General features: G+C 49.5%; 2 protein-coding genes across 7 annotated transcripts; both read right to left on the bottom strand.

The window, feature by feature from the left end:
* Window positions 1-52,063: 52,063 nt before the first annotated feature.
* On the bottom strand, window positions 52,064-94,292 carry C22H4orf50 (chromosome 22 C4orf50 homolog). Its single transcript, XM_051164993.1, has 12 exons — window positions 93,234-94,292; window positions 87,746-87,884; window positions 84,235-84,789; window positions 75,303-75,417; window positions 74,244-74,362; window positions 69,513-71,951; window positions 63,284-63,457; window positions 60,083-60,139; window positions 58,597-58,779; window positions 53,824-53,875; window positions 52,475-52,596; window positions 52,064-52,099 (listed from the first exon to the last, which is right to left on the bottom strand). The coding sequence occupies exons 1-12, from the start codon at window positions 93,521-93,523 to the stop codon at window positions 52,064-52,066; spliced, it is 4,281 nt and encodes a 1,426-aa protein (XP_051020950.1). The 5' UTR covers window positions 93,524-94,292.
* A 4,378-nt stretch (window positions 94,293-98,670) lies between these two features.
* On the bottom strand, window positions 98,671-221,204 carry Jakmip1 (janus kinase and microtubule interacting protein 1). Of its 6 annotated transcripts, none has more exons than XM_051164725.1 (22): window positions 220,984-221,204; window positions 161,788-162,050; window positions 154,251-154,745; window positions 143,817-144,026; window positions 142,821-142,940; window positions 139,777-139,923; window positions 138,923-139,063; window positions 137,385-137,444; window positions 129,513-129,641; window positions 128,207-128,335; window positions 125,908-125,991; window positions 123,063-123,125; window positions 121,422-121,520; window positions 118,896-118,997; window positions 118,137-118,190; window positions 117,536-117,601; window positions 111,922-111,990; window positions 110,627-110,716; window positions 106,488-106,691; window positions 105,437-105,502; window positions 100,081-100,125; window positions 98,671-99,101 (listed from the first exon to the last, which is right to left on the bottom strand). In XM_051164725.1, the coding sequence occupies exons 2-22, from the start codon at window positions 161,914-161,916 to the stop codon at window positions 99,072-99,074; spliced, it is 2,532 nt and encodes an 843-aa protein (XP_051020682.1). In that variant the 5' UTR covers window positions 161,917-162,050; window positions 220,984-221,204; the 3' UTR covers window positions 98,671-99,071. The 6 variants fall into 6 exon arrangements, with proteins under 6 accessions (XP_051020682.1, XP_051020684.1, XP_051020685.1 ...); XM_051164727.1 differs by having other exon boundaries at window positions 100,081-100,156; window positions 220,984-221,203; XM_051164728.1 differs by having other exon boundaries at window positions 100,081-100,156; window positions 110,639-110,716; window positions 220,984-221,203.
* Between the last annotated feature and the right edge of the window lie 45,143 nt (window positions 221,205-266,347).

Raw genomic sequence — 266,347 nt, 5'->3', positions numbered from 1 at the left:
CACACGCACTCACACACACACTCGCGCGCGCCACATATTCTCACTGTCAGGCAAACCCACACATCACCAAAATCATACAAAAATTAAAAGAACTTAGATGCACAGTCAAAGGCATACACATCCAACTCCCCATTGGCTCACTCAAGCTACTTCACTGATTGCCTAATAGAGGCTGGCACTAGGGTAGGTCCTGGGGACTAGGCTTAGAGTAGAATGAAATCCCTGCTCTCAATGGTCAGCTTTCTAAGGAGAACTGATAAAAAAAAATGTAGCCTGCAGAACTCCGAGTCTGGAATAGAGGTTCCTATCCCATAACAGGGGGGTCATGTTAGTATTACACTCCCAGATGATTGTAGCTGGACCAGAGACCCACACTCTTGCTGCATACACATCCCCAACAGCATCTTGGGATGGAGGATTTCCACACCACTACCAAAGGCAAACTCACACGTTTCCTCCACACACAGCCCTGTAGATTGCTAACAGGGAGCCCACACACATTCCCCACCAGACACAGGGGAAGCAGAACTCAAACAGAAATGCTTTGGAGACAGACATTCAGCACTCACACAGACACACAATGCTTCCGTCTATGGGCACCTCCCACATCCCTGAGTACAGCCCAGGAGATTTGAGGGCTCCTCTAAGCAGGAAGATGTGTGGAAACTTGGGGTCTCCTCTGAGGCCAGGCAACAGTCACAGTCCCCTCTTTTATTCATGACTCTCTAGCCGAGTGTCATGAGGTTCCTTGGGGACCCGGGAATCTCAGCTGTGCTTTCTGGATGGAAAGCTCACAAGCTGACAGCCCCCTCGGCAGACAAGTCCAAACTGGCCATCAGGATTGGTGGGCAACAGTAGGAAGCGTGATTAAGCATCTGTCCCTTAGTTGGCTTCACCGGGCTAGGAGCTGTCCCTTCAGCACCTCCACAAGGTCCGAGAGCTCAGTAACCAACTTTGGAGAACCCCCAAACATGAGCGGACACCTCGTGTTTCCTTCGAAACCAGAAAAAGCCAATCCACATTGCAAGTAGGACACCCTCCCGGCTGTGGGGTTGAGGAAATAGGAGAAGCAAACAGCTGCCTGTCCGTTCCATTTCATGTGCTGCCTCTGTCTGCCTGTGACCTTATGATCATCTGAGGTCAGTGAGCAGCTGGCAAGCTCCTCCCTTCCTCCCTTCACTTGACAGGAACTAATGCTGGGGACACAGGAAAGCATAAAGTCCTCAGTAAGTGGCTATTCTAGTAGGTCCACTGTCTTCCATCCACCTCACCCATACCCTGGCTCTTATGTACCCTTTCCCCTGCGTCCCACACAGACTTGGTTCACCCAGGTACTCCTCTTGAAGTCAGACAAGCCCCAGGTTGCATTACACTGCAAGTATCCTCAATCTTTCATTAAAAAGTCTGAAATATAATCTCCAACATGTCCTATTCTAGAAAGGCTGATGCTGAATTCCACAGTGAACCTACTCCAGAGCCTCAAGGTGTTGATGATGATCAAATCCATCTAGCATAAATAGCTGGGCATAGTGATGCACGCCTGTAACCGCAGCACTCAGGAGGCAAGCAGATCTCTGTGAGTTTGAAGCCATCCTGGCCAGCCAGGGTTGCAGAGTGAGATCTTGTCTCAACAACAACAAAAATAATGGAGACTCCAAGCATCTGAGTTAGACAGGACAGTCTCTCTAGCTTTGCCAATGGTGATGGAAATCTTTTTTTTTTAAGAAAAATCCCAGGCCTAGAGAGATGGCTTAGCTATTAAAAGCACCTGCTGCCTTGCAGAGGACTTGAGTTCAACTGTCAGCACCCTTGTAAAATGGCTTACAACGAGAGAGAGAGAGAGAGAGGAGAGAGGAGTGGCGAGAGAGGGGGAGATGAGAGAGGGAGAGGGGAGGAGAGAGAGGAGGCGGAGAGAGAGAGAGAGAGAGAGAGAGAGAGAGAGAGAGAGGGCAATCACACATAAATATGCAGAGGACTTGAGTTCAACTGTCAGCACCCTTGTAAAATGGCTTACAACGAGACAGAGAGAGAGAGAGAGAGAGAGAGAGAGAGAGAGAGAGAGAGAGAGAGAGAGAGAGAGAGCGCAATCACACATAAATAAAAATGAAATAAATCTTGAGGAAGGAAGAAAGGAAGGAAGGGGATGGAGGGAAGACTCGGCAGTTAAGAACTCTTAACTGCTCTTGCAGAGGACCAGGCTTGGTTCCTAACACCAACATGGAAGCTTACAAAGTATCTCCAATTCCAGGGGACATGGTACCTTCTTTGGTCTCCGAAGCACATATGGTGCACATAAACTCACAAAGATTTACACACATACAGAGGCGGGGGTGGGGGGGAGAGAATTTAAGAAAGAAAACCTATTCCTTTACGAGAAAGAGCCAGCCAGTTTGTGAAACTAGAGGGTGCAATGTGAGGAAATGCTATGTTTAGGCACAAACAAGGAAAATCAGTTCCCACTTCCTAAGTGTTTCCCACCTGCCTGGAGCACCCTACCAAGAGGCTTTGTGGCTCACCCTGCCCCCCAACAAGATTGAAGGTACTATTTTAGCCTCATTTTCCAGATCAGGAATATGCAGCTGAGATAGATTAAATCCTTTGCCTAGAGGCACAGATGGCAAAGAGACTGTTGGGATGTTAAGCAGTCTCCCACTGAGGCTGCATTCTAACCAGTGGCCCTTGCTCTCCCTGAAATGTCTGGCTGAGTTAGTTGGTCCTCTTGGGAGAGGAGAGAGAAAAGAATGAAGGAGCTACTGTTGGATGCGGGATTAGACTTTTGTCCTTAGTGTAACCTAGGGCAGTGGTCACCAAACACAGGTTTGGGGCACCACTGTGTGGTCACTGTGTGGCCGGTCATCTCATTTCCTCCCTTGCAGAGGGGAACATCCAATACTTACATTGTTCATTCTTTGAGTAATGGCCAATGCTCTACCTTACATGCCGTTGGCTCCTTCAGCCATGCCACATGGCACCCTTGCCACTTCCATCTTCAGGCTGTTATGCTGAGAAGACCACACTGCCAACCCATCACGCATGTTGTCCATGGGGGAACTAGGCTGAGATACCCAGTCAAGCCTCTTAGCCTTCTCATAACATCTCTTCACCTCAAAAGCCGGGAAAACAAGTGGAGCAGAGAATCAGAGGCAGAAAACAGAGGTGGGAACTGAGCTTAAAATGTAGCCACTGGCAGAGATCCAGGAACAGTGGCTGGCAGACATTTACAGATGACACTCAGGGTACTAAATCAAGTCCATCCTGTGGTGGACAGCTATGACTTTCAGTCCTCCAAGGAAAAAGTTATCCTACACTACATCATAAATGTGAAAAGACCCAACCTTGAGCTTCCCCTGGAGACTGAAGTCTTCCAGGGCACTGGCTGAGAAGGACATGTCAGAGTGTAGCAGAGCTCAACTCCAAGAAGTATTTTGTTTAGACAAATGAAACAAATACAAAAGTTCAACTTATCTAAAGAATATTTTACTGGACATGATAACATATAATGCAAGGGCAAAATTAATGCCATATTCTATATGCAATGTATGCTCTGCAACTAATGCTGTGGTCTGTGAGTGTTCTGTGAGAACTTGTACTCTAGGTGGCCCTTCTCCCTGCGTTCTGGGAATGACACCTGACAGCAGTCTCCAGAAACTCCAACGGAGCAATTACATACAATTAGCTCCCACTGTTCCTCTGAGATTTAAAAAAAAAAAGTCCTCTCCAGACTCAGTCTCCACCCACCCAACCTGCCAAAAGGTCAACATTCCTGTGACCTACAACCCCCCACTTCCCTTTATAAACCCATTGTCCTTGAATCCAGGATCACTCTCCTACCTTGCTAGGTTAGGAAGGATTATGATTGAGGCTTGAGCCTGCAATACGCAACCCTGTGTATGTTGTGTAAGTATCAAGTCCTGGTGCTCATTTTGGGGGGTCTCAAGATCTGGGTGATCTTGGTATTACAATATCCTTAGTCCTAGCACTCAGGAGCCAGAGGCAGGTGGGTCTTTGTCAGTTTAAGGCTAGCCGGTCTACATAATGAGTTCCAGTCCAGCCAGAACTACACAGTGAGAACCTCTCTTGAAAAAAAAAATTTTTTTTAGAAAATGGAGTTGCAATTGTTGTCAGATATATATTGCTCTTTGTAAGCCTTCTAGCCAAAGTCATGTGCTCATCTGAGGTGTGAGAAGTTCAGAGAGGCCAAAGGAGCTTGCTGCAGTGTGCCAGAGACACAGAGCCAGGCCAGCCTGAGGCACAGATCCCGAGCATGAAATGCCTGCTCTTTCTGCTGCTCCCAGCCGGAATACAGGGGATAGAAGAAAGTTGGTCAGTGGTGCTCATTCAATCTTTGGGATCTATGTATTAGCCCACATGCCAAATGGGGACTTGGGGATGTACTTAACTGAAAGATCTGGAGGTGGGGAGAGCATGCTAGAATATCTGGGTAGCACCGAAACATAAGCACGAGAGACAGAATAAGATTGGTGTGAGAACTGAAGCAGGGAGAGTGCATGCCATCGTCCTACCCTTGACTATGCAGGAGGGACCACAAGCCAAAGAGACGGGAGGTCTCTAGATGCAGGAAAAGGCAGGATGATGTATTCTTCTCTGGATTTAGAAAGGTATGCATTCTGCCAACACTTTGATATTGAGATCCACTTGACTCTGGCTTTCAGAACTAGGAAATATGTGAGTGCTGGGGGGCAGGGGTCTCGCACCTGTAAGCTCAGCACTCAGGAAGCAGATGCAGGAGGACCCTGATTCTACATGTAGAGGTGTTGGCTTTTGCACATAGTCTCCTGGCAACAAGAAATTAACGTAGAAATAAAGGATATTACCCATTATTTGTACTGAGTAGGTTTGATTCAAAAGAAAATAGTTTATTCTCCACCAGAAAAGGAGAGCCCTAAAGTCATTGCCTTTTTTACATTAAGCCAGACATTACAAAACCTAGTAACAAACCCTTCACCAAATACTAAAAGGAAAAATAAAAACTCTAATTATGATAAAAGCATATGTTTAATGTACAAAATTACACAAAGTATACATTTCACTAACATAGAAAAATACTTCTGGGTAACAAGAAAACATCCTAATTTACACAAGACACAACTCAATGGGGTATTGAGGTTGAGTCACACTGGTCTGAGTGGTGGTGGGAGGGGCTGACAAACACCATCACTCTGTTCACTGAACTGCAGGCAGGGGCTGCCAATCACTCAGTGAGGGTGCTGCTGTAGAGCACCCAACAGAAAAGGGGTCTCCGTGTCACTGGACCATGTCCCTGTGGAGTAAAGCAGCTCGCTAGAAGGAGGACAGGATGGATGTGGCAACGTATTGACCTTGGGTTTGGTTTGGTGACATGGCTGGCTGTAGGTTGGTTGTAAGGTCACTGTGCACCTAGGGCCTGCTTGGAAAGTAGTACACAGTTTCCCAAATCCTATTGTGCTTTACAGCTGTCCTGTGATTTCTCCTCCCCATTCTAGCCCCAAAGGACTGAGAAGGTCAGGGCCTCTCTGCGGCAGCCCAACCAGTGATTCCTACACCCTTCCCTCCCAGGCCATAAAAAAAACTGGTTGGGAAAAGCCTGATCTTCAGTCTCCACTCAAGGAGGTAGCCTGTGCTCTGACTCCCTCTGAGGTGTCTGCATACAGCTTGCTTTTAGAACAGTGACAGAAGTCCCTGGTAACTGTTAACATTCTTTGGGTGTTTTCAGAAACACTTCTAACTCTCCCTCTCCCACTGTTGCCCTGGAAGGGCAGAGAGAGTCAGTCTGGGCTTGTATAGCTGGTTGGTGGCCCAGGGTGTGCATCTGGCTCCCTCACTTACCCTCCCACCTCTGTTGACCCTGTACTTGCTTCAGTGAAGAGATTGAGTGAGAGTTACATTTCACCTAGCTTCCACTCCCCCATCAAGTCCAAGGTCACATTTACAAACACTGTATCGCATCACTCCAGTTAGAAATGAAAATGATACAGATTGAAATCAAGTTTTCAGCCATGTTTGACAATCTCATTCATTTTTCTCTTCCTCTTTGCTCATCATATAAAGACACCAGCAGGCCACCTTTTTTTTCATAGACACAACCACCAGAAACCACGCTTTTGAAGAAAGCCTTATCCTTGCAGACTTGGTTCAGTCTTCCCAGGATGCAGAAGTCAGACTGAGGGGCAGCGAAAATCAGAGCCTGAGAAAAGGTCAGATGAAACAATGAAAACGCTGCCGTTCAACCCCATGGTGCACTGACTTACTCCAAATGGTTTTAGGTCCAAGATATGAATCAGCTTTTTCTAGAACTTTATGTTACATGAAGAAGGAAGCTAAATATGTTATCAGACCTCTGGGGCTTTCTCTTCTCTGCTTCTGTAAGGCACCAGAGAACCTCAGAGTACATATGTCAAAGCCAAACAGGCACACACTGGGCCAGTGGCACCAATGCAGGAGAGAAAGCTGCTGCTGTTCATTGAACAATTGGTAGATTTGCCTCTCATGGTGGGTGCTTCTAGCCCAGAATTGTTCAGGATGCAAGGAAGTTGCCAGAGGCACATTTCATCCCCTGGAATCTCAGATAGTTCTGCAGGGGTAGGCCACCAACGTCCCAGCATCAGGACTTGTCACAGGAACTGAAGGCCATCTCTCACCTGTGCTCTGGCTCCACAAGGCTCACCGAGGCTTAAAAGGGTCTTAGTGGTCATGTTACCAAACTGCCTTGTGGCCAGAAATACTCCAAAGATGGGAACCTCCTACCTGGCCAGTTCTTTCCTGGGGAAGAGTAAAAATAAATACAATAGAGCACAGGAGAAGCTCACAGTGGCATCTGGAAACTTAATTAGTTTGGGGAAGGACAGGGCTGGAAGGGACTTTGGGTCCTCTGTCTGAAAGTGGATAGCTATCTCCATAGCTGCCTCACTCAGCTTCTCCAAATCATCCCTGGCCAGGCCCCACCCAGGACACCCTCTGCAGGTGAACCCAGCACTCGTGGTCTCAGCAAGGAGATCATGTAGACTGTCTGAAAGTTAGCACAACTGTCTAGTGCCTCATTCTCACAAGTTGAGGCCTCCACGAAAAGTCTCACTTTCCAAGCCAAGGGTGGCATGTAGTGGCAATCCCAGTACTTGGGAGGCAGAAGCAGGGGAATCTGGGGTTCAAACCCAGCCTGGGCTACATAAGGCCATGAGACAGTCTCAAACACAACCTCCCCCAAAAAAGACAGAAAGGTGAAAGGGAAGGAAAGAGAGGAGGAAGGAAGGACAGAACGACAGAAGGGATGGAGAGAGTAAAGTTTCACCTTCAAGACCTCAGCTTGGAGATGAACAGGAGTCATGAGTCTCTTTCAAGCAGCTCAGATCTTAGAAGAAAAGCCTAACATTATAAGCCTCACTCAGGTACCTGCTGAGCAAAGGGCACACAGGGCACTTTTGCCTGGACCTGAGTCCGCATCCTCTGCAGTGATGATGAACCAGACTCACAGATGACTCTCATCACAAAATGGCCTATGAATATTTTGATAAGATAGTGTCACATAGCCCAGGCTAGCCCTGAACTCTAGATCCTCTTGCTTCTTCCTCCCAGGTGCTGGTGCGAGGGTTATAAGTCTATATCAACATGCTTTGCTCAATTCATGGTTTGGTTTGGTTTGTTTTTTAGACAAGATCTGACTGTCCCAGGCTGAATGTAAGTTGGACTTCTGATTCTCCTGCCTCCACCCCCTCCCAATCCAGAGTGCTGGGATACGCTGCTGGGACCACCACATGCAGTGTATATGGCCCAGGGTTTCACACATACAAGCACTCCGCCAGCTAATCTTCAACTCTATGATGCATGAGCTTTTGACCAGTTCTGCTGGCCTGAGCATTGCAGAAGTAGGGAGAGGAAGATTTGAACCTCAGCCCTGTAAATCCGGCCACAAAAAAGAGTTCCAAGCTACATTAGGACCCAGGACTTGCCAAGGAGGAGCCCACACATACATTCCACAGGAGAGGAGGGCTCGAACTCAGACTCCAGGGGATGCCATGCACATTGGAACCCACTAGAAAGTGAACTGCATGCTAAATAAGAGGAGGCTATACCACGGTACTGCTACACAGTAGCTCACAAGTGACATCAGAGCCAGGGTTGGCCCCATCTGGGGTCCCTTGGTCAGGGATGTCCCACTTAAGTTCTCTTGGCTTTAGGTCTTTCCTGACTTCCTAGGAAATGTCTTGGATTTTAAATGATGCTAATTTCAATGTTTTCTATAGTGAGCCCTAGTCTCTCTCCAGCTCCCACAGGGGATGCTTCTGGGTCTACCATGTCAGTCCTTGCACTGCTGACCTGCTGGGGAAAGACAAGGGCATACGCACCCTGAGACTACAACCCATTTCAGGCTGCAGAGCTATCCGGCTCGGTTGCTGCCACACCTCCAGCGTACCTATTTTAAGCATACTGCCTGGCAGTTCAGGGGGAGACGTTGCCATGCCAACTCTCTGGCTGTTGTTAGTCATAATCTACAAATGTGTAGTACAGCCATCTGACAGGCAATCCTTCTCAGTCCAGGGACTTTTCCCAAATCATCTCGAGGCAGACAGATCACATTGTTCACAATGCACACAGTAGGCGCACCATAAACGCACACCGAAATGACGACCTGAATAATGTGGCTGCACTGTGATCAAGTCTGCAGAGTGCTTCCCCTCACAGCTTGCTCATCGGCACCTGCAGCAGATGCTGGTGCAGGTGTGTTAGGAGCCAGGTACTGCCAGGTGAGGAAATGGCATAAGGAGTGTCTTCAGTGGCAGAGCATCAGATAACTCACTGCTCTGTTGCTCTGGCTTCAAATCCTTTTTGTCCCTCCTATGCCAGGTGGTCTCTGTCTTCTATCTAGCACATGAAAGTCAAGTAGCACCAAACTGGTCTATTTCCACAGAATATGAGTTGACAAGAGGCTTTTCCATCTGTGTCCCATCTCATCCAAAGCCCAAAGTGGAAGAGGCCTGGCTCTGCGGCATCCACATCTGACCTCAAAGGATTCCTGCCTGTGTGGTCTGGGATGGGGGAGGGGCTCCAGTTGGCACACAGGGTGTGGGGGGGGGGCTTCGCAAGTCTCCATCCAGGCTTGGGAAAGGGGACGTAACAGCAGCAGTGTTGAGTGAGAAGAGCGACCTGTGGAACTCAGGACAAGCAGACCACCTGGAACTGGGCACAGGAAGATGAGGAAACCCCGATCCAGCCATGGGTAGCCTTGAAGGCAAGGTCGAGGAGAAAGGCTTTTCAGAAGAGATGTGCAGCAGAGCCACTGGTAGGCTGACCACAGTGTCTAAACTCCTGCTGCAGGAACCCAGAGATTGGCCTGGCTCTTAGTCAACGCTATTGGTTGAACAAATAAACAACCCAGAAAGCATTAAACCATGGCATCAAGTGCCTGTGGGTCCTGGAGTGAGCCAACTGGAGGCCACCTGTGCCCTGCTCCTTGTGGGAGAAATATTTGCATTGCTCTTTCTTTCTCTTTCTTTCTTTCTTTCTTTCTTTCTTTCTTTCTTTCTTTCTTTCTTTCTTTCTTTTTAGACAGGACCTCACTGTGTAGCCCTGGCTGGCCTGGAACTCACCTCAAACTCCTAGAACAAGCCCCCTGCCCCCACCTCAGCTCCCCAATGCTGTGATAAAGGTTTGTGCCTTTGATGATCTTGCACTAAGCACCAAGTACCTTCCAACTTTCTCCTCCTTGTACGGGAAAGACTTTGCAGGTCGCCAGGAAGTTGTCCACTACAGACTGGTTGAAAACCAGGCAAAGGAGGAGTGCTTTGCTAGACTTCATGGCTCTTGCTGGGGAAATGACCAGGAGACTTCAGGTGTGGCCCCACTGGATGGAAAGCAAGATTTACAGTGTGCTGGCATATGCCAAGTTCATTTCCCACAGGCCTCAAGGGTCCTAGAAATAACTCTGGGGTGTGCAAAGTTCCTTCCCCACTTTACAGCACAAGAAAGGAGTCCCCCAGCCAAGTACGTGCAACCACTTAGCTTGGCAGGATCCTATTAGCACTTTCCAAGTGCACTTCAGTCCCTGCACACATCCTCCTCTGCCCTCACTCCTCCAGGCTGGCAGAAAAGGGACTCTTGCCAATGCTCCTCCACGAGACAAAACTGAGATTTGGATTGTTCAGATCTTTGCCCCGTGGGACAGGTAGCATGGGATCATGGGATCTAGTCTGTCCCAGAGCTCATGCTGACATCACTCCCTGCCTGGGTCCCAGGCTGAGTGAGGCTCTGACCTTTTCTGATATCTGCACTGCCACTACCATGCGGTGCTGAAAGACCGTCACTGAACCACAGCAAGGCGGCAGCCATCTGGCTTTTGAAGTGAGTTGAGGAGACTGGTCTGTCCACAAGGCCCACCAGGACAGGTGCCTGCCACTGGAAAACAGCAGAAAAACCTCACACAGCTCCTGTGGCGGCCAAGAAGACAAAGGGAGGGAGCAAAGTGGCCAGATTGCAGTTTCCAGGAGAATCAAAACAACTTGACTTCCTAGGAAATGTCTTAGGTTTTAAATGTTACTAATTTCAACATTTAAAAAAAATATCTGTGTGGTCATCTCCATAGCAGCATCGCTCATCATATTCAAAAGGTGGGAGAGACCCAAGTGTCACTGCTAGGTGAGAGGACAAACAATGGGACCAATACTTACAGTACTGGCTGTATTAAAGGGTGTTCTGACGTACAACTCAGTATGGACAGACTCGAGAGATGTCATTTGGACCCCAAGAAGCCAGTCATGGGACACATGTTATGTGAGATTCCCTAGGGAAATTAGACAAAAGAGACATGGAGTGGAGGGCAGGAGAAATGGGGTTGTCAGAGTCTGGACAAAGACAAAGAGGAGCCAGTGTATAACAGACACAGCATTTCAGTTACAAAACCAGAAGAGCTCTGGAGATGGTGGAGGCGATGGCTGTGCAGAGTGTGTGGCTGTGCTCATGCACTGAGCTGAATGGCTGGGATGGTTGAGACACACTCTGTACCTTCTGCCTACTAAGAACACAAGTCACAAAGGCGTGGTTTTGGCCAGATCCTGTGTGTCTGCTATGAGCTAGATTACGCTTGAACACATAGGTTACAGCACCTGTCGGTCACTTGTCCCTCACTGACAAATGCCCCAGGTTCTTCACGAGCCTGAGATATCCCTCCTGAATCCATCCATCTCCCATCATCCATTTGGACATGCGGCAACAAGGTTAAGATGGGTTCTGGAGGACTATGCAAGCAGAGTCTTGGTTTTCCTAAATCTTCTGGGGGGGGTGCTTAAATCTCAAACGAGTCCTGCTGGATGCCCACCTGCTACATCCAGCCAGCCCCATCACCCTTCAGCTTAAAATGTCGCACACCCTCACAGAAGCTAAGCCCCTGGATAAGAACAAAGAAATGGAACAAGGTGTTGGTATGGGCTGTTTGCATGGGAATGCTAGGACTCCCTAGGGGAAAGTGGAGCATACGATTGCTGGAAGTGGTCTGCCTTTGAACAAAGAAGCTCTCTTCCCTCCTCCTGGAAGCCTTCCCATGAGCCAGAGCCTGCTCCTCAGCAGAAACCAGCAATAGGAGCTCATAACCAGAAAGGACTGAGCCATGGCATCAGGAGGGACTGCAGCCCGGGAGGTGTCACAGTTGCCAGTGATCTGGAAGACATGGGAGTGCATCCACAATACAAGTGAGAACATGAGGCCCTTAGAGGCCAAGGACTAGCACAAGGGTCACCAGCAAGTCAGGAGCAGAGTCAGGTGTCCGGGTCCCGTGTAGGAGTCCTCTCCCTACTACACTAAGGTGCTTGGCATTAAGTTCATTCCCTTTGAGACTCTGATAACAGCTGGAGGGGTTCTCCCTAGACAATTTTCAGCACAGGTGAGGCCCCCCCATTCAGTCTTGGCCTCTGTAGAACCTCCATGATGTTCAGATCACCACTCAGGCCACTTTAAAATGTTCCCTGCAGGCTTGTCACCCGCTGCAGGTAGAAGAGACAGTATCAGTGATACTGTGTGTGCTTAAAGGCAGCAAGTCCTGAATGACATCAGGGAGGTGAGAGGAGGATAGCTCACAAACACCAAATGCTCCCAAAATATGGGCCACCATCCTGAAGTGTCAGGATGACTTGCCAGCTATGGCACCACCATGCATGACTGTCAGCTAGGCAGAAAGGCTCCCAAACAGACTAAGGAGATGTTCAAATAGATAAGTCATTTGTGTAAGTGACACAGCCAACCTGGGAACTCCAGATCCCAGGGTCCTGCCATTGCTCCCTGCCAGTGCTGTGGGTTTCTGAGGCTCTCATTGGTCTTGTGCAGAGAGAAACATTCCCTTGTGATGCCCTGGGGAAGGGGTGATGATACGGCTTTTAACTCAGCTCTTGAAAGGACCAGACATCACAGGGTCACTTCTGCTCCATTGGTCATCTGGGACAGACATGCATCTTTGCCAGCATGATGTGTCTGATGGTGCTGTCTTCTTTCCTGCAACAGAGAAAGCAGAGAGTAAGTCTCAGAAGGAAGCAGGCCACCCATGTGGTTACCACAGTGAGCTGTCCAGATGGGCCAGCCTTCATGTTGCTGGGGGCTCACCCTGTACCTCCATATGCCTGCAGGACAACTCCCCAGCTGCTCCCACTAGGGAAAAAAGCTGCGTGGCCTTCCGAGAGAGTGGCCCCTTTATTGGGGGTATCTGTGAGCCATGGGTACACTGTGGAAGTGTCATGTGATCAATCTGGTACACACAGGCTTTCTAGTGTTTTTGAGACCTTCACGGAGGCCAATGGCCCAAAGAAGGCTTGAGAACTGACCAAAGAAAGGGAGAAACAGAGGTCTCAGCACCGTGTTCACTGCTCTATTGGCAGAGTAACCAGGTCCTGGCTCCTGCCAAGCCTAGTGTCAGGCTCCGGGGTTACAGACTGGCCAGTGGCAGTTCCAGTGAGCTGGAGGAGACAGAGAGAGGTGTGTCCATCTCAGCTATGACTGTGAAGCAGGATGGTTAGTGTTGGTGCCAGGAAGGAAGCGTGGAGGTGGCACAGCAGGAACGCGAATGAGAGGAGACTGCCAGGTAGCCCATGCAAGGGCCCTGCGGAGAGAAGGTGGGTGTAGTGAGAACAGAGAATAGAGGAGCTGAGTGGCAGGAGGAGGGAAGGGTGTTAGGGGAGCTCCGGCACAGGCCTGGACATGATGAGGATTGAGAGAGGGAAGGAGAAATAAGAAAGAAATCCATGGGGCTGGAAAACATCTGAAGATGGTGATCTGCAGGATACTGGAGACCCATGGGAGTTTTCTAGGCAGAGAGAGTGCACAGGAGGCTAGGGAACGTTCAGAGTAGGAGGGGCTTGGGAAATGCTGGCCAGAGGGCTCAGCTTGCCAAGAGGAGCCCAAAGGGAAGCCGCCAGACTCACTCAAATATCTGCACAGTGTGACAGTCCACGGGGAGACCCCTGAAAAGCGATACCCTACCAGAGCAGAGCATCCATGTGTAGTTTTATGGCCAGTCCCACAGCTGCTGTCACCAAGGGCATCTTTACAGTGATGCTGAGGGTCTGTGGAGCTGTGCAGCAGCTGTACACAATCCCTCATGAGACTGTCAACCCCAGCACCATCCTTAGTGGCCCAGTCCTGCAGTGAAGATCTCATTGTTCAGTGTGTGTGTGTGTGTGTGTGTGTGTGTGTGTGTGTGTGTGTGTAGGTGGTTTTAGACTGCTTTGCTTTTCAAAATGTATTTATAGCTTTCTTTCTGTGCGCTGTATCACATGTTGGGGAGAAGCAAGTGAGGCAAAAATAAACTCAGTGCAAATCCTTGACCTTGTAAGATCTCTGAAGTCAGACTTCCCTTCCCATCACAGCTCTGTGAGCTCTGTCCATAGGGTGAATCCTAGAAGTTCAGAGGTTCCCAGAATGCTTCATGCCCCATGCATTCTGTGCCTCATATCCTTAGCACCCGGCACCTGAGTATCACTGCACTGAGATGGCTTCCAGTCTGAGCACAAAGCACTGTCCTTAGAAGGAGCCGAGTGACACCAAGCCCAAGAGAGCATTGCCTCTAGCTTGCATTACACACAGGGTTAAAGCTTACACTCTCCTGTTGATTTTTCTATTTATTAAGAAACACACTCAACTGTCCCAGGATTAATAAAGACCATAGGATCGCCTCCAGCATCCACATGGGATGTTCACAGGTTCTCTTTCAGGGGAAAATTACAGAAAGGATGTTAAAATGAGAATGTTCACAACTGGTGTGTGTGTGTGTGTGTGTGTGTGTGTGTGTGTGTGCATGTGTGTGCATGTGTGTGAGAGAGAGACAGAGACACACAGAGAGAGATAGAGACAGAGACAGAAAGAGTGTGTATGGGGGCACACATGCATGCACACACCCCTGTAAAGGAAACAAGTGGAATATAACTTAGATGAGACCCCCTCTCAGCAGGTTAAACAGTAGATAAGCAATGATAGAGAGTGATGGAGTGAACTGAATGACAGATGGGAGGAAATCACCTAAAATTAGCAGAGACGCAAACAACTGTGGGGAAAGGAGTTCCTTAGACAACATGGTCAGGAGAGATCTGAGGCAAAGGCATTTGAGTTGAGATCCTAATGACAAGAGAGACTCGGCTGGCCATGGGGAGAAACAAGGCAAAGGGTCCCAGGCATCGGAGCGAAAAGGCCCTCAGGTGAAGTAGGTCCCTGGAGGACAGAAAGCAGGATCTGGAGCCCTGTCGTATGACAAAGAGCTGTGGGAAGAGGTGTCAACAAGGGAGCAAGCTCAGACGTGGACAACAGGATTCACTCTTTTCTGGAAGCCCAGAAGGACTTTAGAACAGCACGAGCTGCCCACCTGCGCACCTGCTAACCTGCCCCTCACTATCTTTTCCACTCACCCACCCACTCACTCTCTTCCCTAGTCACGCATTCATTCATTCATTTCTTCACTCATTCCCTCACTCACTAACTCATTTCTCATTCACTTGCCTGACAGTGTGCTCTAAGCCATGGGCAATGCTGAGATAAAGGAAACCCAGATGCTTGTGTGCTTGATGGCCACTGGCTGAGTAAACTGCAAGGACAGAAGAATGAAGCCTTGGGAAAGATAAAATGGGGTAGTAGCCCAGCACTCGGGAGGCAGAGGCAGGTAGATTACTAAGAGTTCAAGGCCAGCCTGATCTACAAAGTGAGTACAGGACAGCCAAGGCTACACAGAGAAACCCTGTCTCAAAAAAAAAAAAAAAAAAAAAAAAAAGAGGTAGTAGGGAGTGGAGAAAGGGGGACCCAGAAGAGCCGCCTGAGATGGCAGGTGGAAGTCTGTAAGGAGAGAGCTTCCTATACAGTGCCTGTATATAGGCACTGACTCCTGCTTTGTTGGGGACATTGGTCCAGGGACCTCTGACCTTTGATGTGTGATGATTCTGTACAACAAGGCAGCACCCCATGCTTGAACTTGAGACCAGGCTCATGGCATAGTCAAAAGAAGAAGCAGCTGTGTGAGCAGATCATGGTAGAGGCTCAGGCAGGAAGGCAAACACATGATGGGGAGAAAGAAGCCCTGGGGTACCAGGAAATGAGGCCAAAAATGGGGACAGTAATCTATGCCCTACTTAGTGACAGACCCTTGTGAAGACAGCTCCTCCGCGAGAGAATGCAGCCTGACAAGAGACTGGCATAGATGTGTCTGCCCTTGACATCATTTGCTCTCCCGGACCACAAGGTCGTGAGTTTCAGTGGGGACACATAAGAAGGCTGTATATGGGGATGGCTTTGTCACCCACCCAGCCTCTCTCACATCACAATTTTCAAATCAAAAGCATAGAAGACATGAGCTGCTAGTGGGTGGAAAACATCCAGGGGATTTTTTGGAGAGATAGCTCAGTGGTTAAGAGCACTGCTGTTCCAGAGGGCCTGGGTTCAGTTCCCAGTGCCCAGTGCTCATTCTGTAACTTCAGATCCAGGGGCATCTGACACCCTCACATAGACATACAAGCAAGCAAAACCACTAATGTACATAAAATAAAAATAAACAAATTATTTTTTAAAATCCAGGAGCTCACATCTGGAATCCCAGCACTTTCGAGGGTGAAGCAGGAGGAATACCATGAGTTCCAGGCCTTTCTGAGCTACATTTGGAGAGCTTGTCTCAAAAACAATGAAAGGATAAGAAAAAAAAAAAAAGAAGGAAGAAAGAGAGGAAGAGGGGGTGAAGAAAAAAAGGAAAAGGAAGGAAGGAGGGAGGAAGGTAAAAGGAAGGAAGGAGAGAAATAAAAAATAAAGGAAGACAGGCACCCAAAAATACAGATTCAAGGACTTGGTCCAGCCTTTTTCTTCCACATTGTCGTCTCCAGCCCAGCTATCATCACTTCCTGCCTGGAGACAGCTTCCTGGCAGGCTCTTGCTCCAAGGCTGGTCCCTCCCTATTCCTAACAGCAGCCAGAATTCCTAGAAAGAGGATGACGTCATTTCCTTGCCTCAAACCACCTTATCACTCACTGCTCTGAGAGGCAGCCAAGCTCCTCACAAAGCATACAGTGTATTCTATGATGTCTAGCCTTGCCTGCCCTTCCAAACTGTCCCTTAAAACTTGAGCCCTTCCATGCCATGCCTGAACTCCTTGCTGACCTCAGGTGCATGAGGCCACCCCAGTGTCCAGAGCGTAGGAATGAACAAGCTGCGTGGACTGGGGTTTTGGCTGCATTCTCTTCTGTGTTTGCTTAGACTATTCATTTCTACCAGTCCTTCCAGTGTTCTGAATGCCAGCTCTAGCTCGGTCACTGATTCCTTGGCTCGGCTTGGGTTGTGGACACTGCAGGGTGTTAGGGGTTGGTTCTTGTAGCACCTAGGACAGAGGAGCACCAACCTCCATAGTAACAGTGATGGGGACATGGAAGTGGGGAGTGTGGAGGTCAAGGAAGATCATGGAGGAGCACTGAAGAGACTCCTGACCTAGGAACTTATCATGTAGGCGTCAGCCCAGTGTCCCTGGATGGAGGATTTGCAGGCCAAAGCATGCTGTCCCAGAAGCTTGAGCTGCAGGTGCCTGCCTGGACTGGTCTCACTTTGGACAGCTGCCACACTCAGAACCTTACTGGTCCCTGGGATGCACACGTATCTTTAGCTCTACTTCTGTCCATACAACCAGGTCCTACATCCAGGAAGTGGTCACACCAGGAGCATGAAGGGGCCTGGAAGGCCTCAGGACTGGTGTCCTTAGGCAACACACCACCTACACACACACACACACACACACACACACACACACACACACCACTACTGAAGCCCTAGAGAAACCACTCGTAGGTAAGTGTGAACTTAGTGGGTCTTAAATGAGGTCAAGTTAAACCCAGGTCAACTTAATGAGATTCCCCTCTGAGGCAGCAGGTTTCAAGATATTTCCTTGGGCAACAGTCAGCATTTTTATGCCAAATAATACAAATACGAGGCCTCAAAATGTAAGTCTCTACCTAGCCTACTCCATCTGGTCACTACTTCCTCTATTCAAATATCCGTGTGTTACTGATATGCACTAAGCCTGCAAACAGGGCAGGTGTGAATCTCGGTGTTTGAGTAAACAGAAGTAGATCTTGCTATGGGACCATGCAGAACTGTCTGTGCATGGATAGCTGAGGAAACAAATCCCCCAGAATCAAGAGGCACCAGAGTGGTAGCCAAACTCAAAATCACATTCTGATTCTCCAGCCAACACTCTTTCCTCCTTACCTCTGACCCACACCCACCCAGAACTCCTATGACCTGTAAGGCCCCCGGCCAAAAGTCATGCCGTTCTTTGTCCACCTCTGTATCTGATCTAACATGCATGACTGGCAGGGAAAACCCTTTGGGATACCTTTACCTACTGGACTGCTAATCGTTACCAACTCAGAAGCTAAGAGTGTCATCAGATAGCATCTGAGACCTAAAACAGAGACTGCCTTGCCTGGCTTTACCCATTGTTCCCACCAATGTATTAGATGCTCTGGTTTCTGGATTTCTTTTATTCTGTCACTCCAAAAGCTCACAGCATTGCTTCCATGGAATAATGTGTTATCTGGGGCAACCTGAATCTGGCTCAGAATAAATGACCTATTATTTCCCCTTTAGAGTAAGAGCTGGGCTGCATCCACACTTCCATATACCCAATCATGAGCAAGAAGCTCTTTTAGGGTTCAAGAGGAAACAAAATGAGGTCCATCCCTGCAAGCTGCTTTGACTGGTCGGTTGATGTCTGGCCCTGCCCACCACATGGGAAAGAAGCAGCCCCACCCCCACCCCCCTTCTCCAGCAAGCAGCCCTTCGGAGCCACAGGCCCCTTCTCCTTCTATCTGCTGAACTTGGGAGGTTTGCTGGCCTCTCTCAAAGCCTCTCTCAAACACTAGAAACTAATGAAAACCAAATTGTTTTCAATATTCAGTTCTTGTTAAAAAAAAAAAAAAAGGGACACCAGAATAGGAAAAAAAAAAAAAAGGCAAAAATTACCTGCATGGTGATTTGGCACAAGACAATGTTTGTTTGTTTTTAAGTCCCCACCTCAAGAAATTCCTGTTCTCTTCTACCATAGGCTTGATTCCCAGAATCTCCATCTTATTGGCTTAGCACATAGCTCTGATCCTGGGCTCAGTCAGTTGGCAGACCTGTAAATTTCCAGCCTGAGATAAGCAGCTGCCAGTCGGGGGAGGGAGCGTGCTGAACACACGCATCTAACCATCTATTTCTCACTGGCTGGAACATCTGTGAGGCATGGTTGCTCAAGCTCTCCTTGGGTCTATCTTTAGATGGGCAGCTTATCACCTACATCAAGGAAGCTGCCCCACTGACCACCTCTTACTTTTGGGAGATCAGTCCATGAGGAAAATTTAAATGAGGTGTATGAAGTTGGGTATGAAGGCATGGAATGACTGTTCCACACGCCATTTGGTTGTGGGGAACTGTAGGCCATATGGCCAATGTTCAGCCATCTTGTCAGAGCCTACACCTTTAGGCTCCTATTTCTCCAGCAGTCTGTCATTTACCAGAAACCAGCTAACCCTGTCGTGGTTCGGCAGTTAGAAACCTGTTTGTGGTTTATTGTTGGGGACAGTCATTTTAAGATCCCCGAGCTCATAGTAAGAGCTCTTCTTTTCTGGCTATAAAACAGCTTTTCCAGTAAGACTACTGGTAAAATCAGGTTAAAGGCCAGCTGCCTGCGAGCAGCATTTCCGGGAACTTTTTCCTGACTAACCAGATCTTTTACAACTTTCCTTTCTCTCTGGAATTTCTCCCTCTTCTGTGATTATAGCAGCTGTAAAGGTAGACTCCTGTTTGAGCATTCCAGAGTTAGGTATCCATAGCAACCCTTGCTTATGCAAATACCCATGCCCCCCCCCACCGCCGCCTATAAAAACTCTGTGAAATTGTTCAATAAACGGGGCTTGATCAGAATCCAGACTTGCCCTCATCTCTTTGTGTCTCCTGTCCCCCCACTTGTCTGCCCCCTCCACAGCTACCCATTGAAAACCCCGCAGGCCGAGTCACTTGGGGACCATTTACAGAGAAAAACCCCTCTATAGACACCATGATGAGCCCAGCTAATGATGCTCTGGCTGCCTGCCCTGTGCTTCTTCCAAATAAGGACAGAGCATCAGAAAGGCTGCCTTTGCCTGCTCCCCCACCAAGGTGATCTGTTTCACCTGCTACAGGGTCAGCAGATCATGAGCTACTTGCTGCTCTTAGACCCTGGCAGGGCACAGAAGAGAACCACAGTAGGAGCTGGCACAGGACTAGTGACCGACTCTCAGGTGAAGATTGACCTAAAACTGCAAACTGCAATCACTCTGATGTTGAGGCATCCATGTGACTGGAGGCTTGGTAAGACATCTCACACACACACACACACACACACACACACACACACACACACACACACACACACACGAGAGGCCAGCTGAACACCCTTGTATATGTGCGTGCACACACCACACGCACACAAGAGCCTGCATTTTGGGAGACTATATGTTTAAGAAACGAATGAGTGAGTACATGAATGAACAAAAGACAGATACCAATTTTTCCAACGTTGGGAGGGAAAAACTGTCTTGAGGAAAATATTTTCATAACCACATCAGATATAACTCTATGAAGAACAATGCAAAAGGTATTTTATTACAACTTTTCCAAGTTTCCAAGAAAATACACGTGCTCTTATATCAGAGACATGACGGTAAAGTGCCCAGGAGTTTTAATCAGCTAAGGGAAACAGCACACACGGAGGCAGCAGGCTGAGGAGGCAAGATATTACCCATGGCTCCCCAGAGGAGGAGGAGAGGTACATGGGAAGCCACCGGGGTCAGGAAGGAGGCAGGAGCAGTAGAAAGCCTTTATTAAGATTTCTAACCCTCAAATTTAGAAGAATGGGGAGTGCAGGGTAAGCAGCTTGAGAGAGCCTAGGGCTGGACAGCCTGAAGGATGCAGGCCTCCAGGCTACAGGGGTGTGGGTTCTTTAGAGAGGAGGGTAGGGATTAAGTTTCGCTCAAATATGAAAGGTTTACTCGCAGGGAAACTTCTGCCATCCCCACAAGGCCACCTTTTACCCAAGGCCCTGACATTCTAAAGTACTGAAGATAAAAGAACGGCTTTCAAGTTTTAGGGCCTTGGGTGGACTCCAGAAGCATGCTCTTCCTCAGTTTCCTCATCTGCGAATTAAAGGTGACAATCTTCACCCCACAGTCTGTTGAAAGAAGCTGACTCTCAGAGGCCTCCTTGAGTGGCTGAGCTGAGATCGGATCCCCTTGGTACAGGGACAGAAGCTCAGTTCTGTGAGCAGTGCAAACCTGCAGTCACTAGTCTCGGGCCATGGGGTCGACACACTGGTGTGACACACTAGTCTACAGTGGGAAAGAACCTATGCTACAGACCAGGTAAACTACTCTTGAGCTTCTGGGAGCCTTTTGAAGTGTGAGGTTCTGTGTATCAATAGGAAGATTCATGGGGCTGTTTCCACTCTTCTGTGCTCTGAGCTCTGCTTTAATGGATGGGTCTGTCCTGGAGGCGGGGCTCTGAATCTCATTACATTACACTGGGGCTGGGGCAGATCGATCCCCCTCTAGAAACGAGGCGGCGAGGCGATAAATCGTCCACAGACATTATGAGCAAACCTGCAGCCACCAAGAGGAAACACACAAAGCAGGCGTTCTCGAGCCCTAAGTGTGTAAGTTCATTCCTATGCCAGGCTGACATTTTTTTGAACCAGCTATAGGCATGAGCCATGGGTGTCTGTTGGGACAACCTGCACAGATAGGCTTCTTTCTAAAAAGGCAGATTCATCCGTAACAACACTCAACATGGCATTATTATAGAATGAATGGCCCAATGCTAGGTCGCCGGGGCCAAGAAAGCTTTCTGCTGTGAAACTATGGGAGGTGAAGTTTATGAAGACTACACTGACCACAGGGGAGAACAAATGCAGCTCATAAAACTGGATATTGATTGTGGCTATAAATATTAAAAGGAAACGTACACACAGTGGTAAAAATGACACAAGCCAGAAAGCTAATGGTGGTTTTGCTTTTATGAATTTCAGTTTTTTGGTTTTTGGGTTTTGTTTTTTGTTTGGTTGGGGTTTTTTGTTTGTTTGTTTGGTTGGTTGGTTTGTTTGGTTGGTTGGTTGGTTTTTTTTTGGGGGGGACAGGGTTTCTCTGTGTAGCCCTAGATGTCCTAGAAGTTACTCTGTAGACCAGGCTGGCCTCGAACTAAGAAATCTGCCTGCCTCTGCCTTTGAGTGCTGGAATTAAAGATGTGCACCATGACTGGGCTTCAGTTTTCTTCTCACCCTCTTTTCTCTAATTTTTTAAATAGTAAACACACATCATTTATATTTGATTTTTCTTTTCTTCTTCTTCTTTTTCTTTTCTTTCTTTCTTTCTTTGTGTGTGTGTGTGTGTGTGTGTGTGTGTGTGTGTGTGTGTGTGTGTAACTGGAAGCTTTTAAGAGTTGCAAACAATAACCACACCTTCTGTTCCAATGCCAACAGACCTACTTAAAGGACTATGAGCAATAACACACCTTTCACTCGTTCTCACATCCTATTCTACAGCACTGAAAGAGCCCATTCTTGATCTGCTTTCAGTGCAGGAACCCGGAGCTGAGTGACACAGCCTGAATCTGCCTGTTTATGGAATAAAAGCCACACCCAGAATCTTGAAAGTCAGAACCTGGTGCCACTTCACCATTCCCAGGCCCACGAGGACACATTCCGGAGTCCTGAGGCTGCCCATAGCCCATCCCATCACTTTATGTTCTATACTTGGCAGCAGCATCAACAAGCCTGGGCATGTGAGCGTCTCTCACCTGCTTCCAGTCTCGCTACCCCAACCCGCTCCGGGCAATTGTCAGTTTAGTGGTTCCAGAAGGTGCAGTCAGAGGTAGTCCCTCCCACCACTAGGCTGGGGCTGTCACTACATCAAGTTCTTGTCCCCACCTGCCCCAGCCCCAGATCCTGAGGTCTAGTCCTATCCAATTTCTGTCCTTGCTCTTTACAGTGCTGAGTGTTGTCACACTCCCAGAAAAAAGACATAGTCTGTGTGCCAGACTCTTTTCCTAGTTGCCTCCTTTCTGAGATGTTGAAAAGGAAAATACTCCTGCCAGGAAGGAATGGCCACAGACGAGAAGCCTGAAGCTGCAGAGGCCACTTTGTTACCATTGGACAGTACCCCAGAAAGAAGTATGAACATGCTGGAGACAGTGAGCCTACAAAATAGAAGGGCAGCTAAGTGGTGGACAGCATCAGAGAGGTACCAGATGTCTTAATCCTCATTCATCCTCTCTCCTCTTCTTCCAAGTGCCCCTCCTGGACCACACTAACTCATCCTGTGGGAACACTCTTACCCTGGAACCGCACCAGACAATCTTCCATCTATTAACTGGAAAAGTCTAACTAAACACAACAGAGCAAAACAAAAAGAAAGAAAGAAAAAGAAAGCCAACAACAACAACAAAAATCCACAAAGAAGGACAACCTCAAGCTCCTGAAGCCAGAGTGTTTAATGGCCTCAGCTGGGGCTCCCACCCCCCACCCCCACTCCCCCATCCCCAACCCCTCACTCCCCCACCCCCAACCCCTCAGTCCCCTACCCCCGAGAGCTACAGCATTTCATTCTCCAAGCTGGAACGCAGACACCCAGCCCCAGCGAGGCATTTAATTATCGAGCATCCCAGTGTTTCAGCTGCTCTCGCCACAAGTCCTGCTTTGCACAGGTCACTAGAAGTCACTGGGCCTCCACCAACTCCCATAAATCATCACGGCCTGGCAGAAGCCCAGGCACAGGGCGGCAGCGGCAAAATCATACAGAGTGCAAAGAGAGGCCGCTGGCCATTCGTCGGTGAGCCGGGGCTAGAGGGACACAAATGATGACTAAGAAAAAGCGATTTGTGGCCCCGAGGGAGAAGCTTGGAAGGGCAGCATTTGAGGAAGGAACTGCATGGTTAGATGTGTTGTCAGGGGTGGGGGGAGGGGTGGCAAAGGGGGGGTAAGTCTCCCCCCCACAGGTGGCCCCAGAGTTCAACCACAAATGAAAGAGGAGATCCCCTCCCATAGGTCACCACAACACCCGATCATTATACTGTCCAGGAAGGCATGGGCTCATTAAGGGACCTTCTGACTTTAGGAAGGTTGGGTGGCGTCCTGGGACACTGAGCAGCTGGTTCAATGTCACACAAGGAAAGAATCAGGCTGCTGGAATATAGATGGGGTAATTCTGCTCCTGAGCCACATTCCTGACCAAGTCACATGACCCAGTACCATACTCTGTGTCGGGGCCAAGGAGGCATAGAGCTCAGGCTGTGTTAGATTCAGGGTTGACCTGGGATGTTTAACTTGGGGTGTTTGCCCGGGTGGGGGGCGGGGAGCAAGAAGGAAAAAAGAGAGCAGAGCACACCCCAGCTGGCTCATGGAAATGGACACTTAACTGCCTGCATGTCCCAAGGGTACCCTAAAGCACCTGCTAGGCAGCCTCTGTGGCTTCAATTTAATTTATCCTCTTTTTTATAGCACTCCTCTGCGGTTACATTGTTGGGGCCCCTATGCCCGACAGCATGCTAACGCCTCCTGCTTGGGGGTTTTCTAAAAGTGTCAACCATGTCTTTGCAGGAGGCCAGATGGGGGGAAGGTCCAGAAAGATTCAGACATTCCATCTGGTGACCCTCCCCTCTTCCTCCAGTGCAAGGCTGATTAAGGATCACTGGACCAGACCACATTCCCTGCCTGGGTAGGTAAACAGACCCCTCAGGTGCCACAGGCTTCCTCAAGGCTGGGGGCTTCTCAGACAGCACTTGCCACTGTTCCTCACTGGGACAAGGATGTCCTCCACATCCCAGGAAAAGCCATCACTGACATGGCTACAGGATCTGGAAGGGAAGAAGGGACAGCAACGCTGAGGGACATGGGGGAGGGGCGGATCGGCTTCCCATCTGATCAGAAAAGACAGTATCACTCTTGGCCCCACTCAGAAAGTCTCCCTATAGGAACCAAGCATCCAGAAGTGGTGGCAACTGAGACTCCTCCCCAGCTGGCTGGCTTGTGGCCATAGGGAGGGATGGGAGCCTGGAAGAAATGCAAACATGACAGGGCAGCTAGCCCACCTGAGATCCCAGGGTGGCTTCAAGAGAGACAGCCCAGTGGGGACAAGCCTCTTAGAGCCCAGAATGTTAGCAGGAAGGAGCCACAGAGGATGACCAGACTGTTAGGGACCAACATCAATATGGGCAACGAGGACCCCCTCATCATCTCTGTTCCAAGAGTTAATGCTCAGAAAAACTTCCTGGGAAGAATTGGCTCTCCCAGTTGGTGTGTGCTGATGTTGAGGGTAAGCAGGGAAATAAGAATGTCCTGTGACCACTCATCACACATCCCAAAGCTGGCTGAGGATTCAGGACAAGGATGCTGAAATCACTCACAGGCTCTCTTCACACATGCAGCTTTCTCATGCAGGACTCTAAAATACCCTCCAAAGGAGGCATACAGACTTGCAGCTTTCTTCTGCCTCTCTCCAGGCTGTCCTAAATTTTAATTAGCAATAATCATCATAAACCCTTCAGAGTACTTGAGCATTTACAAACCATTTTGCAGGCATTATCTCCCTGGGAACCCATGGAGCTCTGTACGTGGGGATCTGTGAATGTACTATTTGCTGGAAGGTAGCCAGGGCGCTGCCTGTTGCAGTAGGGACTAGGCCTGGCATTCTCTGTGGCCTCTAAATACTGGAACCCTTACACAGGCTGCTATTTCTGATTTTGCACAGCCGAGCAGCAATACTAGGAAATTCGCTAATTCCTGGCTCTGGATGAGAATCTGCCGATCACGAAAGGTGTGCAACTCACTTGAGGGTCACAGGAAAGGAGGATGAAAGTGGGACTCAAACATAGGTCTGTCTGACTCCAAGACAGTGACAGAGATGGTGGTACAGGACATCAACTGATGCCACCTGAGCCAAGCACAGAGCTTGGCCCTTGGCATGCTGTGTTCATTCTCTTCAAGGCTAACAAAGAAATAAGGGCACGGAGCCTGCAGAAGTGGATGGAGAGATTTGTGAAGCCGCCCTGGAGCAGAAGGCTGGAGGAAGGAGAAGTGTACCTGGGTCAGGTCTAACCTGGAGATGGGGACACAGTCTGAGCAGGAATGTGATGAAACACACAGTGTGATCCTGAGCTGGGGGCCTTGGAGGCTGGGGTAGGGCTCTGTTCTAAGACTTCACCTCACCATGGCTCCACCCTGAGACAGGCCCCACCCACTGGGGTTACAGTTACTTGTAAGGTAAAGTTGTAAGTGGCTAACAAACTATAGGAGCCTGTAGTCCAGGGCTGGGGCCTCCAAGAAGGGAGATTGCTGGACCAACTACAGATTATGGAACCCTGGGGTTCTGTCTTGGAGATGGCACCCCACCACCACTCTGTCTAGCTGCCTGCCTTAGCCCTTATGGTCAGAGGAGCAAGTGAGCAAGAAGAGCTGAGGGTGTCCTTTGTCACCTCAAAACTCAAGAGCTAGCAATCACAGGAATCTGGGTCTCTGCTTCCATGCCAACAGAAGCCACCACAACGGGATGGAAAAGAAGGAAGGGGACAGTCCTCTATATAGAAATTTTAACTACAACTTTGTGACATAGACCTATAATCCCAGCTACTGGGGTTGGGGTGGGGCATAGGACAGGAAGATCATGAGTTCAAGGCCAGCGTGTGTAACTAAGACCTTACTTAAAAAAGAAAAAAAAAAAATGGCTGGGGATGTAGCTTGGTGTTAAGGTGCTTGAACATTTGTGTAGGGCAAGCCTGGAAAAGAGGCTGGACAGTCCAGGGGTGGGGTGGAAAAGACCCAGGAAGAGGTTCCCAGTGTTCCCAGCAGGAGCATCAAAGCTCGGGAGAAGAACACTCTCAGGGAGCAGGAGTAGAAGGCAAAGCAGCCCAATAGAGGCTTCTAGAAGCATGATCAGGCTGAGCAAGCCACAGAAGGGTGATGGTGTCTAAGCTCCCATGTTTTTATGATGTGTCCTTGCAGGGTAGCTTGTCTAGGAAGTGGTTAACTATTTATCTTGTGACCTGGGAACTGGAAATACAGACTCAAAACCAGGTTGTGGGGAGAGTGGCATGGTGGGGCAGGTGACAGGGCTGGTCTCTAGGACTTGTGTTTGCTTGTTGTTTGAGGCATGTGCTCACATAGCCCAGGCTGGCCTTGACCTCCTTACTTAGGAGAGGATAATTTAAGTTTCTGTTCCTCCCACCCCCACATTCTGAGTTCTAGGATTACAGACATGTGCCACCATACCTAGCTTGGGCTCGGTTTTGTTCTGTTTTGTTTTTTCGAGATAGGGTCTCTCTGTGTTAGCCTTGAATGTCCTGGACTTGCTTTGTAGACCAGGCTGGCCTCAAACTCACAGTGATCCTCCTGCCTCTGCCTCCCGAGTGCTGGGATTAAAGGGCATGCACCACCATGCCCAGCTTGGGCCCGGTTATTAAAGGCTGACTGTATCTTGTTATCATAAGAGTTGATTTCCACCACAACCTGCTACCATACAAACGTTTAAGGCAAAAGGCTTGCAGTCAGAAATCCAAAGAGTGACTCCTGGCTCTGAAGCCATGTCTGGCAGGGAAAGCAGTGGGTGTAAGGTAAGGATAGGACCAGGACTTGGCCTTGGCCTTGGGAAGCAGGGATCAGCTGGAAGCTGGTAGGAAAGTCCTAGGAATTGAAAGGAAGGAAGGGGCCAGCTGTAAGGAGAGTCTTTAGTGTGAGGACAGACCTGGAGACCCCACAGTGAAGGCTGTGGCTGTGCAACAAGGGGTGTGGGGACCTCTACCCTGGGCAACCTGGCTATGGAGAATGCTGAACCACGCATGCGTCAATACCGATGATGACTGTGAGTTGCCAGGGTACATTCCCTTTATGTGTCTTTCCGGAAGGTTTAGCTTGGTTAATCTGGTAACTTAAATATTCATTATTGCCAAACATGAAAAGAATTCAAATGCTCAGCACCTGAAGAGTGACCACCGAGCCATAACCTACCCATGAATATTACGCATCCATGTAATGGTGGTCCCTCACATCTATAAGCCCAGCTCTGGGTAGGCTGGGGCAGGAGCATTGCCAGGACTTCAAGGATATCCTGGAACTCTGCCCTTCAAAACAAAACAAAAAAACAAAATAAACATACAAGTTGAAATGAAATGGTGAAATGGTGACCTCCATTGGTTTAAAAAGCAGACAGCCAGCAAAGTGCCTCTGCCCTCGGGCCAGGAGACCGTAGTTATGACCCAAAGAAAAATCTAGGTGAATTGAATGAGGCCAGTTTCTAAGCACAAAAGATATCCACACCCCATCCCCATCACCCTTATTCTCCCAGCTGTTTTCTGCAGCATCAGGACCCACAGGTCCTTTGTCTGCCTTCCCCTTCGTTCGCACCCATTCCTCCACTCCCTCCTGCTTCATGTATTTCCTCCTATTTCATTCCACTTAGAACTTCATCTTTCCTTATTCAGAAATTGCTCTGCAGCCTCTCCTCAGTGTGCTCTGTGCAGAGAGAAAGAGTGGCCACCAACAGGTGCCTGTCTGTCTGCCCACTAGATGTATGGGGCGCTCTAAGCATCAAGCAGGACTAGGGCTGGCAGGAGAGATGGGGCACCCTCATCTCCATTGCTGAGGCAGCTCTCCGAGTGTAAGAACCAGAGTTCTGGCATCAGGGAGTCACAAACCAGCTGCACAACAGTGGATCTGATGGCCATTGTTCAAGACCAGCCTCGGGAACCCCACTGCTCAAAGGCAGGGTCCTCTTCTGTCCATAGCTGCCCATTCCCGGCTCTGCACAGCCTTCTAGTCTTCCTGCCTCAGCCCTGAAACTACTAATAATGCCAGTCTCCCAAGTCTCAGTTCATCTTGGGTGGATCCTGGTTCCACTGCATGGCCCAACTCCTCTCCAGCCCCGTAGCAGTCGCTCCTAGCAGTCGCTATGCAGTGTTGCCACTGACTCCTGCTCTGCGTCCCTGAGTGGACCGTGAGACCAGCCCCATTCCTCTCTCAGTCCCACTTCTAACTCCTTCGTGGGGCCCACAAACATGCAGATGAAATTAACACATGGAATTCACGATATTAAGAGACATAACTTTTATAGTCACCTATAAATGGCAAGCGTTCATGAGACACATGATGCTTAGATTCAGTGAAGCTCATTAAGTCAGAGATAAAACTCGGTCACAAAAGGCCCTGGGACAGTGTTCGTGTTCCATCCGCCGAACATCTATCATGGGAGTGTCCTAAACCAGACCGGCAAGGGCATTTACTACATAAGAGCAACGGTGAAAGCAGTGAACGAAGCTCTCTGTGGGCACACACACACATCCCTATGCAAACGCACACACATGCACACGACAGCTATCAGCTTGACAGCTAGGAAAGCCAGCTGCAGCTGGCCTCTGGGACTCCAGAGAGCACGTGGGGAAGATGACAAATCACCTTTGTTGCTCATGCCATGCTTCATGGAGGCAGGAGCAGGTCCTTGTGGGGACACAGATGGGAGCTGAAAGAAGGAGGCGTCCCTGAGAATCCACAGGAAGAGCTGTGGGAACAAATGCTCAGCCTTACGAGGGGTGGCTATGCCACCTCCGAGGGAGGGATCGGTGATTCCAAAATGCAGACACGACACCCCCAGAAGCTCATCTAAGTCAGTAAGGCAGATGTTTTTAAAGCTGTTCTGCCTTTCCCCCGCCATGCAAATGTTAGGTGCCCCTTCGAGACACTCAGGGAAACATATGGAAACAAACGCTAAAGCAACCTTCCCGGGGCTGTGTGTTAACAGAGCTGAGATTGTAACACTGCAGGAGGCTTCTGCACTGGACATTTTACCAGCATTATCTTCCCAGAAGCCAGTATCCACAGCATCTCCCTCACTGGGTCCCCACATCCCTGAGAAGGTTGTCAGTACACACGGCTCTCAGTGCTCAGGGCACGTGAAAACAGGCTTCATGGCTGTGCTGTACTATTGTTTGCTTATTCTGATCATTTTTATTACAAGTCAGACTATGATAAACTATACAGTAATTTATAGCTGTGTCTCAATGACCAAGAAGCCCCCAAAGGGGGTTATTACTGTCAGGCAAAGCAAAGACCTTGTAGTGGTGGGCAGTGGGTTGGTGGCTTGAAGCTGCGGTGAATGTGTCATCACAGTCTTACCCAGGCTATAAAGTCCCTGGTGTGAGAGAAGTGACTGGCAGGGAAAGCCCAACAAAGCAAACATCCAGCAGGACTTCTGAACAAAGGGAGGTGGAGAATAGAAAGGAAGACGAGATGGGCTCTCACGAAGCCATAGGCATACAAGTGTTCTCCGAATCATGGAGGACCATAGCCTCTCTTCCACAGAAACCATGGTGACGGCTAAATGCTTGGTGACCATAAACATGTGTACTCTCCCATTAGCTCTATTTGTGAATCTTGGCAAAAGAAGATTTTTTCAACATGGTACTACTTTTGTAGCTATAAAAATTGAGGCTTTCCAAACAAGTCTTACTTTGGAATAATGTTTTGTCAGAGAATGAACTTTGAGCTACTGTCTTAGGGTTTCTATTGCTGTGAAGAGACACCATGACCAGAGCTTTTTTTTTTTTTTTTTCCACAGCAACTCTTATAAAGGAAAATATTTAACTGGGGCTGCCTTACAGTTCAGAGGTTTATTCCATTAGGTTATAGTAGGAAACCCACCAGGTAGACACGGTGCTGGAGAAGGAGCTGAGAGTTCTACATCTGGATCAGCAGGCAGCAGGAAGAGAGAGTGACACTAGACCTGGCTTGAACTTTTGAAACTTCAAAGCCCACCCCCAGTGACATACTTGCTCCAAAAGGCCACACTTACTCCAACAAGGGCACCTGTCCTCATCCTTTCAAGTAATCCCACCCCCATGAGCCTAACAGCTACTTTGAGCATAGTTTGTCCTTCATTTAAGGACTCCAGCATGCAGGAATCTGGAAACCCCAGGCTCATCATCTTGTTCAGTCAAGAGGGAGGCCTTCACCTATGCAAAGGATGTGGATGTTGGCCAGGCATCTGACTTATTGACCAGCAGGGTTTTTTTTTTTTTCAAGTCAGCATGTGTGCCACCACAAGGCTATAAGTTAGGTAAACATTCCTTTATCCCAAACCCCAGCAATCCAGTTAGGCATAAGGACACTGTTTTGTGAGGCGAGTGTACTAACACTTCACTGCTTAGCTCTGATGCCCAATGTGGCATGTGCGCTTTTAGAAACAAGAAATCAGACTCCTCAGCTGCTTCCTAGTCTGGTGAGGACATCGGCTTGAACTGGAAGCAAAGGAGAAGGAGATTCGCTGTGGGGCTTCTTGTTAGCAAAGCTGCAAGGAAAGTAAGCAGTCCAGGGCATAAAACAAACACTGAAGCTATGTACTGCGATGACTCCCATGGGCCCAGCCCAAAGGATGCCTACAGAATTCTCCAGCTGACTGTGCTCTTGCAGAGACAGGAGTCAATGGGACATATGAGTATCCCATGTGATGACCCTTCCTGTACTATCCTGATGGAAGGATAAGTTAGTCCTGAGGACGTCCCATTGCTAAGGGCTGTAGTGACAATAATACATTCCACAGGAGCCAACCTCACAGTGAGCAGCAAGCTGCCCTGGGCTCTCCTAGGCATGGAAGACTCAAAACTTATGATGGCTTTTACATAGTTGCTTTATAGTCTTGTGAGTGTTTATAGCCTTTAAATGTTGTCCCGCATGTGTCTATAGGACTCAGGAGACATTTTAGATACAGCAAAACATGTGGCTGCAAGCTACAGTGTTATTCTCTGTGGACCCCCTGCTTAAATTCACTTCTATGTCCATGCTGCCTAAATGGAATGAGAGGAAAGGCTTGTAGCAAAGCCACTTGCATTAGTGAACAAGTCTCTCTGGCTACCTAGCTACTGGTGGGAGCAAGAGTCTGGCCCCATTACAATGAGACAGATGACAGTGACTTGAGATGTGGCTGGCCAAGGCTGGTTAAATCCCCACTGGGGGGAAAAACCCTATGGGACAGAGTCAGAGGTAGGGTGGATACTGGGTGGGTCTTGCCCTGGGTGGGCCACACCTACTAGAAGTCCAGGCCACATGGCTGTTATGCTCCTAAGTTCTGCCCAATTTGTGTCCTGGACAAACAGAAGAACTGGTTTAACAGCCTCCACTACTGATGAACAGAGCAGAAGACACCATGCATGGTCTTTGTTAGAAAGTGAAAATGAGATGGGAGATAGGGCATTTGTTCCATACAGACAACACACACGCATATAAACACACACACACACACACACACACACACACACACACACACACACACACAACTCTGGTTGGTATGGAAGTCTCATTTCACTCTGTCATCTAGGAAGAGCCATCTAGCCATCACAGATGGTACCGTCCCATGGTGGCGGGACTTTGGAGTTTTTAACTTTCTGTGGGTATGCATTCAGCCATAACCTAATGTTGAATTGACAGCTGATCTTCAAGCTAGTGACAGGTGCTACAGTAACCCCTCCCTGCCCAGCAGCAGAAACAAACTCAGCTCCCAGTTGGCCCCATGGGACAAGGGCATCCAGGGACCCTGTGCTAGGGCATGTGCTGCTGAGCTAGGCGCTCTGTAGTTAGTTACAGCCTCAGCACCTCCTACGCACAGTGTGTCCAGGTTACACTAAATTCCATGGATGAAAGCCTGCTATGAGTTGGGGAGTGCCTGCAGCCTCATGTCACACACTAGGAAAGGATGTTTATAGACAAAGAGTCCCTGGTGCTCTCTTCAGGAAGGTGTCTCTGTGCCAATGAGTTCAAGGCTCTTCCCCACCTTTTCTTCTAACAGAATTAGGGTGTCTGGTTTTATGTTGAGGTCTTTAATGCACTTCGACCTGAGTTTTGTGCAGGGTGATAAATATGGATCTTTTTTTCATTTTTCTACATGTAGACACCATGTTAGACCAGCACCATTTGTTGAAGATGCTATCTTTTTTCCCACTGTATGGTTTTGGCTTCCTTGTCAAAAATCAAGTGTCCATAGATGTGTGTGTTCATTTCTGGGTCTTTGATTTTGATTCCATTGATCAACCAGCCTATTTCTATGCCAGCATCATGCCATTTTTATTATTGTTGCTCTATAGTATAGCTTGAGATCAGGGATGGACGGATATTCCTCTGGAAGATTTTTATTGTACAGGATTGTTTTAGCTATTTTTGTTTTATTTTGTTTGTTTGTTTTTTTGGTTTTCCGCATGAAGTTAAGAATTGATCTTTCAAGGTCTGTAAACAACTGTGTAGGTATTTTGATAGGGATTGCATTGAATCTGGTCATTTTTACTTTGTTAATCCCCCCAATCCACAAGCATGGGAGATCTTTTCATATTCTGATATGTTCTTCAATTTCTTTCTTCAGAGACTTGAAGATTTTTTTCATACAAGTCTTTCACTTGCTTGGTTAGAGTTAAACCAGGATACTCTGTATTAATTTTGGCTATTGTGAAGGGTGTAGTTTCTCTAATTTCTTTCTCAGCCCGTTTATCATTTATATAAAGAATGGCTACTGATTTTTAAAAAGTTAATCTTGTATTCAGCCACTTTGCTGAAGGTGTTTATCAGCTGTAAGAGTTTTTTGGTGGAATTTTGGGGGCCACTTATGTATCTGCATATCATCTGCAAATAGCAATACTTTGACTTCTTCCTTTCCAACGTGGAGCCCCTTGATCTCCTTGTGTTGTCAGGCTCTAAGATCAACAATTTATAAATGGGATCTCATGACACTGAAATGCTTCTGTAAGGCAAAGGACACTGTCAACAGAACAAAATGACAGTCTATAGACTGGAAAAAGGTCTTCACCAACCCTGCATCTAACAAAGGGCTAATGTCCAAAATACATAAAGAACTCAAGAAAGTAAATACCACCGAGCCAAATAATACAATTAAAAAACAGGGTATAGAGCTAAACAGAGAATTCTTAACAGGAATATCGAATGACCAAGAAACACTTAAAGAAATGTTTGACATCCTTAGTGATCAGGGAAAAGCAAATCAAAAGCACCCTGTGATTCCATCTTACAGCTACCAGAATGGCTAAGATCAAAAATTAAGTGACAGCACATGCTGGCAAGGATGTAGAGAAAGGGGAACACTCCTCCATTGCTGGTGGGAGTGTAAACTTGTACAACCACTTTGGAAATCAATCTGGCACTTTCTCAGATTGGAATAGTGCTACCTCAAGACCCAGCTATACCACTCCTGGACATATACCTAAAAGATGCTCCACTATACATCAAGGACATTTGCTCAGCTATGTTCATAGCAGGTTTATTAGTAACAACAAGAATCTTGAAACAACCTCGATATCCCTCAACTGAAGAATGGATAAAGAAACTGCAGTACATTTACACAATGGAATAGTACTCAGCTAAAAACAGGGAAATCTTGAAATTTGCAGGCAAATGGACGGAACTAGAAAAGATCATCCCAAGCGAGGTAACCCAGACCCAGAAAGACATGCATGGCATATACTCACTTATAAATATTAGCCCAATATAGATGTCTTCTGATAGATCCCCCAGCAGGGGATCAGGACAGATACTAGGCCACAGCTCAGCCAGTCTCTGGACAGAACACTGAGAGTTGTATGGAAGAGTAGGAGGATGTAAAGGAACCAGCCCCCCCCCCATCCTTAAAGACACTCATTAAGGCCAAAGTCTGGAAAAAGTCGGCTTACCCAGTCCTCCCCTTAAGGACTCCCATTAAGGCCAAAGCATGTAAATTTCTGGAGGGTCCAGCTTGACTCAAGGACAGACAGCGATATCAGATCACTGCATGTGTGTGGCAAGGACAGGAGAAACCTTGAGGAGTCCAGCTTGACTCAAGGACAGCCAGTTTGTGTTACAGCTTGTGTTTAAAATTTTCCACTACCCCAAAATTGTACTTACCCCTCCCCAACTAAGAAAGTCCCAATGCTAGTCTATTAACCAATCAAGTTTCTCTGCTAAGTTCTGCATCTGTAAAGGGTATAAAAAGCCCACGCTTCTGCTCCTCGGGGTCTCCAAATTGAAAGATTTGGCAGACCTCGTCACTCGGCTCCATAAATTCCTATGTGTTTGCATTGGCAACAGACTCCGTCTCTCATTGGGGACTCCAGGCATAAACTAAAGATTTCTCTCCAGAGATCTGAGTCTTGCAGATGGAAGGACCCTGAGGGATCAGGAGCACCACAGATAGATCATCAAGGCTGGTGGATCTGGTCCCAGGTGGGGACCTCCACAAACTGATGTACCAACCAAGGACAATGCATGCAGAGAACCTAGACCCCCTGTAAAGATGTAGCCAAGTGATAACTAACTCATTCTCCATGGGGGGTTGGGGTGGCAGAGAGCAGGAACTGCCTCTGACATGAGCCCTGGTGGTCCCAATTTGATCACTTCCCCTAGGTGGAGTGGCCTTGTGGGCACACAGAAGAAGGGGATGCATGCTATCCTGATGAGACCTAATAGGTTGTGGTCAGACAGAAGAGGAGGAGGGTCTCCCTGACAAAGGTCTAGGGGAGGGAATAGGGCAGAAAAGGGAGGGAGGGTGGGAGTGGGAAGATACGAGCTAGAGGATAACAATCAGGATATAATGTGAATTATATATATATATATACATATACATATATGTGTGTGTAGGTATGTATATATGGCAAAGATCCCCACTTCCACCCAGGAATGCAGCTCTGAATAGGCCAAACAGAAAGAACTATCAGTCTGCCTTGTAGACTTCAGACCAGACTCCACTCACACAGTGTGGAATGGCTTCTGTCACCTCCTCACCCTTCCTCACAGCTACCTGAACAGCTCCTGTGATCTCTGTCCATGAGCCAAGGCCAAAGCAGCTATCTCCTGGAGCAGGTTGACCACTTCCTGAGCTGCAATGTATGGGCACCACCTACCACTTTGGGGGAGATCTGAGGCTGAGGTCAGGGGATGTGGTCAGATGAGAGGAGAGAAAGATGAGCAGGAAGAAGAGCGGCAGAAGGGCATGTGAATGGCAGCTCGAGCTAGGAAATGTGAACAAGCAAAGGTCTGCTACAGTTTACAGCTTCAGAGCTTTCACGCCAAGGTCAGCTGGCTCCAAACTCTGCCAAGAGGATCTAACAGCGGTAGGGGATGGGCAAGAGGAGAGTTGCAGGCTCAACTTTCTTAACAATTATATTTTATTATGAACTTATTAAACGTGGTCATGTGTCTCTTCACAGCAATGAAATCCTAACCAAGACAGAGGTTGAATAATAAGTCCCACAAACAACAAAGCGCAGGTTTTCACAGTCTCCACACTGTGGAGGGATGGGTCTTCAGCATCAGTCGGGGAAATAACCTAGATGTCCCTATAACGCGACTAGCCTAAATAAGAGGAAAAGGAGATTAAGGAAAACAAGAATGAAACCTGGGTATCAGTTCCTAGGAATGATTCTCCTGGCATAGTCAGCAGGATTTCAGCTGACTAGCAATCCCAACCAAAGTTGCTGCTGGAACCTGGAGCAACTGGAACCAGGAGTTTCAGCGCAAAGCCTTGAAGCCTTCCCTGGAGCAGTTCTCTTTAGGAGTATCTTGAAGTGGAGTGATGAACAGCCAAACAATACCAAGTCCCAACCAAAAGCCCCCAGCCTCCTGTTTTGGAGATATATATATATATATTCACCCCACAACCCCCCCCCACCTCCCCACCCCATCCCCACCCAGCCCTACCGTGAAGTGGTTTGACTTCTAAGTGGAAAAACATCCTGCTCTTTTCCCCATCCCACACTTGGGATCAAAACAAAAACAGGTTTATCTCCCCTGCAGAGAGTACTCACCTGACAGCCAGGAAGGTGACACGGAAAGGGCCAGGCACAGGATATATAACCCCAAGGACCCATTTCCCTCCCAGCAGCAGGTAAAATAAGGGCTGGGAAGACAGCCGAATCCATAAAGTGCTTGCCATGCAAACACAAGAAGTGAGTCCAGTCCTCCAGATCCATGTCAAAAAAAGCCAGGCACAGCAGTAGGCACCTGTAGTCCCAGGTCTGGGGAGTAGGGCCAGGATGATCCCTGAGCTTGCTGGCCAGTGACTCAAGCTGAATCAGTGAGCTCCAGGCTCAACAAGAGATTCTGTGTCCAAAAAAATAAGGTGGAACATGTCTGAGGAAGATACCTGGCTTCGGCCTCTGGTCTCCACACGCATGTGCAGACATGTGCACCTGCACAGACACGTGCAGACACAAAGGAAAACAGAGCTGCTTTATGATCAAGATACTAGATCCCTGATCAAGCTAATGTTTGGTTCTCCAGGGGCCTCACTTCCTGCAGTGAGACAGTCGGGCTGACTCACCCCCGGGTCTCAGATAACTGTCTTAGGTTTTTTTTTTTTTTTTCAACTTAATTTGAATCCATCCAGTTTCAATTCCGTTTAATATCACACAAGACCAATTCTTCTTATTCATTGCAAAAACCTGTCAAAGCCCTTTCATAATATGCTGTCAGCTTTCTTCTCCCTCTCATCATTGAAGACAAATGATGCTTCATTTCCACCTTTGCTTCACCCCCATCTTCCAAGTTTGCTACCGAGACAGATGGCCCCTCCATCAAGGAGCATGCCTCCTCCCAATGCCTGTGCTCATCTGCTTCTTTGATTTATGGGAGAAACTGAGCAAATCAGTTGCCACCTGGGTTGCCAACCTAGCTAGGTAGCAATAGATCTAGCATGGAGCCCTCGAGGCACGAGATCACCTTGCCACTCAGAGCGTCCCCACAGCTGCCTTGTGGCTCTGGGCTTAAAACTGCTGCCATCCACTGAGCCTCTTTCCCTGACTGACGCTGAAGGCCCATCCTTTTCATCTCAGTGTGGAGACTGTGAAACCCTGTGCTCTGTTGTTTGTGGGACTTATTATCCATCCTCCGTCTTGGTTAGGATTTCATTGCTGTGAAGAGACACGTGACCACGGCAACTCTTACAAAGGAAAACATTTCATTGGGGCTGGCTTACAGTTTAAGAGATTTAGTCCATTATCGTCATGGTGGGATGGATACATGGCGGCATGCAGGCAGACATGGTGCTGGGGAAGGAGCTGAGAGCGGCTACATCTTGATCCACAGGCAGCAGAAAGAGACTGTGTGCCACACTGGGCACTGCTTGAGCATATGAAACCTCAAAACCCACCCGCACAGTGACATGCGTCCTCCAACAAAGCCATACACACCTAGTCCAACAAGGCCACACCTCCTTAACAGTGCCACTCCCTATGGGCATATGGGAACCAATTACAATCAGACCACCACATTTCACTCCTGCTGGCCTTCACAGAGGTATTCTCTACTGAGTGTCTACACCTATGGGAGTGGCAAGTCAGGGTTAGGAAGTTCCTCCAGCCTGCCATAGATTGTCTCTGGCAGGGTTCCTAGCCTGAACTAGGTGTACCTGTTGGCTCCTCCAAGTGGTAAAAAAATAACTTAGATATTCAGCTTATAAAGAGAAAGATCTTTAGATGTTATAGCCCATAGTAATTTGGTCCCATTGCTTTGGGCCTGTGGCAAGGCAGAAATTGCTGGTGAAGGAAACGGCTTCTTCCTGGCAGCCAAGAAGCAAAAGCAAGAGGAAGGAACCATAGCCTCAGAATTCCACTGAAGATTGAGCCCGATGACCTCACTTCCTCCTTCTAGGCCACACCTCCTAAAGAAGCCATCACATCTAGATGTTACCTCAGGCTGAGGACCAGTTTTTCTACATGAGGACAGGTGTTCCTTTGAGGAACTTTCAGATCCCAACCCACATCACCTAGCCTAATTCTCTTACTAGTCCCTCTCCCACATGGTGGAGGACACCAGATTTCCCAGGCTTTTCCTGGCACATATATGATTTCCTTAGTCTCCGCAGCACCAGCCACCCTCTAAAGATATAACCATATCCTTGTGTGTCTCCAGCTGTTGGCCCAGGAGAGTTTTTCCACCAAAAACTCCATGTAACCCAGAGCTCTGTCTTCCTTTCCATTTCTAGACATGCAGGCTTCAGAAGTTTAGAGGCAGGAGCAAAGAGTGGACAGAGAAGTGTGACCAAGGACATTTGACAGCAGAGCCCCTTAGGTCTCCTAAAAGGAAGACTATGGCTAGATTATTCTAGATCCCATGATGGTGAAGACCACCTCCCCCAAACCTACACAATGCTCTTCAGGTATCATGAGAACCCAGTGCTCCTGCTGGTACACATATCACTGAAAGTCCACACAGCTTCTCAATCCTGCATTCACCGGCAGTCTACTCACCCCCAATGAAGATTGCAGGTACAGTCTCACAGCACAGTTCACTGTGACAGGGGCATCTATGGCCCTGTACTCTTACTAAAAGCACCTAGGTGCCCTTCCCAGAGTGCTGCGGGACTCTTCCTATCACCATTGTTTTTCATGGTTATGACAATTCTTAGTGACAAGGCAACACTGTCACCTCCCTGAGCTTCTAGCATTGCTGGGTGGATAATGTTTGCAGAAGTTCATGTCACTGCCCATTAACAAAAGTTAAGTCCTGCTAGTTGGGGGTGGGGGGGGGGGCTGCTAGCAAGCCACACACGAAGATCTCTCCCACCCCCTGTGTGCACAGCTATTTGGAGCCAGACTTGCCCTGCTCCTCCTGACAAGAGGTAGCCTGGTTCCTCAGGTCTGGAGCAGCTTGTGCCCTGTTTACCCTAGAGAAAGCAACAGTGATCAATGTGAGAATTCCAAGCTTGGGCCTCAGGAAACCTTAGAGTCCCTGTACTCTGCCCTTCCTCCTTTCTCTCTCTGTCTCTCTGTCTCTCTGTCTCTCTGTCTCTCTCCCACTCTCTATGCCTACACATACAAAAACCTGAAGGAGCCCTCATGAAGCTGAGGGCCATGTGTAAGAGAGAGGAGCATCCTTGTAGGATAGACAGCCACCAAGAGCTAGCACCATACATCATCAGCCACCAGCCACAGGTCACATTTGACTCCATGTCAACCCTCCTGATGAGTGTGGGTGAAACCAGCAGGGAAACGTCCTGCAGAGCAAAGCCTTGCAAATGTGTAAAAGAGTGGTGGGGGCTTTGCAGAATTAAGCCTGGAGTAGCAATAGCCCAACAGCATTTAAACAACATACCCTCCGCCACCCCACCCCTAAATCATTCAGGGTGGTGGTGGTGTGGTGATGGTGATGGTGGTGGTGGTGGTGATGGTGTGATGGTGGTGGTGGTGTGATGGTGTGGTGGTGGTGGTGGTGATGGTGGTGGTGGTGGTGGTGGTGGTGGTGGTGGTGATGGTGGTGGTGGTGGTGGTGATGGTGGTGGTGGTGGTGGTGATGGTGTGGTGGTGGTGGTGGTGGTGGTGGTGGTGGTGATGGTGGTGGTGGTGATGGTGGTGGTGGTGGGTGGTGATGGTGGTGGTGGTGGTGGTGGTGATGGTGATGGTGGTGATGATGGTGGTGGTGGTGGTGGTGGTGGTGGTGGTGTTTCCTCTGTACCATGATGTGTGGTGAATCTGTTTAAAAATTAAATGAGGGCTGAGGAAATACCCAGTCAATAAAGCCCTTGCTGCACACATTTAAGGACTAGCATTTGACCCTCCAGAAGCCACATAAAGGGTTATGGTGAGTACTTGTAAACCCCATCCTAGGGAACAGAGACAGTAAAGATAGAGATTTGCTGGCAGGCCAGCCTAGATGAGTCAATGAACCCCACACCAATGAGAGATCTGTGTCAAGAAACAAGATGGACGGCTCCTTAGGAATAACTTGGCCTCCACATATATGCACATTACTATCACTGTAACTAACACACACACACACACACACACACACACACACACACACACACACACACAGAGAGAGAGAGAGAGAGAGAGAGAGAGAGAGAGAGAGAGCACTTAAGTGAGTGTAAAGCTCTCGTTAAACCCTGTGAGTTAAGTAGTTAGCATCCTTATTTGCTTAATGAGGAGATGGAAACCCTAGAGGTAACTCGCTGAAACTTGCAGGGCTCACTAGTAGATGTTTCCACTGTGTGACTTCAGAAGGACCTGCACACAGCTGTGTTGAGTCATAACCCCGTGACTGTTCCAGATAACGGCAGTGGGTTTAGCCCACATAGCTTCCCAGCATAGTCTAAACATATAAAGCTACTAGAATGCTGTGTGGAGATCTGCAATGGGACCCCAGCTCCAAGAATGTGCTGGTTCATGTTAGGTTAAGGCAAACCAGGGACACTCTAGCTTAGATGAGGTCATTTTTGTCCTGCACAATATATATGCACCTTTTCTTGACCACAATCTGGGGTAATGCTACTGTTATAAATTACACTCCATAACCTTATATCTGTTGCCCTCTTTCTTTGGTCTCGTGGGACCCCAGTGGTGTCCATCATGCACAACGGTGTCCAGATTGTCCTAGAATACCATTGAGCTGGCTCCAGTGTCTAGGCCTATCATAGCTACTTACACAGCTTCTCTCTTCCCTCACATCCCTCTCCTGAATTCTGTAACTACTCCCCCAGTAGTCCACACACGATGGCAGGGGCTGGGGACTAAACATGTCTGTTGGGCATTTTCTATTGGGTGACATTTCCTCACACTTGTACATCCTAGAATTTAGAAAGCAAATGCCTAGAACACAGTAGCTAAGGCCTGTGTTCCAAAGAGTCATAACCCATGCTGACACACACTGGACTCTCTGAGCATATGCACCCCCACTTCCTCACAACAGCCTTGCTGGGGAGGTGGCACCAGCTGTCATGTTGCAGCTGAGGTGGAAAAGGAGTCATCCAGTGCCACAAAGAACTGAACTAGAATAGCCAGGTGCCAGACAGACTTTTCCCCGTTTACTGTGACACCCATCTCTGTCACCTATTTCTCAGGTATAATGGTCCCTACACCTTCAAAATTAAGAAGCCATTCTTTGTCTTGTCTTGTATGGGTCCCAGCTGTAGTCCCAAGAAATACCCCTAACCCTGACAGCTGTTCCTACCCAAAAGAGCAGCTCTCAGACTTTCTCCTGGAGAAAGGAATAGCCACATCCTGGCTACATCAGGAAGCTTCAGGCAGAAACCATAGCTGGTTTGAATCCCTGATGGGGAGAGGCTGGGCCACCAATGGCCCACAAAAGGCTTCCTCTGCACCTGAGCTGCAGCAGGCAGCAATAATCAACACTAGAAACATCGACAGTGGCACCCTGGGCATCGATATGACAAGACTGGGAGTGGGGTGGTCCAAGATTAGGCCAGGGATGGGAGGGTTCAGTTGGATTGTAGGACTAGAATTCTGTGTCTGACAGCTGCTACATAACTTGCAAAGTTCCTTTTCTGCTCCAAGCACTCCATCACTTCAAGTATCAGTGAAATGGATTTTGTGGGTGTCATTTGGAAATCGAATGTGACAACATGTGTGAAACTGTGGAAGATGATCAACACAGATGATATCCACGATAGACATCCAGTGAAAAGGGAGTGCACATCTGTATTGATAGGACTTCTCATGGCTATGACCAATCCCTGCGAGAAACAGCTTGAAGGAGCAAAGATTGCCTCTGCTCACAGTTTCAGAGGTCTTACCCCATGGTCATCTGGCTTCACTGCTGTGGGCCTGAGATGAAGCTGAGCATCATACGAGGGAGCATCCCCTGGTGCTGCACAGGAAGCAGAGGGAAAGAAACAGGAAGAGAGCAGGAGGCACATCACCCTGCTTCCTCCAACCAGGCCCTACCTCCTACAGTTTCTGCCACCTCCCACTATAGTGCTACCAGCTGGGGACAAGTGTTTAACATTTGAGCCTGTGGGGGACAGTTCATCAGAGTGTCACACCCAGTTCTAAGCCTTTATATAGGAACACATTTACTGATGTTCATGACAGGTGTTGATGGGGGAAATGGAGGCACGAAAGGATAAAGAGCATCTGTTACATTTATGAAGTGGCTTGACTGGCCCCAGAAGGTGCCACCTTTCCCAACATGCCCTCCTGCTCCTCCACAATGCTATACTGGTGAAGCACACAGTAATTCGTTAGTTCGTTATCACTGTAGGTACCTGATGACTAGAAAAGTCCATCTGCCTGGGAGCAAATTCACAATCTGTCAGTGTCAGAATTCCTGGTGCTTTTGTTTGTTACTTTATTCATTTGTAGTTCCCAAATAAACATATTCGATCTGATAAGCAGGAAGCATGCTGTTTAAAGTATGCTTATTTCTGTCTGAGGTACCAGGAGTGGTCACCACAGCACCACCGCCCTATCCACAAGTCTCTTCACCCCCAGCCAGGGTCTCATATAGTCCATCCTGGCCTCGAACCCATTATGTTGCTAAGGATGACCCTAAACTTCTAATCCTCCTGCCTCTACTTCCCAAGTGCTGGGATGACAGACATGTGTTACTATACCCAGTTTATTGAGTGTCGGGGCGGGGAAATGGGAGAATCAAACCCAGGGCCTCTGGCAGGTTTGGTAATCACTCTACCAATTGAGCTACTTGCCCAGGCTTGCCCTTAGGTTTCTAAAGTGAATTTTGATTGAGACCCATAGCTCCAGTTCTTGACCCTGCTTGGGGAGGGAGTGGCTCTCTGTACAGCCCTCCCCGTCAAGCAGAAGATCCTAAGTCTCAATGAACTCCCAGCCCCCACTGCAAAGGGCAGCCAGTGTGTGTGTGTGTGTGTGTGTATGTGTGTGTGTGTATGTGTGTGTGTGTGTGTGTGTGCGCGCGCGCGTGTGCGCACACACCAACGGGTATCCCTTGGCAGCATCACTCTAATTACACAGCCCTGCAAGGCCATGACCTCCCCATCCATCACCCTTCAGGACTATTCACAGCCTGGCTTGACACAAGTTCCCCAGAGACCAAGTGGCTGCTGGTAGCCAGGTTCCAGCTGAGGCTAAATCTCACCGGATTCACTTCACCTCCCTTGTCTTCTGCTGCATTGGATGAGCTGGGTCCAATCTCCAGCTCTCAGGTGGGGAGAGAGAGAGAGAGAAATCCCAAATTGCATCCGTAAATGTGCTTCATGACTGTGAGCATGGAGCATCTGAAGATTCAGTTACTCAGACAGAGCATGCTCAGTGGGCACTCAGGGAACACATTAATGCAGGAAAGGCCTGGTAGCTAAATAAGATTTGATATCTTCACCTTGGAGAGGGAGAGAGTGGCTCAGAGAGGGCTGCCCACCATCACGTGGAGGAGGCTTGAACTTACCATGAGCATCTAACATATTCTAGCCCTGTGCCAGGCCCTGACTAGTCCTGAGCTAGACATGTCTTCTATCTTCATTTTCCTGGGCAGTGGCCCTCGATCTATCAGTCCTCTAGGCCCAGGGGGCCAACCTAGGAGGATGACCCCAAGGCTGGCCCTAAGGTAGTATCAACAGAGCTTCCTCGGCCTCTTGCTTCCAGTTTGGTTCATCTAATGGGAAACACAATGGGAAACCTGGAGAGAGAGGTTTCTAGAATTCATTTCCCACCTAACAGGAATAATCCTGGCAGCACCTGAGTTCCTTAATAGCAAACTTAAATTTCCTATCTTTCAGGAACCGCTCTCTCCTCACAAGAATAAATAAAGCCAGGAGGTGCTGAAAGAGAGGACCATACATGCATGTCTGCTAGCAGGAACTATCACAAAAGACACCAACAGATCCAAAGCCCTGTGTAGGGAAAACATTTGCAAGGATGTCTGCCCAGCTGCTCTGTCCTAAGCCTACAACCTCTCTGACTACTGAAGCTTGACTGTCCCGGTGCTGTGGGCATAAGTGACTGTTACAAGGCAGCCATGAATGTCTCTTCCTTTGCCTCAGCCTTTTGAACCTGCACAGTTGACAATAGTACACATGTTCCCATTGCATGATCATTCTCTGTGAAGATCTGTTAATTGTTGGCATTGACAGCTTCCAATCTTAGGGAGCATATAAGGAGCTGGTACTTGTGGCGACTGTGTTCTATAGAGTGGAACATGCAGAGAATGGGGCACAGAGCAGTGGCTGAATGGTTGGCTCTTTAAAATAGGAATCTGTACCAGACTCAAGGTCTAGAGTAGACGGAGAAGGGTAGGACCACAACCACACCACTGAGACACACAATGAAACCCATTATAAAAAACACAGGATAGTGACCTGGTTTGTTCCACCAATGATTGCAAGAAAATAAAAATGAAGGAGGAAAAACTTGTATTAAAAGGTATAAAAAGCTATTTCATGGGCAGATGGGTGATATGAGGATAGATGCATGGGTGGGCAGGTGGATAGATGGATGGATGTGTGGATGGATGGATGGATGGACTGATGGATGGATTGATGGATGGATGGATGGACAGACGGACGGACGGATGGGCAGACGGACGGATGGATGTGTAAGTGGGATAGGTGGATGGATGAATGAACGTATGGTAGGATTGATGGACAGACAGATGAGAAAATTGTGGCAAGTCTAACCAATTGAAGCATATTCAGCCTTTAAAAGAAAGAAAAGCATGACATGCTATTGTACACAGGCACCTTCATGACACTGTACTGAGTCTAAAAAAGTTAGGCACAAAAGGACAAATCCCATAGAGCTCACCCATATGAGGGACCTAGTCATTGCCAATGTCTATAAGACAGAAAGTAGTCTGGTGGTTACCAATGCAGCTGAATGGTTCACATTTCTGTGGTCAGAGCTTCAGTTTGGGAAGATGGAAATGTTTTGGGGAGAGGGGTGAAGGTGGTAGTCACACAGCAGGTGACCACACTCATATTTAAGGAGGTAAGTTCTACATATATCTACCTCAAAAAAAAAAAAGATATGTCAATTAGCTATAGTGAGACCTTACACAGTTTCAAATAAGCCACAAAAAATTTGCCAATGTAATTTGTAAAATAATTAGAACATTGAACAGATTGGATCTTTGATAAAATTACAGAGTTACCACTTATTTGAGGCATGATGATGAAACAGTGTTTGAAATGTCTGTGAGTTGAATTCCAAATAATGTGGGTGGAACGGAGAGACGGGATGAGGCACTGGTACAGGAGCCTGCTCTCAAGCTCATCTTCCTTGAAGCTGAATGATGAGCACACTGGAACCTTTTATTATTCTGTCTGCTTTTGTAAATATTTCACAATTTTTTTTTTGCACTACAATGTTTCCCAAAATGAGTTCAAACTTCCTTCCTTCCTCTCATCCATCCTTCCTGTGACAGAGGATATTACCATGTGGCCTCTAACTTATAGAGATCTCCCTGTCTCCACCCACAAAGGACTGAGATGCACACCCATGCTAGCTAGGAAACCAGTTTTTAGCCACTTTTACCTTGGTTTTTCCTCCACTCCCCACACTTGAGTCTCTTGTCATCCTAGGCCATGTTCTTTCTTCTGCTCACGGGACAGGGAGAAGGATATTCTGGACCCCAGATGGTCCCTGCCTTTGTCCAGATCTCTCTTCCAACCAGAACCACATTGCCTTGCATTCTCACTATTGTGGGAGTGTTGGCCATCATTGTGACCCTGGAGGACTCCAGAGGCCTCTCTGTGCTGAGCCCAGTGATCATGGCTCCCATATGTGTGAGACACTGCCAACGCCCCATGACACACTGATCATACATTTCAACCGTGGCATGGACATGGCACTTGGGGGCTATGAGGTCCTAAGAGTATGACCAGCTCTGCTCCAGGGGACACTCGCAGACTGCTACACAAAGCGCAGAGCAGCACGTGTACTTTATCCTAACCTCTTCTGCCAGGGCTTCCTGTGTAGCTGAGTCCTGCCCGCCTCTCTATCACCACACTCTGGAGTTTCCTGTACCTGAATTATAAAGACCACACTGTCAGAATCACATGGTGGCAACAGTGCTGCAGCTCGTCTATGCTTGGGGCACCTCAGTGTGGCAAAGAGTGGCTCACTCCTTCTATTCATGTTGGGAGCCAGACACCCCCACCTCACAGGCCAGAACACTGAGACCCTGCAAATACGTGAGGGTCTGAGACAGAATCCAGTACACAGGGCGGGAGGTAAGTATGCTTAGCTCCTAAACCACCTAAACCTCTCAGCTTCGGCACAGGGAACACATGCGAGACTGACACTGAGTTACGAAGGCTGCAGGGCAAGCAGATCATGAAGCACATCACCAGGCTGTGTCAGCAAAGATGATGGAAGGTGATGTCACCACGGAGGTGCATTGCCAGATGGAATCCAGGCCTCCAAGGGATGCAGTTGAAAGCCACATCTGGCTAGCTCAGAGTAGGGTGCGCATGAGGCTCTGTCCTCAGGGCACACACACTCCATCTGTGTTCTGTGGGTTTGTTTGGCCAGGTCCTTGCTTCCTGGGATTTTAGACCAGGCTCCCTGCCTCCAGAAGAAACAGGAACTGAACACAGTGCTCTGACACTCCAAGTTCCTACCTCTTCAGATTACTGAGCTTCGGGGCTCGTCAAAGGCCTCCCACTCTCTCCAACACTTTATCAACCATCCGCAATGGCCATCTCACAACTTCAAAGCACCCGCTATGGTCCTTCCCTCCTAACTGTGAGCCCAGCAGGTGGAAGCAGGACAGCCTTTTCCGGAATTGAGAAAAAAAAAACCCACATATTTATTATGGGAAAGCTGCCAGAAGAAATGGAGTCACTTCTGTCATGTTCATAAAAACGAAAAGTAATTTATAACTAAAGCCAGAGGTGATTGCAGAGGAGATTCTCTCTCTCTCTCTCTCTCTCTCTCTCTCTCTCTCTCTCTCTCTCTCTCTCTCTCTCTCTCTCTCTCTCTCTCACACACACACACACACACACACACACACACACACACACTTGGCACCAAGAGCTATGGCATGGCCTGCTGGAGGTGCAGCCATGGGCAGAGGCCATTGCAGCTCCATAGGCTCACACCTGCCCATCTTGTACAGCACCAGACTAGGTATGAGTCCCTTTAATGGCAGCTTACTGTAGCAACACATCTCTGTCGTCCCTTCAACCTGCCTTTACAAACTTCCCCTTGCCTCAGCCTCCTTGGATGTACATGAGCCCACATAGAGCTCAGATAAGCCCAGAGAAACCATCACCATTGGAGAGAGTCTGTTTGCCATTTGGGGCTTGACTGCTGGCCTCCCTTTCCTGATGTACCCCTGGGCAGGGCTCATCCGTGACAGCAAACTGTGTGTCCCACAGCTGGGTGTTTCAGTGCAGGGCTATAGCACCCCGTGCTATCTCTGGATGTGGGAACAGTTCACCCTGGCAGGGGCAAGAAAGAGACTCTGATCCCCTGGCTGCTCCACCTTGACACCCCTCCCTGACAGCACCCCCTAGGGAAATGTAGCACAGTGCACACTTCACAGTGCTGTATCCTCACAGGCAGCTTCCTACAATAAAGGCTTACCCTGGATCCCATCTGTTTACGCCACCGGGTCACAGTCTACACATTGTCTGCCTGGAAGCCCTGGGGCAGGAGCTGGCAGGAGACCAAGGAGCCCCAGCCCCAGTGTTCAGTGGTCTCCTGGACTCACAGGAAGATGAATGAGGCCACAGGGAGAGAAATCCACATTCGACACAGCCACTCCTTGGCCCATACAAGCAACGCTAGGCCCCCCCCCCCCCCCCCCCCCCCGCAAGGACCTGCCTCGTGGCTAGGAGGAGGAGGGGCACGCTTGCCTCCCTGGCTTTGGCTAGGCGCCAGGGCAAGTCCTCTATGTGGTTTGCTGACATCTGACTGATAAATTGTTTTCCACTACTGTTGCAAGGCTGGTCTGTTTGCCAGCCTCTCCAGAGGCCTAGGCAGAAGAGTGGTTGCCACTCCAGCTCCTGCCTGGCCTTCAATATCCTTGGTGGAAGCCCTGCCCTGACGCTGGGGTGTCTAGCAACATACAGCTGGCTGAGGGTGTAGCAGGGCCCCTTGTGCCCTTCATAGGGCTGAGCTCAGCAGACCTGGGAGATAGCCAGTCTGCCAGCATCCATTGCAATGATGTTCGGGAGTCAGAGCACAAAGCAGCTCCGATTGGAGACCCTCAGTACAGCCCAGGGGGGTATGGTTATGGCACCTTCTGGTTTACAAGTATTTTGTATGTAATCACCGTGGTGTGTAGCAGGGATCACTCTGGAGTGACCCATCTGGGCTGCCCCTCACCAAGGCCCAGAATATGAGCAGAGGCTGGAGGGAGCTGGAGTAATGAGATAATGCCTCGTTTGTTAGCCTTGCAGGACCAGAGGTGGCACCGCTCCTACAGGATGAGCTGTCCCTTGCTGGTACCTCAGGTGCACATCCTTTCTCCATCACATTCTTGATGTCCCAACTCATGATGTTAATGATCCATGGGACAGTGGGACAGGAGGAGCAGAAGAGGGGTAACCCAGCTCCACAGGGGACCTCATTGTTAAGAAATGATGGTTGACATGCCAAATGGAATTTCAATAAACTGGTAACTTTATTTGTTTTGAGGTTGAGGTCTCACTAGTCTCAGCTGGCCTGGAACCTGCTATGTAGACCAGGCTGGCCTTGAACTCATAAAGATCTGCATGTCTCTGCCTCTCTAATGCTGGGATCAAAAGTGTGTACCACCACACCCAGCTTAACATCTAGATTTAAGCACAAACAACTGTAAAAATGCTCCCACAACAGTGCTCTCCTATGTGGAGGGAGACACCAGCGGGGTGCTTAGGGGTCCCCAAGCCAAGAAGAAGAGCATCTTTCATATATCTTTCCCAGCGCTTCAGCAGAAGACAGTTGTCATCTAGCCTCCATGACAGCCGGATGTCTGAATAAGATGTGGGCATGCCGACAGCCTCCCTAGGATATAACCTGGACACGGTTCCTCTAGCAAACCCCAGGCAAAACAAGCTGTCACAGCTCTGTGTGCTTTGCTCCATTTTTCCTGGAACTGAAGCCCTGGGGCTCCTAGGTCCATCTTGTCGGTTGTTCTCATGAGATGCAAGGAAAGGGCAGCTGGGAATTCTCTGTTCATTCTCTCTCAAACTAAAAACCAAAAGTCACTAAGCCTAAGCCCACAGGCTCCGCCCACACCCTCCGGTGCCTCAGTTCCTTATCTGTGTCCTTGTCCTCACTTCTAGGAGAGAACAGAGTAGGGCAGGTAACTCTGACCTTCCCTTCAAGAGAAGGAAAAAAAAAAATCTGGTGGAAGAGTCTGGAACAGGGCTTGGGACTTGAGGTCCAAGGACCCCAGGGCAGCCTGCCATGCGTCACCCTGAAGGGTGACTATACAGCTGGCTAGGACATAGTGGCTCAGTCTTTCCTAGATCTGCCCACAGGAAACCCTTCTGTCACTGCCTTTGTGTCCACCAAATTGAATTCGAGTCCGCGAGGCACACTGGCACCTTCCCCAGCTCCAACCACAACCGCAAGCCTTTAAGCCAGAGACAAAAGCACTCCCCTCTCACCGAGAGCTGAGAGCGAGACCGATTTCTTAAAGTGCTCTCGGAAGGCTCTGCTTCAAATATTTATGGAGGCCGTGAAGTGGCCCTGGAGAGCGAGTGGCCCTGTCAACTTCACGCCTGCTGTGGTGATTTATCGGGTTGGGGACTGCTGCAGACTCTCTGCCTGAGTGCTTGGTGGGAAGCCAGCCTCCTCCAGAAGTTGCAGAGTGACAAGAAGGGACAAGAGTGTGGGATATTTTGACTCTGCCCCTTAGACATGGTGGGGAAAGCTCTGTGTCCCCACAGCTGGGCACTGCCCAGAATCTAGGCTAAGCCCCAAGATGGGGCCACTAGGGAAGAGAAAACACAGGTAGATCTGTGTCCGTTGATTATGGCTCTGCAGAACACACCTCTTATTCAAGGACGATATGACAATGACAACCGATGCTTACCAAGCACTTTCCGTGCTGGCATCAAACGTCTTACCACATGCTCACTTCCTCCTACAACAGTTCTAAAAGGCCATCATCACCAAGTCACAGCCAACGAAGTGGAGATGGGGACCAGTGAGGTTGTCACACCCTGCCACTGAGCAAGTGCTCACACACAGGCATTGGAGTGGTAGCATGGTGCAAGCAAAGGCTTTTGTTCTCAATGACAGGAAACATGCCCTTCACCCTGAAAGGCTCTGTCTCTCCTGCATGGCAGTCTCATGTGAGCGTCCCCATTGCCCAAAATGTGCACCACATCTCCTGCACTGGATCCTCTGTACAGTTTTGAAGACCCCAGATATCTTATTTAAATTCATGGGGCTATGAAGCTGCTGGTTCCACATTACTCAGGTCACACGACTTCATCCTTATCTTTTCGACAAGCCCACCATTGGCTTGGGCATAAGACAATCCATACCAGCATCTCACCTCTGAAAGCACATTCCCTTCCAGAACCCACAGGAAGGACCAACTACAATAGCACAGCAGCAGGAAGTTCACCTGCCTCTCCAGCCTCCCCCATGAGTGGCCATGTGTCTGCCTTCCCACATGGAGGGCTGCACTGTCAGAGTCATCATCCTGAGTGCTCCCGGGTACGCCTGAGCCCTCTGCCTCCTTAACCTCCCGCCTGCCTTTCCTCATAGGCAAAACAGGTATGATGACCTGTTGGGCTCCTTCTCCCTTCAGGGTCTCTGCTCTGCTTCCCTCCCTGTGCCCCCATCATGCCCACTCCTATGAACATCCACACAGCTTGAACTTGCTCACCAAGCTCCATGCCTGAGAAGGCTACTGTCGCCTGGGATGCCTCTAGTTTGTGGAGGGCACACATAGCAGGTCAGAACAAGGCAAGTCAGAGGTGGTTTTCACAGGAGAAGGTGAAAAATGGGAAGACGTTCTTATTTCTAGACATGGGACCTGCACATGTAACTTGCAAAGGAGCCACCAGTCAGAAGGTGGACAAAGGCCACTGAGCACAGCCAGCTCTGCACTGGAAACAAATACGTCATAGACACATGGGTCGCCAAATCGCCCCAAAACCCTGACATGCAAATGCATCCTCTTCATGCTTAATATAGAAACATAATATAAATGTGGAGGTAAATGAGACGTCATAAAAGTCAAGATAGAAAAGAGCAAATCTTAGGCTGAGATTCAGAGGGAGAGAATGTTCTCCGCTCTTCCATTGTTTTGTGGGTTCCCTGCAAACACACGGTGCTGCCACGCTGGCTTTCACTCTCATGACTGATTCAGGCAGTGCCACTCCTATTTTATACAGAAGCAGACTAACGCACAAACAGATGAAAGGCTTGCCCAGCATCACACAGACTTAACAAGGTCAGGGCTGAGGTTTGAACTCAGGTCAGCCAGGCCCCATATTTAATAAGTTAAATGGTTTGTCTGCAGCCAGTGTAGTGCATCTAATGATAACCTTTTCAGCTGCTTCATAGTAAAAACAACTAGACAATCTAGGCAAAATATGTGGAGAAAATATATTCATCAGCTAGGATCTGCAAAGGACCAAGGCTGAGGAGCTTTGTGGGACTGACACTGACAGCAAGGAGGGTGGGGTGGGAGGAGTCCACCATGCAGTCCAGTGGGGTGTCTGTGTTTTTCCCCTCGGTGGTGGTCTGTGAGGGTGAGATACTGAACAGGGATCTCCTAGCCTGTGGGGCACCAGGAACCATGGGAGAGGACTTTGAGGACCCTGGAGGGTTCGTTCCCAGAAGTGAGCGTGAGCCGGGTGTCAGGCAGAGCTGCCTTAGTTGCGTTGTCTTTCAATCAGCCCTGGAAGGGGAAGGTGCTGGCCAGGGCAACCTGTCAGAGCAAAGGAAGTCCTCACTGGGGCAGGGATCATCAGCAGAGCCTCAGGTCAGGGCCCGGGTTTCCACACATGAGGCCAGACAAATAAGACAACACAGCACAAGGCTTCACCAGAAACAAAGACTGAAAAGCAGGTAACAGACACTGGCTTACATTGTAGTGCTTAACCTGATGGGTTTTATCAGGGCTGTCACGTGTCCATGTGTATATGCGTGCGTGTGTGTGTGTGTGTGTGTGTGTGCGCGTTTGTGTGTGTGTGTGTGTGTGTGTGTGTGTGTGTGTGTGTTGTGCACGCGCGCGCTATCTGAGAATGTATTCCACTTTCAATCAAAGCAATATTTCAGCAGCGAGGTGAAGGTGTGTGCTTACCCTCGGGGAACCAGGAGAAGCCGTCTGCAATGTCCACTCAGGGCTTGGAAGGGACCAGGACTCCACACCCCACAGGTTTTGAAGGACACTGTCTGTTTCCGAATTAAGCAGATACTCCTGAGCTGGAAGAAAGAATCCTCAATCAGGCCTCAGGCTGGGCATCCATCTTTAAAAGCAACAGGTGCCAAACTCTTGTCATAATGTCTCCACTCTCTTGCTATCCACAGATTGTCCCAGGTGGCCATCCCTGTGACAGAGACTTTCTTGGTGCCTTTGAGTTCTCTGAGTCCCACACATAGTAATGACATCATCATGGTCCTGGAGCATTCCAGACCACTGCCTGTCTCCCAAGTGCTAGCTGGTAGGCCCTCCAGGGAGGAGCTACCCTCTGTGTTCCCTCTGCTGGCTCCCTCATCTTATATGCACCCCCTGCAGGGGGTGCCAAGCAGCTTCCAGAAACCTGATGCAAACAGCCCCACTCATCACAAGCATTTCCTGAGAAGGCTGAGCTCCAGGAGAAGGCAAAATGCTAGAAATCCAGTGGCTGAGTGGGGCCAGCTAGAATTCTCAGCTCTCCAGCTGTAGAAACAGCTGCCCATTCATGCTAGGAGGGGCAGCAGTGAAGATGCAGATGGCAACCCCATCCACACGAGAAGCGTTTTCTTCTCATGCACTGATCCCCTGCTATGTGCCAGGCCCTGCACAGAACATCATAGTATCCTCATTTTGAAAATGGCCTGCAGGTCAGAGAGAGAGGCCGATGAACTCATCCAAGATCACAGGGCTGGCAAGAACAGGATCTAGTCCTTGTCCTGAGTAGCCACAGCTAGTTAGAACTTAGCTCATCTCTTGGCCTGCATTGCTGATCACATATGGATGCACATGCGTGACACAGCTGACAGCATCGAACGCTCCGTGTCCTGCTGTCTTTGAATTTAGTGAAATATCATCACATTTCCCTGCAGCGTGGCATTCTCAGCCACCTTTGCATTCTGCAGAGGACAGGGGTTAAATCACAACACTGAAGGGTGTGGTGAACACAACTGTCCCCTGAGCTTAGTCCTAATATTATATGGAAATTACTTATATGAGATGAATGTCCAGGGTTGGGGCATGTACATAATGGTTCATAATGAAATAAGGAACTGAGGACTTTGAGGCTCTTCTTCTTTTTTCCCCAGTGTGTCCCAACACTATGAAGTGGTAAGGCAGGGCTTAGTGGCAGAAAGAGAAGGGGAAATAGGCAGTCCCCTTAATGGCACAAGCTCAACATTCAGCAGTTTACACCCGTCCCACCCGGCCCTGGCTTTTGCTGAAGACAAAGAGATGTGTCTGGCAGGTGTACTGACCTCCTCCTCCAGCTGCTGTCCCCTTGGAGCTCACATCCAGGTGGTAGGCTGTCTGGAAGAAAGGACATCTCAGTGGGTATACTGTGTACAGCAAGGTGAAAATGTCCCCAAGAGGAACAGAATGGAGCTTGCCACCCTGTGCAGCTGAATTCATCCTCACTGGAAGGCGGGTGTGATGATGTGTCTCCCACATTCCCTCCTCAGCCACCTTACTGGTGACCCAGGCCAGGTCTGCTCAAGGGTACCACACACCAGGCACCATTAAATTTCTTCACTCAGATTCAACCCTTATGCAGAGATAGCAACACATGTCTCTTCAAAAATACATTATGAGAAAATTTAAGGGCAGTTAGGGTATCCGGGGCTGCTGATTTATCACCTGGGTGATGAGGAGACCTTGAGTCTACCCAATGCACTACTGTGATGATCAGTTCCATCTGTGGGCAGGAGGGCAGCCTCAAGAACTCAGACTCAACCCAGCAGCCCTGTTGGTGAAAAAGAAGCTACCTACTAGATCTTCAAGGCATGCTGCAGTCAGGACCCTGCATTCTTTAGGGGTGTTCAGTTGGGGAGGGCCCTGTGTGTAGTAACCCTGTGAATCTCTTCACCTCCATCTTCATCATGATGCTCCGGGTACCATCACAGCCTATCATCCTACCTGGAAGCTCTACTCTCTTTCCTTCACTGGGAAACCTCTGTGTGAACCCCAAGACCTAATTCAAATGACCCAGCCCCTGTATCATCTTTCCAGATTTCTCCTAACATAGTTCGGCCACTTGCATGTTATTTGCCCTGACCACGACCTATGTGACAACTGGGCTCTGTGATGGACTCCAGGATGGACTGGCAGAGATGAGACAGTGACTAGTCACTAAAGGCTAGGTGTCCTCTGGTCACAACCTACTCCACCCCACCTTTTAGGAACCTTGTGCTCTAGGTGCGATGGTGCCTGCCCTCCTGCTGTGCTTAAGTGTTGGTAGATAGATGCTCCGGTCCTGATTTCATTGTGGTTGCTGTGACAAATTCCTTAAGAAAAAGCAACATGAGGGGGGGCGGAGTATTTCATCTTAAAATGCCAAATTACAGTTCATCAGTTTAGGGAAGTCAAGGCGGTAACTCAAGAAGCTAGTAACATGACACCCGCAGTTGTGAGCAAAGAGAATAAATGTATCTTTGCTTGTTTGCTCTCAGCTAGCCTTCTCCCTTCTACAATTCAAGGCAGCTGCCTGTGCGTGCCCCGGTGTCTTTGTGGTGAGCACTGCCAAGGCTCTGGCTTTCCCAAGAAGTTGAAACCTCAGTGTGGTTAGACAGGCCACTACTGGATGCCTATCATGCTCTGAAAGAAAGCTGTCTCCCATTGGCTCATGCATTTGAGCCTATTGGTGGGACTGTTTGGGAAGGTTATGGAGCCTTGATGAGGGATGAATGTCACTTGGGGCCAGGCTTTGAGGTTTTACAGGCTCGCCCTGCTTCTTGCTCTTTCTCTCTCCTTCCTGTGTGTGGATGAGAATGTCATCAGCCAGCTTCCAGCTATTGCCACTGTGACGTTGCTATGCCTTCGCCTTCATGATAGACTCTACCACTGTGGAACTGTGAGCCAAAATAAACCCTTCCCTTTGTCTTCTTTTGTTGAGGTAGTCTATCATAGCAACATAAAGTAACTACCACAGAGTCTGTAATGGGTGTCATACTGAGCTCCTGACATGAGACATCACTTGACCTTCAAAGAGCCTCGTGGGAAACAGGGAGCCCTACTGATGCAAAAGACAGGGATCTTAGAGAGGTGAGGGCCTAACATCATGTTCTTTGGAATCAGGGCACCTTCATGTACAGGTGACCATGCCTACACAGAAGCACATCCCAGAAACAGCAGGAGGCTCAGGAGCTGTGGGCTGGGACCACCATTCCCTCTGCTGAGAAGACTCTAGGCCAGAGTCTGGGCCAGGCTATCAGGAGTATATGACACTTTAAGCAGGCTACCTCTGGGATGAGCCCCAGCCTTCTTTGGTATCCAGGCTTCCAAGATCATGGGGATAACATAGCCACATACAAAATTTAAGAGAAACTTAGTTTTACTTATGAATGTCTTGATGTAAGTCCAACCAAAATCCAGGAGATGTAAGCCAGGCTAGGGGAGGATAGGAAAGGACACAGAGTGGCTGTCGATCTCCCCGAGCCAGGCCCAGAGATGAGCTAGAAGGATGAAGTAAATTTAGGAGTGGCAAGTCTGCCTTGCCCTCTCCTCACTTGCACCTAAAGCCTGGGAAATATCAAGACCTTGAACTCCCACTCATAGCCACGGTGAAAGCTGGCTGAGCTGATACCCACCATGACCACACCACAGCACCTGAGCTGGAGGAAGGGGCCCTGCTAGAAGATAACCATAAACAATAGAAGCTACACACAAGAGAGGAGAGGTGATGGCAGGTACCAACAGTGCAGGTACACTGGGCTGGGACCCAAAGCCCTGTCCTGGAGAGAAGGGCTGACTAAGGAAGGGCTCCATCCTTCTCCCAAATCCCAAAAAGGGTAGGAGATGGGAGACTCCACCCATGCAATGATGGAAAGTAGGAGAGTGTCAGGCCACACCCTCTTTTGGGAAGGGAAGGTGTCAAGCAATCTCCACACCTTGCCCAAGGCCTTAAGAGCTCTTAGCCTATTAGAAGCCTCCTTCAAGAAGGGAGATGTGGGAAGATGGAGTGAATTCATCTGTGGAGTGACAGCATGGAGGGCCAGACAGGTTCATTAGCAGATATAAAACACAAATGACCTGTCTGAGTGGGACCATATTTCCCATTTCCATATTGTCTGTTTCCAAGGAAGGGCTGATGGGCACCTCAGGGTATGGATTCTTCAGGGATGGTTCCAGAAGGCTTCTGTCAGAGACACACCATCTCCCTGCTTGCCAGCCTGACACTGTGCACAGCCTAGTGCAAGCCCATCAGCAACTCCTCAGCCACCGGGCAGCCCTCTCAGCTGTCAGCCAAAGCCCAAAGGCCTCCATCAGGACTCCCATCTGTGTTCCCTGAAGCAGCAGCCAGTGTCCATAAAACCAAGTGCTCCGGACCAGCTTCAAGTTCAGCCACCAGCGGGAAGAGCTGCCACCACTACCACTGAAGAGCTCAGTGTCCCTCTCCAGCCACTACTTGGCCACCAGGGTCCTCATTGCTAGCTCAGAACACAGTGCTGGAGGAACAGAGGGCTACGTCATGCATAACCAGACTCTCAGACCCCAGCCTAGTCACACTCTTAGGGGACTTGTCTCTTTGCAGTTGCCGGGGCTTCTGCACCAGCACTCCATACCCTCCCAGCCCTGCAAGCTGATGAAGCCAGTGCAAACACCACAAACTTCAGTCCAGCCACACCTCCTGTGTGCCTGCTCTCAGGATTGGCCCAGGAGGCAGGAAGAGCACTTGTGGAATATTCTTAGCCTTCTCAATACATCACAGTAGTTTTTAGTTCTTATACTAGGACAAACTCACACATCCAAGGCTGCCTTTCTGGTGACAAGAAGGACTGTCTCAGTGGGTGCCAGACCCCAGCTGTGACTATCAACTACTTCCCACCTACCCATGCCTTCAGTGGCCATTGCTTAAGTAGGCACCACTTAGGCAATTCGCTTAGCATGGAAACGGGTTAAACTAGAAAGCTCCAAAGGATGCAGGTCTTCGGACAGGTAAAGACCCTCTCGGAGCCTCATTTTTGTCATCTGAATAGGGGAGGATTGTACCGTTCTTGTGGCATAATAGACAATCTACTAGTTTGCAACAAGCACTCGGAACATTGCCTACACACAGTCAGGAGAACATGTAAGACTCCCCTCATAGGTCAAAGGGCTAGAGAGTGGTAAAGTGGAGATGTGACCCTGGACCCCTGAGCCTCTTGCCCACAGGAGACAGCTTGTCTCGTTTTGGCTTCTCAACAGCTATACTGAACAGACTATGCAGTTCCTATTGTCAGAGAACAAAGCTCCGAGACTCAGGGCCATATCACACCTCAGCCTGGTCTGAGCCCCCTCTGTTTCTTCTTTTGTTGACCTTCAGCAGAGAAGATTCATACACACACACACACATACACACACACACACACACAGGGTTGATTATCTTTGTATGAGTATGGTGCTGGGCTTAGCACCCAGGGTCTCCTCCATGCCAGGCAAGCACTCTACCCTCCTAGCTATTTATCCAGTTGGTTCATGATCTTGTGTTTTAAGAAGTGTTTCCCTGGGCAGATTCTGTGTCAGACAATAGGGAGGCAGTCAGTTGGGGAGAGGCTCTGGCCTCACAGAGAGGTATCAACAAATGCCTTCAACAACATAGAAGGAATCCCCTGTGTGCTTGCTATAACATGCATGCCCAGATGCAGTGGAGAACAGAGGGTGTGGAGGGGTGTGGCCATTGGATTTAGACCAGTTGATGTTGACAGGCACTTGGAACCTCAGAGGCTGGACGGGAGCCTCCCAGTGGACCAAGCATCCTAGCTATGCATTCAGAGTTCATGAAGTATGGGTAACAAGAATGTCTGGGGACACAATGTGACGATGCTTATGTGACACATTTGTGTCTGTTCCCCTGCATAGGGTCATAAGCAATTCAGAGGCAAAGGATCCCCAGCATTCTTCACAGCACACAGATTGCAGGTGCTACCTAGAGAAGGAACCAGAAGGTGTGAGGGATGGGTCAGTAACCAAGACATCACAGGGAGGCAGGTGGCCTGGGCTGGGCCCATCCATGGTCCCTACAAGCAGGGACAGGGTTGTCTATGGCAACTTACCTCCGGGGCTCCTGGGGTCAGGAAGGTGGTGGTATATTCAGCCAGTGCCTCGTCGTCAAGCACGTTCTGCACCAGCTCGGAGAGCAGGTGGTTCTTGGGCCCGTGTCTCGGCAGCTCCTGCAGTAGGTGCTCAATCAGGCGGTTCCTCTCCTGGCACTTGTGGACCAGGGAAGCCAGCTTGGCCTGGAAAATAAGGCTCATGGTGTATGCCAAGCTGGGGACCAGTGTAGTGCCCCATTCCCAGCATGATTCCATCACCACAAAACTAGGACCTTGGGGCTGCATGCTACCCTCCTAATAGGCTCCAAGCTCACAGCAGTAGGGAGGCAAGAATACAGACGCAGGCTCTATGAAGGCCCAGTACTGTGTCTAAGCTCCTCTCCACACCTCAACTTGCCAGTCCATACAATGCACCTTGAGGGGAGCCTGGATCCTCCTGGCAGAGCCCCTCTTTTTCATTTGACTTCACACTGCCAACACACAGAGCACTGGGGTCCTCTTTTAGATGAGAGGGATTTTTGTCAAAGCACAAACTTAGAGAAAGAGCAAACTCGTGGTCCTGACTTTACAGGGCTCCTTGCACTGTCCTGTCTAAGGTGTCCCAGATGGCTCCCTAGAGTCCCAGTGAGAATTCTCAAAGTTTCCATTTTATCAACGCCAGTGGTTCTCAACCTGTGGGTCGTGACCCCTTTGAGGGAGTCGGACAACTTTTTCACAGGGGTCACCTACGACCATTGGAAAACACAGATGTTTTACATTATGATTCACAATGGTAGCAAAACCATAGTTATGAAGTAGTAACAAAATAAGCTTATGGCTGGGGGTGGGGCGCCCCAACATGAGGAAGTATATCAAAGGGTCGCAGCAATAAGGGAGGTCGAGACTCATTGACCAACACAAAGGTGAGGCTCAGGCAGATGAGAACTATGGTAGAGGAATTGGTTCATATTTCTGATGTAACAGCTGAAAAAAAAAAAAAAAACAGAGTCCAGAGGAGAAGGCAGGAAACAGGTGTGTCTGAAATTAGATAGATAGATAGATAGATAGATAGATAGATAGATAGATAGACAGACATACAGATAGATAGAGATAGGTAGGGGCCTTCCTAAGGAAGCATGTGTTCAGGAGTGAATGCAATAATGGGAAAGTGGGAGAGACAGAAAGAGGGAAAATAAAAGCAAAGGGAAGGAAAGAAGAAAAAGGCAGTAGAAAAGATGAGAAGAGAATGGGGAGGGAGGCAATATGTGCACCAAGTGGCAGCCTCCACGCCTATCTCCCAGGCTGCACCGAGGAGAAAGTGGGGCACCACGTGTAGGGCCAGGACACGTGCCATTTGGGTTGCTCTCACATGTGACAAGCCAGATGAAGAAGACATGTGGAACACTGTTCATGTGGGGATCTGGGTGGCACCTGACCCTGGCACTCTTGGGTATGTTCCTGAAATACTAGGCAGTACATATGAAATGGTGATGTGGCAGTATGTTACCTTCAGGGGACTAGTGGCCAGGCGTGCTTCTTGCTGCTGTTCCCAGAGCTCCTCAAGCTGAAAAGAGAAGCATGCTTGTGACTGAGCATTATGGGATAAGTTAGGGGAGAGTATGGAGTGCTGGTCTGCTGTCATCTTTCCCTGTGTGGGTATGGGGTGTTGGGGAACAGCTGTCCCTGATCCCTAACATGAAGCCACAGAGACACACTCTAGTATGAAACTTGGGTCCCTGAGCCAGACATAGTCCTGCCTCAGCTGCCTCCTGTGACCTGTAAATCACTTGTTCTCCCTGCTTAATGTCTTCTGTGCAGTGGGGTACAGTGACTGTTCACCCCAAGATGAGGGCCATAATGAGGCCTCACTGATACAGGGCACCTACCTAGGCATGGTACTGAGGCATTACTCAACAAACACTGGCTACTGTTACTTCTTGGGGCAGACTAACAACGTGGATTCGGTTCCTGGTGGGAGGCTGGCGTCTGACACCCAGCACCCAGCATGTAGCACAAGTGCCCTCCTGAGGGCCTCAGTCCCTGCTAGGAAGGACCAAGTGTCGGAGCTGACAGCAAGGAGAGGGGCTGGGGACCAGGGACCATGCGCTTGCGTGAGGTCACCTAAGACTTTCCACATTAGCTCAGCATAGGCAAGCAAATGGCCTCACTACTGTTTACCCAGATTCTATCTGAATTCTTATAAGGTGGGCATTTTATAGCTATTCCCTCACAGGCTCTTGTCTGCTGGGACCTAAATAAACCCTTCATCCTTGGCCCTGACTGGTTCTTACCTACCATTTTTTTTTCCTCACATGGATCAGGATGTATATGTGTACAGACACCTAAAAATCTGCTACACGGAAAGTGTCACATCCTGTTTGGTAACTGAATAGAAAATCCTGGCGATGTTTTCAGACAAACCAACTGGCCTCATCCCTTTAAAATCTTGCATGCTCTCTCCTTGTGCAGCTGTGGTGTGGTTTATTCAAGCAGGTCTCTGCTGGCAGGGATATGTAATATTGGTCTGTTTCTTTGCTTAACAAACAGTACTTCTGTCCATCTGTTTGCTGTAACTTTCCAGGACTGCTTCAAGCGAACTGACTTGTATTCAAATGAGACTCAATGGATGCAGGCTTTGATGCAAACCGCTCTCTGCCTCAGTTTGGGAAACAGCTTGAATATGCCCCTGCGAAATGAGTACAGGACACTTGCTATTTAAAAAGTGATTGGAGCCGAGCAGTGGTGATGCATGACTTTAATCCCAGCACTTGGGCGGCAGAGGCAGGAGGATCGCTGTAAGTTTGAGGCCAGTCTGGTCTACAAAGTGAGTCCAAGACAGCCAAGGCTACACAGAGAAGCCCTGTTGTGAAAAACATAAATAAATAAATAAATAAATAAATAAATAAATAAAGTGATTGGTCAGCTCTATACAGGACATCCGTATAACACCCCCTCTTCCCAGACTCATCCTCATTGTGGATGAGGGTCGAAAAGAGCCAGAGGTGGTAGGACTACACAGAAACAGTATTTTAGAGATCTAACAGGCCAGCTGCACATATGAATTTAGCGCTCATGACAGCATGCGCAAGACCTGTGCAAGCTCACATCAGGGTGAATCCCTGAACTGAGAGGATACGTGAGCATGGAGTCCAGCCACCGGGCAAGGAGCTATTGGTAATGGATAGCTGCTGAGAGAGGGAGTCAGTTTCCTCGAAGAGTGTAAGGAAGGCCCGGTAAGTAGACCACACTGTAGTGGGAGGCCACACATCTGAGAGTATATGGACAGCACAAACTGTACCTGATGGATTTAATTTAAAACAAAGAGAGGAAGAGAGAAGTTAGGTGGGTAGAGAAGGCAGGGGTGAGTACGATCAAAACACGCTGTATGAGATTATCAGAGAACTAATGACTGTTTAAATGGATAAGAAGAGAGTTATTGTTTAAAAAGAGCTGGTGGGGGGAGGGCTGGAGAGATGGCTCAGAGGTTAAGGGCACTGACTGCTCTTCCAGAGGTCCTGAGTTCAATTCCCAGCAACCACATGGTGGCTCACAACCATCTGCGGTGTATATGCAGGCAGAACACTGTATAAATAATAATAAACAAATAAATCTAAAAATTAAAAAATAAAAAATAATAAAAAGGAGCTGGGTATCAGGAGAAAGTATTTTCAAGCCACATTGTTGCCTAGTTATAACATTTTGAGGTCCCTTTGGGGTTCTGTGTGTAAAAGGTTATGAACAAGCATCACGTATTGATTAAAATTAATTCCCCAGCACTGCCATCACCAGGGGCTGACACACAATAGAAACAAGGTGGGGATCCCCTGCACATTTCATCAGGTTTCCTCCAATGGGAACATTTTACAAAGCTGCAGGGTCAGGAGGGACTGAAGTCAGCACTGCTGCGGCTGGGATTTCTGCCCTCTTGTGTGAGTGTGCCTATGAAGGTCTGTGTGAGTCTGGCCTCCTGTTGGTCCAACTGTCCTCCACAGCCAAGGTCCCGAGCCAGTCCACCTTGAGTCTCTCACTGGCCTTTTATAATCATGCCCATGTATTTCTTGCAGAGGAAGAACGGTATTTTCCTCTTGAAAGTGTCTGAAAGTGCCTGTGTCAGCTAGCCTTATGTCAGCTTGACAGAAGCTAGAGTTAACTGAAAGGAGGAAAGCTCAATTGAGAGAAAAAAAAACCTCTATTAGATCCAGCAGTAAGGCATTTTTTGATTAGTGATTGACAGGGGAGGGCCCAGGCCATTGTGAGTGGTACCATGCCTGGCTTGGTGGTCCTGGGCTCTATAAGAAAGCAGGCTGAGCAAGCCAGTTAGCAGCATCCCTCAGTGGCCTTTGTGGCTCCTGCCTCCAGGTTCCTGCCCTGTTCGACTTCTTATCCTGACTTCCTTCAGTGATGAACAGGGATAGGGAAGTAAAAGAAAAATAAACCAAATAAACCCTTTCCTCTCAACTTGCTTTTTGGACATAGTATTTCATCGTAGCAACAGAAACACTAAGACAGTGCCTGGTGTTTTTTTAAAAAAGCATATATATATGTTGTTTTTAACAGAGGACAGCTGGCTGAAAAGGCTTGCCTTTCTTCCTCCTTCCTCACATCATCCTAGTCTTTAAATCACTAGTCAAACACTACCAAGCTGTCAATGTTCGCTCCTTGAAGTCTGGAAACATTTGGAGGGCGAGGAAGGGTTGGCCCAGCCTACCTTGCCTTTGAGCTTATCCTGGAGGCCCACTGCCTCATCCCGAGCCGCCTGCAACTCCCTCAGTGCCCAGCCCTGGTCCCTGAGCTGGCACTGTAGGGTCCGCACCTGGTGATGGAGCCGCTGTAGGCACAGTTTAGGGTCTTCTTCAGAGGCAGCTGCCTTAGAGTTCTGGAGCTGAAAAATAAAGAACTGTGGGTAAAGTTCTCAGATGCTAATGTGCAATCGCCAACAACCAGTACCTCTTCTAATTGTCTATCTATCCTGGGTTTTTTTTTTTTTTTTTTTTTCTCACAGTAAGAAAGCAATGAGAGAAGGGTGGAGGGAGGTATGGAGAGAAAGATGGAGGGAAAGAGAGAGAAAACAGAAACAAAGAACCATCTCAAATTCTACGGCCCAGCCTATTATTGCTACCATCCATTTCCCACATGGCCTGTCCGTGGTGCCTCTATGTGCACATGTGAGTATTTAGGTCATGATTGCTATCTTGAGAGAAGAGGGGAAGGTAAACAAAACCACAGAACAACATTCCGGAATATTATTCTTAAATACATGCAAAATAGGATCTATCAACCAGGACCCTTTTGATCGCTGTCGGTGACTACTACATTGAACCACAGAGAAGTGAATAAAACTTCACACACAGATCAACTGACCAGATGCTCATGCCATTAACACTTCATGACTCTACATACAACAGACAATACCAAATTTCCCATGAGCACTGGCACCACATCACCTATTATGCTTTGATGGAATACCAGGGTCGCAGGTTCCATATGGATACAGGAGATTCAGGGAGGAAGGAGCTTGCCCACCCCTGAAGGAAGTGGAATCAATGGCAGGGATTGTGTGGACCCAAATGGTGGTCCTATGTGCTAAGTCCTCATTTTTTTCTACTAACTTATATATACACATATATTCGCACATGCATGTGTCTCTTCTTTATACTTTTTGTTGTTGTTGTTGTTGTTTTGGGACAGGGTTTCCTCTGTGTAGCCTTGGCTGTCCTGGACCCACTTTGTAGACCAGGCTGGCCTCAAACTCACAGTGACCCTCCAGACTCTGCCTCCCGAGTACTGGGATTATAGGCATGTGCCACGTGTGCCACCATGCCCAGCTTCTTTATACATTTTTAAAGATTAAAAATGTTAATCTGTGTACGCCTGTGTGAGTGTGTACTCAAACGAGTACAGTGCCCAAGGAGGCCAGAAGATGTCATCAGATCCCCTGGAGCTGGCGTTGCAGGTGGTTGGGAAATGGAATCTGCTCTTAGCCCCTGAGCCATCTCTCCAGCTCCTCTATAGATCCTGGTAAAAAGTTACAGGTCTTTTTCTTTCTCCTATCATGTGCCACGTGCATCTTCCCACTGTTAGATTTGGGGTAACATCTGTAGTTGTGCTGAACTTGACCATGCTAATGCTGTCAGGGATAGACCTTGTTCATGACAGGAACACACCCGTGGGTTCTTGAGATCACAGCGGTTTCTGAACACATGAGCAAGGAGTGATCAATCCTGATCATGACACTGAGGTAGGTACAGGAAGGAGAGGCATAGCTAACAGGGAGCATATCCTCCATGAATGACTGGGGAGTTCAGAAACACCCTTGTCCCTTGCTTTATTTAAAAGAGCCTGCCCCTTTCATGTCTGTCACCGTTCCACACTCTAGTGGGAGAAGGTGGAAGGGGTCTCGGGCCATTTTGAGTGAGGGAGAGAAGAGCGGATCAGGAGAGGGCAGGATCCATGTGACTGTGACTGACTGGACATCTCCCTGTGAACAAGGACCACAACAGCAGAATGTGATCTTTTTCTTAATTAATAAAAATGCACATTGCGTAGGCCTGAGACTCACAGGCTGGGGCCTGTCAGGCACAGATGGGTGCTCCTGATGGTTCTGTAAAATTTAGCTCCAGACTCCAAAACAACATGGCCTTTTGAGAAGTTTGGTGTTTCGCTGCTGCCTCCTGCCTCTGATGGCTTGGACAAAGGCTCTGTCCCATGGGCCTTAAGAGAGTACCCACAGCTTGATCTGGTAGCGTGTGGGGAAGCCTCCCTGTTGCCTGAGTCTACCCTTCACAGATGACTGCACGTTATGCTTGGGCTCAGGGACAGCAGGGACACTGTCCCACAAGAACGCTGGTTGACAGGGAAAATGACAGACAGACACAGGTCAGTCAACCAAACTGGCAAAAAGGAGGCCTAGAGGTTGTAGAAGCCCTTAGGAGGCTCTGAGCAGAGGCTCTGATCCCATCCGTGCCGTGGTAGCAGACACCATGTTCTATGCTGGGACAGTACCTATTCTGATGATATAAAACCCTGTTACAAATACATCAGTGACTACGGGACTGTAAAGAGCTATGCTGGAGTCAGCCCCTCTTGCCCCGAGCCCAGTCTGCAGGGCTGCCCCTGGACATGAGGCTCAGTTCCCAGGTGAAAGCTGGGATGCACAGGGAGGCTGGTAAAGAATACAGAAACACTGTCTCGGGTTGCAGTTCAAGGTGCAGTGGGTGGGGTATAGACAGCCAGAGCTGCAGCCTTGGCGACTCTCAGTTGTGTCCTTACTGTAAGAGCTGCGGGTTCATGTCCAGTATGACAGGAAGCTATGAGAGGGCCACAGAAAGAGGGATATTTCTTCTTCTGTCCCTAAATCCTGTGGACTTCATCTGTAGTTGTGAAGGTCACATTTCCCAACTGTATGTCACCTCTTACCTGTGATCCCCAAATGCCCTCTGTGGTCCTCAAACTAACTCCTCCCCGCCCCTCTCTCTCTCTCTCTCTGTCTCCCGAGACACACACACACACACACACACACACACTACCTCAAAGGAGGACAGCTACCCAGCTCTGACCTTTTTTCAACAGCTTTTCTACCCTCCGTCTCATACCATAGCCCCGGCTGCTGTGACAGCCACACCAGCCTAATTTTCTTTTTAACAATCCTGGGTTTTCTGGTTCTGCATCAGAACCCAGGCATCCATCCTGTGATGACCTAAAACCCTCTCCTTTATATTCACCTCCTTGGATTTCTAGCTCTTGCCAGGTCAGGTCAGAATAGCTGCTTTTAGAAAGCTATAAAATCCAGGGAGAAAACGCGAGACAGACTAGTTCTTTGCCAGCACTGAAAAGTGATGGAGGGTGGGTGGGGAAATCTCTAGGCTTCTCTCAGAAGCACTTTGTAGACCATAGTACAGGAAGTTGGTTCCAATGCTGACAGCAGGGCTGGGTGAAAGAGATGGAACTTGGGGATGTAAGGACAGCCAGATGTGGGGGACAGAGGAGAGAGGGCTGCAGAGAAGAGCCCCAAATGCTACTCTAGAAATGCCATCCTGGGTCCTTCACTGGGAGGTGAACCACCAGGACCTCAGGGTCACACAGTGCTGAGAAGACGGTAGTGTTTGGGCTGACCCAAGGTAAAGCCATCTTGATGAACACTCGGGGAACTCACCCAACAATCACAAAAGGGTGGATGTCCTAAGAGCAAGTGCCACACTATGAGAGTCACAGCACGCCGTAGGACCGAAAGAGACTTAGATGAGAAATACCATGATGACCAGCAGTCACCCCCATGAGGGGCCAGCATAAGATGCACACAGCACTGCCTGGAGGCCAGGGACCTCCCATCATATGCAGGTCAATACCCAAAAGCCCTTTGAATGACTGGGTGTATAAAGAAATGGGGAAATGTGGCAAATTGCCAAGAAATCAGACAACCAAAAGCAGGCCAAGGGATGCTCCACACCTGAAGGTCAGATGAGCCCTACAAGATGTCAGTGGCTTACATATTTGAAAGATAAACTGAACGGGTGAAAAGATGGACTACGTCAGCACACAGGCAGCATCTCTCCTTTGTAAGTAATGAAATGGATCCTGGTCCACAAAGTACAGTGAACGGCATCAGGAGTTCACTGAGTAAATTCAACAAGAGGTGGGTCACAACAGAACAGAGCTATCAAATTAAAAGAAAAGTCTATAGAAACACACCCCCCCAAACAGAAGCACAGACCTGCAAACCTAAGATATACTTTGCTCAAAAGATAAAAGATTCAGTCAAAAAGTCTGGAATTTTAGAAGGTGAAAGAAAAATAAGACAATAAATTTTTTTGACAAAAGAACAACCGTCTGACCAGAGGGATGGTTCAACAGGTATGGTGCTTGTTTCAGAGCTGAGGACCAGAGTTCTATCCCCAGCACCCATGGTAAAAGCAAAGTGTACTGGCACACACGTGTAAGCACAAAACTGTGGAGGCTGTGACAGGCAGATCCCTGTGGCTCACTAGCTAGTCAGTCACTCTAGCCTAATTGGCAAGCCCCAGGGCCCAGAGAAACCCTGTCTAGGAAACAAAATACAGGTGGGCAGCTCCAGAAGAATGACACCAGAGGTCGACCTCTGGTCTCTGCACACCTGCACTCACACACACACACACACACACACACACACACACACACACACACTACACACACAAATATGCACTGCACACACGTGCACATGCACACGCACACACACACATTGTACACACACACATATATGCACCTCTGAGCATTTTAAAGGAAATTATAAGAGGATTTTTCAAATCTGAGGAAAGGCATAAATATACAAGCTCAAAGAGCTGGGGAAAACGTGTATAAAAAGTACAAACAGAACCATAGCTAGATCCATCGAGCCACCAAAAATCAAAGATAAAAAGGAAATCTTCAAAGCAGTCATACATTTGCTGGGGAGAGGAGATGACAGTGACAACTGGTGTCTGAGCAGAGATTGTGGGAGGTGGGAGGCAGCCTTCAGAGAGCTGGGTGAGGGGAAGCTGCAGACCCGTGGCAGCCTTCAGAGAGCTGGGTGAGGGAAAGCTGCAGGCCCACAGTGCTGAATCTAAAAGAAGGGATGGTCGGGCGTAGTGAATACAATGTTTCCTAAAGAGAAACACAGGAAAATCAATCACAAGCTAACTCTTACTATTTCTCCAAATTTTTTTGGAAGAATAAACACAACAGTATACACACATGTGTGTGCAAGAAAGATTAAAGGCTGCTCAAATAAGCAGTAATAATGATTCATCAGGCTTAGTATACACTGAAGCGACATATAACAGGATAGATAATAAGGAATAAGCAGAATTAAATCACTGTTTTTTTTTTTGTTTGTGTGTTTGTTTGTTTTTTTTTTGCATGATTTGGGACATGGTACAAAGGCAATATCCTAAGGCAAACTTAAATGATAGGTGCATCCTGGAATTTCTAGAGTAGTTACTAAAACAGTAATAGCAAAGTATACAAGAATATAAGCTATTATGGGAGAAAGAATTATATGTGTGTGTAGACAGTGAGGGAGGGAGAGAGAGAGAGAGAGAGAGAGAGAGAGAGAGAGAGAGAGAGAGAGAGAGAGAGAGAGAGAGAGAGAGAGAGAGAGAGAGAGAGAGAGAGAGAGAGAGAGAGAGAGAGAGAATATGAAATGCAGATAATAAAGGAAACTGGTAAAAAGTTGAAAGCTGTTCTTTGAGACAGCAGCTAGAATTGCTGAGGAGAAAGGAGAGAGAGGGAAGCAGGAGCCAGCAACAGAGAGTGGGGGGGTGGGGGGGAAGCAGATGGAGACACAGAAAGGGAGGGAGAGAGAGAGAGAGAGAGGATGCCGGAGTGATACAGGGTCTCAGCACCAATGCTCTCCAGGCAGTAACAATGTGAGCATTTCATCCTGGGAATTATAAAAGTCAAGATTTGTCTTGGGACGGGGTTGGTAGGCAGGGAGTGACTCAGATGGAGGATCCCATTCTGCAGCAGAGCCCCACATCTCTACAGAGCCAACACGGTCTCCATCCTGCTGTGTTACCTCACAGCCCACTGCTGCCCTCAATAACACTTAAGAGCCAACCTGAAGAATGATAGCTTGGGCTATTTGAGCTATTACCCACACGGGAAAATCCAAGGTATGACGTCAAAGTGCAAGCCCCAGCCCCACCTATTCTGCTCTGGATCCTCTTGGAGGGTCAGGCTTTCCTGGCAGGTCAAAAAGAAATCTTGGGCTCATCTCAGAGGCAGCCCTCCCTAGCTGCGTGACCTTGGGCAATCCCTTCACCTCTCTGCCTGGTTTTCTCATCTAGCACATGGGGCTGGTGATCCAATGTCCTCCTGATGGCTGCTTCAGGGATGCCTAGGTCTTCGGGGGCCGGGGGTGGGGGGGGGGCGGAAGTACCTCACTGCAGAGCCAGCTATACAGAAAAGAAGGTAAATCAATATACCTGGGCACTGTGGCTCGGGGGCTCCCGTGGCTGCCCCTGTTGCACAGAACACCATGATGTCTTCTGTTCTTTTTGCAGCCGAGCTCCGTCTCCCTCTGCCCCCTTGGTGTATGCTTCCTGAGGCTCTGTGGTGACTGCACAGACTGATGAGGTAGTATTAGCATCAGCCCTGCATCTGGAATCTTCCAAATATAAAGTAGGTCTCACCTGCCCTCCAGTCACACATGATTTCTCATCCCAGGATGAGCCACAGGCGCTTGTGATCAGGTGTCTTGAAAACATAGTCACCTGGACCTCTTTGTCTTCAGTAAGTCCCTTGTCTCCCACCATTTTGGACTTTCCCTGGGGGTACCACTTTTCTTCCCCTGGATCTCTACTCCTCTGCAGGACCTCCTGCTCCAGGCCTTGGACCCTGCCGACAAGGTGTTTATTTTCCCCCTGCAGTGCCCAGACCATGTCTTCTATCCCTAGCATTGTGTCCTTTATCAGCCCTTTATAACTGACCCCGAGCTCTGAGATCAGAGCCCTGAGCTCTCTGTTTTCCAGAGAGACATGATTCATCCTGCTCCGGGCTTTCCTGACACTCTCAGACACGGCTTTGTGCAGCTGGCCCAGGTCTGCCTTCAATTTCTCATTCTCCTCTTCCAGCTGGGAAATCTTGCAGTAACTCTTCCCATTGCAGTCCTCCAGGTCAGACACAGCCTGCAGGCACTGACCGAGCTCGCGCCTGAGGCGGACCAGCTCTCCCTGCAACGTGTAGTTTGCCTGCGCCAGCCTCAGTGCTTCCGCTGCTGCTGCTTCTCTCATGGGCTCTCTCTCACGACGGCATCCTTCGTGGTCACATCCTTCTTGGTCTCCCTGAAGCCTGGCGTTATCAAGGAAAACCTGACTTCTCTCTTTCTTCAGGTTCGCACGGAGCTGGTGGAACCTGCTTTCCGGCCTCTTTAGGGTGCACCATGTTGCGGGGTGCTGGCTCCCACCCAGCTCTGCAGGACCCTGGTTGGCTTTCTCCCCACTGAGTGCTGCTCCTGAAAGAACTTCTCCAGTACACAGGGCCACTTCCTCTCCCAACCTCACCCCTTCGCCACTCCTGCTGGGTCTCGAATACAGATCCTGGCTGGCCCACGCACCCTCATCAACATCCCACCACACGTGAGTGACACTCTGGCTCTCTGTCCTCAGTGCTGACATCTGCTGGGGACCTCCATAGACAAGCTTCAAGTCGTTCAGCTGCTGGAAACAGCTGGCCTCCACCTCCCTCTCCAGCGTGTCTGGCTGAAGGGCACACCTGTCCGGTCCTGTGAACAGAGACTGGGAGGGGCAAGGATTGTCGCTGGAGGCACCTGCTGAGGCCCATTTGGGAAATGGCAGCGAATCCTGATGATCCATTAGTAGGCACTGTTCAGGACCCACATGGGCCTTGAACTCAGGCTGCTCAGGGACTCCCACAGAAGCTGGGTTGGATGTCACTCGGACTTGCATCTCCTGCTCTTGTTCTTCGTTCCCAGATCTCTCCTTCTGTAGAAGCCGAGTGTCTCCAAAGCACAGTTGGTGGCTCCACGTGCCCTGTGCACTCCTCCAGCCTTCTTTACTTTCTCCTGCTGGGAGCTGGCTACCATTTATCCTTGGCTCTCGGGTCCCATGAGCCCCAGTGGCCTCTTCCTCCTTCTCTGAAGACAGATTTTCCAAGAGTCCCCAGCCACATCCTTCCACACTCCCTGTCTTGCTCAGGGAATCAGGATCCTCCTGTGACCTAGAGGTTGTCCCACCATGCAGAGGCAGTATTAGACATTCTGGCTGGATCCAAGGAAAGGGGGCCACAACCTGGGCATCTGCAGCCTTGCTTGCTTCCTGCATGTCCCCTAGGGCTTGGACCTCAGTGTCCAAGATCAGCTTCTCATTGCTTTCGGGGACCAGCATGCGCTTGTCACCAAGCTCTGATTTTATCCCCTCCAAGGGTCTCATCATCTTCCATTTCTCTGCACTTGCAACTGGAGGCACGCTTCTCTCCTTCCATGTGCCTCTTTGCTCCTTGGGCCCTTTTGTGAGAAACGGGCCATTTGAACTGAGTTGGGACTCCTGGCTGTGGGAGGTGTCATGGCTCCTTGCCAGATTACAATGCCAGGCAGTGTATGCCGAAGCCCCAGGGGCAGGTGAGGGCTTGCTGCTGCCCAGCTCTTCAAAGGTCTGAAGTTCCTGTAGGGGACGCTCCTGCAGCAGAGGTGGCAGTAGGATCTCTGGTTCCCTAGCAGGTCCCCAGAGGTGGAGCATGGATGTGGGTAACAGCACTAGGGGTTCCTGAACTCCAGCAGCTTGGAGAGTCTCTGAAACTTCTGCCAGGTCCAAAGGGCAGAGTGACTTATCCATGCTTGGCCCTGGGGGACCCCTACAGAGCAGTCGAAGAACCTGCCCATCTAGGCGAGGCTGGACAGGAGCACCCTGCAGGTGGAGAGAGGAGGTGAGGTATGAAACAGCCCTTGCCTGCTGAGCCCCGCCCACATCTGAACATATCCCACAATCCTCTCTGAGCCTGCTCATACAGCTGCACATGTGTCCCTCTCTTCCACCTCAGGGGCGGCCCAGCATGCTCCTCCTCCCAGATATCCTCAAGGAACACCCCTCCATCTCAGATGGAACACCATTTCCTCCTCACAAAGAATCCAAGGCCTGTAGCACTCCCTGGCCATCCTCATTTGTCTTCCGCATACTATACCAGAACGGATCACACACAGACGTTTGTAGGGGGACACGCACTCCCTGTCACTCTTTTCTATGCAACATGGTTTCCACAAGCACCACAGAATGTGGAGGGTTATGAATGAGGTTTGATTCTGCAGGAGCACGAGCCACCCTGTGGCTTGTAGTTGCCATCTCAGGTACCACAGATTGAAAGCAGCAACCACATGTGGAAGGTTCTAGTACACAGTGCTGTGTGCACTGTCAATTCCCCCAAGGGATACAGGGGCTGGACTCTGTTTTGCCCCCAGGACTGGGGCAGGGCCAAGCTCACCCGAGGGGCTTCCTAGACTGCTCTGAATATCTTTATAGGCATTTATACCACATGCTTGGCTCATAGCACACCTGAGTGGAACAGGGAAAAAGCTGGGCACCAGACCTGGGTTCCAGTCAGATTTTCTACCAGCCCCACAAGCTTCTCAGTGTCCCTGGGCTGTAGGGAGCTGTGGGACTGTGCACAGGCTCTTGGCAGGGACTCTGAACAGCAGAAAGAGGCTTAAGCTTTGCCTCTACTCTGGGGGGAAATCATTTGGCTTCTGAGCCACACATATCCCATTTGTACACTGGGCACTGCTAAATTAAAGATCTAGCCTGGGCCTCAAGGACAGTGTGACACACAGTTCTAACACAGTGATGAGATTAGAGACAATAGAATTAGCAGAGAGACAGGCATGGTGCTGAAGCTGAGCATATGCTATTTCAGGGTGATTAAGGGAGTAAGAGAGAGCTTGGCTCATGATGCCTAGAGATGTGGGCCCCTTAGGTCTCTGCTTCTTAGTCAGTGGCTTCAGAGCTTGTTTTTCATCAGCAACGCAGGGCCTGGGACCAGAAAGCATCTAAGGGGTCTCTGGAAGCCAGGTAATGTATTGGCAGCTCAAGGGTGGGGGTTAGGAGCCCCCTTAGGTTGTGAGGGGTTCATTCAACAAGGAGATACATCTTTTGGAACACTGAGACTAGGTGACATCCCTGGAGTGTCTCTGGGTTGCAAGTGCATGTCTAATTACAGGATGAGTGCCTGGCACACAGAGCCCTGTCTTCCTGACTTCTCATCCTCTTTAGGGCCAGGTGGAAGAATGGCTACAGCAGGCAGCAGGTCAGCTTTCTGTCTCTGTTTCTCTCTCCGTTTCTCTCTGTCTCTCTGTCTCTCTCCTCTCTCTGTCTCTGTCTCTCTGTCTCTGTCTCTCTCTGTCTCTGTCTCTCTCTCTCTGTCTCCCTCTCTTTCTCTCTCTCTCTCTCTCTCTCTCTCCTCTCATTATATGCAATCCCTTCCTCTACATAAAGCCAACCTGCATGAGGGATGGTTCAGGGAAAGAAAGAAAGAAAGAAAGAAAGAAAGAAAGAAAGAAAGAAAGAAAAGAAAGAAAAAGAAAAGAAAGAAAGAAAGAAAGAAAAGAAAGAAAGAAAGAAAGAAAGAAAGAAAGAAAGAAAGAAAGAAAGAAAGAATGCACACATGCATGCATGACGTTCAGAACCACAGAGCCACATCAGGACACCTCTCCCCGTTCAGCTTTTCTCTTTAGGACAAAAGGCAGAAGCTGGGGTCAGTGGTTTGCCACAGCATCAGGAAGAATTCAGATCCAGCTCCCCAAACCAGAAATCTGGAGTAACACCGAGTACAGAAGGAAGAGACTGCAGCTCTCCACCTCCATGGCTGGAGACTTCTGTGGAGTTCCAGTATCCCTTGAGTCTCATCATCTCTGAAGAGAGAGGCAGGACCTGCACTGTGGGTCATCGGGGGGGGGGGGGGGGGGGGCGGGGCTTTACTAAGGCAACAAGAGTGTCTTGAGGTAGCCCAACCCAGGCACTTAGTCTGGGCTTCTCTTCACCCCACCCTACTTCTCACTTAGGTCATACTGCATCCTATCTCCTCAAAACTCCCTCTCAATCATTTCTAGAATATTCTTCCTTTATATGGAGCTCCCTCTGATACCCACACCACTGAACACATAGCAGGGCCACATGGATCCTCCTATCTGCAGAACCCTCTAGACTCACCTGTCTATGCTCAGACCCTGGCAGGTCTCCCTGGAGCTCGCCTAGGGTCCTTGCTGGCACCACCATGCAGGGATCTGGTCCATCTGCAACACAGCTGCAGGGCTCTTCTGAAAGCTGGCCTAGGACAGCAAGACCCCGAGGTTAAAATCACTTCTGGAAGATCCATTACAATGGCCACCAACAACCATGTCAGCTGACAGATGACTCCCGTGAGTGACTCTCTTTTAGCCTACAACAACTCTTAGTGAGTCCCACTCTCCTGCCAGGTGAGGACCTGAGCCTGGAAGATGTGAATGTGCACCAGCTGGAAGCAGAGGAACCGGTCGGTCCTCAAGGTACTTCCATGGACCACAGCTGGAGTATGTCCATGAAGCCTTTAGGATGCTCAGTGTCCTCTGCTGCCAGATGGGTGATACTCCTACCCCAGCCCTGCACAGCTTTCAGGAACAGCCCCACCAAGTCACATCCCACCTTGGCCCACCCAACAGCTCTGCTCCCCAAACATGGCTTGAAGGGAGACATCAGCTATCTCCTCCTGTATCAGAAGCCCTGGGTATCATGAAACTGTAGACTGCTCTTGCATTTTGAGGGCTCAGGATGAGTAAGCAGGATCTCCTATAGCATGGAGGTAGGAAATCATGTCTGACAGTCAGAGGCCAGGTACCTCAAAGCCCCAGCAACCCTCAGACTGACAGTCACAAGTCTCATCCTTAACCCAAAGAGACACCTGGGGTAGAAGGGAGCTAGGATGGCCTCTGCTTAACACAGATGTCTCTGTGAGGACAAGGACCCCACTACCAACCTGCAGCTGGCTGACACCCTTTAAGGGTGAGTGCATCAGTTTACATATCTGATAGTCCTAAACTAATGACCCCTGGAATCTCATACCCTGATTTTGCCTTGACCAGCTATGTGACCTTGAGCCTCTCTGAGCTGCTGTGTGACCTTGAGCCTGTCTGTGAGGGGAATAAACACTGTAAGGGTGACATGAGGACTAAGGGGGCTGGCCTATCAGAGGGATGTCAGGTGGTCCCTCTATGTATCACAGCATCCACAAACCTGCTGGGGCCTGAAGTCCACGGTCATCACAGTGGTGGCCTTGGCTGCTGCAGGGATCCAGCGCCTCTCCCCTGGGTGGGGGCAGAGAATCACTCTGTGCACAGCCCAAGGTAGCCTTCAGAGAGACAAAGAATTGAACAGTCACTAGTGTCCAGATAAAGTGTCCACTCAAGTCCGTTCACCCCTGTCCCTCCCCTCACCCCCACCCCCACCCCCACCGCCTATACTCCCTTTATAGCAACAGTCAAAGTGAGAAAACTTAGGTCAGAAAGCAATGGGCTCCATGTTGATCATATGGCCTAACCTGGGCCATTGGTTTATTAGGCCACACTGTTCCTGTTTACTTGGGAGTCTCTCAGTAAGTTATAAGGGGCAGCAGTATGTCTTTGAAATATCTATCCATCGGAATAAGAGATTGTGTAGTGGGGCAAAGTTCCAGCCTTGCTCCTGTGTGGTCTATCTGACCCACTGGGGAAAACTGGCATCTGCTCAGGGATTTTGAATGTTCCCATCTTTCCCTTGTGAGCAAGTCCCAAAGATGGCAGTAGCCAGTGACCTGGGAAATGCCGCCCCTGCCCACCCCCAGACCTGCAGGAGGCCAGCTGTGTGGACATGCCCAATATGGTCCTAGAGGCCACCTATGGGCAGTCCCAGCTGTCATGACCACTGTGGGCTCTTGGCTCTGACATGGTAGCCTCCTGGCCTGCCTCTATGCTTGCCACATTCCTGCCTCTGGGGCTCTGCACAGGCTGTTCCTTCTGCTACTTTAGGGCAAGATTCTAACAGCCATCCAACTGCCATAGAGGCCTCTTTGTAGCTGGCTCCTGGCCCTGTCCCCACTCCACTCAACATCTGGCCAGCAAATTAAGCAGGAAACCAAACTAGGTCAGGATGCCAGCCCCTTCTCACTCTTCTGTGGAGCAAGATAAAAATCCCATCTTTCTGGTCTCAACACATACACCTTGTCCTGTGTTCCAGCCGGGAACTGTGAGCTCCAGGTCATGGGCAGGGCTGTGGCTGAGGCCAAGGGATACCTGAGTGGCCCAGAGTAAGCCCAACACACCACAGTAAACTTCTGCCCCTCACCTGGAATGAGTTTTGTAACAGCTCGGTCTTGGGAGCATGCAGTCCATGCAAGATGGTAGTAAGTAAGGGCTCAGTGTTCTGCAAAAGTGGCAGCTAAGTCCCCCACAAGGCTTTCTTTCTGGCCTTCCTCGACCTTTCCACAAATCAAGTCTTCATCACTCCACCCCATGACCCCTCCTTGTGCCACTCTGTGCTTGTGACGTCATATCTGTCTATGCAACAGTTTTTGCTATATCCTTTTGCTCATAAATCAGAGCCCTGAGCCCCAGCTGCACTATAGAACCATCCAGAAGCTTCCAACAAGAACTAATGAGAACACTTGACCCCAACCCATAGCAACTAGAGGGCATGGGCACCAGTTCACATCCTACTAGACAGCGGGCTGCATTCAGACAGCCTGACCAGATAGGCCACTGGCCACTGTGCTCATAGGCCTGCCACCTGCCACTGTGTCTGTCCACTTGGTTCTCACCTGGTCGTTAACTAAACAGTCCCAACCACAGCTTAAAAAAATCACCACAAAAGCCAGGCATGGTGGCATACACCCTTAATCCCAGCACTCAGGAAGCAGAGGCAGGCGGATCGCTGTGAGCCTGAGGCCAGCCTCGTCTACAAAGCGAGTCTAGGACAGCCAAGGCTAACACAGAGAAACCCTGTCTTGAAAAACCAAACCAAAAACCAAAAACAAACAATCACCACAAAAGCAAGAGGGAAGACCACAGAGATGAAGGGAGGGAGAGAAAAATGCAGGAAGGTTGAAAAAGATGGAGGGAAGGAAAGATGGAGAAAGAAGAGACCAGAAAAGAAAAAAAAAATCAATGACACAGAGAAAGAGAGGGGGTGGGTAGGGAAAGGAAGACGAAAGCTCCAAGTAAGAGTGAGGAGATGGGAGGACAGAAGGAGAGCAGGAACGGGCAGATGGAGGAGAAGGGAGTCAGTGCGCAGCCACTCGTCCTATTTCACCAAGGTCCGCACATTCACTGTCACACTACAGTGCATCCGGCACATCATGCTTCAGGGCCCAGACGGTTGCATGAAAGCTTGCTGAGCCCCGCTGAAGGCCAGGCCTGGTTCTGAGCCTGGGGACACAGCTACAGAAAATGTACAGGCTCTCTGCCCCAGGGAGACATCTAGGTGTATCCCAGATGATGATTTGATACCGAACTGATAACTTATAACTGCTCAACCCTCTTCGCTTCATGAATTAAATCAAAAGTCAGAGAGGACGAGCAGGTTGTCTAAGGTCACAGGGCATGTCACATGGAAATAAAGTGAGTTTGCATCTCTGGCTTTGATGCTGACCTTCTCCTTCCCAGCACTGAGCTTTGTGCTCAGCCTGAAGGAACCACCGTCTGGACTCTGGTTTTGCCTCAATATGTGATTATTCTGAGAGACACAAGCATGTGTCTGTCACGGCACATCCTTCCAGGCTTTTCTCTAAGCTCAGATAACAGAAAATTTCTACTTATTCAAAATGCAAACTAGCTTTGTATGTGTTTTGTTCAATAGTTTAGAAGAATCAAGTCCTCCCAGACTCTCCTGCCGGGGTTTGGGGGCTGCCTACCATTCTCTGCCCACGCAGACCCTAAGTCCCAGCTTCTTAAAATGGGTGTCAGGACCCACACGGAGTCATGCAATGGTATGTCACACACACACACACACACACACACACACACACACACACACACACACACACAAAAGGGCAATTGTAAAGGTTTCTGAATGCTCAAGTACCCCAGATGAATTCAGAATCAAATAGGTAATGATAATTATTTGTTCCTGATAGCATTCTCCCATGTTTCACTGTGACTTTATGCAAAAAATACATACATACATCTACTTATTAGTATAAACATTTGCTTTCATCTTTAATAAATGGTAAACTTATATGTATATATGAGTTTAAAATAACATTTTTATTACTTATAATCAGTAAATGTTTGACCTGTATACCTGTTTTTGAATTTATTTAATTTTTATTAATGTATATCTGTGTATCTATGTGTGGGCATGCACACATGTTGTGGGGAGGAATATGTGCAGAGGCCTAAAGAGGGCACCAGATTCCCCCCTGAGACTGGAGCCACAGGCAGTTGTGAACATCCTAATGTGGGTGCTGGGCATCAAACCTGGGCTCTCTGGGGCCATCTCCCCAGCCCCTATGCACCTATCTTATATCCTGACACAGCTGGGGTTGTGGGAGAGACGTCTTGAGAGAGGAGATATGTTGAGTGGTTTGAAAGCTCTAGCTTAAGTGACCATGGAAGTTCCATCTCACTGGGCACTGAGGCCATTTCTCATTCTGCCAGCTGCAAACAGCACTGAGACGAAGACAGCTGTGCACAACTGCCTGGCAACCACCGACTCCTGAATGTGAAATCGCCCCCACAGGCTTGTGTGTGTGTGAGCCGTTGGTCCTGGCTAATAGCACTGTTTCAGAAGGCTGTAGAACCTCCGGAAAGTGTAGCCTCACTAGAGAAAGTAGGTTCCTGGGGGAGGGCCTCGTGGTGGCACACACTTGATAAGCTGGCCTTCCTTTCTGCTCTCTGCTTCCTGAGTGTAAATACAACGTGACTAGCCGCCCCATGCCCCTGATGTCACACCTGTACACTTACTTTATCTCATTGTGTCATGAGATAAAATAAGCTCTCCTTCCATTAAGCGTCCTCTTCTCAGGTATTTGGTCACAACAATGACAACAGTAAACATCTGTTCATGGGGATCCATGGTCACATAGAAAGTATAGACATTCTTACAGCTTTTAATACTCACTGACTAACAGCCCTCTCCAAAGGCTTACGTTTCCAAAGGCGCAAACCTCGCAGAGCAGAAGTCCCTTTAAGAGATGCATGTATTCAGTAAACACTGAACCCCTACTCAGATCTAGCCGATGGATAGGACATTCTCCACATTTGTGTGGAGAACAGGGACTGACTCTGACATGAACTCTGGTGCCCCATATTTGACCACCTCCCCTTGGTGAGGAGGCCTGGTGACACTCAGAGAAAGGATAAGCAGGCTACGAGGATGAGACCTGATAGGCTGTGACCACATGGTAGGGGAGGATGTCCCCTTCTGTCACAGACCTAGGGGAGGGAAATAGGGTGACAGAGGGAGGGAGGGAGGGAAGGAAGGATAGAGGGATGGAGGGAAGGAGGGAGGAAGGAATGGGAGGATACAAGTGAAGGGATAACAATTGAGATGTAATCTGAATAAATTAATAAAAATTTAAAAAGATACCTGTATTGACTATTTCCTTCTGTTTTCTTTATGGAGGCATGTGTCAGTGCACACGTGCGTGCGCGCGCGCGCGTGCGTGTGTGTGTGTGTGTGTGTGTGTGTGTGCTGTGTGTGCTAGAACTGGACTTAGGGCCTCACACATGCTAGGCAAGTACTTATCACTTGACTTTCGGGTTTTTAATTTTTATTTATTTTATTTTATGTGTCTATGTGTGTGCCTGAGTAAATCCTGGAGCATGTGTGTGAAGGAGCCCTTGGAAGAGGACATTGAATTCCCGGAAGGTGGTTGTGATTTATTCCATAGGGGAGCTAAGAACCAAACCCTGGTCTTCTGAAAGAGTAGCAAGGGCTCTTAACCACTGAATTGTCTCTTTAGCGCCCTTGACTCTTTTTCTTAATGCCCTTGTTTGCAGTATAGTGAACAGCAACCCTGTGATGATGTTATCCTGCAGAGGTGCAAGCAGGGGTCATTTCTCAACAATAAAAGTGTTTCCCACATCCAGGGGTCACTCTAAATGCACTGAAGGACAGGGAGATGCAGACAGCAACCAGCAATGCCCATCACTTCAGCACCTCAGCTCCTGGATGACAGGGGGCATGGTGACTTTGAAAGCCTGACTTTCTATCTCTGTACACAAGCCTCTCTCAGTGACCCTCCAGGGCAGGTCATGACTATCTATCTGTCTTCTGACACAGCTGTTTAAAAGCCTGAACCACTAATGCTGGTCCCTGAGTCTGTCTCTCCTCCAAGACCTTGAAGAGTTGGTACACACCCATGTTCCCCCTTTCCCCCCAGGTCGCAGGGCCCATTGCAGTGCCTGGACACTACAGGAGCCCAGTGGACACTCACAGGAAAGCACACAAAGGCACACCACACGCAAATTACCACCCACTGTCCTCCACAGCTCCTCTCACCAGCAGGAGCCCTTCCCCTACACTCCTCCCAGTGGTCCATTCCTCAGGGGACTTAGCTTTTAGGCAACCTGTTCTGAAAGTTCTCAGCTATCTGTATTTGGGGCACACTGAGTTCACTCCTTTAGACTCAGCTTGGGGACAGAGGCACTAACGCCTCTCTGGCTGCTTTACAATGTCTAAGAGAGCAAGCCCTTTGCAGCTACGATGCAACAAAGATGTCTTCTCACAATGCCTCCCTTCCCTGTAACTCAGAGCACAGTTCTCAGAGTCCTTCCAATATAATACAGAGAGGGCCATCATGGAGGAACCCGTGGCCCCTTTAGACCTGGCTTATTTCATTTGCTGGAGCATGTGACCTTCCCCACCTGCCTCAGTTCCCTCATCTGTAAAGTGAGGACTAATGATTCTGCCGCCTTCTCAGCTGGCTGCGGTGAACACAGCAGTGCCGGGTAAATGGCAGCTTTGCGAAAGGCTGTCTGCTGCAGACGCCCCTGAACATACTCACTCCACACCTCTGTCCCTCATAGCGGCACAGCCCCATGAAGATGGTCCCTATGACTGGAGCAAGTGGCTTCTTATGGTCTTTTCCTCACTGAGTGGCTCATTCATTGGGCATCACAGCCTGTGGGAATCAGTCCTACCTCATAATAAGGATGCTGAGGCACAGAAGTTTAGCAACCAGCACAAGACTGGCCAGTCTGGATCACTACTGCCCCCTAAGTGTGATCCTCTGCAGCTCCCTGTTGGAGAACCTTCCCCTGACTTCAGCACAGGACTCCCCCTTACTGAGCAGTGTTGCATGTCCCACAGGTTCCTAGCAGGAGCCTGTTTTTTCCTCTGCTCCACACAGCATAGGGACCACTGTTTATGGACAACTTAGGGGACTTGCAAGAGACATCTTTCAGCTTTGATAGTCAAAGCCCTATGCAAGATTCTGCTCCTTAGGGTGCAGAGCCTTCTGAAGAGAGAGTACACAACTGAGGTCATGGATGTTTGTGACCAATGACGGCTTTCCAGCTGAGGGCATAGATCCTACAGGATCCAGCCACTGAAAAGCCCCAATGAGCTACTAACTCTGCCATGATGGTCTTGGCGCTTCCTTGGTGTCAATGGCCAAATCACTTGCTCTCCCTGGGCACTTAGGTACTCCATCAGCTTTGTCGGAACAAACGAATGGGAGCCAGATCCCGCCGGGCACCTAGGAACCTGCTCTTCTTCTCAGAGAAGTGTTTTGAGGGAACAGTGAGTCCCAGCACTCGGCAAGATGGCAAGATGAGAGGATAAAGCCTCAGGCCAACCACCTAAAGGAGAGCACATTTACGGCAACCGCAGAAAAAGATTCTAAGTGACAAGTTCCATGTGCACATTGTTTATTTTCAGAATTACAAGGAGGCGATGTACACTTTGTTTTCCTCTTGGTGCCTGAGCGAGAAGCGCACAGGAGGGGCAGGTGGGAGATAACGCCGTGAGACTGCACAACAGAACACAGACAGCACCATTGGGAAGCTGGCCCAGGCAAGAGACACGCCAATATCTGGAGGACTTGAGCATTCCAGGATTCAACTAAAAGATACGTTTGAATTTTTAAATAAGCTACTCCCTTTGGTTTGTATTGTCTGTCTGTTTTTGTTTGAGGCAGAGTCTGAAACCGCCCAGTCTGGCCTCGAACTTGCTATGTAGCTTGAGCTCCTGATCTTCTTGCCTCTATCTCCCAAATGTTCCCTCTTCTCTAAGGGAACTGAGTTCACTCTAGTTTTCGGGGCACAGGGCTAATGCAGCTGGAGCCACCCACCCTAACTGACGCCATGTCTAATATGGACCAATTTCCAGGTCTGTCTCTCAACAGCTATGTGACACCAGGTAAGATACTACTGCCCTGAGCCCCAGGTTCCTCTCTGTAAAACAGAGATGCTGAGAGCAGCTGTCCCCACAGTTTGGGAAGGAAACCCTGAGTACATGTGGCACGTGGCAGGAAGACATTAAATGCACATGTTTACTCTTCCATAAAATAAAGAGGAAATAAATGTCCAGCTTCACCTCCCCAGCTTAAGAAATATACCCAAGTTTAAAAAGCTAGAATAAAGAAAGCAGAAAAAAACCAAAACTTGGTGGTTTCTCCCATGCAGCCCCTGGGCCCCCTGTGTGTTGCTGCCGCAGGGAATAGAGGCACAAAGCCCAGTGGATGATGAACCTGCCCTGAGAAGTTCACAGCCCAGGAGGGAAGAAAGTCGCTCACAGAGTAGGGGAGGAGTGAGTGCCCAGAGGAGCCCTATACTCTCACATGGCTTGCATGCTGTCAGGACGCAATCAGTGTCAAATACATGAACAGAGGGATGGACCATGAAGGGTATGAAGGGCAGCTGGCTTCCTGGCAACCAGCTGGATGAGTGGACAGGTGGGAAAGATACAGGTGAATGGGGGCACAAGGAAGCACAGGTGACAGCGGACAGATGGCTGCCGAGATGTTCTGTCCCCAGATTCGTGTGTTGAGATCTAATCACCAAGGCAACAATGTTGGGAGGTGATTAAATAGGAATAGACCCTCCCCTCACGGGTGGTATCACTCCCATTTAGGAGGCACACGACTGCCGTCCCAACCTGTGAGTGCTCAGCGGGTGCCTTGACCTTGGACTTTGTGTGAAAGACTAGACTAGTGTTGGGGTGGGGATCTTGCCATTGAGATGAAAGATCTGGGCAAAGCGACTGGAAGGATGAAGGATTCATTCTGTCTCTTCCTCTAGAGACTACAGTCCATGGTAGCAAGGAAGGCACCGGCCTGGGAGAAGCTTTGGAAAGAGTTTGGATCCTGCTCCCTCACAGCTCCAGCAGGTGGAAGCCTTGAGCTTGAACCTCAAGTCACCCCAGCAACCCACTCTCTCCACCCAGGTTCCCCCCCCCCCCCCCCACCCCCGCCTAGCCTGTCTCTAACCTTTCAACATTGTGACTCTAATGCTTTCATTACCAAGTTCACAATCAAGAACTGCATGACCGTTACCTTTACAACCTCATAGTGTTGTTACATCTCAGGTTTTGTGTTGGGCCACATGCATAGCTATCCCAGAGAAAACGCATTCCAAGGGGATCAGATTGAACAAGCCTGTCAGACATAATGGTTTCACTGCTGCCCCAAACAGGACCAGCACCCAGGAACAAGGGCTCCAACACAAGAGCCTGTCAGAGAGACACTGCACATTCAAGCCCTTAAGAGTGGGTGAGGGTGGCGCACACCTTTAATCCCAGCACTCAGGAGGCAGAGGCAGGTGGATCGCTGTGAGTTCGAGGCCAGCCTGGTCTACAAAGCGAGTCCAGGACAGCCAAGGCTACACAGAGAAACCCTGTCTCAACCCACCCCCCAAAAAGAGTGGGTGAGGGGAAGAACGGCAAATGCTGGCTGTGGGGGTACAGAACGTAGTTGGATATTGGAGTCTGGAAGTGCATGGACAAGCGGGCAGGAGTGGGTAGACACCAAATGACTGTCAGATGAGTAGGTGGCCACGTGAGTAGGGAGCCAAACGTATTGCAGGGCAGCGGTGATCTCGTGTGTAGGGATGGATGGTGGGGCCAGAGATTGAGTATGGTGATGGATGGACCGCTCTTTGATTCAGAGAAATGAAGAGAGAATGCTGTCATGGCTGGCTGGGAGTCAGAGGAAGACAAGCGGTCATTCTTGCCCTGAGTTCCGGCCACTTACCGGGCTACCATGCCCCAGCTGGGACCGCAAGCGCCGGTTTTCCTGGGCGAGCTCCTCCACCTGGCTGTGCAGGCCTATCTCCGATAGCGTCAGCCCATACACGCAGCAGCGCAGTTCCTCCAGCTGCTCCCGCAGCTGCCGCTCGGTGGCGCTGTGCTCCCGCAGCCTGCGCGCAGCCTCCGTCTGCTCCCTCTCCGCACGCTCCGCCCTGGCCCTCAGCGCGCTCAGCTCGCTCAGCTCTGCAGCCCCAGGGACGACCAGAGAAACGTCTAGAAGCTGTGGCCCGGAGCTGCTCGCACCGGGCAGTGGGTCCGCGACTTGCAGCTGTGCCAGCAGGAGACCTGCAGCGCGGCCTAGCCGCCGCACGTCGCGCTCCAGCCGCTGCACCTGCATCCGCAGAGCGCGTTCCTGCTCCCGCACCAGACCTAGCTGATGGCGCTGCACCCGCCCGCAACGCTCCAGGGTCGCCGCCTGCCGCGCCAGCGCCTCGTCCTTGCGCCGCAGCCGTTCCTGCAGCCGCCGCTGCCGTCGGGCCGCGCTCTCTGCCTCCTGCACCTAGGAGTTGGCGGTGATGGGGATGTCAGGGAGGCCCAGGCACGAGCCTTGCTCGCCTTGATTTCTCTTCCTAACATTCCCTTAATTTGTGAGTGGGGGTTATTTTGCATTAAAATGTTACACTGGGGAACCAAAGATGGCTTGAAGGATTTAAAGTCACTTGCCACCAAGCATGAAGACCCAAGGGGACCCGCACGTGGTGGAAGGAGAAAAGCCAGTCCCACAAGTTAAGACTCTAACCTCCACTGTGGCACATGTATGCGAACACACAAAATAAATAATAAACAAATTTTTAAATGTTATGCTGATCACTGAGTTTGAGGACACTACAGCCAAGAGTCGCCTTCCCTTCACCCTAGCCACAGGCCAGGATCTATATTTATAGTTCCCTAAGTCTGTGGAAGAACGTGCACTTGGTTGAATGGGCAAATACTCCCTGCAGAGGGTCTCCGGAATTACTCAGTGTGAACAGTCCACATGGATTTCCAAACTCCACAAAACTTTCCAGAATTTTAGTGGTGTGAGCTGCACAGGGGCCAGAAAGCCACAGCAGCTGTTCACAACTGTGAATGCCTCCCAACCCCCATTCCCTGCTGAAAATGGAGCTGCCATTAGCCCCACCACACATCAGAAATTACCTATATAATGAGACAGCTAAAATTCTCGCAGCCAGTTCTGAGGCACAGCAATGGGAGTGTCTGACTGTGGGGGTGGGAGTGGGGGTGGGGTCTTTTCTCTGTGCCTTTGGCCATCTGCCTAAGCAGGGAACATTTCTCTGTATCCCTACCACATACAGTGAGCTCGACTGGGGTGCACCACCACCCTGAAAAACCAAAGTCCTTGGTGTTCACAATCCATACAGGCAAACACTGCCTCTGAGATAAGCTTTTTCTCACCAGCTACATGCTACCCTCTGCTGCCAGGGGGCCTGCAGGGAAAGGAGCAGACAGCAAAAGAGAAAGGAAGTAGACCAGCTCAGGCTGGCTTGGTAGGGTAGTTTGTAGGGAATAAAAACTAGAGTTGAGTTTTCCGGATGGAAATTCTTCCCGGCTTTACGATGATGGGCATCATACTGGGTGCCTGTGTGGTTCTGGGCGCCTGGGGAAGCCATGACACCATGATAGGTGGGCCTTCAGCATCTCTCAGGATGACCAGAGCTCACTGCAGAAATGAGGCCTCTCTGCTTCCTGGGAATATGACCAGAGCAAAACTGCCATTTGTGACAGATCAGACACAAAAGACGTTGCCAAAAGCCTGTTCACACATCCCTGCAACACTGACTCCCACATTTCCAAAACCTCCACCAAAAATGTAAAGACTAGAGGTTAGGCTGGGGGCTGGACTGCAGCTGGACCACATGTGACCCTGGCCAAACCACTGAATCTGTAAATGGGCTTCTTGACGGGTCTTGTGTAACTCAAGACAGTAATGACAACGAGAAGCATGAGAAAAGGGCGTACAGCTCCCTGGGCTCCCCCAGCACCCCTTATCCCACTAATGCTCACATGTCACCCTTCCCCTTCATCTTCCATCACACTATAAGCATCTGCACTGCAGGACTGTCCCTGAACTCCCCTGGGGGAATCCCAGGTGTACAGAGAGCAAGGCTCAAAATAACCCTTACAGTGTCTCCTCAGAGAAACCACATGCCCTGATGCAGAGCCACAGCCTGTGCTTGTTATAAAGACTGCCCAGCATTACAAGGCTAAAGGCATGTGAACCAAGGAGCCAAGGTTAGAGGAAAGTGAGATTGCCACCTGGCTGACCCCCCTAGCACCTAAGGTCAGAGTGAGCTGAGCTGGACTCCTTCACTTCCCATACGCTTTTGTGTCAGTGAATACCATGCCTTGTACCCTGGCTGCCCGCCCCATGGCTGCCCACTGTCAGATACACACAGAACCATCGTATATGTCACACACAAACACACACACACACACACACACACACACACACACACACACACACACAGAGGCACACCTGAACAAGATCTGAGAAACAACACTCCCTTTAGTGCATGCCCCGCCTGTTCATACTGAGTCCGCATTCCCATGAATAGGCTGTACCCTGCGATCTCAAAACCCCTAAACTGTGCTGTAAAGAGCAATCCTTGAAGGCTGGAAGCCAGGTGCCGGCATATCATTGGGTACCTATTGTAGAGGTCCAGGTCCATCTGCTATTGCTTCCTCAATGTGGCCTGCATCACTTTGGCCCCTGGAAAGTTTCTTATGGCGCATAAGAAGGGCAGATGCAGATAACGTTATTAAGATGCCCACTTAGATGAGCAGTCTACACGTATCTACTCATTTGACTCATGCGGCCACCTGAGGGGTAGGTACCTTATGTTGCCATTCTACGTATGAGCAAACTGAGACCCAGTGAGGATGTGTCACCTGTCCAGCATCACAGTCAATTCAATGGCAGAGCCACGGTATGCCTCCATAATGTGCCCCTTAACTACTCCGCCTCCCTACTCCCCAAAGCTTAGCTGTCTTCTCTGGGCCTCCTAGTGGCAGCCCTACTGCTAGGAGGTTACCTCTGCAGTGACCCTCTGGGGTTCTCTCTGCACCTCCCTGCATACACACCTCTTTTCCTGGCCCTCCACGGCAGCATGTTGGTTCCCCTCATCCTCACACTTCAAATACCTTTCCCAGCATGCTCTAGGGAAGGTCTGTCCCCGATTCTCTCAAGTGTCTTTTCCCCATCCCATCCACAGGTACCCAAGTCCCTCCTCCACCCAAGACCATGGTCTTATCTTCCCTCTGTCCCCACCTGGATGCAGTGATTTGAAGACAGAGACCTGCTTTGACCACCTCCTGTCCTCAGGGACCCCAGGGCATGAGTAAGGTTTCGACACCCATGCTTCCCCCAGGAGGCCTGAAAGACAGGCAGAGAGAAGTGTGACAGGGAAACTGGGGCCTAGGGGGACCAGGCGAGGGGAAGTAGAAGGGACACAAACCCGGCTGACCAGTTGCCCCTGCAGTGCTTGCAGCTGCTCCTGGGCGTAGAGTGAGGCGCTTCTTTCCTGGACCACTCGGGCACTCAGCTGTTCCACCTTTGAGAGAAGCTGCCTCTCTGACAGCTCCAGTTCCTGGACCCTGCAGGACCAGAAGCAGGAGACACTCACTCAGGGTGAAAAGCTCAGTGTCAGAGCAATCCTACCATCACCTCCCCATCATCTGGCCTGGCTGCTGGCCTAAGGGTTTCATTGTAAAAAGCTCACATGCGTCATCAACTCAGGCTCTCACTCTGTAGCCCAGACTGGCCTCAAACTCATAGTCAGTCTCCTCCCACCTCCCCAGTACTTGGATGACAGGAGTGAGCCACCATCCCAGCCATGCCTATCTTACTAGAGAGTCTCTGCTCTACCTCAGAGACATCACTTGCAGGGCTGGGAAGATAGCTCAGTGGGTAGAGCACTTGTTCAGTGAGCCTGAAGTTCTCAGTTCAAATCCCCAGCGCCCACATAAAAGCCACGCCTGTAACTCCACCACTCGGGGACAGAGTCAACCTGTCTAGTCAAAATGTAAGCTGCCAGGCAATATGGCGGAGAGTAATGAAGATACTCTCATGTTCTACGTAGACCTCTCCATGGATGCGGATGGATGTTGCACAGATATCCATACTACATATGTGAGTGTATACACACAACAGTGTCACTTGCCACAGAATTCAGTCTTAAGAGTTTCTCAGCCCTATAGGAAGACCAAGAGACACTGAGTGGAGGCTGATCAGCCAAGACTTTTCTCTGCACTATCAGACCAATGCTCACTACATAAGCTGCCTCCAGGTAATATAGTTCACACAGGAGAAAAAAAAGAAATCTGAGAAGTGGATTACCAGGGTAACACAGATTTGTGGATTCCAGGCTGACTGTTAACCCTAATCACTGTTACCTACCATTTTGGCTCCAAATTTATGCATGTCTGCTAAGGAAATGAGTGAGAGTCAAAAGAAGGTTTCTGGATTAAAACAAAAACAAAAACCCCAAGGTCATGTCAGTGTATATAGCACTTGAGATGCTGGGAGCTACCTAAGGGACTGATACGGGGAGCAGCCATGCAAGCAGAGGCTATGCCTAACTGGGAGGGGACACACCAGGACTGCCAATAGAGGAGATGACATGCGCTGGATGGTGATGACACTTGAAGGGGAAGTCAGAGCAATGCTCCCACTAGCCAGAGGAACCACCAGCCTAGAAGTTTCTTTCTCCGGTTTGGTACTAACCTTGCTTCCATGCTGGGGAACAATGACCTTAGATGTCCCCTCTATCTATTACCTTTACACATGCTTTATCCTTCACCCAAGACCAACAGGTGACCCCCTCCTCCATCTCAGACCTTTATCTGCTGGGAGGGGCAGGCTCTGCTCCCTGCCTCTGTCTTTACCAGCCATGGGAGTATAACTGGGTTAGCTCACCACTATAACCCTCGGATTTTCATCTGTAAGATACAGGCACCTGACAGCTGTGCTTTGCTCACAGAGCTTTTTTGAGATAAAAAAGAACGACAGTCTTAGTAGTCAAAACACAACTACGTTTCCTCTCCGTGGGAAGGTCCTTTGATCCCTTGTGAAGAAGTCCTTTCAAACTATTCAGTCAGGAGGCAGAACTGGCACCTTATCCCTGTTTTGGGGATATTTTTGAGAGATGAAAAGGAAAAGTATGACACTCCCTTTATTTTGGGGATCAACTTGTGCCCTGAGCACAGGAGACAGCCTGCTTCTGACACAAGCAAGAGATCAGCTTAGTGCAGTGGCCCTACCTGTGGCTCAAGATACACTGAGCTCCTAATCGCAACAGGAAGGACAGCACCCTTCACTGCACAGAGGCTACAGGGCAGGCTAGTCGGTGAGAGGAGATGGCTCCTGACACACCACGTGGTCTCTAGCTAGTCAGAAGAAGGTCTGGGTGGAGCTAACTGTGGGAATGAAAGCTGCAGAACCACTAAGGCATCATGCTTGCTGCAGCTCAGAGATGGGCTGAGAGCAGAAGAGGGGTGCTCAGCGGAGGACCAAGGATCAAGCAGCTAGGAGTCAGAGTCCCAAAGATGTCTGGAGAGGGTGTGACCCTGCTGATGTCTTAAGCTAAGCCTGAATCCTAATTCCAGCCTCTAGTGTTGTTAATCACCCCAGCCCGGGTTCCTGATGTTTGAGAGTGTTTGTTTGTCTTAGAAACAGTATGTGAGTGCAAATGCATGCATGTGTCGAGGCCAAAGGTAGATATGGGATGTCTTCCTCAACCACCCTCTACTTTTTATTTATTTATTTTGTGACAGAGCCTCTCACTGAACCCGAAACTCACTGGTTGTGTAGGCTGGCCTATGAGCTCTGCTGGTCTCCCATCTCTGACTTACAGCACTGTGGTCACAGGTGTGTACCACCCCTGGCTTTTGCTTGGGTGTGAAGAATGTAAACTCAGGTCCTAGTGCTTGTACAATAGGCACTTTATAGACTAAGCCATCCCTTTAATCCCATCTCTTCAGGCTGTTTTTAAGCCACCACGTTTCATGGATGTATTCCTATAATCTCACACTCTAGAGGGAAAGGCAAAAGGCCCCCCATTGCTACACAGTGAGTCTGAGGCCGGTATGTGAAATCCTGTCTCCAATCCCACCACCACTACTCCCAAGAAAAGGGACCAGGTTTGAGCCATTTGTCACAGCAGCCACAGGAAACCCATACACTCAGGACCATGAAATGGGCAAAGAATGAGGTTTTTCTAACTAATCACATGAGGCTTGTCCTGGTGACACACAGAGGGTGCTGTGAATCCAGGAGGCTCTGCCGTGAATACAGGGGCCCACAGTGGCCACAGGCTAGACTCCTGGGCACCTGGAATCAGTCCCTACTGCTCTAAAGGGTGCAGAGGAAGCCACACAACATCCCTGGCCTTGGCATCTCCTGCATAAAACAGACAGAATCCTCACTGTCCAGCATTTGCTGAGCAGGCAGGGCTGACTCAGAGCTAGGGAGTGACAAGCGCCCAGTGTGGCTTTGCTTTATTTAGGTCAGAACTGACTGTGAACCAAGGTCTGGTGAGACAGAAGTGGGCTTTTTTTTTTTTTTTTTTTTTTTTCCTCCTTTCCACTTTCTAACAATTTGGTCATGTCATTTTTATATTTTATCCTTTTGTTTTGTTTTGTTTTTTTTCGAGACAAGGTTTCTCAGCATGGCCTTGGCTATCCTGGACCTGTTCTTCCCTTCCCTTTCCTTCCCTTCCCTTCCCTTCCCTTCCCTTCCCTTGCTCTTCAAGGCCAGGCTGGCCTTGAACTCACATCTATCAGCCCACCTCTGCCTCTGGAATGCTGGGATTAAAGGCATGCACCACCTTGCCTGGCTTATTTTATCTGTTTTTAATTAGTTAATTAACTTAATTTTTTTTTTTGAGACAAGAGCTGACTCTGTAGCCCAGGCTGGCCCATGACTCACAGGGATCCTCTTGGCTTGGGCTCCTAATTGCTGGGATTCCAGGCATGCACCTCCATGCTGAGTTCTGTATTATTTCCATAATTAAAAAAAAAAAAAAAAAAAACCTTTGGCAGGTTAACACTTTTAATTTTAAAATTTTATTTTACTTTTAAAAATTTTTTAGAGACTAGGTAACAGCCTCAGATGTCATTCCTCAGGCACCATTTACCTCATTTTCTATTTATTTATTTTGTTGGGGGGCAGGTAGTGCATGTATGGAGGTCAGGTGACAATTTTACAGGTGTTGGTTCTGTCCTTCCATTATAAGGGTCCCAAGAATTGAACTCACATCATCAGGGTTAACAGCAAGCACCTTAATTCACTAAACCATCTCACTAGCCCTGCACATTAACTCTGTGGCTGCAGCAAGTCCAGTGTGCACTCCCAGGCACTCAGTTTTCTAGTGGACCATACCCACCAGGAAGTCAGCATCCGCATCCCTAGTGGGCCAACCGTACTTCTGCTCTTTGGGCCTCTGACCCTATAATGTATGCTTTTAGCCTCAGTTACCCCATCTGAAAAGGGGGAAATAACATTCTATACATTACAGGCCTCAAGTGAGTCAAAGTGGGGCCAGAGTGGAGGCCAGAGTGGTCCTTTCTCTCCTCCAGTCCTGCCACAGATTCTATCTCCCTATTCACTGGCCCTTTTCTGTAAGATATGCACCATATCTTCAAGGACAACAGTGGATATGGCTTCACCCTGGGCTCCGGCTGCAGAGGTGCCTCTGCCAAGGTGTCCTGCCTCACCGTGGGTCCAAATCAATGAATAGGTCCACAACACTGAAGCCTCTACGAGCCAAGATGAACCTGTAAGCCCCTCATTAATTACTTCAGTATTCCATCACAGTGACAGAAAAAATAACTAATGTACAAAGTCTCAAGAAACTCCCAGGGACTCCATCACCCCTCTTCCTGCCTACCGTGAGGTGAATGGCATTCCTCTACCACAGCCACCCTCTATTCACAGGTCTGTAGCAATAGAGCCAGATGACCCTGGAAACCTCCAAGACAGTGGGCCAAAATCAGTCCCTCCTCTTGAGAAGGAGAAAAGGAGAGAGGGAGGAGGGAGGAGAGAGGGAGGGAGGGAGGGAGGGAGGAAAGGAGAGAGGGAGGGAGGGAAGAAGTACAGAAGGAGAAGCAAAGCACTGAGAATAGATGCTAGGGTGTGACTGGGCAGAACAGAGTTGCTCTAGGCTGTGCAAGGCCTTGAGTTCCATCCCCAGCACACTAAAGGAACGGAAGACAGGAAGAGGAGGCGAGGCCAGTAGAAGAGAGGAAAATGAGGGAGATTATGGGAGAAAGGGGAGGGAGGTGCCATTGGGAAAAAGCCAAAACAGACGGGGTTTGGAAGAAGACCTAGGCTCAAATGGCCATCCTGAGTCTGCGTTGACTCCACCATGCAGCAAAGCCCACCCCAGAGGCTCATCAGAGATAAACAACTGTGAGGTCCCCTGTACCAAGATGACAGCGAACCGGGGAGGCCAGACAGAGATGACAAACAGCTAGGTCAGCAACTCTGGGGCCACTTCTGGCCCTGGAGCTAGGGGACTACCCAGGGGAAACATGCGACCAGGGTTTGGACCAAGCCCTGCAACAGAAGTTAGGCCCACAAAGAAGAGAGGCACACATCATCTGGGCATGGCCCCAAGAGAGTGGAGGTGAGAGAAAGATGTCACGCTTCTCTCTTCCTCCCTCACTGCCAGTGTTTTCCCATCGACTGGACCCAGCAGATGGTGATCGAGCCCAGTGGATGGCTAGCACAGAGTAGGACGTGTCAGGAGAAGTGAGGGCAAATGACCACCTGAGGCTGGTTCTGTACTTCTGGTGAGCCTGGGACCTCAGCTGGAGACAGGGTTCAAAGGACCGCCATGGTGTAAAGGGAATTCATCAATGCCCCTCCTACACACACACACACACACACACACACACACACACACACACACACACACACGAGAGTGCTCACAGGGTTAGACCCACCTGTTCCTCAGCCCCGACTCCGATATCACATACTTGTCCACAGCTGCCAACAGCTTCTGCTCTGAGGATTCCAGCTGCTCCCTGAGCAGCCCTGTGTCCAAGTCCGGGCTGCTAGCTGCTTCTGGGAGGCACCCCTGCTCCTCCTCCTTGTCACTCTCCTCCACATCTCGGAACACCCAGCACGTGTTGATCTTCAGATCCACATTTATCACATCGGAGCCGTCGCTGCTGGGAGCCCTGATGACGTAGCTGAAGCTTTTCTCAGTCTGTCCCTGGGCTGCCGGCTCCATCCCAGAAACATTTCACTGGCCCAGGCTTAATTAAAAACTGGCTGAGTCTACAACAAGGACTTTCTGGAAATTCTGAAGTGGCTACTGTGCCTTTGGATTGTCCCAGGAAAATGTCCTTTGGGGGAGAACAAGGACAGGTGGATTATTCATGAGTGGGTAGCTCGGGTTTCATCCATGCAAACGTCATGCAATACGAATGAGCATCTCGTTTTACAAGCTGGTGTGCTAGGACACGCCAAAGCTAGAATGAGGCTCAGACCAGTCACCTGGAATTAAATGCTTAGCAACGCACACAAAGAAGAGAGGGAAGCCTTCCAGGGAGGACCACCAGCCACAGGTTCTCCAAAGCAACCAAGGCTCACTCCCAGTGAGGTCCCTTGCCACTGTCTGAGTTCATCACACACTTACCAAGGACCTAGAATCTGTCAGGCAGAGAAGATGAGAAATCAATGCCGTACCAAGAGGTCTCTCACACCTACCTAGTCTAGTTGTCCTGGTGACCCTGTGAGGTAGGCACCACCATGACTATTTTAGAGATGGTAAAACTGAGAGGCCTCAGAAGGTGGAAGAGCTTGTCCAGACCCTAGAGATGGGAAGGAACAGGCAGGTCTGACTCCACGCCTGAGAATGCATGTTCTAGCCCAGGAGCTGTGGGATCAAGTGTGGAGTGAAACTGGCCTCAGGGCAGCAGAAAACAAGTCCCCGGGAGCTCAGGGTTGGGGAAGGGATTCAGAGGATGGGAGAAGCAGGCATGGCAGGCAGCAGCAGGCAGATACAAACAGAGGTCCCTGGAGCAGGGGCAAGCCTCAAGCCACAGCCAGTAGGATAGGAGTGGCTGGCCACATGGCACACAGAAAGGGCCACAGTCGTACAGATTCCTTGGGGTTACAGTGAGCACAGGGCAGTCATGGCCATTCAGAGGCAAGGAGGTGGCTGGTCCAAGGTGACATCAAGGGGTCTACAGGGGTAAGGGCCTGAGGCCTTCAGCCACACCAGAGGCCAGGAGTAGACAGGGAGGTAAAAGGTTTGAATTATGAAAATAAGAGGCTTGCTTCTTCAGAAAATAATGGAAGAGGTTTACTCCCATTTCTTAGTGCATTTTCCTCAGAGCACTCAGATGTGTTCATTTCTGAAGTAGTGCCTCTTGGGACCGGAAGGAAACTTTATCTCCCCTCTCTCCACCTCTGCACACAGCTGTACATCCAATCCCTTGCCATTTGCCAGCCTTTCTCTGTACTATTGCCTCTTGCTATAAGAAACATTTATTGTAACCCTTTATATAAATGAAACCAGGGGGTTACTCAGCTTCCCAGTGGGTGAACTTGGAGAGAGCCATCCATAGAAAGAAGTAGCCATGGTCTTAGGCCCAATGGACATAGCTGGAAATCATGTGTACCCCATCCCGAACATCCTGTCTGCACCCCTCTGGGTTGCTTTAGGATGTATGTCACATTGGTTTCATGCTCTTCAACAATGCAGTCAGCGGCTCTCTTTTCTACCTTTGTAGAGGCTGAGTTCGCTACAGTGGGTGTCTAGGGATGCAGGGGCGGGGTGGGGCATGTGAAGAGCCGCAGCGGAGTTAAGGCACGCAGGATTGGCACCATGAAACCCTGGCCTTAAAGGAACAGGAAGACCAACTCAGATCGAGGATGCTGGGCCTGACTCCTTGGGTTTGAATCCTGTCTCAGGTACGTATCTAGACAAATTACTGAGCATCTCACAAATGGATCTCCGGACACTGTTCAGAGTACAGGCACCTGCATCCAGTGAAGGAGTGCATGAATAGACTCACACAGCCTGCTCAGAGAGGCCAGCACATCTTCAGGATAAATACTGGCTGGATGAGACCAGCACAGTACCGCTTCCTGGTACGCATTCTCAGCTGTCTGGGCTGTGACCAGGCCTTGTTGCTTAGCTGCGGCAGGGTACTAGGCAAATAGCCAGCACCTTGCAAAACGACACCACACACAGTAAACAATTCTTCCCCTCAGTCCCCAAATACCTGGCATGTGAGCTCCAGAACCACGGGCCACAAGATGCCACCTGGCATGGGAAGATGGCTGTCAGCTGAAGGCATCAGCAACCAAGAGATAGGTTCCCAAAAGACAGCCCTCCCTGCCCACAGCAGGCACAGTTACAACAGCTGGCGCTTCTGGGTGAATCACCCAGGCTTAGGGGGAAAGGGGAGAGTGGAGTGGGAAGACTGGAAAGAGCAATGAATGCTGGGTAGAGACCTGAGCCTCTGGTCCCCATTTTTCCATGAGGAACAGGCCTTGCTAAGGACAGGAAGCAATGCCTTAGGAGACATGACAGAGATGGCCACAGAAAGGACACAGGCCATGACTGCAGCACCCATCTTAAAACCTCAGCCCTGAGATGAAAGTATAGGGAGGACGAGGGGCAGGTTCAGCCCTGGAGACCCAGCTCCTTCTAACAGAGCAGGGCTCTGGACGCTTGAGCTGGGCTCTGAAGGAACCCCTAAGAGTTGTTTTGTTTTGTTTGACAATTTTGTAGAGGAAAAGGACATCAAAGTGCCTGGTTTGGGGTCTTCTGCTCCATCATAGGAATCCCTTAACAAGCAGAGATTAAACATGAGAAATAAAAAAAGCCAACCCACTTGTATGGTACTACGAGCGCTGGGGGCTGGGGTGAGCAGATCCTGGAAGCAACCTGGCTAGGGAATCCAGAGAAAAGAGGGGCCAAAAAACCCTGACCTTTGGGAAGAAAGACAAGAGGGAAGCAGCATACCAGAGCACCGCTGTCCCTGCCCATCCAGGGTAGGAAGCAACTTGGAGGGTCTCAGGCCAGGTAGATTCCATGTAGAGCTAAGCTGGGATACAGAGCCAGCCTTCTGCACAGCACATGGGTGGGGGTGGGACTCTCCACTGTGCTCAGCAGGAACACTTGAGTGAAAACTTCCCTGCGACAAGCTATAGACATAAAGCGAAGAGGACCTGGTAGGACACAGGTTTTATAGCCTTAGTGGCATCCTCTACTTTCACGCTGAAGGCCCACGGTCCTCAGCTCATCTGGCCACAATCTGGCCCCAGCCTGGCCCTCCCTGTTTAGCCTCCCACAGGCTGCAGGAATGGTAGAATAGCCCTTATTCCTCAGCTCCCCTGTCCTGTTCAAGACTGCATGACACTGTCTTAGAGGACTGGCGTACAGAAGTGGAATGTTGTGTTTGAAGACCTCTCAGGGTGAGCTATGCGCCTCAACCTCTCAGTGGGTCTGGGAGGAGGACCAAAGAAAACTCCACCCACCCTCCTGACTACATAAGAACGTAGCCTTGGCCTTGGAGGTTGACTCTGTAGCTCCACTCCCCTGGTAACCATATAGATGTTAACTGGTGGCGAGAGCCCTGAGACTGTGCCTCCCTGGACCCAGGGCATCTATGGTACCATTGCATCACTGTGGTTTCCTGAGGCGGAGCTCTTAGCCAGGCTTATTCCTAGTGGGGACTCTGGGACCAATGCATAAGATAGTGACAAGGAATTCTGGGTCTTGGCAGGGACTGGGACAGCTTGCACACCTGTCTATGTAAGCTGCATTCTCTCAGGCCTCAGTGGCTTCCTAGGGGTTGACGGGGGGGGGGGGGCACTGGCCCCTGCTGAGCAGCACTCTATTAAGAACTCAGATGTGTGCTCCTGAGTCACCTTTGGGATGTCAGACGGCCTGTGGGATGATGCGGGTCCATCCATCTTGCTGTGATCACAGAAGCTCTTCCATGAGGCATGACCTAGGATCTGTCAGTTGTGTTCCTCAGAGTCGTAAGAACATGGCTTGTCTGCAGCAAGGACATGGCTGAGCTGGGAGTGCCCAGACGGGCCTGACTGCAGAGCTAAGGCCACTGTCATATAAGGTGTTGAGTGAAAAAGCCAAGCAGACAGGGAGGCTGCCCTCTCCCTCACAGTAGATACGGGCAGAAGGCATAAGGACCACACTCCAGCACAGCTCGCAGGGGTTCTAGACAGATGGCTACAGGGACAGAGTGGTGGACTTCTCCATGACACTCTGGGGTGCCGGCCCCCCTGGGATACCTGTCTACAAAAGGCAGTTGAATAGCGTCCCCACTGTGTCTCCTACCAGAGAGAGCAGGCCTGCTTTCCATTTTGCCTGACTGGTCCCCAGACTGCTGCTATCAAAGACTCAAATGTCTCTGTTGTCAAAGGCAGGTTCCTTGGAATTTAATTAAGCTAGTGGGCATTGGTAAGTCGCAGAGGCTGGGCTTGTGGGTCATAGGTGTTGGGGAACTCAGATTTCAGCAGAGAATCAACACTTCTCCGCCATCTTGGAGTGTTTGCTTCAAGCTTGAGAATTCAAATCTTCTGGAAGGACCTCCTGTCTAGACAGCCCCGCTTTCGCACCCGAGCACTGTCTTTGCTTCTCTGTCTTTGGATCTGGCCCTCCCTACAGTGTCAGGTCCTTGCTTTGTGGTTCCCTCGAGGGACCTGATCTAAACTCCAGTCTTCTCTGCTTGCTTCCAGGAAGTCACGGTGTCACCCACTTGGTCATCCGTCTTGCTGCCACCATGTCACATATCCCAACTCATCACAAGCTTCTCCACACAGACTCAGCATCCTGTCCTTTTGTCACTCTGTCAATCTGATGGCTAACATTCTCCCTGCCTGCCCCAGGTGTGGAAGAGTATAGCCACACAGGCAGGTACCTTTTGGAGGTGACCTGCCCTACCTGCCCTAGATTGACAGGTACATCCCAAAGTCATGTCTCAAGCAATGTCCCTTGGAAATCTAGTTCCCAGTGAACTTAGGGTGCACCACCTGTATCCTACCCCTTGTGCTCTGAGGAGGCTCCAACACCTAAGGGGATGACTCAGCTCTCTACTGAGGATCGTGGGCAGAGAAGGCTCTATGGTAAAGGGGTGCCCCAGTCTCAGCCATCACAACACAGAGCCTCTGGATGCTGCTCTGCCAGCTCAAGCTCCTTTTTAGGGTGCCCCTACAAATTTAAACAGACAGCTTATGTCAGCTCTCTCACTCCTCACTCCTCCCTGGTCTGAGGCATGGCCACAGGGTCTCCACACTTGGCAACTCCCATTCTCTCTTGCTGGCCACCAGCTACAAGTCCAACTGTGCATGGAGTCAGAGGTTTTGTTGGTTGCTCTGGCAGACAGACTCCTAAATAACACACCTTGTCCCTGGAGATTTATGTACACAGGGCAGAGGGAGTGTCTATATCCATCTAGGCACATAGAGTGCCTTCAGGGAGGCACACAGCATGGGGACAGGGCTTGGGCCTATCCCCCAAGGCAACAGCTCTCATGCCCTGGGTTTCCGCTAATTGCACTTAAATTCCTGCCATCCAGATCCACTTTAGCCTTTGGCTCTTGAAGATGTCACAGTGGGGACACTGGGGAGGCTTGCCATTGTCCTGCAGAGTTCCACAGTAGAGGTGGGCCAGGTCCCCAGGCCTCCCCCTTTAAATGACTATCAAACGTGCATAAGTTCTGTGTTCAGGCTCCGGACTTTGAATAGCTTTGTTGCACTGTTGGATTTTGGTTCGAGTGAGGATGGGGCACCACGGGGACTCAGGTGATTCCAAAAGTTCTTTGTATAGCCTGGAAGATTAAGAAAAAAAATTGAAGTGAAACAAAAATCAAGTGTTAAGAAGAGTAGGGGGGCCTGGGATGCTGACCTTTCTTGATAGCTGCCCAGAGACCCTCTAACCCTAGATCTCCCTCAACAGGGTATGGTGTAATTTGTCTCCCAGGCCTCAGGACAGCCTTGTATTCTCTCTACATACAATAGCTAGTCACCATGTGACTGGTCATATCCCAGACACTAGGGAATAGAGGGTAGCCAACCTAAGCCCTTGTGGGCTAGTGTCAGCATCAAGGACATTCCTAAAGACACTGGGTGGACCATCTAAGGATCTAGTGAGCCTCAGGGGCACCATGGATCCTCAGGCTGGTTTGGTTTCAGGGTCAAGACTCCAAAATTCAGAGGTCCTGGCAGATAACAGCCTAAGGATGGGCACTCCGCACTGGGGGAGTGTGGAAACTCAGGCACGAGGGGCCAGTGGCTAGGGCAGGACCAGATTCTGGGATGCATTTGCTCTTTGGGTCTCTGATATAGTTTTGCATCATCATTGGGCATGCTGCTTGAGATACAGAGGTAGGGAGCCAGACACTGATGGCTCCTGTATGCTGTGCAGTCATATCAGGGACCTGGCCTCATGAGCCACCTGGCCTCTCAACCTGCTGCTCCTTGACCCTTTGCTTTGGACCAGACAGGAGACGTGCACATGGCAACAGAGCAGGAACTACGCCAGACTGGAGAGAGCTTTGGGAGTGAGATGTAAATTCTGTGGATGAAATAGATGCCAAGGGGCCTCTCTTTCTCAGTAATCCCCACCATGTGCCTCTACAGTAGGACCCCAGAGACCCAAGGGCCACATATCCCCCCAAGGAGCTGAAGTGGAAGAACTCAGTATCCTTCCAGGCACCTCGTCTCCCAAGAAGCACCACAGCGGGAGTGGAGTCAACCTCCTCTCTCAACCAGCTTTGCATCTGCCAGTGGGAAGAAAAGGATACACACCCGAGTTCTCGGCGCCCGGGAGTCGTCAAGGCCACAGAATGAATGCTAGTGAGAAAAACAAAAAAAGGAACAAAAACTATAACATAAGGCCAAAAGAAAACGAGGAAAAGAAAAGAAAAGAAAAGACAAAAAAAAAAAAAAAAAAAAAGTGAGAGATGTGGTATGGAATTCAGCGACAGCATCTTACAAGAATTACGACATTAGGGGGCAGCAGAGAGAGGGGCGGAGGGCAGCCCCACCCCCACCCCCCCCCCCCCCCCCCCCGCAGGTGCCGGTTGCTCCCTCCTGCCTTAGGTGCTCAGTGGGCTATCCCTACAGATTTCTCAGGTGTCCCTCCAGCCCAGGCTGCCATATGCAAAGACTTTGAGGGATAAAGGTAAGGCTGCACAGGGCATCACAAGCGAAAGGCCTGCCCAAGCAAGGCCATGGCTGTGCTTTACCAGTATATGTTATGGTGGGCAGCAACAAAGGAGGCACCCAGGCCAGCCTGGGGACCTGGGGACTGTCTGTCTCTATGTCCCTTGCAAGAGATTTTTTTTTTAACATTTAAAAACTTATGTGCCTTTTACCAGTCAATTTTAGAAAAACACTATTGGAAAAATAACGTTACAAAAACAGAAAAGATGCATCAGTTAGTTCTTAATTTATCTCTGATTTGCCCTGTTCAAGCAAACTCACTTGTTTTCAGAGGACACTTATATGACCATTACCTAGGAATTTTAAAAATAATTCCCACCAAACACAGTCACAGTTTCCTATGTTGTTTGTAGAAAAAAGTGAAAATCCAAATAACTCTTTCTTCTGTCAAATCTCTAGGACCAACCTCTATAAGGGGTCACTGTAATCCCAGAGCCCTTCATGTTCCACATGGGGAAACTGAGGCTCAGGAGGAGGGGGAGGGCTTGGTGAAACCACCCAGTGGATTAGTAGTGAGATTCTGGCCATGGAAGGAGAGATCATGAGCAAGCCACAATTGATAGGACCAGAGTTTCCCATGGCTACAGGTCAGGAGTGACCTGGAGGACCTACAGGTGACAGGCCTGGTCGGCATCCCTAGCTATATCGCCCACCAGCAATCCACCAGTCAGGCCAGTGTCTCCTGCTGCATATATGGCCTGTGTTATATCCTCCTGAGAAGATGGGAGCAGAGCGGTCCACAAATCAGCTCTGAGAGAGTCTGAGAGGCCAGGAAAGCAATCTAAGTGATAGCAAGGTGCTTCCTCATGGAGGCAGAGCCAGTGTAGCTCACCAGCCTGCTTCCTCGCATTATTATATGTGTATGTGGACATGTGTTTGTGTGTGAGTGTGTGCAGGTGTGCATGCATGTTTGTAGGGCAGAGTGTGCTCAAGTTTCATTCCTTAGGCACTGTCCTCTGGTTCGTTCTCCTCCTCCTCCTCCTCCTCTTCCTCCTCCTCCTCTTCCTCCTCCTCCTCTTCCTCCTCCTCCTCTTCTTCCTCCTCCTCCTCTTCCTCCTCCTCCTCTTCCTCCTCCTCCTCTTCCTTTTCCTCCTCCTTCTCCTCTTCCTCCTCCTCCTCTTCCTCCTCTTCCTCTTCTTCCTCCCCCTCCTCTTCCTCCTCCTCTTCCTCCCCCTCCTCCTCTTCCTCCTCCTCTTCCTCCTCTTCTTCCTCTTCCTCCTCCTCTTCTTCTTCTTCTTCTTCTTCTCCTCCTCCTCCTCCTCCTTCACCAAATCTCATTATAGATGGTTATGAGCCATCATGTAGTTGCTGGGAATTGAACTTGGGACCTTTGAAAGAGCAGCCAATGCACTTAACCTTGGAGCCATCTCTCCCACGCCTGTCCTCTGGTCCTTTGAGCTGGGATCTCGTACTGGTCTAGAACTCACCAGTTAGGCCAAACTATCAGACCAAACCAGTGATTCCCCTAACTGCCTGCCTCCACTTCCCCAGCACTTGGTTTATAACTGCACCACCACACCTAGCTGTTCTGGTGTGACTTGTGGGCATCAAGCATAGGTCCTCATGTTTGCAAAGCGAACACTTTACTGACTGAGCCATCCCCCAACCTCTCATTTTGAATATTTAAATGGGCAAAAGCCCCTGTGGCCATGTTTGCACCAGTTGTCATATCCGGCTGTGATCCAACAAGGTGCCTACGGATGGAAAGGCAGGCAGAGTTCATATTCCTCGCCCTTCCCCCAGGCCCACTAATAGAGTCAAAGCGCCTCATTCTCACAGCAGTAAGAAGTCATCCCCAACTCCACCAACTTACACCCCCAGCATCTCAGGCTATCCTGAGCCCAGCCACAGAGCCAAATTGTTCACAGTGGAATCAACCTGACGTGCCCCCTAGAGGGTTGAGGAACACTGGGCACCTGCCAGATGGGGACCCTAGGATCTAGGACAGCCTCACAAAGCACTCCTCAGAAGGGAACTGATGAAAGAGAACCCAGCTCCCCTCTGCTGCTCCCTGGACATGGATCTCTGGCGCCCCCTGCAGACTCAGCCAACTATGCACGCAGGAACTCTATACAGGACGAGACTGGTGATTGTCATGTTTAAATTTAGCTTCTCAGGGAGGAAGGAGAGAATACACCTGCCCCACACGGAGCATCAAGGGGTATTCTTTCTCTTTCTCTCCCCCACAAATGGGAATATGACAGCCACCAGGAAGGGTGCCCCACTTACGAAGAGCCCTAAACACTGCTGTCCAGTGACTTCTAAGGACTTGTCCTGCTGTCCCTGGAGAGTCCAGTTCCTTTCTCACAAACCAGCCTGGCCTGTTTCAGCCTGGAAGTGGTCTTTCTCTTTCTTTCTTGGCTTTCCCACATCCTCCTTTAGGATTCAGATAGGGTCATCTCAGGCCCACTAGCCTCATAACCCCCCAAAGCAGGCTGGGTCAGAAGGCCTACACCCGTCTCCACAGGTGTCCTCACCACCCCACAGATGTAAGGTCGCTCTTACTGCCTTGGTCTGTGACACAAGCTATGCAATTATGACTTCTCCATGGACTTGTCTAAGGCCACCCCACTCTCTGTGTTGGAGGAAGAGATGTGTGAAATTCCATCCTGGTCCTCAAGGGATACATAGGAACAGGCGCCTTCACAGGAAGTAGCAACCGTCTCAGTAAAGCCGCCTTGCCTGTGTGGTCCTGAGCTAACCTCAAGGTCTGCCTAGGGCAGCAACACAGGGTAGCTACCATCTCCCATTCAGTGAAGGGCACAAATGCTTGTCTCTGGCTTCCTCCCTTCCTGAATAGTGACCTGTAAATTTCCACTCTTGTGGATGCTTTCCAATATCTTAAGAAAGGATTAATTTTTTTTTAAAGTCTTACCTTGCATCCCAGGCTGGCATTGAGCTTGCAATCCTCCTAACTCTGCCTTCTATTGGGATTGGGATTGCAGGTGTACCCCACAACCATGCCCAGGTTCAAAAGGATCAATTTTCACATTTTTCAGTTCTTAGCAAAAAGAATTTGTCTAAAGCAACTTACTCTACCATTTCCCAAAGTTAAACTGTCTAGGACTAGTTGTTGTTGTTGTTAAAGATTTTATTGTTTAGCCAGGCGTGGTGGCGCACACCTTTAATCCCAGCACTCAGGAAGCAGAGGCAGGTGGGTTGCTATAAGTTTGAGGCCAGCCTGGTCTATAAAGCAAGTCCAGGACAGCCAAGGCTACACAGAGAAACTCTGTCTTGAAAAACCAAAAAAAAAAAAAAAAAAAAAAAGAAAGAAAGAAAGAAAGAAAGAATTTAATGTTTAATTATGTGTATATGTGTGTATGTGCACATGAGTGCAGTGCCCTTGGAAGCCAGAAGAGGGCATCAAATATCCATGGAGCTCAAGTTACAGGTGTGTGTAAGCCATCTAGGCTGTATCTATTGTTGTGCACAGTGCGCAGTGCCCTGGTGGTGAGTGAGAACTGTTGGAGGTAGCTGTGTGTTCCTCTGCTGTCGGCGTGTATTGTTTTATCCCAGGAATTTTGCTTCGCTGTGATGCTGTTTGTCTTCTGGCTTCACCAGGGACAGGTTATTATACATGTTTGTTGTCATCTCATCTGGCCTGAGAGTAAGTGGCAGTCTGGATTGGCGCCATGGTATGGTTTTGCTTACTTCAGCCACAGCATGGGTTGCCTGCCCTGTTTTTAAGTCAGTTGCCTTTGTGTCTGACATGCCACATCTGCCTATAATCCCAGCATTGATGGGGGTGGTAGTCAGAAGGATTGCTGGGGCCTCTTGGATACAGCCTAGTAGAAAAAAAAATCTCAAGCCACAGGTTCAGCAAGAGACCCTCCCTCCTGGGAATAGGTGGAGAGTGATAGAGGGTATCAGACACCCTCTTCCGGCTTCTGTGTGTGCACACAGGCACACTCATAAAACAGATACACCTCACACACATATGTCTTATATACAAGCATATGTACATCCATGCACCTCACACACACACATATACAAATATACACTTCACCCACATACATATATGCATGCATTCACAAACAGAGGTGGAAAAAGAAGCAAAAAATAACTACAAATACAAATTACTTCATTATCACTATGTCCCTTCAACTCAGTGAAAAGACCAAACCAAAGACACAGGGACTGCTATTCATTCATTCATTCACTCATTCATTCATTCACTCACTCTCATGGTGTTCATGCCAGCCACTGAAGATGGAATTACAATATACACAGATTTAAACAATAGAAATATAATCTATTAAAAAAGAAATATAATCTATATTCTTGAAATTTTTATAAGGACTAACGTTTTTAAGTATAGACATCTCAATGAAGATGGGTAGCATCGGCTAAAGTATATACATGATATTAACTTTGAGGGAGGTTGGTTTTCTGAGACGGGAGCCTTGAATTCCTGATCCCCGTGCTTCAGCCTCCTAAGTTCTGTGGCTGAAGGCATGCTCCACCACATCCGGCTTGGCTGCTAATATTGCTGGGTTTTCCTGGGTTTGGGGTGCCAGAAGTTGAGCTCAGGACCTTCTGATTATGCTAAGCAACTGCTCTGCCACTTGACGACACCTCCAGACTCTCGCTATTTTTACTTTTTTTTCCCCCTGCATGTAAGGCCCTCACTTGTTTATTCGCTTATTTATCTTGTGTTGACATGCCTCTGCATGTGCGTGCCTGTATATGTGCAGGCGTGTTCACGTGTATGAGTGTGCATGTGGAGCTAGAAATCAACCCTGGGTTCCTCAGAAGCTGTCTACCTTGGTTTTTGTTAAGACAGGTCTCCCACTGGCCTGGGTCTTGATGATTGGCCTCAGCATCTGCCTTGGATATCTGGGAGGGGTTGGGGGAACAGGAAGCCTGGGCTTTATACCTGAAATCAGCAGCCACCTGCCTGTGCCTCAACCCTGAGGTCTCAGCTCTCTCAGCCACCTACCTTCTCCTCCAGTTCCTTCAGCTGGCGCCTCTGCAGCTCCAGCTTGCCCTCCATCTCCCGGATTTTCTGAAATACATCAGGTCACGCATCAGAAAACGACTCCCAGGCCCCAAACTTGACCATTGTCTTTTATGGTGGTCCAGCATAGAAGCTGCAAAGGACACACAAGACAGCCAGTCCCCCCCACCCCCACCCCCTCCAGAGGAATACTCTCTTCTGACTTGTTACAGATGGATGGATTTCACCTGCTTGTGAAGTCCATGAACTACACATGTCCAGTGCTGACAGTGCACATTCATAATAAGATAAGGGCTGAGCCAGGGCACCTCGGCTCCCAGCAGGACAACCAAGATCATGGATTGGAGTGGCCTCAATCATTCATGTGTCCAACATCCAGGTAGCCCCAGGGAAGGAAAGGGGCGGAGAGAGGCAGCGCTGCCAGCACCCATGCTGTGTGCCCATTCTCACACCTCGTGAGGCTGCCATGAGGTGGGTGGCAGCTCTGCAGTGTAGGGAGCATGCTGATCAACAAAACTCTGTGTAGCTCATCTCTTCTTCTTCTCCTTCTCTAGCTATTGTCAGGGTTCTGGAACTTTCTTTCCTCTGCTCAGCATCATGTGACCCTCACAGATGCCTGAGGTCCTCCAAGAAGTAACATTCAGGCTCCTAGGCTGATTCTCAAGCCCTCAGCTACCCCAAAGCCAGCAGAAGAGAGATGCTGAACCAGTGTGGTCCCTGTGCATCAGGGGGTGTTGGAAGAAGGTGTGAGAAACACCTTTGTTTTGTGTGCACATTTCAGCTAAGAGAAAGAACAAGCTTGCCACCTATACTACCTAAGTGCCTCAACTCCTGTTTCCCCATCCACCAAGGAGGGAATGCTCACCACTCTGTAACAGGAACCCATGAGAAATGATGCTATGTCCTTAGAACTTCCCCTACCAGCCACTCTCCACCCAACATCCGGGGTACCTATGTCCATCAAGTGCCAGAGAGTCATCAGGGGCCCAGGGTACATTGGAGGTACAAGATGGAGGCATGAAACTGCCAGTACCTGCTGGGCCTGCTGCAGCAGCTCCATTCGCTCCCGCAGGATCTGGCTGTCGAACTCCCGGCTCTGACGCAGGAGCTGTCTGCGCACCTTCTCTACAGCTGCCTGGAGGTCTTCGCGCTGGCTGGCGCTCAGTGCCTCGCTGGCCCTCCGCCCTGGCTCCTGCTGCAGCGCGTTGTACAAGGTAGCCTCCAGGTCCTGGATTTTCTGCATGGCCCAAATCCACAAGACAGTCGAGGTTACAAACTGGTGCCACTAGAGGTAGCTCTAGGGAGGGAAGGTCAGCATGCATGGCCCAGCAGAGTGGCAAGCCTCACAAGCGACAGCATGGGGAGATTCCTCTCGCCAAGGAAAATGCCAAGTGTTCTGTCCCAGATAGAGACAGGTAGCCCTGGCCTGTATAGGAGACCAGGGCAAGAAGAAAGAACCACGTCCTCCTGAGACAAGTGTATCCAAATCCATTTTATCTTGTCTTTGGCTTCCAGTTTGCTCTCACTCCCTATTCTAATGGAGCCGGTGAGGTACTATTTCGCAATTATATGCATTCATTTCCCAGTTGTGTGGAGAACGCAGCTTTAAGTGGAAGCAAATAGTGAGAATGTCCTACCCACAGCCCCATCTCTGATCCCACACATAGTAAGGGGACCTTTGTGGGCAGTGCTGAAGGAGACAGTGGAGCTGGCTGATGACGGTCCCATCGTTTGGGGGTTTGAATTCTTAGGGAAAGTCACATCAGATCCCCTGCTGACCACTCAACAGTTATCTGACCAGACTACCTAGGGGCAAACAGCCTCTCTCTCTCTCTCTCTCTCTCTCTCTCTCTCTCTCTCTCTCTCTCTCTCTCTCTCTCTCTCTCCTGTTTCTCCAAAGCCCTTCACCCCCTGCTAAGAAACACCATATCTATGTCACCATCCCACCCTACTATGAGACTATGAGACAGGGCAGCCCCGGGGAAGGCTCTGCAAATCCCACCACCTGCAGCATTGCTCTCACTTTCTAGCCAGTTCTAGCCCTGTTGGGCCACCCTGGATTTAGCCTCAGATATTATCACCTTCTCTCCAGGGTCACTTTGGCCCTGGGAAAGCAGAAAGCAGGACGGCGGGATTTCATGTGGCCTTTACCCCGGCTCCTTGAGGCACAGGAGCTTATTGCCATCTGGCTGACCACTCTCCATTCAGCAACTAAGCTTCTGGGAGAGAGGGTCTACCCCCTAGTTGCCAGCTTCCAAACTGGCCCCACCCCCCGCCTTCAGACTTGGATCCCACTGCGGGCCAGGCCTATCTCCCCCACTTCTCACTCCACACCATGCCAAAGGGAAACAGGCATGCATCTTGCACCTTCCCTTACCCAGTCTGGATGCCGAAGGTCAGAAGTGCACCGACCTGACTCTAAGTAAATCTGGTGCCTCCTGAGAACTGCCCAGACTCTCATAAGACTGCAATCTTTGTGGGTGCGTGCTGCCCCCTCGAAGCTTAGCGTGCTTTTTCAGGTTTCTAGAGGGCTTGTCAAGGTGGGGGTATTTTCTAAGAGCTAGCATGTCCAAGATCCTGAGCCTGCCTGCACACAGTCCTCAGAAGATGATAGGACACCACCTATTCCAACTAGCTGCTCTGTGAGAGGCCCCAGTGAGCCACAGTACTTGGCAATGGCTGGCCTCCACCCATCTGAGCACTGCACTGTCCTTGTAGCACACTGCAGCTGAAGAGGTCCTTAGGGCCAAGGCCCTCAGCTTTTGATCTAATGTATTTCCCCATGAGGGCAACTAGTTCCTGCAGCTTCCTTGAGGGGTGTCCTCCAGAGCTGTCAAACATCCTTGAAAGACTGGACAGTGTGTGTGTGTGTGTTGGGGGATGGGGTCTTCATGAGCATCTACATGGACCAAAACTGGGTGAGATTGAGGAAAAAATCAGAACAAAAAAACAGGCAGAGCACAGATAAGAGTGTTTTCACAGGCTGGAGAGATGGCTCAGAGGTTAAGAGCACTGGCTGCACTTCCAAAGGTCCTGAGTTCAATTCCTAGCAACCACATGGCTGCTCACAACTATCTATAATGAGATCTGGTGCCCTCTTCTGGCACATAGGTGTATGTGCAGGCAAAGCACTGTATATATAATATATAAATAAGTCTTTTTTTTTTTTTTTTTTTTTTTTTTGGTTTTTCGAGACAGGGTTTCTCTGTGTAGCCTTGGCTGTCCTGGACTCGCTTTGTAGACCAGGATGGCCTCGAACTCACAGCGATCCGCTTGCCTCTGCCTCCCGAGTGCTGGGATTAAAGGTGTGCGCCACCACGCCCGGCCCCCATCTTTTTTTTTTTTTTTAAGTGTTTTCACTCGTTCATTGCCCTCCATGCTGTTGTCAGCCACATCACGTGATAAGAAAAAGGAGTGACATGGGCAGGTACTGTTTGATGGTGGCTCTTGACAATCCTACATAGAATAGCCCCGACTCTCACTCCACATCTTCCACAAGGAGGCATCTTCCACTAGGAAGAATGGCTCTTGGAGTCAGGGACTTGTGGCTTTGAGTGTGAGGTCATCTGAGCCTGAACTTCCAACACTAAGAAGAAGCCCAGACTTTTGATGATCCCATGGTGTTTCATGGGGCTTTAAAACTTTCCCGTCTGCTCTGGTGCATCTGGCCGCAGCTCACTGCCTCACCTCTCTGTTCATTTAGGACCATCTCCTTCTCCTACCTATGAGAAAACCTGATTTGGGATTTTTTTTGGAGACAGGTCTGGAATTCAGTGTATAGTAGAGGACAATACTGAACTTCTGGTCCTGCATGCTGGGATGGCAGACAGGTACCACCACGACAAGTTTATTCAGTACTGGGGACTGAACTGTCTTTATTGCTAGGCAAGCCCTCTACCAACTTAACTGTATCACCAGCCTCTTTGGAAAGTTAAGGATAAATAAATATTTATGAAGCAACAAACATACACAAAAGCCTTTTCCCATTCAGCTCACCTATGCTAGTCAGTAAGTGGGTCAAAAAACAAACAAACAAACAAACAAAAATAACAACAACAACAACAAAAACCAAACCATCAGCCGGGCGGTGGTGGCACACCCCTTTGATCCCAGCACTTGGGAGGCTGAGGCAGGCAGATCACTATGAGTTCGAGGCCAGCCTGGTCTACAATGTGAGTCCAGGACAGCCAAGGCTACACAGAGAAACCCTGTCTCGCAAAACCAAAAAACCAAAAACATCAAGATCACCAAAACAAAAACAAAAATATCAAGATCACCAACTCTTTGTAAAAAACCACAGCTCATCTTCTATAGCCAGGCAAGGCCTTAAGTAAAGGGACTGGGACACCAACCCAGCCACAACACCTCCCACCTACAGTTTGTCCTGCCTGCAGAGTGTTCTAAGACAAGAGCCTAGCAGAATCGTCATCAAAGAGACCTGAGAGGCTTCACCCAGCAATTGCTGGGAGCAGATGCAGAGTCCCACAGCCAAACATTAGGCAGAGCTCAGAGAGTCCTGCAGAGGAGGGAGAGGAAGGATCACAGGAAACTGAGGAGTCAGTGACACCACGAGAACATGACCCACAGAATCAACTGACCAGGACTCACGGAGACTCAGAGATCAGGGAGCCCATAGGGGCCTGACCTAGGTCCCCTGCGTGTATGTTATGGCTGAGTGGCTTGGTGTTCTTGTGGGACTCCTAAAAGTGGGAGTGGGGACTGTCCCTCACTCTTTTACCTGCTTTTAGGACCCTTTTCCTCCTACTGGGATACCTTGATGTAACAGTATGTGCCTGGTCTTATTGTAGCTTGCTATGCAGTGTTAGGTTGATGTTCCTGGGAGGCCGGCTCTTTTCTGAGGGGAGGAGAAAGGGGTTGGATCTGGGGGGGGTGGGAGGTGGAAGGGAGAGACTGAGGGAGGAGGGAGGGGGAAGAGGGAAGGGGGGAGAGGGAGGGGGAGACGGAGGGAAGGGGAACTGTGATTGGGATATAATATGTGAGAGAGGAGTTTAAATTTAAATTTAAATTATTTAACAAAAAAAAACCCACACAGCTCATTTGAAACACTTGGCCACTTGCTGGCCATTCATTATACCCTGAAGCCTGGTGTGCTCCCCGCAGGAAGCAGCAGCCTCTAAGGCTGAGAGGAGAAAGTCAAAGTGTCAAACCCACTTCTGGTCCTACCAGGTAGGCCTGGTCAAGGGCTTCCTTCCTGTAGTCCAGTTCCTGCTCCAGGTAGCCTTTCTGCTTGCTGAACAGGTCCTAGAAGAGAGGGGCCGCCATGAGGATTGCCCAGAGCAAGTCAGCGCAGGGCCATGAGGATTGCCCAGAGCAAGTCAGCGCAGGGAGGCTCTGAATTTACCCACTAGTAACACGGTGCAGGAGGGAAAGGAGGGGGGAGGGGCTTTGACTGCCCTGTGTGAACTCCCTGCAGAGCCCTCACTGCCCTGGGTTGCCCAGGCTATCCATGAGATCCCTGATCAGGACTGCCCTCATTCTGGCTCCCCCTCCTCTTGGGTACCTGGTAATAAGGAAGGGACCTCACAGGGAGCCCGCTGCTGCCAGCCCACATCACAGGAATCTCCAAGCCCTGTACTGTGGCCTGAGGCCTCAGGATTGTCTCAACAGCTCTCAGGTGCAGCTCATCCCCTTGCCAGGCTGTGCCCTCCCCACTCTCATCCCCAACTCCCCTCCCATGTGGATCTCATTGTTAAACACTTCCCGAAGACCTCTGGTTCCCTGTACAGAGGCCTCATCTGGGCAGACTGCATGCCCCACTCTACACCCTTGAGTGCTTAGAGCTAGAACTCATGTTGCGGCTCCTGTATTTTATAGGGAACAGAAAGCCATGGTGCCACTGATGATAGGGGTAAGCAGAAACCCAGGTTCCTGAGGCCTATCCAGGGCTCTTCTGACACCAAGTGCTGCTTTGGCTCCTTCAGTGAGCTCTCAAAGGAACTTAAAATACAAACTGGTCTTGGATGGCTTTAGAGCTAGGGCTTCTGGAATGGCTCCTCTTGCCTCCCTGGGCTAAGGATAATTATCCCCTGCACCGTGCCCCCTCCAAGCAGGGCTGCTCACAAGCATAACACCCCTCATGGCCACAATCCAGCCAAGTTTGCATTAAAGCATCCAGTGCACAACCAAGGAAGGCCAACTCTGGGTTCCCAAGTTATCCTGCATCTGGAGAGCCCCTCGGACTGGTGCCTGTGTGTCGTGCTGTGTCTCTAATGTTCTCAAGCTGCCACTCATGGGACTCAAGGGTCTGTGAGTCCGAGATGGGGCACAAGGTCAGAAGTAAGTGTTCAATTGAAAACCGCGTGGGTGGGAAAGGAAGAGAACGGAGATGGCTCGAGGGAGCCACAAGGGCAGAACTACAGTGATGCCCAGCATCCCACAAAGCCAAACACCTGAGTTCTCCCCCGGCCCCGCCCCCCGCCCTTTGTCCCAGGTGCTGGAGTCTTTACCTTCTCCTTCTCCAGGTCCATCATCTTCTGGGTGAGGGCCGCCTCTGTTCCCTCTATCTGCTTCAGCCACTAGAAAACAACAGGACAGGAGGACATAGGCAAGTGGGCAGGGGCACTGGGGGGGGGGGGGGCAGGGTCAGAGGGACTGGGCCTCTCAGCCTGTACAGATATTTGCTCAGGGTAAGGAATACAATGCACCTTCACACAGCTGTGTGTGTCCATGGCCATGACTGTGTGTGCACCAGCGGGCCTGTGTTTAAGGAGGTGTCCTGGAAGCATGGATTTGGTGCACAGGTAGACAGGAGCTAGGAGGCCTGTGTGCCATCCATGTGACCCCGTCTCATGCCCATCCCAGAGGAAGGCAGGTGAAGACATGAAGGCTGCAGTAAGTCTCTTGCGCAAAGGCACACAGCTGTAGGCTGGGGATATGATACCCAGCCTGTAGGACTGGGAAGCCATTCCCATGATACTCCTAAGGTGGCTGCGAGAGCAAGATGCAGCAAGGAGGTGGACACATGCATGGAGGGCAGCGATACAGGGCATCAAAGTGGTCACGAGGCAGGAGGACGCTCAGACATGCCACTGACCACATAGGGTACACTCCTGGTGGCTGCACTATATCACTTCTTGTGTCTGAGCAAGTGCTGGTACACAGTGTGACCCTGTCACTAGGTGAACTTCAGGAATAAGTGAGGGTGTCAAGGACACCCTCAAGTACTCAGATTTGACACCAATTTGACACTGAGTATGAATTCTGACTTCAGCCTTCCAAGCTGTGATGCCCTATGGTCTGGCCTGGTGACCCTGTGCCTCTTTCCGGACTACAAGGCTTCCTATGACTTTCTTGGACACATCAATCTCTTCCTCCTCTGGCTACAAGTCTGAGGTAACCACCCTGGACTCTTGCTGCCTCTGCTCTTCACTCTTTCTCAGCCCTCAAGAGTCTCGCCCAGTCCAGACATCTCTTGCTGTGTTTTATGCTGTCTTCCTGTTTTTCAGACTCCCAACACTCCCTCCCCATGGTCACTACCTATATCAGAGCCCCACTCAGTGCCTAGTTCATGCCTGACCCATACCAAGGCCCCCAAACTCTGCCTGCCTGCACATCCTTACGGAGCTTTTCTGATCCTGTTTGGAGCTCACCCCAGTCCTCCACTTCAGACAATGTCCTCACTGAGGATCACTGTGGTCACTCAATAGGCTCTGCTGCCCACTTCAAAACCTAGGCCTGGCCAGGCGTGATAGCATGCCCCTTTAATCCCAGCAACTCAGAAGGCAGAGGCAGGCAGATCTCTGTGAGTTCGAGGCCGACTTGGTCTACACAGTGAGTTTTAGGCCAGCCAAGACTGCACAATGAGGCGCTGGTTTCCTGCCCCCCTCCCACTCCACACACAACCCCCCCTCAAAAAAGCCACCTGCATATTAGTTGGCTGAAAATGCACTTGGTTCCTCAGACAGGATGAGCCACGTTTCACTTCAGGACCTTTGTACATGCTGCTCAGACATCAATAGCTCTAAGCTCAGCATCAGCCCCAGGCTATGCCAAGCTAACATCTACCCAGCTCACCAGTCTCAAGCTAGCTCTATCTTCTCCTCCCAGAATCCCATACTACTTCCTGAGGCTATAGGGTCATCTTGTCCTGGTGCTCACTGGTGACGACTCCATCACTTGTTTCAACTTCCTCCAGCCACCCACAGTGGGAACACATCTGTCTTTGTTCCTTTTCTTTCGCGGCAGAGCCAAGTATATGGTGGGTGGCAAATAACTAGCTGTGGAGCGGAGGAGGTCTGACACAGATCTAGGTGGGCTCCACGGGGGGGGGGGGGGGGAGAGGTGTGAAGGCCATCATCAGAGACTCCTCTCACAACATCAAGGTCAATTTGGCCCTGAGCAGCCCCGGGACAAGCAGCAGACAAGTGCCAAGCTAGCTCATCCTCACACGGCTTGCGTAGCTTCTTGTGAAAAGATAAATGTTTCTGAAGAGGAAATGGAATGTTGTGCTTTTAACAGCATGATGTTAGCATGAAATAAGTTTTCAAAGGAAGGGGTACTTTCCAGTCTTGAACCACACACATGGCCTTTTCAGGACCATGGACAGGCACAGAGTAAAAGGTCCCAGGTGAAGAGCCTGGGACCTCTCTACAGCTGAACGCTCTCTCCTCTCCCTACACTGGCTCGGGCCAACACAGAAAGCTTGACGTTGGCTGAAGGCCTAGCTAAGCCTCATCCTCTGACCCACTTATTACAGAGAGGATGTAACATTTGGTTTTTTGTTTTTGTTTCTGTTTTTTCGTTTTTGTTTTTTTTTGTTTTTGTTTTTTTTTGGGGGGGGGGGGTTCCGAGACAGGGTCTCTCTGTGTAGCCTCGGCTGTCCTGGACTTGCTCTGTAGACCAGGCTGGCCTCAAACTCACAGTGATCCGCCTGCTTCTGCCTCCAGAGTACTGGGATTAAAGACATGAGCCACCACGCCTGGCTTTTGTTTGTTTGTTTGTTTGTTTGTTTGTTTATAGTACTTTCATCTGTGCCTACTTCCCCAAAGGCTTTTGAACTTGAGAGAGAAGAGGCATATCTGACTGGGAACCACAGATAAGCCATAGTCCCTTCACATCTTAAATTTAAGCCTCTCTCTGTGGGCTCAAACTTGGGCCAATGTTAAACTTGGTGTAGCTACCAGCCTTGTGCTCAGGGAAAGTCTGATGGGACCTGTCTGCAGCCCAGAGCCTGAGCAAGCCTCTGAGAGGACAGGAGAAAGGCACACACAAGGGCCAAGAGGTGGGCTGCTGCTTGATGTGAGACCATCACAGGACATTATCTACAGGACCACCTGACAAGGCTGGGATGGACTTTGCCTGCAAATCAGGAAACAGCCTTTGTGCCACTAAGAGAGAGCTGGGCTGGGGCTCACCAGTGTACCAAGTGACAGTTTCTGTTTTTGTTTTAAGTGAGGTGTGTTGGGTGAGGAGAGCTTCTTAGGGTCACTAGCCAAGTTCTCTGACATCCGTACTGCTGGCCCTGGTGTACAACTTGTCCTCTCTGTCCCTTCTTGAACTTAACTGTCCCTGCTTTAGCACTAACATCTCAGGGCACTTCCAACTCCCAGGCAGAAAAGGCTGGATTGGTTACCCAGCTGTCCAGCCAGCCTTCTCAGGAGTCTCATGACCTACCTCCCACCCCTTACTCCGCCCCCTACTCAGGAACATTTTCTCCAGGCAGGGAGAAGATAAACAGCCAACACCCACACCGAGTTCACTTTAGTTCACTTTCAAGGGGCTGAAGCGGTGCCAAGTCTGAAGAGAACCTAGCTGAAGGCCAGTCTCCAGATTGCTGTTTCTACAGTGCACTGAGTTCTGCCCACAGATATTAGCCATGGATCCCCGCTTTCTCCTGCTCTTATGAGGTACTGAGGGGCTGGCAGCCAGGCAGCCAGTATCACTCTTTAGTATTAGGACCCTTAATGGAATGCCAGGTAGGCCGGTGTGGTGGAGGTGATGGCGGCAGTAGCAGATGGGTATCAGCTGGCAGAAAGCTGGCCAAAGTGAGTAACAGTGCAAGCCAGAGGTGGGGAAGGGGTAGCAAAGCAGAGACTAGCTGATGCCAGAAAGGCCCCATTTCCTCCTCTGTAAGAGAATGCAAGAGGGTTGAAGAGTCCTGAGGTTCTAGTACTGGACGTGGCATAGGTGCTAGGGCAGCTGTGGAAAGAGGTGTCACGGAAACTGTGCTGCTTGAAGCCTGTTCCCAGTGAAGTCCTCACCTTCCATCATGGCAGCCCTGCCCTGGGGGACACTCCAGGGGCTGGAGAACCAGCACCTACCAGTGTCTACTATCCTATCCCACCATAAGCCAGACACCCCAAATCACAGACTGCTCCTACTCTGTCCACCAAATCCTGAGACCCCTCCCCTCTCCCCCAAACAGCAACTGGTGGAGCCAAGACTCAAACCTGAGGCCTCCCTGCTAGCAAAAGAGCTTGTAAATGTCATTCTTCAGAGACTCATTAGGCACTGAGCACTGACAGGCTGTGTGAATGCAGACTACACCAAGACATGTATCTTCAATGGCCTCTGTTATAAAAGATTGGAGCCGGGCTTGGTGGCACACGCCTTTAATCCCAGCACTTGGGAGGCAGAGGCAGGTGGATCGCTGTAAGTTCGAGGCCAGCCTGGTCTACAAAGCGAGTCCAGGACAGCCAGGAAAGCCACATCTGATTTTGCCAATGACAATGATCATATACTGAATCTGCCTAGCACTGTGGCAGCTGCTTCTCATGGACCAACAGCCAGCCAAACGTGACTCACAGATCCCACCATCCACTGGAGAAATCAAACTTGGCCAGGTAATGGGCAGAAGCAGAAAGCTCTAGTTCACTTTTCCCGGCCACGTGACCTTGGGCAAAGGCACAGTGTCTCATCTCAATCTTTGTGTCTTTTACTTAGCTGGGGGGTGGGGGCTGGGGGTTGAAACCTAGGGGAGAAAACTGTATTTTAAGTGCCCTACTGAAGATCAAGGAAGGAATTCAATCAACATCATTAAGACGTCCTCAACCCTCATCTGAAAGCAGCATTTCAGAGTCTGACTTTTGTGAAAGGAAAAGATCTGCAGGAAAGACACTAGAAAAATCTGTGTGCATCTCAGCATTATAGTCCACTGTAGGAGGCACATAAGCCAGGATATGTTCTTTAATTTAAAAAAAAAAAAAAACAGCCAAAATTTAACATCTTTAATATGCAAAGCACACACAGAAAGAACAGTTACAACAAATGCTGGATGGATGGATGAATGGATGGACGGCTGGATGGACAGACCCAACAGAAAATCTTTCAAAGAAATAATGCAATTACATTTTACAAAGAAGGAAATGCTAAGGCACACCGGACACTTCACCACTCTGAGTACCCACTCAAACACAATACGGGATGACCTCACAGCATGTGGTGCCTACCAATTGCTCACGTTTTTGTTCCTGCTAAAAGCCACGCGGAGCTCGGAAATCAACCATGTGCCAAGAGCTTCAGGTTACAGCTCAAGAAACTGTTTTGACCCTAACAAATCTGACAAGTGGTCTTAGTATGTGGCCCGGATCCCTGCCCCAGAACGTAGCCTATGGGTAGGCTCTCAAGTATATAGAGACATGTATTGTGAAAGTGTCCCCCAGGGCACACTGGTAAATGAGAAAGGGTGGGCGGGCATTCCCTGGACACGGAATCACTGAGGGGTGGTGAGGTTCTCTATGGGTAACTGTGATGGAGCGGCAATGCTGTCTGAATAAGTCTTTGGTGAGCCACTTTAAATGGCTTAGAAGGCAGGAGAGAAACGCAGCATGTTAACTACTCCAAAAAGGAGGGGCACGGGAGAAACAAGGAGGAGATAAAGCAAACATCACAGCTTCTTTTCCTCTGGAGGGTGGTGGCCACTTCCTCCCGGGTTTCGAGGCTTTCTGCAGTGAGCATGTGTGGCGTTCCATCTTGAACACGCAAAGGCATGCATGTGTACATGCAGACGCAGACTGACCCACACACATGCTCCCAAATAAAGCGACACACCAATGTACAGTTTCTGGTATGGTGCTGGATGCTGGCACAAGATGTGAGCAACAAGGACACTGCCGCGTCTACCTTTTCACACAGGGCAAGCACAGTTCCCGCTTGGATTACTGCAACCTGCTCTTCATTCCTCAAATTCTACAACACAAAAACGGGCAAGGGAGTTGGCACTGGGTTCCAAGTCCATGGCAAAGTTAGCGCCAAGCACCTCTGGGGTGCATGCCAGCGATCAGCCCCAACTCAACAACAGGGATCAGTCGTCTGAGACGCGTGGCCCCAGTCCCTGTAGGTGGAGGCAGTTCACAGAGTGGCACCAAGGCTTGGGGAAATAGCGCCTCATTAAAGACAAACTCTTGGGAAGGCAAAGAAAATCACCTTCTGACGTCAGCAATCAAAAGCAGTGGGGCCTTCTGGCTGTGCATCACTTAGTCTTTAGTCTGTTGGTGCCCAGTTCGCCCACAGATTGTAATGCTGTCCTTAGTTTAGAACCCCACTCTGACAATTACCGACCCAACCACCCACACGGGGACACGGCCACACAAAAGCCTTCCATTGTATTTCACAGGTGTCTTAAATCAAAGAAAAAATTTAAAACAAGACAAAGCCACAAGGAACACCCCCGCCCCCGATCGAACCAAGGACACAAAACCAGGAACCAATCGCTCATAGTTACCCCGTTATCGCCAAGGATATCTAAGTTCTTCATAAGTTCAGAGATATTCACACCCTGGAAAAAATTTCCAATGTTCATTCTCATGCAAGCTGCAGATATGATCCACACCTACTCTGGAGCTATGACTGACACGCCTCCTTCTGCTCTGAAGCCACAGCGGGGGCCCAGTCTCTGCCTCTGCTCAGGTAGGTGGGAAGGCATAGCTATGGTTCATACACTGAGATTCACTCCAACACGACCCTGCTCATGGGAATCTGAGGACTCTGCCTATGAGGTCTGGGGGGGCTCCAGGCCTGTAGCCAACCATAGTCACTATCAGCAAAGCCCTCATTATGGCTTGGGCACTGTGGAGGGAGGGAGGGAGGGACGGATGGACGGACGGACGGACGGACGGACAGACAGAGACAGAGAGACAAAGACACAGAGAGACAGAGAGAGAGACAGAGACAGACAGAGACAGACAGAGACAGACAGAGAGACAGAGACAGAGTGGGGGGAGAGGGGGAGGGAGGGAGGGAGGGAGGGAGAGAGAGAAAGAGAGCAGCTAGTTGCTAGGCTGGGTTTGGGGTCTTCCTGTAGGTGGTCAGAAGTGAGGGGGAACACTTTGGTGATGCCTTCAACTAGCTCTCTTTCAACACAGACGCACAAGGCTTTGTCCCTGACCTGATGATAGGACCCCCCTTTACCATCGCGCCAGGCACTCAGCCCGCCCCTGAATGGAAGGTCCATGGGGCATACCCCACCCCCCAAGCATGCTACCTTTACTCCTTCCTGGTGACAGAACAGCTGGAGAGCGCTGCTGTTGTTCTCGGGGAAGGTGGTGATTTGGAGGTTAAAGGCTGGCGACCTCCGCTCTCTCTCCTGGGGAAAAGACGTGGTTTAAAGATAGAACTCAACTGTGCTATCACTTGCCATTTTCCCCAAGTTACCAGCAAAAACCAACGCATTCTAGTTGGTTAAGGTGGACCTACACAGCACACATCTGGACCACACATGTCCTGGTACAGGACATGTGGCCTCTTCCTGCCTTTCCAGGGCCAGTGACCTTCGTGGACACTTCACATCTCACCTACTGCTGGGGAAAAACAGGTAATTGGGCCTCACTGGTCTGCCTGTTGCAATCCAAACCCCAGAAGTCCCAAAAGATGAGGCTCCATCAAAGCAATGTATCATATTCAATAGAGAACGGAAGCCAGCCACCATGGTGGGTTAGTCTAGGCTGGGTACACTGGCTGTCCTATCCGATGTTCAAGCTGCCTCACATAGCACGTACACACAGAGGCTTGAAAAGGCTAAGCCTGAGATCTGCTGCCAGGGAGCGACAGAACTGGAAGTCCCACGTGTGACCTTCCTTGCTTTCCGTGATGATGGGTGACTCAACTCGGGAGTTGCTTGGTTTGGGTTCGGTTTTTTGATCCACGCTAACAAGACTCAGGATCACCCTCTGCCCCCACCTCAGATTTATGATCGTATGTCGCAGAAGAGACAGCCACCAGCCATTCACCACACGAGCGCTTTATAAAGGAGCCACGTTGCTTAGAGGAATTCACAGCATGTTGGCAGAACAGCACCTTGGCTCCCGCACATTTTGTACATGCAGCTGGCTTTAAGCCTGTGACACTGCCAGGTGAGTCACGACCAAGGCGCAGAAAAACCCTCTAAGATTCTGCCTCCTATCAAGCTGTGTGGGGAGTGAGGGGGACAGGGCTAAAATTACAGTAACAATAACTTACAGACCTAGGAAACCTTCCTAATCCATCCAAGAGAAGTAATGGAGATTGGTGTGAACCGAGAAAGCACGCCCTAACACACAGCTAAGTGAGGGTTGAGGGCAGAGGGGGGCCCTGTTCAGTTAGTTTCCAGGAAGCTGGTTGCACTGCTCTGTGAGCCAAGCTGGTTACAATCATTTACGCCCCCACAGACCTGCCACCAGAGGTGCTATTCAGTAGGCTTTTCATAGAAAAGGGGCAGCTCATATTTTGTATGAACAAAGTCATAAAATGGCTTCCCCGTGGTTCTGAAGGCTGTTAGAAAGCTCTGGCAAGGCAAGTGGTATCTGTGGGATTCTCAGGCCACAGCAAAGGACTTGCGGAAGGCATTCTCACAGTGGTGGGCTACTAAGCATGACCTCATGACCTCATGACACATTTCTGATGAATGAATAATGGCTAAGCTGAGGGACACAGTGACACTGGGAAGTTGAAAACCACCCCGCCCATCCTTGCCAGAAAGATAAGACTCAGGTCACAGATACAGCTTCCACTAAGGTGGGAAAACAAAACCAGAGAAGCCACAGATGAGTGATGGTGCCCATGTGGATGGAGAGGAGTCACACATGCATAGGCGTCAGCTGGGAGAGCAGTGCGGGGTCACAAGGGCCTCGTGGAGGCTTGTCATGGATGCACAGACGTTTAAGATGCCGATGACTTTTAAACGGAAACAATGGGAGGATGAAGGGCTGTGAGAGCCAAGCAATACTGTAACACATCTGACGCAGGATTTTGGCCGGAAGCCACAAACTCCTCAGTGTCCCCTCAGTGTCTTACTCACTGGCCTGTGGAGTGCTCAGAGGGACAAGGTTTCTACACGTGCAGTGGCTGAGAGCTTTCAGTTGCAGTTTGAATCACAGATAATTTTAGTTCCAATGGCTGCAGTGCCCAGGTCTGTATTTACTGGCCAGAAGGATTTGCATGAAGTGACTGGGTAACATCTGTGTAAATACATCTTCCTGCCTGCCTCCACTTACCTTGCATTCGCTTTGGCAGGCAGAAAATGGGCCCACAGTGCTATTAAACACAGCAGGGATCAAGAGCCGGCTGGGTCAGAGCCTGCTATCTCAGGAGAAGCCTGCCTCATGCAAGATCAAAGGTGTGTTATCCATTGCAACAGTGCTGATGTCTGGGCTGCGGAAGGCACACCCAGTGACTGTGCATGCAGGAAAGTAGTTATGGCAATGAAACACAAACAAAAAAAGGCAAAATATTGCAAAAACAACTTATTTTATTAAGTGCAAAACAAGCAGTAGGCAATAAATAGACTGCTCTGGTCCAGGTCCACACCACGTCGCGAGCATCCTCCCCAGGACACGTTAAGGCAGTGAAGTCATCCCGGAACGTACAGATTTTTAAGAAGAAGAAGAAAAGAACGGAGGAAGGAAGAAGAGAAACGGTAACACGTCCCTTCACACATGCTCGGAAATGCCAGGGAGCTTCACATGAATTTCAGTTTGGGCTCAAAGAGAATGTCTGCTCCGTTTGAGAGCTTACAACAGATAGAGTCTCTTACTTCGAGTTCTAGCACTCTGAATTCTAACAGCTCGTTCTGGTCCTTGGCGTCTTGCATTTCGCTCTTTAGCTGGTTCTCCTCCATCTCCAGCCTGTAAATCTGGGGCAAAGACACCTTCGCATTAACAGTCTCCATGGCTGCCTTCATGCCCCAGGGATTCCCCCACCTAGGAGCTAACTTTAGTGGGTAGTCTGAGAGAAACAGGGAGCTGGCCAGCAAGAGGAGGGGCAGGGCTGGCCACAATCCTGTCTGCTGGTGAGCATAGGAGGAAGGGGAGACACTGGGCTAGGTTTGCCTCTATAGCCCCAAGCCTGGACCTTATATTCTCGCTGAACTAATGAGTCAGGGGAACTGAGGCTTAGGGTTATCAAGTCCCTCCTTGAGGTCAGTGTAAGGAAGGCAAGGGGGGGGGGGGGCGCAATGTGCGTGTTTCAGTTCCCAGAGTCCTCCGGGCTCCAGGATTAGCTGTGGGCAGTGTTACGGTAGGTACTATGAAGGCTTACATTTCCGACTCCCCAAAAAGTTTTTAAGAGAACACTGATCGCCCTGAGAGCACGGAGCAGCCTGGTAAGAGCTTGCACTGCCTGAAGCCCAGGAGCCATGGGGATGCAGGTCAGCACTGCTCTGAACCTCAGTTTCCAAGCAAGAAGAGTAACAGTAGTGCCCACAACCTAGTCACAGCGAGGGGCCACCAAGACAGTATGTGTAGGGGAGGCCTTTAGGTGGTACTTAGTCTTTCTCCTCCTAGCAGAAGACCAAAGGAGGGCTCTCTTGCAGGGAGTCGGGAGGCACTGGGAGACACTGAGTTTCTCCTGTGGCTTGTAGGACTGAGGCAAGAGCCTTCCTGACACATGGGGCCCACAGGGTGAATAAGACCAGCCACACCTCCATGCCAGAAGGAAGCTAAGGCCAGGGCAAGGCCAGGACACAGCAGAGCTGGGCCAGACCCAGGCTACCTTCCAGGAAAATGATTGGTTCAGGCCTGGGCTTTCAGAAGGCTGAAGACCCAGGGCCCACCTTACACTTTCTTCTGTTGGCATGGACTGTGAAGAGTGCGTGAGTCTACTGATCACAGAGCTAAAATACACTGGGAGTCAGGAGACAGGAGAAGGCATGCGGGAGGGGGCTGAACCTGCTCTAAAAGGGCACCAGGATCATGGTGGGACAGCTTGGCATCTGCTTTTAACAAAAACTGACTCAAGCAAGCAAGGAAAAGCTAATCTCAATGTTAACACACATTCAGACAGACAGACTCTCTTGGAGCTTTAAGGAGGCCTATGGTGAGAGGACAAGGCACACAGGTTCCCAATACAAGAACTGACCCAGCTGAGGGGGCCGGAGGGCCTTCCGTGGACTCTGTCAGGCTCATGAGGAATGGAGGCACAAAATCAACAACAAAGACAGCCAGGAAGCCTAAATCTGAGACGGCAACCAGGCCGACTTTGTTTCTGGAGACACCCTAAAAGTTCTGAGATATGTCTCTGAAGACAGACCCTGAGTCCAGTGAGAAGAACCCCTCTACTGTGAGAACCACTGAGCCATGGGGCTCTGGGCTTCATGGTGTGCTGAGCGCTCAGGGCAGGTTGGGGGTACTCTGAGGTTCAGTTTATGATGGGGTCTGAGGCTCCGGGCTGGACATACCTTCTCCAGCAGGCCCTGGTTTGTCCTCATGAGTGCCTGCTTCTCCTCTACCCATGCAGCATCCTGCGGGAAACACAAGGTGTTCATCAGCTCACGTCAGTGTCGGCTGAGCCCCCAACTCCCAGGGAATGAAAGGTCACCGACATGGACAGCGGTGCTGGGTAACTTCATCGCACCTCTAAACATTCATACCCAGGCAAGGGAAACAGCACGTTTGTGACGTGTCCTTCTCCCCTAGCCTCCTGGCTCTCTCCCCTGGGCCATTACAGGACACTGCTCCATGGTGACTGGGTCTTTACCCTGATGCCATGGCATGACAGTGACGGGCCAGAGCCATGAACATTGACTGACTCTCCCTCGCTGGCATCAGGCTGGAGGAGGAAGAGGGCAGGAGTTGAGGGAGCCTTCCCCACCTCCTCCTTCTCCAGACCCTGAACAGCACAGTCTGTCCCCTCCACCCTGCCCCCATCCCCACTCCACAGTGGCCAGGCCAATGTCACCTAGGGCTGGGATTCCACAATGCTCACAAGCCAAGGCTGACCTAGGATCTGACCAGGAACATCCAGATGACATGTGGGTCCCCTCCTGGGGGCCTTCTACCTAACACCCCACATCTCTGCTGTACAGATTTGCACGTATGCTCAGGTGGCTGGGAGTCCCTGAGAGAACAGTGCTGCGTCCATCCACCTTCCTCTCTGTGGCAGACTAATCAGACAGATGGCTGCAACCATTGCGCCCTATCTGTGTGAACAACTCTGCAATGTCACTCATCTCCCAAAGGGAGACTGTTACTCCAGCCTTGAAGCTGGGCTTGTCTGTGATGTCTTTCGCCTACTCAGATGCTAACGTGACCAAAGGCCTGATCGGCGTTTGTGTTGTTTGAGGAAACAACACAAACAGATTAGGAGATCACTAAGCCAGACACCTACTTGAGAATGGGTGACCAGGCCACAAACGGCAATGAGGTCACTTAAGGCCTCCAAGCCCCGCTTGACCCACCTGACCACTTGAAACTTCAGAGTGACCTCAGGTGAGACCAACAGAACAACCACTTGCAGAGCCCGGCCCAGTGACAATCCACAGATCTTGGAGCAAACCAAGCCTTGCTATTTATTGTAAGAAACTACGTTTTGGGGCTGTTTGTTACACACCAATAGCTAACTGATGAGTTAGCATAGCCTGGCACTGGGGCAAGGGCTCTGGTAAGCACTTGCTGGCTTAATCACAATTTGCAGATGCTGAAAGCAGAATTCAGATATATCTCTCTCTTCTCTCCCCTCTCCTCCGTTCCTCCCTCCCCCCCCCCCCCCCCCCCCCCCCGTCTCTCTCAGTATCTAGCATGGAAGGCCAACATCAGTTATAGTCCACGATCAGGCAAGTTTACAAATACATGAGCTCAGCCTGGAAGAGGGACACTGAGGCCAATGGAAAGTTAGGAAGGGAGCTTGCGAAAACTGCATCATCTCTTACTGGCTCTCTGCTAGCCCACTCCTGACACTCTAGCCTTCTCATTTTACACATGAAGGAGCTAAGACTCAGGGGTTATACAGTGTGTCTAAGTAATACAAACAGGGGGCAGAATCAGTGCTTGACTCCAGGCCATGTGCTCTGTGCCCCTCCTGTCTCCATGGAGCCAGCAAGGCCGTGACTCCCAGCACCCACCCCTGGGGGTCTGGTGTCCACACTCTTCTCATGAGGGCCACTGCAGTAGCTTTGGGGGAGCACTGGCACTCTGCCTCCATTTCTACCTCAGCCCTCCCTACTAGCTGGGGCTAGGTTAGTGAGAGCCGGCACTAAGCCCACTGGTTCCATAGCCAGCGCTGTACCCAAGATCCCAGCACTGTGCCCCCTGGCTCCCAATCTCTGAAGCTCTTCCGACCTGTTTCCATTCTCACTAACATCCCCCACTCTCACTGGTTGCTTCTCAACCCTAGACCTCTCCACACTGCCTCAGCCCTAACTGAAGGCAGCAGCAAGGCACAGCCCTGCCTGTGCACATGCCCCAGGAATTCCTAGGCCGGTGGAGCTGTGTGGTTGGTTCGGGCCAGTGAGCTATGCTGAGGCAGTGATAGCCACCCCAACCTGCTGACAGGAAATGAATTCTAAGTAGAGCTGTTTAAAAAAAAAAAATGGCGCCAGCATTGGGTCCCTAGGGAACTATGTAAAGAGGATGACCCTCTACCCATTCAGGTAGCAACAAGAAAGGTCTAAAGGCTGCCTCCTTGCTGTCCACTAGGCCTGACTAATCAAATCAGAGACAGGGTCCATGAAGATGACCAATCTGGACTTTCTTATGAGCCTGATGCTGTGGGCGCTACCAAGTGGTCCACAGTGCTACAATTACACACAAAGGATTGAAATCTTGACAGAAGCTAGGCATGGTGGCACATGCCTTTAATCGGATTAACAGCACTCAGGGAGGCAGAGACAGGGGAATCGTTGTGAGTTCAAGGCCAGCCTGGTCTACAATGTGAGTAAGGATAGCCAGGGTGACACAGAGAAACCTTGTCTCAAAAAACCAAAAATTTTTTAAAAATTTAAAAAAGAAGGAAGAAAGGGAGGAAAAATGAACATCTTAACAGGAAACAGCAGCTTCTCTTCAGGTTCCTGTCAAAGGCATGTGACCACGTCTCTGTTCTAGGAGTAATCTTCTGTTTCCATGTATTTGGCAAACAAAGAAAAGCCAGGCAAGCTTTCAGGGCACACTCTGATTGCAGCAACACATTCTCACCGGGTGTCACAGGGATTCCTCCATAGAACCCCCTTCCCCACCCTTGGCATACAAAAGATATCATTGCATCCCAGGGACAGCTCTGAACACGGAATGTCTGGTCTTTCTGCCTACCTGTCCCTTCTCAACCAGTAGCTTCTCCAAGTCCTCAATTTTGGCCTGGCACCTCAGCAGGTCAGCCTGAAGCTGCTCCCGAGTCTGGAAGGGAAAAAACCAGGAAGTGAGCAAGTCCCTTGCAGAGGTGACACAGAGGTAAAGAATCAGGCTGCCAACCAGAAAGTACCCGGCCACCACAAGAGTTTAGGGGTAGGAGGGGCCTGTTACACACATGCTCACATCACGCCCACTTGAGGGCTCCGAAGTCCACCTACACTGTACAGCTGTCAATTTGACAACTACATCACGAAGTAAGAACTAAGGAGAGGTGACATCATGGGAGGTGATGGCTCTAACTCCCCCAGTATGAGACAATCAAAAGCTAGCTTGAAGGAGGAGCCATCCTCTTCCGGGATGAGCTAGCCAAAACTGGATGCCTCGAGGTCCCAAAGCCAGCTCTAACAAGGTTGGTGCTTTTTCACTCGGCAGGTCATCCAGCTGCTGACAGCTGCTCTACTTACCTGGCAGCCTGGTGGGGCTCTATGTCACCTACTGAAACCTAAGACCTCATGGGCCTGGCCAAGTCATACACCTGAGGGAAGCCATTGATCAGATGACCCCACGGCAAGAAGCAGCAGCAGGGATGAACACAGGTACTTATCTCAGCCCTGGGAGGCACAGCTACTTGGCTTACGGCCACACGCTGCCACAGAGAACGGGAAGACACAGATGTGACCTACTTTCCGGTAGTCAGGAATCCAAGCTAGGAGTGTTGTCACAGGCTTGAAATCCTGGCCCTTGGGAGGTACATCAGGAGTTCAGGGTTATCTGGAAAGTCAGAAATCTACTTCTTTTCTTTTCAAAACGTAAAACAAGGTCTCACTCTATAGTCCAAACTAGCCAGAAACTCACTATGTAGCCCCAGCTGGCCTCCAAGTCATGGCAATCCTCCTGCTTTACCCTCCAAATGCTGGGATTACGGGTATATGCATCATGTCCCATTATGCGGTTCACTGTGAAGTCTCGATTAACTGGGCAAGTGGATGTTAAAAGACAAAATGAGAGAGGCTGGAGAGATGGCTCAGAGGTTAAGAGCACTGTCAGCTCTTCCAGAGGTCCTGAGTTCAAGTTCCAGCAACCACATGGTGGCATAAACATCTATAATGTGATCTAATGCCCCTTCTGGCCTGCAGGCATTCGTGCAGGCAGAGCTCCGTATACATAATAAATAAATCTTAAAAAAGAAAAGAGAAAGAAAAAGAACACACATAAAGCCTAGAACCTCACCTACAGTGGCTCAGAAAAGGAATGCTGATCTTTCATTGTGGCAGAAGTGGCCATATTCCCCAGGGATCTTGTTTCCTGAATGCCTGCCCCCTGGATCTGCTACCACCCTGGGCCCTGAGTGCCAAACTCTTTCTAGAGATGGTGGCTCCTGCCTGCACCTTCCATCTCCCTGAGATGATACAAACCACACTGTTCTGCAAGCTTTAGGATACCCAAGCCCTCCTAAGGCTGTTTCTAGAGCATTCTCATCCAGAGTAGCATGGCTACAGCATCTCCCAATTCTGTTGGGGATCACTGAGCATCCTCAGTCAAGTTGCTGCTTTCTTGAGCCCCAGTTTCCTTCTTCAGGATGCGGGATTGATTCATCCCACCTCATGGACTAGGGTAGTGAGACAGGAAACATAGGACAGCACTGGTCCTGTGTGTGTTCTCTGTGGTCTCCAGCACTCCCAGAAGAATGAGGGACGTGCAACTGTTGGTGTGACTTAAAAGTGGGAGAAGGGTCAGCAGGAGGAAGTTTCCAGAAAAATTCGGTCCAGTACCACAAATGTATCCCCTAAGTAAAGTCACCTGTAGTGCCTGTACCTGGGGTGTTCCAAGACCCCCTGAAAGTGTTCTCTGGGATACTCTGGGGTAGAGGGGAGAACCTCAGACTGTAGGGAGAAGGAAGCCTGAAGGGATGGCTGAGTCTACAGCTTTATCGCTCTCTTCCATTTCATTCTGTTCCAACTTACTGTGTGTGTTTGCATACGTGGAGGTCATAGGCGAGCTTGCAGGAATCAGTTCTCTCTCTCTCTCCACCATGTGGGTCCGGTGGATTGAACTGATATCATCAGGCTTGGCAGCAAGTCCCTTAGGTGTTTAGCCATCTATCTGTCCCCACCCCCTCAATCCTGTAAGTATTCTCTTTTGCAAACAGATGACAGGTGAGAAGTGGAAGTTGTAGTGTCACCTCCATCAGTTCTAGATTACATGTCCCCTCCCGTTCCCCAGCCTCTGTCCCTCCCCATCAACAAGGGGACACACTTACCCGGGCCTCCCTCTCAGCGTCCAACGTCCCCCCCACCTGCTCCTGAAGCAAGGCATAAGCCCTCTGCAGGGCCTGGTACTCCCTGGTCAGCTGGCAGAACCTCAGGTCAGCCTCTTCTCTGGTTGTGGTCTTAACCAAACAACAAGGACAAACAAACAAAAACCAGTCAACTCACAACTTGATGTGACTTCATCAAGACAGAAGCAAATGTCTACATCTCTCCTCAAGTGTCTACAAACGCCTAGTGAGCTCACAGTGCCAGGAAGTAATTAGGAAGGACCCAGAGTGAAGGCTGCTGGGAGAAAAGGCCTTCTACACTTCATCATCCCACCTGGGCACTCACAGGCCTCCCGGGAGCCATACTGACTCCACAGGCAAAGGTTCACACTGAGAAGGGTGCCCCTCTGGCCACATATCCTTTCTGGTCTGGTCTGGAGACAGAAACCTGCATGAAGAAGACCTGTGTGTGATGCCCTCGTGTGGTCATGGGAGGACAGTGCAGAATGACTGATGAAGTAATTGTTGCAGGTACCATGCTTATAAAATCCAGAGGCAATGTTGGCAAGACATGCCACCCATGCCATTTCCAACACAAGCAACTGAATTTGAGGCCAGTGGGCAGAGTGGAAGAAAGGTGCATCTTCCTGAGGGTCCCGACATCATTCTAGAAGGCACTCCCTAGAAACAGTCAACAGGTATTTGAATGGACTCCAACTATGGGTCTCTGAGAGACAGCCGCTCAAAGAGCTGGGATGACGAGACACAGGATGGGCAACACCTGGCCTCATCCAGAAAGCTGCAGGGATCCTTCCCAGCAGGCCACATGTGACACCACCAAGCTCCACCAGCACCTGCCACAACCAGAGGGTGTCACTCTGAGGCCAGTGCACGCCCCTCTCACCCAGGCTCAGGAGACAGCCACCAAGGGGTGCAGAGAAGACACACAAAGGAGCCAGATATGGCTGTAGCACCAAGGGGGAAAGTCTGTATTAAATAATGCCTGGAAATTAAGAAAGTCACCAAATGTGACCATTTCTGTCACCTATGTGTGAGGGATAAGAAACAAGCCACAATTAATTTAACTGCAATGGTGAGCACCAGGGTCAGCATCCGGACATGTCCTTAAGCAGCCTTAAGTCTCACGGGGCGGCCTTGAGAGATGCCCACTGGGTCCCCTCAAGGCAGCAAGGACCAGCTTTGCTTGCTCCAGAGCTATGATAAGGTATGACAGGATTAACCACCAGAGAGGGAGCAGCCCTGGCCAACATGAAGGCGGGAAGCCCCCATCACATTGCTATTTGCTTACCTCATCTAAGTCCTCTTCGGGGGTGGCCGGGGTCCGGTCTGTCCTGTCTGTGTTGTAGGATGTCTCTGACAATGTTTCCGAGTCCACAGACTCCTCGTCAAATCCAAAAAATGTCTCCACAACATGCTTCTGTGAGAGGCAACGAGTGTGACGTCAGTCAGAGATGGAGGGAGACAGCAGCTGCCCATCCACGGCCAGCACAGGGCAGAGAGAGCTGTGACCCCCATCCACAGTTGGCTTAGGGCAGAGTGAGGCACCTAGGGCAGCCAAAGATGTGGCTAGTGTAACAAGTGGTGATTAGATGGTAAGCAGTGTCACAAACAGGCTGTGCAGCTCCCGAGCTGGCCTTAAACACAGGGTCCTCGGGACCGTGGGTCCCTCCTGGTAATGAATGAGCTGCCACCCTTCCAACACCAAAGAGGGCTTTATTCACTCTGTGCCTCACCAAGTGCCAGCACCAGGAGCATCCTACAGGCTGAGTGAGACATCTGGCCCCAAAGAGGGAGCCGTTCATGGGATGCCAGCAGGAAGAGAGCACACGACCAGGAGACCCAGAACACAGACCCCAGGACTAAGCTGGAGGCCCCGTGTCCTCCCTAGGCCTGCCTAAGGGGGCAACTTTTCTTAGCTTTTGATGACTCAGAACACTGACACAAGGGCCGTGTACTCATAACCTCAGACTCAACAGTTTTTATATCCCGTGTGCCAACCACTTGAGACTGTGGCCACACCCCTCTCCAAACAGCACAGGATGTGCGGCTTTGCTCATTCATTTGTTCACGCATTCAGTCACTCACTCGGTAATCACTGGCTCAGCAGCTTGTGTGAACCAGACAAGGTCAAGCCTGGAGACACATGATTAAAACAAAGTAGGGCTCCTGCCAGAGGAGCGCTAGCCCCAGACGGCTACCTCCATCAGCCATCAGTCTCCACATGTACCACTGATTCTGGCTCTAGGCACACTACTTCGAGAGACTTTCTTGCCACAAGCAGAGTGTTTTCCTTGACTGTGACAGAACAGTAACCTCCCTGCAGTGGTCAGCCCCGGACTCCCAGGGACTCCCTGAGTCCCACAAGTCTCCCCAGCCCACAGTGGGTTGAAGCCAATGTATGTCCGCAACCATACAGGTGCAGACACGGGAACATGGAGGCTGTGGTCACCAGCAACGACGCCACGAGGAAGCACCTTTGACCTTTCAGGGAAGGGACAGTGGGGGACTTCTCAGTCATCTTGTATAGTTGGGGTTTCCGTGTGACCTCTTTGAAGGTTCATTCACATAGCCAGCATCTCCTGGGTACCCACCTGCCTCCATGCCCAGGTGAGCTGGCAGGTAGGGCAGTGAAACCAGGTTATGTTTCATCGGGTTCAAGTGGCCATCAGCATCTTCCCCTTCTCTCAGATAGGAAGCCCCACCCTTGCAGGCATCAGAGACTCCAGGAAGCAGTAGAGTCTACACACAGGCACAGCTCACCTCCGCACCCCTGTTGTCTTGGGCTGCTGCCTGGCCAACCCTACTTTTCATAAACACTGCTAACTGCCTGGCCTCTGGGGACAGGGTTGTGTGTTGACTGTGCTAACTGGTGGCCTGCCGCTCCAACCAAGTGGGCCCCAGGAAGATTCTAAAAATGGCAGATTTCCCAACATCAGGGAAGCTCTGTTAGCATTCTGGAGGTGGCTGGGGTTAAATACCCTGGCCAATTACCTAGGCTAGCCTTCTTTTGAAGGCCAGTGTGACCAGTAATTAAGTACTCAATCACAGCCTGATCACAGGGTTTTAACTGCTGATGTTCCCAACTGAACAGGCCAGAGGCAGGCCCCAGTGGAATGTCAAAGTAGACCTGGCCCCAGAGACTGGGGCTGCAGAAAGCAAAGCTGCACCAAAGGAAGCCAGAAGCTACTTCCAGGGGGCAAGCCAGAACAAACCAATAGTCCCAGTAAAATCCTACCATAATGGAAGTGACTCCATAACCATATGCAGTCCATTTCCACAGCAGCCAAGAGTCAGCTGAGTTCCAGTGTCCACCCAGCTTTCACAGCACATGGGTGGGTCAGTCTGTCTCCTTTACTGTCTCATTTTCAATTTACTTTCTTTTTCAAATAATGTCTCATGTAGTTAGTCCAGGCTGGCCTTGGACTCCATCCCTTCTGCCTCCACCTCCCAAATGGCAGGATTATAGGTGTGTATGCCCAAATGCCTGGAACAGCTCCTTTGTCTAAGTGATGAGATGACACCGAAGCTGATACAGCCAGTCCACCCAGTGCAGCTTCACTGACAAAATACAAAACAGAACAGCCACCATGGCCTTTAAGTGAGTGCAGTGGCTGTCTCCTTCAAGACCACGCATCTTGTTCCCTGCTGTGTCCCCGGTACACCTGCTTCTTGAGAGTCTGTGAGAGCCACCAGAAGACGTTGCTTCCTGCCTGCTGCCAAGTGGCCTATGTCACTTAATTCTACACACACACACACACACACACACACACACACACACACATCCTTCCACTAGACCCGGCATCTCATTCACTTTTCTCTTCACCTTCCCAGCATCCAGCCAGACTTGCCTAGAAGATACAGGACCTTCCGATGGCATTCAGGAACCACCAAGACCCTCCCCACCCCAGCCAGCTGCATACCTTCATGCTTATAGGTCATCTCCTGGCAGCCAGAGAAGTATAGGCACACGAGGGCACAGAGGCAGAGGAAAAAGGAGAAGTAAAGGACAAACAGGATGTACTCCATGTTGGGGATGCTGCAGAAACTACTAGCCTGTGCCGGCTGGACAGGCCATTCCTGGCTTCTCTCTAGCCCCTCACGGCTTCCTGAACACTGTCAGCTGCAGAAGCTGAAGGACAGGGACACTTCAAAGGAGCCCCCTTGGCAACAATGACGCTACCTTGGACAAGCGCCCAGATGCTGGCAACAGACCTATCAATGGAGAAGAGGCTGTTTCCAGGCCGGCCCCAGATATTCGTCATGGAGCAGAGCGTCTAAGCCAGCATGTCTTCTGGGGACTTCCCTCCTAGGACCCAATCTCCCTATGCCCAGAATTGTTGTCAACAGTCCCAGGTCCCTGGAGAGTTACAAAAACCCCAGGGCACAGCAGTAGCAACGGTATCATGAAAAGAGCCTTCTGCTCCGGGGCCAGAGCAACGAAGGCTGGGGTGCCTCCTCCCTCGCCTGCCTGACATCTCCAAACTAATCCACTGCCACCCATGGGCACCCTGGCACACTCAGCCCACTGTTGTCCCTGATCACAGTGTGTCTAGCAGAGTTTATTTACCTTAGCTCTTACACAGCCTGCAACAAGTCACTACGCAGAGTTAGGAGAAAGCTGTGATTCCTGAGTTACAGTCATCAGTCCCTTGTCCAGACAGAGGTTGGGGGTTGGATATAGGCAAGCAAGCCCTTACAGAAATGCCACTACGATGGGAGAAATATCTCTCCCCTCATCTCTTCCACACAATGTCAAAGACCAGTCCTGCATTCAAGCTGGGTATAAAATATACTACAGCTTCCTGCCTAGGACACCCTACTGTGTTTTAGTGAGTTCTGCTTCTCAGCAGCTAAAGGTGATTTTTTTCCTCCCATGGTTGTTTGCACTTGAGCCTGTTCCTAGGCGGTCATTCCCCAGCTGTGGCTTCATCATGCCCTGTGTGTCCAGTGACCCACAGCTGCCAGCACAGCACCCCACAAGCCCAGAGGTTCGGAGGAGTCAACCAGAGACCATCAGACCACAGCCACCAGACAGCCCCAGGCTGATCAGGAGGTGGCAGAAACTTGAAAGTGGGGCCTGGCTGGAGGGATCGGGCCACTGAGGAAGTGTCTCTATATCTGCCCGGGTCCCTTCCTGTATGCCTTTTCTCTGCTTCCTGCCCAGCGTGCAGGCAGCTTGTTCCACATGTGCCTGCTATCATGATGCTCTGGCTCACCAGAGGCCCAAAAGCAACAGTCAACCTGACTGACAGTTCCCTCAGAGGCCACGAGCCCACACAAGCCCTTCCTCCCTCAAGTTGTTTCTGGCAGATACCTGGTTTCCATGACAACAAGAGTACTTAATAGAGGGGTCACCTCAGAGTTCATGGAGGTTTGCCTAGGGTCTGGGTGTCAGGAGTCAAGAGCAGGGACGGATCTGTGAGGCTTCTGAGAAAATATGTAACTTTTAATGAAAATGTTCAAGTGGTCTGTGAGGCTGAGGACATGGCAAAGGGGCATGGACCCTGGATATACTACATACAGAGTAAAAGGGAGCCACTTACAGGGACAAAGACACCACCAGTGCTTCAGCCTGTGGAAGGAGACAGGGACGCACCAGGCCTGAAGGGCAGCAATGGGGGGTGGAGGGGCGTAAGAATAAAATCATGCTTAGGCTCAATGACCCTATTTCCTATCCATCTGGCCTGCACAGGGCTGGGATGAAAAGCAGGAGCCCCAGATGAAAGCCAGAATCTGAGAAAAAGAGATGTTGGTGGCCCAGGAAACAGTAAGGAGGAAAACACCTACCCATTGCCTAAGGATGCAGATCAACAGCTCAAGTGCTGACCGAGCAGCCACGAAGGCCTAGGTTCCGTCTCCAACACTGCATAAAACTGCACGGAGCAACCTGTAACCCTAGCACTCAGGAGGTGGGGGGCAGGAGGATCCTCAACTACACAGAGAAGTCAAAGCCAACCTGGGCTATAAGAGATCTTATCTTTAAAAACACAAAATCCGCAGGGCGTGGTGGCACATGCCTTTAATCCCAGCACTCGGGAGGCAGAGGCAGGTGGATCGATTTGAGTTCAAGGCCAGCCTGCTCTACAAAGTGAGTCCAGGACAGCCAGGGCTACACAGAGAAACCCTGTCTTGAGAAACCAAAACAAACAACAAACAAAACAAAAAACCCACAAAATCCACACAGGTCCCCCAAACCCAACCTTCTAGTGTTCTCCCTAACGTAGCCACACACCCCTCTGCTTCTTTGAGGAAGGGAGTGTCCTACAAATGCACTTCTCAGGAGAGGCCGTGCACCTAGTCAGCCAGCCCCGCATTGGAGACAGGTGCAGCACATCCTGACTCACTTCCAGTAGATTCAGAGATCACGGGCTGTTTCATTCCCAAAATGCGAGCATAGGTCGAGCGTTCCTGTGTGAGACATTTTGGGAGCACAAGTCCTTACATTTTCTAAGTTTTAAATGAGAAATAAAGTACTTATAAATTTTTTGTGGGATTCTTTAAATAGACTTTATCAATTAAGTATCAGGAACCTGGTTTTGTTTGTTTTGTTGTTGTTGTTGATCCTGAAAACATTCCAAGTTTCAAAATTAGTGTTTTGAATTAAAGGCTTCGCAGCTTATGTAGGTCTCAAATAGTTATGCCTCTGCCACAGGTTTCTTGGGAACCTCAAATTATGGAGTGTTACGCTTGTGCAGTGAGCCTCCCAGCCACAAGCTCTTAATATTTAACTGTCTCACAGGCATTATGGCCAGGTTTGCAAATGTCACAATCTTCTGTCTGGCAGCAGGGGGCACTTTCTCCCCATTAGACCCAAATTCCAACCACTGAGGTGGCACCAGCCAGAACCACCCAGACTTTCTGCGAGAAAAGACTTTACTTTCGGTGACATTTACAGGAGCAAAAAGGTCCTGCAGAAGGGGAAAGGGTAAGCAGAGTGTTGTACAATCGCCAAACGCAATGTGCAGCAGTTAGTGGAGCCAGCTGAAAGCTGTCGTATGGGGCCATCACCAGGCGGTGACAAGTACTGCAGTGGCAGCATTAGTTCTAACCACAGGAGGGAGTAGTTGTGCCCACAGCTGCTCAGGGCTGAGCAAGTTTATGGCCCTGACACTCAGCAGATTATGTGGCCATAAACATTCCCAGTTATGATGGCCGCATGATGCTGATGAACGTTTCCGGGGTGATGTCGGATGAGAATCCAGCTAAGTCTGGGCTGAGTGAAGGACACACACTGGCCCTGGGGAGGTGCTGTGGCTCTGTCACTTTTGATTCCCCAGCTTTTCTAGGATGTGGTAAACACTCATCTGTGAACATAAGCAAGCTGTGCTGGACCACTTTCCAGACCTTCCCCCCACCCCACCCCGTCCCTGTTTGTTTGGTTGGCTGGTTCGGTTTGTTCTAGAGAGGCTCTATGTGGCCCTGGCTGAGCTAGCTTGAAGCTTGCTAGGTAGAGCAAGCTGGCCTCAAACTTCCTCCCTCTGGTTCCAGAGTGCTGGATTTAAGGTGTGCACCCCCATGCCCAGCCTTCTGAGCTCCTGAGATGGGCACACTGACACCTGCCCTGTCTTGGCTCAACCCACTGGAGAGAGCTGGGCCTGGAGCCTCATCAGCCCATGCTGTCTCTACATCTCTGTCTCCTGCAACCGAAAGAGACAGGTGGCTGTGAGGATGAAGTGAAATGGTGGCATGGCCACTCATTAATCCAAGCAACCGATGAGCTCTGACACTGACCTCAATGCCACTGACCTCAATCTGGCTACCTGTGGACCAGATATGGCTCACGGACACATTTTACATTCTCTGCAGAAGTTCTGACATTTTACATCCATGTTTCAAAAATCTAGGGTTTCATATAAAGATACAACAACTAAATTGTCTCCTCAAAAAGATATGCTGAAGTTCCTGGTTGTGCTGCCATGGAATGTGACTTTACTTGGTCATCGCCAGGATAACTACTGAAGAGGTCACACTGAGGCAGGTCACAATGTGACCCACAGGGTCAAACAGGCAGCAGTGGACTGGTTTTGTGGAAGGAATACCCATCATTGAGGAAATAGGAAAGGGAGCCTTGCAGATGCCAGGGGCCAATAAAGCCTTGCCAGCACCTCAAGGCCAGGCTTCTGGACTCTTGAATTATAAGACAGTTACTTTCTTTCATTCCAAGGGACCTATTTTTGTGGTACTTAGTTCAGCTAATCCTAGGAGTAATATGTAAAGGTTTACACCTCCCTCACCTCTTGGCTTATTGAGGCAAGCCCTTGTGTAGCCCAGGCTGGCCTCAAACTCACCAACTAGCTGAGGCTGGCTTTGAACTCTGGATCTTCCCACTTCCATCTCTCCAGTGCTGTGGTTACCACCATGCTCCACCACACTGAGGTGAAGACTTTCGCTTCCCTTTAAGCAGTGTGCATGCCAAACACCATTGGCCCACCTTGTGCCAGCCAGTACTCTGGGCCAGATGAGCCGGTGTCCCCAACATTCCCTACTGTCACCCAGAGTGTGTTCTTGGCCATTTGCCATTGTACCTATATTTCTTCTTATATGAAAGTACTTCTCCACAACCATCTCTCTATCACAGATGAAGCCGGCGGGTGCCAGTTCGGGAAGGAGCCAAGACCCATCTCAGGCAGGTGGGCAGGTAACTGATATACAAATCACACCGTCTTCTAACCCTCCCATGAGGGCCTCTAAGTCTCCCCACCCAGCTCTGTACTCTCCTGCCAGGACATCTAGACAGCCTCTGGGTGACAGCAAAGTTACATTTTATGAAAAGAACACCATTCTGCATCGATCAACAAAGCTCCCGAGTTCCCACAACATACTGTTGGGAGGCATTACACAAGGCTGAGTGTCCTTCAAATCCTTCAGAAGGCCTGAGTGTTTGTGTTTTAATTTTAGATGCACATAACCCAAGGACCAAACACAGAATTCCATTAGTTAGTTTTCCATAAATAAATTACCATATCTGGGTCACATTACCATGCCATACTGTATGTATCCTTGATACAGCCCTATACGAGCCTTTCTTTCAACAGCCAACACACAGCCATGCCACAGAGTCAAGCCTTCGCCTCTGGGCCTGTGACTGGCCCTGTGACCCTCGCCTCCTCAAACACCATTCTGTCCTGAAGATTTGTGACAGACACTACAGCAGGCTCACCTTGGGGGGCTTCAGGCTCTTCCCTCGATGCCTCTTGGAGCGCAACAGGCGTTCTCTTTCCTGTAAGGAAGCACAGCTATCCGTCAGCACCTGTAGCCAGGCCCCCACCACACCAAACCACACGCTTAGGGCTTAGAGGTTCAGTGCACAGGCCTACTTGTGTGGACTAGTTGACATTCTAGCTCAGACCCTGGTGACAAGACACTTACTCAGACCTAGTGTGGGTGCACATCTCCCAGGGAAACGTGCAGCCTGACAGGCCATCCTATTGCAGGCAAACCAGGGTTTTCATTGGATCAAGAGGCTGTAAAGCCTACACAGTGTGGCTTCACAGTGGCTCTGCTGGCCTAGACAGGGTCCACAGGAGTGTGAAATGTCTGTGGCTTTGAGCTTGGGCAGAGCCAGGGTGGAATCCCCCACAACCCAGGTGACCACTTTATTTCCTCCAGTTGTTTCTACCTTGCTGTGTGGGGCTAGGAACTGTCCTGCATAATTACTTGGTGGGTGTCCTCTGCAGAAGGGGCCCCAGTAAAGTAGGAGTGGCAGTGATGGAGGTAGCACTGTACCCAGATGGCCCCAGGACCTCTCGCTATCAGCACACCCTTCCGTACCTCCAGCAGGACAAAGCTGGAACTCTGCCTGACCATCTACCTGTCGACCCTGGCAGACTGCTCATTGTGTTCCCTAGCCTTGCTTTCGCCTGTCATTTTTTTTTTTGTTTGTTTGTTTTCTTTTTTGTTTTTTTTTTTTTTTCTTTTCACTCACTGTCTCTTTATTGAGTCTGTCTTGTCATCCTTAGCTACATTTTGTCATCTACGTAATGAGGCAAAGACAGATGGCTACATGGATAGTGGAAGGAAGAAAGGAAGTGAGAGAGGAAGGGAAAGGAACAGGGAAGGGGGGGAGGATGGCAAACAGGCACTGCTTCTCATCAGACCTTCCTGGGATGTGATCATGGCTTCCCACCCTTACAAGTCCTGTGGATGGAACCATCACACACACACACAGGTCTCGTGAGCAGGCAGAGACCATCCTGCTTCTGAGATCCACCCGAAGCCAACTGCCTGACTGCAGTGCTGGGCACATCTGTCTGCATAAGACAGCCCCTGTCTCCTGCAGGCTCACCCTCCTCTCTTTTCAACACAACCACCCCTGAGCAGTCATGAAGTCCACACACAGCCTTAGCTGGTCCTTCAAACTCAGATCTGATGACAAAGTTCAGATTTGTAGGCTCAAACTCCCAGTATGCAATAGCTAAATTCAAAAATAAATACAAGTTAATAATAACTCAAAGCCCCCTCAGAAAGGATCCAGGCTGCCTCTTCACCACGACAAGCCAGAGGCCCACTGAAAAGCAGGTTACCATGGAAACCGTTCCCAGGTAGCACTGATCTCATTTCAAGGAAGCTGGGGCAGCTTTCTGGAGATCACAGAGGACCCAGAGCCTGAAGCTGGCCTGTCAGGTCCCATCCCCAGCCCCATGCCTACTCTTGACTCTGCCTCCTGTGGTGCCTTCCTGGTCGAGAGGGACGACATACCAGGGAGAGGTCGTCGATGACGTGCTGTTGTTCCAGCACCTGCAGCCTCAGGAACTCTATCTCCTGCTCGTCCCTGGTCAGACTGAGGTCATTCAGGGATGTGTGTCGCTTTAGAGAGGCCTGAGCGGACAGCTTTTCTTTCTGCAGCCAGGAGGAGAGAGTGTGCTGAGGTGTGCCACACTGAGAAGGACAGTACTGCAGCGGGGTTTGGGGGTGGGGATGACAAACACTTGGTCCCAAGGCGGAGAAGGATCAGCTGCAGGCCAAGGCCAAGCCAGAGGTGTGGTCAGTGATGCTCACCGGAAAGGAAAGGGCTGGCAGGGCATGGAGCAGAGGATTTCTGAGTGAGCCTTGAAAGCCAGAAGGCAAGGCAGGTGGGGGGTGGGGGGGCAAGTGGGGTATTCCCCACCACAGACTGCCCACACTCACACCTGGGCCCTAGTCTTCTAAGCTGTGAAATGGGCACTCTACTCAATGCACCTGAAGGAATTTTACACCCCCCGCCCCAACTACAGACACCAGTCATCCTTGCTAGAGGAAAATCCTGCCCCCATGTACAACCGCAGAAGCAGTATCTGCTTGCAGAGGAGCCCCTGAGACATGAGGCAGTCACAGGCTATAATCCATCCAGTGGATAAGCCTGCCCTACTGACTCTGCCCTTCTCTCCTCTAGGGTGAAGGAACTGAGGAGATGAGGCAGGTGCTCTAGCAGCGCATATGTAGAGATGTAGAGAGGAGCAAGAGACCAGCTGGGGACTGACATCATTGCTGAGGTGTCCTGGGGGCGGGGAGGGGGGCCATGGACCACAGAACGCAGACAGAGCTGGGTGGGCGCGGCGGAGGCTGGGCCTCACCATCTCCACGTTCTCCCTTGTGAGGGTCTTGAGTTTCTCCTCCATCCTCTGGATGCTGTGCAGCAGGTCCTCGTTCTTCTTGTTCATTCGCTTGTTCTTCTCCACCAGCGGCTTCAGCTGCACCTCCGTCTCCCGAGAGCGCTTCAGCTGCAGCAGGTACAGACACGGGTCAGGAGGCAGGACGGCCCCATGGGTGGCCAAGCCCCACCTCTGAGGCCAGCAGAGATCCAACACGGTCCCTTCAGGAGCATGACCCTCAGAGGTCAATCCAGCCACCTAGTCTTTCCTGGCTACCCACAGGGCAACACCCTGCAGACAACAGCCCTGAGCAGAGCTGATCAACGTCAGTCTTAGGCATGAAGGTGAGTCTAGCCCTACAGCCTAGAGGGACTCCACTACATCCTCCAAGCACAGTCCCCACAAAAGTCTTTCCAGGCTGTCATTTGTTCAGCCTCTGGGAACCCCTCCATGGTCCACTTGTCCACCTGGTGTTCGCCCCAGATCCCAAAATCTTTGCGGCAGGAAAGCTTGGTGGTTAGATCCCCCTTCCAAAACAACCAACCCATGGTTCTAACGTGTGGTGTGACGGCCAGACCATCGAGACAGAAACGAAGGAGAGATTCACAAGCGGGTGACAGGGAGGAGGGGCAGAGTGCTCAGTGGTTAAGAGTGGCCACTCCTTTCCCTTTTAAGCACAGGAACTGGAACTGCAGGGTCGCTGTCCAGCTGCACAACCATGGTCAAGCTCTCAGCCTGCTTCCTTGTCTATGAGATTGAAGCAGCAGCCACATCTGTTGCAGATTCACCATGAACATCTGTCTCCACAAAGCTCTTTCAATGGACCAAAATTAGAAGCAACTGAAATGCCCCATGTCGCCACTACAAACGCGGCAGCCATGTCACCAAGTACTCACCATGAACCTGAACCAGCTAGCTCTGACCCTCTCAGTTCTCTCACTGAGCCCCGCCCACCCCACACCCCAACTACCCATGCTGTACACCACAATATGAGCCAAGAGGTGGCTCTGTGGTCACTGAGGCCACAATCACAGTCTTGGAACCAGGAATCAAGCACAGAGGCTCACCCGAGCACCCACCCTCAATCTCTGTGAAAACTGAACACTCTGATGCTGGGTCAGATACCAAAGACACCTTGTGACCCGTGAGCCACTTCTGGAGATCCACCCACCACAGGTCTCAGAAATGATGGCTACAGACCCTGAAAAGTAAAGACTTCTTGACATTATTTATAATAGTGAAGAAGTCAGGAGCAGCTTGAATGGCCACCAGGCAGGGATGGGCAGCAAGCCATCACACTGCCACACCATGAGGTCCAAGACAGCTGTGAAAAGACCACTGCTACTCGACAGAGAAGGCTGCACTAATAAATCTAAGTGAAAGGGACACGCTGCAGAGCATTAATACATAGGTTTTTTTTAAATCCCACTTTGCAAATGCAAAATCAAAGCAAACACCGTTTTGGGTGTGGATTTGTTTACTAAAGTGCGATGTGTGGCCACCCAGATCAGGAGTCACACTGCACTGAACAGTGGGAGTGTTGACTACCTCACCCCTTCTACCAGAAACTTGTTCAGGCATCCTGTGAGTTTTGCTACACTACTCAGGAAATTACCATGCAGCTCATGAATATTTATTCATCTCCTATCTATTTAAGCAAGAAGTAGAAATGTGACAGATGTACAGTCTGGTCGTAGCTATCTGAGGTATGCCCCCAAGTACACTAGGAAGAAATTAATTTTGTTTCTGCTAACCCTGTGAAGATACATTTCCCTTCATAATCGAGATTAGAATGAGCCTGAAGATCGTGAGGCTTTTGCCAAAAGGTTTGTGCATTAATAATGAAAATTAGCTTAGCTGGGGCCAGCAAGATGGCTCTGCGGGTAAAGGTGCTTGCTGCCAACCTTGATGACCGAAGTCCCTTCCCCAAACCCACTCAGTGGAAAAAGAGAACCAAGTCCCCAAAGTTGTTCCCTGCCCTCTACAAGTGTGCTGTGACACACTTACAAGAAAGGAAGGAAGAAAGAAAGAGGGGGGAGGGGGAGGAAGAGAGGAAGACAATTTTTAAAAACAAAATTAGTTTAGCTGGTTTTATAGCAAAATTAAGCATAGTGATACAAATACTAGTTTCACAAAGGATTCATTTTAAACTATAAGTCTATGTTCACTACAGACACACACACACACACACACACACACACACACACACACACACACACACACACTCAGAGAGAGATCCGAAACAGGATCTTATATAGCTCAGTCTAGCCTCACAAGAAGCTGAAGCACAGCCTGATTCTCTGCCCTCCACCCTGCAGGTGGCTAGAATTACATGTAGTTTATGGGGTGCTGGGGATGGAACCCCAGGCTTCCTGCATGACAAGTAAAGACTCTAGCAACTAAGCGACCAGCATGCATGCTCATCCTTTTTAAAAAAATAGAGAAAGTATCAACTTTTGTGCCAAGTAAATAAAGAAAAAAAATAGAATTATCCGTAACTGCGCCACCTAAAAGAACAGCTTTCCATAGCCCAAACCACTACAAAGCCTGCTCTGTAAACCGCATCTATCCTGCAATTTACTGGCAAGGAGCTCCTCTGTCGGCAACATCTGCTCCTCAACTGTGCTGCATCAATATGGAAACCCACCCACTCCCCCCCCCCTCGCCCCCAGTTCCTGTGCATGAGGCTTTGGTATTGAATGCCTGTGTTTGTTGTTACTTTCTGTTGCTGTTAATATTGTAAAACCCTGCAGTGAGCGCCCTCCCCAGCACCCTCCCTCATCGACTTCCCCAGGTTGTTTTCTAAAGATGGATCTCTACACCGATGATAAGCAGAGGGATTTTTTCCATGAGTCTCTCACACGCACACACACCCATACACACACACACACACACACACACACACACACAAGAATGGGAAGCAAAGTAAAGAGAACCAAGTGTCCCTCAGCATCCACTTTCTGCCTCCTGGCCCCAGCCCCAGCCCCTCCCTTGGTTCCACAGCCACCACGGGTCACGGCAGTTACCAGTTCGTTCCTCTCGTCTGCCAGCAGGGTGTTCCTGTCTTCCAGCTTCCGAATCACTGAGTTCAGCTCAGCAATTTTCAGCTGAAATCGCCTCACGTCTCGCTCGTCCATATGTTGATCCTAAATATAAAAACTCTGAAGAAGCTCAAATGATTCCATGGAGCCTATGAAGACCCCCTGGGGACACAACAGGGACAACCCTGTCTAGAGGTCCGTGTGCTGAACCAGGAAGCAGACAAACACGTCTGCTATATCCTCCTGGGGACCTCACCCTGCCTGAGACTTTTTAAAAGCCTCATTGGGATTCAAACACCAGCCCAGAGAAGTTGAAACTATCATCCACCCTGCTCCTCTTACAAAGAACCACCGCATGTCTTTGTTGTTTCTAGAACATGCTAGTACATTCCTCTAGAGCACGCTGTCTTGCTCAACTCTGAAACATCAGCATCTACTATAACAGTCAGCAGAGTATTCAGAACCTCTGATGAGGCAGAGGGGAAGAGAGGAAAGGGGGGAGGAAGGAAGGAAGACAGAAAGGAAGGAAGGAAGGAAGGAAGGAAGGAAGGAAGGAAGGAAGGAAGGCACTCTAGCCCTGGCACTTGCTGCTGGCCACTGGGAAACCCTGCTGATCTCTGGGTGTGACTTTGCCATTCCCTGGCTTTCGGGGGAGGGGGGCCTCCTTCTTGCAGAGCCCCAGTTGTATACCCTGCTCTGAGACCGCCATATCTTTTTTGCAACTCCAGCCACAGCAGGCTCAGACAGCCAGTTCTACACCAAAATCTCCTCGGTACTGAGTGCTGAGCCTGGTATACACCGAATATCAGCAAAGGGGGTAAGGACCCAGGGAGGGAGGAGGGAAAGAGGGAGGGGAGTTTGTGAGAGAGTAGGAAAGGCCAGAGAAGGGCTGGCAAGCTAAGACAGTGGCCAGCAGAGGAAGAATGGGGGTGGGAGGGTGGGGGGGGGCTTTTCTGTGGCTAATAGGAGACACTCCCTCACCTGGCCACCCATAAGCTCTGCCATGTCACCAATGCCAGGAGGGAGCTCCCTCTTTGGGCTGCTGTGGTGGCGTTCAGCCTCCTTGACCTGGACCAGCTGTTCATCCAGCGCCTCCTTCTGCAGGAGCAGCCGCTGGGTCTGCCCAGCCTGCACGCCGAGCTCCTTCTCCAGGGCCAGGATCACCCGCTCCTTCCCTTTGATCTCATCCATCTGGAAAAGAAAAATAAGTAAATAAAAATGGGCCATCAGATGCCCAGGACCAGGGCAGCCTCTTCCAGATTTTAGACTGATGCTGGGTCCATGAGCTAGGAAGGATCGGGGCACCCGGGGTCTGTAGCACAGAACCTCTCACTCAGCTCACGAACACTGAAGACACAGCCCTGGGTCTGAGGAGCTACAGAGTCATGGGCACTTCCCACTGCAACTCAGCCCTCCTCACCTCTCTCCACAATAAAGAGACACATAAAATCCGAAGACGCCCCCCCAACCCATAGGCTCCCCATCAGCCCCAAGCAGGCCAACCCATCCTGCTCCCTCCCTCTCAGAGGCGTTTCTTCCAGAGGTGGCTGCACCTGCCACCCACTCACTCATCAATACATGTCAGCCTGGCTGCATCCTACATCCAACTGATGTGGGAATGTATATCCCCAGTCCTAACTTCCCTCTGAGCCCCAGAGGCACAGAACTACTCACCACCTAAACCGTGCTTGGCCTCCAATGGACCCCCTCTGCAGGTGTGGGGAGCCCCCTCTTTAGGTACAAAGGGACACTTGACCCTTACTTATTCCAGTCCAGTCAAATCCAGCCTCAGGGGACAGAGCTTAGCACAGCAGGCCAGACAGAGCAGGGGACCACACCAAAAGAGGTTTGCAGAGGGAACTTCCAACCGAGGCCGTCCCATTAGGGAAGTATTTCTGTGAGGACAAGGTCTTGGCTAGAGTGTCACCCAGAACCACTATCTTCTCTAAGGTCTCTGGATGTGTTTTGCTTTATAAAGAAAGCTGTCTCGAAGCCATGGGACAAAGATTCATGGGCAACCCCAGGAGCTGGGAAAGGTAGAAAGGACCCTCTCTCAGAGGCTTCAAGGCCACATGATCCTGGTGACATCTTGGGTTTGGTGTCTTAGGGCTCTGGAACTAAGAGTCCTTAGTGAGTCCACACACTCAGCCCAGGACACCAAGGAGGCTTCAAAGCTTTCAGGTCAGAGCTTCTGGTAAATCACAGAAAGGATGTGGCTTTTTACACCATCACTCTCTCAGCTCCACGAGGCCTAGGCCTGTCTCATCTTCCCTTCAAAGTCCTGTGAAACAGACCTGACTCACCCACAACCTACAGACCTGATCTCAGAGAGGCAGGTGTCCCCTGATTGGCAGCCAAACCCTCCTCTCCAAGACTGCTTCTGGAGGGCAGAGCCCAGGATGTGCAAGGCAGTAGAAGTTACGGTTGGGACAGCAATCTACCTCTGTCTTTAGAAACTCTGTGAGCTACACTGCTCTACAAAGTTTAGGAGACGCAAAGACAGAGAAAGAGGCCACTACTGCTATAGCCAGTCTCACTGTCACCCTTGGCACCTGTCGTGGGGTGAGAAGTGCCCCCCAAATGCTATGCCAGCCTGCAAAGTCAGAGCATGGCTTTAGTTGGATATTGGGTCTGTGCAGGTATAATGATGGACACGAAGATGACACCACAGGTTAGGATAGGCCTCAAATCCAAGGACTGGAGTCTTTAAGGCAGGACAAGGTACAGACAAAGGGAGATGTAGGGGTAAAGTCAGAGACTGGAGGTAGTCAGCCACACTCCAAAGAGCACCAAGGGCAGGCAGCCGTAGTCAGAAGCTGGAAGAGATGGAGGCCTTTCCCAGATCCTATAGTGGGAACATGACTCTGACGCTGCCTTGGTTTTTTACTTCTAGCCCCCAAAATAGAGAATCGAGTTCTGGTTTTTGTCAACTAAACCATGAAGTTGTATCCAAGACTTCCTAGGAGGAGCCAGAGCACCATCCTCAAGGGCTAAACATCCTGTATTTGGGAAGCTAGGTTTGGCTGGAGAGGTTCACACTAAAAGGAGGAAATGGACAAGTGTGCCATGGCTGGTATGCCATGGAGACTGCCATAGAACCAGCACTGAATTCCAGGATCTTCCGGGGAGACAGCTTGGAGACACATGCGTCCCTCACCAATGTTGAGCCTCAGACAACCCAACTTGAGGATGCCCAGACTCTGTGAGGAAGATAAATAATGTCCCAGGCCCCTGTGAATATGGGGGATGCTCTATCACACATGGCCACACCAAATCCTAACTCAGCCAAGAAGCCAGGAACCAGAACAGCGCTGTTCTCTGCTTTTCCTCACTGTTGTTCTGAGACACTTCCTATGTGTGTGAGGTGGAGAAACCACTTGCATGTCTGACATGGTCCAGCTAATGAGAAAATACAACCTGGGCCACCTTCACAGCAAGTAGACGTAGTGAACAGATGGGCTTGGGGTGACAGGTGACATGGACTTGTTCACTCCTCCCAGGTGGGCTGCTGTATGTGAGGGTGCATGTACAGTGTGTAAGCAGGACTGAGGAGATGGCATGTTCGGTCCTACGATGAAGAGTCTCTCAGTCAGCGATCTCCTGGTGTATTACACTCATCTGCAGCCATCTGCTTGACCACACACTACGTGGAAAAGAGGAATGGACTTCACAGGTCTCCTACCAACCGCAGAAACAGGAGCCATTGGACAAGTTTTGTTTCACTTAAGTCCCATGTTCTATGTGGGCTTCCCTAATTGTAAGTGACAGCGAAGACTCAGATTCTTCCCACCACTCGGCCTATGCCTGGAGTCTACCTCCCACTAGCCCTCCAGAGTCTAAGACAGGTGAATTCCTGGGGTTGGGTGTCACCCTCAGTGATCCCCTTGAAGACTGGTTTTGAGGCCTAACCCTACTCCAGGCTGGCTCATCAGTACAGTGAACATTTTTGAGTTTCTGAAAAAACCCCTTTGGTGTCATAAAAGCACATAATAGAATCCAAAGCAGCTTTGTGCCCAGTGACTAGAAGGTCCAGTAAACCATGAAACCACAGCATCTTTGTTGGCATCAAATACCATGGGTAGCCTCAGGGCCCTGGAGGCCATTCCTGGGACTCTGGCACCTAGAATCATCACGCCTGGAGCTTTCTTGCTTTCTCATGCTCTTGCTATCATCAAGGCTCTTTTGAGGGAAGAGGAGAAGGCATTGAGATGAGGATTCTCTGTGTAGCCCTGGATGACCTGGAACTTTCTATGTAGAACAGGTTGGCTTTGAACTCAGAGACCCATCAGCCTCTGCCTCCCGGGTGCTGAGATTAAAGGCATGCACCACCAAGCCTGGCTTGTTTTGTTGTTTGTATCAACAGACTTCTTTTGAGAATAGAGTTTCTTGGGGCTGGAGAGATGGCTCAGCAGTTAAGAACACTGGCTGCTCTTCCAGAGGACTGGAGTTTGATTCCTAGCAACCACATAGCCGCTCACAGCCATGTGTAACTCCAGTTCCAGGGGATCTGACGCCCTCTTCTGGCCTCCTCAGATTCTGCATTCATGTGGTACAGAAAACTGCAAGCAAAAGACTCACATACATTTAAAAAAAAGTGTTAAATTTATCCTGCTGCTGTGAAAGAGCACACCTTGCACCCAAGGAGGACTCTGAAGCCACAGGTGACTGGACAGCATCCAAAGGCACCTGGACCATGTTCCCACCTCCTCTGCCTTCCTCCTGATGCTGCTCTGTGGGTGAGATCAGCTGAGGCAATAAGCAGCCTGAGTCTTTACTTTCACCTTGCCGTAAGTTGGCTTCCAAGGGGCCCCTGTAGTTGTCATACATGCCACCGCCCTGATCCAGGAGGTCAGGGTGGCCAGAGCAGACACAGGAAGCTAGAACATCTGCCAAGTGTCTGAACATGCCCTTGGCTGGTCCCAAGAGGAGCAGGAACCTTGGAGTATCAACTTCCCATAACCACACGGGGCACCATTGTGCACTGCCTCACATAGGGTCTGGGGTCTCACTGGGGAACAGGACTGGCCAGCCCATGGATTCATAGAGCCTTTGCCCTAGATAGCAGATACAGAACAGCAAAATGGCGACTGGGACGTGGCCAAATATTTCAAGTAAGAATTACCACAGTGAAGATGGAGAAGAGCCTGAGTGACTAGGTAGCTTGGTATCTGGTCAATGTGAGGTACTCAGAGAGCTTGTCCTACAGAGGGAACCGAAGGCATGAGGTCTCCCTCAGAAGGAGCCTGACATGGGAGCTAAAGAGTGTCCATAACAGGCCTAGGGATGAACAAAGGACATGGAAGAGCCAGTACAGAGGCCCTGAGGCCATTCATTATATGTCATGTAGGTATCCAGTGCCGTCCCTCCACACACTGGAACAAGAGGTAGGTGCAACCATCGTCAGTTGGTGAGGGTCCCTCTGCTGCTGGCTGCTTCACTTTGTCTCATGAGACCTTCCAGGTGCTCAGAGAAGGGAAGGGTTCAAGTGGGATGGTGACTCACACATCTTTTGCTAGACTGGCTAGCCCAATGCAGCAGCAATCAGCTCCCCTTGAGTCTCTGCCTGGAAAGCAAGCATCTTTGGATTACATTTCCCACAGCCATCCATCCTGTCCCCCTAGTCTGGCAGCGATGCCAACTAAAGGCAAAGAGGACACTTGGACAAGGGAAGCCTAGGCCCCAGGCCTGACTGGTACCCACACTCGCCAGTACAAAAAGCCAGTCTGATTTTCTAATAAGCAGAGCCAGTCAACATCTGCATCTGCTTACGTCACTGTTATGTTTCAGTTTCTAAAACAAACAATGAAAAGTCTAAATGCTTGCAATTAGGGGTGGGGGGGGAGGCTGGATACTACCTCTGGGCTTCTTAGGGTGAGTAAATGACCCTCCTAATCTACCCTTGATTTGGTTCAAGTTCATGGAGCCAAGGCATGGAAGTCGGAGCATGGATGGCTTTGCCTTTATTGTCTCCTCTTCCTGGGCCAGGGGGAACAGGCCTTGGGCAACTGCCTATTCCGCAGGTTCAGGTTTTCCATTCAATAGGCTGCCACAGAGTCAGGACAGGAACTAGAAGTTAAAAGCCGTCCTGGTCTTTACCAAACCTGTTACTCTCCCGCCCAGCTTTGCTGGTGATGAAGGTATCTTGTAACTTTTGATTGCTTCTTGACTGGTTCAGAATCAATACAGAAGACAGCAGAGCATTCTACCCACTCATCAAAAATCCTGCTGTGCTTCCATCTCCTCTTTTTTATCACTTAGCCTCTTGCTGGAAGTGTCTGGTGAGTGCAGGGGTCCACAAAGCTTCTCGGACTCCGCTCAATCTGCATGGGGCGGTGCAGTTGTATGGAGAGTGACAGACCTCAGAAGAGAGTCCTTGTTTGGTGAGGTTCCATACAGCCAGCTCCAACTTGATCTCAGTCACCCCAAAACATGCCAAATGAGGTCACGGCTCATATATGTATAAGCACTGTACAGGCTGGGGAATGCCTTGGATACTTTTGAGTGATCCGCTCAACTGAGGCAACCAAGAAAACATTACCAAACACCCAGGGGAGCTCCTTTGGGCTGTTCTTCACAACCCAACCCTGCAGGCAGCTTCCCCTGCTCCATCCTCTGGGGCCACCATCCTATTCCCCTTCTCCAGCTTCTTTGAGTTGACTTGCCCCCCCCCACCCCCCGACAGAGTTTCTCTGTGTAGCCTTGGCTATCCTGGATTTGCTTTGTAGACCAGGATGGCCTTGAACTCACAGAGATCTGTCTGCCTTTGCCTCCCAGGTGCTGGGATAAAAGGAGGGCCTGGGTTGACTTTATTTTTTTTTTCCTGGCACATATCTAGAGTCTGCCCACGTTCTTATACACATCAGAAATGCATTCTTTTACACTGCTATGTACTGTTCTTTTAACCGAATATGCCATTAGTCACATTATTATCAGTTTCCTCCTTGCATGGCAATTTTTCTTTGTCCATCAGGGAAAGCGGGCCTTCGGGCTTAATGTGTGACCTTCCTGTATAGACCCTTCTCCTTCAACGGGTGGCTCCCTCTGTGCACTATGTAACTACTGATGTGATCTGTTTACTTCCGCCATCTCACTTCTACTTGTCATACCTGAACCTCTATGACTCCTCCCTCCTATCTTCCTTGAGAATAAACAACTCTTCTAGTATCTCAACTTATTTCTTCAATTAGCTTCCACCTGAACCCTTTTTTGTTTGTTGTTGTCTGTTCTGGAGACTCAAAGTCTCACACCTCAGGTGAGATGGGAGCATTTACAGGAGTGTGAATACACTAATGGCCCAGGTCTCACCCGAGCCTGGGTCACACATTTTCTTCCCTGTGTTGTACACACTGCAGTACCTTATTTAAGCAACTACTTGAGGCTTAAATTAAGGACCACAGACAAACCTTAAGCGCATCTTCCTAGGCACTCTTCTCCTTTTGTCTGAACATCTCTCATGCCCCCTTAGCTCCCATTCTTTGGAAAGTATGTTTATCTCATCCTCCCCTTTTCAAAGAATGTCTGGGTCTGGGATTCCCAGCAACGACAAAACTGTTCCGTTTGCTTTGCTTCATGATGCTCCAGTGTGTGAAACATGGGGCTTCCAGCGATTTCATGGGACTACTGGCCTTTTTAACCGAGTCACCCCAGTGACTGTAGGAGGTGTGTTCTCCTCTGTGAATATGTCAGGGTAGAAACAGTTCCTTACAGACACCGCACTGTCCCCAGTGCTGTTTACTCCAGCGCCATCCTTTTCCTCCTGCGGCACAGAGATAGCCAGGTCTCTTTCTAGACCCTTTAAATGTAACTTAGAATCTGCGTGCCAATGTCCATGCGGCACAGCACTACCCTCCAAACAGAAACACAACCTTCATAATGTTCATCATGTCTGCTCACAAAAGTTCACCACAGCTGGGCTTGACCACTGACATCCCCACATGGGAGGGGCACAGATAGTCCCGCCTGAATATCCAGCCACTACTCCCAGTTGCATGCAATTCTGCGCTAAGACAACTTGGTTTTAGGGCCTCAGGGAAGAGCTAGAGCATAGAAGCTTGGGAAAGTGGGTAAAGCAGATGGGCTCCATCTGCACTGGCATGGGGATGCTATCAGCCACGCTGGGTGCAAACCCTCCAGTGCAGCTGCGTTATGGCTACCTACACTCTTGCCACAACCCAAGCTCATTGGTTCCCCTGGATGAACTCTGGGGAATCAAACTCATCTGTCATTGGGAGTATGAGGATGGGGTAATGTTGTGGAGTAGATATTAGACTCTCGGGGGCTTCTCTACCCCAGCTACTTCCCAAATAATTGAGACTGAGATCTGTTGGATTATAGAAGCTTTAAAGCACAGTAACTAAGCAGATACCAACCCTCTAAGCTATTTTTCTATTTCGCAGCTACACACCCCAAGTCACTTGTCGTCCATGTTACTGCCTGGGCTGCTTCTGTTCCCCCAGGCCAGCCCTCATGGACACGTGCTCATGGTCCTTACTGCCCCACAGCGACTTCCTTCTCTCTAGCTTCCTCACCTCCTACTACATCTTCTGCTCCGCCCCCCCAACTTCATGGTCTCTCTCTGACCCCAAGCCTGGGAACCTAAGCTCTGAGTACTTCCCTTCTGCCCAGCTACAGGCTTCTAGCTATCATATTAACCAATTAACCTTAAATTAGGTAAAGCAAAGTTTACCCAACTAAGACCATTGTACATGAGAATGCACTTGTCTGGGCAGCAACCAGATCTTGGGGTGGAGGTGGGGGCAGTAATTAGCATTAGAATACATAGCACCAGACCAACCCCCAACAAAGTAGGACAGTGTTTACTCATCCCTCCCCATATCTCCACATCCCCCACCCCACCCCACCCCACCCCACACACACACACCAGAGGAAAATTCTCACACTAGTCTATGAGTAGAGAAGGTAACTTGGATTCTGGGGAGCTGCTTTAACTTTCATCAACATTCTTATCAAAAGGATACTGTTTACTTGGCTCTGCTTTAACACTTCTCAGCAAGGCTTAGGTACAGCCTCCTAGAACTCCTACACAACCTGCCTTACAATTGTTCCTGGAGCCTTTTTGCCACTATTTAAAAGTTTTCCCCCTGGCAGCTGTCCACTGCCAGTAAACAGAAACAAAAGGTATTTTGTAGCTACTTTGTAACCAACTTTGGACAAATGTGCTTGTTCTGAGAAGCCATGAGATGAATGACCTTGTGGGAGAGGCTGAGGCCATGGTGTGCCTCCCTTTTGCTGTTCTGTGCCACCTACAGTGTGAGAACATGGCTGAGGAGGTGCCGTCTTGACCAAGGACCGGGCACTGGCCAGACATAGACCCTGGTAGCACCTTGGGTTTTTCATTTCCAGAACCAACATCACCCAGTCTTGGCTACAAAACAGACTGGGACCCCTGGGGTAGGCTGCATTTGCATATAACTAGGTCCCCCTTCATCTAACCTACTTCTTCCAGATCTTCTGGATACTGTCCCTGTCATTACCCCGACCCCACCTCAGTGCCCGACTGGACAGAAGAAGTAATTACGGTCCTTTGCTCTGTTTCTGAACTTGACTGGAAAAATCTGAACTGGTTCATCGTATGCCAAACATTGTTAGCAGATTTCAAAAGAACAATTTATCAGATTACAGCAATTCCATTTTAATCCAGATATGCTAAGAGTGTGTTGGGAAGATGAGTTTTAAAAGCTTAGAATGAGGGCTGGAGAGATGGCTCAGAGGTTAAGAACACTGACTGCTCTTCCAGAGGCCCTGAGTTCAATTCCCAGCAACCACATGGTGGCTCACAACCATCTACAATGTGATCTAATGCTCTCTTCTGGTAAGCAGGCATACATGCAGATACACAGAGAAACCCTGTCAAAAACAAAACAAAACAAAAACAAAACAAAACAAAAAAGGAAGGAAAAAAACCAAAATGGCCACATGGGGCTTGATCTTTCATTGCACTGCCAGATTAAAGCCCACTCAAGTTGAGTGTGGTGCCCTCTATGAGTGGATCTCTGTGAGTTTGAGGCCAGATTGGTCTACATAGCAAGCCGCAGGCCAGTCAAAGTTAAAGAGTGAGACTGCCTCAAAACACAGTCAATCAATCATCAGTCAATCAAATATGCTTCCTGGATTTAAATCAGTTAATACCAAGCCGATCTATACATTTCCATAGTTAACTCAACCTGGCCCAGGATTTATTAGTCTTCCCATATGGCCCTGGTCTTTCTCCGCACATCCTGGGCTTTAGAATCTGGCTTACACTGGCAACACAAGGACTTTGAGTGCCTTTTTAACGCCATCCCCTCCCCCCTTCCTGGATGCCTTTGCATCTGTGTCAGTTAACCTCTGCCAACTTGACAGGATTAAAATCACCCACTGAGGGTGTTTCCAGAGGTTTAACTGAGGTAGGAAGCCGGACTCTAGGGGTGGTCAGTACTATCCCATGGTGGGGATCCTGGACTGAGTAAACAGAAGTCAACCTAGCACAAGTTTCATCTCTCGGTTTCCTGCCGCCATGCCTCCCCCGCCCCCCACGAGAACAGACTGAAGAAGGGGCTTTCTTCTCAGGTGTCTGTCACAGCACCCAGCCAAGGGGCTGACACAGCTAGGATCATTGCTTCCTCCTCCTGAGAGGGCACCAGGCCTGGGCTCTTCTTATGTGTGGACGTACCCTGGGCTACAGGCTTAATTCCCTGCGCTGTGGAACATTCTGCCCTACGGTATTGATGTCACTGAGAATAGCCGCTGCTTCCTCTAAGTACATCTCGCCCACTGCTCTATACTTCCCAGGCGTCTTCCCGTGTCAGCATTCCCTTCCCCATTGCTCCCGATCCCTGTGACTTACAGCCACTTTCCTCTTCCTCCATAGTGCTAGCATGGCCTTCTCCCTGCCTTTTCACAGTTCACCTAAGCCAGCCCCCGCCTTCACAGTAGCTGTCCTAAACATCATCGTTTCACGCCATCTGAGAATCTCAGCTAGCTGAGGTGGTAGTATGTTGTGCCACACAGCTGTTCATCACAGTCCTAGACATGTACAGAGCACTGTCCTGTGTGCCTGCTAGACCTGGGGCGGGGAGGCTGACACTGTCTTACAGGTCCCCCTGCCTCCGGACTTCCACATCTCCATGACTAAGAATATTACCAGTCTATAGCCATACTACCCTGAAGATGCCCAATTTCGTCTGATCTCGGAAGCTAAGCATGGTTGGGCCTAGTTAGTGCTTGGATGGAAGGAAAGTGTCACCAAGCTGGCCCAATCTGGGACTGCTCCTTCCAGCCATCCTAAACCTACTACCACTCTGGGGATAGCCAGGACTTTGTGGACAGCCCTGTACCTCCAACCGTGCCTGCCTGGAGCACATAAACCCCAGGTACCTGAGGGGAGGGGTGCTGTGGGGAAGAGACATCACGTACCAATCTGCGGATGTCACGCTCGCACTCCCTCTTGATGCGGTGCACCTCATCCTGGTGCGCCTGGTATGAGGCGCGCAGGTCAGCAGCCTTGGCCTTGTCTGCCTGCATGCAGTTGCTGAGGGCCTCCTCCGCCTGTTTACGCGCCGCCTTCAGCTCCAGGATCTCCTGCTGCAGCCGCTGGCGCTCGCCATCAAAGGTCCTGCGCGCCTCCTCGCGCGCCTCGGCCAGCAATGCGGTCTTGACTTTGTCTGCGGCGCCATCGCGCAGCACATTCAACGTGGCCTGCAGCCGCTGCAGCTCGCCTTCCTTGATCTTGGCGGTCCGCGCTGCCTCCTGCTCGTGCTGCCGGATGAGCGCCTCGCGCAGCGCCTGCAGCTCCTTCGTCTTCTCCTCGTGCAGCTTGGCCTTGAGTTCCGAGATGTAGGCCGTGTGGCGCCGCTGCTCCTGCTCGCGCTCTAGCTTGGCCTCCTGCAGACGTTCCCGCAGCTTGCCCACCTGCAGGCAGAAGAGGGGCCTGGGTTAGGGTCAGAACCCTCATGGGTAGCCTCAGCCCCACACTCTTCAAGTCTGCACCCTCTAGTTCCCCAACAGGCCACGCCCACAGCCCTGCTCTCCACCCCAACCCCATCCTGGGTCTTCCTTCCCACTGAGTTTTATGATTTTGCCTGCAATGCCAAACCTTGAAGACCTTTCCATTCTGAACTGTATGAGGAAAGGCAAGAAACTAGAGATAAACAAAACAGAAACCATGAAAAAGTCATATCACACTCTCCACTCAACTGTGGAGAATATTCTGACCATTGGCTAGATCTGGGAAGGGGTTTAAAGTTTACCTCCTGTATTGTCCTTGGTTGGTGCCTTAGTTTGAGCGGGACCCCTGGGCCCAAATCTGCCTATCATATTGTTCTACTTGTAGGTTTCTAGGACCCTCTGTATCCTTTTATTTTGCTATTCTCCCATGCGTTTCTCATTTAGAGTCCCAATAGGATGTCTTCCCCTCTGTCCCAGTTTCCTGGTAAGCGAAGGCTTTCGTGGGACATGCCCCTTGGGCTAGTATGCAGATATAAGTGAGTATATACCATTTGATTCTTTCTGCTTCTGGGTTAACTCACTCATTATGATCATTTCTAGCTCAATCCATTTATCCACAAATTTCGGGAATGGTGCCTCACATTTGACCATGTCCCCTGGAGGGGGAGACCTGGTGGCACTCAGAGGAAGTAGGTAGCCAAGAAGAGACTTGATACCCTATGAGAATATACAGGGGGAGGTAATCCCCCTCAGGAACAGTCATAGGGGAGGGGAATAATGGGAAAATGGGGGGGGGAGGAATGGGAGGATACAAGGGACGGGATAAACATTGAGATGTAACAAGAATAAATTAATAAAAAAAAATAAAGTAGTTATAAAAAAAAGATTAAAAAGCAATAAAAAGAAAAATTGGGAGAAAAACAAAAACAAAACAGAAACCGTCTCTCACGAAGGCCAAGAAGATTCTAAACAGTAAAGTGTTTGTAGTGCCCCCAAGGCAGAGAACTTGAGTCAGAGAGGACAGAGCCACCCAAGGGGGCAGTGTGGATACCTAACATTACAGTTGTTGGGCTATTAACATCCAGCTAAAGAGCTACCCCTAAAGCCAGGCATGGTGGCAAATGCCTTTAATCCCAGCACTCGGGAGGCAGAGGCAGGAGGATCAATGTGAGTTCCCACAGCTCCTGATATACAAAGTGAGTCCAGGACAGCCAAGGCTATACAGAGAAACTCTGTCTCAAAAAACAACAAACAAACAAACAAAAAAGATCTACTCCTAGGAAGTTGGGCTCACCTTAAGCCAAGCTAAAAAGATAAGCAGAATAATTAGTTTTGTAATGAATACCACACCTCTCCCTCCCAGAATCCCCACCCCTGGTGCAGAAGCTCATCGATAAGAACCCTGTAGGGACCCCAGTCTGCCCACTTTCCTGAAAGCATTTGGGCTTTCCTACTCTTAAAAGCATCTGTACCCACCATGTGGCTGTTTCTCAGCCATGTGTCTGACCTCTACATCAGCATGGCTTTTTCCTGGCCTCTCTTCCTCCTGGAAGCCCCTGAAGTTTACAACTCACCTGCCCTGGGGTTCTTCTTTTAAACTCTAAAAAGCAGTCCCTGTGCTTCCATAAGTCACGTCTTAAATTCTTTTATTATTAAGACTAAGAAACCCCAAAGAGAAACCCAGATTTCCCCTGTATCAAAAGGTAGGGAGATAATCCCCATTCCCCCACCCCGTGTGTGTGTGTGTGTGTGTGTGTGTGTGTGTGTGTGTGTGTGTGTGTGTGTGATAATTCTCCCCCCTCCTTCCTGTGTATCTGTGTGTGTGTGTGTGTGTGTGTGTGTGTGTGTGTGTGTGTGTGTGTTGAGCTACCAAGACTGAGCCTCTCAGGGCCACCTGGCCCCAGGACTTTGTGTTCAGGCCATGCCAGGCTGCCAGCCTAAACTGAATCTGATCTGAAAACTTTTTGCATGGCCTGTAGTAAAATGCACAACTGATCCAAATACCCCAGGACACACACTGCACGGAGCCCTTACACCCTCTACATGATCTTCTAACAGCAGGTGCCAAAGCGCTGAGACAAACTGCCTCTGGTGGACCAGCTTTCCAAAGAAAATGATGTTTCCCCAGACTTCATGATTTATAGCCTACTTGGGGAAAATAATTTTAGATACATTTAATGACATCATCTCAGTACAGGCACATTCGCCCTTTAACAGCGGGAAAAGATGCAAAATAGCTGCCCTGAGGCAGATGCACAAGGCTAGTATCTCTTGACATCACATGCAACCATAGAAACAACACATGGTGCCAGCCGTCATTGGTCACCTCCCCCATTGGAACTATAGTTCTCCTGGTGAATTTAGTGCCAAGACATCAAGACTTAAACAGTCCACAGATGCCTTAAGGACAGCACACTCCAATTAATTGCAAGGAACATTGCAGCTAAGTCAGGTCCTGTTCCAAACTCATCTGCCTCAGAAAACTGTTCGATGCAAGGGCCTCACTGTCAATCTGACCAGGTTTAGAACCATCTCAGATAGTGAGGAATACATCTAGATAGGACTATGAGAGCATTTCCAGGAAGAATTAAATGAGGGGAAAAGTCTTTCTTTCCCTGTAGGAGACCCAGCAGCTGGGGTACCTGCTCACACATGGCTGTGAAGGGAAGGAAGGGCTTTCCTAGGCTCAGCTGTCCAGGCACTAAGAGGCTACAGTAGCCATCATGGTTCCAGGTCAGCTGGAAGCAGACCTTGGCATAGTCCATGTGGTGTTGGTCTTTCAGACGTGCAGAATACAAGAGTGACAAGGTCACACTGGGTGTCCACCTAAATTTTTAAGAGGAGTCTAGGAAGCCAGGCAATGTGTAACAAGATGAGAGTCCCTACAAGGAACCGGTGTGCTGGCAATGTGTGAACCCTAAGCCACAATACAGATACCAGGATGTCAGAGATGGCACAAATGGGAAACACCTGCTGAGAAAAGCCACAGGCAACAAAGAAGCCAGGCCAGGACATAGTTCACATGGGCTACAGAGGACACAGCATGAGAGTGGGGCTGCCCAAGGCCCTCTGAGCTCACACTGAGAGTCCATATGCTAGACTTGGAGCTACAGGATTCCATGTCCACCCTTCAGAGGCTCTGTCTCTTTTGCCTTGTTCCCATAGCTCCTTTCATGGACCTGGCCCATTATATTTTAGAAACATATAGGCTTGCTGTACTTTTACAGGGGTTCATAGCTTAGAGATTACCCTGAGTCTCAGCAGAAACTTTAAACTTGGATTGTTCGTTTACTTGTTTGTTTGTTTTTCAAGACAGGGTTTCACTGTGTAGCCTTGGCTGTCTTGGACTCACTTTGTAGACCAGGTTGGCCTCGAACTCACAGCAATCCCACCTGCCTCTGCCTCCCGAGGCTGGGATTAAAAGTGTGCACTACCACTGCTCTGCAAACTTGGACTTTTAAACAGTGGTGGACGAGTTAAGATTTTAGAGACTCGTGGACATAGACAAAATGCATTTTGCACTATGGGATGGACATCGGTGAGCCTTTTAGGGTCCAGAATGGAATGTTATGGTTTAAAGGTGTCTGTGCATCAAACTGACAAAAGGTTTTGGATTCACCCTGGAGATGAGGACTCTGGAAGGTGCCTGTATGGATGTCTGTGGAGAGGGCTAACTAAGGGGAAAGACCCACCCTGCAGCTGGGGACCCCATCTTATGGGCTGGGGGCCCAGATGGAATAAGAAGGAATGGGAAAACACCAGCCAGGCTCCAGCAAGCCTCCTTTTTCTGCTTCCCTGACATGAACCGTCCGCTCTGCTCTGGCACGCCTCCCCTGCCATGATGGCTGAGTCCTCTGGAAAGGTGAGTCAGAATAAACCTGTCCTCCATAAAGCTCTCTGCCCCTTCTAGGCTGTTTCTGCCAGACTCTTCAGTGTCCTAACAGTGAGAAGAGTAACTAACACAAGGGGCTTCAGTCTTGGGGCTGAGGATCTAGCTCACCCTGAAGCTGTCTCATTAACTTCCCTCACACGAGAAAGTGTGCTGTTGGCTGGGCAGTGGTGATGCATGCCTTTAATGCCAGCACTCGGGGAGGCAGAGTCAGGCAGATTGCTGTGAATTCAGAGGACAGCCTCATCTACAAAGCGCTTCCAGGACAGTCAAGGCTACACAGAGAAACTCTGTCTCACAAAAAAAAAAAAAAAAAAAAAAAAAAAAAAAAAGAATGCAGTGCAAAGCCTGTATTTGGACCTTGGTAAAACTGGAAATTGTGTTTTTATTAGTAGAAATTATTTATACCACATTTACATGCCACTTCCTGAAATACCCCCTCCATGATACAACCCAGAGTGACACACCCTCCTATGCTGCCCCCCTGGTGTCGTAAGAGGTTCTCCTGAGAAGTCTTGTCAACAGTGAGCTTTACCATTGACAGGGCAGACTGAGCAGGTACAGGTCATGACAGAGGTAGTGGCAGCTGCTGCCTTGGTAGTGGGGAGAGGCAGCGCCATCATCAAGAAACCAGCAGAGTCATAGAGAGTGAGTGACCAGGCAAAGACTGCATGGACCTGAAGCAGGAGATTGCTCAGGACAGTAGAGCACAGAGAAGGCTGTGAGCCAAGTCAGCAGAGGGTGGCAGGCTTCAAAAGCCAAAGGCCAGAGACTACAGTTCGTTGCTGTTGGCAGAGTTCCAGGGGACTGTCAAGCCCAAAGAGCTAAGGTCCCAATATCCAGGGCCTAAGAGCTGTAACAGCAGCTACTCTAAGAGCCCAAGGTCCTGATGCTCAAAGCCTGGGAGCAAGAACCCCCGACCCCAGCCACCAAGGCCATATGATCCCTTGAGGGAAGAAGGGTCCAGGTCTGACTCACTTCTGCTGCCCAAGGCTGGTGCTAGCCTCAGAGTGGACAGTATTGACTAGTTGCTGTGATTCCTCTGCTATCCCTGATTGCCACGTTACCACAGACTCTGGGGCTTAGAATTCTACCCTGCCAGACAGACACCCATCTAGCCTATCTCCTACTGACACCTGGGTTGTTCATGGCAGCTGTTGAACACTTGAGGCTGTGTGAATCTCTTTGCTTCCTCTCCAGCCAGCAAAACCCTTGGGACCAGCTCTGAGATGGTCTCAAGAAGCCGTCACAAGCCCAGCTTGTCCTGCGCATGCTAAGACCTCAGCGCCCCAAGCACTATGGCACCTCTAGCTCCTGCATGTCTCTACACCACCAGGGGAGGGAAGGGCTGCTTCTGAGTCACCTTACGCAAATCCAGGTCACCCAGCTCACAACAGGCTGCGTGCGCAGGTCCCTCCCTGAATGAAGAATAGGAGGACCACTTGCCCCATATTCCTTCCTCTCCCTGAAGCCTTTAATACCTGTCCTCGGGGTGGAGAAATGGCTCAGAGGTTAAGGGCACCACTTGCTCTTCCAAAGGTCCTGAGTTCAATTCCCAGCAACCACATGGTGGCTCACAACCATCTATAATGTTATCTGATGCCCTCTTCTGCAGATAAAGCACTCATATACAATAAATAAATCTTTTTTAAAAATTAATACCTCTCCTCTGCTAAGAGTAAGGACACCTTGCCAGTTAGTATGATACATGTTCAATGACGCCTAAATGTGAAGTTCACATTAGTTCTTTCCACACTTGCTGGATGGAGGATGCTCTGCTGAGCGCTCTAAAACAACTTGTCCCAGTGCCAGCAGCCAGGAGATGACCAGGTGGAGAGCCCCACCGGCCCCAGAGCTGAGAGGTAGCCTGGTGATAGGAGATTCCCGTGGGTGTGTCTTCCACATTATAGCACCCGCTAGACCAGGGCTAACCTGGTATGGGGGCTCAGTTATGTTTCTCACAAAACAGACAAGCTGAAGTTCTAAATACTGGGGTGTTAGGGTAGCATTATATTGGTGACAGGACCTAAAATAAGGACATTATATTGGGTCAACCTGGCAGGTGTTAGAATCACCTATAAGAGGCGAGCATGGTGGAGCACGCCTTTAATCCTAGCACTCGGGAGGCAGAGGCCAGCCTGGTCTACACAGAGAGTCCAGGACAACAGCCGGGTCTAAACAGAGAAACCCTGTCTCGAAAAACCAAACCAAAAAAAAAAAAAAAAATCACCTGAAAGATGGGCCTATGGGTGTGTCTGGGGATTACCTTAATTATGTTAATGACATGGGAAGACCCTTTTGCAGTGGGGAAAACATCCAGCACTGCACAGAAGTGGAGAAAGCCAGCTGTGCTCTGGCATTTACTATCTGCTCTGTGCTTCCCATTGTAAAGATGATGTGACAAGGTACCCCATGATCCATCCTGCAGCTGTGACTTCCCTGCCATGAGGAACCTTAAACATGTGCCCCACCCCTACCCCCCCACCCCCGTGCCATGTCACGACCACAGCCACAGCAAATTCTATGGCAGTGGGGCTTTCCCTTGCAGCTGTTATATCAGACATTTAGGACGGCCTTGGACCAGTACATCACCTACCAGCTCAGAACAAGGGTCAGGAGACTTTAAGTCACTCATCAGTGACTTAAGTCAATGACATCACCGTGACCAGAAAGCCAGTCTGGCTGAACTGGAGAAGGAGGCCATGAGGTCTAAGAACCAGAAAGTTGGAGACTCCCCACAGTACTGTGTTGACATCAGAGCTGTGCCTTGACTGGTTTCCCCAGCCAGGTACTGTTCCAACGTGCTCCAAAGCTCATACATGCCCTACAAAGACGAGAACGCTCCTATGACAGAGCCGAGTTCGTCATGGAGGACTCGCCCATAATCCCTACTATGACCCCCATCTTGCAAGGAAGGGAAGCTGAAACATAAAGAATCTCATAGCCCCACCAACGTCACAGGCAGCACGTGATAGCAAACTGCCGCCCTGTGGCTTGCACAGCTCAGCTGCCTCCTGTTCTCAAAGGGGCAGCTGAGGCTCAGAACCCAGGGTTACACGCTTCACAGCCCAGTGCTCACAGCCCAGCAGGCGGTGGCACCGAGGGTCCGCGCCCCACCTTGCTCTTCTCCTGCTGGAACTCGATCTGGATGTTGGTCAGCTTGGCCCGGAGCTCCTCATTGGCCATCTGCACAGAGTCTGTCTCTGTCTCGGGCTTCTCACCCTTGCTGCGGCCCTTTTTAGACATGTTTTCTCTTGGAGTGAGACGCCAAGGTCCTGCGGTTCACGCACACCCACCAGTGAGCACAGCTATCAGCTCTGCTGCGCTAACCAGTCGTACAGGGCCCCGCTCGTCCGCTGTGCACACCATCACTCGAGATTCTGTGTGGGGAGAAGAGAAACTGAGTGAACACCTAGTAAGTGTCCCCCCTAGCCTGGGAACCCCAGGGCTAACCACTTGCCTCACCCTCAGAAGGCCTACCGCTTACAAGCCTGGCCTATCATAGCTTACTGGAGCTACCTAGAATCACACAGAAGATGCTACGGGCAGAGTCTCCCCATCCTTGGGGCCTGACTGGCATCTCCAACTCCTAAACGAATGCCCCCAGAGGGCCACACTGTGTAGCTCTGCTCCAGTCCTGGCCTCTTGAGGGTGCAGCATGTGAGTACAGCTTCTAAAGGCTTCCCGGGGTCTAACCCAAGAACCTGAAGCACATGGCGGAGGACAGGAGGTGGCGGATGACAGGAGGTAATGTGCCCTGCCCCCAGCTCGCCAATAAGTCTGGAGCAAGATCAGTGTCACACTCTGAAATGGATGACTCAGCCTCGTAGTTAACCATTCCTCCTGTACCAGGTAAAGTATGCCATCCATGTTACAGATGAGGAAAACTGAGGCACACACCAGCCAAGTGCCAGGCTACACAGCTCATAACGGGAAGTGGTACTAGCCTTGTCACTCTGCTACATCCAAAAGCAACACAGGACAATCAAGTGCAGTCTCTGAATGGGCAGGCTCTGGGATAGCAGCCCTCACCACCACCACAGGCCCAGTCTACACCCCTCCTAATACCCCCTCCAAACAAGAGACACTCCAGTGGGGCAATATCATTACCTGCCACATGGCCACATTGCTTAAGTGATGCCCAATGGAGGTGGGGGACGGTAAATGAGAGGGAAGGGTGGAGGGAGGAAGGAAGATGTAGGAGATATGGGTACAATTTATAGTTTCTATTCCAACACACAAAAACCTTGGAGTCCAAAGACAGGTAAACAAAATGAAAATAAGGACACTTCTTAGCTCCATCAAAGAACTGAGGTCATAGGGCAAAGCGATGCCACACAGAGAGCCCAAAGCAGAGACCAGCTTTCTGAGTACAAGCTCCAGTTCCTTGTCCACGAGACCCAGCTCCCAACAAAGCGTTATAAGGTACACTGAAGGCAAAAACATCAAAGATTAGACCCAGACTTAGACTTTAAAGTAATTCTCAGTAACATGCAGACAGCTTGTCAGAACAGATGGTCTGTAAGCAGAAATGAAAAACCCAGGAACGGATAAGGAGATGTCCAAGTGAAAAAACACCACAGGAGAACTGAGATAAGCCTTGCGTGTACTCTGTGCAGGACTGCACAGAGCTGAGGAGTCTGTGAGCTCACAGGTGCACCAATAGTGTCTTCCCAAACTGAAGAGACTCCGTCCATGAGCTCACAGATACTGACACAAAATCTTCAAACGGAGAAGCAATGGAAAACAAATTTTTAAAAAAGCGACCAGACTACCCAAGGACTGAGTGGTAGTTTCAACAGGAAAACATTGAGAAGGCAGTGAGTTAGCTAGGTTAATAGCTGTGACCAAACACAACAAAAACAACTTGAGTTTATTTCAGCTTATAGCTGCGTATCACACTTCATCAGTGATGGAAATCAGGGTAGGAACTCAAACAGGGCAAAAAAACCTGAGGCCAGGAGCTGATTTAGTGTGGTTCCATGACACCTAGGAGGCTCGGACACAGTTCTCCAGGGGGAAGGCCTGAGCAGGCTTCCAGGCTGAACAGGATGGGCCGTGGAATCAAGATCCCTTCCAGAAGATCTCCAGTTCAGCCAAAGATGCAGAATAAAAGACTTCTCCACAGTAAGTGTTACTCCTCTTTTAGCTGTCCTGACAGCACCAGGTGGCAGCAGGGACCCAGTCTGACTCAGGCCAGTTGGTGGCTGCTTAGGGAACAGCCAGTAATGGAGGCTGGGAGCCAGTGGCAGGAACCTGGTTTGGTTAGGTAGGACAGAATGGCTGCTTTGAGAACAGCCAGCCAGCTCGCCTTCCCAGATGGGCACTGTAGTGGGAGGAGCTGTGTGAGAAAGATGGCCAAAGATGGTGGCAGCAATCCACACTGACAGGCTACCAACTGTTGGAAGCTCAGGGTGGCCAGCAGCATGTGGCTGCCTGACCAGCAGCCAAGCCTGGAGGTCCAGTGGTGAATTCTTTGGGGAGGGGAGCCAATCTTTGATGAAATTGACGGTGCTGGCCCGTTTATTTCATGCGAAACAGGGACTTATAAACCTTGGGCAGTGAGAGGGGCTTGGGGGGTGAATTTGTTTAATTCACTTCATTTACAGGCAGGAACACAGTCCTATCATAAGAAAGGAGACACAGCACTTAATTATCCTATGGGCAGTGGAGGGGGTCAGAATGCCAGGTACGGTTAGAGGTGTGGGAAAAGGTCATTGGCTGAAAGCTAAGGTACCAAGACATCTCATTAGCATGGGGAAGGTATTTCCAGGAATCCCCAGGTGCACACTGTATGAGTTTCTTATTGGGAAAGGGCTGGGCCTGTAACTCCCTGAGGGCTATGTGACAGTCCTTAGAGGATCTGGGGTTTCCCAAAATCTGGCAGAGATGAGAGAATCCAGCTGAGGAAGGCAGTCTGTCATTTAGCACCAAGATCAGGGGCTTTCCGGCAATGCTAGACATTGACCTTAAAATAGCAAGGTCCAACAAGGTAGAGGCCATGGGGAACCTGCTACTGAGTGGCTTGTTCATAGGCCAGTCTGGTGGGGACATTGTCTCAACTGTGGCTCCTTCTTCTAAAAGGACTCTAGCTTGTGCCGTGTTGATAGAAAACTAGCCCACACAGGTGGGAATGGAGGAATGAGAGAAAGGACCACAGGACTATTTGAAGCCATGTGTGCAGCCTTCGCCAATTAAGATCACAGACATGTAAACTGTATTTTCACTTGAGTATGTCCTATGCAAGCTGCAGGTGATCAAAGATGAAGGAAGAGAAAATCCTAAAACAAGACCAAGGGGAAATATCTTGGCTACAGAGAAACAAGGATAAGAATTCAGCAGACTTCTCTGCAGGAATGATGTGGGGGTGGGGTGGGGGGAAAAAATGGAGCAAAACGGTGATTAGAGGAGAAAAGTCAACCTGCAACTCAGTCACCTGTGAAATTACACTTCTGAGACTAAAATCTCAAGACAAACCAAAAACAAAGGCAGCCAACAAGCCACACAGACTTCTTTTTAGACAGCTAAGAGAAATGCATCAGAGAGTCGTACAATGACCTGTAGGTCAAACGCTGCACATGAAGTGCACCCCTTTAACCCATCACTTGGAAGGCAGAGGCTGGGAAAGTGCTGAGTTTCAGGCCAGTGTGGGCTACGCAGTGTTCCAAGCCAGCCAGGGCTACATAGTGAGACTGTCTAAAACAAAACCAAAAACAAACAAAAAAGACCTCAGACTAAACAGAACAAACAAATGGAAAAACATAAAATATGTTAAAACTATGATCTACATAAAAAGGGAAAGAGCTCTAGAGGGGACAAGTAAACAGTAAACACAGTAAAAACCTGCGCTTTTTACTCTTAACTTATCTGAGAGACTGGAACAGCAGAAAGAACAGTGTACTGGGTGCTTGTAGCTGAGGGACAGGCTGGGGGTGGCAGGGAGCATAACACAGAGAAGACAGAAACAGATGGGGGCGGGGGGGAATGGATGGGGGAGCATTCAGAGGAAGCCAGACCCTGCGGCACGCTAGAGGAAGCAGGACCCACGCAGATACTATAGTATATTGCTAATTCAAACTGGCCTTAGACGACTTAGAAATATATTTTGCAAACCCTGTGCTGCTCCTGAAACAGTTCTGAGAGAGGAACAAGTGGAGCCTCCTTTTAAAGTAAAAGGAAACATTAAGCTCCAAAAGGCAGAAAGAGAGTAGAAGACAAAAATCAAAATCAGTTACTAAGAAGGCTTGACAAAGGCAGCGCACGCCTGTAATCCCAGCAGCTGGGGAGACAGAGGCAGGCAGATCTTTGTGAGTTCAAGACCAGCCTGGTCTACAAAGCAAGTCAAGGCTACACAGAGGAACCTGGGTCTAAAAATAAATAAATAAATAAAGGAGGAGGAAGGAAAAAAGAAGGAGGAGGAAGAGGAGGAGGGGAAGAAGAAGAAGAAGAAGAAGAAGAAGAAGAAGAAGAAGAAGAAGAAGAAGAAGAAGAAGAAGAAGAAGACAACTCAACTAATAGGGCACAAAAACTAACTGGACAGCTACCAGATAACTACACCAGCTCTAACTCAACCACCCAGAGCACAGTGGCTTCACAGTGGGCCGCTGCCCCACATTGGGGCCCTGAAACTGCATGTGGGAGCCAAGAGAAAACTGGCAATAATAGTGACTGGATTTGCAAAGCCCAAAAATTAATTCAATATCAAACCGTAATCATATGATGTCATAGCAGCCTTGACTCTGAGCACACAGCACTCACACTTTGTACCATATGACGCCAGCCAGGGCTGCGGGGAGCACCTGGGCTCCATCTCATGGCTATTGTATCTGCTCTTGAAACAGAATGGTTCCAATAAGGAAAGTAAAGCTTTTTAAGTGTTCCTACCTTCCTGGTTCAAATTAGTGTCTCTTTGGATTGCATGGTGTTAGAATGTTAGATTTTTTGAAATGCTATTTGGGGATAGTGAGAAGAGCGGGTAAGGGTGCTTAATGACTTCAGTCTCTGGGACCCACATAGTGTGTGTGCTTATTCTATGTGCTTGGGGTCATGTGAAATTTTCTCCAGCAAAAAGGGATCACAGTGGGGAAAGCTTTAAATGCATCCACAGAGACAGAAACTGCCAGAGCAGAGGCAAAATGACACCCAAGCATTTGCCATCCGCTGAAAAGCGCTGGATTTTAAGACTCACAATGCTGGGCCAACACATTCACTTTTAATCTATTAATTGGGAAATCAGCGTGACTTCACCAAAGCACCATATGAAAGCCTTGAAGCCATGCTGGCAGGGCCTCCAGGGTTAGCAGTCACTCACCTGAGCTCCTAAATATTCATGACAGGTCTCCCTCCTACTCACTACCCTCACCAGCATCTCCCTGGATCATGGGGACAGTGACAGACAGCAAGCTCTCCGGATGGCCCAAACAGCTGATGCTAAACATAAGAGGAAGCACTCCACATCATACTCTGAGGAGGAGGAAGGGAGGGAAGAGGCAAAGGAGAGAGGGAAGGAGGGAGGAAGGGAGGGAGGGAGGGCCACAAAGGGACATGGCCAATGCTGAGCCCAGTTGTTTGTAAGCAAATTGCAGGGTTTGTTATGAATCAACCCCTCCAGCATGGGGAACGCAGAGTCCATAACTCCCTGAAGCTTCCCTCCTCCCACAGGTCCACTTTCCAGACACAAAGTTGGTGCCCAACAGTGGGTGATGCAGTCTGAGGCAGGAGAGTCTTCGCTGATTTTCTAACAGAACATACACTTCCGGAGCCAGAGTTGTCAGCCATCTTTGTGTTCCTGCAAAGGTGCTCTCTAAGGTATGCCTCATAAATCCCCTATATGGCTCACTACACTTCCCAGATTCCCTTGCAGACGTGGGTCATGTGACCAGACTTGGCCAATGATGTGTGAGACTTGGCCAATGATGGGCGAGCAATTGTGCCTGGAGCTTTAAAGTCTGAGTTTAAAGTCTGACCACTCATCCTGTCTGGAGAAAACCTTGGAAAACATCTGTTGAGGTGGTGATGGGGCAACAGGGACATGTGGGCTCCGGAATCCACTCATCCTGTCTGGAGAAACCTTGGAAAACATCTGTTGAGGTGGTGATGGGGCAACAGGGACATGTGGGCTCCGGAATCGGCCACTAAACAGGCCCAGCCAGCCTGCACTACAGGATCTGTGAACCTGAACTGTCTTTTAAGCACAGCTAGGCTTTGACAAACCTGGAAAACACCTCCTGGCCTGTCTTCCTTCTCCTTACTACCTACCCAATCTTCAAAATTCAACTGGGATGTCACCTGCTTGGTACACACTTACCGATACCACCCCCATCCCAGGCAAGGTGGGAAGCGTCTCCTATCCACCAGTCTCCTTTCCCTTTTCACAGCCCTGACCCGTTTCAACCTGTTGTGCCACCCGTCTCTACCACCAGACTGTGGGGGTACCACAGGCTGTGAGGCAGCCAGGACTGTGCTGGCCTTCACCTCCCAGAGTCTGAGTCCAGGTGAGTGGTGCCTGTGATACAGATGGACTTCTAGCCACCTGTATGTCACACCAACATTCTTCATGAACACACACAAGGGCAGGAGCACAGGCCCTAGGTGGGTAGACTCCTGTCTGGACTCTGGGATGGCCAGGCCAAACCACTCAGCAGTCTTCATTAGGGTGCTCCTGTGTAGGAGTCAGACTGAGTCCCTGTCAGGCCCATCTGTTGCAGACACAGCCTCCAGCACCTCAGGGTGAGAGAACATTAGGACATGCCTTACAGGGGATATGTGGGCCAGGAGAAGGGCCTACTATGTGCTTAAGAACAAGAGATGGGGCTGGAGAGATGGCTCAGAGGTTAAGAGCCACTGATTGCTCTTCCAAAGATTTGGGGTTCAATTCCCAGCAACCACATGGTGGCTCACAACCATCTATAATGAGATTCGGTGCCCTTGTCTGGTGTGCAGGCAATACATACAAGCAGAACACTATATACATAATAAATTTTTTAAAAAACAAAGCAAAACAAAACAAAGAACAGGAGATCAGGCCAGAAACAACTGTTTCTTTGGAGAGACATGAGACAGGGACCATGTGCAAGCCAAGGACCATGTCTACATACCTCAAGAGCACAGCCCACAGACACTTGATCTCAAATCTCTTATCTCCAGAGCAGTGGGAAACCTCCAGTTGCTGGGCCTCCAGCCTCGAAACTTTACTCCAGCAGATAACATAATGAAATGTTAGCAGAGTGTCCCAGCCCAGAGCAGGCCCTGCCCATGCCCAGCTTTAACAAAAACCTTCTACACGGTGTTCAGCAGAGCAAGAGAATCTGGTCTCCACAGGCCACTGATCAGGCATCCCCACCCCAGGGAAGGCATCCACAAGCAATGGTTCTCAGACCACAGGCCAGCCTGGACTTGAAGCCATTACCTCCACCACCTCCCAGTGCCTACTCCAGCTTTGGCTGGGAGTCCCACCACCCACCCTGTGGGATGGCTGGCTACCATGGAAACACAGGAGTCCCTGATAACCATTTCAGACTGTCACCTAATACCTTGGCATGCTGGGGTCGTGGGGAGTTGAGAAACGGTGAGTGAGGAAAAGATTCATAGAGGGAAGCGTTGGTCCTTTCAACACTAGCAGAGTGTTCTGATGGACAGCCTGGTGCTGACCCTGGGAAGCTGTGGTCTAGCCTGTTCTCATGGTCAGTTTTGAAACATCCCCTTTCAACACTGCAGTAAGAGTGTCTTCCCGTGGAAGGAGAGGACACGGAAGGAAGCCATATGAGAAGTCTGTCACTCAGCATATGCTAAGCATTAGCAAGGGGCCACCCGTTCAGCCCTCTCTGGGTCTAGTTAAGGCTCTTGCCAATGGGTGTGGACTGAGGTTGCAGTGAGGGTGACAGTATAATACATTCTAAGAACCTCTTTTCAGACCCTCCCCACTGCTGTGAGGGGGTGCAGAGGTGGTTTTTAATCCGCTCTTCATCTATATTCCTCAAGGCATTTTCCATAATGAAATGATAATGTTTTACATAAAAATAGATTAAATTGGAGGCATATTATCCCCATCACATCCTTTTTGCACCAAAAAAAAAAAAAAAGCATTTTCAATCAAAACAATTACCAGCCAAGAGTCTCAGGCTCCTGCTGAAGAGTGCTGGTCCTGAGCACCATACCAGACATTGAGCAGACACTTAAAAACGGTGGCCATAGCTAGGCTTGGTGGCTCAGGCCTATAATCTCAAGATGCTTGGGAGGCTGAGGCAGAAGGGTTCCAAGTTCAAGTCCAGGCTAAAACCAAAGAGCTGAGAAGTTAAAGCCAGGGACATGACACCCAACCTCTGAGCATACTGCAGCCTCATGTCTGGCCTCCCAGCAAAGGGGTGAACATAAGGGTGGAGCCTCACCCTCTAGCTAGAGGCAGCTACCAACGTCATGTGGTACGCTCTGCGTGGTTCCTCCCGTCACTGCTTTACAAAGCAAGCGTTGACCACATTCCCTGAGATCCTTGCAGCAGCCTCTCTCCCCAGGGCCTGGTCTCTACATAACAATTCTTCCCCATCACAAGCCCAGGAGGCCTCCTTCATCTCAAGCCACAGATGCCTCCCACAGCCCCATCACGAGAGAGCACGAGCTACTTCTGTATCAAACAGAAAGCTGGTCCCCAGGGCAACCAAATGATGGTCAGTACAGACAGGGCCTCTCTGGTCACCCAGCAGCTGGTGGAACAGGTGTTGGTGGGACCCTGAAAAGGGACTGTGTGGAACTCAATGTCACGGAGAGGAGCTGGGGTTTTGTAAGGTGTTAGCCAACTTTTCTTCATTTTAGAAGCCAAGTGCACTCCTTGTAAGAAACTCCAAGAAAGACAGAAAAGGAAGTGGAAGAGAAACTTTTGTGTGTCTCCTAGCGTGTGCACGCGAGTGTGTGTGTGTGTGTGTGTGTGTGTGTGTGTGTGTGTGTGTGTGTGTGTGTACCTAGAACTCACTGTTGTGGCTAAAATGACTGATCAGTAAGTCCCTGGAATCCCCCTGACTCCACCCCTAGTGCTAGGGTGGCAGGTACACACTGTTATACCCAATCTTTACATGGGTGCTGGGAATCTGGACTTCATGTTTTTGTAGCCAAATCCTTTACCTGATTATCCATCTCCCTGGACCAGAATTCACTTTTGAACTGATGTTTATCCATCATTTTCTAGATTGCTGTGCCACACTGGCTTCCTCACTCTTGACAAGGTCTAAGTGTCCCTCTGGGCAGCAGGAGAGGGTTGAGAGGGGGAGGGGCTCAGGAGCTCAGGGCCTGCCCACTCTACTATCTAGTTGACTCCTCAGGATGAGATCTCCCTGTTAGCAAGAATAATCCCTAGGATGTAAGACGAGAGGCTGGCCAGGCCCAGCCTAGAGCACAGAGTCAGTGGGAGTTGAGGAAGATGTCAATCACAATGCCAGCCAAGGTCAGCACAGGGCAAACACAGCACACCAGACCTGGGTGAGGGGAGGGTTGCAAATCTAACATAAGCTGGTTAGCAGAGGCCAGGCTTACACACTGCCCCCTTCCCAGTTGAGATGAAATGGCCATACCACAGAGGCAGGAGCTATGACATATTTAGGACACCTAATGCCTAGATGCCAAGAGGAGCCAGGCCTCAGTGGATGGGAGGGTGGATTCCACTGAGGCTTAAAGAAGAATCAATAGCAGGCTCTTCCCAAAAACAGAGTAAGGACCATTTCCGAAGTCACCCTATGACACCAGGACTACAGTGACCCCAAAAGGCATCACAAGAGAAGAAACAATAAACAGGCACACTTGATGATTGCAGGTGGCCAAAGCCTCGGCCAAATACTAAAAATCAGAACCATACAACATACAAAAGCAAACACCTCAGCTCCCAGTGCCAACTGCCTAGCACATCCCAGCCCGGAAGCACTGTTCTCGGGGAGGGGGGTGGGCAGACCCCATCTCCTCACCGCCCACCCACATCACGGATATCCTCCATAAAAGCTTCATCTGTCTGCCCTGTGTCTCCCTCTGAGATGCCACACTGGCCAACTGGAGCTGGAGTCACCAGTAATGCTTGTTCCACACAGTCCATCCGTCATTCACTTAACCAAGATTGACGGGGCTTGCCAGGATGCTGTTCCTAGCATGAGAACCGGACAGGAACCCCTGCCTGTCTCAAGCTCACATTCCTCGACCTCTCTTTCCTTACTCTAGCTCTGTGCTTTTGGGACCTGCCAGTATCTGGCACTAAGTAGATGCATGGAACAGGAAGACCTCCACTCATGACAGACAGACAGCTGTGGGCGAGGCACTGTGCACTATGGGAATTCTGAAATTGCTGGATTCCATGACAACAGCCAAGGGTGGTGAGAAGGAGGATGAGGAGGCACATCAGTTCAGAGCCACCATCCCCTAAGGGGGGAAATGATCCTTTCTCTCTCAGTGTACCCCAAAGAAATAATCCCCCTCTCACACTCAACATATGTCTAAGCCTCATTCCTAGCATCCCCTGACCTCATCTTCACCCCCAGCACTGGCACATCCTGTTCAGACCCCAACAATCCAGTAGAAAAATTTCCTCAGGGACTGCCCTCCTGTCTCCAACCCTCTCATGCAGCATTCGCTCAAGCTTCTACCTGTAGGATCGATTCATGTGCACATGGATGTATGCCTCTCCCCAGTTTGGGTTACAAAATTGAGTGGGTCCCAATAGCAGGTCCTTCCCCCTCCGCCATCCCATACCCCCATCCCCTGCTCCCCCACCCCCTCAACCTTCATCTTCCTGCTGGTGTCCACAACAGCTCATTAATCATTTTTCTCCCAAACCCATCAGCCTCAAGGGTTTACCACGTGACCTGTTAACGGACTCCAGCAAACTCCTAGCTGAGTTCAGGCTTCTGTGACACCATCTGATGGCTTTGGTGCACCTTCCTCAGACCTAGCACAGGGTGATTTCGTCGCCTGTCAACAGGGCCCAGGCGCCAGCTGACTTCCTGCCCCTGATGCTGGCTCCAGCCCAGCAGACCTTCCGGTGCAGCCAGGGAGTGGCATTTTGCATTGGTTTCTCCTAAACAAATGAGGGTCTCAGGCTTTTGCTTGGAGCTGCAGGAAACACACATCAACATCACATCTCGACACAGCCCATAGCTTCACGCACGCGTACAAACACACACGCGCGCGCGCACACACACACACACACACACACACACACACACAGAGGCTACAGACCTTGACTCTCCCTCCTCTCCTCCAAATTGAATCCCAATCCAAGGAGTCCGAAGGCCAGATCAGTTGCAGACTACCCACTGTGGTCTCTCTACATTCTCTGCCCCTGTTCCCAGGGTAGGAAGCTGATCCTGCAGCAACACCTTACCTTTCTCCCTGGGAGAACCTCCTCTGATCCCCCTAGCCTATCTCCATTCCTAACTGTCAGTTCCCAATATCTAGAAATATATTTTACCTGGAATCCCCAGGGGCCACACCTAGCAGGATCCCAGAGGAATTCCTACCAACCAACCCACAGCCACCACATCCTCCTAAGAAGCAGAGAACTCTAGCCAGCATGGCGAACATGGCTCTGGCAGGCCTTGCCCATCTCCCACATTGTCTCTGCCTTGCTAAAAACCCTTAGACCACATTCCTAAGGCTAGCCCCAAGGTTTCCTCCTCCTGAGGCCGACCACCAAGATCCAGCTATCAAAGTATTGAAGCCAAGTAAATCAGAAGGCCCCTTTGGCTCAACTAATTAACACTCCCAGTTAAATACCTCATCTTAACACGGGTTTCACTTTTACCTTTATAAACCACCATTTGCCTCTGGGCCACACCTGTCTCCTCTCTATCTGGGAGCAGTCCTTTGTCACCCCGCCCCACAGACAACTATCCCTTCCCCTTCTCCCTTGCCCCTTCTCTCCCCTCTCCCCGTTTCCTTCCTTCTCCCTCTTCCTCCATCTCCTGGCTTTGTCCCTTATCCCCGCCCTCTATTCTTCAGGGACAAATAAATCTCCTATGGGCTGAGAAATTGGTCTTGGGGTGTCCTGAGCCAGCTTCAAGGTTCCTTGTAGGAATAGCTACCGGACAAAGTCAAGACCAAATATCAACCTTGAATCCCAATCACAACAAACCCAGATGCCTAGACACCAACATAAAAACAAGCAACAGCAGCCAGGACAGTGTGTCCCTACTAGAGCCCAACAACCCTACCACAGTAGGCCTTGATATAGCTTAGGCATTATAAATATGATAGAGGTCCTTAAAGAGGAAATGAAGAAATCTATAAAATCACAAACAGAGGAAAAAAATGAATAAAACAGTTCAAGGCCTGAAAATAGAGCTAGAATCAACAAGGGGCAGGCGTGGTGCCTCAACCTTTAATCCCAGCACTCGGGAGACAGAGACAGGAGAATCGCTGTGAGTTCAAGCCCAGCCTGTCTACAGAGTGAGTTCCAGGACAGCCAGGGTAAACAGAGAAACCTTGTCTCAAAAATTAAAACAAAACAAAGGAGAAACTAGAGTCAACAAATACAACCTAAACTCAGGGAAATCTGTAAGTGAAAAACTTAGGAACCCAAACAGGAATGATTTGGGTTCTATTAGTCTGTTAATGAGGCAACTAATAGAATACAAGTGATGGAAGAGAGACTCTCAGGCACTGAAGACGACACCATAGAAGAAATGGATACGTCAGTCAAAGAAAATGTTAAAGCTAAAAAGAAAAATCCTGGTACAAAACATCCAGGAAATCTGGGACACTATGCAAAAACCAAATCTAAGAATAATGAACAGACAATATACCCAAACTTATGAGACATAATGAAGGTGATTATAAGAGGTAAGTTCATAGCACTAAGTGACTACATAAAAAGACCGAAAAAAAAAAAAAAAAAAAAAGGAGAGATCTCATAATGGTAACTTAATAGCACACCCAAAAGCGCTAGAACAAAAAGAAATCACACTCAAAAGGAGTGCACAGCAAGAAATAATTAAGCTCCAGATTGAAATAAATAAAATAGAAACAGGGGCTGGAGAGATGGCTCAGAGGTTAAGAGCAATGGCTGCTCTTCCAGAGGTCCTGAGTTCAATTCCCAGCAACCACATGGTGGCTCACAACCACCTATAGTAAGGTCTGATGCCCTCTTCTGGCGGACAGGTGTACATGGAGGCAGGGCACTGTATACATAATAAATAAATAAATCCTTAAGACCAAGCGGTGGTGGTGCACGCCTTTAATCTCAGCACTCGGGAAGCAGAGGCAGGCAGATCGCTGTGAGTTCGAGGCCAGCCTGGTCTACAAAGTGAGCCCAGGACAGCCAAGGCTACACAGAGAAACCTTGTCTCGAAAAAACCATAAATAAATAAATAAATAAATAAATAAATAAATAAATAAATAAAATAGAAACAAACAAACAATACAAAACAATACAAAGAATCAATGAAACAAAGAGTTGGTTTTGAAACAACCAGGAAGATCGACAAACCCTTATCCAAATTAACTAAAGAGCAGAGAGAGAAGATCCACATTAACAAAACTAGAGAAGAGGGGAACATAACAATGGACACTGAGGAAAACAAGAGAATCATAAAGACATACTTTAAAAACCTTCCCTCCACCAAATTGGAAAACCTAAAAGAAATGGATAATTTTCTCAATAGGTACCACTTCCCCATATTAAACCAAGATCAGATAAGCCATTTAAACAGACCTATAACCCCTGGTGAAATACAAACAGTCACTAAAACTCTAACAACAACAATGACAAAAAGCCCGAGGCTAGATGGGTTTAGTGCAGGATCACGCAGTAAAGGTCTGACAGGATCCTACCAGACCTTAACAGAAGAGTTGATGCCAATGCACCTCAGAAACAGAAGGAACGAACATCGCCCAATTCATTTTACAAGGCCACAGCTATGCTGGTACTCAAACCACCAAAGAGAGAGTTACAGAACAACTTCCCTTATGCACACAGATGCAAAACTTCTCAATAAAATACTAGCAAATCCAATCTATGAACACATCAAAAAGATCATCCACCATGATCAAGTAGGGTTCATCCCAGAAATGCAACATACACAAATCAATAAATGGGCTGGGCAGTGGTGGCACTCACCTTTAATCCCAGCACTCAAGAAGCAGAAGCAGGTGGATCTCTATGAGTTTGAGGCCAGCCTGGACTACAGAGTAAGTTCCAGGATAGCCAAAGCTACACAGAGAAACCCTGTTTCAGAAAGGAAAAAAAAAAAAAAACAATAAATGAATCCACCATATAAACAAACTGAAAGACAAAAGCCATATGATCATCTCATTAGATGCAAAAAGGGCTTTGACAAAATCCAACACCCCTTCATGAGAAAAGGCCTGGAGAAATTAGGGATACAAGGGACATACGTCAATATAAAGGCAATTTATAGCAATCCCATAGCCAACACCAAGTTAAATGGGGAGAGAAACTCAAAGCAATTCTGCTAAAATCAGGAACAAGACAAGGTTGTCCACCCTCTCCACCTCTATTCAGTAGAGTACTGGACATTCCAGCTAGAGCAATAATAGTGCTTCAAGAGATCAAGGGCATACAAATTGGAAAGGAGGAAATTAAAGCATCATTGTTTGAACATGATATAATAATATACATAAAAACCCTTCAAAATTCTACCAGGGAACTCCTACAGCTGATAAACACTTTTAGCAAAGTAGCTGGATACAAAATCAACTCACAAAAATTACTAGCCTTCCTATATCCAAACGGCAAACATATTGAGAAAGAAGTCAGGGAAACAACACCTTGTAGAATAGCTCCAAATAATTCATAATACCCTACAGAACTCTAGCCTAGTAAGTGAAAGACTTGTGTAATTAAAACTTTAAGAAACTTACAAAATGGCTGGAGAGATGGCTCAGAGGCTAAGAACACTGGCTGTTCTTCCAAAGGTCCTGAGCTCAATTCCCAGCAACCACATGGTAGCTCACAACCATCTATAGTGAGATCTAATGCTCTTCTGGCCTGCTGGCTCACATGCAGGCAGAGCACTGTATACATAACAAATAAATCTTTAGAAAAAAAAAAGAAATTTAAAAATATCAGAAGATGGAAAGATCTCCAATGCTCGTGGATCAGTAGGATTAATATAGTAAAAAATGGCCATCTTACCAAAAGCAATCTACAGATTCGATGCAATCCCCACAGAAATTCCAACACAATGAAACCCAGGATAGCTAAAACGATCCTGAATAATAAAAGAACTGCTGGAAGTATCACCATGCCCGACCTCACACTGTACTGCAGAGCTATAGTAATAAAAACAGCACGGTATTGGCACAAAAACAGACACACTGGTCAATGAAACAGAACTGAAGACCCAGGCATAAATTCACACTCCTATGGACACCTGGCTTTTTAATTTAAAAAAAAAAAAAGCCAGAAATGAGAGAGACAGACAGACAGACAGACAGAGAGAGGCAGAAAGAATCTTCAACAAATGTAGCAAAGGTTCCTCCATCTTGTCTCTGCTGGAGCCTTCTTTAAATTAAACTGAAACTGACCCTGCGCCCCCTCCTTTTCAATCCCTGCCATGAAAAGTCCCATGGGAAAGCACCCAACCCTGTTCTATAATGGTGGGATTAAAATGTCCCGGACAACTGCATTTTCTTGGCCTTTATTAAACTGCTTACATCCCCTGCAACCGCCAGCCAGGATGCAGTTCTTCTGTGCTCGCTGTCTTTAAGCACTCCCTGTAATATGGGGTTCTCTCTAGGCAGTCACCGGCTGGCTTATTGCACATTCTCAGTCTGGACTTGGCTTGTGCTGGGGTCGTGCTGAGTGGCCTTTCGGTCTCTGTCCCGCAACAACTGCGATAGTCAAACCGGGTGGTTGCATAGAAAAATTATGCAAATAAACCCATACTTGTCATCCTGCACAAAACTCAGCTCTAAAGGATAAAAGAGCTAGCTGAACACAAAAACAGACACACTGAATCTGACAGAAGAGACAGAAGAGAATAGCCTTGAACACTTGGTTCTGAACCAAACATCTTTAGCACAGGCACTGAGATCAATAATTAATAAATGGAACCTCATAAAACTCATAAAAGCTTCTGCATGGCAAAGGACATTCAGACAAAGCAACAGCCTACAAAAAAGGAAATGATTTTTTTTTTAATCAACTACACATCCGATAGAGGGTTAATAACCAAAATATATAGAGGACTCAAAAAACTAGATATCAAGATAACAAATAACCCAATTTTAAAAATGGGGTAGAGACCTAAACAGAGAATACTCAAGAGGGAACTCGATTGGCTGAGGAACACTTAAAGAAATGTTCAGTATCCTTATTCATCCAAAAAATGCAAATCAAAACTACTTTAAGATCTCAATTTACATCCATCAGAATGGCTAAGATCAATCAAACAAGTGACAGCTCATGCTGGCGAGGATGGGGAAAAGGGGAACACTCATTCGTTGCTGGTGGGAATGTAAACTTGTACAGCCACTGAGGAAATCAATATGGCAGTTTCCTTAGGAAGATAGGAATTAGTCTACCACAAGATCCAGCTGGACTACTCTTGGGCACACAGCCAAAAGATGCTTCTTCATCTTATCACAGAGACACTTGTGCCACCATGTTCACTGTTGCTCTATTCATAACATCCAGAAACTGGAAGCAACCTAGATGTCCCTCAGCAGATGAATGGATAAAGAAAATGTGGTACATTCACATAATGGAATACTGATAAGCTGCTAAAAAAAACTTAAATTTGCAGGTAAATGGGTGGAACTAGAAAAAAATAATAATCCTAAGTGAAGTAACCCGGACCCAGAAAGACAATTATGGTATGTATGCATTTATATGTGGATATCAGCTGTTAGGTCAATCAATGACAATCAAGCTACAATTCGTAGAGGTTAGGACAGAGTAAGGGACTGGGGTGGGAAGCAGATGGATCTTCCCAGGAAAGGGAAATAGATTAGATAGTTATGGCTGGATGGAGAAAACCAAGCAGGAAAAAGGAGTGAAGAGGGGGACAAAGGAGGGAATATGGGGAGAATAAGTTAAAATTAAGGGCCATTTGAGGGGTAGTACGGAAGCCTACTACAGTATATACACACATACGAAAGTGATCTAAATGAAATTGTCAAATAATGGGGAGACAAAGCCCCAACTGGACATCTCTTGTCACCAAATAAAGCTTCCATACCAAAACTGGGTTACATTGAATTGGGTTGTTGGCCAAAGGTGTCCCATGGAAACCCCCAAACAAGGCAGGCTACTGTAGGCTGCTCTCCACAAACTAACAGCAAGGCCCTATTGCTAAAGACAACACCTACACAATTCATTGAACATGCAGAACTTGAGCTGGTGCCTACATAGAACCTCCACCCCTACGGACTAGCGTCTTTGGTACAGGAAGGTACTCTGTATGCTGCTAAAGGAGAAACATAAACACCAACCCAGCCACAAGCCCTTTGATACACAATGGTGTCCTGCCTGCAAGATATGCTAGTGCAATGGTGGCACAAAGCTTGTGGGAGTAACCAACAAATATGTGATGTGACGGAAAGCCAACTCCATGAGATGGAATCCATACCAGACACTGCTTGAGTGACCAAGCACCTGAGACTAGGTAGCCCAAAGATCTAGGATAAGACCAAATACTACATTCTACTAAAATAATATAGCAGGCTGGAGAGATGGCTTTGTGGCTAAGAGCACTGGTTGTTCTTCCAGAGGACCAGAGTTCAAATCCCAGTACCCACATTACAGCTCACAACTATCTGTAACTCCAGTCCCAAGGGATCCACTCTCTCACAAATTCAGACAAAATACCAGTGTACATAAAATAAAAATTAACAAACAAATTGTTTTTAAAATTTAAAAAAAAAAAAGAGTAGAGCCAGGGTGGTCGTGGCACACGCCTTTAATCCCGGCACTTGGGAAGCAGAGGCAGGCGGATTTCCATGAGTTCAAGGCCAGCCTGGTCTACAGAGCCAGTCCCAGGACAGCCAGAGATATTACACAGAGAAACCCTATCTCGAGAAAAAGAAAAAAAGAGTGTAGCCATAAAATGACTCCTAGTGACACTTTGCTATACTCAGAGATCAGTGCCTTGCTGAGCCATCATCAGAGAGGCTTCCTCCTGCAGCAGACGGGAAGAAGAGGACAATATGCAGAGAGAGAGACCTAAGAACACTCAGCCCTAAATGGGATGTCTCCATCAAATCCCTCCCCTCAGGGCTTAGGGAACTCAGTGGAAGAGGAGGCAGAAAGACCGTTAAGAGCCAGAGGGGATGGAGGACACTGAAGAAACAAGGGCCTGTAAATCAACAGCATCTGTGAAGATACGAACTCACGGAGACTGAGGCAGCACACGCAGGTCCTGCGTGAGTCCGCACCACATGGGGGTCCTAGAGCTGAAAAGAGAAGCTATCTCCACTTGACAACCACTTGCACATAAGACGTCAGTTTTCTCCAAGGGCCTCTCACTGGGGAAACAAACACCTCTGAAGGGCAGGCTGCAAGGCCAGCAGTGGATGGCCAAGAGAAAACAAAGTCAGTGATATCTTTGGAGGTTGTCTTACGGTGTCGTGTCCGGGCTGGCGGGCTGGCTGGCTGGCTGGCTTGTTTTTAATCTCGTTTACAATTTTCTTTCTCTTTATTTATGTATCTTTGTCTCTTTCTATCCTATATGTATATTATGGCTTCCAGCTTAGTGTTCTTATGGGATTCCTGAGTGTGTGAACGAATGGGCCTCTGTGTCTTATCTGTTTCTTCTGCTCTTTTCTGTTTGTTTTCTTCTACTCCAATGTGTTAGTTTTTGTTTTATCGTATTACATTATATCATATTATGTTAATTATATTATATTATATTATATTCCCTTAGAATCCTGTTGTTTCTAATGAGAGACAGACAGGAGGCAGATCTGGATAAGAGGCATAGAGGGAAGGGAAGCCATAATCAGGATATATTATCTGAGGGGGGAAATCTATTTTCAATAAAAGGGGAGAAAAGAAAAAAATGAAGTAGGCTGCCCATGTTGGGGGCTAGGAAAGGTACTGACCCTCCTGGTGGGCTGTGTAAGACCCTCTACTGTGCCCACGTTGGGGGCTGGAAAAGGTACTGACCTTCTGGTGGGCTGTGTAAGACCCTCCACTGTGCCCATGTTGGGGGCTGGGAAAGGAACTGACCCTCCTGGTGGGCTGTGTAAGACCCTCCACTGTGCCCATGTTGGGGGCTGGGAAAGGTACTGACCCTCCTGGTGGGCTGTGTAAGACCCTCCACTGTGCCCATGTTGGAGACTGGGAAAGGTACTGGCCCTCAGGGTAAGCTGTGTAAGACCCTTCCCTGTGCTTGAGTGAGCCTATCTCAGGCAGCATTAGAAAAGGGCCCACCTCTGCATCCCCCACCCCCCAGGCCTGACACGGCATCTCTGTGGGCTGTCTGCTGAGCAGAGGAGTTTCTGCCTCCAGGAATAGATGCCCACCTCCAAAACCATGGCTGCTGCACTCAGCCAGCCAATCTTGATGAATAGACCCCAAGCCAGCGGGGCCTGTCTCAGCATCTGCCATGCTTCCTCCTAAAACCCACTGTGCTCTCTCTCAGGCAGAAAAAAAAAGTCACTCCAAAACCATTGGTAGGATGCAAAATCATTAAAAGGCGCCTCTGAAAAGGTTGTTCTGTAAAGCCATTTCCCTAGACACTACTAAGAAAAGACAGTGTGTGCTGCACAGCCCTGCCCTGGCCGCACCCACGGCAGCCACGCAGTACTCCACCATCAGGTCTCCAGTACCACAGCATGCATTTACACACACACACACACACACACACACACACACACACACACACACACCTAGCAAGAAAAGGCTAAGACTAAATAAAGGGGGTCTTTACCCAGAAGCCTCTATTCCTTCCAGTCTGCCATTGTTAACCCATTTGCAGCCACAGCCCAGGTGTTCTGGCTTGGTAGTCAACAGTCTCCATCATCCAGCCCCCAAGCTCAACACCTTCTTCCCAGCTGTGGCATGTCCACACCAAACCACACACAGCCAGTGACACCAGCAACCACACAGCACCTGTACACTGTATCATTATCCTATTACTTATGGGAGACAGAGGCTCAGCGAGTTCATGTGAGCCTCTCAAGACTTCCATGATAGGGCAGGGCAAGGTGGCCCACGCCTTTAATCCCAGCACTCGGGAGGCAGAGGCAGGCAGGGATCACTGTGAGTTCAAGGCCAGCCTGGTCTACAAAGCGACTCCAGGACAGCCAGGACTAATACAGAGAAACCCTGTCTCAAATAAAAGAATACTTAAAAAAAAAAAAAAAAAAAGACTTCCATGACAGGACTAAGATTACACACTGCTGTCCTTTCTGACCCGAGGCCTCTGCCTTCATCTTCCAGGTACATGGTGCCCCCATGTGTCTCCAGTCCTGCCCAGGTGGCCAGCCCTTAAATACCCACCCAGTGCTCACAGTCCAGCAGACCTGCCCTGGGGCTTCCCAGCCATACCCGGTTGTTCTCAGAGCTCATCCCAGCCCTCAGGCCATGCAGCTTTCCAGGCTGGGGCTACTTGTTTGCATCACTGCCCATCACTCACACTCAGAGTGCTCTAAAGGCTGCACAAAAAAGGGACGGAAGCTGGAGAGCGATGGGAAGTGTTGGAGAAAGAGCTTTGCACAGGTTTCCTGTCTAGACCTCAGTTTCTCAGTTTCTGCAAATGAGATTAAATAGTCACACGTTGGCAGCAGTGCTGTAAGAGAGTAAAGGCAAGCACAAGTTAGGACCGTGCAGGCCCACAGTGTCTTCCCCCACCGCACACAGCTGCTGTTGTCACTGTCATTACTGTCCCTGTCACCCTACTTCACCACACACTTCTGCCGTGGTGCTCTGTCTCCATCAGGCCAATGTGGACTTTAAGCCTGAAACTTCCAGAACAGTGAACAAAAGTGCATCTTTCTTCAAGTTGTCAGGTATTTTGTCACCGTGATGAAAAAGCTTACACAGCACTCAATAGGCACTTACTTGTCTGGGTGTATAGTGCTGGGGCCAGCAGGATGGGTGTTGTTCATGCCAGGCTGTGTGTGTGTGTGTGTGTGTGTGTGTGTGTGTGTGTGTGTGTGTGTGTGTATGTATGTACATGTTTGTGCGGGTGTATATATGCATACAGATGCAGGTACGAGCCAGAGATCACTGCTCTCTTCCATCAGTCTCCACTCAGTTTTTGAGACAGGATCTCTCCTTGAAGATGGAGTTCACACTGATTGGCTAGACTGGCTGGTCAGGAGCTTCAGGGATCCTCCTGTGTCCAATTCCTCAGCCTTGGGATAACGGGTGAACCACCATGTCCGGCTCTTTATGTGAGTTCAGGGAATCCACACTTAGGTTCTCGTGTTTGCATGCAAGCACTCTCCAGACTGAGTTGTCTCTCTAGCTGCTGCATTTACTTTTTTAAACCAGTCTTCCTGTAGCCAGGTGTGGTGGCACATGCCTGTTACAGGGAGGCAGAGGCAGCCAGATCTCTGTGAGTTTGAGGACAGCCTGGTCTACAAAGTGAGTCTGGGACAGCCAGGGCTTTGTTACAACAGAGAAACCCTGTCTCAAAAAAACAAACAAAATCAGTCTTCCTAATGTGACATTCCCAGTGTTAGTGCACAGCTCAGAGGCTGAGAGTAGACAGAGAGTATATGAACAACCTCTTTGTACAACTTGTTTTCCTTTGCCTGAAAGTTTTTGTTTGTTTTGTTTTGTTGGTTTTTTTTTTTGTTGTTGTTGTTGTTGTTGGTTTTTTTTTTTTTTTTTTTTTTTTTTTTTTTTTAGACAAGGTTTCTCTGTGTAGCCTTGGCTGTCCCAGACTCACTTTGTAGACCAGGCTGGCCTTGAACTCACAGCAATCCGCCTGCCTCTGCCTCCCGAGTGCTGGGATTAAAGGTGTGTGCCACCACCGCCCAGCTGGCTGAAAGCTTTAAGATTCTTCGCTTTTAAACACACACACACACACACATACATGGGGAGCTGGAGAGATGGCTCAGAGGTTAAGAGCACTGGCTGCTCTTCCAGAGGTCCTGAGTTCAATTCCCAGGAACCACATGGTAGCTCACAACCATCTGTAATGAGGCCTGGTGCCCTCTTCTGGTATGCAAGAAAAGCATTGTATACATAATAAATAAACCTTTAAATAAATAAATAAATAAAACACACACACGCAGACCAGCAAGGTGACTTGAGGGTAAAGGTATTTGCTGCCAAGCTTGACAACTTCACCCCACCTCAACCCTGGGAACCCAAGTGGTCAACACAGAAGCCACTCCTGAAAGTTGTTCTTTGGCCTCCACTTACGCAGTGTGGTGCGCATGCACACACACAAAATAAATCAAATAAAATGAAGAAAACGTTAAAAATTAAATGTGTGTGTGTGTGTACACTAATCAAGCCTTACTGCAAACAACATTTCATGAGCTCATGGTCCAGTTACATTCTTCCTAGTACACACTACATATTAAGGTGTCACTTGAGCCCTAAAATTAAATTTCTCAGACCAACTAAAGCAGTCAGTCCCACTAAATGGTACCCAGGAAGCAATGGCCCAGTGCCAGCTCCCAGGATCTGGATCCATACTTGCTTGCACGGAGCCTAGCTCGGGACTTGTACACAGCAGATTGACATAAAGCCACGGAGTGCCAGATCCATCTTGGTAGCCCACCCAAACTGTGTCTGGTCCCGCAGCCCTGCTGCCCGGGTGAGAATCAGCACACATGCACTCTGCGGAAGATAACAGTCTGTATTTGGGATTGGGCCCTAGGAGGAGAAGGGACAGAGCAAAGCAGACGATTTGTGGAGGTAGGGATGACCAGCAACTCCACGGCTGTGCTAATCGTCCTGCATTTTAGCTCGCTGCATTGTGTTAATAATTTAGTTGCTACATATCAAAACTGCTCCGTGGAAACCCACTAGAGTGTCAGTCTGCATTCAGAGGGGTGGGGGCTTCCTACAGAGGCAGCAGACGGATCCCCCTTCCAAGTCCGCACTTCACAAGCCAAATAGCTGAAAGGAAGCCTTCTGGGCCCTGAGCAATTAGGCAGGGAGTCTGTCAGATGTCTGCAGACTGAAAATGAACTGGGGGAGGGGCACGTGTCAGCCTAGAAAGAGGGAACAGGGTAGATTCTCAGAAACTTGATCAGCCTCCCAAGGTTCCTAAGACACTTGCTCCACTGCACACAGGAGCCACACCCAAGCCTGCAGCCTGTCACCCTGGCCCTGATTTCCTTACTCTCTCCACCCTTACCTGCCAAGGCCTCACCCCAGCCAGAGTGAACTTTGGATACTGCCCTATACATGCAGCCATCCATACCTTTGCACAAGCTGGTTCTTCCTTCTTGCTCCATTGAGAAACTCCTGCTCCTTCAAGGGCCCACTGAATCCACACCCCCAACTTCTCACAGCTCCATACAACCAACCAGCACGGGTCACACAGACATGAGAGAAGAGAGGACTAGCTGGGTCAGGACCAGATTGTAGACAGCCTTCCTTTCTGGTGTAGTGTGTAAAGGAATCTGCAGTCATCCACCTCAGGCGGCAGGGGTGTGAAGGGGGGTGGGTAGAGCAGTCAGGTGTGAGCACACACCAGGCCAGCTGGCCAGTGTGTGATGGGAATGCATCTGGTGACAGTGTTGGGGACACAGGCTGAGACTAGATCAGCAACGATGAAGTCAGATTCTCTACCACCAAAAGGGTGGAGGATAAGGGAAACTGAGGCCAGACTGGCAGGTTGCAGGGCTGGGTGTGGCTGCAGTGTGCAGTGGAGCAAGAGCCCTAGGGTCCTTAGGAGGCATGCCCGATGTTACAGATGTTCAGGCCATCCCTCCACAGTGACCCCAGGCCACAGAGAGGAGACACAGCCATCCCTGAAGAGACAGCAACCCAGCCAAGTGCTGTGCCTTCCAGCCACAGCAACCGCCACCATCATGGCTGCGTTCAGGGGACGCCGGCCCGCTATCAGCTCTGATTTTTCACATTTCATCCTTGCATTAACCACTGTGCTAGGGGTCAAGCCTGGGCTTTGGGCATGCTAGGCTAGTGCTCTGCCTCTAAGCCACACACACACACACACACACACACACACACACAGAGCTCACAACTTAGATTTCTGCACTTTGGTGTTTCTGCACACTAACATCATAGACTGTTACTGGAAGGCAGAAATTGACTGCCATGGAAGGTAAGCTCTGTGAGCTGATAAGGTTTCCGGTTTCCAGTTTCCGGTTTCCTGTCTCCGGTGCTTGGCACATAGGTGCTTAAGAAGAACTCTGTCTGGGTGGACCCATCAACCCACAAACTATCCAATAGGATCCACTGACATTCCAAGTGCCCAGCATGAGGCCAGGCAGGCACAAAGCCTGCTGTTCGAGTTTGTTTTCTACTGCTATGGTAAGCACCATGACCAAAAGCAGCTCATGGAAGAAAGGGTTCATTTGGCCTGCATGCCCCACTCACAGTCCATCAGAGGGACCTGAGGTAGGGACCTGGAGGCAGGAGCTGAAGCAGAGGCCATGGAGAAGCACTGCTTAGATGCTTGCTCTCCAAAGTTCACTCGGGCTTCTTATACAACGCAGAACCACCTGCCGGTGAATGGCATCACCCACAGTGAGCTGGGTCCTCTCACATCCATTATTAATCAAGAAAAAGCTCCCGCAGACCAATGTGATACTGGCAATTCCTCAATTCCTCTTCCCACATGTGGCTAGGCTTAGGTCACGTTAACACACACTAGCCAGCATACCTGACCTGGGAAGTGATCTGCAACAAGCAAGCATGCATCTGTCCTGTGTGGCCCCACCATGCCATCCTTTCTAGTGTAACACTTACGCAACCCACATGTGCTGCCACCACATCACCGGCAGCATGGTCCCCTCTTACTGCTAGCGCAAAAATGCTGGTGCCTGCCCACTGACAGCCATCTTTGATGTGATGACCTAACGGAGCTCAGCATTCCAAAGAAACTGATCCCAGTGGCTACACTGCTGTCAGAATGCTGCACGTGCCCTTCTAACACTCACAATTATAAACCTGACACCACCTGTGAGGCTTCCAGCCTCGGCCCAGCTCATCCTGGTGACGTGGGGAGCACCTTGAGGAGCAACCGCTGAGGTGAGAATCAAAGATCTGAAGCAAACACTGATCTCTCCTCAGCCTTCCTCAGGAGCTTCTGGCTGCAGCAATCTCTCGGAGCTCGGCACTCTCTCCTTCCTTGGAGGCCATAGTCCTGAGCTCCACCCTGGGCCTATCCTCCAGTGTCTGGCTTTGGGAAGCCATGACTACCATATCAGCTTTGGCCTGCAGTACCTGTTGGACCTGCTGTGACTGTGTGGTGGCCCACCCTCTTAGCCAATGACCACAACTCCGTATTCTGTCATTAGTTCCACAGCAATAGAGCCAAGTGCTCTCTGAAATGGAGTGGGGTGAAGAATGATAGTGAAGGGATCTTGCCTCAGTGTCTCCACCTTCTCTGGAGGCAAAGGTCACCAAAGCAAACAAGAGCCAGGCATTGGGGGCTGGAGTTCCAGCTAAGCCGCCTTCCCCGGGAGCCACAGACGCACACCAGCCTCAGCTGCCTCCGTGGTCTCTGCCACTGGGCAGCGAGACTCACTGTTCCCTAAAGCACCGTCCTCAAACATCACCATAGGTATCGGCCATGTTTCCGCAGCCACGAGGGTGCAGCCACTTTCTTCCTGTGGGTAATCTAATCTCAACGAACAAAGCGAAGGGCGCATCCTCGGATCCACAGAGGTTGCTAGCCACACTCCAGGGTCCTGGGGATGGAGACACAGCATAGGCCAGGGCTGCAGATGTCAGCTTCCCCAGATGTAGCCTTAACTACTTTACCACTCTGCCTCCCTCCTGTACCAGCAGGAAGACAGGGCAGAGAGACCACACCCAGCAAGCCCCACACCCAAGTTTGCCCTAAGAGGTGCATCGGGCTTCCTAAAGGTGGCCACAGCTTACATACAAAGATCTAGAAAGGGAAGAACAGAGCGGAGCCAGCACTGGACCATGGAGTGTCTGCCTGCACAAATCCTTCACAGAAGGCTTCCTGAGACAGGCCGTCCCACACAGGGTGCAGGCTGACCTCTAGGGGTTGACTGCCAACTTCACAAAACCTGGGATCACCTTTCAGACAAATCTCTGGGCATGTCCATGAGGGGGTTCTAGATTGAGTTAGGGAAGGCCTGTGTGGGCAGCACCATTGCATGGGGTTGGGCTTCTGGGCTGAACTAAAGGGGGAAAGAATGCTGAACACACACACTCTCTCTCTCTGCTTCCTGACTGCAGGTGCAACAGGACCAGCTGCGTCATGCGCCTGCCTCCGTCATTTCATTGCCACGGCGGACTGTACAGTGGGCCAAAATAAGCCCTTCTCTCCACAGCAATGAAGGAATTGTGAAAAGGGGATGCCTAGAAGGGACAAGGCTCCCAACAGAGGCAAAGAAAGGAACGAGAAACTGGGGTGATGCTGAGGAAGGAGGTAAGCAGAAGTGCACAGGTCAAGAGGTCAGGGCTCAGCATTTTCTCAGTGTCTTTGGGGCCAAAGTCAATGGGGATTACAGGCCAACAGCGCCAAGCTTGGATGAATACTCAATAAGGCTGCTGTCTCATAATACAGACATATATATGAACTGGATTCAACTGGATTTCCCCTAAAATTCATGTCCTTCCAGTTGGAGTGTGACATCATGTGGAAACAAGGCCACTGTTAAGGTGAGATGTACTGGCTTAGGGACCAAATCCAGAGTCACTGTTGTCGCCCAAAGAAGAAACCCAGAATCAGGCACAGAGGAAGCAGAGAGTGGCATGAGGCACCCAAGAGCTGAGGAACAGGAAGAGCTGCTACCACTACTGGACACTGGAGAGAGAAAGACGGGTCCTCCCCAAACCCTCTAAGTGAGCAGCCCTCCCGGACGCTGACCTTGACTAGAAACACATGGGGGAAAGTGGTTCTGTCTTAAGACGCCCAGTTTGTTGCAATTTGTTACACCATAGAACCTCGTGTGTATGTGTGTGTGTGTGTGTGTGTGTGTGTGTGTGTGTGTGTACATGTATACAAGATTTATTTTCAAGTGACTTTTAACTATCAGGCGAACAAGCCAGAGCTCCTGTCCTGGACAATATAACCAGCCTGGAGCAAGCCAAGCACATGATCGCCTAACCACCTGGGGACATAAACAGAGGTTCAGAGTCACGGCCTGGGGAGGGGGCAGAGGAGACAGACAGTGGGTTTAGGGTACAGTAGGAGGCAGTGCTGAGAGGCAAACACAGCAGAGCAATTTATCAAGGCAGGCCAGCTGCCAGGCCTTGATGGAAAGGCCAGACAGACCACCCACTGGCCACTTCTCACTCAAGACAGGAGGGCAGCTGTATCTCCCCCAAAACTCCAGCCACAGGAAGCCCACCCAGGACTGTGCTGAGCATTAGACTGGTGGCCTGCCACCAACTGGCAACTCTTGCCAACGAACAGCTGCCCAGTAGTAAATACGGCCACATACTCAATAATGAGAATGTGACCGATGACAGACGCCATACCGTACCTGAGAGCCTACCTCCAGGGGATGCTGTAGCTGCCTCATCTATGGGCATACCCTATGATGTCCTCGCCTAGTGGTGCATCACCTCTCTGAGTATGTTAAGTGATACGTGACTGTTCTTTTTCTACTTCCTAGATGAAAAAGCTCAAGGGAGATTTACCATGTCTACAGAGGTCACGCCGCCCCACAGGACAGAAGGGGGTGCCCTGCAGGTCCCTCGGACTGCAAAGAGCTTACCCGCCATGCAAGAGGAGTGACTGTGACTGGGAATCTCACCAGGACCTGCGCCACCAGGGATGGGGTGTCGCAGCAGCCTGGGACAGCACAGTCTTCACTCTACCCTCTCTACCTCCACTCTCACCATCACCATCAGCACCTGCATATCAGCTGTCACCACAGGAAACCAGCACCGCCAGGTGGGGGGTGGGGGGGGTGGGGGTGGGGGTTGGATCAGCAGGTAAAGCTTTTGCCATGCAAGCCTGAGAACTAAGCTTCATACCTGGAACCCCCGTGTAAAGGTAGAAGGAGAAAACTGACTTCACAAAGTTGTGCTCTGACCTCTACCCATGTGTCATGCATGGTATGTGTGCCATCCCCTCCACACACATACACGATAATACATTTTTAGAAATCCACTCCCATTCAGATCATCCTAGCACGTAAGAGGTGGAGGCTGGAGGATGCTGAGTCCGCTATAACACGGCCATTCCTACCCATCTGGATTCCTTTGGTATGGAAGGCCAGAAGCATTAAGGGGGAAATCCTCATGTGTTAAATCGTGCTGATTCACCCAGCCAGCATGCCTCCAGGCTAGATCCAGACTTTTCTCACCCCAAGACACCAACTGCATCCCAGGACAGATCAGGGAGTCGGAGCTTATCTGACAACTGTGTCACAAGCCCCGAGTTTGCAAAGTCACCGCACGGCTCTGTCTGTGCCCCTATTAAGTTGTAATGCTTATCTGGAATGTTCTTGCAAAGCTATGCAGACATTCGATAGCTGAACAGAATTGGAATTTATCATTAATAAGCAACAACAGAAAAGTGGACACTATGCCACTTTCCACAGGATCCCAGAAGACCAGAATCACTCCTCCCCGGACAGAGACACACAAGCACATGCACACATTTGCCACCAGAAGTCCTAGTTCCTGTCTCTCAAGGGCAAGCCCTCAAAAAAGCAACAACAACAACAACAAAAAAAAACAAAAACAAAAAACAAAAACCACTTCTGTGTCTCAGACCTCTACAGCTTCAAGGCTGGAGCACCCTATGCCTTCTACTCTCACATATGGAAGTGGGATGGGGAGCATTTGGAAAGCTGCTCAGAGCGAAGTCCACTGTTGAGTCCACTGGCTGGAAAGCCCCAGCTGAACATCCTACCAACCTTTCATTTTCCTCTAGGGGCAGCGACCTGTCTCTTGGCAGTGAACTGATGGTCTGAACATGACTGAAGAAAACAGCATCCCCCACAAAGAAAGATGGACCAATATATAAACCCAGGTTGTTCTGCCCTGGCATGGGCTCCCTTCCAAGACTACCTGCTTTGGATTCTGGGGAAGAGAGAGGTCCAACCCTGGCTCATCCATCAGAGGCATCCTGCCAGCCTAACCCACACAGATCACTAATGTCTGGGGACAGGAGGCCCAGGATGGCCAAGGTCATGCACCCCAAAGTGTTCTTCTGTCTCCTCTGTTCCCGGGGCTCTATGACTTGTTCCGAGGAGCTAGAAGAGGTATTTGGGAGAGAAAGCCACCCTCCTGGGGGGCTCTGCTCCAGTAGCTATCTCATTCAGATCACCTCCCAAACCCTTCGCTTGACCACCCCCCATACCCAACTACATATCTCCTGTACACCAGATCCACAGTGCAAATGGAGTAAGGACAGCTGTTCTCCGGCACTTGAGAGCTAGCGGGTAAGATGGCTCACAATGACTGCATGGGGTTAAGGGCCTGGACTCCCTGGAAGGGGCAAATCTTCATCTAGTCTCCTGGGAGGCTTACCAGGGTCACAGGGACAAATGACAGAAAGAAGGAACTCAGCCTCACCCTTTGAGATGAACCTGCATATCTGCGTGTGTCCCTCAAGTCTGGGAAGGTCCCACTCAGCACTGGCTTCCCACAGGGGCAGGCCTGGGGACGAAGGGAAGGCAGCCTATTCATTTACTTATTTTCCCCTCTGTTTGAATAGTCATAGCAACAAGTACTACGTCGGTAAATCCTTCTGTTTCAATTGTAATTATGTGTCTGTAGGTTAGGTATGCACACCTGAGTGCAGGTGCCTCCAGAGGCCAGAGGTCTCAGATCCACCTGAAGCTGGGGAAATGAACTCTGGTCCTCTGCATAGAGAAGTGTGCCTGCTGACCCACTTGAGCCATCTCTATAGTCTGGGGAGGTGTGGCCTTTAGAAAGGTAGCTACAGCCCCACAACTGACCTCATCAAATCTGTCATCAGCCATCCGCACACCTCCATGGTGGCCAGAGCCCTTTATTCCCTCCAACATGTAGAGGACCATGCTATCTACACACCCTCGCTGTACAGTGGACCAGGACGAGAACTCTGGCCCTCCAGACAGTAGGCAGCAATTGCTTTTCTGGGCAGAGGCTTGGCTGTACTTAGCAAACTGTGCTCAGTGGTGGGTGTTGAGGCCAGGACCTAGGCCCCAGGATGGTGTCAATTTTCCCCATGGGTTGAAGCCCCTAACATGGTAGCTAGTCCACTTGCTATGATGTCACAAAAACTGTCATTGCTGCTCATTATAAGTCCTGCCCAAACCCACGTGAGATAGTCAGTAAACACGTGTTACCATAAACACCAAAGGAAAATGAAAATCTGAAAGTAGAGTCCCAACACAGACATTCTGAAAGCAGTGGTGTCTCTACAGAAGGAGGAAAAGTCAGAAGCTCCTGCCTTCACACTGGTGCTGATCCCCAAGGAGCCACCCTGGAAAGGAATGCAGGTGACAGCTCTTCAAACCCTCAACGGGATAGACATGAAGGGGAGACTGCGGTGTGGACCAGGGGACGCAGCAACCACGTCTCCAGGATATTTCTGCCGCCAGGGATACATTTTTAAAACTTATTTCCATAAACTTCAAAAGCTACAAAGAATTTTCTAGAACAGTAAATGAACTTCCCATGCCTACATCTGGAGGCCCCAACTGCCCATGTTTCTCCACAGCTGCCTCCTCCGCCTATGAGGATGCATTTCTGTGCAGAATGTCTATTTTTATGAATCTCTTTTAAGTCACAGGCATGTGACTTCTCATCCTGAACACTGTGACTTTGATCTTAAGACCAAGGATGATATAAAACTCACAATACAGCCATCCCCCTGTGTCAGTGGGCTCTACATCTGTGAGTTCAGCCAAGCACGGATAAGAAATATTTTTAATTGCATCTGTACTGACACACATAAACTTTTCCTCATTACTTGCTGAACAAAACAGGGTCAGGGCAAGAGTTCTTTCTGCACAGGCCTCCACTGCATCAGATGCCTAGAGACAACTAAATGGCTCACAGGGAATGTGTATCAAACATAGCCCCATTTGGAAACACGTGATATTTCAGCTCCTGGTGAGGCTGGCCACCTGCAGACACCGAAGGACAGCTGCACAATTACCAACACCAGAAGCTCTTCCATTGATAATACACTTGTCACCAGCCAAATGTCACAACAGTGTCCTACCTAGTGAAGTGATGCTGTTCCTGACACAGGCCTCAGAGTGGTTGTACAGAGGACAGTAACAAACTTCCCCAGAATGGCTAAGTGGACACACAGAATATATTAATGACAAATGGAGGATCGTCAGGCAAAGTATGCCTTTGACAAAAGAGGAGTAGCATGGCAGCAAACTATTGGCTTATGCCAGGTTCCACAGTCAAGAAATCAGAAGCCTAAGCCGGGTGTAGTGGCCCATGCCTTTAATCCCAGCACTCGGGAGGCAGAGGCAGGTGGATCTCTGTGAGTTCAAGGCCAGCCTGATCTACAAAGAGAAACCCTGTTTTGAAAACCCATTTTAAAAAGAAAAGGAATGAAATGAGAAGCCATAAACCTTTAGGCACAATGGTCCTCCATCCCTGGGATGTGGAATTGTGGTTCAGAGCAGGCCCAGGCACACGAGAGCCATGAACTTGGCTATTCGTCTCTGGACCACCTGGGTTAGCATGGAAGGTCACCCTGATGCTACAGGCCTCAGTTTTCACATCTGCAAAGCCTTACAACTCCCTCTTGGAGAGCAGCTAAACGTACTCTCAGAACTAGTAAGATGGCTCAACCAGGAAAAAGCATTTGCCACACACGCCTGGTAAACTGAGTTCAGTTCTGGAATCTAAGTAGGAGAGAACCAACTCCCAAAAGATGTTCTCTGCCCTCCATACATGTGCTGTGGCACAGGTGCTCACTCACATGGACCCCCCCCAACCCATATACATGCACATACATACACACACACCATGCATACACACATGCACACAAGCACACTCATATAATAAAATACATAAACACACTTCCAGCTCACATCAAAGCACTCCTAAAAGGGACCCTTCTAGCTCATCCCTCTGTCTCTTTATGGCACATAGTGCCCTCAATTAGACCACGTCACCCAGGCAGATGGCTGCAGTGCTTTTGTCATCTTGCCACTTCTCCCCCAATTGCATCCATGAAGTCACCTGTCCCCCTGACCACTGGGAACCACACTGAGTTCTGATCCATTGTCCCTTGAGCTAGGCAGGTGCACTCCCTTCTGTGCAGCAGAAGACAGATACAGTCACACATTGTCCCTGAGGACCAAACCAAATCAATGACCTGGAGAAGCACACGCCCCCCCACTCTGTCCCCATTACAAGTCCTCTTAAACTCTTCTCAGATAAAGTAAGCAAGATCCAGGCAGCTACTCTGACAGGCAGGGCACTTCTTGTTCTGCAGGAAATTGCTGAGGCCAGGAAGTCTCAGAGAGAAAGGAAAACTTGCCCAAAGGCACAGAGCTCATACGTGATCAAACCATGGTACAAGCATGTGAACATCCAAGCATATGCAAGAGGAGGGATGCTGGGGCCAGGGCAGCACACCTGAGGTCAAGAGGAGGGATGCTGGGGCCAGGGCAGCACACCTGAGGTCAAGAGGAGGGATGCTGGGGCCAGGGCAGCACACCTGAGGTCAAGAGGAGGGATGCTGGGGCCAGGGCAGCACACCTGAGGTCAAGTCACCATGCAGATCGCGTAGAGGAGTGCTGAGGATAACAGTTCAGTGCTCGGCCCTAAACTGGGCATCTATGTCACCCCCTCAAAGACTCTAAGAATACTGCAAAAAGTGGGGGCACAAGGGATGTAAAGGGATGTAAGCTGCTGCAGAGGGCAGGAAAGAGTGGCTGAAACACTGTTTTTTTGGATATGATCTCACTCTTGAACCCATGAGCTCAGGGCCATAGTGGCTACCTGCACAAGACTGGCCAGGCCCATCAACATTCCAGCATGGATGGGAAGATGCTCACACAGCCCTACCCCTCCCCAAGAAGCCAGAGCAGTTAATGGTTGCTGGGAGGGAGGGGGTCATCTTCCTCTTGATGTAGCCACTGGCAACTTGCTATGGTTCAGGTAAATAACCCCACCCCACCCCTTCCATACTCATTTAGGCAACCCTTATTAAATGTAGTAGGATATGGACAGGACACACACACACACACACACACACACACACACACACACACACAGAGTGTCGAGGGGAATAAGGAGACTCAGAAGAGGAAGTTCAGTGAGAGGAGAAAAAGGATGAGAATGGAAAAAAGGAATAGGTTCCAAGTACATTTTTATAGATGTATGAAACTATAAAAGACCATATACAAACCCCACACAGATACAGCCATCTGATTTTTAGAAAAGATACCAAAAGTACCAATTGGAGAAGAGACAGCATCTTCAACAAATGGTGCTGGGAAAACTGGCTGTCCACATGCAGAAGAATAAAACTAGATCCCTATCTAGTTTTACCTTGGACGAAAATAAGCTCCAAATGGACCAAAGACTTTAGTGTGAGGCTAGTGATGGGGGGGGGGGGGGGGGGGACAAGAGAATATACTTCCAGATTCGGCAGAGGTGGGCTGGAGAGATGGCTCAGTGGTTAGGAGCAATGACTGCTCTTCCAGAGGCGATGGGCTCCGTGCCAAGCACCCCCATGCTGGCTCACAACCATCTGTAACTCCAGTTCCAGGGATCCAATGTCCTTGTCTAGTCTCCTGGAGCACACAAGTGGTGCACAGACACTTGCAGGGCAAAACACCATACACATAAAGTATTTTTTAATTCTTCTCTCCTATATTAAATCCTAACCACAGCTTCCCCTCCCTTCCCTCCCCGAGCCATAAAATAATGTGCTATTTTTTAAAAAAGATTAGACACAGCCAAGGACTTTCTGAATGGGATTCCAGTTGACAGGACATGAGGCTAACAACGAACAAATGGGATCTCATGAAACCAAGAAGTTCTGCACAGCAGGAAAAACAACCGATTAGGAAGCAGCCTACAGAACAGGAGAAAACCTTCACTAGCTAAACATCTGACAAAGAATTAATATCTAGAATATACAAAGAATTCAAAACTAAACAGAAAGCAAACAATCCGGTCAGTAAAAGGCTGGTGAAATGAGCAGATGGTTCTCAGAAGATCAAGGACAAAGGCTCAATAAGCATACTAAAAAAAAAAAACCAAAAAAAAAACCCAAAAAACAAAAAACTGCTCAACCTCACCAGCCACCAAAGAAACACAAATCCATACTCCATGAGATTCCTCCCTTCCCAGCAAGAATGGCAGCCATTAAGAACACAACCACAACCCAAAAAGTTGGGGAGAAGGAAGCTGGAGTGCTGTGCAAGCCTGAGGACCCAAGTCTGGATACCTAGCACCCACATAAAAAGCTGGGTATGGCCACATATGTCACTTAAACCTAATGCTGTGGGAAGAGGCAGGAGGATTGCTAGGGTTAGCTGCCTGCCTGCCCAGCTCTGGGTGTAATAATTAACTAGGTTCAATGAGAAACCCTGTGTTGAAAGAATAATTCAGAAGGTGATAGAGCAGGGCAGTAGATGTCCTTCCTCCTCCTCTCCTCCCCCTCCTCTCTCTCTCTCTCTCTCTCTCTCTCTCTCTCTCTCTCTCTCTCTCTCTCGCTCTCTCTCTCTCTCTTGCGCTCTCTCTCTCTCTCTCACACACACACACACACACACACACACACACAGACAGACAAAGGACTGGACAAAACAGAATCCTTACACACAGCTGGTGGGCATGTAAACTAGCCCAAACCATGGTGGGAATCAGTTCCTCAAAAGAAACTATGTCTACCATGTATCCCAGACATCACTCCTGGTATTTATCTAAAGAACTCCATCAGCATGCCACAGAGATCCTTGCACACCCGCGTCTACTGCAGCGCTTTACAACAGCCCAAGTGTCCGCCAACACAGGAATGGATTTTTAAACAGCCACAAAAAGCAAAGGCAGGTCATTGGCAGGGAAGTGAGTACAAATGCTGACGATCACATTCAGCTAATTAAACCCTTCGCAGAAAGACAAGTCTCTCTCTCTCTCTCTCTCTCTCTCTCTCTCTCTCTCTCTCTCTCTCTCTCTCTCATTTGTGGTTCACAGACTTTGAATAGAACCTACAGCCACAGATGTATATGACTTGAAAGTCAAAGTGAAGCTGCCTAGGGCACAAAGGAAACTAACAAGACAAGGGAGGGAAGGCAAGGGGAGGAGTGGAGGGAGTGCTAAACACACAATATCTTCTTGCTTGGAAGTGTCTTTATGGAACACAGTACCCTCTACATTGAATACACAATGAAATTATTTCCAACAAAAAGAACCACCACCTGTGTAAGGATGCGCCTTCTTCATGGAGCCCCAGAGAGCAAAGCAGAGGGAGCCCAGGTTGATGCAGGGCGTTTTTCTTCTTTGCAATATTATTAAATCTGTTGTTCGGAACCTTCACAATGTAATATGGCTTGAAGGTAAGACACACACACACACACACACACACACACACACACACACACACACACACACACACGTTTCCAGCTGGAGGTGCCATTTTCTGCCGTTGTGAAATCTCAGGAGGTGGAACATAGCTAGAGGAAGTGGGTCATTAGAGTGTGGACCAGAGTTACAACCCTGCCCTCCCGCCAGGAGCTCTCAGCTTCCCGAGTGCCCCAGGGTATAAGCAGTTACCTCACTAGCATATTGCAGAGCAGCAGCAGCAGCACCGCCACACCTTCCCCACGGACTGCAGCCTTTCAAATCAGGGGCCAAAATGAGTCTGTCCAGCCACCCTTGAGTTGTTCTGTGGCTGCAGTCACAGCAATGAGAAGGAACTGGCACTGTGGTAATTATGCCCAGAGCCCTGAACAAGCAAGGACTCCAGGCACCCTATTCAGGCAGCTGTGCCATGCACAGGTGGCAGTGAGAAGGGGTGAACCCAGTGGAGGACTCACCCCAGCAAGGCTGGCCTTTGGACAAGCTCTGTCTCATCTGGGCCCAGGCTGATGAACACTGCCCCAGCACACCTCCCTGAGCACACACACAGGCCAGCTATCTGGGTGTGTCTCTCTTGCCACACCTGCAGAAGAAGGCCCTCAGCACAGACCTCCCCCACTTAAAGGAACAGGTGCTTAAAATTAAAAATTAAAAAAAAAAAAAAAAGGAACAGGTGTTTCAGGAATGCCTCGAAGTGGTTAAAAGTCTAACAGATTCACGCAGTTATCACCTTGGGTCCTGCAAGGCTACTGCCCTCCCTGAAGCAGATGTGGCCCCCGCAGTGGGGCAGAGATGCAATGGTAGTGTGTCACAAAGTTTGTAGACTGACCAGAGAGTCACTTTTAGAAAGCTTTAACAACTTGGAGACAGGCATCCTTGGAGGGAGGGACCTCCTGCACATGTACTTCACCAAAAAATTACCTCACTAAAAAGTAAGACGTTGGGGCTGGAGAGATGGTTCAGAGGTTAAGAGCACTGTCTGTTCCTCCAAAGGTCCTGAGTTCAATTCCCAGCAACCACAAGGTGGCTCACAGCCATCTATAATGAGATCTGGTGCCCTCTTCTGGCATGCGGGCAGAACACTGTATACATAATAAATAAATAAATCTTAAAAAAAAAAAAAAAAGAAAGAAAGAAAGAAAAGAAAAGAAAAAGAAAAACTTAAAAAAAAAAAAAGTAAGACTCATCACAAAAGACTCTCAGAACTAAGGCCACTTCTACATGGGCACCTTTCCAGTAACAGCCAGTCCGAACACAGCTAACCTGCAGCCAAGGTCCAGTCTCAGCAACAGCCAGGGACAACTCACTGCCTATGGCAAGCCCTGCTGAGAACCAATGAGTTTATTTTTAAAATAATCTGCATGTATGTCTCCCTTCCTCAGCTTGCAACCCTCTGCAGGATCTAAGTCACGCTCAGGTTCTTAGGAGCACACTTCTCTCTCCTGCTGTCACTTTAGGCTAACACTAAAGTCATGGGAGATGAACAAGGCGCACTGTGCCCTGGAGGGTCAACAGAGATCCAGGGACAATGTATCACCCCAAGGTTTGAGCTTAATGTAAGGACAAAGTGAAGCCACTCAGAGGTGTATGCCTGGAAAGAAAAAAAAAAAAAAAAACACCCTCACACTTCAGAGCCATGGCACCCAGACCAACATGGAGGGAGGACAGCAAGGAAGTTATGTCTTTGGTGCAATAAGAAGCTGTCTTAGAGCCGGGAAGTGGTGCCGCATGCCTTTAATCCCAGCATTTGGGAGACAGAGGCAGGTGGATCTCTGTGACCTTGAGGCCAGCCTGGTCTACAGAACAAGTTCCAGGGCAGCTAGAGCTGCTGCACAGAGAAACCCTGTCTCGAAAAAACAAAAACAAAAACAAAAAAGTAATAATAAAACAAAACTGCTGAGATGAGGCACAGTTAAGAACAGTTTTAGGCCAAGCAAAGAATTCTGAGACAGGGTTTCTCTTGTTGTCCTGGTTGGCCTGGACTCGCTTTGTAAGAGGAAGCTGGCCTTGAAGTCAGAGACCTGCCTGCCTCTGCCTCCCAAGTACTGGAATTAAGGTGTGTGCCACCATGCAAGGCCCAAGCTGTTATTCTTAACATCTTGATCTAGTTTCCAAACTCCCTATCTTCTCATGGACCACTTCTCTTCAGAGTCAGGAAGCAGAGCTGTGTCCCATCACCTGAATTCACTCAGCACAGGGCAGCAAGGCCAGAGACTACTAGCTCCACCAAAGGAGAAACTGTGACACGTGACAGTGAAATGGCTCTAGAAGAATCCATGAAACCAGCATGTAAGCCCAGGCCTGCAGAGCAGTCCAGCTCACTTCCTGGTGTGCCCAGTGAGTGAGCATGGAAGCAACGTTGGTGGGTAATGAGGCAAGAAAAATATGATGCCTATTGTAAAATAGCCAGTGGGGCATGGGCCTCTTATCAGGAAGACTGGCCCTACCTCAGGGCCAGTACCCCTCCAGCACAAACGTGGATGGATGGAGAATAAATGACAGACAGAGATATTAGTGTTACCAAGCAGAAAAATACTCAGGAAATACCGATGTAAATTATCAGGTCCTAGCTAGGTGTGGGGGTGCACACCTTTAATCCCAGCACCCCTAGGCATAGACAGGTGGATCTCTGTGAGTTCAAGGCCAGGTTGGCCTACAAAGTGAGTCTAGGACAGTCAGGACTGTTACACAGAGAAACCCTGTCAGAAAAACTGAAAAAGAAAAAGAAAATCAAGTCCTAGGATTGGGACTTTAAGAAAGGCCACCTGACCCACTCCTCACCACACACACATGGACACCTGTCTAAACCAAGGTGGGATTTAAACACAGGTCCTCCATCCCCCCACCCTTGTGCTGTGTTTAGACAGTGTTGTTTGGGTGAAGGTATTGGTCCTAAGAAAAGCCACCCTCTTGCGAGACAGAATGACACAAAAGAACACTCATTCCCACACCAGCGACCCCCCCCTCCCCCCCCGTGGCCTCCAGAGCCACTACCTACATCAGGGCCTGGTCCTCTGGACCACGAGGATGCCCGGCTCCACCTGCCTTGGGGCTCTGCTTGATGCACCTCGCCATCCATCTGCCTCCTACACACTGTCAAGCCACTCAACCTCGGGCAATTTTAAATAGAAAAAGAAATCAATGAACTCTTAACAGCCCTAACACACTAACTCTACTTCTGGTACGTACATGCTGACTTCCGGTCTGACTTTTGACATCTCACTCTCAAAATCCTCGTCCTTGGGCCACGCCCCCTTCCCTGCTCCCAGTCCCTGCCCTTCCAGAAAAGGGAAAAAGTCCCTGGGGGCCAATCATTTGGTATATATACACACACTGAATAAATAAATAAATGTTAAAAAGTTTATCCCTTAATGTTTTGTACTATGCCTCTCATTTTCTTTTAACACCCAGCTGCCTTACCTTCAGAAAAGCAGCCTTTCCTTTCACAGCTACAAGGGAAGGTCACAGCAGTCTCCACCACCTCTAGGGCTGGACTGAGGCCACTGAAACCATGCGCTGGTTATCAATTCTCTCCAGCACAGAGACTCTGCCCCAAAGTGTACAAAGAACCTACAGCCAAAAAGCCTTGGGGGTTTGAGGCTGCACTTAAGAAGGCCAAGGCCAGCTGGGTGGTGGTGATGCACGCCTTTAATCCCAGCACTCAGGAGGCAGAGGCAGGTGGATCAATGTGAGTTCGAGGCCAACCTGGTCTACAAAGTAAGTAAATCTAGGTCAGCCAAGGCTAACAAAGAGAAACCCTGTCTCAAAACAAACAAATGAAGAAGGCCAAGGTCACCAGGTGGTGGTGATGCACACCTTTAATCCCAGCCCTTGGGAGGCAAAGACAAGCAGATCTCTGAGTTCAAGGCTAGGTTCCAGGACAGCCAAGGTTACACAGAGAAACCCTGTCTCAAAAAGAAAAAGAAAAAAGAAAAAGGCCAAGGTCACCTTGGCACAGAATGTTCTCAGGAAACAATAGAAGCAGCAGCAAGTGTGTTCAGAGAGTAAAACACAACTCTAAACGGTGCTTCTCAGACCTTTTTACCCTTCGATGTGAGATGGAATCTTACCCTGCTCTTCCCTGGACACACCTGGTCTCCTAGCCACTTTCCTCAGACCCACCTGAAAGCCCTGGGGCGTACAAAGAGACAGAAGGCTCTCTCACTCTAGGCCCCAGACTCATTAGCTCTCACTCTTCAGTGACAGTTACAATACGATGTCTTGCTTCCTCTGGGCTTGGTGGCTGAGTGGCTGAGGGAGGAAGCAACAGCCATCTGCCCCAGGAAGTAATCAGGAAACACCACTGGACAGAAGCAGGTGGGTGGAACGGAACAGGAAGAGTGAACAGCATCCACCTTGGCCTGCCTCTTCCACTCTCCTGACACCCCAACAAGCACTACAGACTGGACAAAGCAGCAGATACACACACACACACACACACACACACACACACACACACACACACACCACACCCGGAACAGGAACCCTGGCCTCTCACTCCCCACACCCAACCACCTCATCTGCAAAAGGGGACCTGTCCATTGTGTCAGAGAGTTTGTGAGAAAGTAGCTCAAGATGGCTGGCTCCAAGCCAGGCTACACACATCTCAGCACATCGCTGCAGCTTCCACACACCTCGTCACAGCCCATCCTCCAGTCCCCTGGTGGAAGAAGAAACAGTATCCTGAGCATTGGACAGATAAGGACACTTGAGGCACTTGCTCCAGACCTTAAGCTTTATGTCAGTCAGAAAGGAAACCTGTCACTTCCCAACTGCAGAAAGAGCTGTCTCTGTTTGATTTCCTACCCTTCTGTGCAGGCATGCTCATGGAAGACATCAAGAACACTCTCAGAGGCGGGCAGCAGAGGCAGGTAGATCACTGTGAGTTTCCAGGCCAGCCTGGTCTACAAAGCAAGAAAACAAACAAACAAACAAACAAAAACCACCAACAACAACATAACAAAACCACACTCAAAGATAACCAACCAGGCTCCTTCCTGCACATCCAGCCACAACCTCCAACAACAAAGCACGCAGACAAAACCAAACACCACCGAGGCACGCCCACAAAACCGTAACACCAAAACATTCTGTTTGTACCGTGCTTTCAATATCACCAGACATTTCAATTTCCCATCACAAACACAACTTCTGATTTAAAAAAAAAAAAAACAAAACAAACCTGCTACTCTGAATATGTTAACACATTCAGAAACAAGACCCGATCGTCACTAGCGTGAGAGCTGTTTATCTGCACTCAGGAGAGCACGGCCACCGCTTCCCTCCCAACACTCTTGCACACGAACTCCTCCTCTTTATCCTTGAACTTCTCGTGTTTGATCTTACCAGGTGCTGAAAAGGAGAGAGACAGAGGCACGCCGAGGTGGGAACACAGGTGATATATATTCTAAGTGCCAGAAGCTGTACCCTCCTCCCATTAGGCTGAACCCAGTACAAATGAAGCACTAGGTACCAACCGCTAACAGCCGCCGCTGCGTCTGCAGCTCGCTCCTGCTGACTGCCAGGAACTATTCTAAGGCTTTTAGGCAATTGTTCTGAAGCCCGTGCATGACACAGCTCTGCCTAGACCAAGACTGCCCTCCCGATGGCTCAGTAGATACTGTGCTTCCCGTTAAGCAGGAGGCCTGAGGTTCAGTTCTCAAAAACCCACATAAAAAGGGTGGGTATGAGGGCCTTCCTGTAACCCCAGCACAGGAGAGGCAGACACGGGGTCCTCAGAGCAAACTGGCTACCCAGGCTAGTTGAAGTGGCAAATGCCAGGGTCAGTGAGAGACCTTGACTCAATTTGTAGAGAATGACTGAGGAAGGCAAATGATGTCATGAGTGGGGGAACACATGTATATAGACACATATACACATGCACACATGTGAACAACAGGCTTACACACGCACCCATAATAAAAAAAAATGTAAAAAGAGATTTCATCCTGCTGCTAACCCAGCAGGAAGGGTGAACTCCTTAGATAATATATTTAACAAGTGGTACAGCTGGAGGGTATGGCTCTATTGTCTTTTGTCCTCACCTGTTCTGGGGTGTGGCTTCTAGGGAGCATTTATTGTGGTAGGACCTAAGGCTAGAACCACAAGGTTGCCATCAGGTCTATCAGAGTAAAGGCCAAACTAACTGCATTCATAAGCAAAGAGCCCAAAGAGGCCAGCCTCCTGCACGTCTGAGGTGAGTGGCAGTCCCCCTTGGGGGTAACTGACACATTATTTTAGTGCTCTGAATTTCTTGGAGAACAACTTATATTTCTTATTTTGTAGGGAAGAATTCAGCTTTAGATGGCTTGTAAGACTTTGCTAATATCCCCACCAGAATGCAAAGAAGGGCATGGGCGACCCTGACAAGCTCTCCCCAAAGGCCTTAGCCCTCCTGTTGTTCCTGTCCCGACTCTGCCGAAATGAATCAAGAGACCAAGAGTAAACACGCCACTGAGAATGGGTAGGAACAGTTGGTGAGGTCCAAGCAAGAAATAGTTATTCTTTCTGTGGTTTCCACATCCTTTCCACGCTCAGTGTGGCTTGACATGCATAGGGCCCTCTCGGCAGGGTGCACCTGCTGTGTGCACAGATCGACTTAGAGATATGCCAGAGGGAGGGGACACAGAGTTCATGGGTGTTGTGGTTTCTCTCAAGAAGCTCCAGGAAGTGTGTTTGAGGGTGATGAAATGGGGAGGAAGGGACCTGGAGCTCAGAGAAGGGGGGGGGGGTGTACAGCCCACTCTCTGTGGGGTTACTCACCAGCTTTGTAGCAGCTCATCAGGGACTGAAGGAGACAGGCTTTCTGGCCTGAGGCCATCTGCAGACCCTCTCAGAGTCCCAACTCCTGGGGTGGTCATCCTGATGCCCTCTCCCCAACACATACACTCCAAGAGCTCCCGATTGAGTTAGGATGATGCTATAACTAGGCCAGGTAGTTCATAAACCCAGGAGCCATTGAAGTAGGCCTTAGCTGTGGTAAAATGAGAACTTACAGAGACAGGAACAGGGGCCTAAGGGAGGTGAGAGGCACCTAGGCAGGCATAATGGCAGGAACCCGAAGTTTCACTCACTCACTGACCCAGCATCATCCCTGTGTCTGTTCCCCTCTGACCCTGGTGCTGCCCACTGGAGTCTCAGACACGAATCCAGCACTGCTCCTTCCCTGTAGTGAACTGTTTTGGGGAAGAAAGAATGTGGAAGAGAAGAGCTATATGGTGGGACCAGACTGGGACAGAGAGAGGTGCAGGAGACGGAGGAACCCGGATGACAACAGAGGTACCAGGAAGGAAGGGTGTGGCTGGGGGGTGGGGGGAAGGGCTCAGCAGCAGGCAAGACAAGCACCTATTGGGGTTAGAGAAGCCAGCAGCTCCCTACCGAGGACAGCTGGGATTTCCAAGGTTCACAGGCTACGCCCCTAGCAGGATGATGTGGTGTGAGGAGGCGGAGCCTTTGGGTGCCCTTATGTTAGAAAAGTGGCTTCAGGACAAAAGGAAGCACTGGCTTCTCCTGCCAGTCACCACCATAGGAGGGCACAGGTGAACAATGGCACCTGCAACCCATAAAGAGGACCTCAGCAGACCAGAGCTGCCCAGAACCTTCACCTCAGACTACACAGTCTGGGACTCTCTGAGAAGCAAACCCTGCTGAATTCCCTGCCTCTGGGGTTTTTGTTAGAGTGGCAACAGATGATGTCCACTAACACAAGCAGGGGCATGTGGCCCTTCAGGAGGCCACACTGACAGAAGTATGTGCTTCGCCTCTACTGTGGGAACCCCTTCAGCAGTGAGGTGGCACAGGCAGGCATGAGTTTGTGAATATGTTACCCTGACTCAGGTCATTCATTCAACGTCCCAAATGTTCCCTCTAAATCCAGAGCTTCTCCAAAGGAGAAGTAGAGAAAGACCTCAGGAGACACAGGACCCTGCTGTCCTTCAGACACTCAGAGCAAAGACGAGCGTGAGCTCCAACATAGCTCCTGGCCTCCTCAGCCAACCATGGTCCTGGAGGCTTCCAGTCTTGATGCTTGGAGGTTGGGACAGAAGAGCTAACCCTGATGCTGGCACACTCATGACAGCACACAGACACAATGCCAGATGGAGGAGAGTGGCCCACGTCTGAGACAGAGCAAGACCTTCAAAACTCGGGGGTATGGAGCCTGTGTTTCAAACCCAGATGCATGAAGCCTCAGGTATGTTTTGAAGATGCTGAAGGCTGGGAGGATGAGACTGACAGGCTCAGTCAGGCTGGTTTTGTCTCATTCTAGGTATAGTAATTTCCAGGCTGTGCCACGAGTAGTCATCATCATCCTGGTCTTGGGTACAGCCGCCCCATGCTCTCCAGGGAAGAGTCCTGAGCCTGTATAGCTCATGGATGTTGCCAGTTGCAGGAACATTGTGCATATTGTCACTACACAGGATGTTTCCATGGTGACAGCCAAGCCTACTGTCAATCAGCATGCCACAGGCTGCTCTGACAACACTAGTCTCCCAGACCACTTTTCCAAATGTTAAATTCATCAAAGTAAAATAGTCTTCAAGAGAAAAGCAGTGTTGGCAGAGACAAAGAGCTGAGCTTGCAACCGGCAAATGCTATGAATTTAAAGAGGACAAATTCAATAAGAAGCCATCACTCCCCTGTTTTGTTTATAAGAACAGGATGGTTTCGCTATTTATTGTTGTTGTTGTTTTAATGGAGTGGAGGCTCGGTGGGTAACAGCCCTTGCTGGACAAGCATGAGGACCTGAGTTCAAAGCCACATAAAGATCTAAGCATGGCCACATGTGCCCCTAACCCAGTGCTATGATAGGGACTGAGACAGGAGGACTGCTAGAGCTTGCTGGTCCAACTCCAAGTTCAGTGACAGACTGTCTCAAAAGGAACATGGTGGCGAATGACAGAGCAAACCAGCTAATGTCCTCAGCTGGCTGCCCCCAGGCACAGACATGCATGTGCACATAGCACATGCATGTGCACACACCATACATCAACACACACGTTTTAAAGAATGATTTGAAAATAATTTTAAACACTTTATTCTGAGGACAAGGAAACAGGCCAGAGAGGGGTACAGGCATCACACGGCTCAGGGACCACTGTTCAGGGACCATTGTTTCACCTACATAAGGAGTGGGAACCAGCAGCATGCCCTGCCCTTGGCAAGCAGACCCCAAAACATCACCAGGAGACGACGGGCAAGTCAAACCCAGGTCCTCTGGGACCTCCTCCCAAGACCTTGTCCCACAGCTTGTTTTCATCCTCAGCCTTTCTTCCTTTCCTAGATGCGTAGCCACACCCACCATCCCGTGCAGGGAGAGCACAGTGCAAGAGCCAGGACTCCTTCCTGCCGCAAGAAGGTACTAGAAGCCAAGTACACTCTCCCTTGGCACCAGTTTGAAGGTAATCCCTATCTACACCCTGCACTCACACCCTACACACAGCCAAGGTCCCCAGGCCAAATCAGCGAGGGAAGATAGAAATTCCTATGTGCCGAGACTGGAGAGATGGCTCAGTGATTAAGAGAACTGTCTGCTCTTGCAAAGGACCCAGGTTCAATTTCCAGCATCCACATAGCAGCTCACAACTGCCTGAAACTCCACTTCCAGGTGATCTGACACCCTCACACCAATGCACATAAAATAAAAGTAATAAATTATTTTTAAAATTCCTACAAGGGCTATAGAGATAGCTCACAGGTTAAGAGCAAGAGCACTGGCTGCTCTTTCAAAGGTCCCAAGTTCAAGGCTCACAACCATCTGTAATGAAATCTGGTTCCCTTTTCTGGCATGCAGGCACACATGCAGGCAGAACACTGTAAACATAATAAATTTTTTGTTGGTTTTTTTTTTTTTTTGAGCAGGGTTTCTCTGTGTAGCCTTGGCTATCCTGGACTCACTTTGTAGACCAGGCTGGCCTCAAACTCACATTGATCTGCCTGCCTCTGCCTCCCGAGTGCTGGGATTAAAGGCATGCACCACCACACCCGGCTTAATAAATAAATAAATATATATATATATATATATATATATATTTTTTTTTTTTAAATGAAAAGAAAGAAAGAGAAATAACAAAAGAAATTCCAACATGCAGAGGAACCTGTCTAGTAATTTAGGAAAAACACCCCTGCTGTCCAGTTCTCCCATTGGATGGCCTGTCAGAAATTCCCAAAGGACTTAAGAGACAGGCTGCTCAAAGGCAGGGGCCCAGAGGACAGGCTGGGCAACTTGCCATAGAAGGCCAGAACAAATCAGCCAGGGAATAAGAGGGAGTAAGGAGTAGGAAGGCTTGAGAGAGGGTGAAACAGAAGGAAAAGTGAGGCCTCGGATGCTGCCCAAGGAAGATCTCTGCATCCCCTGCTGGCCTCCACCAGGGCCCGTTACAGTGAGTGCTTTCTATAGCATTCCTTGGGTTTCCCTGTCCTTCCCAGTCCCCTTTTATTATTGTTTAATAATTTTATATGTGTATTCACTGTTTTTCTTTAATCAAATTCATCCCTATTCACTCCACTACAGCTCCTCCCCTGTCCCACTAACCATGCTTCCTGCCCCTGATTGATGTGCTCTGTTTTTATTAAACCGGCTGGACCACTCAATGCTGTCTGCACGTGCAAGGGTTCCAGACCGTCTACTGCAGCTTGGCAGACTCATGCCCCGCAGCCCTGAAGGAAACTGACTTGACTCTCCCTCGCCCATTGCTTTTCCATCCTTTGTCACTTTTGTTACTCTGGCTCCCCTTTGTTGCTTCCACTTGCACTAAATGAAGCAGGTACCTCACATATAATTCAGGAGCAAGGACTTCAAAGAGCTATTTCTGTTAATAATGCAGATAGGCAATTTTAAGCTTCTTAAACGGCTCACTCTCAAATCCATCATTTCCCTATCTGGTGCCAGTAAATGGGAGAAAAATCGACCCTTCATCGAGCAGTCACAGGATACCAGCTGCAATTTAAAGAGCCCGCTGCCAGCCTCCAAGGCTAGAGCATCTGAGGTCCTCAAGTTCATCTCCTCAGCAAGAGGCAGGATAAGGTCATCATGTTTTCGGTATCTCTTCAATGACATAGGGTGGCAGCCCAGAGCTTCAGACCAAGGTGGAGTGGAGGTGGCTGGAATTTTCAAACAATATGCCTTGTTCTCAAGGACATTGGCATGGGTGCCAAGGAAGGCCTGGGGAACAGAGTTGCTTTAGGCACCTACTGAAGTGAACATGTCAGACAGCATCCCAAGTCTCAGTCGGCCTCAATGCCCAGGTGACACCACTACTCGGCCTCCTAGTTTACCTGCAAAGCCCTCCTCATCCTTCACCATCAAAAACTGGATGGAGAGCTGCAACCCCAGCAGCCTGGAACTCGTGAAATCTCAAATTTACAATTTATACTGTGAGATGGGTGATTCTACACCCTTCTGTCTTCTGCTAGAGGACCCCCATCTCCGATGTCCTATAGCAAGGGCTCCGTTGTATCTTGAAGCACCTCATGGTTGTCTTTAGCAAAACCTACAGAAATATGCAGAGGTCTGTAGCAAAGGCCCCAGGAACCAGCCTCATGCTGAGTCACTGTGATGTTTCCAGGCATATGTACCACAGTGAAATACCCATGGTAACCAATGAAGTAAAGAGGCCAGGCGCAAAGGAGGACTCACTCCCTTTTGCTTTTTTTAGTTGATGAAAAGAGGCTGCCATCACCCTGAGCCTGACAGGCTCCAAACCTCACTGGAGAAAGCCAATCAAAGACACTTTAATGTTTGCTCACCTGACACCCTAGCCCAGCAGGCAACCTCACCAGCAGGAGAGGCTTGCCTTCCAAAGGGTGTCCTAAGGTGCATTGAGGAGAAAGAAAATAGAGTTGAAAGAACATTTTTTTCCCAAACACTTCCTGTCCCTGCCCTGTTAAAAGAGCAGAGGCAGAGTTTTACCCATACGCCCAGCTGTCTTTCTCAGGCTGATCCACAGCATGGAGTGCATTACTGTGGTGTCTGGGGCTCAAACAGCTATCACTGGGGGTGACTGTTCAGGACCCACAGTGACCTGACCAAGGACAGGTAGGTGGATCCAAGAAAATCAGGCCCACTGACTCAGTTTATGTATGTGCCCAACCCAGAACTCACATCACGGCAACCTGAGGCCAAAAAGACAAGAACTAATCTGTAGACCTACTAAGTGCTCTATCTGCATCAGACTCTGGGATCCCACTTTGAGTTGACACACTACCGTCCTCATGGCACCCTTATAGGGGAGGCACACAGTCCCTAGCAGCTGCAACACAAGTGTCTAAGAGCAGTCATAGAGAACGCGAGAGGTGACAAGGATACTGGAGGTGTGCCTGACACTTCCTGGGGATGGGGCGCGATGCTGTCAGGGAAGGTTTTCAGGAGGAAAGCTGTGATGGACCTGAACTCCAAATGAAGGCGTGTCATTGGGTAGGCAGGAGAGGCAATTAGTGAAAGCTTGCTTGGTCAGAAACAGCAGGTAGACACTGCAGCTGACCAAAGCCAGTCCATTCCCTGCCCTGAGGATGCTCCAGGGACAGCCGCAAATTTTCATTCATCCAATCTGTCTGCAACAACTAGGAAACATCCCCATATAGAGGAAGGAGAGGGCTCAGAAGACTCTGGAAGTTGAAGGCCAGGGACTCAGTAGCTAAGAGGACTCGTTGCTATTGCAGAGGACCCAAGTTCATTTCTCAGAATCTACACATGCTTGTGGCTTACAGTCCACCATAACTCCAGTTCCAGGGGACCCAATGCCCTCTCCTGACCTCCCTGAGCACCACACATGCATAACATATATAAACATGCAGGGAAAACACTCACAATACAAAATAAATGTGTTTTTGTTTTGTTTTGTTTTTTAATTTCTCAGCAAGTAAATAAAACTTACAAGTCTCAGGAAGTACCTAAAACTCACAAGATTCACATCCCCCACAAGACCATCAATCCCACAGCCTCACTCAGTTCTGTTTCTGTGTGAGCCCTTCCACTTTGATCCCTGACAGACACTTTCAGGCAGCTGTGCAAAGGAGATCTGACCCTGCTAAGCTTATGCCAAGTGCTCCCTAGGCCCCTTTCCATGCAGACTACACACTCTGTGATACCCCCACAACACCGGAACTCCCAAGGAGAAAAGGCTTGGCTCCCTTGTGGCTTCTACCCACAAGGGATTACTCAAACATAGTGCCCTGGCTGGCCTGGTAGAGAGTGGTAGATTAGGAGCCCCTGCTGGAAACAGCAGTGGCCATACCCACTTGGGGAAGTCCTAGGAAATATCTTAAGTTTCTAGGGTAACATACTTCAGGTGGCTTAGAGAAGCTAGTGCCAGTAGCAGAAGGGACTTCAGGAGTGTGCCAACACTCTCCAGTCATATCAAAGTGACTACATTGGCTGCAGGTTGGTGATAAGCAACTGTGAGCCCTCAACCCCAGGGCACAAATCCAAGAGGCCCTGCACAGAACGCCTTGCAGACGGACCATCAGCATTCCCTTCCTCCAGCCTTCACAAAGCCCATTTGGGCAGGACGAGGGAGGCAGAGGCAGGTGGATCTCTGTGAGTTCAAGGCCAGCCTGGTCTATAGAGCGAGATCAGGGCAGCCAAGGCTATGCAGAGAAACCCTGTCTCAGGGAGAAAAAAAGAAAAGAAAAAGTCCAATTTGGCTGGTGTCAGTATTGGGTTTGTATTTTTACTCCAAGTGCATGCCCCATGGGTCTCTCCCCTCGCCCCCACCCACCCACCCAAAATCATCACAGGTCCTCTGGACCTGAGGGCCCAGGCCCTAGCAAGACACAAGAAGGCCTGCTGTGGACAGTGGTTCTCTGTCACTGTTGTCATCAAGCTGAGCTTCTTGTTCACAGAAGAGGAAACCAACGAGCCACAAGCCACCCCGGCCCAAGGTCACACAGGCAACAAAAGGCAGAGCTGGGGTGAGAAGCCTGTGAGTGTGGACACCTTGCTCCACCAGCCTCATGAAGCTTCACGCTACAGCCAGCACTGCCCAAAGGGGACGCTGTCACTTCAGTTGTGTGGTGCTACAGCCAGCCTCGTGCAGGCAGGGAGGGAGGCAGTCTTCAGCTCCTGGGCCTCCCCCACCGGTCTGTCACCTTATTCTAGTGGTTGCATCATAAAAATTAAAAAAGCAGCAGGTGATATTAACAGTGTTTTTCTTACTTAACCCAAACATCCGAAGCAGGACCAGCTCCCCACACATGCTCACGGCTCAACTCACGCCTGGGTTTATTCACCTGAGATAGTCTGTCCTCACACCAGCTGGAGCCACATCTCGGTGCTCAGGGGCCACAGTGTGAAGTGGCTGCTATCACACAGCAGCTCAGCTCGGGAGGTCTCCTGGTCATCCAACACAAGCACCCGAGTTTCCGAGCCCGAGGAAACTCACTCAAAGCTTGGTTACTGATGACCTCTACACCTCCAGCGAGGACCCCACAAACCTTATCCTAGGCTATCCTTTCATGCATTAGCAACAGCAGTCCCAAGAGAAGCAGGGACATCCTCCACACTTCACAGAGGAGGAGAACCCTTGAGCCCAGAGCTAGCAAGGTAGCATGGGGAAAGTAAGTCACCCCACCTCCATGCCACAGCAACGTGTGTTTAGCGCACATGAACACCATCCGGACGCCTGGCTCCGAGAGTCAAGGAAACTTGGGAAATGAGTTTCTGCCTGCAGGGTGCTTTATTGGAGCTTGGGGATGGGCTGCGTAAAATGAAGAAAAAGAAGGAAACGAAGTCATTTCAGACCATGACGACTCTCAGAAAGAAATTAAAGCAAGGGCAAGGGGAAAGTGGAGTCCTTACCCAGGACAGCAATTTAAGGTAGGAAGGATGCCAAGCAGTCGGCTGGAACCAGGGCAGAGGACAGCCTTCCAGAGAGCAAACAGCAAACGGAAATGCTCCTCACAGCTAGAGTCCGGCATGTTCCAGAAACTGGCAGAGAGGTGGCTAGGGTTCCCTGCACTGTGCCAGCTGTCTCCCTTGGCCATTCCCCCAGCCCCCACCTGCTCTCTCTGTTTCAAGGTATTTCCATGCTCTTGCTGGGGAGATGAAGATCCAATAAGCCAGTTTTCTGGTTGGATGCTCCCAGCACAGTGCCGAGCAAGGGGGATCCATTACCACGGATTGACATGTAGTTGAACCGATGATAAAATGCAGAAGAGAAGAGAGCTGTGACACTGTATGCAGTCTTCACCGCCTCTCACAGTCACCAGGGGTAGAAAGGACCAGAGTGCCCACCAATAAGGAGTGGACATTCTCACACACTGAAAGAGTATTCAGCCACAAAAAAAGAGCAAAGCACTGTCACCTGCCAGGCATGGGCAAATCTTGAAAACAAGTTAAACAGAAGAAGCCGGTCACAAAAATGAGGCCATGGCATGGTCCTATTTATATGAATCTTACACACACACACACACACACACACACACACACACACACACACACACGGTAAATACAGAAGCTTATGGTAACACAGGGGATAGAGGCCAGGAGGAGTAGGCACTGGAGAGTAACAGTTAACAGACATGGAGTTTTCCAAATGAGTGGTGAAAACGGTCTTAACTAACTAAGAATGGCTGTACTGTGTATGCACTAAACACCATGGAATTATACCCTACAATGGTCAGCCTCACGTTCTGTGAATTTACCTCACTTTTCTTTTCTTTCTTTCTTTCTTTTTTTTTTTTAAGAGGAATCGCGTGGAAGAGGGGAAAGAGGGATTGCCTCAATGGAAGATGCAGATTGTGACTTCATTAAACAGTGTCCAGAAAAGGATCAAAAGGGACACAGGAGAAGAAGGAGCCACGTTACCTATCACTGCTCACATGACTTTTGTACCCCAGTTCTCCCAGGACACCCTTCCCATGGCACAACCCACTCCCTCCACCCCTGAGGAAAGTACCAAACGCTCTGGACTCAAAACACTGTAAGGGAGAGGCCAAGCCAGCACGTCCCGCTGACCTGGAATACACAAGCGCATTACCGCCACAAAGCCCAGTCCCCACTGGTGCACACAGAAGTCCTTTTATTCCTCAAAGTGGTCCTTCAGCCAAGCCAGGGCCATGGGAAGGGAGAGCAGGCAGCCAGCACCCCGTCCCAGGTTGCCATGGCTAGACTGAAGTCATCAGGGCACTGAAGGGTACTGAGGCTATATCCAGGCCCCGGATATGGAAAGAGGCCACACTCAGACCACACTGAACCACAGAGAATGGCCCAACAGCTGCCTGAATGTGCTGTCCCAGGGTACAACCTTGCTGCTTCTGTCCGCTGCACAGTGCTATGACTCTTGGCCCATCCTGGTTTCCAGGGGATTTGAAAGCACGGAAACCCAGTGTTCTACTCCACTTTCTGTTGCTGTGATAAAGCACTGACCGAAAGCAGCTTGGATCTGGGGAAGGCAGGGTTTGTTTCACCTTACAGCTTATAGTCTATCATTCAGGGAAGCCAGGACAGGAACCCAAGTCAGGAACGGAAGTGAAGGCCATGAAGGGATGCTGCTTACTGCCTGGCTCCCCATGGCTTGCCCACTCTGCTTTCTTATCCATGCCCAGGCCCACGTACCCAGTGAGCTGGAGCTGCTCATACCACAGCCATCAAGACAATGCTCCATTACACAGGCCCACAGGCCAATCTGATGGAGATCATTCCTCCACTGAGATTCTGTCTTCTGAGGAGAGTCTAGGTCTGTGTCAAGATGACAAAACAAACTATGAGAAGTGGCTCAGTAGACAATGACACTTTGTCGCCATACCTGACGTTCTGAGTTCCATCCGTAGGTCCCACACAGTGGAGAGAACCAACTCCCACAAGTTGTCTTTACCTCCATGTGCAGCTGTGGCAGACACTCTCCCCTCAATAAATAATGTCATTTTTAAAAAAAATTAACTATGGCATCTCACCCCTAATCAACTCTAAGACACAAACACATCCCTTTAAGCCACATTCTTTCACACCATGGCCCCAAGATCTCATGTTACTATCACAATATAAAACACAGTCCAGCCAGGCATGGTGGCGCACGGCTTTAATCCCAGCACTTGGGAGGCAGAGGCAGGTGGATCACTGTGAGTTCAAGGCCAGCCTGGTCTACAAAGCAAGTCCAAGACAACTAAGGCTAACACAAAGAGATCCTGTCTCGGAAAACAAAAACAAAAACACAGTCTAAGTGGGGTGTGGTGGCGCACACCTTTAATCCCAGCACTCAGGAGGCAAGAGGCAGGTAGATCTCTGTGAGTTCGAGGCCAGCCTGATCTACAAAGAGAGTTCCAGTACAGCCAGGGCTACACAGAGAAACCCTGTCGTTGAAAAAAATAAAAAGAAACAAACGAACAAATAAACCACAGTCCAATTTTAAAAGTTCTATCCCTTGAAAAAATAAAGTTTTAATGATTTTTAAGTCCATGGTTTTTTTTAAAAATTGAACATCAGGGCTGCTGAGATGGCTCAGCAGTTTACAGCATTAGAGCTCTTACAAAAGACATAGGTTTAGTTCCCAGTACCCACGTGATGGCTCACAACCATCCATAGGCACATATATGGTGCACATACATACATGCATGTATGTATACAGGTGAAACATCCAAACACATAAAATAAAATTTATCCAAGAATTTTATAAATAAAAATACAGTGGGGAGGGAGGGAGGAACGGAGGGAGAGAGAGAAAGAGAGAGAGAGAGAGATGGCTCACTAGCTAAGAGCATTGGCGGTTCTTGCTGAGGAGCTGGGTTTGATTCCCAGCACCCACGCAGCAAGTGGCTGACAACCATCTGCAACTCTCTGCAGGCACCAGGCAAGCACACAGTACACTTACATACATGCAGGCAAACACACTCACACACATAAAACATAAAAAGTAAAAAATAAGGGGCTGGAGAGATGGCTCAGAGGTTAAGAGCACTGACTGCTCTTCCAAAGGTCATGAGTTCAATTCCCAGCAACCACATGGTGGCTCACAACCATCTCTTCTGGCCTGCAGGCAGAATGCTGTATACATAATAAATAAATCTTAAAAAAAAAAACAAAAAGTAAAAAAATAAGTCCAAGCCAGGCATGGTGGTACAAGCCTTTAATCCCAGCACTCAGGGAGCCACAGGCACTCAGATCTCTGTGACTTCAAGGCCAGCCTGGTCTACAAAGTGAGTTCAGGACAACCAAGGCTACACAGAGAAATCCTGTCTCAAAAAAGTATAAACAAACAAACAAACAAATCCAAAGTCTATTAATTGTGGACTCCTGTAAAATCCAAAACAAGTTACATATTTCTTGTTCCAAGAGGGAAGGACCAGGCCACAGTTATAATGAAACCAAAACAAAACCAACTCTCTATGGTAGGAAAAGCTCAATGTCCGTATGGGTCTCATGCATGATTTTCTGGGCTCTGGATGACTTGGTTACATCCAGCTCTCCAGTTCTGCTCTCTGCAGCACCATAGCTCAAGCCAGCTCTACTTCACATCTGCTACTGTCCTCACCAGATGTCCCATGGTGCCAGCACCTCTAATACTCTTAGATCTCTACAGCAATACCATCCGCAGTGGCCTCTCTTGGCCTCAAAACTTCAGCTTCCCTCCATGACCCCTTCAATTCTGACATTTTTTTTTCACTGTGATCGAGGCTGTACCTACACCAATAGCCTGTCCTGGATTCTCATAGTGCCCAGCCTCAGCTGTTCTCCATGAGATCCAGGACCTCGGGGGTTGGGGATTTAGTTCAGTAGGTAGAGCGCTTGCCTAGCAAGTGCAAGGCCCTGGGTTTGGTCCTCAGCTTTTGGGGGGGGGGGGGAGCGGAGACAATATAACAAAACCAGGACCTCCGAAGAGACTCTTACACATTATCAAGGTTCTGCTGCTGCCCGCTTGAGGTATAGCCTTGGCCCCCTCTGGACCACAACTTCCGTGTTCTGACCCAGAAGATCTCATCACAGTGATCCTGGTCTTTTATTAACCACCTTTGACTCTCCAGCCCTACCTGACCAGAAACTGCAGGTTCTCCACTCAAAATCTTGCAGGAATGGCCCCAGTAGAGTCTTTGAGGGACTCTCAAACTTCCCTCTGAAGCTTCACCAGCCAGGCCTCCACTGTCCACACAGGCCCCAGCACCCGTACATTCCAGTCCCCCACAGAACAGCCCTTTAAGCTCTGAGCACTCAGCAGCTTTTCTAGCCCAAAGCTTCAAATGTTTCCACTACTTCCCCAAACAACGTCGTGAGGTCTATTATAGCAACGCCCCTTGGTACCAATGTCTGGTCTAGTTTGCTTTCTGCCCCTGTGATCAGATATTGACCCATAGCAACTTCAAGAGGGGAGGGCTGGGAGTTATCATAGGTTACAGTTGGTCACCAACAGAAGCCAGGACAGGACCGTGAGGCAGGAACTTGAAGGCAGGAACTGAAACAGAAGCCATGAAGAAGCACCGCCTACTGGCTTGCTCCCACTAGCTTGCTCAGCCTGCTTTCTTATACAACCCAGGATCAAGTTCCCAGGAGTGGACAGTCCACAGTGGCCTGGGCCCTCTCACATCACTTAGCAATCAAGTCAATGCTCCGCAGACATGCCTAAATCCTCAGTTCATACTCCCCTTCTAAAGTATGTCTCGGTCTGTGTCAAGTTGACAAAAACTACGACACCAGGACCATTGGCTCTCGCCAAATGAGGAAAGTAAAGTGCAGGGGATCCTGAAGGGTGGCAGACATTTGCAGTTAACTGGTAAAAGCCAAAGCTGGCATTGAACCTGAGGCTGGCATTTGCATTGGGCAGTGAGAGTCAGTAAAGAGCTTATGCTGCAGTTTAGCATGGTAGAAAGTTCTAGAAATGGATGACAGCCACGGCTGCAGAGCAGTGAAAATGTACTTAATGCCACATTAAGCTGTGCACTTAACAAGGATTGCCATAATAGCCATTGTTAAATAGCCAATATACAGTTAATGTAAAAAATATTTTAAGAAGTGATCGGCAAAAATAAATAAATAAATAAATAAATAAATAAATAAATAAATAAGTGATCGGCAAATCTTGACATTAGATTTAAGATATACTATACCCTGTATCACACACACATGGTAAAATTCAATGAGTGACAATAAAAGTATAAAGCTCCAAGAGAAAAAACTGAAGAAATAAAGAACATGGGCTTCCTGCCTTCAAACTCATTGGCTGTGTGACCTGGACAGGATGCCGAACCTCTCTGTGCCCATTTGTTAAGGGATCCCTCAAGTTCAACCAACAGCAGGTCCATAGGGGAACAACCCCCTCTGCCCACCACAGCAGCTCTGCCAGGTCTGAGCCACAGCAGTCACAGACCATCCTGTACAAAATGGCAGGGCGGGGCTGTGTTCCAGTGACTTTATTGACAAGAGTACTAGCTGCCAACTCTGGTGTGGATCCCAGTGCTTGAGAAGAGCTTTGCTACACTGTCCTGAGAACTATGACATCGCCAGTCCACTGTGCGAGTTCGTGAGAAGCACAACACTTCTAGGCAGTTCAGAAAAGGTACATCAAAGCCAGAGACAAAAACAGAGTTCATCCATCCCTGCAACCCATGACCTCCGGTCCTCTGCCCTCCAGATGCTGGGCCTTCTCTCGTCTGCTTCCAGCCAGCTCCTTCCTTAAAAGATTTATTTTTATGTGTATGAATATTGTGCCTGTGTATATGCCTGTGCACCATTTACACACCCAGTCAGTGCCTGCAGGGTCCCACAAGCGGCATAGAACCCCCTGGAACTTGAGTTGCAGCTGGTTGTAAGCTGCCATATGGGTGCTAGGAACCCAAGCCAAGTCCTCCTCAAGAGGAGCAAGTGTTCGTAACTGTTGAGCCATCTCTCCAGATCCCTGGCCAGGGTTTTGACCCAACACCCAGTTACATCCCCAAAGACATCAGTGTCCTTGTATCCACTTCCTACGAGACTCCTGTCTTCTCCACTTTCAACTCAGGCTCCCAGAGCTACCCCACCCCACCCCTATGCTGCTGCTCCTGCCTGTGGCCTCTCTGCCTTCAGCTGCCTGTGGAACCACATATGCAAAGAGAGCGCTTCCCCAATGCTTCAGAGTCGGGGTGGTGGTGGTGGTGGTTGGCCAGCCCAGGATCCCTTTCTAAGCCTCTAATACAGCAGTCCCGGTGGCTAGGATGCTATTACAGTGGCATGCTTCCACAGTACCTCAAATTTTATGCCAGCTCTGCAGGAACGTGGTGATACACAGCAGGGGTCAGGAGACCCAGTGGAGCAGCATCCCAGCATCTGAGGTAGAGGAAGGCTCACCCATCTTGTGCTCTTTGCCACATGATCTGTACCTGCATGTACGGTGGGGCTAAAATAAGAGCCCTCATGGCGGAAGTGGGAGGTAAAGCAGTGCAAGCAACTCTCCTTATATAACCCTCCCTCCGACAGAACACAGAGACTGAGTGCCTTGCCTAGAGACACAGAGCTACTGGGGCCTGAGCTCACCTCACCCAGGACTGCTTCTTAGGATCATCAGCTTAGCTGAAGAAGGACAAAAGAGAGCTGCCAGCAGGGACATCTGTTCTGTGACAGAGCTAAAAGACACATCTCACTACATACTTATTGTCACGACCATTTAACAAGAGGACCACACCTCTGCTCCCCAGATAACCCAGTGCAAGAGAAACACTGCTCCCCCATTTATACAGGAAATGGGGCGGGGGGGGGGAATCTTGCCCAGGACTTCACAGCAATAAAAATCAGAACATAGGTGAGTCTAATGGGTCATTCCATCACCTTGGAGGATGAGAACCACAGTAATACTCAGTCTCCCCAAGGGAGGACCTTTAGTCAAAAAGGCCAGTTGGGCAATGTCTGCCAATTCTAGCTAAGTGGCAGGTAAGGCCTAAGACATCCCAGTCCCCAGAATCCCTAGCGGGCTAGATCTGACTGGGGGGGAAAACACACAAACCTTGTTGCTGTATATAGAGAGGGAGTCCTGCAGTCTGACAAATGAAGAGAAAAACCACAAGTGCAAGAGTGCAGTGTTTATCGCATGAATAGGAGTTTCCCAAAAAGACAAGAGGAGAACCTTATTGTAGAGGGGAAGGGCGAGATGACGGGACCGCGGGAACCGGGAACCGGGAACCGGGATCAGGTGCTGCACAATAGGGACAGTGGGACTCCGCAGGGAATGGCAGTAATGTCATCTGCTGGGACCACGGATCTTTTGAGGGTTTCTTGTGAAAAGGCCTAGGTGAGCCGGGCCTGGCCACGCAAGCCTTTTAATCCCAGCACTCGGGAGGCAGAGGCAGGCGGGTCTCTGTGAGTTCAAGGCCAGGCTAGTCTACAAATCGAGTTCAGGACAGTCAGGGTTACACAGAGAAAGCCTGCAGGGTCGGGGGGGGGGGGCTGTTGAGAATTACCCCTAATTCTCATGCAGCCCTCGGGAATCCTACCCGGGGCAAGGTCCCAATGAGCACTTTTCTTCACAAATGAACCCCCCAAATGAGCTTTCCCACTACACCTCACTTCAAACCCGTCCCTTCCAGTTGTCCTGGCCAGCTGATGAAACTGCCATTAACCAGTCCTCTGTCCTGGAGAAACAGCCAGCTCCTCCTCCAGCCTTGCCAACACATCAGAGACTCCCAGGTCACAGGAGGTGACATCAGGTGTGGCTGCTCTTCATCTCTTCTGCTTTGGAAGGCACAGCCATTAAGCCTGAAGGCCTGGGGTCATGGGCCAGGCCACACCAGGAAGCTCGGACTGGCAACTGGCAAAGAGCTCTGCTTAACTTTGGTCTAGAAGAGCTGGGCAGATGAAGGAAGGGCGTGCCCAAAACGAGAACAGCAGAGCAAAGGCCAAGGTCAGTGTGCCTGAGTGTGCGCTAAAGGCAGGTCAGTGGACATTTCTTTTGAGCTTAAAACGTGGAGCAGAGAGTGGCAGAGAGCCTACTGTGCGGAAAGGAAGCGAAAGGCTCCAACCTGACCAGTGGCCTAAATAGGCCTATCCTCGGAATCCTGCAGCTGGGAGGATGGAATATGATAGACAGAAGGCCTAGGAATGTGCAGCACAGCGCGGCTCCCTAACACGAGGCCGAAAGGTCGCCAGCCTGATCGCCAGGAGCAAGGCGTGGTATGCGGCGAGGTGCCCTGAACCATGAAGCAGATCGTGGCGCCTACCCCGAAAGCCGATGCGTCCAGGGCGCGCCACCGGGCACAGGGTGGATACCAGCCTTTCTTAGCATTGCCCCAGCCTTCCCCCGCGGCGCACACGTGGGCGGAGCGGCGCGAGGGTGTGCGTAGCCCGGCATCCGCAGCGTGTGCAGCGAGTGGGGTGGGATACCAGGGCGGCCTCCCCTTCCCGGTCACCCCTACACACCCTACACACCCCGGGCTCTACCTAGGCGGGAACCTAGGTGAAGGACAGAGACCCACAGGCCAACCACGCCCCCCCGCGCCACTGACTGAGGCACGGGTGGGTCCCCTCCGGGTCCCCTCCCACTCCTCAGCTCCCGGACGTTAAGGATGAGATGAGTGGAAAGCGAGGTGGCGAGAGCGACACAGGGGAGCCTCTGACCAGCGTCGGGGAACGCCGCCGCCACAGGAAAGGTTGGGGGGTGGAGGTCTGGAGAGTGGGGGAGGGGAGATGGGCGGGGCCGGGAGGTGGGATGAACGGTTCAGGGCGGTTGTGAAGGGTACAGAGGCTAGGGGTGGGGATCCGACCGGCAGCACCCGTAACAGAATCCTCGCCACAGGGTCCTCCCACTGGGTGCGGTGTCCCGGGACCCCTCCCTCCGCGGCACACCTGTACCCACCTGCTTGACGCTCCGACCCGAGCCGGGCAGCAGCCAGGCGCCGCATTCTCCGGCCGCCCCCTCCCCGCGCGCGCCTACGCTGCTGTCGCCGTCGCCGCCGCCTTAGAAGGGACGAGAAAAAACAGAAAATGAACGCATCCAAAAAATGAAAATTAAAAAAAAAAAAAAACCTGGGCCGTAGCCGAGGAGGCTCGGTCCGCAGGGGACCCGAGCGCGATGCGGGGACGGCAGAGACAGGCGCCGCAAGCTAGCGGCTGCAGCTCGGTGGACGCTGGGCGCCGGCTCACAGTGTGGCCCCGCCCCCTCCCAAGTTGTACCTCCGATTGGTGCGTTCTCCCGCCAGTCAATGGGGAGGGTGTGGCGTCCTCCCGGCCCGAGGCGAAAGCCCCCAGCGGTGGTCAGCTCCCGGAGCAAGCGAGCTGGCGCACTAGGACTGGAAGGCCGGTGATGCCGGTCCGGACCCGGTGCCACTCGCAGGCAGGAGCAACAGGGGAACCTGTCTCAGGCCTGGGAAGCTCGCCCTGACCGCAGAGGCAGTCCACTGCGGGAAGGTGACCATCCTGGGAAAGATGGAGTGAAGGCGGGGTGTCTACCCCCCACCACCCCCCCACTCCCCCTTGCTTTGTGCGGATAGGAAATCTGAAGATCAGAGGTTAAAGCAAAATGCTCAAGGTCACATGTGGTGAGCAGAAGACCCAGAATTCCGCCGGTTCTGACATCTCCATCATTGAGCAAAGCCTCACCAAACCTACTTCAAGACAATGCAATGGCAACCTGGTTCTTGCAGGAGGTTTAGCTAGGCAGAGACTCATTTGTTCAGTATCGGTCTACAGATAAGTATTGAGGACCTACTGTGATGCCCCTAAGCTCTAAGGATACTGTAGTGGACAAACCAGCAAAGATAGGGAAGAGAATCCATGCCCAGGGAACAGCATCTAAAGACAATAGGGGCATATTTGAGAGACTGGACAGTTGAGAAAGAAGGGATGGGCGGAAGCCAGCACTGTAAAGTCTTATGGCTTACAAGAAAACATTTGGAGTTTACCCTGAGACTTGTCTCACCTTGGGAAAACTGTTGTCAGATTCACACTTTTTAAACTCTGTTGAGCTGCAGTATAACAAACAAGCCGGAATCTCACTGGCTTGCTTCTTGCCTATACTAGTCATCCTGCTTGGGTCAGTGGTGCTGTATTGATGGCCATTGGTCACAGGCCATGCTTATGAGATTGGGTCAGAAGGAGCACCCACAATTTACAGAGCGGTGTGAAGAAAGGATGAGCTAATACAGGTGTTCCTGAAAGCAACCCTCCCACCTCAAAAGCACAACAGGCTTTTTGCATTTCATTGGCCAATCTAAGCCACAAGATCAAGCCTGACTTTAGAGAGTGCTGACCTTCTCAGAACTGGGCTTGGAAGACCCAGAATGTTTCTGAGGGACTCCAAGGATCTCATTAACAACAGACCAGCTGGGTGAGAAGGGATGGTGGGGCACACATTTAATCCAAGCATTCAGGAGGCAGAGGCAGGTGTATGTCCATGAGTTCAAGGACAGCAAGGACTGCACACAGAAACCCTGTCTTGAAAAAAAAAAAAAAAACACAAACAAAAACCCAGATCAGCTGTAAAGAGAGGATGGGCTGAATGGGGGCTGGGTAGCAATGCTTGGAGCAGGAAGGGTGACGTAGTCGGACTGTAGGGCTTGTTAGTGACTTGAACACAGTGGGTAGCAGGAAAGGACAACAGGGACATATTTCAGGGATGGAGCCTGTATCTCTCTGTACCTCCCAATATGTCCTTGTCAAATGACATTTAAATAAGATCCTGGAGTACACCGGTCCCTCATCCAGTCTGACTCCTGCTCCTGTGAAAATGGGTGCACAGAAAGGAAATAGTTTGTGAGTCTGAAGGCATTGCCAGAACTCCAAAGATCAACAGCTTAACTTGAGAAAGGAGGAGGTGTCCCTGCCGAGGGCTTGAGGGAGACTTTCTAACATAGAGCGAAGACAGTAAGTTTCTGTTACCAGAGCCATTGAATTTGCCCTGATTTGATACATGTGTATCAGTTACAGATTGCGTTTGGCCACAAGTTATTCAAAGCACCCGTGACACAGTCTGTTATAAATTGTTTTTTCTCACTTAACAAGAAACCTAAGGCAAGCCAATCCCCACCTTCTCCAGTCACCCCCTTGGTCAGCATGGGATTTCCTTCCTCAGTGTCTTCAAGGTGGCAAGGTGAGACTGCCTGTCTTCTGCATCCTATCACCATTCCAGTCAGGAGAAGAAGATACAAAATGCACACACACCTCACAGCTCCTTGCAACAGCTTTTCTGGAAAGTATTCCAGAGACTCCTGTATGTTTCGTATGTTTGGTCAGAACAGCATTGCACAAGCCCTCCGACTCCAGAGGAGAATTTCTTTTTTATTTAAAAGAGTTTTGGGTTTTTTTTGTTTTTGTTTTTGTTCTTTTCAGATGCATGAAGAAAAGCAATACCACAGGGATCTACTAACGGGTAAGAGAAGAAGAATGGACCGAGAACAGACGTCTGTGTGGTACACCAGTCTGATGGTGCCCAGAGCTTCTAAAATCAAGAGCCCTCCCTAAGAAGAATGAGAATTACAAAGCTCTGTCCAAACACTATTTATTTAGAATAATTGGGACCATAGAGTCATTTCAGAGCGTAAAGCACCTGCCACTGGGTCTGATAACCCAAGCTCACATGGAGAAAGAAGAGAAGCAACTCCCACAGTAGTCCTCTGACACACACACATAGACACACACTACACATATAAACAAAGATGCACATACTCCTTTCATACAAGCAGAGGCATACATACATGTAATTTATTTTTATTTAGAATAACAAAATACAACAAATTTTTTATGTAGCTAGGCACTACAAACATTATAAGACTCAGAAAATTAATTACCCACTTGAGCCAGCCACCATCATAGCAGTATCTTTTTTGTTTTTGTTTTGTCTTTGTTTTGTTTTGATTTTTGTTTTGAGGGTTTTTTTTTTCTTGTTGTTGTTTCGTTTTGTTTTGTTTTGTTTTTTGTTTGTTTGTTTGTTTGTTTGATTTTTCAAGACAGAGTTTCTCTTGCAGTCCTGGCTGCCCTGGACTTTGAGATCCACCTGCCTTTACCTCCGAAGTGCTGGCATTAAAGGAGTGCGCCACCACACCCAGCACCACAGTAGTTAGTATCTTTTGGTACTTTCTTTTCTTCATCTGTTTTGAGCAACAACCTGGGGTAATAATTTGGTAACAGTTTTTTTCATATTTTTATTTTATTTATTATGTATAGTGTTCTGCCTGCATGTGTGCCTACAGGCCAGAAAAGGACACCAGATCTCATCATAGATGGTTATAAGCCACCATGTGGGTGCTGGGAATTGAACTCAGGACTTTTGGAAGAGCAACCAGTGCTCTTAACCCCTGAGCCATCTCTCCAACCCAGTAACATTCTTTCCTATGCAGAAAGCATAGAAATAGATCATTCAGAGTTCTGCAATGAGAGTAGGAAAACTTTTTTTCTTTTCTCTGTTGTTTTTTGAGACAGTTTTTCTGTGTATGTAGCCCAGGCCATTCTGGAACCCACTCTGTAGATCAGGTTGGCTTCACACTCAGAGATCTGCCTGTCTCTGCCTCCCCAATGCTGGAATTAAAGGCATGGGCCACCACTGCCACCGCTGCCATCACTACCACCAGGCTCCTGTAGAGGAAACTTTGATGCAAATAGAAAGGTTCTCTTGACTCATAATTATGAGTGAAATGCACATTTTCAAGATTGTTCAAAAGCTAAAGAAGATTGGTATCTTTCCTTCAGAAAGGAATGCTTAATATGAGGTTGTTTATTATAAATATGTTTACATAGGGTCTTACTCTGGCGGCTGCTTCTTCTTCTTCTTCTTCTTCTTCTTCTTCTTCTTCTTCTTCTTCTTCTTTTCTGGTTTTTTGAGACAAGGTTTCTCTGTGTAACAGTCCTGCCTGTCTTGGACTCTGTAGAGCAGGCTAGCCTTGAACTCACAGAGATCCGCCTGCCTCTGCCTCCTGAGTGCTGGGATTAAACCCATGTACCACAAAGACTCAGGTCTTCAGATTCAGTGGCAGGTGCTTTTTTTTACACATTGAGCCATCATCTCTCTGGTCCCAACTATTCTAAGTAAATATTTTTCTTGTACCTAGATTGTAACCCATGTCAGTCCTCCTACCTCAGCCTCCAGAATGATGGGATAATGAGTAGGTGACAGCATAACCTGGCTATATATCAAAACTCCTGAGGAGAGGCATCTATGTCTTGGCTGTCCTGGACTCACTTTGTAGACCAGGCTGGCCTCAAACTCACAGAGACCCTTCTACCTCTACCTCCCGAGTGCTGGGATTAAAGGTGTGCACCACCGTGCTCAGCGAGGCATCTATTTAATAATTGCAAACAGGAGGTGAGCAGGCCAGCACTTCCAGTCCTGGGTCCCATTCATGTCACCTAGGAAGTACAAAGGGAAAAACCCAGGTACCCAAGCTCTCCCAGGCCCACTGAATGAGCAGTCACAGAGGCAGGCCATGTCTCTGCAATTTTGAAGTGCACTCACTGCATTCCAAAGCAGCGTGCAGTCACTGTCTCCCAGGTCATCCTGTGACCCTGGCAAACTATCCCCTAAACCTGGCTAGGGTACTTTATCACACCAACAGGAAATAAAACTCAAGCAACACCGCAAACACAAAGCTGTGTGAGCCCACCCATCAGGCCATCTCAGCCCTTGGAAGTCCAAGGCTCAGCTACTCCCAATGACATGCAAAGTGTTCCTAACTAAGAGATACCTTCTGAGACATTCAGAGAGCCACCTGTGGGAGGAGCCTTCTCTGTGGGAGAAGGATTTCAGAGATCAGGAACCAGAGAGTGCCAGGTAACCACAGGCAACTCTGCAATTACCTCAAAATAGAAAAAGCATTAAAAAAAAAAAAAATCGATCATCCTTCGATAACCTTGAAGGTAGTTCACCGAGACTCTTGATCTGCAGAGTCCTATTCTGGAGCAGGGAAGTGTGGTTAGGCTGTAGGCTTTCCCCCAAAACTTAGGTAGTCAGCCTCAGGGAGGTATAAGCCAAGCTTGTCCCTCACAGCTGGGCCATGTGGCTTCATGCTGGTAGCTGCAGGTCCCTCTGCTAGGACACTGCTTTCTTCTCCCTTCACACCTTTGAATTAATGTAATTTGCTTTCTGTGAGTCCCATGGAAAGTTTTGGCTTTTGTTTTTGTTTTTTGTTTTTGATTGTTTGTTTGTTTTTGTTTTTTGAGATAGAGTTTCTCTATGCAGCCCTGGCTGACCTGGACTCCCTCTGTAGACCAGGCTGGTATAAACTCATAGAAATCCACTTGTGGGCTGGAGAGATGGTTCAGCGGTTAAGAGCACTGCCTGCTCTTCCAAATGGACCGGGGTTCAATTCCCAACACCCACATGGCAGCTCACGACTGTCTGTAAAGCCAAGATCTGACACCTGCACACCAAGGCACATAAATTAAAATTAAATAAAAAATTTAAAAAAAAAGAAAAGAAATCCACTTGCCTCTGTTTCCCATATGCTGGGATTTAAGGTGTGGCCCACCACCGCCCAGTCTGTGGAAAGATTTAAAGAGTGAGTGCAGGCAACTGTGGAAAGGAGAATGAAGGCTCCCTTTAGGCATACCTCCCAGGCAAATCCTTGGTGACTTTGCCTCCATGTCTCCCCTTGCGTGCAGACACATGCAAAGACCTTTCTGTGAAGCACAGACTCCCCCATCACACGCCACAAGTAGCCCATCTCCACAGTCTGGCTAGTTTTGATTTTGTTTTCAGTACTGGGGCTGATCCTAGAATGTCACATATGCCAAGCAAGTACTCTAACGCTGAGACATTAGCCATATTTTTCTCACCCTGCACACTCATCAACACCTCAGGAAACTCCTTCCAGTGCTTTGGGGTCTCTAACTCACCTTCTGAGGGGCTTCACTCTACACTGCTATGCACTTTGCTCTTGGTGGCCAGACTCTTCATTACTGTCAGCCAGGGACAATGGCACAGAGTGCTCTTCCACACGCGTCCTTAGATGCCAGGATTTCTGTTTCCTCGGGATGTCTTCCTATGGACAGAGTTGCCAGTTTCTGGGTCCAGATTTATTTTTAACAGATCCTCCTAGGCCGCTGTAACATGTCACTCCTGCATTTGTAGTTCCTGTGGTCAAGCCATGTTAGTGTGTACTGCAGCATTGCCGGGGAGTCATACTGTGGTCTGTCCTTGTAAGTTATTGTGAAATAATATGCATTCCAGGCTAGCCTTAATACGTAGTCTGTTGTTCCAGGATATTTGATCTCATTGTGATCCCTGAAATTATGAACTCTAAAAACCTGTCTTTTGTTTGGTGTGGTTGAGCCCTAGCACACACCTTTAACCCAAGACGTTTCTGTTTATTGTGAACAGGTGATTAAGGTGGGGGCTCATCCAGCCCTAGCACACACCTTTAACCCAAGAGCTATCTGTACACATGATTTTATAAAGTTAACTCTAGGTCAAGAGGTGGAGCAAGAAGCCAGCTGACGGGGATTAAATAGTAGTGACTTTGAGTTGATAGGTGTAGAAGTAGAAGGAGCTCTTGAGCTCCTCGGCTCTTTGGCCTTTGGACTTTTGCGCTTTTTGAGCTTTGAACTAGCAAGCCTTTGGCTTTGGGTTTTTTGTGCTTTTCCTTCTGGGTTGTCAGCTGAGCCTTTTGGGCCCTTTCCATCAAGACATGAGCTGAGTAGGAAGGTCAGCTGGGTGCTTTCTCTGCCTCTTCTGAGCTAGCAGGTTTTCACCCCAGCATCTGGCTCCTGAGTCTTTACTAGTAAAATAGAATGCTTAGGATTTTCATTTAAAACAACAGTCTGTAGTGATACTTTAGTTTGTTTTGTTTTGTTTTTGAGACAGGGTTTCTCTGTGTAGTCTTGGCTGTCCTAGACTCATTTTGTAGACCAGGCTGGCCTGGAACTCACAGCGATCCACCTGCCTATGCTTCCTGAGTGCTGGGATTAAAGGCGTGCACCACCACACCTGACTAGTGATATCTTTTTTATAACTATCTTTTGCCTTGAAAGAGACTGAACTTTCACTGGACCTTGCATCCAAGTTAATGATATGCCTTGAGATGATTTAAGAGTATGCACTTAGCTGGGCGCGGTGGCACACGCCTTTAATCCCAGCACTCGGGAGGCAGAGGCAGGCGGATCGCTGAGTGCAGGGCCAGCCTGGTCTACAAAGCAAGTTTAGGACAGCCAAGGATATAGAAAAACCCTGTCTCAGAAAAAAAACAAACAAACAAACCTATGCACTTAACCTGCTGTCCTATTGTGTGCTTAGCTGTAAGATTAGCATGCCTTTAAGGGAACAATGTAACCAACCTGACAATGCCTTTTGTTTCCCATGTAATCAGCTTTTGCAAGCTAACCTTGTAACACTAATGCACAGCTTTCATCTTAACTTATGTACCCTTCCATGCCCAGAACAATGCATATGTGTATGTGTGTGCCGTGGTAATCATTTTCGGAAAGCAGCCAATAGGTTGAAAACAACCTTAAACAACAAATATTCCATAAATGTTTAAAGTGACATGTAGATACAAGCTGAAAGCATTTGTTTGTAGTTTTTAGTTCTTCTTGGGGTCATCTTGGGTCAATAAAGTGACTTTTTTTTTTTTTTTTGGTTTTTCGAGACAGGGTTTCTCTGTGTAGCCTTGGCCATCCTGGACTCACTTTGTAGACCGGGCTGGCCTCGAACTCACAGTGATCCCCCTGCCTCTGCCTCCCAAGTGCTGGGATTAAAGGCGTGCGCCACCATGCCCGGCTTGACTTCTTTCCTTGTAAAACTCTGTTAAAGATTTCTGTAAAGAATGACTCATTTTCATTTCCTTTCCATATCATGTTTCCTGTGATGTCAATTAATACAGAACAAAGCCCTCTGCTCAGAGCAGTCACAACAAGAAGACAACACAGACAGGACAGGCAGACCAGACACCTACGATAGACAGACTACAAACAGGCAAGAGGTCAGGAATTATAAGCAGGGGAAGACACAGGGAGAGAAGCGGAGGATTCAAATCTGGGCTAGTTCTTGGTTGAATTCCTCCACGAGGGAGAATTTGTCTTTATTCCTTACTGCTTTTCCAGAGGACCCAGGTTCAATTCCCGGCATGCACATGGTGACTCACAACCATCTGTAACTCTAGTTCCATGGGATCCGATGCTGTCTTCTGACCTCAGAAAGCAATAGGCCTCCACATGTTTAAAGGCAGTGAAGAGATGGCTAGAAAGATGACTCAGTGGTTAAAGAGCACTTGCTGCTCTTGCAGAGGACCGGGATTCAGGTACCAGTGTCCACACAGCAACTCACAACCATCCATAACTGCAGTTCTAAGGAATGGAACCTGACACTCCCTTTTGACCTCCATATGTCCCAGGCAAGCATGTGGTGCACATTACTTTCAGGCAAAACCCTCATACACAGAAAATAAAATAAATAAATCTTCTTAAAAAAAAAAAAAAAAACCAGTTGGATGACAAAGGCGACCCCAAAAAGTACCTTTATATAGAAAATTTTCCTGCCATGTGGCATACTGCAAGAATACTAGAAAAGACATGTAAAAAACACCTTCTCCAAAGGCCAGTGAGAGGCTTCCAATAAAGTCAGTTCTGCCTTGCAAGTAAAACCCATAAAGCCAAAGACAGTGCAATTATACCACACAAATCAGCTGGTATGGACCTGACACAGTCCTGTTGCTGTTCAGCACAGCCGTGCGTTCGTTTGTGAGAGGAAGGGTAGGGCAGAGGCAAGACTATAAATTTATCTACTCTTGTAGATCTTAGTGTATCCAGGAGTATAGGAGAAGCATTAAGGGACCAGCACTCATTTACACAAGAGTCGCCATCTCATGTGCCTCTCTACCCCTTAGTGTCTTTGTCTTTCTCACTCCATGCGCAGGAAGTTGTGGCTATAAACGTAATCCAATTACTTTTTTTTTTTTTACTTTTAATTTGATAATGACCTTTAAAAACCCATTAACTTTTTTGGTCCCTGTGGCTTGGGAAGACGTTGCTTTAAACATATTTCAACAAGGCAACTTGAACACTTAGGTTTCTGACCATGCTCCTCCAAAGTGGACACTCGATCTTTGAGGCAGATCCTTGAGCAGGGTGACAGGGCTGTGCACCAACAAGGCACAGCAGCATCTCCAGCCTCCACCCCAAAGGTGCCGGCATATCTTCCCCTGTGATGCAACAACCAAAACTGTGTCTCCACAGGGAGAGCAAAGTTCTCCCAAGGAGAACCATGATATGATTGTGCCTGCCATAGGAGTGGAATGGCTGTCGGGTTCATAGGGGTGTGAACATAGTCAACTTTACATTACAAAACAGCCCTCCGGACATGCATGCCAGCTTATCATGTAGCAGCTATGGAGGAAATGTTTGCTGTCCCCTAGTCATATCCCCCACACCTTCTGGATGCCAGTGCTGAGCTGGGATCTGCTCCACACGTGTCTTCTCTCATATCCTTATGGGTTCCTCTCTGTGAACAAAAACAGTGCCTTCAGTGTAGTCAGTGCTGCAATGCTTTTCTCTGACCTGTGATTCCGCGTTTCAGTAAATTCTCAAGCTTGAAGCAATGACAGAATATACTCTCATATTCCTTCAGAGGGCTCTCAAGTTTTGTTTTCTTTTTCCATCTCAAAGATTAATGTCCCAGAAACTGCTACATTTTTATTTATTACGTGTGTGTGTGTGTGTGTGTGTGTGTGTGTGTGTGTTGACGCACACATCATGGCACATGTGTATAGGTCAGGAGACAACATTGTGGAGTCAGATCTGTCTTTCTACCTTACGTGGGTTCCAGGAATTGAACTCGGGTCTCCAGGCTTTTGCAGCCAACACCCTTACCTGCTAAGCCATCTTTCCAACCCAGAGCTGAGGCTTATCAGCAACTAGGCCAGCGGGAGTCTGTCTTTCCCTGGAAGAAATTAGCAACAGTACCAACAACACTTACTCTAAAACTCCATCTTGGGTCCAGCCTGTGGCACACATTGAGTTCCTTTCGGGCATTTCTGCTTATCTCCGTTCATTTGTCTATGCTGCCTCTTGCTGCACAGTCACACCCACCCATCACAGCATGTGCCCCAGCTTGTGAGTTTTCTCAGAACATGGCAGCTATTCTTAGCCCTGTGCTCTTCCATATACATTCCAAAATTTGCTTGGCAGTTTTGGCAAAGAGCTGTGTTAGAGTGTGATCAACCCTGTGTTAGGGAGGGAGAGGTTGTACAAGATTGCATATCGTGGTGATGGGTCCTGCCGGCCTCTGGCCCCCCTTCATTCTTCTTCCTGTTTTGTGTGCCTGCATGGTCATGTATACATGTTAGTGGGTATGTAGGAGCAGTCTACCTTGGTTTTTGAGACGGGGTCTCTTACTGGGACATGAGGCTCACCATGTCACTGTTAGCCAGTGAGCCTAGGGATCCCCATGTCTCTGTGAGTGCTGGACTACAGATGTGCTGTACCCAGCTTTTGTTTGTTTGTTTGTTTGTTTGTTTTTTGAGGCAGGGTTTCTCTTTGTAGCCTTGACTGTCCTGGACTCCCTCTGTAGAGCAGGCTGGCCTCGAACTTACAGCAATCCACCTGCCTCTGCCTCTCGAGTGCTGGGATTAAAGGCATGCACCACCACCACACTTTTTATATGGGTGCTGGAGACCAAACTGAGGTCCTCATGATTGTTCTGTGGTATATGCATGTGTATATGTTCGTGTACATATGTCTGTGTCTGTGTGTGCATATGTGTGTACTATGGGAGCGGGGCTGTAAGTTCAGTGTTGGATCTCTTCCTCTACTGCTCTCCACCCTCTTTTTGGATAAGGTCTCTCACTGAACCTGGAGCTCACAGGTTCATCTAGACAGCCATAACCCCCCAGTGATCATCCTTCCTCTGCCTCCCCAGAGCTGGAATTATAGACACACACCATCATGCCTGGCTGTTTTTCTTTCTTTTTCTTTTCTTTTCTTTTCCTTCTTCTTCTTCTTCTTCTTTTTTTTTTTTTTTTTTTTTTTGAGACAGGGTTTCTCTGTGTTTTCTTGGCTGTCCTGGATCTGCTTTGTAGACCAGGCTGGCCTCGAACTCACAGTGATCTGCCTGCCCCTGCCTCCTGAGTGCTGGGATTAAAGGCGTGTGGCACCACACCCAGTTCCATGCCTGGCTTCTTATGTGAGTGTTAGGACTCACCTATGTGACTCTGGACTCAGGTCTTGTGCCTGCACGGTGTGCACCCTACGGACTGTGCCATCTCTCCAGCTCCAGGCTGTTTAATGTTTGACAGGTGTATGTGCTATGCCGTTAAGATTTTAATTTGCATGATAAATAACAAGTCTGTTTTGGGGTATTTATTTGTTACTCATTTATCTTCAGGTTTAATCAACTCATGGGCCTTTTAAAAAGATTTATTTTTATTTTCTATTATGTATACAGTGCTCTGCCTGCATGTACACCTGCAGGCCAGAAGAGGGCATCAGATCACATTACAGATGGCTGTGAACCACCATGTGGTTGCTGGGAATAGAACTCAGGACCTTTGGAAGAGCAGGTGGCGCTCTTAACCACTGAGCCATCTCTCCAGCCTTCATGAGCCTTTTAAAAAGCTGTTTGATTTTTTTTATTAAACTGAATATTTTCACTTTTATGTGTTTATATCACATATTCATACAACAACGTAATTTCTTTATACCAGTCCCTTGTCGTTTTCATTACTTAGCAATATTTGGCAATTTCATTATTTGACAATGCTTTTGCTATTGTACCTCAGAAATATTTGCCTAAACCAAGGCCACACCACTTTTTCCCATTTCCTGCTGGAGGTTTCAGAGCTTTAAGCTTTTACAGTTAGGTCTGTCATTCATTATGAAAAAATTTTTATGAAAGGTTCAAGGGTTGACTCAAAATTGATTTTTCATGTAGTTATCCAGTTTGTCCCAACACCATCTGTTGAACAACACTGTCTGTTCTCTACTGAATTTTCTTTGTATCGCTGTCAAAAAAAAAATCAATCTCCCACATGTGTGTGGGCCTATTTGTGCATCTCCTGCTCCATTGATCTCTTTCTGCAATATCAACACCATGCTTATTTGTCAGACTCTGATGCCATAGGCAATCTTTCTCTGGCTGCTTTGACTTTATTTATTGTTCATTTCCAGAAGTCTTAAAAAATGTGTGTTTGTGTGTGCACATGTGTGGGATTGTCGAGCCCTTTGATCTTTGTTTTCATCAGATTTAGAGTTTCTGGAACTATTTACCTCAGTATTCCTATCCGCCTTCCTTCTTCCAAAGCTGGCATGTGTCATCTCCCGAGAGTACCCTTCAAGCCACAAAGCTTCCTTTTTTCCCTGCGCTTCAGCTGAGGGAGGTCTCTGTTGCTCTCTCGTACTGTTCATGTCTACTATCTTTTATCCTGTGTAAAGCCAATCCAGAAGAATTTTCATTTCTGGGATGGCGTGTCCAGTTCCAGAAGACCCATTTGTTCGTCTTTGTTTCTTCACTGGTTCCATGTTTCTCTCTAGCTCCACACGTGAAGCAACAGCTTCTCCACAGTCTCGGATGTCAGCTCCTCCTCCTCCTCTCTTTTATCTCTGAGTTTCCGTGAGCTTATTTTCCCCTTAGTTACACTTCAATTTTCCTTTCCATAGGATATCATGAAGTCCAGGCGGACCTTGAATTTATGACCCTCCATCTCCAACACTCGCATGGTGCTCGGGATTACAAACCTGCTTACTCCAATTGCCCAGTTTCTTCAGGACTGAGGATGAACCCAGGGCTTTGTGCATGCTGGGCAAGCACTCTTCCTGCAGAGCCACGTGCCCAGCCCTCTGTTCACATGATCTTGTTTCTTTATTTGTCTAGTTGGGTTTTTTTGGGGGGAGGTGCCAACCTCATGATTCACTTGCCAGTGGAGTTTTTGCTTCCTTCCTTTAAAAGGTATCTGGTTTTCTTCCCTTAGACCACCTATTTCTTTGAAGATCAGCTTGAGCTTGTTTTGAGACAGAGTCTCATGTAGCCCAGGCAAGCCACAAACTTTCTATGTAGCTGAGGCATGGACCACCATACCTGGCTCTACTTAATTGAAGGGTTTGTTATGGCACACAGGCCCGACCTTGCTGCCATGGTTGACTGCATTCCCTGCTTTCACTGTGGTGTGGTGGACTTCATGGCAGAAGGCCTGTGGTGGGGTGGGCATCACGGCAGAAGGCCTGTGGTGGGGTGGGCATCACGGCAGAAGGCCTGTGGTGGGGTGGGCATCACGGCAGAAGGCCTGTGGTGGGGTGGGACATCGTGGCAGGAGGATTATAGTAGAAAGTTGCTCACTTCCTTTGTGGCAGCAGAAAGCAGAAGGCCACTGGAAGGAGCTGAAGACACAGCTGCTCTTCCAGGGAATCCACCCAAGGATCCATTTCCTCCCACTCAGGCCCACCTCCTTATTTCTACACTCCCCAGCCCAATAAGGCCATTAAATTATAACGTGAAGAGATGAGTTCATTGACAGTCAGAGCCCTCAGGAGCCAATCCATCCTAAAGGCGCACCTCTGAACAGTGCTATACTGGGAGCCCAGGAGCAACAGAAGAATCACTGGGGGACACTTCCTCTCCAGGCCACAACATAAGCCCATTAGCTCTGACATCTGCAGAATTCCTCAGTCACAACAGCTAAGGTGTTTGGTGTGCTCTTTCCACACTTACACTTTGAGAGTGTGAGTATAAATTCTCAAACCCTCCTATGTAACAGGCTAGGTTATTATTCCCCTTAGCAGGCAATGAGATTGAGCCGCCAGAGATGTGAAAACAACAGCCCGAGATCAACCGACAGAGATTATCCCAGATCATCGTGATAAAGGGACTTTATCTAGATGTAGGCGGCCTCAGAAATTCACACAAACAGCCTAAAACCCCAGGATTAATTACCTTATGGTCACCTATCTCAAGCTGGGAGTTATTATGCAAACACGGAAGGAATGCCTTTGGAAGAGCTTGCTGTTTCCAAGTATTTAAACTGTCATTTTTAATTGTTTTTTTTTTTTTTTTTTTAATATTAAGGAGGTACACCAGAGCATTAACAAAAGAATATACACAGGGACACTGCTCTGAGCTTTCTAATTCGACCACCAGCGATCATGTACCATGTATTTTTATGAGATCAGGAAATATAAAAAGACGTATAAATAATTTAAAAAGGACACTTCTCCAGACAGCTCCCTGTTGGCAGCAGGACAGATCTGCAAGCAACCTGGCCTCACGCCGGGTGGGGCGGAGCTTCCAGTCCCTCAGACCCGCCCACTGCAGGGAGCAGTGGGCACCCGCAAAGCAGGGAGCCAGAAGCACTGCGCGACCACGCCCCAGGACCACATAGCAGGAGACCGCGGGACCGCTCTCTATATACAGAGTGCGGGCCACCGAAACAGAGTACCGAACGGTAGCCAGATCCAGCTACTGGTCTTAGTCCTGAGCGGCCTCTGTCATGAGAGCTAGGCTTCCCTGTGGAAGGAGAGAGGCGTCCTTGAAAAGGAACGTCCCCGGGCGCTGGCGAGGTCCTTTCCCCTAAGAAAATCAACTACACAGGAGTTACCCAGCGCTGTAGCCTCCAGAGCGCGGGAGCTGTCCGCCGCCTGGTGCTGAAGGCAACAAGGCGGGTTCGAGGTGGCCTGCTGCCAGGGTACAGGGCGAGTCACTCCACTGCATGGGAGGGCAGCGACTCGCAATGCTCGCCTGTTTTGTGGCATGCCCACAGCATCCTGGCAGAGGGATTGACCAGCATTTTAAAAGGGCGTCCAGCCCCATGAACCTGGATTGGAGCCTACATCTGTACGGTACTGCTGTTGATGTTAAAATTGACGTTGGAAAGAACTGGTTTCTTCCTGGAACTTTCCCTATGCAGCTGCCCCGCCCACATTGAAGGGTTCTATGTTTGGGGTGTACCTTAGAGTGACAGCCGTCCCTTTTGCTGCCTGCTTCCTTGGTGCCAGGCATAGGAATATCCAAGTTGTTCTTAGTGGCCCCCTCTTCAAAACCCCACCTCATAAGTGGAAAAAAAATAGGCCTGGGAAGTTGTGACTCAGAGGTGGCAGCACTCGTTCAAACTAGACTGTCCTATTCTAAGGTGTGGCCACTGCACTGCCCTGCAGCTCTGAGGGCCTGGGCTCCAGGGCAGGCTGCACTACTGAAGATCTTGAGCACATGAGGGTCTTGGCTTCCCCAAAATTAAAACAAGAAAAATTAGGCAGAGCAACCATTTATTGTATTCTACCTCCTTCAGGCCACATTGCCACACCCACTGGCATTTCTCTTATTTGTATACTGTCTGGTTCACCCTCATACTAATGTCTGTCTACAGAATGAACAGATAGGCCAAGGGCAGCCAGCCACCTGTGTTCTTCCCTGGTGCTCACCGAGCTGAGGCCCTTGGGGAAAAAAGACAAACTGGGAAAGATACAGTCAGGTCCTGTTGGAATAACAGTGGTGAGTGAGGAGAGGATTTCTGCTTGCCAGAGATGAGATGTGTGGAGCAGGTCAGGGAACAGTATTTGTCCCTGCCCACAGCTACGAACTGGTGTCTCTTGCCCAAGGAGTATGCTTGTGTGTTGCTGAAGTAAAGAAGTGGAGGTGAAGATTACATAGACCAGGCTATCTGGAGGGGTCTAGTCATGCTAGATTTCTTTTTGTTTTGTTTTGTTTTTTCCCTCTGCCTTTCAGAGTTAATTTCACAGGTTGGATGAACTTCAGGCTGAAGATGTCAGGCAGGGCATCCTAAAGCTGTGGATGCCAGGCTGGGATGCCTGGGCTTCAGGCCCAAAGTGGTAGGAGCTGCAGAGTCCACAGGCATGTGTACTGACCCCCAAAGCAGGGAGTGCTATGGAAAAGGGTCCTACACTGTTGGGGGCAGCTCTGGATAGGGGAACATTTCCTCAATCCATCTGCATACGCATCTCACTGCTGTGACAAAATACAGGGAAAACGCAACTAACAGGAGAATGAGTTTGTGTTGGCTCAGAGATTCAGAACATGGTTCATCACTGTGGGGAAATCTCGGCAGAAGAGGCCTGATGCAGATGGTCACATTGTGTCCATAGCTAGGAAACAGAGGAAGATGAATATTGCTGCTCAGCTCAATTTGTCCTCTTTATTCAGTCTGGGACCCCAGCTCAGGAGGTGATACTGCCTACATTTAGGGTAGGTCTTTCTATCTCAATTTACACAATCTGGAAATATTCTCGCTGAAACACCCGTAGACACACATATTTTTTTATGGTGATTCTAAGTCAAGCCAAACAGAGGATGACGATTGCCTTTATGCCATCCATATCACAGACACACCCTTTGACTCAGCAACCTAATTCCTAGGAAGCTCACCACTCACGTGCAGTATTGTGGAGACCGTGATTGCCCTACGTGTCTGTCATTGGACTGTGAATGTTCTGTGGCACATCAGCACACACTTCCTGCAGACATACTTGGAGTACACTGGTCCAGAAGCCCCTGAGACACACAGGAAGGCAAAACAAAACAAAACAAAAACAAACAGAAAACAGCTCAGGGCAGCATCCCCAGGGTACCAGTGTCCAGCAAATGCTTGTAGGGGCAATGTAGTGAGAATTTTGTGATTTGGGCTTCTTTAAAAAACACAGAAATGGATCCAGGTGCGGTGGCACATGCCTTTAATCCCAGCACTTGGGAGCCAGAAACAGGTGGTAGGCTATGAGTTCGAGGCCAGCCTGGTTTACAAAGAGAGTCCAGGACAGCCAGGGCTCTGTGTAACAGAGAAACCCTGTATCAAAACAAAACAAACAAAAACCACAAGTATGAGAATGTGTTTTTGTTTTAATTCCAAGAGTGGGGGTATTGGAGCTGCTTTGTAGCAGCTGACTATGATTTGCCTCGTGCTCTGGCAGGGGCATAGTTTTACTAGCTGCAGATAGTGTGTGGTATTTGGAATCCTGGAGAGTTTTCAGATGATATATAAATGCTAGAGCCCCAATAGGTGGGTGGCTGCTTGGTGGTTGGTTGCTCTTGGCTGAGGTTTGTCGAGTCGTCACACATAAAGAAGTAAGAACAAGAAAATAGATATCCTGACTGAGAAGATCCAACTTGCTCCAAGAAACTCAATGCCCCTTATCTGGGAAGTAGTCTAACATTAACAACAACCCCTTTCCTCTCTATCCTTTTTTTCTCTTCTATCTAGCATTAGGGGGTTGAAAAGAGGGAACATTATAGATGTGGAGAAGAGTGGAAGAGAGAAAAGAGCCCACAAAGTAGCAGTCTCTCTGGATCTTTGGAAGGGACCATGGAGAAGCCCCGCCTCCAAGGAAATCATTACAAGCTGCTAGATCAGGATGGGGCTGGCTCTGCTTTCCAACCATCCCCTCCACCTTACCTTCTGAGCCATACTCATGAGTTACAACCTAAACCCAAGATTCCATAAAAAACACAGTGTAGTTTCAGCAATGGACTGCTAGGATTTGCATATGCTTAACTGTGTGGGAACATAAAAGTGAGAGCAGGTCATGCCAGGATCAGGGCTCTGGGTTTAGTCGTGGCTATTTGGGGTCATGCTGAAGTCACTTTTGAGAACTGCTCAGCATGAAGGGCCTTGCTGTGGCATAGGGTGTGGTGGGCAGGTCCTGGGCTAGCTGCCAAGAAAACTTGAATTCAAGACCTCACCTGTGCTCTTCCCACCTGTGTGGTTCTGGGCCACCTGCGCCTTCCTAAAGCTTAGTATTCCCATCACATATTAGGTCAAGTGTCTGTCTAGGGAGACAAACCACGATCATGTATGCACCTATTGACCCAAGCTATGCAAGTGCCACCTGCCACCTCCTTCCCTTCCATGAGCAAAAATGAGGACACAGTTCAAGCTTGCCTTCTTTGTGGGGTGTTATCATCAGCTTCAGATGGCAACTTGACACCAACCCAGAGTTACTTGGGACGAGGGAATCTATCTCAGCTGAGGAACTACCTCCTTAGGGCTGACCTATGTGCACGGCTGTGAGGCATTTTTCTTAATTGCTAATTGATGTAGGAGGGCCCACACCACTGTGATGGTTGAATGTGAGCCTGAGAGCAAACCAGTGGTTTTCTGCTTCAAGCTCCTGCCTTGAGTTCCTGCCTTGGCTTTTTGATGTATTACAACCTGTGAGATGAAATAAACCCTTGCTGGTACTGGTCGTGGTGGCATATGCCTGTAATCTCAGCACTTGGGAGGCAGAGGCAGGGAGATCTTGGCTGTCCTGGACTCACTTTGTAGACCAGGCTGGCCTCGAACTCACAGTGATCTGCCTACCTCTGCCTCCCAAATGCTGGGACTAAAGGCATGTGCCACCACCGCCCGGCCCCCACCCCCTTTTTTTTTAAAGACAGGGTTTCTCTGTTTTATCTTGGCTGTCCTGGACTCATTTTGTAGACCAGGCTGGCCTCCAACTCACAGTTATCTGCCTGCCTCTGCCTCCCAATTCCAGAACTAAAGGCGTGCGCCACCACACCTGGCATAGAGAAACTCTGTCTTGAAAAAACAAAAAAAAGAAAGAAAAAAAAAAAGAAATTGCAGCAGCTGGGAGGCAGAGGCAGGCAGAGCTCTGTGAGTTTGAGGCCAGGCTGGTCTACAAAGCAAGTCTAGGGCAGCCAAGGTCACACAAAGAAACCCTGTCTCAAAAAACCAAAAGCCAAACCAAAACAAAAAAAGACAAGAAAAAACAAAAGAAAGAAACCCGTATCTCTACGAGTTGATTTTGGTAGTGTTTTATTACAGCAACACAAACAATTGAGGGCATATTAAAAAAAAAATCACAATCAGTACAGATCCATACCCCTTCTAGCCCACTGCTCTGATAGCCTTCCCATGCTACCTTTGACCCAAGGTAGCTGCTGAGCACCACTATTCATATCTTCTTTCCATCCCAGGAAAGAGATAAGGGTTACAAAAAAAAATCCCACGTCCTTATGGGATAAAAATGTCCTAGCAGTTGAACACTATACTTCAGTTTAGTCTTGTTGGCCAGAACTTAGTCCCATGTCCCCACTTGCCTACAGTGGATGTTGAAAATCATACTTATCCTAGATGACTGACTACATGACCACCTAAAATTCGGGGCTCAGCTGCTCCTGCAACAGGGCAGACAAAAGGCAGATTGGGCCTCTCAGCCCACAGGACACCTAGGTCCAAGATCACAACAGCAACTCAGCCTACTCCTACCAAGAGCCCTCTTCTTAGGTTGTGTATCTGCACATGACAGGGAAGGAATGTTCTTACAAGGACACAGTCCTACGTGTGGAATTAGGGCCCCATCCCTAGCCTTAACTATCTTCTGAACACCCCCTTTCCAGATAATGGGGGTCAAGGCTTCAACATGCGATTTGGGGAAACAGAATTCAGTGTAAAGCACAGTGGAGGTTCATTCCAGAACAAATGAACTTGGAGCCTGACCACAGTCAGAGCTGTGACATCTGAAGGCTGTGGCCCAGGCTTAGCTGTCTTCTGTTATGTGACTGTGGTTCTGTAGAAAGCACTGCATGCCCTTGAAAACAAAACAAAACAACATCTACAAGGCACGGGCTAGGGTATGACCTTCCAAGGAATTTGTAAAACCTCAGAAGCCACAGCTGTTCTCTAGCTATAACTGCTGTGAGCTGGAGTCTCCAGCAAGTGATGGTGAGATGCCACATAGATTAAACCATCTCTCCCTATAAGACTGGGCCAGGCTCCTCATAGAAACCTGTCTGATGGCTTCAACCATGAAGATGGCAGGGCAGAAGGACATCCCTGGCACTCCTGCTCTTTGGAAAACACTGTGCAAACCCAAGCACACATGGCCCCCATCTCCTTCAGGCCTTTTTCAGTAGGAGCTGCAGAAGGAACATGCTGACAAGTCGTGTGCGGCAGAGCTGGGGCAGAGCCGATCGCCATTCCAGCTCAGCTTACTTTGTGAAACAAAAGCCAATTTGTTGAACTAAATATCTAAAATGCTCTGTCTGCTGCAGTCTGAGCCTAATGTATGTGTTGGGGAGAATCCAATGTGGTGGGTGCTCTGGTTCCTTGCTTTTCTTGCTGCAGCGCTGGCTGCACTCTTTCAGCATTTTGGCTGTTTGATCTGCACTCTCTCCTTTTCCTTTCCTGTTGGTGCACTCTAGCGGGTGGCTGTGCTGGCCACATGGAAACACCCTTTGCCTAATGATGAGCTGATGAGCTCCCTATGTGCCTTGCTCTATGTAGGGCAGAGGCAGTCTAGTATTAAACCCTCCCTGAGAAATTCAGCAGGAACAAAAAGCCAAGAAAAATATCCCACAGCCCACTCGAGTCTCTTTGTCCTAGTAACCATGGTGCCTGAGCAAGCTAAGGGAACACTCAGGGAGTATTTTTATCTTAATGAGAAGCTTGCAAAAAAGGGTTGAGAATGGCTCAAGGGAAAGGCTTCTTCAATTTGATTTTACAAATTTATTTAGACTATTGGACTATGAACAGTGACAGCAAAATGTACAGAACATTCTCCCCAGTGACACAAAGCACTGCCTTGTGGAATAGCTGAGCAGGAAAAGAGGCAGCTGTATGACCCAGGGAAGAGGTGACCCAACCCAGGTTCCATGTGGGGTCTCCATCAGAAACACTGGCTCCTGCAAGCTATGAGTGTGTTCTGGACATTGGGCTTGACAGTGCCGCTCAGGGACTGAGTCATGGCATCTTTTGGTGGCATGGGGTGATAGTAATATGTACTACTGGTGGGAAATGACACTCATACCCAGGAAGGGGGGGATGGGCAGGGTCGGGGGAATCCTGGTGATCCTGAACTATAGGAATGGTTGGTTCTAGTCAATGGCCCAGGCCTGAGCTCTCCGAGGTGCTGAACACCCCTCTCTCCCACAGCCATGCAGATCAGCACAGGAATAACGAGGTAAGTGAGCATCTATATCGTGTCTGTGAATCAGATTGTGTTTGCTGAGCACCTGGCTACCCATGCATCATTAGGTCATTAGCACGCATGGCCCCTATCCTGTCTCTTTGCCTTTGGTTGACCTGAGCTCTGTCTGCCTGCTCTTGAATTCTCTGTTGCCGTCTTGACCCCATGTGTGGTCTGACCAGCTCAGTCCTTTGTTCCCTGGCACACACGTCTTGGTGATGACAGCACTTTGTGATTGGCCTCCGGGGACCCTCACTTGCTTCCTGTCTCCTACCCTGGGAAGGTAGCGTCTTGCCCCTGGAATGAGCCAAAGCCATTATCTCTATATTATAGTCTCCTGCACTAGACTCTGGGCCCCATGAAAGTAAGGCCTGGGTATTTCTGGGTCAGGAGTAAAATTTTTTTGGACAGAGCTTCACCCTATAGCTCAAACTTGTCTTGAACTCACAGTGCAGGCCATCCTGGCTTCAAACTCATGCTTGTTTTTTTTTGCCTTAGTCCCCCAAATGCTGGAACCACAGACATGTGCAACCCTCCCCAGCCAGGGCTATGCATTGCACAGCCCCATGTTTTCTGCATATGGCACAGGGTCTCAACAACAGTGAAGGCTTAGATACAGGGCTGATAGACCTACAAATGAGATTAATGGCAGAGGGGCCTGAACCTAGGATTTCTATTCCTGGCTGGCTTCTGTGGGGAAAGCCTTGGACCACAGCATCCTCTACTTCCAGGAGTCCCTAAGTATTAACATCCTGTATCCTTCTTGCAACTCACAGGTAGGGATACCTGTGGTCTTCATTCTATAAGCAAGGAAATGGAGGCATGGGTCTGATAATAATTACCTGGAAAACAGACTATCCACCTTCACTGTGCTGAGTTGAGGCCTGTCCATTGTACACTTAGTAAGTTAAGCCTGGGCATTACTTCCTGACTGTGCCCAGTGGCTCCCACACCCATTGAATGATGCCAAGTGGCCACTGCATTTCTCTGTGCCTTGGTCACTCTTCAGGACACAATCATCTCTGTACTGCAGAGTGGCTGGAAGGTCAGAGGCCATCTATGTGGCACACAGAGAGGACCCTATTGATACACTGCCCCTGGTGCCTGCTGTCATTCACGCATACTCTAGCATTGCTAAATGGGGGAAGGGGAGGGCTGGGAATCCAGGTTTGCAGCCAGGTTCTATGGGTTTATCTCCATCAAAGCTTAGCTTCCTTCCTTGTGACACTGGATATTTTTATGTCAACTTGATGCAAACTAACATCAAATGAGAGGAGGGAACCTCAGTTGAGAAAATTCCTTCATAAGAACCAGCAGTAGGCAAGTCTGTAGCCAGCCCATTGTGGGTAGAGAGCCATTTCTGGGCTGGTGGTTCCAGATTCTATAAGAAAGCAGGCTGAGCAAGCCATGGGGCACAAACCAGTAAGCAGCACTCCTCTCTCCACAGCCTCTGCCTCCAGGTTTCTGCTCTGTTTGAGTTCTGTCCTGACTTCCTTCATTGATAAACAGTGATATGGACGTATAATCCAAATAAACCCTTTCCTCCCAGGTTGATTTTTTGTTTGTTTGTTTTGTTTTGTTTGTTTGCTTAGGTCATGGTGTTTCATCGCAGCAATAGACACCTGTGTCCTGTGACCTTGCTCTGATGTCCCACTGTCACAAAATCCAAATTCAAAGACAAAGATAAAAGGTTCAAGATGGTGACATGGAGTATTTGACCCAGGTCCTTGTAAGAATGGCTTCTGACTGGGCGTGGTGGTACATGCCTTTAATCCCAGCACTTGGGAGACAGAGGCAGGCAGATCACTGTGAGTTCAAGACCAGCCTGGTCTACAAAGTGAGTCCAGGACAGTTAAGGCGACACAGAGAAACCCTGTCTGAAAAAAATGGCTTCTGTGTCCTGAGAGGTTACCCCCACCTTCTTGGCTAGGTATGCCATCTTCAGTGCCTGGCTCTTGTGGCATCAGGACTCTCTCACTGACCTGCAGCAGGCAGAGCTCCATGACCCCCTCAGGCTGCTGCCAGTCTGCTGGGACCGAGGACAGCATTCAGCCTAGGGCTTCCTAATGGCCTGGTTCCAAATGAGGTGTTTAGACAAAGGGCTCCAGTGGCTAATGCTCAGACCATCCTGAGAACATGGGAGGCCACTGGCTTTTCATCGTGGAAGCCCTCCCCCCAGAGGTGACCGTGTGTAAATCCTAGCCAGAGCCAAGACCAGAAGTGCAGATGGGTGAACTGGGTAGAGGCTTAAGAGCATGCTCAGAGTCAGAGCAAAGCAACCAAGGCAATCAACATGAAGTTTCTCCAAAAGCTGAACACAGAGCTACCACATGACCCACTAGACCACTCCCAGGAATCCACATGAAGGGTGCTGGGTCCCACCACAGAAATCCTCAAACACCCGTGCCTAGTGCGGCACTTCTCATGACAGCCAAGAAATGGAAGTCGCCTAGATGGGCAACAAAGGGAGGGAGGATAAAGAACAAGAGGCTCATGTGCCCAGTGGAATTTTACAGAAACATAAGCAAGAGTGAAACCATAGCATTTGTATGAAAATGCATGGAACTGGAAATTATTATGCTAAGTGAAACAAGCCAGATTCAGAAAGACAATACTGGGTTCCAATTCTGTGGAACCCAGAATTAAAATTATATGGTGTGTGTGTGTGTGTGTGTGTGTGTGTGTGTGTGTGTGTGTGTGTGTGTGTGTATGTGTGTGTGTTGAATGCATGCATGTTTTGCATGTCCATAGGTGTATATGTGTATGTATGTACATGTATGTGAAAGCCTGAAGGTGATGTCAGAAAACATTCTCCACAGCACTTCTGCCTTGTGCATTGAAGCAAAGTCTCTCAATCAAACTCAGAGCTACCCACATGGCTAGTCTCACTAATTTGCCCTGGGGACCTCCATCTCCACTTTTCAAAGCTGGAATCACAGGTCACCTACCATATCCATCTGGTATTTACAAGGAATCTGGGGATCAAAAATGTGACCCTTGTGCTCATATGGCAATCGCTTTTTTGGTTGTAAGCCTTTAATGGCTGAGCCATCTCTCTAGCTCATGGCAAGCACTTTTAAGCGCCGAGCCACCTTCCAAGCCCCTCAAAAATGATTTGTGAAAATGATTTGTCAAGAGCAATGATACCACCTTCAATTAAAAATTAGAGCTAGAAGAAGAGAAAGCTTAGATGGTCTCTGTATTAGTCACTTGTTTCATTGCTGTCACAAAATACCCGAGGAAAACAACTTGAAGAAGGAAGGGTTGTTTTTTGGCTCACAGTTCAAGGGTACACAGTCCATCACCATGGGGAAGTCCCAACGGCAGGAGTTTGAGGTGGCTGGTCACATCGCATCTGCAGTCAGGAAGCAGAGAGGCATGGATGCTGGTGCTCAGCTCGGCTTCTCCTTTCAGTTCATGATCGCAGCAAGTGGGACGATGCCACCCATATTTGGGGTGTGTCTTAACCTCCTCAATAAGCCCAGTCTATGTTTGTTTCATAGATGATTGGATATTCTGTCAAGCAGACAATATTAACACTGCAATCTCTGTATTGGTGAGGGTTCTCCAGAAAAGATGGAGGGACTATGTGGACCTAATGGGAGATCCATTGATTGGATTACATAATGTAGTCTGCAGCCTGAAGAGGCTGAAAGCCCTCTGCTCAGTCTATGTGAAGCTGCATCCATCAGCAGTTCCTGGAGGCCTGGATTCCTGGAGAGCTATGGTGTTCAGTGTATGTTTGAAGGCAAAGGGTCTGACATCAGCAGAGGGTGGCAGGTGGAGTGACAGTGGCAAGATAGACACACTCTATAACAAGAAGGGAAGCCAGGCAGGTTACCTCACACCACTTTGCTTTTTTCCCTTGCATCTCTTTCTATCTTGGAAGGTGGGTCTCCCGCTTAGTTTATCTTCTTTTAGGACAGCCTCACAAACATGCCCAGAAGTGTGTGTCTCTCCATTGGTTCCAGATCCTACCAGGCTGACAAGATCAGACATCTTTGTAAGTGAACTTGCTGAAAGATGATCTGGAAAAACCTGACACTCAGACTGCCACATGGGTAAAATGCTGGGGCTGAGTGAGGACTCTGAGGTTACACAGTTGTCACACAGGCATGAGGATCAGAGGTGGGATCCTCAGAACCCACAACAATGCTGGTGAGTATAGCTGCCAGACTGTAACTCTAGCCTTGGAAAGTGGACACAGGGATCCCCAACGCAAGCTGCCTAGCAAGATTACTGGAGAGCTCTGGGTTCGATTGGGAGTCCCTGCCTCCCTGCCTAGTCTACAAAGTGAGTCCAAGACAGCCAAGGCTACATAGAGAAACCCTGTCTCAAAAACCCAGAGAGAGAGAGAGAGAGAGAGAGAGAGAGAGAGAGAGAGAGAGAGACCCTGCCTCAATGAATAAGGCTTGGAAGAGCAATCAGCAAGCTTGGTCCTCAACACGTATGCACACACATGTGTACCCAAACACAGATGAATAATGGAAAAAGAACAAAGCCATTTGGTACATAAACTATGATTTCTCAGAATGCTATTCTTTCAGTTTATGCTGGCAAGTTTTTTTTTTCCAACTTGAAATGAGCGAGGGTCATCTGGGAGGAGGAACGCAGTTGAGAAAACCCCTCCATAGATTGCATGTAGGCAAGTCTCTAGGGCACCGATTGATGGAGACTGCCTCGCCCACTAAGGGTGATGTCACCCAGAGCAGAAGGTCCTGGGCTGTGTTAAAAAGCAAGTGGGAGAAAGTCACGGGGAACAAGGCAGTAAGCAGCATTTCTTCACATTCCCTGCTTTGGTTCCTGCCTCCAGGTTCCTGCTTGCGATCCTGCCCTGACTTCCCTCAGTGATGGGCTGTGCCCTGGGAGCGGTAAGATGAACTAAACTCTCCCTTCCAGGGTTGCTTTCTGTCATGTTGTTTATCACATCAACAGAAAGGAAACAAGGACACAGTGTATGTGTTTATGCTGTGTGGTGGTGTGAATGAAAATGACTCCCATAGGCCTATAGGGAGTGGCACAATTAGGAGGTGTGGCCTTGATGGAGTAGGTGTGGCCTTGTTGGAGGAAGTGTGTTACTGAAGATGGGCTTTGAGGTGCTCAAGTCAGGACCAGTGTCAGGCACTCTGTCTTCCTGCTGCCTGCCCATCCAGATGAAGAACTCTCAACTCCTCTCTAGCACCATACCTGCCTGCCACCATGCTTCCCACCATGCTGATAATGGACTAAACCTCTGAAACTGTAAGCCAGCCCCAGTTAAATGTTCTCCTTTGTAAGAGTTGCCATTGGGGGCTGGAGAGATGGCTCAGTGGTAAAGAGCACTGGCTGTTCTTCCAGAGGTCCTGAGTTCAATTCCCAGCAACCGCATGGTGACTCACAACCACCTGTAATGGAATCTGATTCCTTCTTCTGGTGTGCATGAAAACAGAGCACTCATATACATAAAATCGATAAATAATAAAATATTAAGCGCTGCCAGGGTCATGGTGTCTCTTCACCGCAACAGAAACACTAGGACATACTGTCATTCATCCTCACTGTTTCCCTCATCACAGTCTATAAATATCAGACTTAAAGAGAAGAGAGTCCTATTCCATGCCGTTGCCAACACAGTCTCTTTCCCTCTAAACTAGTGACCTGTGCTGTTTTAAACTGGGCCCCTCAAGCTCCTTAAGCCCTCTGCACACTGTAACTCAGGGCGTGGTTCCTCAGCACAGGACTCTTTTCCCTAAAGAGTCTGCTAAGTGTTACTGTGGATGAGTGAGCTTCATCTTGCAGTCAGCCCTCCCCAGGATATGTCCTAAGGGGGGTCCCAGCTACACCCTTCCTCTGACAGGAAGTGGAGAGGTGGAGGTGCCTCCTGCCTGCCCTGGAGGGCAGGGCATAAATCCCAGCAGCCTTTCTCCCGGCTCTTCTGGGCTCTGTGCACCAGCATCTACATAACCTTGACTGGATGCTTGTTACAAATGCAGACTCTCAAGCTTGCCCAGGTCTCCTGAGATGCACCAGTGTCCTAATATTCCCAGAGCTTCACGTATTGCTATTTGCAATATGGCCACTGGGGGGCACCAGAGCTAGGCATTAGATAATAGGTTTACCAGATTGGGGGGAAAAAAAAAAAATCAAAACAGATACTTTTCCACTGAGACTCCAGTACAGGAGCCTCTACCCATCTGGGGAAAAAAAAGTGTTTGATTAGAAAATTCCTTGCAATGGGCATGGCAATCAAAGATAGCTCCCACCATGGAAACCCGGCAGCACAGGCCAACATGCTGGGCCCAGGGGCACAGGCCCTGGACACCAGGTGTTTGCGCTGTTCCCACTGTGGCCAAGTCCTGTTCCCCATGCATGATGTACAGACATTTGAGGGACCCCCAGCGTCCTCTCTGGTTCCAAGGCTGAGGCCCAGACTGTGGGGGTCATTTTTTTCTTCAGCCTTCTGTGCTAGGCTCCAGAACTCTCCAAGGAAATGGAATCAGGCTCTCCACCCCTGAAGTGAAACATACTGCTTGCCTGGGATCTTCCCTGGAGGTTCGGGCACGCCTAGGTGTGAGATTTCCTATACTCTAGAAGCAAACATCACTTTGGTATCTTTGCTACACAGATTCTGGGCCTCAGTAAGGAAACATAGAATGAAACAGAAGACTTAGTTAGCTAGTCAAAGATGGAGGAACTGAGGCCCAGGGAAGGAAACAGCTATACTCTAAGTCCCTATGGGACAGTTCCTGGTAGAACATAAATGACCTAAAAGCCAGGAACAGCACCACCATGCTGATGCCTCCTCCAAGACCCCTGGACTCAGGCAGTCAAAACTCATCACCTCTTCCAGGAGCAGCTGCCAGGGCAGTGTGCTTGGCCTTGCCAGCAGAGGAAGACCAGAATGCAGGGGCTGCCCATGGTCCTAGCATGCCTGCACATAATAGGCCCCTGTTCTTGTGAAAAGCTGGCAGACAGCATCCTGTGATTGAGCCTGTGGCACCCGGGAGGGCAGGGAAGAGGGCAGGCAGGGCCCCATGTGGTGATCAGGGGGAAAAAAAATCTCAGGAGATGACTCATGTGTCAGAAACATGCCATTTGGGGATGGCTGTATGGGCTTAGGGAACAGCACCCAGGTAGAAGGAACAGCAGGTGCAAAGGGCAAGTGATGAGCTCCTTGTGAGAGATGACAATCTTCACCCATAACAAGAGCACTGGGGATTCAGAGCAGCGAAAATGAAGCGGTTTATTTGATGGTTTTGCAAAGCCAGGTGTCTCCGAAGATAATGGCTCAGCAGGCAAAGGCACTGGCTACTGCTGATTGTGGAGGTCCCTGAAAGCTCTATTGATGGCAGAGAGGTGAATCATGGGAGTCAAGAAGGAACCAGTTCAGCCCAACTTAGTTACAGAAGCTGGTTCAAATTTCTAGAGTCTGAACCACCACCACCATCACCCCACCACCACCACCACCACAGCAGTTTATTTTTGACATAATTAAACACAGTTTAACTTTAAAAGGTTTCATTGTGACAATTAGTATAATAAAGCTTAAGGCAGGGCTGCATCAAAACTCCTTTGCAAAGCACATGTCTTTTGCAAAGTATCTGCAACCTCTTCTTCAAGAATGAGTTCTATGGGCTGAGAAACACTGCTCAGGATCAGGGTCTCAGGAGGAAAGGCTTGTAATAAGCTTAATAGTAAAAGCTCTTCTGCAAAGTATATTGGGCCTTTTGTAAGAATGGGCTATTCAGGTGAGGATTATCCACAGATAGTCAAAGATCACCAGGGTTGTAAGTGATGTCCCTCCCAGCCTTCTGGGTGAAAACAGGTATGCACACCCCTTCCACCAGAGAAAAAAGCCTGCATGTTTAACCATTCTGGCTTCTCTATTGCTATCTATAAACATGAGGGCCTTGTGTACACACACACACACACACACACACACACACACACACACACACACACACAATTTTTTAAATTTAAAATAAAGTTTAACAGCCTAGAGACTATGTCAGAAAACCCTTAGACCTGATAAACACATTTAGAAAACTAAATGCAAAATCAACGTTAAAAACAAACAATCTGGGCTGGAGAGATGGCTCAGAGGGTAAGAGCACTGGCTGCTCTTCCAAAGGTCCTGAGTTCAATTCCCAGCAACCAACCACATGGTAGCTCATCACCATCTGTAATGAGATCTGGTGCCCTCTGTACATGGAGATAGAACATTGTATACATAATAAATAAATCTTTTAAAAAACCAACAATCTTTAGGAACAGCAATAATGGACATATTGGGGGAAAAAAAAACAGGAAAACACTCCCATTCAAAATACCTCAAAAAGTTACACACCCAGGAATACCCTAACAAGGATCTTTTAAAATTTTAGACCCTGAAGGGAGAAATTGCAGAAGACCCTAGAAGATGGGAAGATGTCCCATGTTCACAGATGGACCGGCAGAATTAATTTTGTGAAATGGTTATATTACAGAGCAACACTCAGATTCAATATTCTCCATCAAAATTCCTTTTGTTTGTTTGTTTGTTTTGTTTTGTTTCAAGACAGGGTTTCTCCTGTAGCCTTGGCTGTCCTGGACTCGCTTTGCTCACCAGCCTGGCCTTGAACTCACAGAGGCCTGCCTGCCTCTGCCTCCTGAATGCTGGGGAGGCATGTGCCACCACACCTGACCAAAATTCCAATTTTGGGCCATTCTATAGCCAAATAGAAATTTAAAAGACCACAAAATTCAAATGGAAACATCAAGATTCTGACTAGCCAGAGCCATCGAGCAAAAAGAACAGTGAGGGGGGGTGGGGTAGGAGGGAGTATGGGAGTGCAGGCGGGGCATGTGTATCATAAGATCCACACTCAGGCTATACTACAGAGCCACAGTAACAGACAGCACGGCACCGTCACAGACCCAAACAAGCAGTCCAACAGACGTGGGGCCTAAACAAACACACAAAAACTCCAGCCGCCTGATTTTTGAGGAAGGGGCCCAGAGCACACGCTGAAGAAAAGACAGATTCTTCAACCCGAGTGTGGGGAGACTGGAAATCCACACAGAAGGCATGAAACCAGAACCCCGACTCTCGCCCTGTGCAAAAATCAGTTTCAAATGGATCGGCGGCCTTCATGTAAAACCTCAAGCTTTGAAGCTGTTACGGGAAAACAAAAGGAAAATATCTTAAGATTTTTGGCACTGGGCAAAGACTTTCTGAAAAGGACTCCAAATGCCTAGGGAACAATAGCAGGACCCGACAGGGGGATCGCAGGAACTTTAAAAGCTTGTGCGTAGCAATGGAACAATGAACAGAGCGAAGGCAGATGCACTGTGGGAGAAAGTCTCGGCCAGAGGTTCATCTGACAGCATATGTGAAGACTACATGAAGACCTCAAAAGATTGTCAAAGGTCATCTCAACTGTCCACAAGGCTCCGGCCAGCATCAGAAACCTCCACCCTCTCCTCACGTCTCCACAGGTTTGAGGGTTTGAGAGGTATCGAAGGCTGCTGCTGAGCCAGCCTCAAGGGCGTTGGAAGTTTGGAAAGCTTCTGAATTGGGCAATTTTCAGCTCCGCCTCAAATCTTAAGTTTCGGTACTGCTGAAGACTTTTCCTCTATTGTTTCCTGCTACACAGAACAAGGCGTTCGCCTCCCACCAGCGCCAGGCTTTGTGAGGATGACAGTGGGGGCTCGGGGGCTGAAAGCGCTTCACAGTAGAAGTAGGGGTGGGTGCCGTGAGCCGCCCCCAACCCGCATCCTGGGTGTGTAAGATGTTCTTAGTGTCTCCGTCTTTGGAGCCGCAGGAAATGTTCCAGGCACACCTGTTGGGTTTTGAGCATTGGGGGTGAGGCATATTGTTGCAACAGGGTTTGGGGACACTTGGAGCCAGAAGGTGTCCCATCATGGGACATGCCTTTTTAACCTCCTTCCGGCCTTGGATTCCTAGTCTGTGATGGGAACAGCATCCTCGTCCTGTGGGTTAAGGGAGCTGTTAGGGATGTCACAAGCACACAGGAAGGACCCCTGGAGTGACTAACAGAACACCAACTCTGGCAGACCACCATGTGCCATGTTGCACTCCCAGAGTCTACTGAGGAGGTGCCCAGAGAGGACCATGGGATTGCTGCAAGTCTAAGGGCATCTCATGGGCCAGGTTTACTGATGCCCTTGTGTAGCCTCAGCCATCTGATTTAAAGGCAACTCCTCTTAAGACACTGGGCATGGTGGCGCATGCCTTTCATCCCAGCACTTGGGAGGCAGAGGCAGGAGGATCGCTGTGAGTTCAAGGCCAGCCTGGTCTACAAAGGAAGTCCAGGACAGCCAAGGCTACGCAGAGAGACCCTGTCTTGAAAAACCAAACCAACCAAACAAACAAAAACAAAAACAAAACCAAAAAGAACCACTAAGATGCCTTGAGCTGTGGCCAGGTTAAGAAGCTGCAGGTTTCCTGACAACAAAATGTTGCTCGGCACTAGGGGATACAGAGCCATGGAGCTGTGAGGAGGAAATATAGCTGCAGATGCTAAGAGAAAGACAGCCACTGAGCTGCTTCCTGATCCCGGCTTCATGGCATCTAGGCAAGGAGAACAGTGGGGACAGAGGGACAGTGCACACAGACTAGACATCTAGGCCACTGATGCCTTCTCCCTGAGCCTTCATGGTGCCTTTGTGTAAACCCAGAAAGCATCCAGGACCAAGAGCCCAGAGGTAAGTAAGGTCCAGCTCCAGAGAATAATGACTGGCTGGTACTCATGACCTGGATGTCCACAGCCAGGGAGACTGGGCGGAGAGAGGGAGGGGTGACACGATGCTCAACTCTACACTCCATTTTGCTGTGAAGTTTAAACCTCTCCAAACAATGAAGTTCATTAAAAGGCAGAGGAAGAGGACAAAGGGGGCTGGAATCAGCACTTCCTCCAGGGAGCCTCCCTTGACCACTGCTCACCCATGAAGGCAAACCTTCTCCCGCCACAGGAATCTGGACCAGCATTGTTTCTCACTGGCTCTGCCTCCTCCCAGGCTAACAAGTTCTGCTATTTCTAGCTTCTGGAGCAGCTGGTCCATTGGCCCCTGGGAGCAAGGACGAGGGTGCCTCAGACCCTCTCACTCCAGCCTTAGTAGCTTAGAGGTCTGTGGAGGATGGCAGTGGTTGTCTAAGTAGCTGTAGGCTTCCTGGCCCCTCTGAGGACAAAATAGATGCAAGGACACTCTGTGCTGGGTACTTTGGCATGCTTAGTTTGTAGTACCACTGTTGCCATGTCCATCTTTGTGACAGCCTAGGGTGTACACCCCTGAAGCGTGACACCCCTGTGGTCTTTCACAGCCTCTCTAGCTATTACATATGATTGTAGGTAAGGGCCTGGGCACAGGAAGTCACCTGTCTCTACCTGGAGAGGCAGCCTAGAGGCAGCCATCCTCAGTCAGTGGTCCTCCTCCGAGGGGCCTCGCCCTTCTCACAGTTCCCCCACAGTCTCCCCACACGAAACTTCCCGATGCATTGGGTGACTCACCAGCAAGTGGTACACGGTTGGCTGTCACTCCCTGCCTTCAGAGCTGGGTAAATCACGATTCAGACTCACACAGAGGCTCGGGCGCTCTGAGAGACAATGGAGTGTGTGTGCACATTAGGGATTGTGGAGGTGTTGGTAGTCGTGGGCCTGATGTAGCACACAGCCCTGTGACACGAGCTGTTTGACCATCACCAGCTCAAAACTCCCACTGCTTGCACTGAGATTCCCAGAAGACTGTGGAGTGGGCACCACTCTTGGTGACTGAGGGAAAGATAGAAGTGTGGGGATGGGGGACGCTGCCCCGGGCTGTGCCAGAAGATAGGGAAAGGTAGAGGAGGATGGCAAAGCAAGGGCCCTATTACTCAACAACTGTGCAGTGTGACCCTTAGGAACCTCCATCTTTGACAGGAGGGACAGATGAGTTACAGGATGTCGGGAAGATGCGTGGAGCCCAAACAGCAACTGGATGTAGCCAAAGCCTGGGGAGCCTGCACAATGCACCCAGGGGAGAAGATGAGCTTAGCATGACTGGGTACGTCCCAGAACTTGCTAGATGTTTGAGGTGTTCATGTGCACATCTTCCCAGGACTCCCATGGGATCCAGGATTCTAGCCCATCTGGGATGGGAGAGACGCTTTCCAAATATGGTGTGGAATGAAGGCCTCCTGCCTACAATGGTGTCCCCAACTCTCACAGGACTCTTCTTAAAGTGAAGCTCTGAGCTGGGTGGTCCGGGGTTGGGCTCTGCATTTCTACTCTGATGGCAGTGTCACTGCTGCCGGCAGGTGTGGTGTGACCAATTGCATTATGCTGCATTCCTGGCAGTCATGGGTAAAGTGTCTGTACTAGTTATGCTTCTATGACTGTGATAATACACTATGACCAAAAGCAATGTGTTGAGGGAAGGTTTATTTCGCTTACAGTTCCACAGTACAGTCCACTGCTTAGAGAAATCAGGACGGGAACTCAAATAGGGCAGGAACCTGGAGGCAGGATCTGATGCAGAGGCCATGGAGGAGTGCTGTTTATTGGCTTGTTCCCCGAGGCTTGCTCAGCCTGCTTTCTTATATACCCCAGAACCATCTGCCTGGGGGTGGCACCACCCACAACAAGTCAATCACTAATTAAGAAAATGCACTACAGACTTGTCCACCGGCCAATCAGGTGGGGCATTTCTCCTATGAGGCTCCCTCTTGCCAGGTGACTCTACCCTATGTCACCTTGGCATAAAACTAGTCAGCACAGTGGCCCCTATATATTAGATTCCTGGGCCCAGCTCACTGAGTACTGGTGCAAGCAATACTCCCAGCTCTGCCCTGTGGGCATCGAGTCTTTCATTTGGTGAATGTCAGTTTAAATGTCTAGGAGTTGAGCACACTCTCCCCAGGGCCATCCTTGTAAAGAAGAGGATTTCTACACCCCACCTAAGTATATGTATGGTAACTTGTCTGGGTACCATCACAGGACCATATTCCTGGCATGTTGTCACCAATGTCCATTTCCTGTGGCTGTCTTGTGATAACTTCATGGCTTCCAACCACTGAGCTGTATCTTCCACCATTCTGCAGCCAGCCCTCTGAAATCACTGTCACTGGGTTGTCACCAAGGAAAAGCAGATTTGCTTCTTTCAGCTTCTGGTGGTGGCCGGCCAGTTGCCACCACATCCTTCCAAGTCCAGCATCTTTGGCCTCTCTTTGTCTCATCTTTATCTTCTCTGTGCAATCCAAACCTGCTGCTCTCTCCAGAAGGACACCTGTGATTACATCTAAGTCCCCCCTCCAAACCCCCAACACACGTACCCAGGCCACTCCTGGACCCTTAACTCAATCAAATCTGCATGATCCCATTCCCAGGATTCAGCCACCAAGACCTGATAGCATTGATTCATGTCCTAGCACAACAGTGGCCTGAACATCCCCAGCTCAGCTCTCCTGAAGACAATTCACCAGTCCCTGCCCTCAGTGTCTGTGAGCTTGTGTGTGGCCCAGTGCCTGGACCTGGACCAGGAGGAAGTCAGTGAGTGCTGTCAGCAAAAGGGAGTTGGGGTGGGGTGGGGCTTGAGTGCAAAATCTGAACATCATGACATCATGGGAAGAAATCAGGATTCAGATGTGGGAGGAAAACCAGGCAGGTGGTCCTGGGTGCACTAAGAAAGTAGGCTGAGCAAGCCATAAGGAGCAAGCTAGTTAGGAGCACTCCTCCATGGCTTCTGTTTCTGCTTCTGCCTCCAGATTCCTGTTTCGAGTTCCTGCCCCAACTTTCTTCAGGACAGAGTGTGTAAGAGGACACGCAAGCAGAAATAAACCCTTTCCTCCCCAAGGTCTCAGGGTGTGGTGTTTATCACAGGGACAGAAACCCTAAGAGACCCTCCTCAATCCTGCTTCCGTATTCGTATTCTGGCCCTGCCGAACTTCCACATTAATTCGGAAAGTCTCACTGCTTTCCCACTAACTACAAGTTTCTGATTCCTGAGCCACAAATGGCATTTTTTTTCCCTTTAAAGCATTAAAAATAAATGTCAGTGGTACCCCATGAGGAGCTGTTCAATCCCTGCTTTCTTTCCAAGTATCAGACTAGCCGTTCTTCCTTCCTTCCTGCCTTCCTTTCTTCCTTCCTGCCTTCCTTCCTTCCTCTCCCCAGTCATATATGATCCTAGAAAGTTCTGACTTCTCCAAGAGAGCACGGATTGTCTTTTGTAGTTGGGGGTTAGCATGGGCTTTCCTTGGAGCCTGCGGTGTGTATTTCCTTCCCCACTTGGCAGCCCCAGCAGGGAGTTACTGGCTCAGTTCAACTCAGAGCTAAGAGCCACTGCTGGCCACTGCTCCCTGCTCCTGCCTGCGATCTGTCTAGTATTCTTCCCCGTGTCTGGAATGTGATAGTAAGAGTGGAACTTCATGGCTATTTTCCTCTAACATGATTCAGCACGGCCACTTCCCATGTTGCATGTTTTCTTTGTTGTGCCTAATGGATGAGTCCGGTCACTATAGGGGAGAGCCTTGGTCATATATGACCAGAGTGCCCAGAGTTTGCTCCAAAGTCCCTCAGGAGCTTGGTCCCACTCCGGTTCTCCTCCTTTTGGATGTGACCCTTCCTTTCTCTGTTTCCTTGGGTCACAGAGTGTAGCTGCAACTACAGCTGCAACTGCCCATGTCTCCTCTCACCTTTACTTTCCCTGCAGTTCCCAGTGGGGCTTCTGTTTAGTGCAAGGCACTCCTCTTGGGGTGTCTTTGAGATCATGACCTCCTCTACCCCTTCCCTTCCTCCTCCTCCTGCTCATCTTGTTTTTTGGCGTGTGAATGTATGAGCATGCATGTGATGTGTGTGTGTGTGTGTGTGTGTGTGTGATGTGTGTGTGCCTGTGTGCTGTGTGTGTATGTGCTGTGTGTGTGCCTGTATGTCTATGTGTGTGTCTGTGTGATGTGTATGTATGTCATGTGTGTGTGTATGTGATGTGTGTGTGTGTCTGTATGTCTATGTGTGTGTCTGTGTATGATGTATGTATGTGATATGTGTGTGTCTGTGTGTGTGTATGTGTGTGTGTGTGTGTGTGTGTGTGATGTGCGTAGTATGTGTGGATGGGTGCATGCCTCTGTTTCTGAGTGCAGAAGCCAGAGGAGGAGGCAGGACATCTTGCTCTGTCACTTTCTGCCTTGAAACACTTATTCCCGACAGGGTTTCCCGCAGAACCTGGAGCTAAATGGTTGACTAGCAACCTCTCGGGATCCTCCTGTCTCTAACCACTGATAGAGCTATGATTTCAGGCAAGCATGTGGCTGCACCCAGCTTTTTATATGGATGCTAGGGGTCCAAGCTCAGGTCCTCAGGCTTATGCAATAAGTGCTCTTACCCACCGAGCCACTCTCCCAGTCCCTTTTTGTCTGGTATGATTTGTATTTTCCTCATTATATGGTGTCCACTCCTCAACTTATCTTCTGCTTTGTTAAATTGTGTGTCCCCCCCCCCCCCATTTCCACTGTTCTTTTTGGATTTGCATGTGACTTTGTCCATTTTTTCAGCTCCATGGAGAAGCCAGCGTGGTGCTGCCCTTCCAGACTCTCTGAGCAGGCAGAGGCAATTTTATAAAAATCTTTCTTCCCTTAGCCACAGGAAGATGGGTTCTGTCTCTTCTCCTTGAGCTTGCCCCACTCTGGCCTCTGTCCTGAGACCCAGGCTGCTGGGATCTCCTGGACAGTGGCAGGGGCGCCGCGTGTGCTCTGAGAGGGCACAGAGGAGGAATAGGCAATGAGCAGCACCAGCGAGAGCAGAGAGCAGGCCTCTCTATACTGAGCTTTGCAAGTGTGAACAGGTTGCTAATCTCCAAGGTGGGCCAAGCCCCAGCCTTCCCAGATGGAGGGGAGGTGGCCCAAGTGTGAAAAAAAAAAAAAAAAAAGAAAGAAAGAAAGAAAGAAAAAGAAAAACAACTCACCAAATTGGTTTAGAAAGAACTTTTAAATGCTCAGGAGATAATTGGGAGGGAAGTGATTACCAGGAGGAGGAAACAGGTGTGTGGTTTAGTGGTGGGTTGCAGGAGGTGGGGTGGGGAGAGGTGGGAGGTGGGTACTGAGTCAGAGAGAGGGGTTCAGGTGGCTGTCACACAGTAAAGTGGCCCTGTGCTGATGGTGGTGTGCTGCGGATCTCAAAAATAGAAGAAAAGTATCACAAAGATGATTTAAGCCTCTCTCTCTCCCTCCCTCCCTCCCTCCCTCCCTCCCTCCCTCCCCCCTCTCTCTCCCTCCCTCCCTCCCTTCTTTTCTCTCTCTCTCTCTGGTGTGTGTGTATGTTCCTCAAACACTACCTCATACACCTGTATAATTTTAAATTATCAGCTAAAGCACATTTATATTAGTGCTAGCAGACACAAACATTTGTTTCCCACTGTGAAGAGTTTAGAGGAAGTGGGACCTTTAAGGGGTGAATAGGCCACTAAGGGGGTCGAAGTCTTTTTGAGGGGTGCATTAATTCCTGCCATTTAATTGGTTTCTACTGAGCAGGTTACAAAGTGTGGCGCCTTGTGTTTTCCACTCTTCTCATGCCACCTACCCTGCTTTCACGCAGGACAAGGTCCTTGCCACCTGCTGCTGCCTCATCCTGGTTCCTCCCACCCCCAGAACAATAAGCCAAATAAACTTCTTTCCTTTGCAAATTACCCAGTCCCGGATATTCTGACATAGCAACAGAAAATGCATCAAGGCAATTAGTTACCATGGAAATGTGAATTGCTACTGCAAGGGCCACTTTGCCTTTTCCATACTGGGAAAAAAGAAATTTTTTTTCTTCCTTAATGTAACCCACCTCCCCACCTCTCAGAAACTTGTTTTGATAAGATGTGACTATAGGCCTGAAAAAGACAGGTGGGGTCTGGTGCTCCGGTTTCCTGAACTTGCTGTCCCCCCCACCCCCCAGCCACTTTCACACTGGGGTGAACCCTCAGTAGGCCCCAGATGGAGGCAGGGCAAAGCCATTCTGTTGGGATGAGCTTCCTCCCTCCTCTGTGAGCCTCTCCGGGGTATGAGAGAGAATTAGACCCTGAGCAGCCGCAGAATCAAAGTATCTGGTGAAGACCGGGCATTTGACCGATTCCCCCGGGTTGTATCAGTTCAGTGGGCAGAGCGCATCTCCAAAGCCACCTAGACTACTTCCTCCTGACTTGCTGGTAGTGCCGACTCTGTCAGCCTGAACAGTTGCTGCGAGTCACCAGGACAGATGTGCAGTCCAGAGAAGGAAGGAATGCGGGAACTAGATCATAGCTTTGATTTCTAAACTTCCCAAGGCACCCAGGAGGAAAAAAAGGGGGGGGGGGGATGGTGGTGGTGGTGGGCGGCTTCCAACTGCTTGAGCCTGGAATTGTTGTCCGGTTAATTTTTATTATTTTTTTTCTTTTGGTTTTTCGAGACAGGGTTTCTCTGTGTAGCCTTGGCTGTCCTGGACTCGCTTTGTAGACCAGGCTGGCCTCGAACTCACTGCGATCCCCTTGCCTCCGCCTCCGGAGTGCTGGAATTAAAGACGTGTGCCACCACGCCCGGCCCCGGCTAATCTTTAAAACGTGCTAGTCTGCATTTGGTTTTGATCACTCAAAGCAGTGCTTAGTGGCACATGCACACTTACTTGGCGCACACTTTTTTTGTACTTTGCGGTTACACTGAGGAGTCCTCTGTGTATCTACATGAGCCGGAATTAGGGCGTCTGAGACGATGGGCGCGCCCGTCAGTTAGCATTGCAATAGCTGGTCTGAAGTCTGAAGATAGGGCCCAAGGTGCTGAGGCGGAGGAAAGGTGGCGCGAGTTTTACTCCTGGGTCCAAACACCTGTTACTCAGCAGGCTCACAAGCTTGGGTCAGGAAAGAGACGTCCTGGAGGCGGGGCGCCAAGGGGGCAGGGCGGGGACCGAGTCCACTCGGAGACTTTCGCTGTGGGCCGGCCGGCCCCGCCCTCCCAGCGCCATCTGTCCGCCCGGCGACCCGAAACAGCCGGCGCTGCGAGGCGAGGCGCACTGTGATTGGCGAGAGCGAATAATGATTGGCAGGTGCGCCGGCCGCTCAGAGGGCCGAGTCCCTGGGGCCGCTTCAGGAATGGAGGGCTGCAGAGGCCCCGCCCAAGCCCCGCCCCCTACCCGGGGCCGCGCTGAATGCGGGGCCGCGCGCTCCGCCTTCTGTGCTGGCCGCTGCAATCTCCGCGGTTCCTGAACAACTTTGCGGCGAGCTAGGAGGCCCAGCAGTGCGGCCGGTGAGTGTTTCAGGGTTGTTTTGCCATGATTTGGGCCCTGGGCCCGCAGCGACAGGGAGGGTTACGGAGCGCTGGGAGGAACCAGCCTCAGTTTCCCCTGATGGATGTCCGGGCCCCAAGTCAACTCCCAAGTTGCCCGAAGTTGGAGGCCAGGACTCTCGCTGCTCCACGGAGCCCGAGACTTCCAATACCCCAACCCAACCAGGTGTGCCCCAGCCGCGCGCCTCTCGCTCCGCTCCGGAGTCCCAAAATGCCCGCAAATCTCCCCGCAATATCGCGCAGCCGATGGGACAGCGGTTTGGAGAGGCTGCCCACGCCCCAGAGCTGCCCCATCATGCCCTACCTCCCTGACTCCCCCCCCCTCCCGCTGCACAGGGCTGATCCGTAGAGAGAATGGGGGCTTAACCCACCCGAGATCCGTGTGGCTGTCCGTCCCTCTCCCTCATCGGGTCCTCAGTGAAGGAGGCATAACAATAAGAAACCCGCCTGTAGTGACCCACTCTAGTAAGAACCGGCTGGCGGTGGTATACCCCCAGCTCTGGTATGTATCGCACCTTGGGTAACTTAGGTTCTGGTCAGGTGACTGGAAGCCTGCTGGAAAATCTGACCCCACCCTTTTGGGTGTGATGGGGCTGCGTCCTTTCACCGCATTTTTAGTTGATGTTAGTTGAGTGTCCAATAAACCAGCGTTTGGATTTATTTTAGAACTCCCTCCCTCCCTCTACCACCCTCCACCGCGCTCATGGGCTCCGGGGTAGGACCTTTACAGTTTTCATCTGACACCAAAGGCTCAGTGGATTTGGGGCCTGGCCGGGACCACCCACCTAGTGGACAGAGCTGATGAACCTCTGCCCAGGTGCAGCCCTTTGTCCCTCACCTTGGACAATGACTCCAGGTGCTTAGCTGGGACTTTCCTATCTCTAGGAGCCATCGCTCACTGAGAGCTGTGTTTTCAGCTCTTCAGGTCTGTGGGGCATCACAGGGGCTACCTTCCCACTTTCCTCACCTGTTGGCCTCTGTCTCTGAGGCGGGCTGATGACACTCATGGCACTTCCCATCTGACTGGGAATCTATAGAGAAGTTCTTTTTATGTTCCAGTTCCTTCCTGAATGCTCCTTGAACCTCCTCAGACACGGGCAGGATTGAGTGGAGACCCATGTCACCTTCTTTCCCAGGTGGTGGAATACGGGGAGCACCACAGTGCTGGCCTCCCCTTGCCTTCAGAAGGTTTGGGCCTGGTCACACAGGAGAAAGACCTCGCTCAGTCTTGCAGTCTTAGCCCCAGAAACACTTAACACTATCTGACAGATGCCAGACACATCCTTGTCCTTGCTGGTGACACAGCAACAGTGGGTAGGGAGCATTGTGCTCTACAGGGCACCCCTGCCCTCCCCTCTCCAGCATTAGGAAGGGGACTAAAGCCCCCAGCCACATGCCAAGCCACTTCTGAACCCCCACTTCCTAGTTCCCCTTACTTAGTCCAGTTACAGCCTCCTGTCTTTCTTGGCTTCCTGTCTACCCTGATGATCCGCCTGTTGCAGGCCCCTCACCCTGGATGGCTCCCACCTTCCTCCCTGGCCTCCCATGGCTCCAGGCACCCTCAGTGTTTCTTACATTCCTCTGGTCTGTGGGATCAAGTTCATCTCCTAGCCTGGCATCCCTTCTGGCCCCAGGGAGCTGATGTCTGTCTATCTGCCCACTCCTCCCCCAGGGCCTGAGTACATCTAATGCTGAAAATCTCCTTTTCTTTTTTGATTGTCCTGAAGGTTCAGCCAGGCCTCTGCAAAGGCCTTTTTTTAAACCATGGCCTTTCCCCATGGATAGATGAGGGCTTCTCGCCAGTCCATCTCTATGGCTTCTCCATCTTGGACTGCCTAACTAGCTATCACCTTCCCTCTAAGACAGATGCTCAGAGATTAGCTCTGGAGCATCTTCTGCTGGAGGCTCAGTGTTTGACATAAGATAAATACTACCCCCCCCCCCCCCCCCCACCATCCACAGTCCAGCCTGCTGACCCACACAGCCAGCCCAAAGTAGGTGCCAGACACAATAAGCTTGGTCATCCACCACTGCAGCGCATGCCAGGGGTAGCGGGGTAGGGGGTGGGGGGCAGTTCACTCCCCCTCTGTTCCCATGAACTTGTCACATTGGGAGAGCTGGACTGTTCCTTGGTTTGGACTTAATACTCTGGGCAAAAATAGGCACCTGGGAGCCATCAAGGGCTTAATGACCTTGTCTTGAGGGTCAGCCCTGTGCCAGAGGACTAGATCAAGCCAGGCCAGAATGGACATCACAGGCCAGGAGCTTGATCAGTGGTAGATTTAAAAATAATGCTTCATTTTTATTCCCCAAATGCTTCACATTCATTAAAGAAGGAAAAAGAAATTTTTTTAAGTTAAAATAAAACCACCTATGTTCCTTGCCCAGGGATAGCAAGTATTACCACGGTGGCGGGGGCAGAGGGGGGCGGGGGGGTATTTCTTCCTATTTTCTTATACAGATAAATTTTGTTTTCATCCTAAACAGACCCAAGATGATTACCCAATCTGTTTTAAATACTCCTTGACAGTGTTCTATTCTGTTTTCTGTCTTTGGGTCTTTATGCACAAGATCATGGTTAGTAGCTGTGCTGTGGGGGCTCAGGACTTCATCACTGGGCTCTCGGCACCAAAGCATTGCTAGGGGGAGGGGGCTTCTTTGTGTGAGTCTGCAAGTGTCCCTCATGAGTGCCATGTGGAAGTGGAAATGCTGGCCATCTTGACTTCCCAGGGTCTGTTACCAAGGGACTGAGAGAGTGGCATTGCACCCTGCAGGTCAGAATGGAGTTGGCTGGGGAGGGTTTAGAACCTTCTGGATAGAAGGCTCCATGTCGTTCTATAGCCCCAGCTATTGTAGACCACGGTCATACAGCCCTCTGAGGATAGCTACTCCTCAGCCCAGCTCCTTGGTGTTGGCATTTGGGTTTCAATGGGATAAAAATATGTCTTGATGTTCACAGGGAAAGAATGCCAGCTACTTAGTGTTTTGGGATCTTAGTCATTGATGGGTTCTAAGCCACTGCTCTGGCCACCATGGGGCTTGAGCCAGAGCTGGGTGATGAGGCTCCTGTTCCACAGTCAGGGATTTCCAGCCCTAGGGAAGGACTTGCCTAAGGTCTTGCAGCCCTATGAGTTCCTGGAGTTCTGCAGCCTGGCTGCCTCGGGTTTCAGTGTGCGTGAAACACTAGTGTACGGCTTGAGGCGCAGCAGCTCTGTCTTCTGGACTCACTGCAGCACTAGGCAGGCCCTTCCCCTCAGTGTCAGGTTCAATTCTTGGGTCTCTTGTGACCAATAATTCCAGGACATTCCTTTGAATTAACAAGCTTTTTTACTTAAACTAGGCTTGGCCTTTGGGCTTAGAACCTGAAAAGGAATTCCTTTGCGTCCACCCTGCCTTACCAGATTTCTTAGCCTGAGTGCTTTTGCTTTGATTGCAGTGTGTGCGTGATAAATCACCCAGGAGCGTAGCAGCCAGCCATAGCCTGTTTCCGTGACATTTCACCCAAAGATGTTTTTCACCCAAAGGAGAGTTTCACACACACAGGGCTGTGTGTGTGTGTGTGTGTGTCTGTGTGTCTGTGTGTCTGTGTGTGTGTCTGTGTGCTCATGAATGCATGTGCATGCGGGAGGCCAGAGGTCAACCTCAGCTGTTGGTCCTCAGTCACTCACAGTCCGCCTTGGTTTTTCAAAACAGGGTCTGTCATTGGCCCGAAGCTTGCCAACTAGGCTAGGTTGGCTGGCCCAAAAGCCCTGTGGATCAGCCTGTCTCTGCCTCTACATCACTGGCATGGGTTACCGCATAAGCCGTTTGTTTCTGCGTTTGGGATTCCGAACTGAACCCAGAGCCTTATGCCTGGCAAGCATTTCACCCAGTTCCCCATTTAGGGCTTTTGTTTTGTTTTGTTCTTTCTTACTTTGTTTTTAAGGCGTCTCGGCATTTACGGGTGGCCTTCTCTTTTGCCATCTCCCTTTGTACCCTGATGTATAGGTAGGGAAACTGAGGCAGGGAAGCCAAGCAGCCAGTCCCTGTGGTACTTGTGGTTATTAAATGGTGTTCTGTTGCCAGGAAGGTGCCTTCTTCTCCATCATGGAGAGAAGGCTGGGCAGAAAGCCTGAACGCTAGCATTAATTAAGGGCCTCAGGGAGACGGGTAGAGGGGGTGCAAAGCCTCTTTCAGCAATGTATTTGCTGAGGGTGGAGGAATTACAGGAGTGGGTCTGAACCCAGCCCCCGCACCTCAAGCTGTGTGAACAGCGCCTCCCCCTTCCCCACCTCCGTGTCTGTGTCTGGGTGATGGATGAGACCTAAGTCTTGAGGGCTTCTACACCAGTGACCTGGGATGGGGTGTTCCTTCCTGCTAAGCTTGGAGGAGCCAACAGAAGGTGCATGAGGGACCATTAGCCCTTTTGCCTAATGACAGGTGCTGTGTCTTGTGTCTGTGAGGTAGGGGAGCCCCCTCTACTTTAAGTGAAAGTGGCAGGGCAACCACTTGAGGAGGCAGCTTGCAGTCACCTTTCTGGAGTCTGAGGTGGTCTGGTGACCTGAGGGGTGGCTTTCTCTGTCGAGAGGCCAGCCCCTTGACCACTGCACTGCTGACTATGGTCCCCTTGGGCCTGTGGGCTTCTGTGAGTTTGAAGCCCCTGTTGATGTGCATATTCTCATGGGTCTGTCTATTCCCTACTGGTCTGTATGTCCCCTTGGATCTGCATGCCCCCTTGGGGGTGCACATGTAGTCAGCAACAAGATTTACAAGCATTGCCATTCCCGCAAGCCTGCACTCAGGAGACAGCTCGGAGGCTTGCGTTGATTTCCAAGCAGATTCATGAGGCTTGGCCACGCTTTTGGTTTTAAATATCCCTGGGGGAATGTTTTAAAATAAGAGATTTAAAAAAAAAAAAAAAAACATAAATAAGAAAGTAAATTGAATTAAGGACTCTGTCCTGTGCAGGAAAATGCTAGATTGAAATCTGCTTTGCTCTTTGGGCACAGCTCCCATCAATGGGACCCATTTGTATTGGGGGTGGAACATAACTGCAAGAGTCTGTGACTAGCATGTAGGCCTGCATCCATCCCTGGCTTTTCCAGTGACGCAGTGTACAGAACCATCCATCAGGGAGCTACTTGGCCAGGCTCAGGGCTAGATGCTGAGACCTGGTCCCTTGCAACTTAGTCTTGGGTCCCTTGACCTCACTCACGTCACCCTAAGCATGGGGACTATGCCCTAGATTCTAGATAAGGACACTGGTGCATGGGAAGGCACATGGCTGTTCAGGATTATATGGCTGGTACCCCAGGCCAAAAGATCAGGGTTCCTTTGAATCAGAATCCTACTTCCTCGTGACCAGACTCCGCAGCCTGTTATTGTGAAGAGGACAGGTATGGCCTTGGTTTTGGGGGAGGGAATCTGAGGAATAATCTCCCCACACCCCAGTGTGCACAGGACCAGAAAGTTTAGGGGTCTGTGTCCCCTGAAAGCCCTTCTAGGCTTGGGATCCTCCAGTACTTGCTGTTCCACAGTCTCTGGTCTCTGCTTATAGTTGCAATTACAATGACCTATTAACCTTCCAAGTTGCTAAGCAGCATGCAAGGCTATTTTGCTTACAGGTCAAGCCCTTTCCTTCCCCCCTCCCTGCCCCCCATGTTACATATTGACTGCTTTCTACACGATTCTACATATTTCTTATCATATCACTACTGGCTTTTTATAACATGCATTAAGAACTAGGGTGTGTGCGTGGTCCTGAGACGAGGACCTAGTCTCCAGAATTCTACCAGAATTGCTTTCAAATCCTGATTTGCCAGTTGTGCAAATCCTACCTCAGTCTCATCACATATGTTTAGTGCACCAAGGTTCTTATTTATTTGTTTCTTTATTTATGTATTTGGTTTTGGGGTTTTTTGTTGTTGTTGTTTTTTGTTTTTGTTTTTTTTGAGACAGGGTCTCTCTGTGTAGCCTTGGCTGTCCTGGACTCGCTTTGTAGACCAAGCTGGCTTTGAATTCACAGTGATCCACCTGCCTCCGCCTCCTGAGTGCTGGGATGAAAGGCCCAGCTGCCTATTTATTTTTTTAAGTTTTGTTTTTATTTTATGTTTATGAGAGTTTTGTCTGCATGTATGTATGTGTACCACACGCATGATGCAATGCCCAC

Source organism: Acomys russatus, chromosome 22, assembly GCF_903995435.1.
Source record: "Acomys russatus chromosome 22, mAcoRus1.1, whole genome shotgun sequence".
In the NCBI taxonomy this organism is placed as follows: domain Eukaryota; kingdom Metazoa; phylum Chordata; class Mammalia; order Rodentia; family Muridae; genus Acomys; species Acomys russatus.
The sequence above is the reverse complement of the archived record's forward strand: the minus strand, read 5'-3'. Positions and strand labels throughout refer to the sequence as shown.

Bases quoted from the DNA above. Each gene is read 5' to 3' on its own strand.
- C22H4orf50 (XM_051164993.1), bottom strand. From the start codon at position 93,523: ATGGAGCCGGCAGCCCAGGGACAGACTGAGAAAAGCTTCAGCTACGTC. The intron at 84,790-87,745 runs GTTTGTGTCCCT...GCCAACTCCTAG, and splicing joins AGGGGCAACTGGTCAGCCGG to GTGCAGGAGGCAGAGAGCGC. The intron at 75,418-84,234 runs GTAAGTGGCCGG...GTCTCTCTGAAG, and splicing joins AGCTGGGGCATGGTAGCCCG to GCTACCTTGGGCTGTGCACA.
- Jakmip1 (XM_051164725.1), bottom strand. From the start codon at position 161,916: ATGTCTAAAAAGGGCCGCAGCAAGGGTGAGAAGCCCGAGACAGAGACA. The intron at 106,692-110,626 runs GTGGGTTTGACA...TGGGCCATGCAG, and splicing joins CCTACCTGGTAGGACCAGAA to AAAATCCAGGACCTGGAGGC. The intron at 99,102-100,080 runs GTGTGTATCCTT...TTAATCTTCCAG, and splicing joins CCCGGGCGCCGAGAACTCGG to GCTATACAAAGAACTTTTGG.